General features: G+C 39.6%; 5 protein-coding genes across 7 annotated transcripts; 4 read left to right on the plus strand and 1 right to left on the minus strand.

Moving 5' to 3' along the window:
• Nucleotides 1–29,315: 29,315 nt before the first annotated feature.
• On the plus strand, nt 29,316–31,391 carry CCDC179 (coiled-coil domain containing 179). Its single transcript, XM_055317589.1, has 3 exons — nt 29,316–29,360; nt 30,374–30,418; nt 31,272–31,391. The coding sequence occupies exons 1-3, from the start codon at nt 29,316–29,318 to the stop codon at nt 31,389–31,391; spliced, it is 210 nt and encodes a 69-aa protein (XP_055173564.1).
• Nucleotides 31,392–50,902: 19,511 nt separating this feature from the next.
• SVIP (small VCP interacting protein) lies at nt 50,903–60,398 on the plus strand. Its single transcript, XM_055317807.1, has 4 exons — nt 50,903–51,038; nt 53,035–53,085; nt 53,558–53,671; nt 57,899–60,398. The coding sequence occupies exons 1-4, from the start codon at nt 50,985–50,987 to the stop codon at nt 57,911–57,913; spliced, it is 234 nt and encodes a 77-aa protein (XP_055173782.1). The 5' UTR covers nt 50,903–50,984; the 3' UTR covers nt 57,914–60,398.
• A 2,495-nt stretch (nt 60,399–62,893) lies between these two features.
• Nucleotides 62,894–190,101, minus strand: GAS2 (growth arrest specific 2). Of its 3 annotated transcripts, XM_055318103.1 has the most exons (9): nt 189,964–190,101; nt 181,585–181,749; nt 170,604–170,725; nt 141,611–141,752; nt 129,733–129,796; nt 120,771–120,912; nt 113,982–114,089; nt 100,341–100,394; nt 62,894–64,500 (listed from the first exon to the last, which is right to left on the minus strand). In XM_055318103.1, the coding sequence occupies exons 2-9, from the start codon at nt 181,727–181,729 to the stop codon at nt 64,282–64,284; spliced, it is 996 nt and encodes a 331-aa protein (XP_055174078.1). In that variant the 5' UTR covers nt 181,730–181,749; nt 189,964–190,101; the 3' UTR covers nt 62,894–64,281. The 3 variants fall into 3 exon arrangements, with proteins under 3 accessions (XP_055174078.1, XP_055174077.1, XP_055174076.1); XM_055318102.1 differs by lacking the exons at nt 100,341–100,394; nt 189,964–190,101 and adding an exon at nt 182,279–182,294 and having other exon boundaries at nt 62,895–64,500; XM_055318101.1 differs by lacking the exon at nt 100,341–100,394 and having other exon boundaries at nt 62,896–64,500.
• On the plus strand, nt 188,858–212,951 carry LOC129504752 (translation initiation factor IF-2-like). The gene is made up of 4 exons (XM_055317590.1): nt 188,858–189,114; nt 189,578–190,145; nt 211,068–211,104; nt 212,638–212,951. The coding sequence occupies exons 1-4, from the start codon at nt 188,858–188,860 to the stop codon at nt 212,949–212,951; spliced, it is 1,176 nt and encodes a 391-aa protein (XP_055173565.1).
• Nucleotides 212,952–213,063: 112 nt separating this feature from the next.
• On the plus strand, nt 213,064–216,068 carry FANCF (FA complementation group F). Its single transcript, XM_055317591.1, has 2 exons — nt 213,064–213,373; nt 213,431–216,068. Exons 1-2 carry the CDS (start codon nt 213,077–213,079, stop codon nt 214,073–214,075), a joined length of 942 nt encoding a protein of 313 aa, XP_055173566.1. The 5' UTR covers nt 213,064–213,076; the 3' UTR covers nt 214,076–216,068.
• Nucleotides 216,069–288,358: the final 72,290 nt, after the last annotated feature.

A 288,358-nucleotide genomic window follows, 5' to 3' on the forward strand; every position in this document is an offset into this window, starting at 1 on the left:
GGAATTTTAAAATTTATTGAGCCATAAACAACTGAAACCTTAACAAATAATGACTTAGCATAACAGGTGTTTGATCTTGGACTTCTAACCTCTAGAACTGTGACACTTTTTGTCAGTCACGTCTCACTGTTGTTTCTGAGCTACTCAAAGTGTGGTATTTGTTATAGCAGCCCAAATAGACTAAGAAAGCTGGTTCTGAGAAGTTGGGGAGCTATTCTAACAAATACCTTCCTATTTGAACTTCTCTGATAGATCAGCTGCTCAAAGAGTTCCCTTTCCTGTTTCTGACCAGATATAGTACTATCCATAGGTGAGATGTCCATACCACCTAGAGTTGGGAGTCTGAGCTGGAAGGCTGAACTGAAAGTCCTGTGAGAATTCTCCTTGGTTCCTTCAGTCTCCCTCCAAGAGTTGACCAGGGAGGGCATGGTTTCAGGGAAGCTGATACCTTCCATTACAGTCAGCTAAACAAACAAGTCACCAAATTATATTCAACACCCTCAAACTCAGGGGCAAAGTTCTCTCGTAATACATTTAACAAGTTATATGCACATCCATTAATGACCATTTTAAAAACTGGAAAAGGTTAAAAGCTTCAGGGACAGTGAATCTGAATTCACTGTAAGATGTAACTTTTGAATCTTAGGTCCCTTTAGCAGGAACCTTGAAAATCTCCTTCAGTGCAAACTTGCAGCTACATATACATGATATCCAGAAAGAAACACATTTTTCCCAGCCGTAGGGACTATGTGCTTGAATTCCCTTGGAAGTGCATTTAAATCAGCTGGACTACTCCTCATGATAAAAATTCATGGGTTCACTCTATAGCTAGACCTACTGTAGATCACTAAAGTTAATATGTAGAATAAAAATGAAAAAAAAATATGTAGAATAAAAATGTACCAAATCTATGCAAAAGGTATGGGTTGGCCTGAAAAGCATCCATGCTGAAGGACTATATTATGCTGAGGAATAATAACATATTCCTGATCGTTTGCTCCAGTACCTATGACTTTAATTATGTTATTACAAAAAATGTTTCCTGGGAGACTACTGAGATTTTTGTTCTGCAACTTCATCTGATACAATTATTTGCAAACTTTGAGAAGTAAATTAGCTTACTTTTCAATTTTTCTACCCGGCTGATTTTGAGTTATAACTAATTGCAATGGAATACAAGAAACTTTTTGCCAAGGCCAGCTCCACTGATAATAAAAGAATTGCTTCATTGTAGCCAAGTAGTGAGTTTTGCACTAATAACTGGCATGAAGTAGATTTTCATTAAGCATGTATGTGTCCATGCACACATATTCCTTCATTTGGTCCAGTTATTACCCATCTTCCAAATTGATGCCTTCAGAGGCTGACTTGCACAAGCTACATCAACAGCTCTTAGTAGCTTCTGGCTTCCACTTAGATTTACCCAAAGGGTAAAGTTGCCGAAGGAGAGTAAGATCATGGCACTGATTCCAGTAGTTATCTCCTTTCAGGTAACTTGTATCTCTTAATAAAGATCTTTTCTCTGATCACAATGAACATCTTATTTGACTCTGTCCATGGTCCTGTAACAATGCCTTCCCACAATTTCTTCCAATTCTCCCTGTAGGCATGGACCAGGAAGATGGAAAATCACTTTGTGATCCTTATGATGCAAGAAGTCTGGAAGTTTCTTTCCTCCCACCTTAGTAGCAGTAGGAAGGGGGAATAAAGGAAAAACAGTATCTTCCCCTGACAAGCTTCCAGATATCAGTGGGAAAGAGAATACAAGATGAGTGGCTACTCTTAGGAATAAGGGAGTCCCTTCTTGCTGAAGGATTCATTACAGAAAGGAGATAAATAATTATCAAGGGGACTACCATGAAAACACCTACTCTGAGCAAGAGGTTGCCCATCACCAGATATCAGAAAGGTTCTGGCATTCAGACAAGTAGAAATTTCTCCACACAAGAGTTTCTATTAGCTTCCTGTGATTTTTATGATGCTAAACATTGACCCAAAGAAAATAAGCTTCAATAAAACTTCAATCTTATAAACTGAACATTTTATTGCTTGTTTGTTAATTAGGTATCTTTTATAATCATGCATAGTGTTTGTTTCACTCCCATGCCTGATAGTTATACTCATCCCAGTAGATCCAGCTTCTTTGGATTCATACCTCACATAGTTTAATACTGTAGAGATTTCAAACACATTAAAAAAAATAAGTGTTCTCCAAATTGATTCCTGGATAAAATCCAGGAGTCTGACCCATATTTCATCTTTGCAAGATGCAAGAATGACCTGATTCATCTATAATAGAGGTTTTAAAGTCAGGCACCTGGACCACAAGGGTAGGCAGTGCAATGAGATAGTTAAGAACATTTGATTCAGGGTCATCAGGCAGATATGAATCCAGTCTTGACTTTGACAATTACTGTATGTGTGTCTCTTGGCAGGTTACTGACATTCAAAGAGTCCCAGTTTCAAAGCTGTAAACAAAATCTGTATATGGAGAAAATATCCACCCCACAGGGTCATTGTATTTATCTAGGCATGAAAAAAAATGCAAGCAAACTGAGCATGAAACCTGGTACAGAGTAAAATCTTGACAACTCTGGACTGCTACCACCTAATGGACATGTCTTAGAGGAGACCTGAGATTCAGTGAAATGAGGACTTCCATCTTACCTCCCAAAGCAGCTCTACTATTATTCAGTTTCTATTTTGGGCTTTCAGTGAAGATTCTATTGGAAGAGAGATTTTTCAAAAAAAAAAAAAAAAAGATGAAAACAGGACTTTAGTAAAATAATAATAATCAACATGCTTTGATATTTATCACATCTAGGCACTATTCTGAGTGCTTTCCATGCATTAATTAATTTTTATAGCAAACTTTGTGAGAGAAATAACCATCTACACTTTATAGATGAACAAAAGGAGACACAAAGAAGATAGGTAATTTGATCAAGTCTACCCAGTTAATGACTGAAAAGTCAGGATTTGAAACCAGGGACACTAGCACCAGAGCTGGCATAATTAGCAGACACCAACGTGGCTTATACTCAGAAGTACAGTACTTTCCGAGTAAAGCCATTCTCTATAAACCCCAAGTGCTTCTTTCTTCCTGTGTTTTAAGGGGAACAACTATATCATTCACTTCATTGCACAAAACAAGATATGGGGGCAGCCCGGGTGGCTCAGCAGTTTAGCGCTGCCTTCAGCCCAGGGCATGATCTTGGAGACCCGGGATCGAGTCCCACGTCGGGCTCCCTGTATGGAGCCTGCTTCTCCCTCTGCCTGTGTCTCTGCCTCTCTCTCTTTCTCTTTCTTTCTCTCTCTCTCTCTCTGATGAATAAATAAATAAAATCTTTAAAAAAAACATGATATGGACTGGCAATGAAAGATTGTAAAAGTTGGCACTCCAGGAAAAACTATGGTAGTCAAAAATATTCCCAGCATTCTATATACATGTAAAATACTATGAACTCTTCCAATGAAAGGTCATGAACTTTAAAGTCAGGTAGATTTGATTCAAATCCAAGGTGTAGCCACAGCAGCTGCAAATTCTCTATTAGAACTCTCAAAGTGATAAACACTCAGCTCTTCACTGGCATAAGGATTTAGAGATTGACTGGAAAAATACTAGATACCTTCTAAGCCAAAGCACAAACAATAAAAAAATGTCTACAGACATAACTAAATGCCTCCCTAAATCACGGCTTTAGGAAATCCTTATATGAGACAAAATCCATTTTCTATCGTAAAAAGCAAAAATTTCAAATGCTTCTTGTCCTGGCCTTTCTGGAAATTGAGGCTCGGGGATGTAGCCCACGCTCCTCCAATCACAGATACCCATCCTAGATTTTGAATCATATGTTAGTAGTGCAAAACCCAGTAACTACATAGAGTCTATTCTGCAGGGATGCCATCAGCAGAAAGGTTCCATCATTGCTAAGCTACATTGCAGATCTAAGATAGTGCCATAGATCAGTGTTGGTGGTGTCTGCAGAGTAAACTGAGGTAACTATGACCAAGTCAGTGGGTATCTAGACCCATTCTTCAGTGGGGGTCCCTTTGGGGAATAGTTTCTAACCTTGGTTTTGTACCATTTTGTGAGATTCTGACAGCTGTCAATAAGCTTTCAATGAATCTTCTTTTCAGAGTAGTTATTACTGTCGCTTATACTTAATAATCCTGACTGATACAGTAGCTAATGCATAAATCCAGATGTTTCAGGAAGCCTTGACAAATGACTATGAAATATATATAATTTGTTTCCAGGTGAGTGTTTTTGCTCTGTCCTCTAGAGAGACTGGCCAACCCCTTCCTGACATCTACTTGTTGAAACAGAAACATCATAGATAGGTATTTCATGTTGTATTAGAGAAACAGATTCTACTGGTTCTGATAGAGAAGGATTGCCTTTAAAGGGAAAAGCTAGCTTGACAGAAAAAGAAAGTATGCCCTTTGCTATATTTTGGTGCAAATTTTGTAAGGTTCCTGTACAACATGACGCTGTAATCCCTGAAAGATGGTAACTGGTCCAGTGCCAAACTCATAAAGGGCTCTTAGGAGAAGCTTCTTTTTTTTAATAAATTAATTTTTTATTGGTGTTCAATTTACCAACATACAGAATAACACCCAGTGCTCATCCCGTCAAGTGTCCCCCTCAGTGCCCGTCACCCATTCACCCCTACCCCCCGCCCTCCTCCCCTCCACCACCCCTAGTTTGTTTCCCAGAGTTAGGAGTCTTTATGTTCTGTCTCCCTTTCTGATATTTCCCACACTTTTCTTCTCCCTTCCCTTATATTCCCTTTCACTATTATTTATGTTCCCCAAATGAATGAGAACATACACTGTTTGTCCTCTTAGGAGAAGCTTCTTAATTTGACTTTATGAAGCACAGTATATGAACATTCCCTAATCATATTTTTTTACCAGTTTCTGAACAGAATGTTGCTTTGGCTGGTGATTTTAGAATAAGAGCTATTCTGTAGAAAATCACATACCAGAACTTCTCATTCAGAAACCTACAAATCCGCTTCTTAACACAAGATGCCTTCTGTAGTTCAGAGCTCAGGGAAAGGGGAATTGAAAAGATGCTGGGATGTTAGAAAGAAGACTCATTTATCTGTCTGAAGTTGTGCTTTTAAGCCACAATCACACACTCCTTAGGGTGCAAGAGAGCACCCAATAACTACCAGCCTTGGGCATCTTATCTCTTTCATGAAAATACACTTAATTATCTCATTTGACCCATAGTCTTAGCTTCTACTGTCCTATCCAGGGACTTCGGATCTTTTGTGTCTTAGGCTTTATTTTCAGCTTCGGGTGTACTTGGACGTTAGGATTTTCCTTGGCTTTGAATCTCTAAGCTCCTTGGAAATTGACTTGCACTCATGTGAACATTTTTTCCTCATCCGGATGCTTCAGATGCTCCTTCCTTCTGACTCAATTTTATTCTACTGTACCCTGGCACAAATCCAGGGGAATTGAGTTAGGAACAAATGGGGCTAGGCAGGGCTAGGGAGGGGGCCATGGAAGCAGGCTCACAGAAACCCCCAAAATGCTGAGGTGTAAGGAAACCAGAGATCAGGGAAGAGGCCAGAACACCCTGCCCTAGGTGTGGGTGGGGTGGGAGGGTGTCTTTTTTATGACAGTCATCTGTGATCAACAATGAATAACCAGACCCCAAAGAAGAAGTGAGCCATGAAAGATGTTATCACTAGTCCTTACTCAACAGTGATGTCAATAGATAACGTTAAAAGGATTTAGGTTCCCTGGTTGGCTTTCAATAAAAGACCAACCTTACAAGCCCTCAGTGGCAACCCTGTGGGGACCCCTCTCACTCTTAAGAGCTCTCTGTGTAGCCTTGCTTACTAAAACTTCTATGGCTTTACTCACTCTCCTTTGTCTGCAAGATTCATTCTTGGACTCCATGAGACAAGAACCTAGCTCTCCCATATCAAAATGATGACCCAGTTTGTTCAAAAAATCAAAAAGGGTATCAAATGCCATGCTCTGGCCCTGAAAGAATGCAATCTCCAACTGAAACGAGTTAAAATAACACTGGCACTTTCTACCATAAGGCTAGGGTAGGAGGAGCTAGCCTTAGAGCAGATATTCAGCATTGTTGTCAACGATCCAAAGTCTTTCCAGATTTTCTCTCTGCCACCCCTGTGCTGGCAATGAGTCCCACGGGGCAGCGAGGTTGCTGCCACAGCCTGGGGCACAGCAGCCTTTCAAAGCAGAAAAAGAGGAGCAGAGGTGAGTGGTGGTCGGGAAGATGGAAGAGTAGGAGGACCCTACGCCTACATCATCCCAAGGATACAATTAGACGAAGCTTGCATCTGTGTAAACAGCCCGGAAAATAACCCAGAAACTAGCAGAACATCAAAACCAGACTTAGAGAAGGGGACACATCGCGGAGACTAGGAGGGGCAGAGACACAGTGGGGAGCGAACAGACCGTGAGACCCCAGAGGAAGGGGCCCGCAGGCCGGGGGAGAGACAGAGAAAAAGACCATCCTTCTGGGGAGTCCTCACAGCAAGATGAATCTCCATAACATCTGGCCTTGAAAACTGGAGGGGCCAATGTCCTTGAGTCCTTACCATCAGGGTGACTTATAGCCTGGAATGTTGAAATTCAGCAGGCTTGCTTCTGGAACAGCAGGGAGAGCACCCAAACCTGAGTCCCCACCCTTGAAGAGACAACACAACCAACAGTCCGTGGAGATACAGCATAGAGGCAGCCGGGGGCCCACAGGAAGGAGAGTTATTTTGCTAAATCTCAGGGCAGGTCCCAGAGGGACAGAGATCCCTGAGAGACTGTTCCAGGAACAAAGGAGTGGACAGGCACTGTTTCCCTCCCCCACCCACTAGTGTAAACACACTGCAACCTGTGAAAACCAGCCTGGGCTGACACTCACCGCCTAACTTGCTACCATCGCTGCCTCCCCTCTTCCCCATCCACTTTTTCCACTCACACTTGCCTCAGTCCCAGCCCTGTAAGTCCCATCCCTTAGAAGACCAGCATCAACCTTGCAAACATCCTAAGTCCCGACCCACACCCTTTTCAAGACCCCATTGTAGCCTCTGCAATGTTGGCTGCTGCTCCTCTGTGGTGGATCCCCTCCCACATAGGACAGGCATGCACCTTGTTAAAATTGCACACCCTGCCCAAACACACTTTGTGGATCAACCCAGCTCGCCCTGGTCTCAACAATGGTGGCACAGACCCTCTCACTGGTACACAAGCCCTGCAGGGACTGTGTGCCCCTCTCCCCAGCACATTGTATCTGCCCCCCGGCCCTCCCCACAATACCCCCTTGGCCAGAGCTCAGTCAAAGTAGATCCGCAAGGCCAGCAGTGTGCAAGCAGCCCCAACAAGGGCCAGTACTGCTCCAAAGGGACTCCTGCCATGCAGAGAAGGAAAGATAACCACACACACCTGTCAGACTGAGGCTTCAGCAGTGGACCTGGGTGCAGACAGCTTTTCTGCTACTACATCTCTGATAAATGCCTGGTCTGACTCAACCAAGTCCAGGACAGCACCAGACTGGCCCACTCTGACCTCAGGGACCAAACACTGCCCACAACAGGTGAAGAAAGTCACTGCAGACACTTGACTGAAGGCAAAAGTCCACTACGCTGACTGAAAATCAACAAGGAAACGATGGCTTTGAATAACATACTGGACCAGATGGCTTCAACAGATATGTTCAGAACATTCCACTCTAAAACAGCGTAATACACACTCTTTTCAAGTGCATATGGAACATGCTCCAGAATAGATCACATATTAGGCCACAGAACAAGTTTCAACAAATTCAAAGATTAAAGTCATATCATGCATTTTTTCTGACCACAATGCTATGAAACTAGAAATCAACCATAAGAAAGAAATCTGGAAAGAGCACAAATAGGTGGCGGCTAAATAACATGCTACTAAACAATGAATGGGTCAACCATGAAATTAAAGAAGAAATTAAAAATACATGGAAACAACTGAAAATGAAAACACAACAATCCAAAAACTTTGAACAAACTTAGAACAAAAACAGTTCTAAGAGAGAAGTTTATAGCAAGTTAGGTCTACATCAAGAAGCAAGAAAAATCTCAAATAAAGAATGCAAACTACCTAAAGGAGCTAGAAAAAAGAACAAACAAAACCCCAAGCCAGCAGAAGGAAGGATATAATGAAGATCAGAGAAGAAATAAATGATAGAGAAACTAAAAACACAACAATAAACCAGTAGAACAGATCAATGAAACCAGGAGCTTGTTCTTTGAAAAGATCAAGGAAATTGGTAAACCTGTAGTCAGATCACCAAAGAAAAGAGAGAACTCAAACAAAAAAATCAGAAATGAAAGATGAGAAATAACAACCAACACCACAGAAACACAAATAATTTAAGAGAATATTATGAGAAATTACATGCCAAAAAAATTGGATAACCTAGAAGAAAGGTATGAGTACCTAGAAACATATAACCTACCAAAACTGAAGCAGGAAGAAATAGAAAATTTGCATAGATTGAATATCAGCAATGAAATTGAATCAGCCATCAAAAACTCCCAAAAAAGAAAAGTCCAAGGCCAGATGGCTTCACAAGTGAATTCTATCAAGCATTTAAAGAGTTAATACCAAAAAAAAAAAATTAAAAAAAAAAATAAAGAGTTAATACCTGGTCTTCTGAAACTTTTCTGAAAACTAGAAGAGGAAACAAAACTCCCAAATTCTATGAGCCCAGCATTACCCCTTAACCAAAATCAGATAAAGACACCCAAAAAAAAGAGAACTACAAGTCAACATCTGTGATAAATATAGATGAAAACATCCTCAACAAAATATTAGTAAACCGAATACATCGAAAAAAAAATCATTCACAGTGATCAAGCGAGATTTTTTTTCCTGGGATATGAGAGTAGTCCAATATTTGCAAACCAATCAACATGAGACATCACCTCAATAAGAGAAAGGATAAAAACCACATGGTCATTTCAATAGATGCAGAAAAGGCATTTGACAAAGACAACAGAATTGAAGCTATTCATGATAAAAAAAAAAAACTCAACAAACTAGGTTTAGAGGAAACAACTGAACATAATAAAGAACTTCATGAAAAACCCACAGCTAACATCATACTTAATGGGGAAAAAAAATGAGAGCTTTTCCCCCAAAGACATGGATCTCACCACTTTTATTTAACATAGCACTGGAAGGCCTAGCCACAGCAATCCGAGAAGAAAAAGGAGGAAGAGGCATCCAAATTGGTAAGGAAGAAGTAAGACTTTCACTATTCGCAGATGACATGATCCTGTATTTGGAAAACCCAGAAGACTCCACCACAAGACTACTAGAACTGACAAATGAATGCCCTAGCGTCACAGGATACAAAATTAGTGTGCAGAAATCTGTTGCATTTCTATACACTAATAATGAAGCACCAGAAGTGAAATTAAGAGATCAATCCTATTTACAATTGCACCAAAAAGAATAAAATACCTAGGAATAAACTTAACCAAGTTAAGAGCTATATTCTGAAAACCATAAAACACTGACGAAAAAAATTGAAGACAACACACAAAAAAATGGAAAGACATTCTATACTCACGGATTGGAAGAACAAATATTATTAAAATCTCTATACTACCCAAAGCAATCTACACATTTAATACAATCAAATCAAAATACCAACAGCATTTTTCATAGAACTAGAATAAACAATCCTAAAATTTGTTTGGAACCATAAAAGACCCTGAATAGCCAAAACAATCTTCAAAAATAAAAATAAAAAATGGAGGTATCAGAATTTAGACTTCAAGTTATATTAGAAAGCTATACTAATCAAGAGAGTATGGTTCAGGCACAAAAATAGATCCATAGATCAATGGAACAGGATAGAAAGCCCAGAAGTAGGCCCACAGTGTATGGTCAATTCATCTTCAACAAAAGAGAAAAGAATATCCAATGGGAAAAAGAGAGTCCCTTCAACAAATTGTGTTGGAAAAACTGGACAACTACTTGCAAAAGAATGAAACTAGACCACTGTCTTACACCCATACCCAAAAATAAACTGAAAATGGATTAAGGATCTGAGTGTGAGACCTGAGACCGTAAAAATCCTAGAAGGGAACACAGACAGTAATTTCTCTGACGTTGGCCATCACATCCTTCTAGATGATGTCTCCTGAGGCAAGGGAAATAAAAGCAAAAATAAAACTACATCAAAATAAATCAAAATAAAAAAGCTTCTGCACAGCAAAGGATACACCCAAGAAAATTAAAAGACAGCCTATGAAATGTGGGAGAAGATAGTCGCATTTGCAAATAACAAATCAGATACAGGATTGGTAGCCAAAATACATAAAGAGGGGCTCAGTGGTTGAGCGTCTGCCTTCAGCTCAGGGTGCGCTGCTGGGGTCTCGGGATCTGGCCCTGCATGGGGCGCCCCGTGGGGGGCCTGCTTCTCCGTCTGCCTGTGCCTCTGCCTCTCTCTCTCTCTATGTGTGTGTGTCTTTCATGAATAAATAAAATCTGTAAAAATACATAATTTATACAACACAACACCCAAACCCTCCAAATAATACAATAAAAAATTGGCAGAAGACACCAACAGACATTTCTCCAAAGACATACAATACAGATGGCCAAAGGACACATGAAAAGATGCTCAACATCACTCATCATCAGGAAAATAGAAATCAAAAGTTCAGCAAATAATCACCTCACACTTATCAGGATGGCTAAAATAAAAAAATTCAAGAAACAAGTGTCAGCGAGGATGTGGAGAAAAAGCAACCCTTGCGCACTGATTTGGGATGCAAACTGGTGCAGCCACCATGGCAAACGGTATGCAGGTTCCTCAAAACATTAAAAATAGAACTTTCATGGGACAGTTACTCCTAGAGTATTTTCCTAAAGAGCACAAAATACTAATTTGAAGGGATATGTGCATCGCTGTGTTTGTAGCAGCATGATTTACCACAGCCAAATTACGTAAGCAGCCCAAGTGATGGATGGATAAAGAACACACACACACACACACACACACACACACACACACACTGGAATATTACTCAGCCATAAAAAGGAACAAAATCTTGCCATTTGCAACTGCATGGATTGACCTAGAGTGTAAGATTCTAAGCAAAATAAGCCAGTCAGAGAAGGACAAATACCATGTGATTTCACTCTTTTGTGGAATTTAAGAAATAAAACACATGAACAATGGAAAAACGAGACAAATCAAAAAACAGACTCTCAACTATAGCAAACAAACAGGGTTACGGGGCAGGGGAGGGGGATGGTTGAAGTAGGCAAATGGGATTAAGAGTGAGCTCAACTCAATGAACACTAAATAATATATGGGATTGTTGATTAACTGCATCGTACACCTGAAACTGGTATGTCACTGCTTGTCAGCTGTGCTGTAATCAAAATTATCTTTTTTTTTTTTAAAAGGTGTTTTGACCCTGATAAAAAGAAAGGAAAAAGTGGTGTGGACAAAATAGGTTTCTGCTTACATAGCTGATTTCCCAGGAAGGCCACTATTCCCAGGACATCCCCCTCAGGCTTACCTTACATCTCATTGGCCTCCAACTCCCAGACCAAAAAAAATACCACGATGCTGGGCACCCCAGCACCCAAATGCATGTGGGATCCTGTTAGCGACAGAGGAAGAGATGCACTTGGATGTGCCATCAAAAAAGTCTGCCCCCATCACTGAGCAGGGTGGAGAAAGGCAGGGCAGTGTGGGTGCTATCCTCGTTCTTTCCACCTTTTTCCCAAAAAAATAACTGGAAAAAAGTCAAGAAGTTTGGAAACAGAATAAGTACATCTTCTAAGCCTTCATGTGAAAAAACCCAGCTGGGTGCTGGGAGTAGCAACTGCTCTTTTAAGAAAGAGAATGAGGCCCGCCCTAATTCTCTAAGAAGGTATAGGAAAAGCTTTCAGCAGTGCTGTATCCGTCCCACTGCAGAAAATGGGTCTGATCATGTTCACAGTCTGTCTTTTGAATCTTAACCTCTTGTGTGCTGAACGCCTTGCTTCGATGCATTATCTCTGGTTGTGAAAATCCTTACAGATAACTAAATGAGGTTCAGAGAGATTTTCCCGGGCTGACACAACTCATACAGGATGGGGCTGGTCTTCGAACCCAAGTCTGTCTGATGCTAAAGCCCATTTGCTATCTCCTCCTACACTATTTCATATGTGCTAGTATTTCTCATAAAACCAGCGATACTTCAGGCCATCAAAAATGCCAAACGTGAGGAAGAGGGAAAGAGGACAAGAGCCACAAAGAGGAGGAGCTGAATCTATTCCTGTGAGGGGCACAGAAAGGGCAGGGGTAAAAGACTGATTCAAAGGGCCTCAGAGGAGCACCTGGGTGGCTCAATGGATTAAGCATCATCAGGTCCTTCTACTTTAGCAGAGATCCCAGCAAGTCCTGGGATGGAGCCTCCCACTGGGCTCCCTGCTCAGCGGAGAGTCTGCTTCTCCCTCTCCCTCTGCTGCTCCCCCTGCTTGTGCTCTCTCTGTGTCAAATAAATCAATAAAATCTTAAAAAAAAAAAAGTCCCCATAATAGGAGGACTGACTATTCAGAAATGCTGCTATAAGTAGTGGGGAAGAGTAAATCAAGAAAATTAAAACAACACGGAATATTTTTGCTGCTGAATCTTAATACTGGCAATATTCATAAAGCATTTCATATCATTACACTGAAGTTCTAGATTTTCCTCATTCCCATGAACATAGAAATGTCTCGAAGCTATTTCTGGATGTGTCTGTGAGGGTGTTTTCAGATGAGAGTAGCGTCTGAGTCAGTGGACTCAGTAGATTGGCCTCCCCAGTGAGGTTGGGCATCATCTAATCTGTTGAGGACCTGAGTAGAACAAAAGGTGGAGGAAGGAGGAATTCACCCCTTTTTGCCTCCTTCCTGCCTGCTTGAGTTTGGGACATCTCATTTTATCTTCTCTGGCCCTCAGACTGGGGTTTAAACCATCAGCCCCCAGTGCTTGGGCCTTCACACTGGGACTGAATTATATGACCAGTTCTCCCCGGGTCTACAGCTTATAGGTCACAGATGTAGGAAATTCTCAGCTTCCATAATCATGTGAGCCAATTGTTCATAATAAACCCTCTCTCTCTCCCTCCTTCTTTCTTCTCTCCCTCCATATTTATACGTGAAAAGCACAGGTTGCAAAGTATGTCCTAGTCTATGATCACATACATGACGCACACACACACACACACACACACACACACACATCACAAATCAGGAGCTGTCAGATACCACTGACAAAAACTAAGGTGAATAATGATTAGAAAAAAAAATGAACCTGGAGTACCTGGGTGGCTCCATCGATTAAGTGTCTGCCTTTGGCTTAGGTCATGATCCAGGGTCCTGGGATCAAGCCCCAAGTTGGGCAACCTGCTCAGTGAGGCGCCTGCTTCTCCCTCTGCTGCTCCCCCAGCTTGTCCTCTCTTGCTCTCTCTCTCTCTCTAATAAATATTTTTTTAGACCTTTAAAGAAATGAACGTTTTGTTTCCTATAACCTATAAATGGGACTTAGGGGTGCTACGGTTGGAGGCCACAAGGTTTGTTGTCCAGAAAAATGTAGAAGGATTGAAGTAGAGTTTCCTAAAAGAAAAATGGATGCTGTTTTTACCTAAAGAAGGGTAGGAAAGACTGCTGAACAAGCCAGGAAAATAATAACTACTTCCAACTGAATAGATGAAACAGACAGATAGACGGTTAGATAAACAGACTAGCGCACATGGAAAAAATAATAGATATGTGACGCATATTAATAGCTATTTTATGTGGATGGTCATATCTGGATAGTTATTTTCTTTTTCCTTCTTGGACATTCTCTACGTGTGGTGGATACTTTGACTCTCAACCCCCATTCTACTCTTCTTCAATTTGGAGGTTCTAGAAGGCTATCACCTAGGTCCCCCCGATATTCTTGTAGCTAGAGACCGAGGGAAAAAGCAGACTTCCTGCTGAGCAGAGAGCCTCATGTGGGGCTCCATCCCAGGACCCCGAGATCATGACCCTAGCCAAAGGCAGACTCTTAACCCACTGAGCCACCCTGGCGCCCCCCTAGTCTACCTTCCTAATACCTGGATCACAGCTTCAGCTGCTCTTTCTCCACTGTGAGAGGTGGTTGTCCCAGGATTTAATCATGGCAGCTTCAGAGATAGGAGCTCCCCTTGTGGATCAGCTCTGTATTATTCTGGAAACCAGTCCAGAAAGTCTGGCCCAGGAATTCTTCTGTCAGCCCTTCCAAAAATTGGATAAGTACCTAATAGCTTGTCATTAAGTTCCTTTCTGCTTGAAATACCTAATTTCTTTTTCCTGCATATGGCCCTACTGATTCACCTATATTTCACCATATGGTGACTGTTAGTGTACCCATCTTGTATAACAAAAATATTTCTCCTGAATCTCATTCCACTCCTCTCCAACACAAACTTATTTAAGGTGGTCTAAAAATGCCCTCTGTTCATTCTTCTGTGTATGCATTTGCGTTGTCTGTGTCTCCCCTTTGGCACATGGTGCAGCAGCAAAGGGTTCTAACATTCCTGCCATACCCGCCCCTGCCCCCCCCCCCGCCCCATGCCCAATAAAGCAACTGCAATCTGGAGAGGCCAGACCGACCCCACTCTAACCTCTGTGCAGAATCCGCTCCTTCCTAGTTTCAGACCACTAATGCTCCTGTTCCACCAGCATTTCCATCCTTTCCCCTCGCTGCCCCCTCCCTTAATGACGGGTCTCAACCCCTCCCCCCAGCCGGGGAATTTTGGATGAAGCAAGGTGGTGGGGACTGAGGGGAGACTGGTATATGTGCGGCTTTATTGCCAGTGAATTTCACGCACTTTAAAGTCCTGTGGCTTGTGACCTCTTATCTGAATAAAGTGATAGAATCCAAAAAAAAAAAAAATGCCCCATGCCCAATAAAGCAACTGCAATCTGTGTAGGGAAACGGTAGTGTTCAATATGACAGGACAAAGATGTAGCAGGATGGTGTGGTTGGAAATCCTCTGAGCCCATAAAAAAGTTGAGGTGCTAAGAGACTTTTTCCAAAGTCTAGAGCTTCTCCTTGAGCTGATAAAAACAAGAGCCAGGATGATTCAGAAGCATGTGCTTATATATTCTCATCTCTACGTATGATTTCATTATCATTCTTCTCTCAACAGAACTCTGAATTTTGACAGTGCACCCTGGAACTGAAAATCATTGATGTCTGTTTGGCTATGATTCATTTCCTCCTCTTTCTTCTTATAGAAGAAAGTTAACAGCAGATGGTATTATTTAGTGTCCTTCTTAGGTTTATTTTTTTTTTTTAAAGGTAAATGCATATGGGAAAAGTCTGAGCTACCAGAAGTATGTCAAATGGGTAACAAGGGAGTTTCTGACCATCCCAGGCAATCCCTCTGCCCAGGGATAATCACTGCCACCAATTTGGATAAAGCTTTTGTGACCTCTTTTGATGTATTTACATACATTCCCTTTTTTTTTTTTTAATGTGAAACACTGTACATACTGTTTGCTACTTGATATTTTCTCTTAAAAATATATCATGGACACATTTCCGTGTCAGTGTTAATTATACTATCTCACTCTTTTAAAAGGCTGCATGTGGCCTACTTTATGTAGTTTATTTAACCTTTATCCTATTAATCAACTTTGAGATCATTTCCTCATTTTGATTAATGAAAACAATGAGGCAATCTGTATCTTAGTGCGGTTAGAGTTTGCTTGATTGAAAAAAACTCTACCAAGAAAAAAATTAAGAACTATTTAATTTATATATTATGAGGCCTGAGGATAAATTAATGCTTTTATTTGTAGTTTGATATAAAATCTGGGTAGGCAAAGTTATGAGTTAGTGTATTAAATGTAAAGATCATGAACCTCTTTCCTGCAGTAGACTGAAAATAAATTCATGGAACAAAGATCCCATTAGCCACTTGTGTTCATAAATGAAATTAAGAAGATTAATATATTTGAAATACAGGATGTATCCACCTCCTAAAAGGAAATCGAACAAAATCAAAATCCGAAAGCATTCTAAGAATTGTATCAGTAAATCTTATCAGCGATTCAGTAAAAAGTTAATTAAACATGTAATTTGAAATAGATTATTTCAGTTATCAGAGAAAGTAATAAATACATCTGAAACAAGTTCTAGTCATAGTTTGTTTCAAACATATCCCAAGAAGTGGCTGAAAATAAGAGTTTAAGCTGAACTTCGTGGTACAGATCACGCTAGGAAATCACTTATTCTTGAAAGTCCTAAACACAATGATACTTAATCCCGAGAACTCTCAGGAGAACTCTAATCCCCACCCCAGTTAGCAGTGGCCTCAAAAGGCAATCAGCAGGGGGAAAGACAAATCAGACCTCCATGGAACCTCAAAGCTCAAAGGCCACCTAACCCACTGGCCTTGGAATTCCCTTAGCTGCTCCCTACTAGGACTATTAGCTTACGCTGCAGGCCCTGCCTTACCTACCACAGAATCTTGTCCTGTTTTCAAATCCTGGATTTAGCTCCTCCTGTGAACTTTTGGTTTTAGATCAGCCATGGAGCCCTCCCATGACACAACAATCTTAGAGATATCTGAAGGGCAGTTATCACCTCCTTCCTGACGTTCTCTTAAGGGTAAACGTCTTGCCAATGGAAACTATTCTGAACCCACCAAGTCAATTACACTTTCCAGAAGCCTCTGATCTTCATCATTGATCTTTATTGGTTTTATCAACCCACTAGTACTGATCGACAGCTTCCCACTTGTCAAGCATGACACTCTTACTCCCTGTGAATACCACAGTGAGAAAAGCAAACTTCATGAAGCTTACCTGAGAGTTAGGGCAAAAAAAGACATTGACTGATGTATCTGCTATAAATCATGTCCCGTTACGGAGGGGAGGGCCATAAAGAAGAGGTGTTCAGTGCTGTTGGGAGCATATGGTTGAGAGTCTTGACCTAGCCCTCGGTGACCAGGTGGGCTTTCTGGAGAAAGGGATGTGTGAGCTCTGATCTGAAAAATACTTAAGAGACACATGGGTGGAGACAGGAAAGCAGCCTTCCTAACTGAAAGAAGACTTTTGCCAGATTTTTAGAAGGAGGGAGCAAAGCCTGAGGAAGGCGGTATAGCAAGCACGTAGGAAATGACCAGAAAGAATGCCAAATGAACCAGTAACAATTTTTAGAAGTTTCTGCTGAGATAAAAGTTTAAAACAAAGTCACAAAGCAGTTTAATCTTAATTCCCTATTATTTTGGAGGATTAAGGACTTGAATGCTGAATATACAAAGATACAAAAATTAAACAGTAGTTTTTAAAAGTCCAAGAAACGTTTGAAGCATTTCTTTTTTCTAATTCGGGCACGTCAGAAAGTGTATCTGCAGATTTTAATTTAGTCTTTCATCTTCTTAAAAGAATCTTAGAGGAAGAATAAAAGGAAAACAGCAAGGAATTTAGGGATGGATAAGTGCTTATATTTTTTAAAAAGGTATAATCATGAAGCCTATGAAAATAGAAGAACAGTAAAAAAAATAAAATAAAATATTTTAAAAATAACATTTCTTTGGAAAGACTGCAAGAGATAAAAAGTAGAGCCAGGAAGTAATTCTTCCTTTTATGAGCTGGTCAGGATCCTTTTATTGTAAAAGTAATACATCGGAAGTTTAAATTTGAAGCCACTGGATATACTAAAGAATCTCAAATAATGATGTCAACAATACCGTGATTATAAACCCTGGAAATCAGAACTGAAGTTGCCTATTTCAAAAGCAGACAATGCTTTTTTAAAGATTGGTCACCTAGCACCATCTTCTGGTTACATGTAATTTTTGTTTTCTCCCTCCCTTCAAATACTTACTGTATAAATATTATGATTGTGGTGCCACCTGCTGGATATATATATATATAATATATACATATATATGTACATATATGTATATATTTTTATATACATAAAAACATTTAAACATAAGAACATTTTTATGTATATAAAAATATATTTTTTTTTGTCTAAAAACTATATAAACCTGAAGAGTTGCCAAGGCATTAAATAATTACCTGCAAGGGCATAACTTCTACTCACCCTAGGAAAGAAAGATATACGCAAACAGCTAGACCTCCTGATTCTAAGAATTATTATAAATTATCCACACATAATATTCTAATATTCTAAACCATGATAATGTATTCTACTATGGACAAAGAGGCTATATATCCCTTTGGTAACTCACTTTGGTAGTTCCTTTTGCTGTCCCCACACAACCTTTAGACACATGAGAAATTACCTACCCATTAGTTAAGAGGAAAATAAAATAACACTTGAGCAAACATGAATACATTATTTCTTAAATTTTATCATGCTGAGAAACGGTATTAGCCCCACTGGAAAACAGAGATGTAATTTAGCCACATCTAAAATATCTATTATCAGGGGCACCTGGGTGGCTCAGTTGGTTAAGTGTCTGCCTTTGGCTCAGGTCATGGTCCTGGGTCCTGAGGTCCTGGGATCGAGCCCTGTGCCAGGCTTGCTGCTTGGTGGGGAGCCTGCTTCTCCCTCTCCCTCTGCTGCTCCCCCTGCTTGTGCTCACTCAAGTAAATAAATATAATCTTTTTAAAAAAAATAAATATGTTTTATTAAAGTGGAACACAGAGAATTTGGTTTTTTTTAAATTATTTTTTATTTGAGAGAGAGAAAACATAAGCAGGGAGAGGGGCAGAAGGAGAAGCAGACCCCCCCATTGAGCAGGGAGCCTGATGCAGGGTTTCTATCCCAAGACCCTGGGATCACGACCTGAGCGGAAGGCAGATGTTTAACCAGCTGAGTCACCCAGGCGCCACATGAACACAGAGAATTGTGAACCAATTTTAATTTTTACACTTCATTTTTACACTGAGGCCTCTGCTTTTTCTACACCATTTGTTTTCATTGCTACTTAATGAGGTTTAGGTAAATGTGGACTGTCCATAAATATGATTATTTAAAGCCTATTAAAAGGTCTTCTAATCTCCATAATATGTTTCCTTGTCGGAACTTTCCAGCTTTCAGTCAAGATCACTTCATATCCTTTTATTAACTTTTCCACAGGCTAAACACCACATTTTCTATCTGTCACCATGGCCTTCTTTCTGCCTGGTTATCTCTAAAATCAACCACAAATTCAAATTTTCCATATTGGTATTTGGACAAAATAGCTTGTCACTTTTTCTAAAGTGTTGATTGCTTTGAACCTAAAAATAAAAATGCTAAAATTTCTGAGTTTAAAAAAAAATGCTATTACTCTCCTAACATTAATCATATTTAATGTGATTTAACCTGAGCTTTTTAATTATGCATTTCAAATGTTCTCTTAACTGGCAATATATATGCCAATCAGAATTCTCATCAAAAGGACTTTCTCTTAGATTGTGGGTCAAATTGTACAAAGGATAGTAGCTTAGCAGGATGGAGGCAGGTGCTAGGGGTCCCCATTATCTGCAAAAACCTATTTGCAGCAAGACAAAGGCCAACCTACAGAAGGAAGCAATGCTAATAGAAACCAATAATTATTATTTGACTGAAGGAGATCTCCTCCTGTATTTCCCAAGCATGCAGACTGAAAAAGAATCCCTTTCACTTTGTTTCTGTTCTTGCAAATAAAGGAATACTAATACAATACTACAGAAATATGTATTGACTTAATTAATGCTGGATGGAATGGCCTCCATTAGTTCCCCTAAGGTCTCTGAGCTTCCATTTTTAAAATTCAGTTATAGGGGCACCTGGGTCGCTGAGGAGGTTGAGCATCCAACTCTTTATTTTGACTCAGGTAATGATCTCAGGGTGATGAGATTGAGCCGCTCCATGCCAAGCATGGAGTCGGCTTAAGATTCTTTCTCTCCCTCTCCCTCTGGTCCCCACCTCACACTCACACGCTCTCTCTAAAAAATAATAATAATAAACAAGCCAATTCAATCATAAAATAAAGGGATTCATATATACTTCACTTTCCTCTCAAGCTTTATGGAGCTCAAGTGAAATGAACACCCTCTGAAAGAGTTCTAATTGAAAAACTTAGAGACGTATTATAAATGTCAAGATCTCTTCATATCATTTATATGAATATAATATAAATATAAACCTGAATCGAACTCCAATAAAAAAATACAAAAAAAATATGTATATACAAGGCAGGTTTATATACATATATTTTTATATATACATATAAACTTTATATATATAAACCTGCCATCCTATTGAAGAAATCAATCCACGTGCCCAGAAGAGTGCTTCTTAAATATGGTATATGTTCAATAAAGTTTAACCTGTTTGCTGTGTCAGTTCTAACACACGAAGATAGGAATGGGGGGGCCTTCCAAAGGGCTTATTATTTAATACAACACTATTACTCACTGTTGTGACAAAGTAAGTTAAGTTCGTGTATCCGTATAACAATCGCTGGTATCTGTATTTGTCATTCAATGGGCACTTGAAAGAAAATAAGAAAATACATTGCATTTACATCTTCTGCTCTTTCCTAGAAAAGTCAAGTCACTATGTCTATCAATACAAAGTGAGAATCATTTCCCACGCTGAGTTTTCAGTTCCTGCTACCTGGAAAACGACTCCCATGAAATGCTGATGCAGCTCTTAATGTTCCTGTGATTGTACAAAGAATTGCAAGAGCAATTCATGTTTATCTCTATGATGCTAAGTTTTGGTGGACTAATTAAAGATCTAAGGTAAGATGGAATCAGATGTCTTGAAATAACGGTCTTCAGTAGAGATGAGTGTAACTTCAATCAGGTCACATTGTCTTGCTTAACAAATAGGCCCGTGCTCTATTTGAACCCCCAATTCTATACTATGTATTTTCATGTGTCCTCAAAATAGCAACCTCGTGTAGAAAATTGTAAGATAGCCAAAACTAGAGAATATATGCAGAAGAGATTTGTTGCCCTTGTGAACTTGAATACAACCATCTCCTTTTACGCGGGATGATAGTTTTAGGGTGCTCACCTTTCCTCATCATTTGAAATTTTAAGACTTTTTAAATACTCTTTCTTTATTACAACTCAACTCTTAATTAACCTTTGCTCTAAAAACAAATTGCTCGTACTTTTTTCCAATAAGTATAAACTAAATAAACCAAAGACGGCAAAAAAAAAAAAAAAGAATTGAATTGAATAAGAAGAGTCTTCAAGTAAGTCCTTTAATTTTTTTTGTCCCTGTAAATTCAGATAAAACAGTGTAAACATAGAGGAAATGGAGAGTAACGAGGAGTTATGACTTACTACAAGAGACCATGAGTCTCGAACATTACTGACACTCACATCCAGTTACTTTTTTTTTTTTTTAAGATTTTACTTATTTTTTTCATGAAAGACAGAGAGAGAGAGAGAGGCAGAGACACAGGCAGAGGGAGAAGCAGGCTCCTTGCAGGGAGCCCAACGCGGGACTGGATCCCGGGTCTCCAGGATCAGGCCCTGGGCCAAAGGCAGGTGCTAAACCGCTGGCCACCCGGCTGCCCACATCCTAGTTTACTTTCAATAGATAATTCCTAGAAATGGATTCTATCTAATAAAGATGGATCCGGTACAGCCATTTAAGGCATTCCCTATTCAGATGAAAAGTTAAGTACTCAACAGTTAAAAAGTATGACTATAAGTCATTCATTTCACCTTTGCTTCAATAATTTCCTGAAAATTAGTGTTAGATTCTTAAATTCGGGGTTGTTTTTTTCCAAGACAGTTAACTGCCAATCCTGCTAAATAATCCACTATTAGGTTATCTTTCGATTTGTAACATTTCCAAGAGGAAACATGAAAATATCGGCACCTTTGGAAGATATCTCCAGATAGAAATTAAGCCACTAGGGGTTTTTCTGCCCCTTTCTGAAGATCACCCTTAGTAGGGAAAAGATTGTTTAAATTTTGCTGTGAAAGTTGATCACCAGTAGCACGACAAGTCTTTTTTGTGTTGTTGATAATGGCATTTGGAAAACGCTGAAGATCCACCCTATTCTTGTGTGTGAAGATCTGCCTTTCAGGATGATGGAGATAAGAAACCAAGGCCATTCCTAACTAATACATTTTTCTGAAAAACTTTACTTTTTCAAACTCAAGTAATTGAAAAATAGCTCTAAAACACAGAGACTTCATAAACGTTCTGGCATAAAGTGACTTAATCTTTTCTGAGGAATAACTTTGAGGAAAGACCTAGTTTTATATTGGGGCAGTCATGATAGGTGCAGAGTCAGCAAAGATAAAGAGGCTGAAACGCAGATAAATGCAAAACAACCTAGGAGCAAGTTTGAGTGGCAGCAGGGTTCATGGCATATGACAGGGAGGTGTGGTGCTATAAAGAAGAACAAAAAATGCTCTTGACAGGATGAACTAAGTTGAATCTAAAAACATGTAACTTATTATAGAGACAAATTTAAAGTCTATAACCTAGATTTCACCATATAATTGCCCAAGTACAGAAAAAAAAAATCTGTTATAAACTCATACATGGCAATGAAAGACAATTTCTCAAAAACTTTGGAAGGTAGGTTCAAGACCACTTAGGTGATTTGCAGGTCCCAGTGCCAAATAAAAACGCAGAGCTATTAAAAATTAAGAGGTTTAAGACCACAAGAACAGAGCATTCATCTTTCAAGGCATGACTCCCTGTGTATCTGCACAGACCCTACAACCATGAAGTTGGCTGCACCCTGGTATTATTTTAAAGGGGTCCCATTCACAGAAGATTCATTATCTGCCCACTCAGTACAAAAACCTCAGCACAAGGCACAGATTCTAGAACAAAAAGAGGACTCGGTGGATACAGAGATCAGTTGAATGAAAGAATGGTCCAAAAGGGTGGTGAATCTGTCCACGTCCTACTTACTAAGCAGACAAACAGCATTTTACTGTGGAAAAGGAACAGACTTTAACCATAAGAAATATTTTCAGTGTTTGAACTCTTAGGACTTGAAAAGGATTTCCTCCTTTTCGTAAAGTCACGGGGAAACCCTGAATGTAGAAATAGTCACACGTGTCCCTTTTACCTTATAAAACAGTTTCAGAACAAAAGATAAACTTTGAAGTCAAAGCAAATAATTAAATTTTCTTAATGCCCCAGCATAGGTTCCATGACCCTCTGGGAACTCAGAAAATAGATAAAACAGAAAATCTGTGAATAACGGCACAAAATAAACCAATGTTGATACTCCATTTGTGTTTCTGCAACAAGTTATTTCATTTACAGAGAAAAGCCTACAACTTAATTCTTTAAGAACCTGCACTATTTTTGTACAAATTTACGAAAACAAAATCTAATTATGGAAACATCAAACAAGTAGGATGAGCTGTATTTTCTTAGGGTGTAAATGAAATATTAAAATATTTCTATAAATCCTGTTGCTAATAACCAAGTTTTATTAAAATCCTGGGGATGGCAGAAGAAAAGTGAAGGACCAAATGATTCCATTTGCAAAAAAATGAAAGAAATACTTAATATTTAAACTAAGGAAAAATGTGTCACTGTTCAATTTCACAAATCCTATCTTATTCATCTACCTAGGACAGATATAGCATTCATTGGTGCCATGTTGCTTTGACCGGCTTCATCAGTGTATATTTGTTTATCAAATACTCAGGGAAAGAGAATAAAAACACCAGCTACCTTCTGGAAACATCCTAACAGGTAATCTTTGCATTATGCAACAGACATTTTAGACATAAATAAATAAGCAAACATTCCTTAGATAGAAAAGGAGAAAAATCATTGGATGTGACAAAATTGTGATTTACATATTGATATCCAGAATCATCAATGTAGTTTATGACATAACAAGGCCAGGCTTGCCTAACTCTGGATACTGAGGGGTGCTGGAGGGGAGGTGGGTGGGGGAATGGGGTAAGGGCATTAGGGAGGGCACGGATGTGCTGCAATGAGCGTTGAGTTTTACCCAGCTGACAAATTATCAAAAACTGCATCAGAAAATAATTAATACTATATGTTGGCAAACTGAATTTAAATTTTAAAAAAAGGTGGGGATCCCTGGGTGGTGCAGTGGTTTAGCGCCGGTCTTTGGCCCAGGGTGCGATCCTGGAGACCCGGGATCGAATCCCACGTCAGGCTCCCGGTGCATGGAGCCTGCTTCTCCCTCTGCCTGTGTCTCTGCCTCTCTCTCTCTCTCTGTGACTGTCATAAATAAATAAATAAATAAATTTTTTTTAAAAAAATAAATAAATAAATTTTAAAAAAAGGTAACTGTAAGATGATTGTGTTAACTGTGTAAATATCTCATAACGCATACATATATCGAGATATATTGTACATTTTAAATGTATTTGATTTTGTCATTTATACCTCACTAAAACTGGAAAAATCATTTAAAAAACCCCAAGGCCATACTTCAAGCTACTTAAAGTAATATAAAGTAATACTTAGCTATTCAAAAATAACTGCTATCTTTAATCTAGAATTCTCTATATATAAGATTATAGATGGCACCCTGAAAAGAGGGTCCCAAAAGCAAATAAGTTGGAGAAACAATGTATAATATATATCCTTCTAGAAATTCATAATCCTTTATTATAGGTTCTGCATTGTCTGTCAGTAGAGATACGTGTTTAACTCTGTTTAACCCACAAGGTTCCAAACTTCTATGAACCTGGTATCCATGTTTGCATAAAGAGAAGAGGTGCTTGTTTATTTGTTTTGTTTCTCACATAAAACCATAAACATTTTGGAATGCCCATAGTTTCTGGAGTTGACCTTGAGAAAAGCAGCTCTCTACTAATTAAACATGACAAACAGAAGGAGTTTTCATAATTTATTTGATAGCTGAAATTTATCCATTTTTGCAAGGACAGTTTTTATGCAAAGGTGCTGACCAGACTTGGGAAGGTAATGCTTTGGCCCCTTTACTCTCAGTCGTATCACACTCTGAGCTCCGTGCTCATGCAGCACAGTGATGACCGTCCTGCAACACCGCTGTCGACCTGGATAGTGGGGAGATTTGAACCATCCTAACGCAGGTGATCCGGGGCCATGCTGGTTGCTGTGCCACATTCACAGGTTGCCTTTCAGCTCTAGACCTGCCCCTCCGTGGCCTACCTTGTGATACGGTATTACAAGTAGGGCTGGGACTTTGTATATTTTTTCTCTTTAGAATTAAAAAGTTGGGAATTTAGCCAGCTCAAGTTCTGGTAGGTTCAGCCAGTGGCGGGGGGCGGGGGAGGTGAGGATGCTGGAGGAAGATTGGAAGGTGAGTGGAGTGGAGGAGGATCTTCCTGGTGCCTGGTTTCTGGCTCTCCGTGTCACGCCAGTGGCGACGCTCCACCTGGCACTAGCATTTGTCTCGACCAGCAGTTGTTTCCAGTTTCTATTTTCTCTACAACCCAGAGGTGGTTTGATTGCTCGTCCTTAATCATACAGCACCTGCCAGCTGAGAGTGCCCCTTCCTAAGAGATCTCTGAGCCTCAGCTCCGAAAGGATTCCCTTCATCCGGTGTCCTGCAGCACCACGTCAGCCTGGCAATATTCCCCTCCTCGGAGGTCTATTCCCACCCTGTGGGGGCCCCTCTTCCAAGGCTGTGGAGTCTGACAATCTCAGCCTCTTCCCCAACCTCATCACCAGGCGGAGGAGAATTAGTTTATTTTGTGAGGCCCATGAGGACAGACCTAGCACCAGTGAAGTAACAGGTTCCTATAATTAGAGACAACAAAAAACTGAAGGAACTGCCCTGAGTTTCCTATCCATTCATTCAACCAAAAGAAGGCTCTGCCACAGAATCAACACATGGACAGAAGTGAAAGCATCAGATGGGAGACTGGACTGGATGAGATACGAGGTTCTTTCCAGTTGGATGATTCAATAGTAAAAGGTAACTACGATTATTGAGTAACTCCCCAGTTAATAAGGAATGAACTCCCCAATTCCTTACTTGTAATATTCTTCTTAAAAAAATTATTTATTCATGACAAACACAGACAGAGAGGCAGAGACACAGGCAGAGGGAGAAGCAGGCTCCCTGCAAGGAGCCCGATGTGGGACTCGATCCCAACTTCTAATATTCTTAATGCTCATAAGCAACTCTGTTGTTGGAGGAGCTCATGGAAAGGATGGGACTACAGTCGACTGGAGAGCTGGACCCTGAAAATGCCAGAAGCTTCTCACCCCCTCCTTTGTCTTTGGAATGCGTACGTTCTAGCTACTGTTTCTATAGTGAAAGCCATCGTCAAGGACACAGCCTTGAGAGAGAGTAAGGTGCTTTTGAGACCCTACAGGCTTATGAGGTACCCAAACCCCATTAAGACGTCTAGTCAAACCTCCAAGATTCAAGTGGGCAAGTGCAGAGACCTACTCATCTTTTGAGCGCCCAAGGCGAGCCTCACATGTAAGTTTTCTTACCTACTGAACCTGCCACCTGCCAACCTGGAGTGGCGAGGGGCCGCCTCTTCGGCCTGCCTCTCCTTGTCTCCCAGGAACAGGGGTCAGGTTCAGATTTCACCAGGGAAATTCCCGAGTTTTTGAACCAACACCTATGTTGTTCGATACTATCATCCCCGTCTTATAAATGTAGAAAGGAGAATGGAAGCTGATGCGAGATCATTAATAGGCCAGGATTACAGTTTTCAAGTGAAGGCGATGAAGGCAGAATGTGGGCTCCCTGTGAGTCTCACCACCCGAGTCCCCATAAGCCTCCGACATCACACTCGGAGACATTCCCTTGCAGCCGTCTCAGAGGGCCCGAGTCCTGTGAAATACATTTTAAATAAATAAATAAATAAGCAAACAAACAAACAAACAAACAACAAATTTCAACCTCAGCCTTGGAGGCTTGCTTTGTTTGCTCTGCAGGAGAAAGGAGGAGGAAAGGCAATGAAAAGTTGATGAAGAGTGATAACACCTTGACGGTAGTTACTCATTCACCAAATCCCATCAAAGCCCTACTCCTGCCATCTGGACAGGCTGCTCGGTCCATCAGGAACGCTCTGGCTCTAGAACCCCCACACATCCTTTAAAGTACAGCTCAGGCACTTCCACAGGCACTTTCAGGTTCTGTCCTTAACCCAATGCAACTGCTTTAAAGGTATTACGCAACCCAGGGGCGGCACCAGGCGAATCCACCTGTGGACGCATCATTCCTGGAAGGCCAAGGTAGATGAGGAACTCAGAAGGATGGAACCATTATCCGCGGCCAGTCTGGCTACCCCACTCGCAATGATGTTGGCATGATCCTGAAGGCTTCATCTTTAGACGGAATCAGAGGCTCCTGCATTTCTGCACAACATGTGTCCCCTGTTACTGTTCCCAATTACGCTGTTTTACTATTTTTTTGTTGCTATTTTATCTGACTTGCCTTCAGGGCAGTAATTCAGTTTATTCATTTTTATATTCCCAGGACCTAGCAAGATATATAATAGTAAGTATCCGAAACATATGTGGTGACATGAGATAGTGAAGACAGCACAGGATTTCAAGTCATTTCCTGGATTGTGAACATGAGCGAGATTACATAGTTCTTTAAAGTCGTATTCTTCCCAGACAGGAGAACTTCAGGAAGGAAGTGGTCAGTGGATTCAAGCACTATCGGTGGGCAAGATTATCTCCTTTTCCTAAGCCCAACTCTCCCAAGAGAACTGGCTGCGGTTCCTGACACTGCGCAAAAGCCACAAGGTAAAAAGTGTCCGTTGAATTTAGTAGGAAGATCACCAGTGACCACTTTAAAACAAGTACCAGTGGGGGTAGTAAGAGTGGAAGCAGGTTGCAGAGCAACATTTCACTGGATTTATGTAAAGAAGAGGAGATGGGAACCACAGGCGGTGCTTATGATTATTTACTGTAAATGCAGGAAATGGGCAATGGTCACAATCAGCTGCTTTTCAAAGGGCTTTGGTTTAGTAGTTTAAATAGGGGATGACTTGAGCGTATTGCAGTTAATTGTTTAAAGAAAACAGACAATACAGAGAGGGTAACAAGGGGAGGGAATAATCTTACACAGGATCTCTGAGAAGATGGGAACAGAAATGAACAGATGTACTGGAGACAAAAAGAGGGGCAACTAACTTTTTCAATTTCACAGGATTACAGGGAAAGGATAATATGGGTACAAATGAGCTGATAGACTTAAAGGTGGTAAGGAAGTGAGGTAGCTCCAGTCTGGGCTTCTCGAAGCAACTGGTGGCATAGCACGGAGGTGGAAGAGCACAGGCCTGGGAAGCAGCTTTGTGGACCTAAGTCCCAGCAGAGCTTCTAATGGCGTAACCTCAGGCAGGATATTTAACACGCTAATGCCTTATTTCCCAGATGATGATAATCATCCTCTTACTCTCTCCGGTTGTTGTAAGGAGTCGACGACTTAATACAAGTACATTCATCCAACAGTGCTGAGCACAAGCTCTGGTGTCCTGTTAGCCAAGCTCCGGGTGTGAAGCAACAGCTGTGTGGGCTCAGACGTTTCAACAGAGGAGAGACAGTTTGAAGACAACGCTGTAGAGTACAAAAAAAGGAAGATCTAGGCAAACATAAGAGAGGTGGGAAGCAATGGCGAAGACCCGGTTCCAGCTGGCGATCATGGGGGTGCCTGGGTGGCTCCACTGGTGAAGCGTCTGCCTTTGCTCAGGTCATGACCCCAGGGCCCTGGGATGGAGCCCCTACATTGGGCTCCCCGCTCAGCAGGGGGGTCTGCTTCTCCCTCTCCCTCTGCCCCTCACCCCTGCTTTGGCGCTCTTTCTCTCTCAAATAAATAAAATCTTCAAATGGAAAAAAGTTGGTGGTCATGGGCAACCTGTAATCGGGGCATTTCTCAAAGCCCACTTCCCTTCCTTCAGGCCAGCAGTCCACAGGGAGAAGGCAGGGGGATGGGGCCAGCGAATGCTGTGGTGGGCCAAGAGTGAGGGGAGGGAATGGGGAGCCCCAACAGCAGGCTGAGGGGCAGGGCCAGGGACCAAAGCCAGAGGGCTCCCGAAGCCAAGGGGGCTCCCCAGGAAGAGGGCAGAGGCTGAGAAGTAAGAAAACAATGGAACGACCATATTTGGGCTGATGGGAGCAGGCCTGCTGGGAGACCTGTGGCAACCTGGGCCCTGGCCCTTGCCTGCGGGGCCAGGCGGGGAGCTGGGGGTGGGAGTGAGGGCTAGGGCAAGGGTGAGGCTCGGGGACAAAGGGAATTGTGATGGGTCTGGCAGGGAGCTGGGGGCAAGGGCAAGGGTGTGGCCCTGGGACAAAGGGAATTGTGATGGGGCCGGGTGGGGCCTGGGCGAGGCCAGACAGGGGGCAGGGTGAGCCCTGGTCACTGCAGGGGGTGTCCGGCCTGGGCCTTAGCAGCATGTGCCTGTGCTGCACAGAAGATGATGCCATCCAAGTGAACCCCGTGAGTGCCCAGGGCCCCTCTTCGCCCTGGGGCCCTGCGATTCCCACCATCAGGTTGTGACCACAGCAGGTGGTCCTGGGGCGCAGGTTTGGGGGTCCCCGGGAAGTAGACAGACGAGATCCTGGGTTGCAGGACCCACTTAGGAACAGGGAAAGCCCCCACCTCAAGGCCTTCTAGAAGTCAGGCACAGTCAGCGGGGTGTTGACTGACCCACTGCTCTGCCCCAGAGGTGGCATGGGGCTGACAGAGCGGGGAGGCAGGAAGTTTCTCAATATTGGGGAGGATGGGGGCCGGACATTGCTTCTGGCTCTTTGGATTAAACAAGTGGATCAAAATGAGGTGCGGGGGAGGTATTTAAGGTCCAATTTAGAAATCAGCAGAAGGTGTGGGGACCCCACAAACTAAACAGCCAAGCTCCCCATATCTCAGAAAACCATACCGCTTGCTGGGGCTCCTCAGTTACCCCAAGGACCGGCAGAAACATGTTTTGATTTCTTGTCCACCCTTTCCTTCATGATAAATCTCAGTACTCTACATGCTCATGCTCCCTCCATGTGGTTCATGACACTATTGCCATCCTCCACCCTGATTTTTACCTTAATGTTCTTATTCTTTCTTTTTTTATAAAGTCATTCCTTTTATTTTTTTTAATTTTTATTTATTCATGATAGTCACACACAGAGAGAGAGAGAGGCAGAGACACAGGCAGAGGGAGAAGCAGGCTCCATGCACCGGGAGCCCGACGTGGGATTCGATCCGGGGTCTCCAGGATCGCGCCCTGGGCCAAAGGCAGGCGCCAAACCGCTGCACCACCCAGGGATCCCTAATGTTCTTATTCTGAGCCTGCCTCTTGCCATTGAGATAATATCCATATGTTACATAAATTTAAAAAAAAAGTAGCATAGGCTTCCTATTATAATAACTAGTATTTCTATTTGCTCGTGCTTTTTGTTTGTGTGTGTGTGTGTGTGTGCGGTTTGTTTTGTTTTAATTTCATTTTACCTTTTGTGTAGGAAGGGCCAAGATGGCAGCATCCTTCGGAAGTCACTGCAAGGCAGGTAATATTTCAATAAATAATTCAATAAATAAGTTCAAAATTGTACCTTGGTTATGTTCCTTTATGCCTAGTGGTCTCCAATATGGTAGAACTTTTATTATCTAGATGCTTCAGTGTCACCTTTCATGGGACTCTGGGATCTTGAGACCACTATGAGAATGAGTCTTAACTAGGATAACTTAAATGCTTAATATGCTTGTTTTTTAATGTAATAGGAATAGAATGGCCGGATCATAGGGAACACAATTTTTTCATTGTTATAAAGTAATATGATGTAGTTTTCAAAGCCATTATGCCAAGTGTACTCTCAATGGAAATGGATAAAAGTTTCTATTATTCACATAACCTGCACCCCGATGGTCCATTATCTTCAAAGCATTCCAGTTAGACCCTGAGATTTCTGCTACTTATGGAGGCCACACAATTGGGGACATAAAAATCGCTGCTTAACATATGCAGCATTTAAGAGAACTAAAGAATGTGCATGAGTTTTGTTTTCTTATTTCTATAAAGAAAATCCCTTTGGGTTTTTTTTAATGAACAATTGCTTTTAAGACAAAAGTAAACATATATATCCATGAGCCTTAGATCCTACCGTTGCTGAAGTGGGAATCAAAAGTAAATAGTCTCACTTGAAAACTCTAGAGATGCTCTGATGGGTTTTCTTCATCTATGAACCCCGTATTTGAAAAAAAAAAAAAGATTTGTTCCTACTTTTATGTAGCTATGTAAACCATATCCACTGACTGTGTTTATCTTTTTTTATTGGCACTAACCAAAAATATAACCAGCATGTTAACTTTTTATGTTATAAAAAGTAAAATTTGTCTTCCTTCCCTTTAATTTTCCAAAAGTCCAGAGATAAACGTATTGAGAATATGAAAAACATAAGGAAAGAGAAGAGGAAATTTAATAAACGGTTTTCAAGACCTGCTCCTCTTCCAGAACCAGGACTCCTAGTAAGTACAATATAGAGACTTCACTAAAAGTAACAGGTCCTTAAATGCAAAAGATATCTTCATTTTTAATTTATGTAGTACTCTAAATTTTGGCTTTCCTCTTTCCTTTGAGAAATAGTGTAGGTGTATTCTGAGAGATTACTTTAAAACTCCTCTAATCAAAACCTCAACTATTATTTAAATCTCTTTGTCTGGGTAAACTTTACTGATGGGACATGACAAGGTAGGGCTCTCTAAACCCTTCTTTAGGGAGTCCGAGACGGATTCCAGGCCAGGAGATTGATTCTCAGTGCATTGGCAAATGAATTGAGGCAAGAACTCCATAGCAACTGAGGGCTTCTCTCTTCCTCTTGTACTCTCCCTGGTTTTTGGGACTCTTACTCCTTGGAGGGCATGTGGACCATAGGTCCACCACCCAGATGCTGTAGCCAATTCATGGTCATACCAGGAAATGAAGTTGGCAAAGTGGTCATTGAGAGCAATGCCAGCCCCAGCATCAAAGGTAGAAGAGTGTCACTGTTGAAGTTTCAGGAGACAGCCTGGTTAGTGTAGCCCATGGTGCCATGGAGGGGGCCCTCTGATGCCTGCTTCACCATCTTCTAGATGTCAGCATGTTTGGCAGCTGTCTCCAGGCAGCAGGTCATATCTGTAACTAATACATTGGGGGGTGGGCACATTGAAGACCATGCCAATGAGCTTCCTATTCAGCTCAGGGATGGCTTTGTCTTCCCCAATAGAAGCAGGAATGATGTTCTGGGTGGCCCCTTGGCCGTCATGATACAGCTTCCCAGAGAGCTCACCCACGGTCTTCTGGGCAGTGATAGCAGGGACTGTGGTCATAATTCTCTCCAAAATGCCAAAGTTGTCATGGATGACCTTGGCCACAGGGGCCATGCAGCTGGTGGTGCAGCAGGTACTGTTGATAATCTTGAGGGAGTTGCCATACTTCTCATGGTTCCCATCCATCACAAACATGGAGCATTACCAAAAGGGTCAGAGATAATGACCTTCTTGGCTCCACCATTCTAGTGAGCCCCAGCTTTCTCCATAGTACTGAAGACACCAGTGAACTCCACAACATATTGAACAAGAACATCACCCCATTTGATGTTGGTGGGCTTTTGTTCCTTCAAGATAGAGATGGGCTTTCCATTGATACCATGTTTCCAGTTCTCAGCCTTGACTGTGCCATTGAATTTGCCAGGATGGAATCCTACTGGAACATGCAGACCATGTAGTTGAGGTCAATGAAGCGGTCATAGATGGTGACAACATCCAGTTTTTCAAAGTAAACTGTAGCTCCTTCCACAGTTTGGCTATTGTGGACATTGCTGCTAGAAACATCAGGGTGCAGGTGTCTTGGTCTTTCACTGCATCTGTGTCTTTGGGGTAAATCCCCAGGAGTGCAATGGCTGGGTGGTAGGGCATCTCTATTTCTAACTCCTTGAGGAGTCTCCACACAGTTTTCAGGAGTGGCTGCACCAGCTCCCATTCCCACCAACAGTGCAGGAGGGTTCCCCTTCCTCCACATCCTCTCCACCATTTGTGGTTTCCTGTCTTGTTAATTTCACCCATTCTCACTGGTGTGAGGTGGGATCTCAATGTGGTTTTGAATTGTATTTCCCTGATGGCCAGTGATGCGGAGCATGTTCTCATGTGCTTGTTGGCCATGTGTAGGTCTTCTTTGGTGAAATTTCTATTCATTTATTTTGCCCATTTCATGATTTGTTTGTTTATTTGCTGTTGAGTTTAAGAAGTTCTTTATGGATCTTGGATATCAGTCCTTTATCTGATATGCCATTTGCAAATATCTTCTCCCATCTATAGGTTGTCTTTTAGTTTTATTGACTGCTTCTTTTGCTGTGCAGAAGCTTTTTATCTTGATGAAGTCCCAATAATTCATTTTTGCTTTTGTTTCCCTCTCCTTCATGGATGTGTCTAGCAAGAAGTTATTGTGGCCAAGTTCAAAAAGGGTGTTGCCTGTGTTCTCCTCTAGGATTTTTATGGAATCTTGTCTCAAATTTAGATCTTTCATCCATTTTGAGTCTATCTTGGTGTCTGGTGTAAGAAAATGGTCTAGTTTCATTCTTCTGCATGTGGCTGTCCAATTTTCCCAGCACCATTTATTGAAGAGACTGTACTTTTTCCAGTGGATAGTCTTTCCTGCTTTGTCAAATATTAGTTGACCATAGAGCTGAGGGTCCATTTCTGGGTTCTCTATTCTGTTCCATTGATCTATGTGTCTGTTTTTGTGCCAGTACCACACTGTCTTAATGATCATGGCTTTGTAGTACAACCTGAAATCTGGCATTGTGATGCCCCGAGCTATGGTTTTCTTTTTCAACATTTGCCTGGCTATTCAGCGTCTTTTCTGATTCCATACAAATATTAAGATGATTTGTCCCAACTCTCTGAAGAAAGTCCATGGTATTTTAATAGGGATTGCATTAAATGTGTAAATTACCCTGGGTAGCATTGACATTTTCACAATATTAATTCTTCTAATCCATGAGCATGGAGTATTTTTCCATCTTTTTGTGTCTTCCTCAATTTCTTTCAGAAGTGTTCTATAGTTTTTAGGGTATAGATCCTTTACCTCTTTGGTTAGGTATATTCCTAGGTATCTTATGCTTTTAGGTGCAGTTGTAAATGGGATTGACTCTTTAATTTCTCTTTCTTCAGTCTCATTGTTAGTGTATAGAAATGCCACTGATTTCTGGGTATCGATTTTGTATCCTGCCATATTGCTCAATTGCTGTATGAGTTCTAGCAATGTTGGGGTGGAGTCTTTTGGGTTTTCTATGTACAGGATCATGTCATCTGTGAAGAGAGAGAGTTTGACTTCTTTGTCAATTTAAATGCCTTTTTATTTTTGTTGTCTGATTGCTGAGGCTAGGACTTCTAGTACTATGTTGAATAGCAGTGGTGAGAGTGGACATCCCTGTCGTGTTCCTGATCTTAGGGGAAAGGCTCCCAGTGTTTCCCCATTGAGAATGATATTTGCTGTGGGCTTTTCATAGATGGCTTTTAAGATGCTGAGGAATGTTCCCTCTATCCTTACACTCTGAAGAGTTTTGATGAGGAATGGATGTTGTATTTTGTCAAATGCTTTCTCTGCATCTATTGAGAGGATCATATGGTTCTTGTTTTTTCTCTTGTTGATATGATTTATCACATTGATTGTTTTATGAGTGTTGAACCAGCCTTGCATCCCGGGGATAAATCCGACTTGGTCATGGTGAATAATCTTCTTAATGGATTGTTGGATCCTATTGGCTAGTATCTTGTTGAGAATTTTTGCATCCATGTTCATCAGGGATATTGGTCTATAATTCTCCTTTTTGGTGGGGTCTTTGTCTGGGTTTTGGATTTAAAGTGATGCTGGCCTCATAGAACAAGCTTGGAATTTTCTGTCCCTTTCTATCTTTCAGAACAGCTTTAGTAGAGTAGGTATTATTTCTTTAAACATTTGATAGAATTCCCCTGGGAAGCCATCTGGCCCTGGACGTTTGTGTCTTGGGAGGTTTTTGATGACTGCTTCAATCTCCTCCCTGGTTATTGGCCTGTTCAGGTTTTCTATTTCTTCCTGTTCCAGTTTTGGTAGTTTGTGGTTTTCCAGAAATGCATCCATTTCTTCTAGATTGCCTAATTTATTAATGTATAGCTGCTCATAATACGTTTTTAAAACCGTTTGTATTTCCTTGGTATTGGTTGTGATCTCTCCTCTTTCATTCATGATTTTATTAATTTGAGTCTTTTTTCTTTTTTAAAGGGTGACTAACGGTTTATCTATCTTATTAATTCATTCAAAGAACCAACTACTCATTTTGTTGATGTCTTCTACAGTTCTTCTGATCTCTATTTCATTGAGTTCTGCTCGAATCTTTATTAACCCTCTTCTTCTGTTTGGTGTAGGTTTTATTTGCTGTTCTTTCTCCAGTTCCTTTAGGTACGAGGTTAGCTTATGTACTTGAGTTTTTTCCAATTTTTTGAGGGATGCTTGTACTGCGATGTATTTCCCTCTTAGGACTGCTTTTGCTGTATCCCAAAGATTTTGAATAGTTGTATCTTCGTTTTCATTAGTTTCCATGAATCTTTTTAATTCTCTAAATTCCTGGTTGACCCTTTCATCATTTAGTAGGATGCTCTTTAACCTCCACATGTTTGAGTTTCTTTCAAATTTCTTCTTGTGATTGAGGTCTAGTTTCAAAACATTATGGTCTGAAAATATGCTTTGACATGGATTTAAAAGTCCTTCCACATAACCTGTCATATTGCTTCCATAGTTTTTTACTGGCAGTGTTAATTATATTTCTCATAGTCAAATAGAAATCCAAAGGCCCTCCATTTTAAAGCCCTTTCAGGTATTTGAGCAAAACTGTTACCTTCCTTCATATTCAGGCTTTTCTTCAGGGTGAAAATCCCCATTTCCTCATCCATTCCTTTTCAACTTTGTACTGAGCCCTGGCCTTATTCAGGCAATCTTCAGGATCAGAATTATATTTTATTATGAAAATATTTGGGAAAAAATATATTTCTAAGAATTAAGATTTTTTTCTGTTGGTTTTCTTTTAGAAAAAAAATTATAAGCACAGCTAATGGATAGCTATGGCAATCAGAAATTTGCTAACTTTAGGTTCTAATAAGAGAAACTCAACCTCAGTGGCTTAACCAAATAGGAGTATAGTTTTTCTTCAAAGAAGAACTGCTGACCTAGGCAGTCTATAGCTGACATGGTGGTTCCAAAAATCACTAAAAAAGTTCCAGGTTCTCTCTGTCTCTATGATCCTTCAAACTTTTCACGTGACTGTCATTTGCGTGGTCTCACAAAGGCTTCTACAATAAGAGACATTGTGTTTACATTCCAGGAGAAAACAGTATAGGACAAAAGGCAGGAAACATATGCCAGCAGCTGAGTCAACTCCTCTTTAAGCAGAAAAAGAGCCTCCTTTAATATATATTTATATATAAATATATACAAATATATATTTATATACATATAAAATATATTTATATTTTATATACTTATGTACAATTTATATATTTTTATATATTGTATGTATATTATATATTTAGAAATATGTTATATAAATTTTATATGCATATATAAAATATATATAATCTTGGTTGTGGTAATGGTTTCATGGGTATACATGTGCCAAAATATTTTAAAATTGCACACTTTAAATATGCACAAGTCACTGTATGTCAATTTTCCTTCAATAAAGCTGATAATATATATATTTATATGTTACATTGCGTTCACTCTTTGAATTGTATAATTCTATGGGTTTTGACAAATGTATAATGTCTTTATCCACCATGACAGTACCATACAGAATAGTTTCACTGCCCTAAAAATCTCTGTGCGCCACCGTTGACCCTTTGCTCTTCTTTCACCTGCCTCAAGGCTCTAGCAATCACTGAAGTTTTTACTGTCTCTATTGCTTTGCCTTTTCCAGAATGTCATATAGTTGCAATCTTATAGTATGGAGCCTTTGAGATTGGCTTCTTTCACTCAGTAATATGTATTTAAGGTCCCCCCATATCTTTTCATGGCTTGACAACCTGTTTCTTTTTGTCACTGAATAATATTCCACTGTTTATATGATTCCATTGTTTATATGATAAATATAAACAATGGTTTAGTCAATGGTTTAGCCATGCACCTATTCAAAGATACCTTGGTTGTTTCCAATTTTGGGTAATCATGAATAAAGCTGCTATAAATATTCATATGCAGATTTTTGCATGGACATAAATTTTCAACTCATTTGGCTAAATAAGAGTATAGTTACTGGATCATATGGTAAAACTATGTTGAGTTTTGTAAGAAATTGGAAAATTGTCTTCCAAAGTATCTGTTAATTTTACATCCCTACCAGTAATGAATGAGAGTTTCTGCTGTTCCACAACATTCTTGCCAACATTTGATGTTATCAGTGTTTTGGATTTTAGCCATTCTGACAGGTGTGTAGTGATATTTCATTGTTTTAATTTGCAATTCCTTGTTGACATATACTATTGATAATATCTTCATATGTTTGTCTGCTATCTGTGTAACTTCTCTGGCACAATGTCTATTTCAATGTTCTGCCCACTTTTTAATTGAATCCACTTTCTTATTGAGTTTAACAGCCATTTTTATATTTTGGATACCAGTTCTTTATAAGATATGTTTTTGCAAATATTTTTTCCCACTGTTTTCACTATTCTAATAGTATCTTTCCCAGAGTAGAAGTTTTCAACTTTAATGAAGTCTAATTTATTAATTATTTCTTTCATGGATCATGCTTTTGGTATAGCATCTAAAAACTCCAAGGTCACATTGATTTTTCTCTTGTGTTATCAAGAAGCTTTACAATTTTGCATTTTACATTTAGGTCTATGATACATTTTGAGTCACTTTTTGAAAAGTACAAGGTATCTAGATTTTTTTTTTTTGCATATGGATGTTGTTCCATTTGTTTTAGTACCCTTTGTTGAAAAGACTGTCCTTTCTCTATTGTATTGCCTTTGCTCCTTTGTTAAAGATCTGTTGACTAACTATTTAGGTCTATTTCCAGGCTGTCTATTCTATTCCATTGAATAAAATATTTATCTGTTCTTTCACCATTACTATACTGTGTTGATTACTATAACTTTACTGTAAATCTTGAAGTCTGGCAGTGTCAGTCTTCCAATTTGGTTCTTTCACTTCAATGCTGTGTTAGCAACTCTGTATATTTTGCTTTACTATATAAAATTTAGATTCAGCTTGTCAAAATCCACAATGTAACTTGCTTGAGTGATTTAAATTGTGTTGAATCTATAGATCCATTTGGAAAGAATTGAGTCTTCCTGTAAATGAACATTGGGCTTCTCCTATTTATTTAGATCATCGACTTTTTTCATCAAATTTTTATAGTTTTCCTCATTCAGACTCTGTACATATTTTGTTAGATTTATATCGAAGTATTTCCTTTTTTTGGTATTAATGTAAATGGTATTCTGTTGTTAACTTCAAATTCAAATTGTTCATTACCGGTATATAGGAAGTCAAATGACTCTTCTGTAGTAGACTTATATCCTGCAACCTTGCCCAATAGTTCCAGGATTTTTTTGTTTTTCTTATTGTTGATTCATTGGGATTTACTACATAAATAAATATATCATCTGTGAATAATAGTTTTATTTCTTCCTTCCCAATCTGTATACCTTTTTATTTTCTTTTATATTGCATTAGCTAGGACTTCTAGATGATGTTGAATAGAAATGTTGAATTACTAGCATTTGCTTCTGATTATTTCTTAGTTTCCTTTTCTCTTTACATTATCAAACTGTTCTTGTATCTTGTCCCCTTTCCCTTAGAGCCCTTAGCATAATTATCATAATTATTTTAAATTTCCAGTCTGATCATTTCAAAATCTCTGTCATAACTGAGTCTGGATTGGATGCTTGCTTTGTCTCTTTAGACAGTTTTCTTTTTTGGTTTTGTTTTTACTTTTTAGCATGACTTATATTTTTGTTATTGTTAAGAGCCAGACATGATCAATTAATTTAGAAAATAAGATACATAAGTCTTTAATGTGAGGTTTTGTGTTTATCTGGCTAGGATTTAGGCTGTTTTTTTGGTTTCTGTAGCTGTGGTTTCAGAGGTAAAAGTTCATTCCTGGTTTTTGTGTCTCCTCTTATATTTGGGTTCCCCTGTAGCCTCTTTCTTAAATAAGATCTGAGGCTTGCAGTTCTTTAAGCTGACCTCCTCGATGTTATATAGGAGACTTATTAATGTGGCGGCAAGTTGTTGGAGCAAGAGAAGCATATTATAGGCCTATGAGTAGATTTTAACATTTTAGTGAGCCTGTGTCCCTAGGACATGACTTTCTCAACAACTACTTAGCTACCCTTACCCTTCAGTGAAACAGGAAGGCTACAGGGAACTAGAGTTGGGTATTTCCCTCTGCTATGTAGAAGAGTATAGATTTGGCTGTTTCCCTTCCCTAGGTCAGTAAGGGTTTAATAAAACCCAGGTTCATTAAGTTGTGATAAAATGGTTTCCCTTGAGGACAGTCCCTATTAAGGAGGAGAGCTTGGAAGAATTTCAAAATAGTTGCTTTCCCCTCCTACTGCTGGAAGCAAAAGATTTTTTCCTCCAGATTATCACAGTAAGACCTGGTAGGGCTCTTGGAGGTAAGACTCAAGGAAATATGGGGGCCTCCCTAAGACTGACCCCCGCACTCTAAGTTTTTAACTTTGAAGTTAATCCATCATGAGGTTCAGCAATTCATCTGTTGAGGTTTGAGTGTTCCTCCTGGAACAGTATCAGCTCCAGCAGCATTGTTGTGTCTCCAGTTTCCAGCACAGCAGCTTGTCCCACGATCTCAATTCTCTAATGGATCCAAGAAGAGATGTTGATTTTCCATTTGTTCTGCATTTTTCTTGTGAGGATGGGACTGATGATTTCCAAGTTCTTTGACATGTCAGACTGGAAACCCCACTTATATGTCTTTGGTCAAAACTGAGACCCTGGCCACCCCAAGCTGCAAGTACATTTAGAGTAGTGAAATGCTGAACTGGCTTCTTTGCTGCTCTGACAAGAATTGAGGTTCTATTAGTGTGGAATAAAGTACTTTGGTTTTTTGGGCTGTGATGGTCCTCCTTTCATAATTCACCCTCCTCTCTTAATTTTGGAGTAAATACAAATTATGAGTAATGGTTCAGCCCTTCAGCTTTTTTTTCTTCTATCTATCTTTGCATAGTCAAGGGGCCTTATGCATTGCCACCTAGAAACTCAGGATCCTCAAGCTTCTAGAGTTACAGCACTGTCTTAAATATCTACAGTTCTTCTCTTGCAGATAAGTTAGTGTTTGAAATACCATCCACATAATCATGGTCTTTCAGATATGCATTAAGATATGTCTGCACAATATATCTTACATCCGTATAGTTATCCCTTAGTAAAATATAATTATATGGGATATGGGAGGGGGGAAGCAGTGATTCTTGAAATCATCTTTCTGTTGAGTATGGCAATTACCACTTCTGAGCCCTTTAAACTTTTGACTAATTTCCACACATTAATTTGGCTAATTTTTCTATCTCACTGCCACTTCCAGATGTCTTGTGCCATCAATCTTTTCTCCTCATGACTTACTCCTCAACACCAAACCATTTAGGATTTTTCCATTAAAAAGCTCCCTCCTTTCTTTCTTGAGCTACCAGTTTTATGTAGAAATGCCTACAGAATTGTTCTATCTCAATTAGAGATAACTATCTCAATTATACAGACAACACACTTGAGCTCTCAAAGACAAATAAAATGTCTCTATAAAAATATAAAAAACAAAACGCATGATATGTGAGAAGCCTGAGTTCAATCTGGTACTTAGTACTTATTCTCCTTACTACACGGATTCTTGGAATTGTCTTCAAAACATCTAGATATTTTTCCTGTGGCCGTATTACGCAGTAATGAAAGTTCAGATATCCTGTAGAAGAGAAAATACACCCTTTGCCCAAGAAAGAACATCAGGGGCTCAAAGCCCCAAAGTACACACTATGCTAAAGGGCCTCTCAGGACTCACCAAAGAATAATAATAGCAAGGAGGTACTGTGAACACTCTATTCTAGTGTTTCTTCTGTATATTGACCAAGATGTGTAATGTGTCATATTTAAGCTTGAACTCTCAGTGCTTCTCAAATTTGGTCAGGACCAATTTTGTTCCATTTGCTTTGGTTTGATTTCCAAATCATTGTGGACCATCATTGTGTAACATATGATCAGAATGTCACAGCAATGTCAAATTGTTATAAATGAACATCAGTATTTATTCCCCATTTGCCTAAATAATCTTGTTGCAAAGTTGTAATGACTGTTAGACTAGCACTAAAACCAGGCCACACAGAATAACACATCGTTAAACTGTACTGATCCTTTCACTGTTTCTCCCTTTATACCTTTTGCAAATTGTTGAGTTATAAGCAGCATCCCTACTAACACCCTCTTCTATTTTTCTTTCTTCTTAAACTGATCTTTGGCTTCAAAAAAAAATATAGCAGTATTTAAATGGTTTGGGATGAAAATAAAAATCTGAGTCCATACGTATAAGTATTTTTAACATATGGGTTGGGCCCAGTAGAACAAAGGATGAGGATAGAGCACTCAGTTGTAAAAAGTTTGACAAAGTATTTTTGTTTTGATATTTGTCTGTCTAAAGTCTCTATACCAAAACTGTCTCCTAATTATTTTATTAATAATCTTAATCATGTATATTAACATAATCATGAAATATTCTCTTATGGTTAAATTCCTGCCAATACTGATATTTCTATTTTTACTTATTTGTCCCTGTTGCTCACTTCAACTCATTTCAAGACTTAAAAACTCTCAACGGATACATATAATAATATGCTTTCTTGGCCAACCACAGATCATAAGACTGGAAAAGAAAACTCCGTTTAACATCCCTGTCACATCCATTATGTTTAGAAATGACTTTAACCTTTTCTCCAACCTGTTGTTTTTGGTTTCTACAAATTCTTCCTCCTTGTAGTGTTTGTTATCTGACTCATAGAAGAAAAAAAAATTTTATATCATACTCATTCCCAGATATGAGTTATTTCATAAAAGTGCTTTTCATATCTGGCTATTATCTTAATGTGATGTTACAATAATTTAGAATAGCACTTCTAGCTCTTTATAAAAATTCCTTTTTGTAAGAAAGCCTACTCCCTTTGAGATCTTTTCCAGATGATTTATTACTTTGTATAAACTTTGTATAAGTTTCCTTATATACATTTTAATTGAATTTATATTTATGTATTTTAATTTCTTCCAGTGGACATAAAGCTGAAGTCTGTATGGAAGAAATCATGCCAGACCAAAATATGTGCATTTATGACATCAAGTGGCATTTCATAATTTGACTTCATTTGAAAAATAAAGACACCTTTCTGTTGTTTCAGCAAAATAAAAGCAGTGCAACCATCTGACATCCAAGACATTGAGTCTAAAATTTTATTAATTACCATAACTAATTACCACTTTCTTTTCTGTGGTAAATTTGAGATTTGCTGCTTTTCAACAAACAATAATATGTACAGGCCTTTAAAAGCAATATACTCCTCTTTAAAGTTTTACAATTAAATTTATGACTTATCTAAAGATTTAGAATTATGCTTTAATAATAGGGGAAATGCCCCTAACTTAGAAGCAGCCAAATATATAAATCAATTAAAAACAAACTTAAAGAAATAAGAGTAGGGGATTTTAACACCCCATTCACAGCAATGGACAGATCATCAAAGCAGAAGATCAACAAGGAAACAAGGGCTTTGAATGACACATTTGACCAAATGGACTTAACAGATGTATTTAGAGCATTCCATCCCAAAGCAGCAAAATACACATTTTTTTTCAGTGCACATGGGACATTCTCCAGAATATATCACATACTGGGCCACACATCAGGTCTCAACCCACAAGGTCAGGAACACAACAGAGAGGTCCACTCTCACTGTCATTCGACATAGAACTGGAAGTCCTAGCCTCAGCAATTAGACAACAGAAAGAAACAGAAGGCATCCAAATCAGCAAGGAAGAAGTCAAACTTTCACTTTTGCAGACATGATACTCTCTGCAGAAAACCCAAAGGCTCCACCAAAAAATTACTAGAACTTATACAGGAATTCAGCAGTTGCAGGATATAAAATCAATGCACAAAAGTCTGTTGCATTTTTATACATCAATAATGAAGCAGCAGAGGGGGAAATCAAGGAAGTGATCCCATTTATAATTTCACCAAAAATTTTAAGATACTTAGGAATAAATCTAACCAAAGATGTAAAAGATCTGTGCTCTGAAAACTATATTACACTTATGAAAGGGAAAAAGATTCCATGCTCATGGATCAGAAGAACAAATACTGTCAAAAATGTCTACACTACCCAAAGCAATCTATACATTCAATCCAATTTCTATCAAAATACCACCAGCATTTTTCACAGAGCTGGAAAAAGCAATTCTAAAATTTGTATGGAACAAGAAAAGGCCCTGAATAGCCAAAGAAACGTAAAAGTTGGAAGCATCACAAGTCCGCTGTATTACAAAATTCAAGTTGTATTACAAAGCTGTAATCATCAATACAGTATTGTACTGGCACAAAAACACACAGATCAATGGAACAGAATAGAGAATTCAGAAATGGACCCTCAACTCTGTGGTCAACTAATCTTTGACAAAGCAGGAAAGAATATCCAATGGAGAAAAGACAGTCTTTTCAATAAATGGTGTTGGGAAAATTGGACAGCCACATGCAGAAGAATGCAAGACCACTTTCTTACACCATATACAAAAATAAACTCAAAATTGATGAAAGACCTAAATGTGAGACAGGAATCCATCAAAATCCAAGAGGAGAACACGGCAGCAATCTCTCTGAATTCAGCCATAGGAACTTCTTACTAGCCACATCTCCAGAAGCAAGGGAACAAAAGCAAAAAATAAACTATTGAGACTTGCTCAAGATAAAAAGCTTCTGCACAGCAAAGGAAACAATCAACAAAACTAAAGGGCAACCTACAAAGCGGGAGAAAATATTTGCAAATGACATATTGGATAAAGGGCTAGTATTCAAAATCTAAAGAACTTATCAAACTCAATATTCAAAAAGTAAAAAAAAAAAAACATTATGAAATGGGCAGAAGACATGAACAGACATTTCTCCAAAGAAGAACTACAAATGGGCAATAGACACATGAAAAGATGCAAAACATCACCATGCATCAGAGAAATACAAATGAAAACCACAATGAGATCCCACCTCACACCAGACAGAATGGCTAAAATTAACAAGTCAGGAAACAACAGATGTTGGCAAGGATCCAGAGAAAGGGGAACCCTCTTGCACTGTTGGTGAAAATGCAAACTGGCGCAGCCCCTCTAGAAAACAGTATAGAAGTTCCTCAAAAAGTTAAAAATAGAGCTACCCTATGACCTAACAATTGCACTTGCGGGTATTAATACAAAGAACACAGAGTGATTGGAAGGGGCACAATATTTATAGCAGCATTATTAACAATAGCCAAAATATGGAAAGAGCCCAGATGTCCGTTGACTGATGAATGGATATGGATATGTGTATACATATATTATGCTTATTATATTATATATATACATATATATACATAATGTAATATTGGCTCAGCCATCAAAAAGAATGAAATCTTGCTGTTTGCAATTACATGGATGGAGCTAGAGTGTATTATTCTAAGCAAAATAAGACAAAGACAAATATATGATTTCACTCATACGTGGAATTTAAGAAACAAAACAGATGAACACAGAGGAAGGGAAGAAAAAATAAAATAAGATAAAAACAGAGAGGGAGGTAAACCATAAGAGATTCTTAACTATAGGAAACAAACAAGGTTGCTGGCGGTGAGCAGGATTGGGAGGATGGGGTAACTTGGTGATGGCATTATGGAGGGCACTTGCAATGAACATTGGGTGTTATATGCAAATGATGAATCACTAAATTTTCACCCCGAAACTAATAATACACTATAAGTTAATAAACTTATTTTTTTAAAGATTTTATTTTTTCATGAGAGACGCAGAGAGAAAGAGAGAGGCAGAGACACAGGCAGAGGGAGAAGCAGGCTCCATGCAGGGACTTGACTGGGACTTGATCCCGGGTCTCCAGGATCACGTTCTGGGCTGAAGGTGGCGCTAAACCGCTGAGCCACCCGGGCTGCCCAATAAACTTAAATTTAAGTAAAAATCTAAAACAAAACAAAAAGAGAAAAAAAAAAAAAACGATACAGGGAAACAGATTTCCTTTGCTGTATATTTATAATGACTTGTGTTTAAACAAAATATTTAAAATCTTTACACAATCCTAGGAAAAGGTTATACTGTAACTACTGGCTATGTTATATCTCCATATTGCAAATAAGCTATCATGTAGTTAAAATTTCCATTTAAGGTAACATTTGAATATTGAATTGAATTTTACTTTTACATATGAAATTATAATCCCATCTGTCTCTGTAAAATGCTATCTTAATTACAAAAATAATTTCTAACATGCAAATGCAATTATCAAAATTATTTCATAAACAAATTATTGACTGTGAATTAATGAAAACATTACATTCAGTTACTGATTTGCAGTTTCCAAAATAAAGAGAGGAGAAATGAATTTTTTCCAGATCTGGATGAAGGGAAGACAATTATAAGCAGAGCAGAGTAGTTTTCCTGAGTTAAGGATAAACTGAGGAACAGAGATAAGAATTCAGGAGTCTTGGAGTAACTGGAAGTTGTAGGGCCAAATTCCAAAAGTAAGGAACTATTCAAAGTACTTTGTAGATCTGTAGTGGTTTGCATTGAGTCTTTGATGAAAGCTAAACTGCATATGTATACAGTGAAACTCAGAATGGTCAGATCTGTTTACTCCTTGCCTACTATCAATATCCAATGTCTATTATCCAATCAAAATTAGGCATGCCAAGAAATAGAAAATTGTAACACATAATCAAAAGGAAATCAGGTCGATTGAAAGAGATACAGAATGAAAAGAGATGACAGACTTAGAAGAATTAAACATCTGTTACAAAAATGTTGGCTACGCACAGCAATTTAGAGGAAAATGTGAATGCATTTCACAGGACATTTCAAGGACAAAAATGAAAGATATTAAAAACAACTAAATGGAACTTTTAGTACTGAAAAATATCTGAAAGTTTAAAATTCACCAAGTGATATTAACAGTGCATTTGATGTAAAAAAAAAAAGTCACTGAAATTTAAGATATAGGAGAGATAGCAATAGCAATAAAATGGTTCCAACTGAGGCAAAGAGAAAAAAAAAAACTAGGAAAAGATCAGCTCCTTGATGAACTGTGAAATAATATCAAGTAGTCTAACATATGAATAATTGGGAATGTCTGAAAGAAGGAGGATGGGAGTAAAAAATAATCCCAAAATGTTTCCAAATTTGATGAAAATGAATCCCACAGATGCACAAATTTTAATGAACACCATGCAAGATGAAGACCAAACCTTAGCAAATTACCTGATAAACTGCTGAAAAACACCCAAAACATCAGGGAGGACTGGGGTACATTAAATACTAAGAAATAAGTATAAGAAAAAACAAACCACATTAGAAACCAAGTAAACCAGAATGGCATCGTTAAAGAAAAAAAAAAAAAAAGCCTAAGTTTTATATGGATCAAAAATATCCTTCAAAACTGAGAGCAAAAATGCAGAATGTTTTCTTCAGAAAATAAGAGCCAAAAAAAAAATATTTATCACTAGGAGACTTGCAGGAGAAAGTTCTTTAGGTGGAAGAAAAATTATATCAGATAAATTTTTGGATCTTCACAAAACAACTAAGAGCTCTGGAAATGATACATGCATATGTCAATATAAGAGAATTTTATTATAATTTTTAAAAATAACTGGCTGTTTTACACAAAACTAATGTATTTTGGTATTAATAACATGCAGGGATAAAATGTATGACAATAATAACAAAGGATGGGAGAAGGTTAATGGAAGTAGAATTCATTGAAAGCTTATATTTTACATGAAGAAGTATATTGTTTGAAGGGGGACTCAGATATATTAAAGATACGTATTGTAAATACCATAGAAACCCCACACACATACATACACACAAAGAGATACAGCTATTGGTGGAGATAAAAATGGGATGCTGAAAATCCATCCAAAAAAGATAGAAAAAGAAGAAAAAAGAACAGATTTGAAAATAAACAAATGGCAAGATGATCAATCCCAAACTGATCAATAGCTACATTAAATGCAAATGGTCTAAACACTCCAAGTAAAAGGAAGTAGCAAGAACCGTGAAGGATTTTAGATTTTATTTTCACGGAGGCTGGCAGAAAACAAAGAACTTTGTTACCTCAAGGGCACGCTTACCCTGGTTTCCCTTGACTCCCAAGCCCCATGGGAGTAATGGGAGGTATGCCCATGGATGCTGTGCACACAGTGGGTTTGTACCCAGGCAAGGAAGCCCCAGTCTTATATAAGAGGTTACTAGCAAACCTCCCCAACTTTTGCTCTTGAGGAGACATTACTCTATTATACTAGACAGTTAACAAACCTACTCTACAGGAGACTATATTTTCCAAGTTTGCTTACTAAACAAATAACCTTGAAAAGATCGTCTAGAACAAAAAAATATTAAAACCTTTGCTTAGAAAACAAAAACATGAAAGACCCCTAGAAAATTTTCCCCAAACGGGCAGAGACTATCAAACTGCATTTCTAAGATGCAAAAACAACTACAAATTATTAGAAACACACTTTGTATATAAATATTTAGGTTTAAATATTAGACATATACAATAAAAACACTCTTAAGAAAACTATAATGGTTGTATTCATGACATATATTGGTTGTCAGAACAAGTCATATTATCAATGTATAGATGATAGGCTGTATATAAGCATATAGATTTTATAATGAAAGGTTCACACAAAATAATAATCATAAGCATATGCACCCAATAACAGAGCATCAAAATATGTTAAGCAAAACCAGAAAATGCAAAGAAGAGACAAAGCCACAACTATAACTGAAATATGACCTTCCTGTCTTAGAAATTGAGAAAATCAGTAGAGACAGATTTAAATGGCATTACCAGCCAATAATCTTACTGATAAAGCATACTCCAACATAAAGAGAACACACATTCTTTAAAGTACCCCATGGAACAATAAAATAGACCATCTGCTGAACCTTAAAGTAACTCTCAGATTACATAGAATTGAAGTGATAATATGTTCTTTGACTACAAGAAAAAAAAAAAGCAAAACAACTTTTCGAACTAAAGAATATAAACATTCCATAAAGTGGACAAAAGATTTGAACTATTTCTAAAAAGATATACAAATAGCCAAGATGTACATGAGGAGATGGTAAATGCAAATTAATACCCTATTTGAATTGGTAAAATTTAAAAAGCTGACCATATCAACTTTGGCTAGGATAAGAAATAACTGGTACTTCCTTACTTACATCATTGCTATGAATGGAAACGGTATAAGCACTGTGACCTACAAAAAGAAATTCCTGACAGTTTTCCATACATGTGAGATATGATCCAGTTATTCCACTCAGGTGTTCACTAAAAAGAAATAAACATGTTCACACAAAGAATTGTACGTGAATATGTACACAGCTTTGTTCAGAACAGCCTCAAAATGCAAACAGCCCATTAAGTCCATGGGTAGGAAAACTGAGTTTTAAAATGTAGTATATCGGGGCACCTGGCTCTGGGGTTTGGCTTGGCTCATGAGTTGGGTCAGTGCAGAGTCTGCTTGGGATTCTCTCTCTCCCTCTCCCTCTGTCCTTCCTCCTGCTCACATTCTCTCAAGTAAATAATAATCTTTAAAAAAATGAAAACCTGTGGTATATTTACTTATCTGATGAGCACTGAGTAATGTACAGAATTGTTGAATCACTGTATTGTACACTAGAAATTAAAACTATGTTAACTATATCGGATTTAAAATAAAATAAGGTATATCTACAGCAACGGAATATTATTGAAGGAACTTACAATCATACTGATGAACTTTGAAAACTCTCCTTTTAGTTAGATAACTATCTAAAGATAAGGCATATATGATATTCCATTTATCCGAAATTCGAGAAAATATCATCAACCTCTAGGGACAGAAAGCAATCAGTGTTCACCATGGACACAAATAAATGAGAAAACATCCTGTTCGTAGGTAAGAATTAATACTGTTAAAATGTCTATACTGTCAAAAGCGATCTACAGATCCAATGCAATCTCTATCAAAATTCCAATGTCATTTTTCACAGAAATAGGAAAACATCCTAAAATTTGTATGGAATCACAAAGACCCTGAATTGCCAAAGCATTCTTAAGAAAGAAGGAGGCTAGAATCCTCACATTTCCTGATTTCAAACTGTATTCCAAAACTATTGTAGTCAAGACTGTACAGTTTGGCATAAAAACAGACATAAAGGTCAATGGAGCGGACTAGAAAGCCCAGAAATAAATCCACATACATATGGCCAGTTAATTTTTTGACAAAGGATGCTAGAACATACAATGGGAAAGGGGTAGTGTCTTCAGTAACTGGTGTTTGGAAAACTGCACAACCACATGCAAGAGAACAAAAAATGGTCTTAACACCATACACAAAAGTCAAGTCAAATGGATGAGAGATCTGAACATCAGACCTTAAACCATAAAACTCCTAGAAGAAAATATAAGCAGTAAGCTCACTGACCTTGGTCTTGGTGATCTTTTGGATTTGACACCAACAGCAAGGCAACAAAAGCAAAAACTAAACATCACACTAAAAAACCCTTCTGCACAGCAAAGGAAGCTACAAAGTGAAAAGGCAACCTATGCGATGGAGAAAATATCTGCAAATCACATATCGGATGATGGGTTAACATCTAAAATATACAAGTAAATCCTACAATTGGAGCAAAAAAATATAAAAGGCCCAATTTTTAAAAATGAGCAAAATACCTACATTTTTCCAACAATATATATGAATGGCCACTGAAATGCGCTCAACATCATTAATTATCAGGGAATTCAAATCAAAACCACGACGAGGTATCGAGTCACACCTGCTATGATGTCTTTTTCCAAAAAGACAAGAGGCCCTTGCTGGCCAGGATGTGGAGAGAAGGGAGCCCCTGTAGCTGCTGCAGGGATGGTCAACTGGCGCACACCATGGAAAGCATTATGGAGATTCCTTAGCAATTAAAATTAAAACTGCTCTGTAAATGACCCAGGAATCTCATTTCTGGGTATATGGACAAGGTCACCAAAGGATTATCATGAAGAGGTACCTGTAACCCCAAGTTCATGGCAGTATTAAAAAGGCAACCTATGAAAACAACGTAATCTGTCCACTGACAAATGAATAAAGAGAATGTGGGGCATCTATTTCTGTCTCCCTCCCGCTCTCTGCGCAAACGCAGCAGGCTCCCGGCCACCTGGGGCGGAGGCCTCGTCTGCCCCCGGGGCATTGGTCTGGAGGAGCGGGGCGGGAGGGGGCGGGAGGGGCGGAGCCAGGACGGGAGAGGGCGGAGCCAGGGCGGGAGGGGGCGGAGCCAGGGCGGGGCGGGCCGCGGCAGAGGGGCGGGGCCACGGCGGAGCGTTGCCGCGGAGGGACGGAGTGGGGGCGGGGCCAGGGGTGGGGCGTTGCCGCAGATGGGGGCGGAGCTGCGACGTAGGGGCGGGGCCAGGGCGGGCCGTGGCGGGGCCACGGGTGGGGCGTTATCGTAGAGGGGCGGGGCGAAGCCGCGGGAGAGGGGCGGAGCGTTGCCTCAGATGGGCGGGGCGGAGCCGCGAGAGAGGGGCGGAGTGTGTGTGTGGGGGGAACCGGACGGGGGCGGAGCGTCGCCACAAGGGGCGGGGCGTTGTCCTGGGGGCGGAGCCGGGGGCGGGGCGTTGCCGCCGGGGCGGGGCGGGGCGGGGCGGGGCCGGGCGCCGGGCGCCGGGCCGGGAGGGGGCGGGGCGAGCGCAGGAACCTGGGCCGCCTTGCTCCGGGCGCCGCTCGCACTGCGGGTCGGGGCGGGCCCGCGGGCGCCCAGCCGCTGTCCCCATGGGGCTGTGCTTTCCGTGTCCCGGGGAGTCCGCGCCCCCGTCGCCGGGCCTGGTGAGTAGGCCGCGGCCGGCCCCTAGCTCGCGTCCGCCGACCGCGCACCTGCTCGGGGGGGAGGGGAGGCCCCGGGCGGCGGGAGGCGGTGCGGCCGCTGGGCCTCCGCGGGCGGGGCGGGGGCGGGGCGGGGCGGGGGCGCCCCCGGACCCGCGCCCCAGGGCAGAGCCTGAGCCCTCCCTCCCTCCCCCCTCCCTCCTCTGAGGACCACGCGCTGTACGCGGTCACGAGGGGACGATTTGTGACGTTGCCACATTTAGCAAATACAAGGTGCAGGGCGCCCGCTTAAATTCCAAGTTGTTGGGTTTTTTTTATTTTCCTTAAGACTTTATTCATTCATCCGTGAGACGCAGGAAGAGAGAGAGAGAGGCCGAGACGCGGGCGCGGGGGCAGCGGGCTCCGTGCGGGGCGCCGGCGGCGGGGCTCGATCCCGGGGCCCGGGGCCCGCCGGGCGAGGGCGGCGCTTCCCGTGCGGCAGCGCTGGGGACCTGCTCACGCGGGAGCGATCGCGGCCGGGCCGGGCCGGGCCGGGCCGGGCCGGGGTCAGGCGCCGGGGAGCGGCCGTAGCTCCGCGGAACAGCGCGGCCCCGGCTGCTGACCACGGGCACCCCGGCCCCTGCGTCGTCCCGACGGGAAGGCGGTGGAGGAAGCGAGCTGTTGGGGGGAGAGCTTGCCGCACGCCCCGCTGCCGCCCCCGCTGCTGCCCCGGGTGACCCCGCTGCTGCCCAGGCCGCCCCCCTGCTGCTCCCGGTGACCCCGCTGCTGCCCTGGGTGACCCCGCTGCTGCCCAGGCCGCCCCGCTGCTGCCCCGGGTGACCCCGCTGCTGCCCAGGCCGCCCCCCTGCTGCTCCCGGTGACCCCGCTGCTGCCCCGGGTGACCCCGCTGCTGCCCAGGCCGCCCCGCTGCTGCCCCGGGTGACCCCGCTGCTGCCCAGGCCGCCCCGCTGCTGCTCCCGGTGACCCCGCTGCTGCCCCGGGTGACCCCGCTGCTGCCCAGGCCGCCCCCCTGCTGCTCCCGGTGACCCCGCTGCTGCCCCGCTGCTGCCCTGCCCCTTCCCCCAGGTGGGCACAGGGCTCGGCACCCGCATGTCACCCACCTTTGCAGTGTGCTGGGGGCCACCCTAGCTGAAGCAGCCCCCCCCCGGCCCCCTTCCTGATCCCCCGCACGCCCCTGTGCGTCCCCTCGAAGCGCCCACGGCTGTGCAACCCCTGCATCCCCCCGGCTGCACTCACCTCCGTCCGCTCACCGTGTGTGGACACTTTGGCGTGTTTTCACTGCTGCATCCTCCGCGCTTGGAATAAGGTCCTGGGGCAGGTGGTTGCCCAGGAACTGTGCGTGCAGCGGAGGAATGGATGTGCTTATTGTGGCATGAAAAACAAAGGCAGCCGAGAGAATTCTACTTACTGCCTTAGAGATTTTAAGGGACTTATTAAGGCCAGCCGTGCATGGTAGAGAGAGACCCCCCCCCCCCCCCCCCCGTGTCCCAGCGTGGAGCAGCGCCTCCTAACAAGTTTCCTTGGGGCTTGGAGTCCTGCACCATGGCATTAGCCCTGGTCATCCGTGGACATTTCCTGGAAACCCCAGCCTACTTCAAACCACGCATTCCGCTCCTTGTCTTACTAAAAGTCATCTGTTCCATATTCTTGCCCTGACTAGCGTATAAGCCCCCTTTTAAAAAATAAGTCAGTAAATAATTTTACAGGCCAACCCAATTTTGTGTATGTCTTATATATAGAACATTTAAATGTACATTTATTATGTACTATGTAAACATTTGTTATGTTAATGTGCTTACCTGAAGATAAAATCCACTGGGAGGATGACATTCAGGAAGTTGAGGATCTCCTAAACAGTGTAAATGGTGACAGTCTTAGTGGACATTTTGAACAAATACTAAATATTTTTGTGAATTACATCGCCTCTAAGATAGGACTTCTCCGTGATAATGTTTGCTTTGATTCTTTCTAAAAACCTGCTTTTACACATTTTCTTTAGGAAGAGAAAAGAGCAAAGCTTGCAGAGGCTGCAGAGAGAAGACAGAAGGAGGTAAGAGTAGACATAAAATTCTGCCCACAGAGATAACCGTGTACTTTATTCTGTTTATTACTAGTGTCCTCTAATGAAAACGCTGTCCGCTAACGTGTAAATTTACATGTAGTCATTTTTCAAAATGATTTCTGTAGGTTACATTAATGCATTTATATCATTTAATACATGAAGATTACAGACGTCTTCTGTAACAACGTAAGACTGGCCCTTAAATGACCTCCTTCCCTGGGACAATGCTACCTTGCCTTATAAAACACTGACAGATGTGAGATTTACAGAAAAAAATACCCAATGAAGAAATAGTAAGCTGTTTTCTATGAAGCTGTTATGGAAATAGTCTAACTCTTTATAGCCAGAATTAAAACCCCTCACCTTCCAAGAAAAACCCAAAAAGCAACAGACCCACACCTTTTGGATATTGGATACTGATTTTGTTGTTTCTCTGTACCACTTAATACATTTTCTAAAGGCTGCATCTCGGGGCATTCTGGATGTTCGGTCTGTGGAAGAAAAAAGAAAGAAAAAGGAAAAAATAGAAAAACAAATGGCTGAATCTGGGCCCCCACCAGAAGGTGGACTTAGGGTAAGTATTAAACTTTACTTAAGGTTTAATGTATCTGGAGTTTTTAAAACTTCAGTAGCAGTCTATTGAATAATTTCCTCTTGCAATGGATTATCAGAAAATTTTGAAATAGGGATCCCTGGGTGGCGCAGCGGTTTGGCGCCTGCCTGCCTTTGGCCCAGGGCGCGATCCTGGAGACCCGGGATCGAATCCCACATCGGGCTCCCGGTGCATGGAGCCTGCTTCTCCCTCTGCCTATGTCTCTGCGCCTCTCTCTCTCTCTCTCTCTGTGACTATCATAAATAAATAAAAATTAAAAAAAAAAAGAAAATTTTGAAATAATTTAAAAGCATGAATAATAGAGATTGGAAGAAGTGGTAATTTATTTGGATATTCCAACATTTGTTGTAGTAGATCTGCCTTTTTTTCCCCCAAAATGAAAATAGATTGCTTTTCTTGATTACCTTAAGACTATCTTAGTACTTTATATAATTAATACCAACACATGGGAAACTTACTATGAAGAGTATGAAGAACATAAAAATTTCCCCAATTCAGTGTCATTTTACAGACATTTCTAATCTCCATTTGTATATTAATCTTATTAAATTGGATTACACTAGGGATCCTTTTTGCAAATAACCTTTATTTTTTCACTCAGTGGTTTGAGGTTTTCGAGCTTTCCGCTGTCACTCATTATCATGGTTAAGTAACTGTCAATTTGGACAATACGGGGGTGGGAGAGGGGATGTGCATGTGATACGTGGACCTCCCACCTCCCCAAGGTAGCAGTTGCAGTTCTTGACGGTCTGCAGGACTATGAAGATTTTGTTTTACATGTTAAAGCTCAAGAAAATAATTGTCCAGATACTAAGATTTTATTCTTTGGTCCAGTTTTAATATTTGTGAAAAGGACAATGTCCTGAATTTCAGTCATTTATATTTAACTTGTTAATGACTTATTAGCACTTATTTAGCTGATTTACTATTTTCTCAATTCTGTTGGGTTTTTTTAACATAGTTTTTTTAAGTCTAGTTAATACACAACGTTACCTTAATTTCGGTGTACTACATAGTGATTCGTCTCCTCCATGTGTTTTGCTATCCTCACTTCGACTTAGCTACCCATACAACAGCATCACAGCACCGCTGGCTTTTCTTTGCTCTTAAAACTATGCAAATACCATATATATATATCCTTCTAGCCTGTGGGGCAGGCAATTTAGGAACTTCCTGAGCAGAGGTGATTCTGGCTTCTTAGAATATCACACAGAGATAACAGTCGTCTGTGTGTTTTTTACCATGATATATCACTTCATCTAATTTTGTATAACAAATGAAATTAAAAGAAAACAAATGTCTTAATCATTAACAACGTGTAGGATGATCAGTTTCAATGTTAAGGTAGATAGCTGTGACCAATGTGCTAACATTTTTTTTATATACTTCCAGAATAGAATAGAAGAAACCTGTAAAGTAAAACAGTTGGCTGATACAAAGGCAAATGTTTATCAGAAGTATAGATGTTGAATTATTCTGCTGAGATACAGGTTTATGCCACTTCATAGAAGGTTCTCAAAGTGCAAAAACAGAAATTAATTTTCATAATTTCTGTTTTTGATTTACTGTTTTCTCAATTCTGTTGGGTTTTACAAATTAAATTGTAGGACTGGAAATAATGCTGAGTTTCAGTGTTTCATAATAGAAGAAATAGAAGTGCTGGCTGACAATCAAAATCACATGTAATGTTATAAGAAAAAGATACTTTATGTGTAGCCAGAATTAAGAAGGTACTTACTTGACATACTCTAACCTAACAAATTTCACATCAGCTTTTAAACTCAAAGAAAGGAGGCTTCTTAATTAAACCTGAAGCATAGCCAACAGCCTATAGATTAGAAGTGAATTAGGCCACGTACAGCTGCTGATCCCTCCAGAAATGCTCAGAATTAAAATAAATCATCTCAGTTTTAAATTAAGTACCTGTTTTTCTCTGTGGACGGTTCTTACAAGAAAGCTCTCTGGCTCCGTTAATAAAAATCGCCATCAAAGTTGGACCGTGGCTCATTCTGATACACAACGGCTGTTGCACGCTGTGTCATTTTCCCTTGGAATATTCCTCACCAGCCACCATAAATACACTAGCTTTAAGGAACGTGCCCCTTTCTCCTTGACCACCTGCACAGAGCATCGAAAGCATACAGTGACGTTCAAAATAAATTTTAGAGGCTCAGAGCTAACAGAAGGGGAAGCATAAGGCAGAGTGTAACTTTAATTTTCAGACCCCTTGGCCTAGGGTCCTTAATAGCTGCTGCCAGGCCTGGAGATCCTGTTCTGTAGCTAGATTCTTCCTAACTGGACTCCGTAGTACGAGGAAAACCTGTCCTTTCCCTGTCTCTGCCTAGGATAATTGGAAAGGCAGTCTTATTTTTTTACCTTTCTAATTTCTTTTTATGGACACACAGTGTGATGTCAGATTCAGGTGTGCAGCAGAGTGACCCACAAGTCTCCACGTTACGCTATGCTCACCACGAGTGCAGCTGCCATCTGTCGCCGTACGTGGGCTGTGTTCTCCGTGCCGTACCTGTCCCCCCGTGACTTACTCGTTCCGTGATGGGAAGCCTGTATCTCCCACTAACCCTCACCCGTTTTCCCCATCCTCCTGCTCCTCCCTCCCAGCAGCCAGCAGCCAGCAGCTTGGTCTCTGTACTTAATGACTCTGTTTTCTGCTTTTTAAAATTTGTTTTGTTTTTTAGATTCCACATATAAGGGAAATCATATAGTATTTGTCTTTATCTGATTAATTTCACCTTGCATAATACCCTCGAGGCCCACCCAGGTTGTTGCAAATGGCAAGATCTCATCCTTTTTTATGGCTGAGTAATATTCCACAGGGGTATATGTGTGTGTGTGTGTGTGTGTGTGTACACAGCACATCTTTATCCATTCATCTATTGATAGACACTTAGATTGCTTGCATATCTGGGTTATTGTAAGCGTGTTGCGATAAATATACACGTGCATATATCTCTTCAAATTGGTGCTTTCATTTTCTTTCTTTCTTTCTTTTTTTTTTTTTTTTTGGTGTTTTCATTTTCTTTGGGTAAATACCCACTGGTAGAATTACCAGATCATATGGTATTTCTGTTTTTCATTCATTGAGGACCCCTCCCCCCCATACTGTCTTGCATAGCAAGGTAGCCTTATATTCAGAGGTCAGTGTACTGCTGGCATCAGGGTGCAAGCTGCTGTCCATACAGGATATGACAGGACGGGACTAGTGGCAGACGGCGCACGCAGTGGCTCGCAACCTTGGCCACACGGGAGAATGTCAGGAGGAGCTTTCAAAAAACGGTTGACCCCCGGATCCCACCCCATACCAGTCGGAACCTCTGAGAGTGAGCTTTAGTCATCAGGACTTCTTTAAGCTCCTCAAGGGAGCCTAAAGCCAAACCAGATAGAGAATCACTGCTCCGGTGTTTTTAACACTCATCTTCAGAGATATATTGTGGGAAACAGAGTACCGTGGTAAAAACAAACCAAATTTAAATCCTGGATACCACATTGTGCACTGAATCCCTTTCTTAGAGATTACAAAAGGCACAATGTTGGAGTCTCCTAGAAGCCCTAAGATAAACAAAAGCAACTTTACTTGGAGGAACCCTTAATTCCTAAAACTTTAAATACAGATTTTTAGAAAATACATAACACCCAATAAAATTCCTTGGATGTACATGAAAACCAGTCCTCGGGAGACTGGTAAATCCCTGGTACCATCCCAGTGGCTCTTTTCAGGATTTACTGCTGCAGATTTAATAGACCTCAGTGAACAGAACAAGTTTCTCGAGTCAAGCAAGGAGAAGACCTTGCCAAACCATTACGCAATTTCTGCCATAGCTGGGCTCCCTGCCGCAAGTGGGAATTCCTCTGTTTTTATTTTAAGGGTTCATTGTTTTTTATTTTGTGGTCTCTTGTTGTGTTTTTCCTGAGCTGACCTGGATATCTGGGATTTTAGCTACTCATTCATCTGCCTAGAGATTTCGTTTTACTTCGTTAGGTTTTTAAACGGTCACGTGTCTTGTTTCAGACGTTTGACCATAGTGTAAAATTATACTAACCACTGCTACGTGCAGAAATCATTTTGCATTTCTATAGCCCATATTCCTATTTCTGTTCACTAGGACATTTTTATTTTTCCATCACTTTACATAAAATTTACTTTTCTCCATATATTTTTATCTTTTCTAGTGGACAGTCTCATAAGCATAGCATGAGTGGAAGAGTCTACTGCCAGTAACTACTATCTGCAATCAAGTGGACGTCCTCAGCTTAATTTCTTCTCTTTGAATAAACGAATATTTAGACTTTGTAATTTTAGTGCCATTAAATGCAGTCAGTGCTTTTTCAATATTGATGTACTGAAAATGCTTTTGATTTCCTAACATAGAAAATGGCCAGATTTTTCATTAAATACTTACTTTCTTATATTTGCTCTTCTGCAGGTGGCAGGTGATTTGCCTTTTTTAGTACTTAAAATATGGACCTTAATATTGAATGAATATATATCGCATGTAAAGTCTGCATACATCTCAGACAGTAAAGTTTGCCGTTGTATTTTCTCTCCTCTATTAATGACCTCACAGTCTGTAGCTTTCTGCTTAGCCTTGTATCTCCTTTTATTTCATTATCTGTGAAGGCTTTTGCTTAAACTTATGGACTTTGTGCCTTTAAACTGATCATCAGGGAAAATCTTGAAGGGCTTATGTGAAGGAACACTGTAAACTTTTATAACTTACTAAGTAATGAAAATTTGTAGGAAATGATAAATTTCTTCTAATTTATTTTCTATTTCTGTGGCTTATAAAATTAACATATGGTATTTTACATTGCAATAAAAGTGGGGTTTTTTTGCTTGCTGAATTTGAAATTATATGTTAGCAGTGCCATCAGAGGGCAGTGATGTACTATTGCACAATACCAGATTCAGCTCTGGAGATCTTTGTGGGAAACGAATGAGGTTAAACTAAGACTCTGGATGGGTTATACTGAGTAGTGATATATTTGTCCAAATTTCATAGGTGTTTTTATTCTTTTGTATTTATTTATACAGATGCGTAATTGCCAAGGTAAATGTGAATGTATGAAATAGAATTAGGTGTTGTATTTTAAAAGGTCTACTTTAAACATAAAAATATATGAGGTAATTCTATGTGATGCAGAGTTCTAAACTTTCCAGATTTTTATTAGTAACATTAGTTTACAGCATTTTTTGCTTTTTGAGTTTTCTTTCTAGTATATATAATAAGCTACAATAGAAGAATTGCTGTATCTTTTAATTTGGTTGCTAACTCTTTTGGATGACAGGGCCACAATCTGAGCCCTAAATCAGAATTCATAGACAGTACCAATAGAGATTATAAGTTAAATAGACCAGCTCATTCGATTTACAAAAAACTTAGCCATTATTGTGCTCATCACACAAGACTTATGTTATATGGCAGTATGTTGTATATGCTAATTTTAAAGAATTTGAACTCTAATACAAATCTCTTGACTCTTCATTGGAAAAATTACTTTTTTTTATTATGGTGTAAAATGGGTTATGAATATCCAGTCAAGATATATATTTAGATAGGCTCAATTTTCTTCATCCTTTAGAAGATGAGTGCTCTTTTTGTTCACAAAGGATAGTGAAATCATTAAACTGTATCTTAGAAATAAAATTCTTGACTTTATGAACATGTTAATTTCTCCAAGGGAAAAAGATCCTCAGTAGCTGAACATAGAACCAAAGCATATTATCCTTGAACTGTGCAAATCCCTCCTTCTGCTTTAATATAGAAAGAACAATTTTAACTGTACTATATTTAAAGAATTACAACTTGGGTTGGTGTAAACAAAGGTTTACATCCAGGGATAATGCCCTATTTCTGACAAAGTTCATATCCAAATACCAGGTTTATTTACTGTTGAACCTTGAATGAGATGTTGATGTATTTTGCTTTCTAGGAAGAGTGGGAAATGCTGCTCCAGCCAGTCGTGCATGGCCTGCCTCCATGGGTGTAGTCCACTTTCCCAAAAACCACATGGGACGCAGAGGCCAATGGGTGATACAAAAGCATTAAGAATAGTTTTAGGAAGGGGAAGGGAAAAGAGGAGACTAGATGCTTGATAGGAAACCAGTAAGTGACTACTAGAAAAAAAAATTGTACGTATATATCCAAGCATCTCTCTCATCAAGTTATGAATCAGTTCCTGATGAAAACCTTAACTTGGAGCCAGCTTCCCATAAATCATAATTTAAATAGGAAAACACGGTAATGCTTAATGTCACCCAAGCCCTCCGACAGATTACTAAAATATAACTGAAACAGTAAAGTGCATATATGTTAACTGTCATGTTAAAATGTAAAATGCTAAAACCACTGCTTTTTTTAACTACTGCTTCTTGATTCTAATAGTCAAAGTAATATGATAACAAAAAGTTGTTACAATCACACAGCCCTTTTGTTGACATGCTGCATGTCTTTTAGAACATCTGTATGTGATACTTTGGTTCCACCGACTGTATTTGGAATGTAATTAATAGTTTTCACACATATGGTTTGTTATAAATTCTGTATTGCTTTATGGGAACACAAATATACTTTTTTCCTATATAAAAATTGACTTTGGCCATCTTTTTAACAAAATTTTATCATTATTGAGTATTAAATAATTAGAACTTGGGTGAAAGGTTATGGAAACCATACTTTCAGCTCTTTGGGATGAACGAGAACAAGAGAACTAAAGGCTGTTTGGTATGTCCATACAATCCCTGAATTTATAGGAATATAAAATTCTTAAGAATTTATAGATAAGTATGCTTCTTTTTCTGTAAATGGCTAAAAATGACATTTTAGTGTTCTGTGTTCATTGAGAAATAGCAAAGTAATATGAAGATTCTAGCTATCATCCCTGGTACCCCAGGAGAATCCACACAAGCTTTGAATATTCCTTTTCTGTTCCAACAGTTTGACTTATTTATCTTTACTAAGAATTTATACTACACCCTTAGAAGAAAAAGTAACTTGTCAGTTTTAGCTTTGAATAATATCTGCATAAATAGGTCAATAAGAGAGACGTAGGCAGATAGGCATTCCTATCTGTGTTGACGTATATATAACGTGTTTGGTGCTTTTTTAAAAAGAACGTTTTCAGACAAGCATCTCAAATTCCAATGACTACTACATGTGTTTTGGGTTGATTCAAATATGGCTCCCTAGCCATTTTCTTTGATTTTCTCAAAAGCCACCGAGAAGGCATTTGTATATTTTACAGGCTTTAAACATGTTTTGGGTTAAATCAGAGAAGTTTGTTTCAACAACAGTTTAAATTTTTCATAAGACATAACTTTTTATTAACCTGTTCTCCGTGATCTAGATGTGTTTCATCTTGCAAATGTTGCCTCTAAATATGATTATTATGGTCTTAGAACTGAATACTCATAAGTTAATTGGCCAGTTACTTTATTATATTCTGGATTGCATTGCCTATTTTTATAGCACCATACCTGACTTGAGTTTCAAATTAGCATCCTCTAGTCACAGACAGGTTTGAGCCAACTTTTTTCAAGTACGTCAAACATACACTCAAATGGAACTAATTAGTTTTGCCCACAAACTGACTCTTTCTAGGCTATTTTTCTGAAATCTGTTTCATCACGTAAGTTAGAAGTCAAGAAGTTATCCTAACTCCTTACTCTGCCTAATTCCTAAGGTACTCTTTTCTCATTCTACATTTCTCAGAGAGGTTATAAGTTACAGACCTACTTAAAGTAGGTTAAAAAATACCAAGCATCTCATGTAGACAATTCTTAAGTATCTATACACAAATTCGTAGAACTAATGAGTTTTAGCAAGTTTGCAGAATACCAAATCAATAAGAAAATGTCAGTTCTATTTCTGTATGCAAGTAATAATCTGAAAATTAAATAATTTCAATCATAGTATCACATAGAATAAAATTCTTAGGAAAAAAAAGAAAAGATCTGAACTAAAAGTTATAAAACACAGTTGAGAAATTAAAAAAAAATCTAAATGGTTGAGACTATTGCATGTTTATGGCAAAAGTATTTTGCAGATGTGATTCAGTTAATGACCTTAAAATAGGGAGATTATATTGCATTTTCTAGGTGGACCCAATCTAATCATCTGGATCCTCAAAAGCAGAAAATCCTTCCAACCTGTGGTCAAACAGGTGTAAATAAAGAAGTATCAGTGAGATATTGTATTGCTGGCTTTAAAGATAGAGAAAGGAGGACATGAGCCAAGGAAATGAGGCAGCCTCTAGAAAGTGGAAAACCCAAAGAAATGGATTCGCTCCTAGGCTCCCAGAAGGGAGCACAGTCCTGCTGACATCTTGATTTTAGCCCCTTGAGACAATCTCAAATTTCTGACCTATGGAACTATAACGTAGTAAATGTGTGTTGTTTAAGACACTAAGTTCCTGGTGATTTGGTACATTAGCATAGAAAACTAGATGATGGGATTGGTATTATTTTTGTTAACCTATGCATTTTTAAACCAAATTAATGAAATTAATTTTATTATTGAAGACATAGATACGTTTATGGAGAAAATTTAAGCATAGGAGAAAGTTTTGATGAAAACATTATTGCCGGGATCCCTGGGTGGCTCAGCGGTTTAGCGCCTGCCTTCCGCCCAGGGCGTGACCCTGGAGTCCTGGGATTGAGTCCTGCATCAGGCTCCCTGCATGGAGCCTGCTCCTCCCTCTGCCTGGGTCTCTCTCTCTTTCTCATAAATAAAATCTTAAAAAAAAAGAAAAGAAAAGAAAAGAAAAAACATTATTGCCAATAGAAATGCAGTGCTAATATTAGGCTAGTAACAAAAATCAAATGGCTCAACATCTGTGTTTTAAAAGATACTACAATTATTACTGTTCCAAGGTGATTTTATTTCTTTTTTTTTTTTTTTTAAACAGAAACTGTTTTTTTTTTTTTTTTTTTAATTTTTATTTATTTATGATAGTTACACACACAGAGAGAGAGAGAGAGAGAGAGAGAGAGAGAGAGAGAGGCAGAGACACAGGCAGAGGGAGAAGCAGGCTCCAGGCACCGGGAGCCCGATGTGGGATTCGATCCTGGGTCTCCAGGATCGCGCCCTGGGCCAAAGGCAGGCGCCAAACCGCTGCGCCACCCAGGGATCCCCGGTGATTTTATTTCTGATAAAACTTTGTTTCCCCAGAATGATTACTATCACTTCCAGTACCACATTCCAGTACAATGTCTTTTGTTTAAAAACTTCACAATTAGCAGGTTGTGTGTACTTTGACTAGATCAGTCATGTGACAAAATGAGCTACTTCCTAACTTTCTGCAACAAGAAAGGTGGATTTTTGCTGCTGTTGTCGAAAAATGAGGAGATGAAAATTTAACTCTGCCTATACTTATACTCAGGGTAACACTTAAGGGGTTATCTATGATAATATTTAAATTTTCTGCTAGGGGAACAAACAGTGCCATCACCCAGCTGCCCAACACAAAGAAGTACTAGGTAACCCTAATTTGACTCTTCCTAGAACTTCCTAGAAAGTTGCCATTTAAAGATCATCTTTATTTCAGAATGAAGCATTGATATGGAGACAGATGATTTTTTTTTTAAATTTATCTTTTTAATTCTTGAATCAGTGAGGACAATAGCGTGCTGTTTATGGGTACAGAACAGCCCTGTCCTAGGTATACAAGGGTATACATAAGTCTGTAACATCATCAGCTACAGTGAATTTACTTTACTAGACAGCATAGCAAAGTAGGATTAACTAAAGATATATTTTCATAAGAAAATGCTTTAAAATAACATGAAGTCAATGAACATTTGACTGTACAGTTTACGCTGTCAAAATATAAACGTATGGCAGCTTATGTGTGTGAATTACACTAAGTCAGTCTCAACACAACCAGGTGCTTAGGAATGTGTGAAACACTTCATAAGCGATTCTCTAAGGGGTGTACTGAAAATTTCCAAAAGTACCCCAGATATTTGGTCAAAGATAAAGGATAAACTTTAAGGCAATCTTCCAAGTGAATGTAAACTTTTCTGAAGTGGCCTTTCCATTAAAGTATTACTGTCGTGAACACTCTGCACTTATTAATAGTGCTGTTGAATATTTTTTAGTAGCACATTATCACATTAATGGTCGCTTTTTAAAAATTATCTTAAAAATCCTGCAATGATAAAAGTCTGGGGTGCCTTTTGTAGACATAAGGCAGGCACTTCCTGTTGACTTATCTAGAAATCCTAAATATTTTCTCTTAATAGCAGTTTTTATCTCTAGCTAGAATTGTATTTCTAATATCGTGTACTAAATACTGTGTTCACATAATTGAGAAATAATAATTTGCCTACACTTTCTCTAATTTAAATCTGAGCTTAGAATTTCTTTTAATTGGTCATTGTCTACAGAAGCATCAAAATAAATAGTGCTACTCTCTGAACGTTTTTCAATAATGACGTTTTTCTGTCTGTTACGCCTTTTTCCAAAGTAATTTTCAGAGCGTGTGAACTAAACTGACTACACTGGAGGAGTGGGTACAGGCCATTATGAGAGTCCCCTTGCAGCGACCAACTAGTTTCATTTAATCTCCTTCTTGGCCTTATAATTGGCAGAGACCACCAAGTAATTATCTGGATTCATGTCCTTAAGGGTCGGAGATTTGCTCTGGATGGGGGATGTTTTGCCATCCACACGGGAGATCTGCAGCATCCGGCAGGGGTCGTGTTTCAACAAATACCCTGCAAAAGTTTCCCATCCTCCGCCCACACGGACCATGACATGTTTGTTATGCAGCATCTGAAACGAAAGAAGAGCAGAAAGATTCATTTCTGAGAATTCTTACGGTATCTCAAATCGGCCTTCATTCCTAGCACTGTTAGGTTTTTTTTTGTCTGTCTGGTTTTTCATGCCCCTTGTTTTCCTACTTGGTGCACAGTGTCTGAGTTAGCATATAGTTTATGAAAGAAGCTTTGTTCTTCCCATGCAAGTGGACCATGGGCACAGGTCCCCAGGATCCAGCTTCACCCTGCCATGGGAATCCGGATCCATGTATAATCCCTCGTTTGGTTGAATATGTCCAGGGGCTTCTCTCTGACATCTGATGTTCCAAGACTGCCTCATCACTGCCCCTGTTTTCTGTCCACTGCCTCGGATAAGTGCTCTATTCTTGCCCCCAGGTTATATCCCTTTGAACCAGGACTCAAAAGAGCATGGAAATGTCTGCTACTGTATGTAATGTGAATAATCACACAAATAATCAACATGAAACAGAACAGAAATGCACTCAGGAGCATCCAAGTCTTCCCCAGTCACTGAGGCCTTCAAGGCAAGATGTTGCTGAATGGCCAAACATTCGTTTTCCTTTACTCCTATTCTTCTAATTACTTAAGAAATAACTTCCCTTCCGGCCTATGGGCCATCTAGAGTTACAGATTAACAAAGCTACAGATTAAGAAAGTGAAGAATATATGGTTCTTTTTATCTAGTAAAAACATGTCAGAGCTGTAGAGGTTTGGCATGGAGAGCCAAAGAATTTGATCTTGGCTTCTTTCAATTATCAGAAAATATAAGGTGATGGAGAGATGCTGCTCCATCATCAAAGACCCTGCTGACTCTGTTCCCTGCGCACAATATTCTGCATACACACCGGCAATGTAACCTTGGGAAGGACATAGGGTGGTGTGAGGGGATCTGGGGAGTCATTTTCATTGCAGAGACTATAAAATCTATTTGAATTCCTCTTGCTGTGTCGGTTTGGGATCTGGAGTATTTTTACACCCATCAAGTGGAAGATGATTTGTGCTGGCTGCTTTCATTTACCTGTTGAGAATCTGATGGAAATTCTGGACTCTCTTTTCGAATGCCTGTATCCACAAAATTTTGTATGTGTGTTTAGGGGTTTCACAGACTCCCAGAAATCCATCCATGGACTCAAGTTACAAAATCCTGATTCATGTGGTTGACGTGAAGCAGTTTCAGGTGTTGTGCAACGTAATAAAATTGTAATTGTGCTAGATATCAATAAAAACTGAGACTCATGAAAAAAATTGAAGTTAAATTTTACTCTACTGGTTATTCTCATTTAGAGAATAAAACTGAGAATAGAATCAGAATAGAAAGGGTCTTCAGAAACATCTAGCTAGAAGTTCTTAAACTTACGGCATGAGAATCTACTCATTAAAACCTCAACGGGAACCCCTGTAATATAAAGCAGACAAAAGGAGTCAGGATTCAGCTGTAACCCTATTGCCTCCCCTGGTCCTGCCAGTGGCACCACGATCCTGATTTTCAGATGAAGATCCTGAGGCCCAGATCTTTGGGGTTGCTCAGACTAGCACCCAGATTTCCTGACTCTAGTCCAATACTTGTCCCACAGCAGTTCATTGTAAAACAAAATCCATCAAGGCTTTTATAACTTGACTGACCTACTTCCATTCCCACAAGCTCCTGTGTGTGTCTCTACTGCCTGCTTCCAAAATGTGGACTTACTGGGACAAAAATTGTAATCAAAACAGTACTCTGACCCCTTTTCCCGCTGTTCTGGAGAACAGCTTTACCTATTGTTGATGTTCCAGCACCTCCCAGCCCTGCAAATTACACTTAGGAGTTGCCTCCAAACATCCTTGGTATGAAGCCTGACATAACACCCAAATTCACTTGACCATGAGCAGGCTATTTCCACCGGAAAGAACCTCCCATCTACATTTTGTAGACAATTCGCAAACTCTGGAAAACATCGAAAGAAATGTTCTTTTTTTTTTTTTTTTTTCCTGCCTGGCATATGTGATCATTTCGGTACAAACCCTTCTTGCAGATTCTTTAAGGAATCCGCACATGCAGAGTGGATCCAACATGAAACAGAGTCATGCTGAATGTGAACAACGTAGGAATTCGATTTCTGCCCCCCTCCTTTTCCATATCCTTTGAGAGGTAATCAGCTGTCTATACCTCGCTAAGGAGGCCAGTGGTCAAACTGAACAAGAGTTTCAAGCATGGGATTAAGATTTCAGGGTCATAAGCATTTACATCCTTGATTATGGAGATTTAAATCCCATGCCTTTATCTTCATACATCCTAAATTTCAGGATAGAAAATAATAATAATACTCATCCCCATCTCCATAAACAAAACCCCTACAGTTTAACCTAAAATCAAATCAAACTGCTATAAACCAAACCACTTTCAACTCTTCCCTCCCACCTCCCACAGGGCGCGCCCTACAAAACCCCAGCTTTGGTTTAAGTGTATAATCTTCCTGCTAAATCAGGGTAGAGCAGCTGAGCTCCTGCTGGATGAACTCTTTTCATTTCAGGGATTAGTGACGTGAGGCCAGTTGCAATTAATTGAACCTTGAGGTTTTGGTCGGCTCCATTTCCTATTCCTCTTTGTTCCTCTCAAACACACTACTCAGCTCTGTCCCCATCATTCTACTGATGGCCTCACCATCATCGGGCTTAGCTTCCTCTCTCAGCACCTCCACTGGCTAATTTTGGCCAATCTACGTTGGTCCTTTTCTCCATTGTCCTCATCACAGAAAGAAGTCCTTCCGTCTAAAGTCAACCCCTCCCCATATGTCCTAACTCCCATTACCTCCATGCAGAAGCTCCTGCATCAAACATCACGTCTCTCCTCTCTGTCTCCAACTTACCGTATGATGGTCTTTATCCCTCGTGCCCAAGCCTCTCCCACTCTTGTACAAAGCAAAACTCTCCTCCTTCCACCCAAGGCTCCTTCGTTTTCCTACCTTTTCCTTACATCTGAGGTTTCTGGTAAACTTAGACGTGATGCCTTCACTTCCAACTTCCTTTTCATTGTCCGGCGCACTACCCACTGCTGCTGCCCCCACCTGTTAACCCACCGCACACTGAAGGGAATCGGATGTCTTCTAGAATCGTCAAATAGAATGGATGGTCCTTAATCCTTATGTTTCTTGATCCTCAAACTAAGGGGTCTGAGAGTGTGGACCACTCCTGTGAAACTCGCTACTCTTTAATTCTCTTTCCTGGACGTCCTCCTGCCTCCCTCCTCGTACTTTCTCTGCCTCTCTCACAGGTTCCATTTCTTCTGCCTACTTTTAAGCTTTGCTGTTGCAAATGATTCTGAAGGATTCAGTCCTTTCTCCACTGCGTTTCTCACTCTGACCGCTCTGTACTTGGAATCTCATAGTTTTCTCTGCTATCTACTTTTGTCTCTCAAATTATAGTTCTGGTCCTTGCTGCTTCCCTGAGCTTCCAAATAAATGCAAGGGCATAAAGGGCCCGCCACCTTCCACCTTCTAGCTCCGCAGGCCTTTTCTAAAAGAGGTGGGAGGATGGGCATTCTCCGTAACTAGTCAGACACCAAAAGCATTCATTTCTCCCCAAGATGCATCTCAGGGTCTATGCTATTGTGGCTGCTATTCATCTAGGCATCTCATCGTTTCCATGGGCCACCCTGAGGATCCCACTGCCTCTAGCCTTGCTGATTCTGATCCATTTAGTAAATCTATTTCCCCCGAAGGGAATTCCAATGCCTTTGGAGTCAAACAGGGAATGCCTGTCGGTGGGTCTCCGGCCTAAATGCCTTCCCTAGCTCCCCGCTCTCCCTTGGGCTCCTGTTCATTCCTCCTTTATTTGCATACATTATTCACCAAGACCCCTCCTGCTGGCCTCACCTGCCCCTCCCTGAGCTCAGGGACCAGTGAATTATTTTAGTGCCGTGTTCCCTGACAACAGCAGGGAACTTGCATGTTTGTCTTGCTTTTGCATGCTTGTCCCTAAATGTGGAGTGTCCTTTCTGCTTTGCCCTCCCTACTTGCCAGGACCCCAGACATTATTTCAAACCTCACCTCTGTCTGAAGAATTCTCCACCATCACCTTCCTCAACTAGATAAGTGAATGCTTCCTTGCTGCTGTGCCCTTTAGATTACTGGTGATCTCAGTGTTTCGCTCAGTGTCCTGTAATTGCCCATCTACCTGCACTGCACGCCTCTTTTAATAACACGTGAGCTCTCCGAAGACAGTGATGACGTATTTCTCATTTCTTAAGTCTCCCATATGCGAGCTCAGAACAGTAGCAATAATGCAATCGCATTAATACCCTTTTTCTTTTTTTTAATTTTTTAAAATTTATTTATTTATGATAGTCACAGAGAGAGAGAGAGAGAGGCAGAGACACAGGCAGAGGGAGAAGCAGGCTCCATGCAGGGAGCCCAACGTGGGACTCGATCCCGGGTCCCCAGGATCGCACCCTGGGCCAAAGGCAGGCGCCAAACCGCTGCGCCACCCAGGGATCCCTTTTTATTTTATTTTTATTTTTTTCTAATACCCTTTTCCACATATGCTTCCACAGCCTCTACTTGATTTTACTTAACCGATAATGTCATTTTCAGCATTGCTCCATTTTATAAGATGGGAAAACGGAAGCTTTGAGAAGAACTGATGCCCTTAAGCAAGCTGTGCAAGATCACAGCCAGAATCAATGACAGAACTGAGCAAGAATCGTTTTTCCCGTTACGCCACACCCACTAGTTTCTGTAAAACTCTTAGATTTGGATTTTCCTAGCTGCTTCCTTACCAGGTGAAATTTAGCACAGGCAAGGAACCATCAATGTCAGGAGTAGTAATAAGCAGCCCAAGCAAATTAAATGCCCATGTAAAATGATTTATGGTGCTACGTTCTAATAAACCCTATATAAACATCAAATATCATTTCAGGAGCTTAATTTGCTGTGGTCCCAAGGACTTCAGAAATAAACATGTGTCGAGTGCAGGTACTAGGATGGAATGTGTTTCTAGCCAGATAGCTGTAGGTTTAAGTAGGACTGGGCTTTGATTCTCTGTTCAGTTACACTGCCTTTCTTTTTAATGCTCCCCCATATCGAACAATCTTGTGTTCTCTGTTCCCGAAGATAGCCCCTCTCGACTGGAAGCAGCCATGCACATGTCAACTGAGTATTTAATATTGGTTTTCTATGCTGCTGTTTGATGTGTTTCTTCTCAAGCAAAGAAAAATAAGTTAGAATTGCTACAAATCTTCTCCAATACTGTTATGCTGCGAAGCGGTAGTGTTTGCACGTTAGGCCTATGCTGCCTGTTAATAGTTTTTACAACCAGCCTCATGCCTCATTGTGCCTTCGATCCTACCAAAAGAAAGAAGATTCATTACAGACTTAGCAACATCTCTCAGTGCTGAAGGGAAAAGAAAAAAACAAAACAAAACAAAACACAGAAACAAGACAACAAGACAAATAAAAATCTGTCTCAACATTTCTCCCAATGGCCTTGATGAAGTTTAAGCAGATCTGGGCTGCTGCAAACACTGCAAATTGGAAGAAACAATTTCCCAGCGATTCTGATATCCCCTCTGTGACCTCTGTCCCTCCCCTGCCAGCTCTGAGAACAACCAGCCTGACGCACAAAACACTGGTTGGTTCGGCTACTCTTTCTTCCCCACCTGCTTTCCTCACTATGCCTTCATGACCACACTGTTTTCCAGGTTGTGCACTGTACAACGATGCAGCTATTGGGTGGCCCTCCTTGTCCGTGCTCATGCCTGCACTCTAAATTACCTAACCACAAATATTCTGGGCTCCTTGGAAGTCCCCTAAAAGTTTCATGCCTATCTACAGAGAAGGCAGAGGGCTGTTCCATACTCCCCAGGTAAATCAGAGTGAGCCCCTTCCTTGGGCCATTCGACGAGTATTTACTGAGTGCCAGGCAAGGTTATGCCTGAGTAAATTTCATGCCCTGGGGCCCTAGTGCAGTTCCACGTATACAATGGGCACTCAATAAATGCTTGCTCAATTAATGAATAAATAGTGTTAATGCCTACTAATGCTCCACTTAGGCATCCCTGCCTTTATGAAATATTTTTGCTCTCTCCAACCTTTAGATTATTTTTTGGGGGGGCGGGGTAACCTTGAGATTTTCCTGCACAGACTTCAAGCAGAGTATCTATCAAATTTTGTTGCCTTTTCTTTAAAAAAAAAAAAAAGATTTTATTTATTTATTTATTTATTTGAGAGAGCACGAGTGAGGGGAGAGGCAGAGGGAGAAGCAGGCTCCCCACTGAGCAGGGAGGCCAACTCCCAGGACCCCGGGATCATGACCTGAGCCAAAGGCAGACGCTTCACCGACTGAGCCACCAGGCGCCCTAATGCCTTATTTTCTTGTCCATCTTTCTCTAATTCGCTGTGACCACTTTAAATGGTCACATCCTATTCAGCTTTGGAAACCTGGCAACAATTACAATGTATAATATGTAGAAGAAAGACATTTACAGAAAGAACAAGGAAAAGATGAAATGATTTGTCTGTAGGAGGGACAGTCTGGAAAAACTAGAATGTGAATGAAAGTCCACATGGACCGCCGCTTAGAGAATTCCTTTGAGATAAAGATACATTTTGGGTCAAAGAATAAAGAAGCAGGGATCATACAGGAGAGAGGAGAGAAGAGAGAGCAATGGGCAGGAGAGACAGAGAGGAGAAGGGAGAAGGGAGGAGAAAAGAAGGAAATATCCCGAATGGATCCAGAATCAAGTGTATTATTCTCTTCATTATCTCCCTTCACAGATTTTCATTACATCCAGAATTCAGTGTTTAGGAAATATCATTCACTATAGTAACAGATTACTTAAGAAAAATTTTACTTCCTCCAAATATACAACCTAACCTCACACCTAAAGGAGCTAGGAAAAGAACAGCAAATAAAGCCTAAATCCAGCAGGAGAAGGGAAATAATAAAGATTAGAATCAGAAACAAATGATACAGAAATAAAAAAACAACAACAGTAGAACAGATCAACGAAACTAGAAGCTGGTTCTTCGAGAGAATTAACAAAACTGATAAACCCCTAGCCAGACTTGTCAAAAAAGGAAAGAGAAAGGACCCAAATTAAATCACAAATGAAACAGGAGAGATCACAACCAACAACGCAGAAATGCGATTATTAGAGAATATTATGGACAATTATCTGGCAACTAACTGGGCAATCTGGAAGAAATGGATAAATCCCAGAAACACAGGAACTACCAAAATGGAAACGGGAAGAAGTGGAAAATTTGAACAGGCCCAGAGTCCTTTCTCTGTTTTAATGCTTAAGTGTGCGGAGTCCCTCAGCACAACTCTGGCTCTCACCAGGCCGTCCCCCCACAACCGGCACCAGGGCTCCTATTCCTGCCCAGTCTGTTAGCTGCTCCCCGCCACAGCCATCCCTGAGAGAGACAACTGGCTCTGACACCGGCTGCCTCGAGGAGCAAGCCACCTAAATTTAAATCAGTTGAGCCTCCTGGGACATCATATGCTTCCTAACACCTCCTCGCCAACCCCGCTCACTGCGTGTTTTTACAAGCCGTCATAACTTGAGTGAAAATATTGGTTTTAGAACGCAGTCATCTGCTCTCCAGAGAAAGAGTGTTAAATTAATTTATAGGACAACAGGCACTGTCGTCAACTGATATTACCCTGAAATGGCATATGCTCAAAATTGGATGACTGGGAATTCAGCTGGCTGCCTGAGGTTCGTGGACACATGGAGGAGTGAGGTGACAGGTGTTCAGTCGCTAGTTTGCCATGTTGAAAGCCTGCTCCCTGCATCTTTAAGGCAAGTGATAAGGTCACCTGTCAGCAGGGTCAGTGAGGCCCTGGTGACCGACCGCAGAGGCCATGTGAAGACTTCTTAGTCAAAGGCTGGAGACTCAGCTCAACCTTCCCAGCTCTCTGAAATTGTAAGTGGTTAAATACTATCCAAACAGACAAGCTTCTGGAATTATCACTTTATTGCCTGCAAAACATTTTTCATAGGCACTGCTTCATTTTCCTCTTTCTAATAGTCCTTTCTGCACTTTTCTTAGACTAAGCTGCAAAGAGACGCATGACAGCGGAGCAGAACCTGCCATGTCTTTGTCTTCACCAGACGGCCTGGATATGGTTGCCACGAACCATCTGGAGATAGAGCCCGAAGATACTATTCAATCTCTCTGTGCCTCGCTCTCTCATCTGGAGAATGTCCATAACAGAGTTTTTTGGACAAAGATGGGTGTGAGCGTGTAGTAACATTGCTGGGCACGTGATACTCAATGGTTGCCTGCCATCGTTTTTGTTGTTATTATTTTTCCAACCATAACGTTGTTATTGTGATGATGATGGTAAGTAAGCTCCTCGCAGGTTCCATTTCAGCTAATTCTTGCAGCACCTCTGAGTGGATTGCACTGTTAGCCACATGGACAGATGGGAAATGGCAGCTCCAGGAAGGTTAAGTAAATTGCCCAGAGTCATGTAGCTAGGAAATGACAAAGTTTAGACTTGAACCTGAGTCTCTCCCACTTAAAGGACGGTACTTATTATCACTTACACACACACACACACACACACACCCTCAAGAGGCTTTGCCAAGGGGCTATGGTTGTTGGACTTCCTATCTAGACTATTTCTGTGGACAACGCCCCTTTTTTCTAGGAATACATGTTGTCGCTTTATGGTGTCTCCACTGATGATCATATTGCTCAGCTCTAAATGTGCCCTTATCCCAGAAAAAAAGAAGGTGTTTTAACAAGTGTTCAGAAGGGCTTACTTGAATTTGAATCTGATGTTTCACCCATACAGAAATGTTGAAATTAGGTCCCCCCAGAGTGCTTGGCTGTGGGTCCCACACTCTACAAGGAAACTAATAGAGGAGGCCCCTGACAGTCTGCAAAGTACTCTCTCTTAAATTATTTCACTTGGTTATCACATGTGCCCAGTAGTTCAGCAGGCCAGTATTACTGTTCCCATTGCATAAATGAAGAAATCGAGGCTCGGAGAGCTTAAGCAGGTGGCCCACAGAGACAGAGCAGGAACGTGGCCCTGGTGCTTGGGTCCCCAGTTTTGTGATTTGTTGTCTTCCGTAGTAAAATCATACATTAGAGAGAACACAATCCTCAAAGCCTCAGGTGAAGGATGAACTACTGCAGTGCCCTGCATGGTGACAAACAATCCTTCAACACGAATAGGGCCTTGAGTCAGAAATCTGGCTACTGAGGCTGGCCAGAAAAAAAAAAAAAAAAAAAAAAAATCCCTGGCCTGCTGTTGTTGCGAGAAGGGGAGGGAACAGTTCACTTCCCAGGCTCATCGTAGACAAATGACTGTCAGTAGCTTCTTTCTGGAAGCAAACATGAGAAGAGCAGCTTGCAGATGAATGTAACGATCGACTGGCAAAAAGTTCCATTTGCATCGGCTTGGAAATATGTGTAGGAGCACTTAATGCCAACTGCCTGTCAGTTCTTATCGACTTGTTATGTAAGGTCTCCATTTTCTCAGCTCTGCACCCAGTGCAATTAAGAAGCCTTAGCTGCAGTCTAATTACCAGTCTACGGCACCATTTCAGGCAGGAAAGGCAAAGTTACGATAAATATTTCATAGAACACTCAGCAGAGTGAAAGCAATGAGGTGAAACGGCTGGTGGCGGCAGGAAGAGAGCTGACTGGGGGAAGGATCTGTAGGTGGTATCGGTCAATTGAAACTAGGCTTCATCTACCCCAAAGGTCTAACAACTTCAGCAGAGGGAGCTGGGCTCCGAGGGGCAACGAGAACCTTCCTTCCGCTAATCAGATGGGGTCACGTTTGTCTGACTCAGCCTGAGCTCACATTCTCTCGCCTGAACACTGATACCAAAACCCAACAGCCCAGAGAGAGCCAAAGGCTAACCTTTCACGACAATGGTGCACATCAGTGGTTCCCAAGCTGGGGTCCTCCTGGGTCCTGAAAGGCAACAACAGTGTCTGTAACGCAGACACCGGAAAAACTATTACTTTGCTACTGTTTTTAATGTACCCTTGGTATACTGGTAGATCCATCAAAATGGAAAACAAAGTATGAATAAACCCAGTTAGCTCTTCTCTATCAACAAAATAGTTGACCACATGAGTCTCTGTCTTCTCAGGGGCCCATTCAAGTGAAAGGCCAGGATTAAAAACGTTCTGAAACCACAGGACAGAGGGAGATTGAGAGGGTAGACGGCAGATAAGAAAGGTCAACACCTTCTTAGAAGATGGGAAACAGAGGGATGAATCGTGACCCACCACGGGTGGAGAGAGCTGAAACTTGAGACCTGAAGTAACAGCTTTGCCAAGAAGAAGAAGCAAGTCAAACCATGCCTTGAAACGATAGGACATGCAGGTTTTGGAATCCTCAGGTCCTTCCATCAGGTGAGGAGCGATGTGCAGCCGGAGAAAGGAGAACTGGTTGAAAGTCAGTCTGAGGCTTGGCGAGGCCCTCAGATCTGCTGCGCCCCACTCCAGATTCGCCGCGCCCGTTGAGTAGCCCATAGCGCAAATGACTCCGTTGCCCCAGCAGGACACCGAAGGTTTATCTTTGCAGAAATTGAATCAGAGATGCTCCCAACCAGGGGATGATACAGGACCCGGATGGAGAGATGGATAAACACACCGATACAGCAAATACGGCAAAGCGTTCATTATAGAACCCAGAAGGTGGTTCTGGGGGTATTCTCCGTATGTTTGAACATTTTTGCAAGGAAGTGTTAAAGGAAGAATTCATCCTGAATCCCATCTGTCCTCCCCAGCTCCACTCCTATCTCCTTACGCCCAAATCTCCTCCATTTTACCTGGATTAGTGTACCTCCAACTGGTCCTCCGGCGTCTGCCCTTGGAACCTTAGTAAATTCTCGACAGAGAACCTGGGGATCTTGTTTCAACAGAAGTCACCTCATGCTACAGCTCGGCTCAAAACCCTGGGTGGCTCCCCATTTCACTGAGAGTAAACTACAGAGTCCTTCCAAAGGCCTCTAAGTCCCCGTATGATCTGGACTCCTGTTACCTCTCTGACGTCACGTCCCACCGCAGAGCCCGGCCCATGCTCTGATTTAGCCATCCTGGCCTCCTGGCTATTTCTCAAACACTCCAAGGCTACTCCCAGCATGCTCTCGACTTGGTGTCCCTTCTGTTCAGAAGACATTTTGCCCTGATAACCGCAAAGATAACCCCTCACCTCCTTCATGCCCTGACAAGCTCTCCCTTTCTCAAGGAGGCTACCCTAACCGCCCTTTTAAAATTGTCATCTCTGCTCCTGGCCCTCCCAACCTGCCTTACCCTGCCCCGCTTCTCCTTTCCCACCCTCACATGGGTTTTATCACTTTCCAGCAAGTATTTGCATATTTATTATGTTCACTGTCTATACAATATACTCCTTCCAAATTAAGGTTGCCAGATTTATCATACAAAAATACAAGAAGCCCAGTAAAATTTGAATGTCCGATAAACAACAAACATTCTCTCAGTGTAAGTATGTCCCCTGCAAGATTTGGAACATAACATATTAAAAAGTATTTGTTGTTTGCCTGACATTAAACACATTATTGGTATTTGATCTGGCAACCTGACATCTCCCCCCACCGCCACCCCTACCCCCAACCCCGCCAACACACAGACACACACAGAGTAACATAAAGGCCCTCAAGTCTTTAAGGAAGTCAGGGCTCAGCTGTGGTTTTTCCCTGATACATCTTTAGCTCTTCAAAGAGTGCTTATTTCATAATATACGTTCAGGCAATAGCTGTTGAATGAACGACTACGCATTTTCTCGGGATGGCCCCTAAGAAGACAAGGGAGCAATCCCCTGAAGACCTGCCATCCAGGAGACGGGGCTGCAACATAAGAGCAAACTGAAGTGTCGGTGGATACTGCGAGGCCAACCTGGGGAAGGACAGACACGGAGGGACAGAAATGAGACTCCTAGATTAGTTGGTATCTCTGCCTAGGACACCGACCGTTGCCACAGGTTTCATAGTTCTCTAAGGGGATCTGGTAAGGGCGTCTTAGTTCCTACTTCGGAAAAGAAGCTGTGGTCTATGTATACACTGGAATATTCCTCAGCCATCAGAAACGACAAATACCCACCACTGGCTTCGACGTGGATGGAACTGGAGGGTATTATGCTGAGTGAAGTAAGTCAATCGGAAAAGGACAAACATCATATGGTCTCATTCATTTGGGGAATATAAAAATTAATGAAAGGGAATAAAGGAAAAGGAGAGAAAATGAGTGAAAATATCAGTGAGGGTGACAAAACATGAGAGACCCCTAACTCTGGGACACGAACAAGGGGTAGTGGAAAGGGAGGTGGGCGGGGGGTTGGGGTGACTGGGTGATGGGCACTGAGGGGGGGCACTTGGCAGGATGAGCACTGGGTGTTATGCTACATGTTGGAAAACTGAACTCTAGGGATCCCTGGGTGGCGCAGCGGTTTTAGCGCCTGCCTTGGCCCAGGGGGCGATCCTGGAGACCCGGGATCGAATCCTACGTCAGGCTCCCGGTGCATGTAGCCTGCTTCTCCTTCTGCCTGTGTTTCTGCCTCTCTCTCTCTCTCTCTGTGTGACTATCATAGTGACTATCATAAATAAATAAAAAAAAACTGAACTCTAATAAAAAAAAAAAAAGAGGAATGGCCATAAAAAGGAAAGATAATCATGGCCCACGACAATATTTACATGAGTGTCATAAAGTAAACACTGAATACTGATTTGACCAACGCTGGTATCACCAATGATGCTGGGCAAACAAGGAAGGAAAACCCATGTGCGGGGGGTGGCGAGGGGGATGGGGGGCAGGAGACTGCCAAATCATCATCTTCCTACTCCCGCTACGCTGCGCATAGGAGAATCCCATAGAAAAATGTCCAATGTGTCAAGACTAAGATAGACTAGCATAATTATATAATCTGGAAACTTGGAGATAAATAACAGAAGAGACAGCTGTGAAAGATGAAACAAAGCTCCTTCTGGGAGAACTCCAGGGAGAGAAGGACGGGGACGGCGGGGGGACGGGGGGGAAGAGGGTGGGGCAGGCTTGCGGGTTGGGATCATAACTCTTACAGCACCATTTTGCTACCTACATACCTGTAGGTATTTTTCTTTATAAAAATGAAAATTAAATTTAAGAAAACCAAAGAAAAGTGAAAAAAAATCAAATTTCCAAAACACAGGGAAAAAATACATATTTAATCATCCAGAAAATTATTTTATTGCTATGAAAACCTTTTCCTTCTTTGCAAACTAGCTGGCAGGCTCTCACATACTTCCTGATACCAGGACGCACCTTTACCTGGAATCACAGCAGGATTAATGATGAGCTTTTTGCCCCTTCACATACTTTATGGACGAACATGCAGACCTCAGGTACAACCTGGCTACCTAATCTCACATGTGTTTTCTAACATTTTAGTAGTACTTTATGACATCGTTTCATGTTACCTTCTAAAGCCACTGTTCAGATTATTTTCATATTATGCATTTTTGGATTTCTCCCGACAATCACACCAAATCATCACAATATCCTCAGGTAAGACCATGCATGACATGAACTCAGGAAAAAGCTCTCCGATTTGCATGATTTTCCTTTGGTTTGTTTTATCCCCTCTCTCCTATATTTCTGAGTCTTGAACAATTAGGTTATAAACCTTAGCATTTCCCTTCCAGCAGCTTCCTTTCCAAGATCATGACTGCTAATTCTTCCTACTTCATGCGACACTCTAATAAAATGCCTGTTGTAGTCCCTATAATCCTAATGGCTCCCAAAACCTTCTCTGAGATGCAAAAGTGTCCCTCTTCCCCTAACTGGTTTCCTTTTTTTAAAAAAAAAATTTTAAAGATTTATTTATTTATTCATGATAGATAGAGAGAGAGAGAAAGAGAGAGAGAGAGAAAGAGAGAGGTAGAGACACAGGCAGAGGGAGAAGCAGGCTCCATGCAGGGAGCCTGATGCGGGACTCGATCCCCAAAGGCAGGCGCCAAACCGCTGAGCCACCCAGGGATTCCCCCTAACTCGGTTTCTTATGCTACTTACACAGCTCAAGCATATAGAAAAGTAATAAAAACCAATCTCAGTTATCAATAAACCCATAAAATCTCACTTTTAGAGATGGCTTTTAAAAAACCTTTGTCTTTCTCTTTCACACAGCCATACCCTTGGCCACATCTTTTAAATAGACGGTGCTATTTTGATTCAAACATCTTGCTTTGCTGAATATTCTATTTCCAACTTTCATTCTCCAAAATGAGTAGGTGAAGTTCGGAGCTCACTTCCCATCAGCCAGTCTTCCTAAAGATGAAGTCCAGAAGAATTAAACAATTCACCACAGACTGACCATCCATTCTTGCTTCAGGAACAGGTCACATGCTCACTTACAAAGGAGACTATTGTTCCATGGGGCCACCCAGAGGTCCCAGGAGGGAGGATGACACAAACTCCCTTGACAAAGGCCACACATAACGAATGCCTTAAAAAATGATCACTGGAAACCACTTGCTCAAATTCACCATTTTCAGATATGAAGTCTCCAAACTCCCACGTTGACTTTCTTTGCTTTTACATTTACTTTCGCCTCCAAGAGTGCTAGTTACGTCTCATGTCAAAGTTTACACTAAAATTTTCACCAGCCCATCTCTCAGCTTTATGTTTTTTATGATTTTATATCCCTATTCTCTCATTTCTGTAATTTTGCTTTTTCAAGTCTTTCATAAGTAACTCTGTCGGGGCATGGGGGGGGTGGGTGTGTTATATACACACATATAGTTTGGGAAATAACTTCCCCAAATTTATCCCATGTCATATAAATATATACACATGCATCCCCATCCCCATATAGTTTCCCCCCTCAACTATTATTAGATGGATATCATTTGCCTAATGAAGGCCTGGCTGACCTACCCAATGGAATGACCATCTATCTGTTTAGTCCTGCTCTCAGAATGTACATTTTCTTGTGACAAAATCCACAGAGCACATCCTTAGCCAGGTGGGTCCCCTGGCCACTTGCTTCCCTCTCAACAACCCACGGCATGTCATGGCCAATTTCTGTTTGTTCAAACATCTTCATATATTTGAAGGACTTTCCAGTCTCTCTGCATGTCGACAAGAATTTACTGTTTTTCTGACAAACCCTTCCCCGCGTCCCTTTTATTCTAAGTTAAATTATGACAGAGGAACAAGATCCATCTACTCCTCACAGGCAAGTAGAACCTATCCTCCCTAACACCCTGATTCGAATTCAGCTAAGCCTCCAGTAAAGTGCTCCTTCACGTCAGGGCCTTGCATAAAGCGTCCCCTCTGCTTGCTAACAGGAACATCCCCACCGTCGACAGCCCGAAGCCATCCCCTTATCAGAAGTGTGGGTCCAAGGCAGCCGAGCTAATGACAGTGTGACTCGCTCTGATTCTGCTCCTTCTTTGGTTTTTAATGTCCTCTTTTGTTTGTTCTACTATCTCATGAGGCCACGCAAAGCTATTTCCTGTCACTTTGTGATTCGTGTCCCCCAGCACCTAACAAACTTCTACAGCAAGATCAAAACAAAAATTTTATAATTAATGTTAAAGTCCCATCAGTGGCCTCCAGATTTGAGACCTCTCCTTTCTCCTTTTGTATGTGATTAATATAAATTATTTAATGGAAGTAGATACTCTATATTTTGCCCATTAGCTTCTAAAGTACTGATTAAAACATGACTGTCTGAGGTCTCGAAGCCTCAGCGCAGGGCCTTCCAGCTGGGATGTGCTACCCATCAACACCAACCTGGCCATGGTCTTTGAAGTGTGACACCAGGACCTAACCCCCCACTCTTCCCTGCTTGCCTCATTCATTTAGAGGACACTCCTTCCCCCTCTATCCTTTCTAGCCTCTTACACAGCCTCACAAAACTCCATTATCCAGACTCTCACACTTTGACCATCATTCATTCTTAAATCTCAGACGTCTCCCCCTTCTTCTCTGTCTCTCCCAAATCCTAAGAGGTCTTCACGAAGGGGATTTAATCTTGCCTGATCGGTCTTTACTTTTCGTCCAGAGACTATGTGATCTTTGAGGGAAGCTGTTCCTGCTCAAATGTCTACACCTTTGTAGGAGTCTTGTTGCTGTCTACGTCCTCATGTTATTTTTACTCCTCCCGGAGGTACATTTTTGTAGGTTGTTTTATTTCCATGTTCCTTGACACTGTGGAGCAAAAACAGGTCTTCTCTACATGTACCATGTTTTAAATTTATTTTTATTCCAACACAATTTGAAACATCTCCCACGTACCCTCGTCAAGCTTGCTCTGATAGAGGTTTGCAAAGGATGCTATGAACGCCAACTAGAAATACTTTCAGCCTAGTCTTTGAGGGGCGAGGGTTCTTGTGAATATTTCTTGGAGGAAGTCATCCAGGTCTCAAAGAGCACTCTCGAGATTTCGCTGGATAAAGGAGCAATAGAAGGACACCCAGGCTGCAGGAAAAGCACGTGCAAAGGGAAGACCATGAAGCAGCATGGTCTGTATATAACACTGAGTAGTTTACTACTTCCACAGCTGAGATGCGAGAGGGAGAGGAGAGACTGCTAGGAGATTCAGCCAGTGAGGTACAAAGGGACCACACATAAGATGACCGTGAATCCCTTTCTAGGCACATGAGGCAACAAGGGTCCCTGACAGATTTTAGGCAAGGGATTGGCCCGGCAAGATTTCTACTGCACAAAGATCTTCCATAGACCCACAGAAGAGTCAAGACTTGGAGCAAGAGATTAGCTAAGAGACTTCTACAGTACATAGGAAAGAGGTAGAGAAGACTGAGATTTTCATTAAGATGAAGAGAAAGGGACCCCTTGAGGTGAACTTTCTGGGGTCCTTTGACCACCAAGTAACTTTATACGATATCCATTCCAGCTCCTGTTATGGGAGACAACAGGACATGATGAGCATTAGGTCTCAATGCTTCATCTTGAAATCTCTTCTAGCCCAGGGCTGGACACCACCTGGTTACAGGATCCCAGGATTGGAAAGAGTTTGTTCATAGAGATGAACCAGAAGAAATCTCAGGAGGAAAGGATGATTTAGGGAATATCTCAGGACACACGGCTCTGGACAAGGGATGGGCAGGACAGACTCAAAATGGGACCCAGAAGCTAAAAAGCCAGCCCACGCTAGGCAGTCGCCATGCCCAATAGGCTTGAACTTCCGATGCTTCTCAAATCGGTTCCAGGCTTTCCTATTCCCATAGGCCATTATCAGGTCTTTGTTCTCTTTCTGGAATGAGCAATGGTTGCTTCTCGTTGCTCAACTTTCTTTTCCGGGGCCTGGGTACACAGTGCCGTAAGACTGAACCTATTAGCCTTTACCTGGAAATCCGTGACATGTACATTCTAGGTCCTTTCAGATATGGCCTGAACTCAACTCTTTAAGCCTTCTTCCTCTTATTTTTGTTTTGTCTTGTTTTGTTTTTAGCCTTCTTCCTCTTAGACACCCACCTGACACAGCCATCAGCCATCAGCCAAACAACTGGTTCCTGGATGTTATTTTCTTTAAGTAGAATACGCCCTCCTTGATAACATGCAGAAAGCAATCCTAAATCTGTTCCTTTCCTGGATGTTTTCCTGGCTTTCATACCTTCCTATCACAAATCAGATGCCATTTGCCCCTCCTCTGAGAAAATTCCACTCTCCTGGAATTTTTAAATTATAATTACTTGCTTATTTCCCTCATCTCTTACAAAACGAAGAAAAGGGAAAAATAAATGCTTACTGTGAACTGGAGTCTCACCAACATTTTATCCTCACAGTGGCAAAAATAGGTTCTTTGCACTCTTTATTCTTTCTTCCACAAACCACTCACTAACAAACTACTATATGGCAGATAATAACCACTGGAAATGATTCATATAGAATAAATCCAACATTCTCCTGCCTTCATGGAGCCTAGAGTCGACTGAAGAAATAGACATTAACCCAATAAATGCAAATATGATGGGTGCCATAGAGGACGACTGCAGGGAGCTAAGGATCAAAGAACACGTTCTAAAAGTCAGTTTAGGTTAAGTGACCCAGAGTCCATTCTCAATCCCCGCTCTTTTGCTTCTATGCTAGGCATTAATAAGTCAAAGTACTCTCTCTGCTTTCCTTGCAGTGGGATGGCTATCACTCTACTGGCCAACAAGTAGTAACACATTCTGCAAAAAGAGGCCATGACTGGCACCACTCTTTCCACCTCCTTCCAGCCTTAAACTCAGACACACTGGCCCCAGCTTTCAACAGCCATCTTAGAACCATGAGGGAAGAGATGTGCACATGGAAGCCAAGGCACTTCAGCAGAGCTGAAGACGAGAAAAACCCTTGTCCCCTAATGGGATCAGTGTGGTGGCCAATGAACAGCAGTAGTAATCAACTTCTGAACCTCTCTTTTTGTGACGTTCAAGCCATTGCCAACACAGTTTTTTGTTACATCTAACCAAATGCAATCCAAATGGACCCAAAGGAAAAGTAACAGTGTTGGGAAGCCCAAGAAGGCTGCCTGGAAGATGAGCCTTGAAGGGATGTGTGTGTGTGCGTTGATCTGTCAAAGGAAGCTGGGGGCAGCAGCAGGCAGAGAACATTCCAGCCACAGGAATCAAGGTGGGCGCTGATGTGGAGCACCTGGCTCCCTGCAGATGCTGCAGAAGCACATGTGGTGACAAAGGTGACAAAAACAAGGCGGAGAGTGTCAGCGTACCAGCCTGGAGAACCAGGCAGGAGTCCTGTTGAGCCATTTAAGGATTCTGGTATCTAAATTCAATGCAAAACCTTTCAAGGACTCTGAGGGGGGAAATAATGTGTTTACACTTTTACTAGCTCATTCTAGGTGCGCTGCGATGACCAGATAGAAAGAAGAGATATAGTAGATGGCCAGTCCGGAGGCCAGAGCGGTGGGCCAGGCCGAAGATGGCTGCCAGGGCAAGGTGGTGGATGCCTCCCTGAATGTTTCCTATTGTAGCCCAATTATCTCATTCCCACCTCATTTCCCCCCAGGGTGGGCATTTATCTTCTTCCAGAACATACCCCTGATGCACAGGTGGGAATCATGTCTTCCTCTCTACACCGTGTGAGGAAGGTGGAGAGAGGAAGGTGCACATTCCCCGTGTGATGGAAAAAAGTGAGACATGGAAGGCAAAATGCCTCACCAAACAGTTCATGACTTTAGAGCAGCTTCCAGAACAGGCTCTCAGACCCAGGTCCGTATATCATGGTAGAAAGACATCAACTGGGGCGCTTGGGTGGCTCAGTCAGCTAAGCACCCAGCTCTTGATTTGGGCTCAGGTCATCATCTCAGGGTTGTGAGATTTAGCCCCATGATGGCTCCATACTCAGTCTGCTTGAGATGCCCTCCCTCTCCCTCTGTTCTTGACCCTGCTCTCCCTCATGCTCTCTCTCTAAAATAAATCTTTAGGAAAAAAAGAAGTCAAATAAGAAAAACACTGAAATAATTAGTGTATCATCATCAACCTTCACTTTATTTTTATTTTTCTATTTTTTAATTTTTCTAGAGAGGGAGCCTGACATAAGGAGCCCTGAGATCATGACCTGACCCGAAATCAAGAGCTGGACAGTGAAGCTACTGAGCTGCCCAGGTGCCCCAATCAACCTTCACTTTAAATTGCTTCATAGTTTATAACTCAGCCTAAAACTGAGCTATAAACACAGGTAAAGCATATTTCAGAGGTAACACATATTTCGTTTCTGCTAATTAATTTCAGAGTATGTACAGTGATATAATTTTCTTAAATCTAGGGGTCGAAATACGGCTCCAGAGTGTTGGGTTTTTCTCTGCTTCAGCTGATTAATTATTGACTAGCAGGTGTTTCTCTAAAAGCGTCTCCGTCATGCTACTGGCAATCTCAATAAAAATGACATCTCAGAGGGCCGTGTGCTTCTTCATCTATCACAATAGTAATCAAAATAACTAGGCATGCCTTTATGTAACTCCTTTCACAACTTCATTTTGGAAAAAATAGGTTAGCCAGCACTGTCTCCCTAGTGAGTGGCACGATCCATGGCATAGAGCGTTAATTAAAAATATCTATTACGCGATAACTAATAATCATCATGTAACTACTCATTAGTAAACACGGTGCTAAAGACTTTAAATACAGTATCTCATTTGATTTCCACATTAATCTTATGAAGCAGATACAATTACCAGCTTAGAGTCGAGGGAAATGAAACAGAGACACGTTATTTATTTAATCACAGTATTTAGTAGGTTGCGGAGCTGGGATTCGAATTCAGAGCACTTATTAATATATGACACCGCCTCTCTTGAATATATGAATGAGTGAATAAATCCAGGAGCCGATGGACTGAATTTGCTGCTGATGCACCAGGCATTATAAATCTTGCCCCCAATTAGTACAAGCCCTAAGCTAATTAACAAGTATAAAAATCACCTGTTTATATGTAATTACCGTAGTCTGCTTTCACCTTATTCTCCACCCAGGGGACGTTTGGAGGGCCCAGGGGGAGCTGCACTGGCACCTGGTGGGTAGAGGCCACAGGGCCCGCTCCGCCTCCTCCGCTGCACAGGTCAGCCCCCCACAGCAGAGACCTACCAGCCTGGAGAGTCGTCGGTGCCAGATCCGAGGGGCCTTGTTCTATAATGTACGGCTGCTCACGTGAGGTCAGATCACACTGAAACCCTCCCTGTAACGCGCACACACATGCACACACACACGCACACACGTCAATCACTGACCCGGCCTCAGCCATCATTTCTTGTTTCTCCTGCTGCTTTTTCTCCAACTCACAAAGGAGCATTCACTATAGGAACAACCGAGGAGATCCCAGTGGTGGCAACATCCATTCTTCTTGCAGGGCTGAGCAGTGGCCACGCACACCACTTCATGGTGCGCAGAGAGCGCCTTGCACGCCTGAGGGACCCACCGACTGGGTGCCCAGCAGGAAGTCAGGAAGCCAGGCCAGGTGGGCCAGTGGCGGTTCCCTGGGACATGATCCCGGAGGGCAGGGGACGAGGCGATTCCCACAGACACATCCCAACATTATCTGACGTCTGTTTCCAAATGACTAGAGAGGAGGCGAGCAGTTCTCCAACCTGGAAGACCAAGGCCAGGGCCCAGTGGCGGAGCTGCAGCCATGCACCCCAGGACCAGGTGCAGCTCACAGGTGCGTGATCACCCGTCCCCACCTGCAGGGCGGAGGGCCTGGGCGAGCCCCACTGCTAGGATGGCGGGGGGGGGGGGGGGGTTGCGTTTCCTTCTCCCCAGGGTCTCCCACCATTGACTTATTTCATTTACTGGACTGAAAAAACATCATGAGGTTCCTTTATTTTTTCCAAAGAAGGCTACTTTTCATTCCAGAATAGTTCTCCATGTGAAAGTAACAATCGTTAGGTGTGCATGTGCCACACGCTCTGTACACACGTATACTCACACACAGTCATGCTGCATGCACAGAGTCGCGTATATCGTGACTGCATAAGTGACACACATTCAGTTGACAAGAGGAGGGACAGTCACCACGAAATGATCATCACGTCAGTCGCTTTCTGGTGCACACGTTCCCATGTCGGGCTCCCTGCATGGAGCCTGCTTCTCCCTCTGCCTGTGTCTCTGCCTCTCTCTCTCTCTCTCTGTGTCTCTCAGGAATAAATAAATATAATCTTTTAAAAAAAAAAAAAAGAAAATGATGTTTGGCACTGAAGGAGATCCACATGTGCAGCCCACCAACACTGAGGAACGTCCCGCCCACTTGTATTGTATCGTGTGATGGATCCTGTGACTTCAGTGACAAAGACGGGAATCTTTTTTTTTTTTTTTTTTTGCCTATTTTCACGAAGAACACTTCCATGCAAGCCCAACCTTCACAGAAGTCAGTGGTATATACAGTTAGAATCCTCTTCGTGCTACACTGCGGATTGTCTTCTAGGATCTCAGCAAGATGTTCAGGATGTATCCTGAGATGTGATTTACTATTAATACCAACTCTAAATCACAGTTATTGAGCACAGACCCTTGCACACAATGGCCAAGTGATGACCTACTGCTACCTGAGTATGTGGGTAAGTGGACGGAGGGTGACCTGTTAAGTGAGGAGACTTACGGCTGGTCTTCTTGCTTCAAGGCTTGCTCGGTAATCTTTACCGGTCTCTCTATCTAGCCAGTTATTTAAAACACAATAAAGACCGAGGCAGACACCTCAGCTAAGTTTCACCTTTTCACATTTTTTTTTAAGCCAACCGATTTGAATGCAGATATGTTATCAGAACTGAGGGTCTGGCAAGCTCTGTGATTTTTTTAGGCCTCACCGTGAGATATGATCAGGACCACTTTATGCTATTCTGAGGGGGCCACAGCCAAAGTGGCTTGCCTTTGGAAAGATAAAATAAAAAGTGAGTGGGGGTTTACTGTTGTTGGTTGGTTGGTTTGCTTTGCTTTGGGTTTCCACCAAAGCTTTCATGGAAAACGAAGTCCTTTTGTAGGACTTAGCTGAGAGGAGGTCTGCTTCATTTCGTGTTCTGCTCCTTCATGTTCAGAATCAACTCAGATCACTACATGTAACTCGTGGCATAAAAGCAATCCGTGGACGTGCCAGCGTGCGGACATCTTCCAGAGTGCTAATGTCAACCCCTCCATAAAAGTAAAACCATCTAGGGGCAGCCCGGGTGGCTCAGCGGTTTAGCGCCGCCTTCAGCCCAGGGCATGATCCTGGAGACCCAGGATCGAGTCCCACACCGGGCTCCCTGCATGGAGCCTGCTTCTCCCTCTGCCTGTGTCTCTGCCTCTCTCTCCTCTCTCTCTCTCTCTCATGAAAAATAAATAAAATCTTAAAAAAAAAAAGTAAAACCATCTGTGTTAATAGCTAGTTTGTTTTTTTATTTGCCTTCCCATAGACACCATCCTGCAGCCTGGCACTTGGTTCTTGGGAGGCGAACAACCCTGCCAGGGACGGGGACATCTGAACGGCAGAAAGCTCAGAGCAAAAAACCCAAGCGCTGCATGCAGGTGCAGTAACAAAAGTGAAGGTGGAGACACACATAGCAAGAATCCCCCCAAGAAGCTTGGAATCCATACGGATTGTCAAGGCACAGCTGTGGAGGTGACTGGGGCATTCCCTGAGTCCCAAGACATCAGCAAAGTCCTTTAATCAGCACATACATTGTTCTGTTCCACCTATAACATTGTTCTTGAATATTAAGCAGCTGGTGATTCAGTGCCATCTGGCACTTCCCGGTTAAGCAGGGCTCTGATACAGTAGGAATGTGTCCGGAGGAAGGGAAGAGCGTTTCCAGGGAGGATAATGTGTCAGGATGACTCAGGGAGGCTGGGTGAGAGTGTGGGGGAAGCTGGAAGACCCACTCATTCAGGATGAATAGAAAACGAGGGGCGGGTAGGGTACCTAATGCTTTGTGCCACTGACCCTCTTTGTCCACGCAGCCTATAAGGATGTGATAAATAAATAAATAAATAAATAAATAAATAAATAAATAAATAAATAAATAAATAAAATAAGGATGTGCTTTCCGAGGGCTGTGGGGGTTTTCTCCCTTAGCAATGATGTTGTGAAGCATGGGCCTGTGATCCAGAGAGTAGGTTGGACCTGGACGACAGCAGGATAACTGCTCACACAGGTCAAACAGGCTGTCCCTGGCGGTCAGAAGCCCTGGAGATGGAGCATGTAGAGCGTGACAGCGGAACCTTGGAGTTTTCCTTATCTTCCTCCCTTTTTTGTTCTCTGAGAGTGAGGACGTCCTTGCGATGGAGCCACATCCATGGAGCCTTGCCTATGTCCGGTTTCCCTGAGCTTTCTGTGGCCACAGCAGAAGACGCAAGAATGGTCTACAAAGGGATCTGACCCACGACCTCAGGCCTCACAGAGTCAACAACCAGTGGAGAAAACCAGGTGGAAAAAGAATCAAGAGAGATGACCTCAGAAATGAAGGGTGAATGTCATTGCCGAAGAGTAGGGAGAGGGGAGGGCTTAGGAGAACAGGGTGCAGGACTGGGTTGGGTTTCCAGGCCTTGGAGGAAGGACGCGGGCCATGTGGCCCATCCGCAGAGAGCATGGCCAGGATGGTGAAGGACCCGGGAAACCTTGCTTGTGGGAAGGGCTGAGCGAACGCCATTGAGATACCGGCTGCCACTTACTCTGAACCAATTTCATACATGCCAGGCTTTTCCTATATGCTCCAGAAAGCAGATGTTTCCATCTCCGTTGTGCAGACAAAGGAAACAGGCTCACAGAGGAGCAGTGTCTATAGCCGAGCCGGGGAGGGGACATCTCGGTTGGGTGGTGCCGAATACAGATGATCTAAGCTAGAAAGCGGATCTTAGAGACGAGCAATCCAGTGCTTTCCCCCTTTCCCCCCACAGATGATAAGGATCTCTGCAATGCTATTGTGGCTTGCTCCAGCCGGCTTTCCCCAGAGTGACTGAGTCCTAACTTTGGTGAGCCTCCGAACAGTCTGCTTGCCTTGTGCTGCTTAGGGGGCCAGGGACAAGCCCTAGCTCTCCCAACTGGCTTATGGGACCAGGGATGAGCTCTACCTCTCCCACTGGCTTAGGGGGCCAGGGATGAGCTCTACATCTCCCAACTGGCTTACGGGACCAGGGATGAGCTCTACCTCTCCCACTGGCTTACGGGACCAGGGATGAGCTCTACCTCTCCCAACTGGCTCAGGGGCCAAGGATGAGCTCTACCTCTCCCAACTGGCTCAGGAGCCAAGGATGAGCTCTACCTCTCCCAACTGGCTCAGGGGGCCAGGGATGAGCCCTAGTCTCCCGACAACTTTGTCACAGACACCACAGAGCCCCTTTGTACCCATGAGAGAATTCCTTGTCACAAAAGCTGCATGGCCTACTCAAAGTGACGTCGCAGTGCCAGGGCTGCATCGGATATTTTATTCTAAAACCCGCATTCTTTATACATCTCACGCCGAGAAAGCCTGTCTGCCAAACCTATTCGTTAAGAAATGGCTTAGACCCATTCTAATTAATCAAAAACGAAGCTGTGCTAAACAGAACACAAATTGATTAGTACAAAGACACAATTATTCCACTGATCTGACCCAAGACCTGATAGTTTGGTGAGCCCCCTGCTAGTGGTGAAGAGACCAGTTCCATCGTGCTTTCTGGGATACGGAGATTGGCCTACAAACCCCCACTTCCACCAGCAAAGACCTGGGGACCGAGATGCCTCAAGGTAGGAACCACTTCGTTACATTAATACAAAAAAAAAAATAGTCCCCATTAATATTCTATTCCATTTTATAAACCATTACACCGAGTCGAACAATAAACCTCAGGGAGTTTACGCACACGTCTGTAATTAAAAGCGCAGGCCAACGATTATGATTTGCTTTCCACTGAGGCTCCCAGGGAAAATCTATGAGTTGTTAAAGGGGTTAGGAATCTCTTCCTACACAAACACGAGCACCATAAACACACATGGGGTAACGAGCACCAAGCTTCTCTCTCTCAGAGAGAGAGAGAGAGAAAAAAAAAAAATTACAGAAGAGAAATGATAGATGGTGCCTGCTAGAAATTTTAATTAAACCTGTGAGTGAAAAATTCTGAATCAGGCCAAGTGGCAGCTGCAGTCAGACGTGACCTGCTGTAACAGCAGAGGCGGGACCCACGTCAGGAAATGGATATCCTGTGAGAACAGCCATAATATCCTTGAATTTCATTTCATCTGGCTCTCCGAAAGGTCTAGCTCTGAAGGGCCTTCTGGGAGCCTCCCCACCCCCCACCACCCCACCAGCCGAGTGAATAACTCAGAATACAAAGAAATCTGCTCTTGGTTGCTTAGTGACAGCAGAGTGTGGACCACAGCATCTTTAGTGCGTGCGTGTGCGTGTGCGTGTGCGTGTGCGTGTGTGTGTGTATGTGCTGTCCCTTGTTTGCTGAAAGGCCGCACACCCTGGCAGGCTGCGCTGCTGGCTCTGCTGCAGTAATTAACTGACGAAAAGCCCTGACCATGGAAGATTCCATAAAAGATTTCTCTCAGGCCTATGATTCCAGAATAGCCATCCCTGTAAATGTCATGATGAACCGTCCCTCTCCTATCGCCTGCTTTGCCAAGAAGGCATTTAGGAGGTGTGTCTCTTCTTGTCCCTAGTCCCCATGTTCCCTCACCTGGTTTCCCTAGGTCTCTGGGGACAGGGGGAGGAGCCTGGCCTTACCAGGATGGGAGCAGAGCTCAGCCTTAACCCCATCTCTCACTAGTTGCCCGGCCCTGGCCCGGTCTGTTCATTTCCATGGTTCCTATCCACCCATCGACCTCACTTTTGGGGGGCTGCTGGGGGCCACATGTCCTTCAGTCAACCTGCTTTGTCAACGGTCATGCATCAAACACACACCAAGTGTCGTGACTATTTTCTCCCCTGTGTTTCTAAACTTCGCTTCCTCTTCTTTATCCTGCTTTTTGCAAGTTAGAGACCTACATGGCTGATGGAACTGAATCTCGAATTCCAAGTTACAGTGAAACTGCTTGCAAGTCGACCCATTTCATGCGAAAAGCGCGCTATTTCTTTTTGAAAACATTCCTTGATGTGCGGGTCTCCTGTATGGACTCCAGGAAAACAAAAACAGAAGCCGCTACTCAAAAGAATGGATTGTTTTAGTATGAGTAACCCCTGCGCCTTTTCACTTTCATTACAAATTACAGACTCGAAGCCTTAAATCCAAGGCCACGATTCATGCTTGAGAGCAGCTGTGTGGTCATTCACATCCACCCGGTCTCTGGGATGTCTACTCCGACCTCCTGGGAAAGGAAAAGTCCATCTGTATGGGACCTCCTATCTCCCTTTAGAGCAGCAGAAATGGAGGTGGGCAATATCTGCCCAGGATAAAGGCCGCCTACTTGGTCTCCCATGCAGGTGGGTGAGTCCAGTGAGTCAGGAACTTCCCATAAGTGGCACAAGCACTTTGTCCCTTCTTCATCTTTTCCTCCATGTCTTCCTCATGTGCCCCCTGGGGCACAGAGACATTGGAGACCACATGTCTGAGACCCACCCCCAGTGATGGCAGAGGGTTGAGCTGGAGAAAGCCTGAGTCCCTGAGGACTGGGAGGAGCAGAGTCCCCCAACCAGCCCTGGACATTCACAGGAGAGAGACACACATCTATCTTCTCTAAGTCACTGATGTTGGTTCCCATTACTCACAGCCAAGCAGTGAAATTACTTCCCCACATCTTTGTGTTCAGAGTCCCTCAACTTTCAAGAATTGCACGGTGCCTCAACAGTATCTGTTTATTGCAGTGCCATACGGCTGGAGATATCATGCAAGTCTCGTAGGCAAGACCAAGCTCCGGAGAGAAATCAGTGAGCAACTACCACACGAGTCATACCCCTAAGGCCCTTAACGGTGAAGGAGAAGTACAGGGTGCTTGGGATCAGTGCACCTCAACAGAGGAACCTCACTGAACGGGGGCCCAACGTGGGGAGGACGGAAGTTTCGTCGGATGACAGGCATTAGGAGTAATGACTTAAAAACGAAATGTTAGGTAACGGGCAGAGAGAGGAGGTGCATTCCATTAAAAAGAACAATATTAAAAATAATAATAAAATAAAAAGAATAATATCTCCAAAGACCTTTGAGGAAACAACATGATGTGTTGAAAGAAGAGAAGTCCAGTGACTGGAGCAGAGCAAGAAAGACACCGGAAGGAAGGGTTGAGGAAGTTAAGAGTCCAAAACCTTCCACTATCTTCTCTACTCTCTCCCCATCGTGTTCTAAACTAGGGACTTGGGCCGAAAAATAAGAATGAGGACAAGAGTTCATCAAGAAGAAAATTCTATGGCCCATTTTTCAGAATTTTTCTCCTGGGTGAGGAGTTAGAATTTACACCCACACCACGGAATCGAAGCATTCCCTGATTCTGGTTTCTCTGCCCCCACCCCCACCCCCACCCCCACCCAAAAGGAAAAACACTGAAGTGAGAAACGACAACCCTTAATGGGACCATTGTTTTGCCCTAGTTTATACAAGAATGAACAGACCAGACCAAAATATGCAAGTCATCCCTCTCAACAGAACACTTCTTGTTCCCCTCTGTCTCCAAGCCTTCTCATTTGCAAATATAAAGAAATGAATATAAATCTGCTCTCTGACAGAAGCTGGCTTCTCAGAAATTTGTTTTCTTTGTTTCCTACACACGTGAACGCATTTCACTGAATGCAGAAGCACTTTTAACATCCCCCAGGCACTGAGAAGAGGTAAGGAAAATCCTATTAAAGGATTAAATAACCCGGGGAGGACACTAGAGGGCAGGTGTCCCCTTTAAATCTGCTACGATTTCCGCCCACAGCCCGACGGCCCATCACTAAGACTGTAGGGGTGCATACCTAAATTGGTCACCTTTTCCAGAACTGTTGTAACACAAGGTAATAAATAGATGATAGATAGATGATAGATAGATAGATAGATAGATAGATAGATAGATAGATAGATGATAGATAAATTTATTCTGCTCCACTGCTCCTCAAAGAAGCTGAGCTTTGCACTTGCTCTCCCTGTCATCTTGTCCCTGCTCCTCTCAAGCTGGGCTCCTTCTCATGGTTTAGGTCTTTCTTCAAAGATCACCTCCTTGGAGAGGCCATCCTTTAGGCCTTTATCTGGGCAACCCCTCCTGAATCCCACTGTTCTCTATTGCATGTTTCCCTTTAACGTTACCCAAATCCCCAAACTACCCTGAGCGCTTGCTTACTTGAAAATAATCTGTCCCTACGACAGAGCATGCTCCTTAAAGGCAGTGAGTGACTGTGCCTTAGTCACCGCTCTCCTCCCAGGAGCTAGAAAATGATTTGTGTCTTACCTGCTGACCGAACGAATGCACGCTCAGTCCTCGAGAATGAGCACTGTCGTGGTTCCCAGTACAGATGCCTTACAGAGACCTCAGAAGAACACGATCAAAGTTATGCAGCAAGTCGACAGCAGAATCACGTTGACCTCAGAGACTCTTTCAAGCTCTATGTTTCTTTTTATATTTTTTGGGGGGGGAGGGGAAGGTAATTTCTCATAAGAAAATACCCATTTTCAAAAATCTAGTTTCTTCCCTGCCTCTTTCCTGTATCCTATGAATATCCAGTCAAGCCTACCCTCAAAATACTGTTCACATTATTCTTTCCACTCCTCCTGCCACCATTTTAATTAATGCTCATTTCCTAAGAATGACCTTTTTTTATTTAGTTGCATTTGCCTTTAGTTTCTTCCTGCTGCGATCAATAATCCTATATATAAACCTCTCCCAAATTAATTGCCTTACATTTCAATTTTATCAGGCTATTGATCAACACCTTCCATGTCTGTCCAATGCCTTCAGGTCAAAATGGAGAGTTTTTGGCTTTATTTTCGAGGCTGTTGCCCCCAGGGTACCTTTCTCACACTAGTCCCTACTTAAACTCTCTCCGTGGGCTCCCGCTACCCTGGCCCATTCACTACTTAAACCTCTCTTGAATTTCTCCTATTCTTCCACCAGCGACACTGACCCTATTGTCCTCCAAAAATGCTCTCCCACAACCAAATCCCATTCATTTCTCAAAACACTGGACAATTTCCACCTTCTCTTCGCAAGCTTTCCAGATACATCCCACGCACACGGATCCACCTTTCTCTAAGTTCATCAGGGCCTAGAAGAGCGTCCAGCTCATGGTTGGTGCTCAGCACATTTTTTGTCAAATGAATTGCTGAATCCGTAGTTGAAATCAGGCCCTGTCTTACGGCTACCTTTATTTTCTCTTTTATTTCCTTTGTGGTATTAATTCTTGGATCCCATCCCAACTGGATGTTTGAGGTCTGAGTCATAACTTCTATTCAGCTCCTTATATCTTTTTCTCTGTTACCCTAAGCTCTTGGAACTAACTCCACATGCTTTTACTATCAATAGTATTATTGATAAACTTGTAATCTCTGATTTCTGGGATGGCTCAGAATTTAATAACTGCCCAGAAAACAGTAAATCCTACCGACCTTATCTGAGAGACCCTTTGGGAATCAAAAGTCTATCTCTTTCTTTTCTTCAATTAATGTTTTACCATCATTGATACATTGTGAAAGCAAATTATCAAGCAGGGGCCCTTTCTTGTTGGAATACCACGCTGTGTTCCTTAATTTGACTTTTCTGATCCTCACGATTCGATAACCTAATAGTTAGTGTGTGTCAACAACATAGGGGCACCAAACTAGGCACTTAAGATAGAAACTAGTACAAAACAGGTTCAGACACTTCAGAGCAGCAAAAGGCGACTGACCAATATTGGTCAGTATCCACTGAAGACATACTGACCAATATTGCATTTTCTCAATGTTAACTTAGTACCATCATTTAATAAGTGCCACGGAAATTCAGAGGAATTATAAATTAATGAAGACTGGGACAGTACGGGAAGCCATCTGAAACTGTCGTCAACAAGACTCCAACAATTATTAAGTCCCTGCACATGTCAGGCTGCTCTCTACAGTTCCTACCTTCTAGAACTTTGTGATCTCTAACTTACCTTTAATAGCTTTAGGTATATTCTAAGAGAAAGACAGATGATGTTGTCAACTTGCTCTTTAATCATTCGGACGCCGATTTAATCCAGTCACAAGGAACCACGGATGCCAACGCAGCCACACGCAGACCTCTCTTCTACATCATCCCATTCTATTTTCTCTCTTATTATTAGTACGTGAGAACAGCCTACTTATTTACTGATCTATGTCGGGGTCAGCAAAATATGGCCCATGGGACAAATCTAGCACCCATTCTACTTTTATAAATAAAGTTTTATTGGAATACAGCTACACTCATCCATTTTACATTGTCTTCACGGGCGTTTGCGCTGAAACAATAGAGTTGAGTAGTTGTGACAGACACTGTATGGCCCACAGAGCCTAAGACATTTACATCTGGCTTTTTACTGTCTGCCCCATGGCCCACCTGTTTATTGTCTGACTTTTCACAACAGAATACGAAGGGAGACCGTTTTGTTCGCTGTTCTGACAGCGAGACGTACATCTGGGACATAGTAGGTGCTTAATATCTGTTGCTGACCACTCATAGACAGGAGAGGAGGATAACTTGCATTAACATGGACCTCGGAAAGCTCTAAATCTGGCCACACATCTGGAATCACTGCTTTCTGGGCATATAGGTAATGAATTCATGTAAAGAAATTTGTAAATGGCCAAAGAATACTCTGGGGAGGATTCTTGGCCCAAGGAATAGTTTTCACTGAAAATGCCTTGGTCTCACTGCTGGGCTTATTTGGGGACAGAGCACCGTATTTTTTATAGCCCTGCTACGCTAAATGAAATATGTACTAAATCACCAGGCAGGCCTGGACCTGAGAAACTGGGTAACATCTGGAAAATAAGAGCTTAGAGTAACAAACTTCTAAAAACTTGTTGATAGGAGCACCAACCTGGGCCTTTTTATTAATTTATTTGACTCCTGTCAATTGATATTACCCAGAGGTTTAAAAAAAGAAAAAGAAAAAGAATAAAAAAAAAAGAAAAAGAAAAAAAAAAACCCGCCATAGTTGTAAAACATAAAAACACCATTTCCCGTCCTTTTTTCAGTTTCCATGAGTAACTTACAATTTTGTTCTATGTAAAATTCATACCAAAGAAACTCTTTATTAACAGGCAGAAATTCTGACCTACTGAAACCCAGCCAATGCCAGGCAGAGGTAGCAGAACAAGCCAAAATCAACATGCTGGTTTTTAGATATTCTGTTTAAGAGGCAAACAGTGTTTCAGTTCTGAGTAACCTATATACCAAGATGGACAGCCTCACCCAGGAGACCACAACATGCCTTATATTTCAGATTTTTATCAGCTAGGTCTCCAGGCTGAGCTGCCTTGCCATGACCCGCCCACTTCCTGGCCAACCTGGTTGACCAGTACTCCCCAGCGGTTCTATTCATTCCCTGTGCTATGGCCTGAGGGATTTAGAATGTAACCTATCCTTATCTTTTCCCATTTAAAAATTCTTCAAATCTCTGTACTGCCTTCAGGGGAAAGCCAAAGCTCTCATAACACAGGAGGATCTTCATGAATTGGCTTTGTGTGCCTGCCGACCCGTCTCCCCTTGCCACGTGCCCCTCTTCGCCCTCTCCTCCCCTTCCCTTCTGGTCTAAAGGCAGGACTTCTAGGAGTTTTGATAATGTCTCATTCTCTTTCTTCCTTTTGTCCCTTTCTCTTTCTCCTCTTCTCTTCCCTCTGGGGCTTCTGAACCTTTGCACTTGCTCTTTCCTTTCTGCTTCTGCTTGAAGCACTTTTCCTTCTCTTGTCTGGCTAACCTCAGTTTACTCCCTGAGTCTCACCTCAGATTTCTCCCTAATAGCCTTTCTGGATTCTCAAAGTCCAGATTAACAGAAAAATCTCAGGAGTAACACTCTAAGGAACTAAGTAACACTCTACTAGGAACTCCAAATCGAATCCCAAAGAATGTATCACATGAAAGATTAAAGAGGGGATCCCTGGGTGGCTCAGCGGTTTAGCGTCTGCCTTCGGCCCAGGGCGCAATCCTGGGGTTCCAGGATCAAGTCCCACGTCGGGCTCCCTGCATGGAGCCTGCTTCTCCCTCTGCCTGTGTCTCTGCCTCTCTCTGTGTGTCTCTCATGAATAAATAAATTTTAAAAATCTTAAAAAAAATTAAAAAAAGATTAATAAAAGGTAGATCTCTAACTTATTTTGATGTCACCCCCAACATGATCTAAATTCTTAAAGTCAATATACAAATTCTGCCTTAAGCATGCTCCCAAAGCAATTCAACTATGGGTCTCCTAGATAAATTTTCAAATCCTTTGCTATCAGACAAACAGAAAGTCCAGGAATTGTCCTTCTAAAATACGGTACAAGTGTTCTGTTCAAAATGCATACTAAATATACTGCAATCAAAGACATAACGCTTGCCTTGAAATCTTTCACTTCCAAGAAATCAGGGAGAGAACACGGATGAAGATAAACCACTTGAGTGGCTCCAACACCTGGCAATATGAGAAGGCACTGCGTTATTCTGGAGAGATACTTGTTACAGAGTGCACAGGTCTGAAGATCACTGAATATGAAATTGCACAAAAAATGAAAATGGACTTTGATGTATTCAACTAGCAACGTCTGGGCTGCAAACCCTGGGCACATCAACACCTCCTGCAATAGCCTCTGGTTATGTAGGAGGTGCTGTAATCTAAATGGATACAATGATGCCTGTCATCTTTTTTATAACCTGGCGTGGCAAGTAAAATCTGGGGGGTAAAAAGGATTGATCTACCAAGTGCCAACAACAGCAAGCAGAATAGATAATCTTGCTTCAGAGAGAACAACAGTTCATAGCAAATAAGTCCCAAGGCAGGTGGCCAATTTTAGGCTTCTACGGATCTGGCAAGATTTGAAGGTGGTCCGAACTGGAGAGACGAGGATTGAGGTGTGGCCTTGGATATGAAGAGGGAAGAGGATTACAGCATTAAATCCCACCTGTGGAAAGGTGTCTGAAACAAAGCAGGGAACACTGGACCGAGGGTAAAGGCTTGGCTAATGAGTCAAGAAAGAAAACAGCTTGACAGCCTCCCCAACAGGAGTTAGAAAAGCCACAGCTTGAGCTTCCTCTAGAACAGTGTGAAAGCAAAATGGGACCACAAGAAGCAGACTGCAGCCTCCAGGAGAGGCGGTTGGCCCGGGCCGGCCTCTAGGTATACCAGCCCTTGGGGCCACGCTGTGACAAAGCTTCCTAAATCCTGTTTGCCACTGTCGAGGAAGCTCTTAGTACTCTCCCAGAACCTCCTGGGTTCAAGAGAAAGGAGAAATAACTCCTGAAAGGACCATACCTACCAAGTGTTGAGCAAGCTAAAGCTTAGCTCAAAACTCTTTCTTTAGGTACTACAGGGTCTTTGAGAAATGCCTCCAGGAAGCAAGTCTGGCTGATGAATTTAGCTCATTTCACTCCTGTTAGGACAATGCCAGTGTTGTCATTCTATGTCCATACTTACACAGAAGGAAGAATAAGGAACCAGGACAGGGACGCCACCTTTAAAAATTTGGCAAAGTCCACTCCCTTCCTCCATGCCTCTTCTCCGGGGATAGACGAGAAGGCAGAGAAAAAGGGAGAAGAGAGCTCTTCACAGCTTTTAGCCTCCCCAAAGGGAGATGCAAACTCCACACCCCCCCCCCAAAGAACTGGCATGCCAGCTTCATTACAAAACTCTCCCATAAAATCTGCAAGGCCTTCTGAGATCACGCTAACTTCAAAGATTTTCTATAGAGGTTCACCCTTAAAATATGAATAATCATGATGTGGGTGAGCAGGTAATCACCCTGCTGACTTTCCAGTGCAATCTACATGCCCCTTAAAAAAAAATCTTCAAACTTACTGTGATCTCAAGAGGCATCGTGGATTTTTTTTTTAACTTCGAAAAAAAAAAAATTCCCAGGGAAGCAAGGAGAGCTGTAACAATTTAAGCAGCGAAAAGAACACAGTCACTCATGTTTTTAAAAGATGAAAACCTGTAGGACAACCTCTGACATGTCACATTCAGTGACATCTGAATATTGATGAAGGAAACTGCACCCAGACAGCAGGAGCGGTTCAATCAACTTTGGTGATAGATGCGGGTCAAGGCTGTGACAGCCGGGTTAGCACAACCAATCCAGATTTCACCCTTACTTTAGTAGTAACTTGCTGCACAAAGACCTTATGCAATGTCTTGCAACAGGTCCAAAAAAAGTCACACCTGGTATTTCTGCCACTCGGCTCGGTCCCCCATCTGATGTCCTGTAACATTCTCAGGTTCGTTGAGAAGATTTCAGAAGTGACTTTAAGGGAACTCATCCATCTCTCTTCCTTGTCAGTTATTAACATGGACAACCAATTAAATTATATTTCATCTTCAGAATTATTAGCAGTATATATGACCCACTATTTACATCGTTAAGCATGATTCTTACAAAGGAACAGAGAAGCTGTATCCTCCGGATTTCTGGGAGTTCTTTGCACACAGCGCACACTCATGTACTTGGTGCATGAAAAATGAGGCAAATTACAGATCAAGAAATGCATTTAACAATACTTTAGAGATCTAAAATAATTCTCATAATTAGCTTCCAGATATAGTCATCCGGTTTAAAAGAGAATTCACCAAATGGGGCTTTTCTAACAGCCATTTTATGTTTATGTGGAATAGACACTTGAGTAAGCTGTTTTTTCTAGATCGTAACTGTTGATATTTAAAAACTAAAGATGATCCAACATGTCTGTTTACACTGGCAACCTCAAGGCATCAAATTCAAGCCTTATTCCAGTCCCAACCTCTTTACCTTTTTATTGTACTAAAGTGGGAACTCACATGTGTTCGTTAAAGCACTGCTGATACGTCGGGAGGTTAGGTGTGGTGTCAGATACAAAAATTTGGCAGAGGTCCACGAGTTTCCATGTGTTCAACCACAAAGGGCGATTTGTGCAATGGGAATAGTATGGAAATATTATGGAATTATATTGTGTTTCATGTTTATTCCACAAGTGTATTATCTTAAATATTTTAAAGCAAAGTTAAGCTGATGCTGCATACAAAAGCCAAACCCAGGTTAATACTTTCAAAGAATTCTAATAATAAGCTCAGTCGAGGAACACGGTGGAGCAGGGAAATTGTACTAAGAAAAGACAGAAATCACCAGGTTACTGCCTGCCACCCATGCACAACAAGCCCCACATTGCTATTTTTACTAAGTATTATGGGAAAACCAAAGAAGAAATAGCATTTTAACACCTCGCTGAGTTTTAAAGCAGGTACAATATTCACGTTTGGGTGCCCAACTCCCCTCGTTTGATTTGAGGCCAAGGCTCCACAGTGAAAGCAAAGTGGAGAGGTTTTCCCCTTAATTATCTAAGTAATTACCTTAAATGTCTGCTTTGCTTTGGCTGTGGAGACATAGTCACAACCATGAAGACCCTACTGAAACAAGAAGATACGAAGTTCATAAAATGCTCTTCGTCTCCATTGCAGAAAGGCGCACGAACATCACCTGAAAATGCAAACTGTGATCTTTTGTGACAAGATTAGAGAACACCGGTTCTGTCAAGCTGCAGTAAGAACTATTCCTGCATTTCCTCGTATCCTATAGTGAAGGGAACGTCTATTGCCTAATAACCCACACTCAAGTGACTCCTGAAGCACAGCCAGACGGACAATTGTGGACTGTGCTGGCCATCGGCATTGTAAAGCATACGTACTGGAATGATCTATTTTGTGGTGTCCTTCAGTCTTCTGCTCCTTGCTCAGAGCTCTCATACAAGAGATTTGTGCAAGGAAGTAAGTTTGCCGGGGAAACAGACATCAAGTCTGTGTCTCGATTCCATGAGAACGTGCCACACCCTAGAGAATATCTAATGAAATCCTAGAGAAAGTGGTTAAGTAAACAAAGTGTTTATTTTCTGTATGAAACTTCCTATTTTAAGGGAACATCCTGCCATCTTGTTCTGGCTTCGCTGGTGCCCATTCTCCTTGTTTGGCCTCTTGCTTTTCCTCAAGGCCCTACCACAATATTCGCCCTCAGGAAATTGTGTGATGCACGAATTACTCTACCCCTTCCTTCCATTGTGATTTAAAATGTATGTAGAATTCTGATCTCACAATTGTCACACACTCACAAGGAGACACCTAGCTTACCTGAAAAGTCACTTAGCGAAAATTCTTTCCTCAGCAATGAAGGATGTATCTAGATTCTCTGCCCTGAGCATCAGAGTTCCAAGTAAAGTCACTCTTGGGACACGGTGGTTTCCCTTCCCATGGATACTGGATACTATCATGGCTGTAACTTTTTATTAGTCAAAGAGGGAACTGTTAGGCTTAGAATATTCCATCCTCACCTTTCCACTAGTTGATACACTTCAATGTGTTATTCATCAGCTCTTAAGGATGCTGTACACCTGGGGGAAGATCCTAGTCAATCTTTGGTGCCAAGATGTCAATTAAAATTCAGGTTTCTCTGGAATTCTTTCGGAGCTCACTGGAAAATTTCTTTTTGTTAAGCTACTGAGTAAATACAGGAGATAGATAAGATTTTCAAGGTTGATATGTGAGACGTTCCTCCCTTTGCTTCCAAGAACACTACATTCCTAGTTCCTTGTCATGTTGGCTGCAGACATAAAGGAGGTAGAAAGGCATTTTGTGGACATTGTGATGGGAAAGGAATTCGGTGACATATACATTGGGGTCCAAAGTGCTTTGCTGTGCATGACTGAAGCCCACCTTAGCCTTAGTCCCATCAGGTGGGCAGGCAATGAGACATTAGCAATATTCCTAAGGTTCTGTGTGCCATATAAGCTTCCATAATTTTTTCTGTCAACCCAGGACTTCAAAACACCATGCTTATTAAAAAAAAAAAAAAAAAAAAAAAAAAAAAAACTGGACCGGATAACATTATCATGGCTAACACACTGGTGGATGATGACAAATTAACAGGTAACTATTTGTCTTGGTGTTGCCATTTTAGAATGTGACTCTTGGAGGGCTTCTGACTGATGCCAAAGTTAGAAGACAGATTTGAAATCATCCCTGCCCTTTACCTGCCATGAAATGAGGTTTCAGACAGACTATTTAATTATCTCTGCCTCACATATTCTATGAAGCTGGATTTCAAGAAAAACATGACAAATGGCACATTCAGAATAAAAAAGACTGTTAACCAAGGGTAAAATGAAAGGATCTAACATTGGATGGGTTGGTTTAAAAAAAAAAAAAAAAGGATGAAAAAGCCCTTTGCATGGTGATTATCTCAAGTAATTATCATTTTTTTCCATGGAGTTTACAGACCCCTAAAATTTGTCTCTAACACAAGTAGATTATAAGAACTCGGGGTGAAAAGAAGGCATTTCTTTATAATAGCCAGGAGCATTAGGGGAACAATGGGTGAGTGTAATGCAGGAGGATTGGAAGCTGGTGAGAGAAGCAAACGTGTAGAAGAAATGACAATGTAAAAGAAAGCTGCAACTAGAAGACCAATGTCATAATGTACTGATTTCTTGCTGGTGTTCTTTTAGGGAGACAGGGAAAATATTGCCAAAGAAGTCATCAGGATTTGGATTCTTTTGGCAACAACGAGATTTTTATTATAAAGCAAATTGAATATATACCTACCCTAAGGCCAACATTAAAATGAAATTCTTATACTTTGTTCTCCCCCAAATCTGCACAAGGACTTCCTCAAGATCTTAGTATGCTTGTAACAAGATGGCAGGAATTGGGCCGAATGTATTCTAAAACAACACACAACCCAGCTTCAAGTGAAAATGTTGATACTAGTAAAATTGGAACATGCTACTCCAGGGAACTAAAATTTGATGTGAATCAGAAAGGCTCTTGCAAGCAAAGGCTTGGCAGTTAGGTAATGATGGTACCTGCTGGGTCCAGGACTGAGAATTCATGTTTTTACTGAGCAACTGAAATTCAAAATGCCAAGTTTAGAGGAGAAATGCAAGGCAGTCTAAAACGACCAAGTCATGCAGACACTTGACTGATTTTATGAAAGAGATACCACTAAATAAATGAATCCTAATTTATTGTAGTCGGCCTTCATAACGAAATTCCATCATCTTGATTGACTACATTCGATACAAACTCAGGATGGCCACATTTGCAAAGTGTCTCTTAATGCATCTCGCTACAACCTGGTTATGGTACTTGAGCCCACAGGATAATTATGTACAATTATTTAATTATTTATTTTCAAGTAGGCTCCACGCCCACATGGAGCTTGAACTTACGACACTGAGAATAAAAGCTCTATGCTCTACTAGCTAGCTGCTCCAGCCAGCCGGGGACCCCTAATTATGTACAATTTACAATGACGGATATTTCACTGGTTTGTTCTTTGCCTTCTAGAAGACCCATCAATCATTCAAGAACATGATATATTATGCATAATTGTTTCATTTCTTTCCCTTTTGTAAAAATTCGTTGATACTAATCACTAAAAATTATTCTCGTTTATATCAGTATTGTACATATAAACCAAGAAATGTTCTTGTGGGGATGATGACAAAAGGAAGGAAGATAAAAATCTTACAAACTTCACAATCTCATTACTATGAAATGTCTACTTTGCAAATAAGGCCAGTGATCCTTAAAGTAAAAACACAGTGAACAACTAAGTGTTTTCACTCATTTTAAGATTTAAAAAAACAAAAAACTCAAAGGGACATTTTATTGTGTGAAACTTAAAATATACGGATTTTAATATATAAAAAAATGATATGATTGAACTCTGGATCAACCATTTGCTAGCTAGATTGCCTTGGGAAAGTTGTTAAATCTCCATTACCTGCAGTTTCCTCATCAATAAGTGGTATAAATTAACAATCACACTGATGTTTCTCACTGAGTAGTAATGAAAATAATATAAGATAATGTATAGGTGAATGTGCTTTACAAATCATATAAAAGTAAGATGTACTCAACCGCTGTGAAGTACCAGGATAGAAATTAAAGAATAAATGTCATTTAAAAGTCACTTGGCATCCATTTTTAAGGAACTTGCTTTCAAAAACATCAATAGCTATGCCAAAAATGTTCAGGTTGTACTTCACCATAAGCCTAATTTAGATCCTTTAATAAAAGTATAAAAAGGTTCAAAAGACAATTTCAACTCCCTACTCCACCATAGCATGTGTAGGAAATCATTTCATACATAATCAGACTAAGGGTCTTACTCTTAACTGCATAAAGCAAACTGGAAATGGAAATATGGTAATGTATAATTACAGTAACTTGAAAATATTTCTAAATATCCTCATTCCCAGAATAAACTTTTGCTTTGGGGAGGCTTCTCAAACCTGGTCAATATATTGAAAATCAATGAATACGTTGAACAATGTGAAAATCACTCTGGCTGGTTTCTATTTTTTTTTTTTGGGGGGGGGGGGACTGTTATTGTTTTATATGATGTTTTGTTTCCTGGGCACTCTTCTGACACTCCAACAGGGATTAGCTATTCAATTCCATTTGTCAGAGCATCACTTAGTAACGGATGCTGAAAAGTTGAGCGGCAATACTCACAACATGACTTGCCAAATGACTAGATGGTCTGAAACAGAATGAATAATGTATAGTTAAAATCAGGGCCCTGATATCAGATATGTTGAATTCAAAGAAAGTCTGACTGTTAAAGCTTTGTGACTTTTGGCAAGCAGTTAACTCCCTGGTGCTTGGATTCCTTACGGATAAAGCAGAGATAATAGTAGTGCCTATTTCAAACAGTTATGAGGGCTAAATAAAAGAATCCAAAGGGGAAAAAAAAAAAGAATCCAAGGAAAGTACTTAGAGAAGCATCTAACATGCAGAAAACATTCAGTGAGTGTTAAATAGTATATGTACAGAAATACAGACAAAATAAGAGGTTTATTTTTTTTTCATAAAATCCTTGACTAGAGATTTTAGGCACAGAAAAATCAACTTGAGAACATTTTAACAATCAAAATGCCAAATCATTGAACTAATTCAACTCAATATTGCGCCTTTTCCTTACATATACATGTGCATACATGCATGTGTATATACCCATATGCACACACATGTCACTATATAAGGCACACACACACACACAAATTTATCTTGATGGCAGGAAGGCTACAGCAATGCAGATCACAGAACCTGTGCTTTTCTTCAGTTAAGCCATTTGATTTTCCAATGCTTCTGTAAGTTCAAATAATTTTGATTTGTGGCCAGTGGGGGGAAAAATTGTCCATTTCTTTAGATGCAGTACGGTGGCAAAAGGAAGTGATTCAAGGTGAAATATGGTCACACATGTATTGTACAATTTAAAGCCTTGGTAAATCTATGGTAAATCCCGTTGGAGATGAATGAAAATGCTTATCAGGTCAGCTGAAAAGCAGACGCAATTTTTAAAAACCTTCTTAATGCTAAGTGGCCAATAGTGGCAAATTCGCAGGGAAAGGGGATCTTTGGTTTTTGAGTTCTCATGTATTTATTGTTCTTCATACTTGATAAACCTTTTCAATAGTTCAATGAAAGGAGCAGTGGATTCTCCAGTAAGAGTATAGAGAACTGTCCCAATATGTTAACGAATCTTTCCATTCTTGTAAGAGATATTAAATTGCATTTTTTCTTCTTGCTTTCAAAAGTGGTGTCACGTGTCATAATGGGTGCAATTTTGGACAAAGTCAAGTTAGAATTTCTCCATGTTTAAAGGTTTTCAAACTCAAGGGATGAATCTCAGAAAGATAGTACTCCATCAGCTAAATTTTTCACAGCAGTGGTTAATCACTATTTATTGTGCATTCATCCAAGATCTAAGCCTTTCTCAGGAAAAAGAGGTGAAGAGAACTTATTAACATTTGCAAAGTCCTTTGAGAGATGTGTTACCAAAGTGTAAATTATATCCATGTTATTAACCCAGCCTCATTGAACATGAATAAATTACAAACAAATGAAAGTGCCTTTAATGGAGCAACACTATTACACAAAAATAATTTAAAATATGAAATTAAAGTGTCTGAATTAATTTTAAATGCTATTGCTTGTTTTTCCTGAATCAGTGTTCAGTTTTGAGGCAGCTGGGCAAAGAAAGGGACCCAATTTGGAAATATTCGCATTCTAATAACAGCCATGCTTCTCTCACCATGGATCAGAGCACTATAAACACTGCCTGAGACCTTACATATGTCAGAGGCAAACGTGGCCGTATTTTTTTGCATAGAAAAGAATATAAGCCATTGGATAGTTCTGAAATCATAATCAATGCTCCCATAAATTGCTAAATTAGAGGAAAGGTTTATATTCATGTTACTCAAAAAAATGAATTTTCCACATCCAGTTGCTGAGTAATGGCTGTTTGTGCAATGTTTCCGCTAAGATAAATGAAAGTTTTATTTTCCCTGCTACTTGTTTAAAACTCCTTTGCATTTTTACACAACAGCCCATTTTTCATTGCCAGGAAAGGTATGCAATTTGAACCATGCTACTTTTAACTCACAGTAAATCAATATGTGTCATAAGAGCAGAAAAGAAAGTAATATCACTCGCTATCATTGGACCTTCCCTTAGAGCCAGTCCCAGAAGACACTGCCAGGTTGGGTTGCTATAGCAACCGAGCTCACGTGGGCCTCTCTGCTTGGTTTGTTACAACGAATTGATCTTTACCACGCAGGTATAAACCTGAAGAACTCTTATGGTAAATAAGAAATTACAAAGAATTGATAACAAGGTGTTTGACCTTTCCATTGATCGGAGACGATCTAATTCAAAAGTAGTATTAAGAAGGTGGACTCCCTAAGATTTCAAATTCCTCTACTGACTTCCAGCTAAACTATTCATTGTCTTTTCTTTAGGATCCTTAAGTAGTCACATTCTCAAAACGTTGGGGGTGGGGGTGGGGAGGGTAATACCTTGCACCATTAGACTGCTAGCATGGAACCTCATCTGGTTTTACACAACAGTGAAGGTCTGCTATAAAAATGTCTTGAAATAATATTAATCTACTTTAAAAAATATCTACAGTTAGTAAGAAGATTCAACGAGACTCTATGGGTAATAGAGAAAAATTAAATTCTAACGTCTATGAAAAAGATACCAGGACAGATAATATATCTTAAAATATAGAGGGTTCGACTTCATTTGCCTATTAAACAACATAGGCCATATAAAGCATCTGGCTGGCATACAAGTAAGCACCTAATCCTAATAAACACCGTTAGGATTTTTTTCACTATCATAATACACGCTATACCTCTTTCTTTGCAGTAGGCACTACTGATTATGCAATTGTAGTGACCTCTGCATTCAGAGTATTTTTTAAATAAAAGTGATATAGGATACACCACTATGTGCTGAGCCTTAAATGTACTGTAAAAGGGGCAGGTCCTTTTTGGAAGATTAACCTTGTGAATAAAATATCTGCATTTAACGGACAGGCCCCAGGGAGGCAGCCTGGAGTGGAGTGTGTAATGTGTTCGGCAGTTGGGACTTCAGTTTGTTCATCATACTACTTACTCGAGACATTAAACTCTCTAAGACTTTGTATTTTCATCTGCAATGAAAAGATAAGGCAGTTTCAAAACCAGCTGTGAGGTGGAGAGAATCCAGTGAGACAATGCATAGAAAGCCCCCAGGGAAACGCTGGTACAAATAATACCTTTCACATGATTTTAATACTTTTTACATTTTAGCTGCCTTTCTTTTAAGGATTTTCCAGTCATTTCCTTGAATCATTGTTTCCAAATGGAAGTTGAAGGGCAAAATGGGTATAAATGCAAGGTTTCTTAGCAGTACTTTAAGATAGATGGGTTGTAATTCTGGCAAAAGGTAGGAAACTTTCACTATAACTCTATGTTACAAATTATTTTTTTAATCTGTTTCAATGGATAATGTTTTCCCCAAAGCATATTTCCATGGCCTCCTAGCTTAGGATGATGCTCTGTGGGGACAAAAATGGCAGCAGAGGGAACATTTCTATGCTCAGATGTACTTAGCCTTAGTACATCTCGCTTTAGGAATTAATCACATGAGCACATGAGCACATCCAACCCTCCGAGAAATCCCAGATAATCTCAGATAAAGAAATCAATGTTGCTCTGTGGTAAAGAGCACTGAGTGGGAGTTAGGCCTGTGAATGCTGCTTTTGCTGCTTATGAGCTTATCGCTTTGGGAAGTTATTCAACTTCTATGCTTCAGCTTCCTCATCTGTAAAATGGGAACGTGTCTACCTCACCCGATGGGAGGTTAAAATGGGATCTGCCCTGTGCCCAGACAGAGGCTAATAAAGTCAGTTCAATAAAAAAGAGTTCTTAAAGAAGCCTATTTAAACTCTCTAGCATGATAACTGTTCTTCCCAAATAATCTCTCTGGATACCTTCGGGAACTATTATTCCTTGGAGCACACTCTGTACAATGTTAGGGTGGTGACAACCTGTAATTAAGTAAAAGACTATTCAGCACCTTAGTGGCCAAGTCAAGTAGCACAGAAAATCAGCTGCCTCACCATGTGATCCCACTGGCTTGCTATTTCTTGCCAGAAAGTCCTACTACCTGGACATTAGAGCAACTATGCTAAGTATAAAGCTCCTGCCCCCTGGATGCTCTACTCATTAGAGCCATTTACATTTATTTCATGTATTAGCAGAGATCAGTTCATCATATTAGGCCATTTGCATGTCACTAAAAATTGAGCCATAAGGGAAAGGGACAAAAAAAGGATTAAAGGTTTAATAACAAGTTGAGAGAAAATTGAGTATATGGCTCACTGATTGGGTTTGCAAAGAGAAGGGACATTATCCCGATGTTTGCTTGCTTCCTAGCATGAACCCAAAATAATTTGAGTCAATTTTCAAAATGGAGAGATAAAATAGTAAAGAAAGATAAGAAAAGGTGAGAGCTTCATACAAGAAAACAATATGCTGCAAGTGCACAGCAAGATGCAAAGTCCTCCCTCATCTAAATAACACCACAATCCCAATAAACCTCCTGACCCTTTTCCAAAACATGGGAAGTTCAGCCAATGACCAGAAAAATGAGCCGTCAGCTAATTAGTCTGACACCTTTTAGAAGTCTCTTTATTTTCAGATTTGCAATTGTATCAAGTTGCTGGCTTTTCTTCTTTTAAAGAGTTCATATTTTAATTTCATGATCAGAAATAAATGCAGAACAAAAAAAAAACAGCTCACTCATAATTCCATGCCCTCGGCAATTAAAAACTTTTCAATAATTATTTCTTTTCCCTTCAAGCCTTAATCATAATTATATATAATTTTTATAGAGAGATATTTTACATATAAATATAATTTAAAAGTCTAGCTTTTTCTACTTAACATTATATCTAATTTCCTCACAATGATACGTAGAAGTCTTTAAAATGATCATGTCTAGCATCTGAATGGTTACATTTTTCCAGGGTCAGACATGCAAATTATTTGTAACTGTGCTGTGGTACAACAACCTCTTCCTTCATATAGTTCTTCCCATCTTTTAGATTAGTGATTTCAAATTTCAGCACACATCAGAATTACCTGGACGGCTTGTTAATACACAGGTGGCTGGGCCTCAGGTGAGGCCCAAGAATTTGCAATTCCAACAAGTTCCCAGATTATGCCCATGGCTGCTTTTCTGGGAGATCACATTTTTTTTTTTTTTGAAGTGTAATTTTTCTTTTCTTTTCTTCTTTTTTTTTTTTTAAACTAAGCTCTGTGCCCAGGATGGGCTTGAACTCATGACCCCATGGATCAAGAGTCACCTTCTCTACCAACTGAGCCAGCCAGGTGTGCCTCAGGGAGATCACTTTAATTACTCTTATTTATATAGAATATTATCATCATTGAGTTGGGATTGACAAATCAAATAGTACTTTTTTTATGGCATCTAAGACATATTTCTGAAAACCTTTCCTAGAAGCTTATACAGATTTATATTGCCACTTGACTTGATATTCGAAAGCCTGGGTAGGAACCAACTAACTGAATGAAATAAAACAATAGAAAATTGGTACTTTTCTCCTCAAAATGACAACTTGAAGCCTCAGATCCATCTATTTATATTTCAAATATACATAGCATGGCTAAATGGTAAGATTCAAATATCTGTTACCATAGATATCAACGAAGAGCTGTTATCACCATTGTCCAATTTCAGTAGTCACTGAAAACTAACTGAAATACTCATACCTTGGAGGAGAGTAAATGTGTATCTGCCCTGTGCAGATGCAAATTCGCTGCGCTTAGCTTGCTTGTCCACCAGACAGTTCAAAAACAGTGTCACTCACTGGAAGATGTAGGGCAAAAATCTGGCTTCAAGAAATAGTTTTTGAAAAGTTAGAAATACGAGCATTCTGACTTTGGCAGGGGATTATTAGCATGTTTGCCTAAAAGCCACAGTAAAAAAGCTCAGAGGTTCTCTCTTGTACGAAAAGATTCTTCATATTTGGGTAGAGATTAATCCCTCACCGTTAAATAGAGACATGAGCATATAAATAAACATGCCCACATAAGCATATGGACGTGTGTATATAAGTAAATATTAGATAGCCAGAGATGCAAAGTAGCTATTCACACACTGGTTTCTAGAAACCCACAGATAAAACATATGCTTAGCAAAGATATCTTCTGCAGAAAATGTCTTCTGGGCTCTTTCACTGTAATCTGCAAACATTCTTATATTTTTCACTTGTTATTGTATCTCTCTGAATGTATATTTAAAGAAAAACTGTGTCCAGATACATAATAATCATAAAACCATACATAAGTAAAGTGATTGGGTGTTGTCAACAAACCTTGAAAGCTAGTCAGCAACGAACTTGTTAACTCTGGCTCGTGTTGAAAAGAGTAGATCTAGAGTAAAAATATGAGAATCTTTTAAGAGTAAGGGAATCTTGTATTTATGACTTCCTAAGGGATGGTTTTTACTGAGTTAGCATTTTGGTAATTGCGTTATCTTTAAGTCAGAGCTAAGTCAATAGTCCTAACAGCCTTAATTGACTCTAAATTGTTCTTTGCATGGACAGGTTCATTATGGCCATATGAACACACCGCTGCTCTCAGAATGGACAGAAAACTAGGAGATAAACGCTAATATAACATACCACGTATATTTCACTGTAGGTATGTTTTCTACGATAAAAATGCATAATTGCATCTACTTATATTATGTAGTAAATATGGCCACACCTTGCATCCTCTAAAGAGATATGGCAAATTTTAAAATATGCAAATGTTAAAAACGCAAACATAAGAAATACAGGACTGCGATGCAGCGACAGTGAGGCAGTCACTCCCCTTGTGTGTTTGAGATTCTGACTATAGGTACGTAGTACTTGAATTCAGGTGTTCAGAGCAAACTAAAATTACAATATTAGCAGCAACAACCATGTGATCACTTGAAAACCAATACCTCTAAGCATTTTTGAGTCATAATTGTCAGCTCCTTACAGTGAGTGCAGAATGACAATTATAGTTCAAGCCACAAATCAAAAAGTACTAGCCAAAGTGTATACGCATCAGTAAGGCTTTTTTAGCTTGTCCATTCAGCGTAGAAGAAGAAATAGGGAGATAACATGTAATGAAAGGTGCAGATGGTCTTCATGTGAAATTTCAGCTCCTAAACTCAATAGAATGGGAGGGAAAGGCCTCTAGGGAAAACAGAGACAAGGAGAAGGACCTTTTAAAAAATCAGTTTACTCCATCAGGGTGGGAATGGAGCCCTAGCAAGCTGAAGGATAGGAATTTCAATGAATACATATTAATGGATATTTTCCTTTTTTGACAAATAGTTTTAGCTTCCAATTTATGCAGTGATAAGTTTCCTTTTAAAAGGATTGAAAAAAAATGGGCCACTTTTAAAGTAAAACCTGTTGCAAAAAAAAAAAAAACAGTATAAATTATCTGTGGACAGTGTAAAAAGAGAAAGGGTTTAGTACAGGTCGTTACTACACCATTCTACAGTACTTGTCATAGCTGAGTGATCCCATAACTTGCTGGGCCAATCAGGGAATGATCATATTCCAGTTAATTCTCTTATTGCAGCTCACGTGGAACACCAGAAGCATGAAACTGAATGTGTGCAATATGTTATGCTGTGTTAACTGATATTAAATTCAAATGCTCTCACTCAGGACTTGGATGCAATTTTTTTCAGCAAAGCAAATCTCAATTCTTCTATAAACAATACATGAAAAGATTTCACCAAAAGGAAACCATCTTCTGAACAGAACAACAGAACATCAAAAAATACCTTAATGTCCAATATGATATAAATTTATATTTTTCATAAATGTGGATATCAAATTCTCTGACCATTAACTAAATATGGAAGACCTGACACAAACAGCCATATGTGATATATATTCTTGCTTAAAGATATTAGGTTACATTATAGGGAGAAGGATCTAATTTATTAATCGTGTGCTTGTCAACACTTCTATTATAAAAAGCAATAATTAAATAAATGAAGCCCTAGGTTTTGATTCTAGGCTCAATGGCCTAATATTCTCAAGAAGTCTGAGTCTCAAGAAAGGTTGATCGGAGAAAGGTCAACCTAGTTAAACTCAAAATTTTTTAATACAATTATTATTTTTTAATGTACAAAAAGCAAAAGAAGGTAGCTTGGCAAAAATAAACACATACATAATTTTTGTAATAAAAACCAAGAGAATAATAAGCAAATACCAGGGCAACTGTCTATATTAATGAGGCCATTCTTCTAGATTTTTTTCTCAAACTCCTAATCATTATATATCATTATATTTTTCTCATTGTCATTCCACAGCAAAATAGCAATTACTACTTGGAATTTTTTTAAAAAAATCAATAAACATGGTCCTAAAGTTAGATTAAAAAAACAAAATGAAAAAAAAAATGATCAACATTATTTTTGAAGGCAAATTACAGTCAAACTTTTCTTCAACTAACATGTTGTAGAGCCTTAAAAAATTTGTCATATAAATAAGTGTCAGTCAAAAGTTGAAATTAAGACAACTTTACACTGACAAAATTTACACTCATCATTGATTTTGAGTATTGTTAAGAATTTTCATTGATGGTACTTGCTGCACACATTCAATCTGCTCTACCAAACAGATTAACAAGCAAGATATTTTAACTTATTCAAATGAAAGAATACAATTCCTTTGAATCATAAGCTGTTCTTCAGGAAATGACTAAGACTACGGTAGAAAATACTTATTAATTGCAGATTTCTAGGATTATATGAGTGCTATATTTTCATTTTCTTACGTTTGAAAAGAAGAAGCTTGGCCTTAGGAAATGTCACAAACTTATTTTGAGATCAAATTATCTTGATTATTAGCAAAAAAAGGATCACAAGTGAAAAGCATGAAATGTTACTTTGAGCCACTAATAACCTAAAACTTCTCATGATGTCTAGTCAGAGTTTTCATTAGTAAAGTGGACATTAATGATTGTAAAATGGACAGAGATCACCAGAGCATTCATTGGCACACATCCATGCTTCATTATTCTAACCCAGAAAACGAAGTGAGAAATGGCAGTCACAAGTTAACCATGCCTTTGCAATGAGTTTGCATTCTCACTCTGGTTCATGACCCAAGCTTCTTGAAAAAAAGCCTTTTCAAATCATTTCAAAGTTACCAGGAGCAACAGGATGATCATTTCCCAAACTTGGGATATGGAAGACCCAAGAAGAAAACTCGTTCTGTTTCCTATGGGGTTTGGGGCCTTGGGGACAGGGCAAGGTGTCTAGTTCTTTTGAAACTAAATGCATAAACAAAAAAGGAATTTGGTTTCTCTTTTTCTCATTGCAGTTGATCTCTATGATCTGTTTGGCATGTGTGTTTGTATATGTGTAAAAAGAGAAAGACGGTTCTATTTATTTAGCCCTCAGTAGTAATTATGTATAATATATTAACAAATGTTCATACCTCATATCTTCAACTCCAACTGTAAGCAGCATAAGGGAAGTTCCTGCGTAGTGACGGGTCATATTTCCCCTGTAATTCCCAACTCAAGCCCTGAATAGTCTCATAAGGCACTACAGAACAAGTGAAAAGTAAAACTTTACCCTAATGAAGAGGATCTTTTCTCCCACTCGGTATCTTCCTTGAGAGAGCCTCTCCACACAGAATTTGTTTGGGCATTTGCAAGGAGGATCTTCAGAAATTCTCTTCACCTAAAAGAAAAGAGCAGACAAGTTCAATTTTCCTTAATCAGGTTCCATTTAGATTAATTTGTTCCATGGGTTCAAAGGCTCCTGGACCATTAATGCTTTTAAATTTGTTCTAGATCAAACTATGGACATGATATGAGCACAGAAATATCACATTCAATCCTAACTATGTAAAAGTCAGGCCCTGGGGGCATTTTCTGAAGGCCAATAACAGCACTAAGGCATAAGTTGGATGATGACAATAATAATAATGCTGGAGGATAATGATGAGCAAACCAATTGGCAGTAGAGGAATAATGAGCTAGTTTCTCATTTGGGAAGAATTAAAAAGATCGTATATGTTGTGTTGCCAAGATAAATATCCTGAAAGCTAGAGTAGAATTTATGTTAACAGGGTACATTGTCCTCATTACAATGTTAGTGATATTAATCTTGCCATTTCTAAAATAAATGAGGATTAATTTTTCAAAAATGAGCCTACTATTTCATATTATTTTGAATTCTAAGATTTCCTTGAGGAAGTCACCTCTTCTTCACCCAGAGTCACCCAGCATTTCTCCCCATCTCAGTAAATCTCACCTACCAAAACCTACTTCTGTGGCAATACCTTACAAGGTACATGCTGTCTAGAATCCATGTGTGAATATTAGACTTCATTTCTATTTTATCCATCTCCTTACACCTTAAAAAATACATAATCTAAGTGAGATGCACACAATTCTTATAAATAGTTGTGGCTCTTAGAAGATCATGAGTAGCCCATGATTTTAGGAATAGGTTTATATTTATGTTTTCCTGGGTTGAGAAGCTACCATGTTGTATCTCACGACTGCCCTCTGTTCAACCAACCAACCAACCAACCAAACCAGAACAATAATTCCCTGAGTCAAAGTTGCCATGGAAGAAAGATCTAAATAATGCGTAGCATGCATTTGAGAAGCGAGATAGAGTTAGTTGAGATTCTACAGGAATACGCTTGGGCTCCCCTCACTCAAATTCTTTTTTACCGCAAAGAAATGGTTCCTGGAGTTTTTTCATTAAAGAAACTCAAAAAAAAAAAAAAAAAAAAAAAAAGGAAAGAAACTCAAACAGTCCCTTGATTCAATGTCTGACTTCAATTAGTAAAAACCATTGGGAAGAGTGACACACGCACACACTTGCATGTTGATGTGAAGGACTCAAGCACCTTGGTTACCCTAGAATAAGAGAGGTTTTAGAAAGAATGGAAGCATAAGACACTAGAGGGAAAACCAGAAAGGATGGAGGAATTCGGAAGCAAAACTTACCTTAAGAACTAAACCATTAATGCCTCAGTGAAGACCAATAAAGAAGAAGCAACACTTCCGCTGAGGGAAAGAGAACCAATCTCAGGACGCAGACTATCATCAGTCCTAGAATCCGTAATTCTTTCATTTTTTATTAAAGATTTTATTTATTTATTTGAGAGCGAGAGAAAGCACACAAGCAGGGGGAGCAGGAAAGGGAGAAGCAGGCTCCGGGAACCAGATGCAAGGCTCGATCCCAGGATCCTGGGACCATGACCTGAGCCCAAGGCAGACGCTTAACTGACGGAGTCCCCCAGGGGGACTAAAAAATTTTAAAAATGTTTAATTTATGCCATATCTTTTCACCACAATAAGGGCTTCCAGGAGAAAGGAAAGAAGAGAGAGAGGGCAGGAAGGGAGAGATGGAGAAGGACTCTTGCCATCCAGCAGAAAATCAGATAGCTTCATAAAAACACTTGGCCCAAACTTTAGGAGAGCCGTGCTTGACACAGCTTCACTGCCACAGGGGAACTGGGCAAGATGGTAAATTGGTGTTCAAGTGGTTCCTCTGCTAGGACAAGACAATCATGATTATGTATGGAAAGTGGTTCCATCTTGAAGTGTCCTAGATGAAACACAGAAACCACTGGCTGGCATCAAATGGAGTAAAAGACAAGAAACATATTCTCAAGTGACCTGCCCTTCTCCATTGCCTTCTGAGCTTTGAAATTGGACTCTTTTTTTTTTTTTTTAAATCAAGGGCTTTTTTGTAGTTGTGTGAGAGGTAGAGGCAGAAATAGAAGAGACAAGGCCAGACTGTGGGTAGTGGAAATATATTGTTAAGTCAACAGTGACCGATGACATCTATGCTTCTTCTATTACCTTGGGACAAGTCAGCCTGGCAGGTGCTCTGGTTCTGGCCAGGAACTCAGCCAATTTTTCTGCTGAAATAGGATTTCAAGAGGAGCTTGATTGCTCAGAATTATACTATCTTTCATCCCCAGACTGAGGAAGTTGGTGGAGAAGAGGAAGAAAGCAAGAATGGTTTCTTAGAACTGTATTCATTGCACTGTGTGGGAACGCGCTCACCGGGAGGGAAGGCAAACACAGAACTCAACACACCCCTATTTTATTTTTTTAATCACAGCTGATGCCCTCTATCAGGACATCTGGAGAATATATTAATCTGAATAGACGCCACATTCAGTGTGTTTCTTGGATGATATCTTGATTAAAGAAGGTGGCATGAATTATTGGCATAAAGGGTCATCTATTTTTTTTTTCAATTTTTCACAATTCCCCTAAGAAAATGGGAGGATATATTGAAAGTTGCAAACTGGCAGTTATTGTTGAAACTGGAAAATGGAATATATCTTAGGTCAGCTTCTTTTTCTTTATTCTTTTGTCTTTTTCCCCCTTCTTCTTTTGCTCTCCCCCCTATTCTCCTTTTCCTTCCTTCCTTTCTTCTCTTTTTTTTTGTGAAATAATAACTTTGCTAGAGTAAAAATATCCAATATATCCAATAGTATTAATTAATCACAGGGACTTTGCAAGCAATCTTTATCTTACACCCTATTTTTTTAAAGATTTTATTTATTTATTCATGAGAGACAGAGGTAGAGACACAGGCAGAGGGAGAAGCAGGTTCTATGCAGGGAGCCTGATGTGGGACTCGATCCCAGGACCCCAGGGATCATGACCTGAGCCAAAGGCAGGTGCTCAATCACTGAGCCACCAAGGGGCCCCTCTTATACCCTATTCTACAGCACACACTGCAGCTTATGAATTTCAACTCCCCAACAGCTGTATATGCCTCACAAGTAGTGAAACAGTTGCCATAGGGACTCTACTTTCTTATACTTGACATATGAAGCTCTGATCTAAACCATAGGTGAGGCACAAATTATTTTTCTCTTTGTTCCACTGTCCCTGAAATAAAACATACCAATGAAAAAACTATCACTCAAACAGAATGTGGATATTAGGTGCAATTTTGCCAACACAGACTGAGGGAGACTACAAAAGACTGCTGTGGCTAAATAAGTTTAGAAAATTTAATATTAAACAAAATCCTCTCAGGGGCAACTGGGCGCTCAGCAGTTGAGCATCTGCCTTGGGCTCAGGTCATGAACCTGAGTCCTGGGATCAAGTCCCGGATCGGGCCCCCTCCAGGGAGCCTGCTTCTCCCTCTGCCTGTGTCTCTGCCTCTCTCTCTGTATCTCTCGTGAATAAATCAATTCTTTAAAAAATAATAAAAAGGGCAGCCAGAGTGGCTCAGTGGTTTAGCGCCACCTTCAGCCCAGGGCCTGATCCTGGAGTCCTGGGATAGTGTCCCACATTGGGCTCCCTGCATGGGGCCTGCTTCTCCCTCTGCCTCTCTCTCTCTCTCTCTCTCTGTCTCTCTCTCTCTCTCTCTCTCGTGAATAAATAAATAAAAATCAAAATTAAAACATTAAAAAAATAAACAAGATCCTCTCGGAGAACTCACTACTGTCTCTGATATGGCAAAGTGCATTACCACATTCTAGTTAGGGACTATAGTAAGCTATATTTCTCAAACTAACATAACCATGGAATTCTTTTCCCCATGGGGCATCTGGCAGTGTGTCTGATTAAACATTATTTGAGAAATATGATTTAAAGACTTTCAGAACATAGTATTCTAAGGAGGCAATAGTACAGACATAACCCAGTTCATACATTTCCTACAATCGATTAAAACCCAACTAAACAGATGGTTGTATTCCCAAACTCCATTTGGTAAGTGTTACAGGGGGTTTAAAGCCCTTGTGAAATCCCCTGCACTGTTTGCAGTGGAGAGAACAGGAGCTGGGGTAGAGGGAACGGTCGCAGAGTGACAGCGCGGCCATCCTGAAGGGAGTACCCAACTCATCACCTCCCCAGCTGCAGGACTGGCAAGACTCTCCCCAAATCCCTTCCACTCTTCGCACCACCTTCTCTCTCCCATCCTTTTATTCCCCTACTCGAGGATGAGGGGTGGCCACATGGGGGACAAGCTGGTGAAGAAAAGGACCCAGCTTCCTTCTAGCGACTGCATCCAGGTTCATGCGAACGGCTTCGAGTGGCAACCTCCGTGCCCTCTGCAAAGCCACGGCCCCGCTGAGTAGCACACATACTGGAGAACACACCGCTATTCCCAACACATGGAAAAAGGCAGAAGCTTTTTAAAACCTTGTATCACTTATACGGATAATTTATACAGGATGCCTGGTGTTGGATAGACACAGATGAAAAAAATAAGATATGATCCTGGGGTGGAGAACCAGCACCACACCTAGAGGAGAACAGGCATTGATGCCCAAGAAAGCACGTACCTCATTAAATACCCACAAAACTTTGGGGGATCAAGAACTAGCTTGTCGGCTCTGCCTGGGATGAGAGATGCCGACAAAAACTTCACATAGGAGGCTGTGCAACCTGAGTTCTAAAAGGTGAAAGAGGGCTCATAGGAAAGTTCACCGGTGAGTAAGCAGCAGTCTGATGAAGGAAGCCAGCGTGGAAAAGCCAGGGTTAGGATTACCCGAGAAACCTGGGATCGGCATGGGTACATCACAGCCACGAATAACTCCACGGGGTAAAAATCCAGGGAAGACAAAATGGGCCAGAACACGGAGGGCTTACGCAACACGTAAATGAGCTTGGGCGTTACCCCGGAATGCTGCAGGGCACCCCTGTAAACATTTTGATCGAATCTGAGCTGCATCTTTTGGCTGACCATTCAGGTAGCAATAATGTTCCGGTGGGAGAATCTGAAGGACAAACAGTATCAAACAGCAGAAGGTGGTCTCATAATCTGCAAACTAAACAAAATAATAATAATAATAATAATAATAATAATAATAATTTGAGGGGGCACCTGGGCGGTTCAATCGGTGAAGTGCGGAAGCATCCTGACTCTTGATTTCAACTCAGGTCACGATCTCAGGGTCATGAGATCGAGCCCGGCCTCGGACTCCAGGCTCAGCCCGGACTCTGCTTGTCCCTCTCTCTCCCTGCCTCTCTCTGCCTCTCTCTGGTGTGTGCTCTCTCTCTCTCTCTAAGATAAATAAATAAAACCCTTAAAAATTTTTCATTTGATTCAGGAATTCATTCATTAAAAGGCTAAGGGGTGACATTAGCCAGAACTCTGCCTATAATGCACTGGAGAAAGTGAACGGAGGTGACAGCTAAGAGGAGAAGGAGAAAAATCAAGTGTAGCAGCCCTAGAGGAACCCATTCCTAAGAAAGACTAAAGGAACATCTTACTCGAAAGTTAAGTTGAATCAGAAAAGCGTGACTGGCAGAGAAGGAACATTGTGCTCATCAATATATAAATAATATGCCTTTGCCTAGTGTTAAAACAACATGTCATTCAATTTCCTTACACAATAAAAGTGAAATAATATGACAAGCAAGGCATCCTAAAAGAGTCCTTGACTTTAAAATCCTTTTAGATGGCATTGCATTAAAATGCCCTGCCTCGTCTTTAATTCCTGAGGGGATTGAACAAAAGAAACGAAATTAAATTGGTATTGGCTAAGAAGCCTTGACAAACTAGGTTTAGGTTTGCTGCCCTCAGAAATGGAAATTCTCAGTCTGTCAAACTGTTGTACTTCTGCTTATCTGACTCTGCAAGACAGCCACAGTGTGGCCCAGGGAAAAGCAAAGGGTGAGGCCGTCTCTCTTCCACATCCTACAGAGTCAGGCGGCCCCTTCCCAGCCCTTTGCAGCTCACAGCCTAGAGAAGGAAGCTCTCAGCTAAGGGTCAGCGCTGCTTCTCAGCCTAATCTGTTCTCTGGGATTACGAGGGTACGTGGAAACATTCCCTAATCTGCCAAAGACCGTGACTCAATTACTCTGCTAAGTAGATGGCTGGGGATCCCAGACAGCAAAAGTGGGTTGGAATCGAAGCTCCTCTCCCCTCAGCAGGTGATTCGACTCCTGTTTCAGTTTTTTTCAACAAGAAATGAGCCCTATGACAAGAGCATTTGAAAACCAATGATGGGGTCTGGCCCATGGCAGGCAGGTGGCAAAGGGCAATTATGTTCTCTGTGGTATGTTTGTGTCCTCTTCTCCCGCCTCAGGCTTCTCATCTGTGAGACAAGAACCGTGAACCAAAACCATCAAGGTTGGGTTGTTTCGCAAAGAGAATTTTTAGGAAGGTAACTTGTAATCCTAAAATTGTAGATAGACTCAGTAGAGTCCAGTGACACCGCATTTGGAATGACCGGCTCAGTTTCGAATCTCAAAATGACTACTTCTGTCGTTGTAGGACTACACACTTTTTCATCAGACTTAAAAGTGAATTTCAGTGAAACTGCAATAGGTAAAGGTCAGACTGACAAAATATTGTGTAGAATGGGTTTTGAAGTCCAAAAACGACTAAGTGCTAGTAAGAAATTCAACCAATTGTACTGACCGCATCATCCAGAAGGTTCCCCGTACTCTTTTTTCCAGACGACTTTGATGAAGGAGAAGGTGAAGGAGAAGGAGCAGAAAGTGTTTCTTCTTGTTCAATCTCTTTTTCCAATTTTATCAAACCGGGAGGCTCCACACCATACCTTTTGAAAGACACCAGATCAATACACACGCATGACTAGTAACGGTACGTTTATCATATGTTACATTTGATCATGAACACCACAGGGCCAAACTGCTGACTGTTAAAACTCATTTTCTCTGGCACAGAAACAGTAAGTTCTTAAAACAGCCTCCTTTCTAAGCAGGAAAAAAAAAAAACACACAGATCTGATTTTGATATAGTCACATACACACACATATGTAGGTTTGGATGTATACACAGACACATGAATAGACACCTGGACATATTAAGAATAAAAATACTCCACAGAATATATTGAGGCAATAACATGAATTATCATGCAAAATTTAGTCTTCAGCTTTTAGATTTACTAGCTTTGAGATTTGTAATTGAATCCCTATTTGGAACACGAGCGTGTTAAAGATGAAAATAGCAAACCCCCCAAAACAAACATCCTTAAATGATTTAACGGAGAAGAAATTCACTGTTAATGGTACACCCCCTCTGAGCCCAGGGCAATGCAGTGTGGGGTTATACAACTAAAAACAACATAATGAAAGCATGGATAGGGGCACAGTGAAGGAAAACGAAAAGAGAGGAAACAGAAATAATTTAGAATAACGATATGTTAAAAAGAATGTGTTGTAAATTATCGACACCATAGAAGTTCAAAGAGAGAAAGAGATGCAGTTGTTATTTGCATTCTTTACCTCCCATAATCATGTTTTTCTTAGGCTACATTTAAAATTGGTTTGGTTTCTTGGAAGGATATTAGTTTACCTAGGTGGAGAAGACTAAAGGTAATTCCAGAATTTGAGAGTTGTGAAGGGCCTTTGGGATCATCCGGTTATACTCTTTACAGAATAAAGAATTTAAAGATCCAGAAAGGGCACAGAATTGGCTAGAAGTAAGACAAAGATGCAAATCCAGATTTTCTGAATGTGGGGTTGAGGCTCTTTCTTTCCCTGACATTTTAATCAGGTGATTCCATGTTAGAAAGGTGGGGGAACAAGTCGTTTGGAAAGCTAAAATATAGGTAACGGATAATCTGCAAAGAAAATAATCTACATAGAGAGAACTAATAAGTACATGGTATGTCCACTACCTTAGAGTGAGTAATGTATTTAAAAGATCATCAAGGGGATCCCTGGGTGGCTCAGTGGTTTAGCACCTGCCTTTGACCCAGGCTGTGATCCCAGAATCCTGGGATCGAGTCCCATGTCAGGCTCCTTGCATGGAGCCTGCTTCTGTCTCTGCCTCTCTGCCTCTCTGTGTCTCTAATGAATCAATAAAATCTTAAAAAATAAAAATAAATAAAAGATCATTACATGCAAAAGCTTAGCTTATCATCCCGTTCTAATGGCTTATTATGTTAACTTATATCATCAGACATGTGTTCAGGACACACTTCCAGAGGAAGCAATTTCCCCACCCTTGATGTCTTGTTCTTGTCAAGGGTGCTCAATTAGTTTAATCCCTGGCCTCTGTCTTTCATTGCTCATTCTTCTCCAACAGGATGAAGGGGTGTATCAAATTGTAGACTCTAACACTCAGCTGAGCATGCTTGATTCAGCTGCCCCTCTTCCAGGAGGCAGCCCACAGGAAGGCCTCCAGAGGAAACTCCACCCTGTTCATTCTTGTTTGTAATTCGGTCGTTAATTGGCCTACTTCTGGAGGTCAGTTAAAGACACTAAGCATGTCTGTCACCTTGGATCTTATCTGTAGTAAAGCTGATATTTGATGTTTCATCTGCAACTCTTTTATTTCATTTTCTAATTTTTCTTCAGAACTTAGAGGGTAAGGATGCATATTGTGTCAGATGCTCTTTGAAAGCTGAGAACGTAGAATTTAGTACAAAACAGTTTAGGCTGTCCTAACAGCTGAACAACTGCTTTTCTGAGAACTGTCTCTAATGAACAGAATAATTTTTAGTTAAATAAGTCATTAGCTAAAAGACCTAGGTGCCGTTCATCATATTTCTAATGTTTTCTATATATTATCCAGTTAATAGGACATAATGGAAACATGCACCTGACTGGAAATCTGTAACAGCAGAGACCACTGTCTAATTCACAGCATCCCAAGAGCTAGCATACATCCTGGCACACAGTAGGTACTTAAGAGCTACTGTGTGAATGAAAAAAATATCTCCTAGTATCATATGATGATGATTTGTGGTTCCAAATAAGAATTTGGTTTCATTGTTCTGGATCTTTAATTGCATATCACTTTATTTTTTAAGGTATTTACTTATGTATTTAGAGTGCACATGAGCAAGGGGGAGGGACACAGGGAGAAGGAGAGGGAATCATAAGCAGACTCCCCAGATGAGCGTAGAGCTCATGATGGGGGCTCCGTCTCACAACCCTGAGATCATGACCTGAGCCCAAAGCAAGAGTCGAACGCTTAACCCACTGAGCCATCCAGGCGCCCCAAATGCTTACCACTTTAATAAGACATGTCAATATTACGTGCACATAAATGCTTTATCAAAAGTTTTCCCAGAAGATTTTAAACCCTATCCAAAACCAAACCAAATACTTTTTTTTTTCACCCTTTCTAGTACTTCATTAATTACACTGAACTCAACCCAGCATCTCACTACTGTTGACAAGTTCCAACAACACTCACATGGAGATTTGTGTATCATTCTTCCCCGAGGTAGACTTGAGCTCATTGTGCCATTAACCTGCTCTTTAAATTTAGCAAATCACTTAACCTCTAGAAGTCTGTTTTCTATCAGGAAAAGTAGAAAGGAAAATGGCCTGCCCTAGAAGTCTGATGTAATGGTGCGGGAGGTGGGGAGGATGTGGGAACAGCAACCACTGTTGGACCTCTTCAGTGTAACAGCACAGTTGGGCATCATGCAATGCATTATTTCTGAGCCTCCTTGTAAGTTCAATGTAAATGGGAATTCAAACTCCTGTGCTTTAATGTTATTAGAAGAAATTAAAAGAGTGTCCATTACATGCTCGGTACAGTGTCTAACACATGGCCTAGCCTCTGAAATTGCCTTGATAAGTGATGTATCAAAGCTTTTACCACTAAGAAACTGCTGCACTAACGTGCTTTTGCCAACGCTTTTTGAAAAATATATTATACCACCAAGAGAAAATAATGTAACGGCATGAAAATTAAGATGTAAAGTAGTAAGATTACTACTGTTTATATCATTACTATTGTTTGTAACCTTTACAAAAGAACTTATTACAGGCCTTCTCTATACCAGTTTTCCTAGAATTATGGAACAGCAGAAACAACTCAGTGCTGGATGTAGCCAAGCAAGTTAGAAATTCAGCTTTGCCACTAACTCACTGGATGAACTTCAGCAGGCAATTGAAGTTTTTAATCTCCCTAGACTTCTTTGAATTCTTGGTCCATCAAGGTATAAAATTTTGTTATACTTAATATTCTTAAGAGAATAACACAAACTGAGCAATGAAGCGAGAGGAATGTAACACTAGAATTCACAGCCAATTAAAAGTCAATCCTAAGTAAAAGCATCGTATTTGAATGCATAAATTAAGCCAATTGGAAAATATGATTTCATTTGTAATTGTCGGTGGATTCAGGCCACCTCTCAGGAATACGGTGCATAATTTTTTTCTTTTTTCTCTCTCCTCTTTTTTTTTTCAAAGTAAAATAATTAGATGTTACTAGAGAAACAACAGGTTTCACCATGTCTGCTACCAAGTTTGAGCAAACTAAGTTTGAATCAAGTTGGTAACAAAGTCATCCATGGAAAACCTGCCCTGGAGAATTTTTCTTTATCTGGGAATGCTGAAAATTAGCTCTGCCACTGAACATAGAAAATCAACACTAAGCTCCAAATCTCTGCTTATATTGGCTTTTAAATACTTCAAGCTGCCTAAGGTAGAGTCAGCCAGCCCCAAAATGCACACTTAAATACGATTCATTGGCTTCCTGTCTGTCTGGAGATGTCAACAGGCTGTAAATCATGACATTCCCCTGGGGCTCAGGGCTCGCACCTGCAAGCCAACTTAGTCACCAAATAGGTCTTTTTTTCCTGCTCTCCAAAAGGCTGCTTCATTCTGGTTTCCATGATTAATTCTATACCACTTTGTCTGTAAGGTTTTCCCAAATCTATACTGTTTTCTACTTCTTTCTGGCTACAAAATTTTAGAGTTTTAGGAGAGAGAATCTGTTGCTCTCACACTGAAATCAGGGTCAAACGAAAGATAGCAAGAAGGTTGAATCCACTAAAACCAAACCCTCCCATCTGAATACCCCATTGATAGGAGAGTGGAGAGAAGAATGAAAGGGCAATGACTTTGGTTTTGTCTGATTGAAAAAAAAATGCAACATGCTAGGGAAAGGGTCTTCTGGTTAATGACTTTATGAAGTTTCTAGGAGTGACCTTTTCATTTTTCTGGCATGTGACACAATTTTTGAGATGTGTCTAGATGACATAATTGAGCTTCCAAACTGAGCCCTGAACTATAGAATTTACTCAAACTATTTAGCAGACTAAATAGACTAAGTACACTACTTAAGTAGACTTGAGTAGAGTTTTCAAACAAAAGACATCTGGGGTCTATTTCACTAGAGTTAGGGGGATACATTTTTAGAACCCCCTCCCCTTTTTAAGGCAGATAAGTTTATAGATAAGCAGATAAGTTGATATTTAACAGACAGTTTATATAGACTCTTGCAAGATAGTTTTGTTCTTTTTCTATTCTGTTTTGAAGTAACTTAAAGATAGATTTACATTGGGAAGGAAATTTCACCCATGTGAACACATGTGATATTCTTAGCAGAGTCAAATCCTTTAAATAGGATGTGTTAATTAATAAACCTTGTCTAAGAATAGTTTTATTTTAAGCAACACTCTGTTAGGCCACAGATTGAAACAGGAGACCAGGGAAGATGTTCACCAAGTATATTTCTTTCAAATGGTCATAAATTTTGTTCAAAACTAAGGAAGTACTCAAAAATTAAAATATCAAAAGCTCTCCTAAGATATTAATTCTTGATTATGGCCCCAAATCAAAATATCAAAAGTTTTCAATTTTTAGCATAAAGCTGATCTTAATTCTGTAGTCTGAAAAAAGGCTGAACTCATAGGCAAATTTTTCAGCAATGAATATCAAAGCATTGTCGTCAAAAAGATCTTTCAGGTTTTATTGTATTGACCTGCTTTTGCTGAGTGTTTTGCTTTTCAAAAGGAAAACATGCATATTTTACACTCAGAAACTGACATGGTTTCTGAAATATTAACAGTGGGATTTCACTCTCCAGTGATGATAGCTCTATTTAGTTGAAAATAAAAGGAAGTTTTACCCCTGAGAACAAACAGTAAGTGGTCTCAGTCTCCCAACTCAGAACTCAGAGAGGCCCACAGCTCTCAAAGGAGCCTCGCTGAATGTTCCCAGGCAGGAGAACACGGCAGACAATCAGAAACATCTTGAGAATCATATCTGAAGTGATGTTGATGCTTTTAAGACGACATTTATGTAACTTTAAGAAGTAAAGTTCAGAATCAAATGTAAAAAAAACCCACATCATCTATCAGTGATTTTTAAAAATGCTCACAACTCAAGATTGTGCTGGGGATTTTGTTATGGTCAAAGCTCCTCTCCTGTGTATACGAATGTACTGATTTCTAAGAGCTCTCCTCAAATTGCTTCTAGTTTTGGCTAATGCTGTCGTAACTCAACAATTTATGGAGCCCTCTGTGGAGGAGTGGGGAAAGGAGGAAGCACAAAATAAAGATGCAGACATCGTTTTAATATCTTCAAAGAAATATTTAGGAGTAAAATTAGCTCACGTGGTTGAATTTCCCTTTTTTTCCCTTTAACTAATATGCTCTCACATACAGCTTAGGTAGTGAAATTTGGGCTTATAGGGTTTGTCTGTAAAGCACAATTGAGCTTCCATTAACATTTTTTTTTAGAAAGATCTTCAAATGTGTACAGATAGAAACTTAAGTAGATGTTTATATTTACTTTATGCTGCACACAACAAAAACAACAGCCTAAATAATCTTGGCTTATTTTCCGGTTTTCAGCTTAGGTGTGCAATACTTCACACCACTCAAGTAGGTGAAGAAAATAAATAACAATGTTTACAAACTGAGCACTGTAACATAGGAGTTATCTTAATCCTTAGATAATTTCTTTGTGAAATTAGTAATTGTTTTTTTAGATTTATTTATTTATTTATTTATTAACAGAGAGATGGGGGAGAGAGAGAGAGAGCGCAGGCACACATAAGCAGGGGGAGTGGCAGACAGAGAGAGAGGAAGAAGCACGCTCAGGGAGCCTGACGTGGGCTGGATCCCAGGGTCCTGGGGTCATGAGCTGAGCTGAAGGCAGACACTTCGCCACTTAACCACCAAGTGCCCCATAATATTTTTGTAATATGAATAATTACTGCTTTAGCCAGCTCACATGGTCATAAGTGTGCTCAGAAATGGAGCAACCCATTCTTATCATAAAATAACAATGATGGTGATAATAATAATCATCAGAGGATGATAATTTGGAGGGTGACGGACAGATTCACGACATAGATTGCAGTACGGTTTCACAGATGTATACTTATCTCCAAACTCATCAACTTGTATACATTAAAAATGTACAGTATTTTGTATGTCAATCATACCGAACAAACTGGTTAAGAAAAAGAAGAAAGAAAAAGAACAACTCAGAATCTCAATTTCAAAATATTTGGGGGAAAAAAAAAACCTCCACAAAAGTTGACATGATCCTTCACCATGAAAGGGGATTTCTAAAGGGATTTTGTCACTGGGTAGCATGTCTTCTCCTTTGATGACTCCATCACAGTTAGAAAGTCTAGTCGGCAGGATTCCTAATCAGTGCGTTCCGGTAATAAAAAGTGTAATTACAAAAAAATAAAATAAACCCAGAAAAGAGGCAAAAAATAAAAACTCTAAAGAAGAGGATAATGACGTCTCATGGTTAACTCTGCAGGTGGTGCAACCCCTTCTCCTTACCTGTCTATCAACGACTTTCAGAATTGCAACGCTGATTTGACTCGTATATTTAGATTATTAAAGCAACAAAATGGAATTTGGCGCGTCAGAATATTCTAGCAGTATAATTAAAATAGACAACAAATAGTGTTCTGCGCAATTTCCTGTTAAATAGGAACTCTAGACCACCCGTGTTTCTCTCACTCTAACATTTCAGTGCCAGTTACTCATTTATTGAGATTTCACTTTGTTGTGTTTCCTTCCCCCCGTGTTTTTAACCTTCTCCTTTTTAGGGGATATCTGTAGAGTCCTTGGTATTCTTTGGACTCCAGGTTGTCTGCCCTACAGCTCAGAAGCCCCAACACTGGGGCTAAAAGCAACTGATACCTTTGTCTTGCTCTCTCATAGAACCCAAGAAGGGGGCAGCACTGTAGGGAAGTGGGGTTGAAACAGCTGGACACTACAAGCTCAAACCAAGCCCCAGCAGTAGAGACCTGGTGGACAGAGGGCGAGGGGAGCCCCCCTCAAGGCCTTCCCACAGTATCTGGGAATAATATGGGAGAGAACAGGGAAGCCTCCAAATGTCTCAAATTGGCTTTTCCACTCTGAGTGAAGCCTCAATCATATTTGAATTTGAATTTTTTTTAAAGACTCTTCCTTGTATCCACTTATTGTGGTAAAGTAAAATCCACACCTGATGTACAATTTGTTGAAACTATGTTGGCTATCATGTTTTACAGAACTTGGAGTTACTTCTGATTGCAGGTGGATTTTCCATTGGATCAAAAACAACGACAAAAAAATCAAACCCACATCTATTCACCGGCAGCAAGCTTTCTACCCAATGCCGTAGTTTGCTGGTGTGTATACTTTGTATTTTCTTTACTCTGATTTTCTACCCAGAGCTGGCTCTCACTTATCTTATTGGCTCATCTGATTTCTATGCTAAAAATATACCTAGATCTAGATGAAAATCATATAATTAATTCTGAGTTTTTGTTTTTTTTAATTTTTATTTTGAATCAAGACGTCTTCATCCATTTATAGCCTCATTTCTAAATCTTTGGGCTTCACAGGGCTGTCAGAAGTTCTGCTTGCTCATTTGTCAGATAATAAAATATAAAACATGAAACCCAAACAAGTCAGCTGAGGTAATAAAGCCCCTTTCTCTGCCTATTTAGCTATGATTATGACCTTTACAGTTACTTCTTTTTTCCGAGAACAAAATGATTCCAAACATATCTCCATATATGAAGGATAATATTCTACTTCTTTCTCTAATTAAAATAGGAAGGATAATTTAAAAACTACTCCCCTACCCAGAAGTAGAAGCTAAAAGACGGGAGAGATGGGATGCTGGATGAGGGAAAATGAGAGAAAAGGAACACGAGAGGATACAAGTATTACAATGATTAAATTTTAATAAATTTATTAAATATTAAGAGATGATATTAGGGATTTTTTAAGAATTAAGTTATAGAGAGTAAACAGGGAGAGAAGAGGTAAAGGAGTTGGAAGAGAGAGGCATAACGGGAATAGACTTTAGTGGAAAGAGTAATTGTCACACACAACTTCGTGTATAAGACACCTACCCCCACCCCCACCCCCCAAGAAAAGGTTGGAGGGCAAATGTATTAGATTAGATGATAGGCTTTTGGTAAATGCTCTCTAGACGTCGTGGCTTTGACAAGATCGCGGTGCTAAGAATATGGGTGGCACGCTTTTAGGTGAACAACCGCTCTTGAGATGTTTGTACCGATTATATTAGAAAAAGTAGCTTCTCAATACGCAGGTTAAATTAGCAATGAAAAGCCAGCAAGCTTTTCAGTTACTTCAGTGCTGAGATGGTCCACGTCTTGACATAGTGGCAGCGGTGTGACCTACCTGGCTGCAATCCGGCCAAGCTCTAGCAAACAGAGACACACTTCTCTGGGTTGCTTGTGGAGGACTGAAAGACAAGACAGAGGTGGACACCTTTACAATAGAAGGGATTGTAAAGCAGCTCAATAGTGAACAGGCTTGCCAATGACCTCTCATCCCTCATGCTTCCAGTGAATGAGCTAGTCTTCATTCTCACCTTCACAGAAACCATCCCATCCCTGCGCTCTACTAAAGTCTTGAGGCAACTTTCAAAACTCTCTGCCTAACCTCACTTCTCAAAGTCACGAATCCCTGGAAATCTCTCCCTGAGTAAATCTCATCCTGAAAAATGTTTTCTTTTAGTAGGTAATATTAGTTAAGTCAATACTGGAAAACGTGTAGCTGTCATGATGACATAAATGGCTGATGTTTTAAGATACATAGCACACAGTAGACTATGGAGCAAGACTGGACTTTGCAAAATCCTGAGTCTATCTCCACCAGTGATTTGCGCAGAAATAATGCAATGAATAAGGATAAAAATTATACACCACAGCCCTTTATTATCCTCCAAGCAAGGACATCAAGGGAGATGACATCAAGTGAGACTCTGAAACTTGATGTCCTCTCCTAATCAAATCTGGTTAAACGATACTTTAGAAAGACATATCTTAAACTGAATGGATTTGTAAATATGTATCAATATATAGCATCAGCCAGCTTTGCCCCTAAAAAGAGCAAGTTAGAAGACTCTTCTTTGTATTGATCAGATTCTAATATAATCTGATGACTTCATAAATCTTGCTTTAGGGCAGCCCAGTGGCTTAGAGGTTAGCGCCACCTTCAGCCTGGGGTGTGATCCTGGAGACCTGGGATGGAGTCCTGCATCAGGCTCCCTGCGTGGAGCCTGCTTCTCCCTCTGCCTGTGTCTCTGCCTCCCTCTCTCTCTCTCTCTCTCTCTCTCTCTCTCTCTCTGTCTCTCTCTCATGGATAAATAAATAAAATCTTTAAAAATAAAAATAAAAAAATAAACCTTGCTTTACTAATTGCTCTGGACACATTCAGTAATGCTGACAAATCATACTTGCATTTGTTAAGCCTATCCTATCAAAAATGTATGTCCTGCTTATATTGCCCTCTTTTTAAGCAAGATTAGAGAATTTTTTAGAATATTGTTATATACGACATCTAATAAAGCCAATAGATATTGAAAAAATATATTGCATTGAGAATGGTCTTTACATAGACAATATCCTGATAAAAGAAAATACTAGCTTATTGATATCTTATTGATAAATATTAAGAGAAATAGGAATATTGCTTTAATTGTTAAACATAGACTCATGTAATAATTCCATTTCCCAGCATTATTCTATTCCTTTAACTTAAATATCTAATTCTTTCACTCCACAGATCATGGTAGTGGCAATATTTGGTCCACTGATACCAGAATGGAATTTGTTAGGAGTTTATGGTGAATAAAAAAGAGAACATTTACTTGGACTATAAAAGTATATAATTGGCTTTAAACGGACACAATTTTATTATCTTGTTATAAAATGTCACCTTTAAAGCTTACAAAATAAATTCTATTCCCAGCAGCAATGCTCATTAAAATAGAATTATGGACAATCTCAGTTACAGAGTATTTCAATTCTTGGTAATAGAAAGTTTAGTTTTAGCTGACCTTTAGTGAATTCGTCTAATCAAAGAGCTTAAAATTATTTCTAAATACAGGATCTCAAAATGAGGGTATTTAATAACACCAATTTCAAGTGCACTACTGGTTGACTCTGGCTAGAAAAACTTCACAACTTCATTAAATCAACTTCAATGCAATATAACTTATGGACTGTAATATCACATAGGCATCAATTTCAAAAAAAGAATAACAAACATCACGAAACAGAAGCAAATGAAAATCAGTCTTTCTGTCTAGATAATCAATTCTTTCCGATTCTGCCCTTTAAAAAAAAAAATCCTATCCATGGAACAAAACAATAAGCAGGAATTTTGAGTGGAAAAACAAATACATAAAAACTGAGGAGAGGAAGATTTGTTTAGGCCCTCATCTTCAGCGAAAGCTGTGTGAAGCAAGTGGCTACGGCTCTGCAAGACCTGAATACAATCTCATACATTCCTTGACGGAAACAGTGTTAAATTTTAAAAATTACTAGTGAGTTGACCAAATTATATCAATGTGCAGTCAATAGCCAACTATAAAAAGCAGGGTCTGACCTAACTATAATGATTCCTTAACCAACTCATTATACATATAGTTTGAGGACTGTATAAGCATTGGAATAGATACATGCTATAGAAAATAAAATTCATCCTGAAGAAAAACAATAATGCAGATAATAAGGACAAAGTGATATGTAAGACACATTACTATTGAGTGCTTCTTTGCTTCCTCAACTGAGCCATCAACTTAAAACGGCTTTGGCATGCCCAAACTCAAACGTTGAATCTATCATGGACTCATTAGAAAATCAATTTTGGCAAACTAAAAAGTAATTGCATGATTCTTCATTTTATATCCTATAAAATTTAAGAGAAATTAACCTCTCCCTCAGCATTATTTCTTAGGAATGACTAATAGAATAATAATATTTTACATCTCAATTTTCTTGGAAATATTATTTTTCATAAAGGAAAAAATTGTTTCAAAAAACACCCCCATGTTAGTGTCCCACATATTAATGGCTTTTTAAATTGCAGGTGTATTATGTCTGGCTCATAATGACCAGAAAACACTACAAAAAAACAAAAATGACTGTGAGTAATGAATGAGTTGAATCTGTAGAGGTGCATGACAATCATCTGGTGATGATGGTAGTTGTGACAATGAATAAGCTAAATACAGACTAAAATCTTACCTAATGTCTTAAAAAAATAATGACAATGTTTATTTATTTTAAAAACAAATACTCTTGCCTTATTGCTATCTCAAAAAATTCAAGAGTCTTTAAATAGCATCTAAATTTGCCAAAGAGTTGACTTTGTTTGGTTTTTGCACTCAACCAAGTTCTAAAGTTAAGTTAATAGAGTACAGTGGCCATGGGATTCAAACCACAAAGATCTGGGTGTGAGTATTAACTCTAAGGCTTACTGGTTGCATTATCTTGGGAGGTTATTCTATAAAATCTAATTTTTCTGAAGAGAGACAAAAGCGTATACCTTGCAATGTTTTGGTGAGGATAATCAAACAGAATAATATTTATTCTTATTCTTAGCACAGTGTGTGGCACATAGGAAAGACTTGCCCAAGGTTAACTTCATTATTTTTTAATTTTTTTATTATAAATTACTTAAGATTTTCTTCATTCGGCTTAGTCGATAATAATTAATTTTTTTTCTAAAAACATTTTTCCGTGTGTAGACCAATTAGGTCTCAGTCACTATACTAAGCACTACAAAAACTCTGAAATAAAAAAAAAAGTACTGCTTGTATAATATACATAATTTAAAGCAGTCCAAGTATAATGAGTATGTATTAAATATTTTATCATTTATACTATATCAGAGACCACTAATTATAAATCAATCTAAATCAAGTGCCAGTTTAGGCCAATTTAACCAGCATATACAGAAACATAAAGCAGATATTCTATAGCTACCACAAGTTTGTGCTAAGTATAAGGCTTAGGTAACAATTATATTAAAATGTGTCATTTTATGAAATGGCAAACACCTTACCATTAATTTTCCGGTCTCTGAGAATACAATAATTTAGATGAGTCCATCTCTAATAAATTGCTTAGGTGGATTATGTACTATATATTTTAGAAGATGAAATAATTGAGTGCTTGTCTTTGTCAGAATGATTAAAAAGAAAACTTTTAGTCTATTGCATTTGAACTAAAGCTTTTTTATTGAGTCATAAATATACTCAAATAATTTTAATGATTCATCTTTTCATAAAAAAACAAGAAAACTTTTACTTATACTAAAGTTTACAGTAGAAAACTTTTTTGTTTCACTCTATCACTGAAACGTTCATATGGTGTTTTGCTTTGAGTTAGAAGAGGGGATTGCTTGCTTTCTTTGCTCTAAAAAATTCTTTTTGAAACAAATAAAAAGCTCTGCTGTCGATGGTAGTTATTATGCAAAAGGATTTATCATTGGATTTTTAAAAAAAATAATCAAAGCCATCTCAAAGAGAGGCATAATGCAGAACACCTCTGGGGACAGTAACACAGATCCCTATTCAAAAATATGTGACAAGAGACTCAATCGTATAACCTAGATTCTATAAAAATCTCATGGGCATCAAATGTCAAATGGAGTGCTGCTAGGTCCAGGAATAGAAAATGAGGTCTTCCACTAAAGCAAAGGGTAGAGTTTCAATGTCACAATTTTGCAAGGATAAAATGCATTCAACCATAAATGTATAACTTAGCTAAACATATTAAGTTTTAACACATGAGCAAAGAAATGAAAGCATGAAAAGCTGTAATGTCTATTTGATATCTATACAATAGAGACTACAATATTCACACTGGTTTTGAAGGAAACGGGTTTTTAGATTTGTATTTAGGAAGGAAATTGGAAAAAAATATTTTTAGCTGAATATCATTGAACTATGAAAGTACCATGAATTAATAGTTGTCTATCTTCCTAGAATAGAGAACAAGTTCAAATACTCAGAAAGAAAGAGTGGTATGATAGAAAATACAATAAACTAGAAGACCAAGGATGGGTTCTAGTCGAGGCTGTATAATTGTTCATCTCTCAAAGAGGCATCTTGCCTTCTACTTACTCTTCCTTATGAGTTGGTTTTATGGTTAAAAGTACTTGGTACACAAGACAAGCACTCAATAAATGTTACTCCCTTGGTACATAAGTGGGGTCCACTGAGCAGCAGCTCTGGCCTCAGTGGGGAGCTGAATAAAAATACAAATTATTGAGTCCCTCTCAAAACTTATTCATCAGAAATCTCCATTTAAACAAGCTCTCCAGGTGATGAGTATGCACTTCAATGCTGGTGAAGAACCGTACTAACCAATGCTTTGAATTATAATAAACATCAGTTATGATTCCTCTGCTTTGTTAAAAACATTCAAATGTGCTCTGCAAATGTTTCCGATAATAGTTGGTGATGATGATGATGAACAGAAGGAAAATAATTCATGCTTTGGATTAGGCCTTAATGAGTATCATGGGCTCCTGCCTAGGATTAATAAGGTACAAAAGATGCTTCCCAAGAAGTGAAGGGCTAGTCACAAACTGCTCCCTATATCATGTCATCCCTGGTAAGACTCCTGCAGAAACCTTTGAGTTTCAAGGTAAGAGGCAATTTAGGGGCCTTAAAACTGATCTTGGGGAGGCTAACGAGAAGAAAAGGCAAAGAAGCTCACCAGCTCATGAATGATGAGTGTCTGTGTATCCAGATTTCTCAGAACCACCAGTCACATTTAGAATAGGCTATAATAGACATATATTCAGGTAAACAAGAATATTCACTTATATTCTCATCAGTTATGGAGGATATATAGAATAAAATGTAGCTAATTGCCTATGCCACTAAGTTGGGAAATGTCCTGGAACAAGTAGTGCTTTTCCTTTCTTCAGACCCAAATCTTAAGTTAAATTAATAGATAAAGCCACAAATACTCAGAACAGCAATAAGAGGCAAGAATATTTTCTAATTTGGTTTATATTTGTGTTTTATTTTTTCCTCCTACTTGAAATAATCATATGAACTTCTAAAATTATTCAAACAGAGCATAACTTCCTATAACACAGGGGCATGATCCCTGGAGGTAAATGGAGCAGAATTCAAATTCCAGCTGGGCCCTTGAGAAGTGGAAACGGGGAAAGTGATTTAATTCTCTGGGTTCCAGCATTCTCATTTATGAAATGATGATTGTTGGAGGAATAGATACGATAACGTGTGTGCTACTTGGTTACCATTATTGAGCACATAGCTATTACTATTGAATATTGTGCAGCAAAAATTTGATTCTGGAAAAGCTGGAAAGCCATCCACTTCCCTCATTCAACTCTGCCTCCATTGAGTCTTGATATGATTATCATTCCAGGGAGACATTTAGCCCTCAATCAGATTCTATATTGTTTTCTCTTACATTTGCTCTGGCATATGGCAAATGGCTAAATTTGGGAAGAATATCTGAGTTCAAAAGTAAAAAAGTGAATTGGGATGCCAATCAATCAACTTTAAGAGTAAGCGTTAAAAAACCGAAAGTCTAAAATAAATTGTCCCTGGTAAAGAAACTGAATATGAATAACCCAAGTGCTGACTGGGTATATTTAAATTGCTGTCCCATACTAATAAAAGTAGCATAGCTTTTTTTCAACAGAAATACTCTAAGAGTCCTCAATACAAACAAGAAATGACTTATCAAACACTGGAAGGTTGGCAGAGGTTTTCTTTCTGATATATCAGGTGACTTTAAAGTATAAAATAGAAAACACTGCTTACAAATCTACACATAATCCTTAAGTTTTGGCAGCAATACCAAACTAATACTGCAGCTAGATCAGTGCTTGATCAATGTTCAATAAAACAGGGGATTTTGTAAAAACTGCTCATCGGAGTCATGCATCAACAGAAGACAGTGCCACACAGCAAACACGAACACAGAAAATAAAAACAAAGAACAAATCACACACATTTGCATGCTAGCACAGCAGAGAGCAAACCCTTTTCTTGCTGAGTAGATTCTTTCTCTGAGAAATAGATGAAGAATAGTCACTGGCCTCCAAATCCTACAATCATCCAATAACATCATGATATTGACAGAATCAGAGCAAATAAAAATTATGCATTTTTAAAGTATTTCCCTCCCATCCCTTTTTCTTCCCCATCTCCCAGCTCACCACAACGCGTACAAATTAAGCAACGTAAACAAGCTCGGGGAGAAATAATTATATTTGACAAATTTCTAAATTAGTACACTAACGTAAATTACAAATAATCCTCGACAAAAGAATATCACTAATTGAAGGAAAGAGTTTCTTACTTAAATTATCTTAGAAAGATTCATATAAGAGCATCAACTTTAGGATCCAGTACTCAATTTTTTAAGACTGAGAATCAATCATAGAGTTTTGGTCTTAATGATAAAAAATGAGCTAAATCAAAATATTCAGCATTATGTTAGAATAGGCTATTAAAGCATTTAACCTTGGAAAAATATACATTTACTATCAGGAGGAATATTGATACATTCTATTAACTTTTATACCTCTGTCAAACTGAAAACAGAAATACCTTCACACCTGGAGTCTTCTAAATGTTTTTTTCTTCATTAAAAGTAAAGTTCACTTCTTTTACAATAATTTTTGGGGGAGCATTTTGCCTTTAGGCTGATAAACCACATAACTATTATATTCAAGGAAACATTCATGTTCATCTCTTTAACCTAAAGCATATCCTAAACATTTTTAAGGAATCCAGTGAAACCAATTACAAAATATGAAAAAAAAAAAATCTCCGTTAGTCACTGACTGATAATCAGCCTGGTTTGAACAATGGGGGTTGTGGCTGAGCAGGACGTGTAGACCCAAAATGTTAAGCATGTGTTCCACAGAGCACACAAAGGTCCATGTCATCTGTTCTTACAGTGGCATCAAAGTCTATAGTCACTGGAAATGTCAGTTTAACCTCAGTAGTGCAAAATAGCCATTATAACTCTCACTATGTAAAATTTTATGCCAACAAATAACTATCTTCTATGCAAATTGGTTCGAATTGTATCTTAGTATAAATAAAATTAATTGTTCGTGCTTCACATTACATGCCACACCTGTTTTGCTCTCCAAATTTTGTTGATAATGGAAAAAGAAAATGATACAATTTATGGCGTAATTACTATTTATCTTTCCTTCAAATTCTGAATATATTTTACTGTTACTTACTAGATATAAATTTGTGGCCTCATGTTCATAGTATAATGTAAGTTTTCTATATTCTTTATCTATCTATTTATTTATTTATTTTTAGTTTTCTATATTCTTAAATAGTCTAAAGAATATTATTTTTGGTTGGTATCCACGGATGACTCTAGTTTAAGATTCTACTAAACGTCATCGATTCCATTCATTTCCATTTGTTTTACTATTATAAAAAACATTTCAGTGGACATTCTGGTGCCTGCCTCTACTTATTTCCTTTGAATAAACTTTTAGAAGTACACCAGTTTGACAAAAGAACATGAACACTTGTGAGGTCATTGATACATGTCAAATTGCCCTCTAAGGAAGGCATACCAATTTCTAGTTTTCTTCAGCAATGTACAGAAGATCCTATTTTCCTAAGTACTGAACAAAAATGTTTAATTTTCTTAATCTCCATTAATTTTTTATAGCTTTTATTTTCATTACTTTACTGCTAAAATGTCCAACATTTTCATATCTTTATTAGATGTTTCTAAGTCTTCTATGACGAGGCTGTTCACGACCCTTATCCATTTTTCTATTGACTCGTTTTGGAAACACTATTCAGGATATAGTGAATTTACGATCTGAGACTTGACATTTCACAGAGGAAGAATTATCAAGAATTTCATGGAAGATAAACTACGGGTTATACTCTGTGTGAGATTGTATTGTGTGGCCTCAGAAGTTATCTGCCAAGAATCAAAAAAGGTAAGAAACATGAGAGAAGCATATGGAATAGGGTGCGATCCATACTCCCCAGTTCATCCCTGGTATACCTTCCCCACCACTGAGATTTCTCGTCATTAGCTGTTGGGGAGAGAGGACAGATTGAGTGAGTTGTGAATCAAGATTCCCTTGCAAATAACTGTACAAAAAAGCGCTGCAACAGAGGGGAGCATATCAGTTGCCACAAAGATAAGAATGCTTTATGCAGGCAAAGACCTTTGAACAGCTAAAGACAGAAGCCTCTTGATACACACTCGGTACAGTGATCTACTTTATCATTCACTCAAACAGATTTTTCCCCTTCATCAGGGCATCTTTTCATTTTATTTGCTGTTCAAAACACTGGGACACAAAGGATGCACTTCATCTTGTGTGCTACTGAAATGAAATCTTGAGGTAGGAAAAAAGAAAAACCCTTGTCCTAAATTCCCTTTCAAAAGTGAAGTGTGAAAAGACATCAAGCAGAGGACACAGTGTTATTGTTGCAAGAAAGTCAATTCTGCAATACAGAGTCCAAGGCCATCAGCAGTGACTCAATCACTTCCTTACCTATAGTGAATAATAAGAAAAATCCAAGAAGAAAGGGTTCCACTTGGGGAAATGGAATTTCTCGTTGTTCTGCCTCTTGATTATCATTAGCATCTATGGGCACAGCTGTTTCCTTTCTCCGAATAATCCTAAAGTCAATGCTATAATACTGGCTCCCTTCTTCTCTCTCCACAGGGCCTATTACACCTCACCTCGTGTCCTATTCTGAGCAGCAGAAATCTCAAATCTGTCTTTTCACTGAGCAGCAAACCAGAAAGCCTAACTATCTGCTTTAGTTTGGTACTGAGTGGATTAAAAATTACTTGAAAACTTGGTCTCCTTAAACCTTCTTGGATATATAAATACATCTTAATTGCAAGTTATAAGCTAAGTTATAATAGAGACGATAATTAAAATGAAATATGTTTAAACAAAACACTCAGCAAAAAAAAAATACTCAGTAGCTATCATGTATAAGTTATCTTGGACTTTCTTTTTATAAAGTCAGGTTTTTTTTTTTTTCAAACAGAGTGAAGAACTAGGCCATCTCAAAGTTTCAAAGTTCATCCTGACATAATTTTATATACCACAAAGTATGTATTTATATACCAGGGCCATTATTATACAGTTGCTTTAGGCTTTATTGTTTCAAGATAAAATGTATTACTAATCTGAAGGAGGTTTTAAAAAGCCACCCAAGCCTTTTGGTTTCCAGCTGAAAGTTTTATAGGTTCAACTAACAAAAGAACTCAGAGGCAGTGAGAAAATTGAGATAAGATCCTATTCCCACTGACAGCTTCTAGTCACCCACCTTGGCCTATGGTGGGTGCTTCGTATTTTTGCCTTTTTCAAAATTTTATGTAAATTGTAGTTAGTTACTACCTAATGTAATATCGGCTTCAGGAGTAGAATTCAGTGATTCATTACTTACCTATAACCCCCAGTGCTCAACACAAGTGCCTCCCTTAATGCCCATCACCCACTTTGCCCATTCCCCACCATCCTCCCCTCCAGCGACTCTCAGTTTGTTCTCTGTGGTTAGAAGTCTCTAATGACTTTTTTCCCCTATGTTCCCCTACATTCATCTGTGTTGTTTCTTAAAGATGCTTCTTAAATGAAAACCTGTTCAATAAACACATTCATGAACAATAGAGCAGTTTCCCAGGGGCATCTGGGATTGAGCATGATCTGGGGTCCTGGGATCGAGTTCCGCTCCCTGCATGGAGCCTGCTTCTCCCTCTGCCTGTGTCTCTGCCTCTCTCTCTCTGTGTCCCTCATGAATAAATAAATACAATCTTAAAAAAAAAAAAAAAAAAACAGAGCAGTTTTCCCATGTGGCAGTTCTTTAAGCAATGCAGGGGCACTTTAGAATTCGAAATCATGATGTTGTTTGCCCAAGTATGAAAAGTATATTCCTAGTGACTAAGATCTGAATTATTTATTTATTACTCATTCATTTGATCTTTCAGAGGTTTTTATTTTTTTGCAAATAATTCCATCATACTCCCTCCCTATAATTCCTCACTCATTAGTTTCCTATAAACCTGAAAGTTAAAATTTATTTGTAAAATTGCCATCAGATTGAAATAGGGCTACGTCCCTCCACACACATCTCCCACTAAGTTTGGTTAATTTTAATGTGAGAAAATAGTAAGAGCAGTCAAAGTCCCTTTTCTATAGCAATCATTTCAGGAGCACACTGCGTACATAGTAGGCTACTGTGCAATTACTCTAGTTTATTTTTTCTTTCAGGTATAAAGTGTTCTCCTAGTCTAAATTCATATCATCTTCTCTGTTGAGAGAATTCTCAGAAATTGTATACTCATTGTCTCTGAAGGATCCTCAGTTTACTTCCACGCTAATATTCGGTATGATGTGATTTGGTGAACTGATTTTTTAAAGCCTCAGGCAAAACAACCCAGGCTCCCCTCCTTTTCCCACAGAGGTCTCCTTTCTCCACTCAGTTCTATTTCATTAGAATGGGACTTTAATTCCAATACTCTCCATATGGGAGCCGTCCTGGTCAGAGCTGATACAGGAGGGCTGGACATTTAACAGTAGCCTAACAAGGAATGTCGAAACACTGTTGAACAATGTACGTTTCCCCCCAAGGAAATACAAAAGCTTGTTTTACGGTCTGGAAATGGCTTTGCCAAAATTCAATCATAAGGTAAAATAAGACAAGAACCTCACAATTATCTGGGCAGGTTTAGATGCTAAGGTATCTATCTTTTGTTTCACCATCTTCAATTATCCCAATCTCCTGCTTGCATACCTGATTTTTAACTCACTAAAAATAGATCAATGAGTAGACTTCCATTTCAACAAAGATAGACTTTATAGGAAATGGCATTTCATCCTTCTGTAGAGGTAAGACAATAGTGCCTTTATGTCTGGAGCATATACAGCTCCCCTTCAAGCCCAGTTCGAGCCTAATGGTAAAATATAAGACTACATTTTCCGAATATCCCCAATTTTGCATTGTGTATACTTGATTTCAGCTTAGAAAGACTTGTGCTACTTATATTCCTACCCTTTCATGCACAAAGTGACCAATAGTAAAAGGGCATGCATTTTTCTACCTTCAAAGATTAAGTTTACAACCAACCCGTAAATTTACAACAAACTGAATTTTTCAAAGTTAACAATCTACGAAATGACATCACACAAAAAGATTTTGATAGTTATACTGACAAAGATACATAATAATTTCATCAGCTAAAATTCTGAAGGAAATACATACCCAAACCTTCCGATTCAAATAGACATGTTTCATCTACCCCTAAATCTCGGCACCAGGATAAGAAATTTGCTGTATTGTCTCGGGCAAAAAAGGAGCCTGAGGGTGCAGTGGCTTTGCATGGAATCTTCTTCAAGGGTAGATTCTGAAAAACAAAGAAAGCTCACTCTGATGGAATGTCTAGCAAAGTCATTACAGCGACACATTAAATATACATTTATGCTCTCAACAAAATGTTTGGAATGACCTCATGTCAATAAATAAGTCAGTGGAGAAATACAGAAAAAGAAGTGAAATGCACATGAAACTTACTGGTCATTAAGAAACTATAAAAGAGGGCAGCCGGGTGGCTCAGCGGTTTAGTGCCGCCTTCAGCCCGGGGTGTGATCCCGGAGACCCGGGATCAAGTCCCACGTCAGGCTCCCTGCATGGAGCCTGCTTCTCCCTCTGCCTGTGACTCTGCCTCTCTCTCTCTATGTCTCTCATGAATAAATAAATAAAATCTTAAAAAAAAAAAAGAAACAATAAAAGAAGGCGCTTGGTTTGGTCAACTGGTTAGGCATCTGCCTTTGGCTCAGATCAGGCTCCCTACTCCACAGGGAGTATGCTTCTCCCTCTGCCTCACCCCCTACTCATTTGCTCTCTCTCTCTCTCTCAAATAAATAAATAAAATCTTAAAAAAAAAAACTATAAAAGATCTGTGTAGGTAAACAAATCCTTGCCTTTTTTACTATCTAGTAATAAATACATGTTAAGTTCCTTCCCCAGCTCATATTGCCTCTTTTCTTGCTTTTCTATTTTTGTTTTGTTTTTTGGTCTTACGTTTCATCCAAATATTCCACCATAGTTTTTCAAAAATTATTTATAAATGCATTTTCTATTTGTGAAAGAAGAATGAAGCATGACTATATGAATTTACACAATATGTAACACACAAGCCTGAATTTTTATGTGCATACATATATACACATATCAATATGTTGTATTATTAATCATTTGCATTATAAAATGTAATTCTGTTGGATTCCTGCTATCTGACCTTGAAATATATTGACATTCTGCATCATTTTTTCTCCTGGGATAAGAAATTGCTTAAGGGGAACCTGGATGGTTCAGTTGGTTAAGCATCTGCTTTTGGCTCAGGTCATGACCCCAGAGTCTTGGGATCAAGCCCTGCATTGGGCTTCCTGCTCAGTGGGGAGCCTGCTTCTCCCTTTGCTCCTCCTTCTGCACGTGCTCTCACTCTCTCTCTATATATATATAATAAATAAATAAATAAATAAATAAATAAATAAATAAATAAATAAATAATTTTTTAAAAAAGAAAATACTTAAGGGAGGGTGTGAACCTGGACAGACTTTTTTATTAAGAGTCTGTCACAAATTTTAGCCAGGAAATTTCCACTGGCACCATACCAATTGTTATAAAGAGTTGTATGGTCTTTTTTTTTTTTTTTTTAACAGAACTTAACCAGTTTCCATGGCATTCCAGGAAGTCACAGAATGCAATTCTCTGTGATGTGAAAGACTGAGCAAGGGATTTGGATGATGTGGGTTACATAGGGCTTCACCTCAAAGAGAGGAAAGATAAAGGGAGAAGCACTTAATGACTTAAGTTCGTAAAATGTTTCCTCCATTCACTGAGAACCAACAAACAAAAGCAAAATATTGTTGATTTTGAACTCATTCGCAAGAATGGTTATAGAAAATGAGATAGTGGGATCCCTGGGTGGCGCAGCGGTTTGGCGCCTGCCTTTGGCCCAGGGCGCGATCCTGGAGACTCGGGATCGAATCCCACGTCAGGCTCCCGGTGGATGGAGCCTGCTTCTCCCTCTGCCTATGTCTCTGCCTCTCTCTCTCTCTCTGTGTGACTATCATAAATAAATAAAGAAAAAATATAAAAAAAAAAAAAAAGAAAATGAGATAGTGGCCTTAGAGGATTGGTGAAGTCCTGCTAACATCATACTATTACTAAAGTTCTTCATGTCCAACGATTTTAAGGCCACATAACTAAAACATTCAATTACTATATCACTTAATGTCTGTGTCTGTCCAGTCTCAAAGGTCTATTTCTTTCTTGCGGACTGAATTAAATTTAGAGGAGACACAATCAAGATTTTTGCATGAATACACAAATATTTATATAGGTATATATTTTAGGCATGACTGATTTACAAATCATATATGAGGTTACTTGTGTAGTAATGCCTCCTTAACCATTTTAGTTAAGTAATTGTTTTCAAAATGATTTTTTACATAAGTTGTAAAAATCATCAGAAATAGCATAAGATCTCCATTATAAAATATTCACAAACATCAGTCAGTATTTATTAAAATTAAAAAATATATATCCTTAAATCTAGCAATTCACTTCTAAGAATATATCCCAAAGACATCATAGCATTAGTGCTTAAAATAAAATATATGTATATAATTTATATATATATTTATACATATATATATTTATACATACATATATATTTGTTACAACGATGACTGAACAAAAAATATAGAAATAAGAGAATATCGAAAGTGGGGTGATGGAATAATATATACTATACATACAATGGAATTCTATGCAATCTCTTAAAAAGAGTAAGATAAATGTATATATGTTGAATCATATAGATGTTCAGCATGTACCTGTAGGCAGAAACAAAAAATGTGCAAACAGATATGTATATCACAATTTCATTTTGCGGTCATATGTATATGTGTACATACACACACACACACACACACACACACACACACACACACACTATATGTCCACTTTTCAATTTGACCTAAGGAAGCACTACTAGGTTTTGAGTGTTGCCTAAGTGTTTGAGAAGCCTAAAGTCATTAAGATAAAACCTAACATCAAAAAATTGGAAGCCAAGTAACTTGTGCAGAAGGAATACACAGAAAACTTGGGGTGGTTTGGTTAGAGTATAATTAGGGGAGGGTGTGCATAAGGTAGATTTTTCTGGTTTTCAGAAATTGAATTGTAATTTTTTTGATGTGCTATTTCAATTTTTAGTAGCAAATGTGTATGTAGAGGATCTTATTAAAATTGAGACTTATTTGAATAAAAAAAACTATGTATATATATACACTATATATGTGTGTGCGTATACATATATATGTGATATATAAGATTAAGTTGCATATAAATATGAATATTGTACTCATTTTTATAATGTTAGTTTCAGGAAAATTTGCAAGAAGGACATGCGCCAAATTGATAGTAATTACCTTGGAGGAAGGTGATTGATGCATAGAGTTTCATTTACCTCGTTACATAATTCCAAAATAAGTAGGAGGATTTTAAATGACTTTTAAATCTTATCAGTATTTTCAGATTAAATAATTAAGATTGGTAAACTGTGTCAGACAAAACATAAGAGAGGATTTGCTGGAAACAAAAATCTCTACACGATGACTATAAAGCTTTTTTATGATATGACTAAAGCCAAGGTCATCTCTAAGAAAAGAACATAAATAGATTAAAATACAGAGCCATGTTAAGATTTACCACCTCTATCCCTGGGTGGGGAAAGAAAGAAACATGTAAAGCCACTTAAAGCCCAGAAATTAGTTTGCATATAGGAAGTATAACCTAGAATTATAAACTCTTTGACACTGCTAAGGGCACCTAAGGACATAAGGCTCATGGCTTGTGTAGCGGAAAGGAATACAATATCCATATTGCACTCAAGAAGCTAGAGATTGATGTGACACTTAATCTATCAAGGGACACATTTTGAGAGAATACCCACAAGCAACAAGCCCTCAAAAATCATTCAGTCTACTGTTTAAAAACTTACAAGGACAAGCACTGAGCATAGAAGTGAAAATGGCATTCTTCCCTTAAGAGCTTGTGATCTGCACAAAGTTATTTACATAACACACATCTGAGGATAAGTATTTAAAATTCATTCCTATTCAAAGACACGGAGGTTATTTTAGGACAAATAAAACAAAAGCTGCCTATTGATAGTTCATAATTTAGGGATTCCCAATGCAGAGGAATTCAATAGCAACAGCAATTGAACAAAGTGGTAAAGTGATTTATGGGATATCTGTTTCTGTTCTGGAGGTCAGATTTAGTGCTTCCATGTCCTCTGAAGATTTAGGACACTGTAAATAGTGTGAATGGAAGCTTCCAGTCCTCAACCGGATGAAATGTTTTATTTGGTAAAATTGTTACAAGTCATCCTCATTAGTCCAGATGACTAATGAACTGAGCCCCTCCCCACCCATCCCTCACAGTACCTATAAATACACATAGCCAGAAGTAAGGATCTCTGTGCTTGGCAAAGAGCAGTAACATGCTTGTAGGATCTAATATTCTTCCTGGTTGAACACCAATCCCAAATCAAAGGGCTTTTCAGGGTTATGGTGCCATTTATAATTAAGTGCCTAAGGGCAAAAGTTTGACTTCATCTGAATTCAAGAACAAATGATTCAATAATATCAGCACTCAATACCTTTAGAACTTAAATGTATTTTTGACATCTTTTACACAAAAGTCTTTATAAAGTTCTCAAAATCCTGGCAAGTGTATCTCTTCCAGGTCTGTGATCTTTTTTTTTTTTTAATTTGTTAATTTCTCCAGGTTCTCATGAAAATCCTGGGGGGGGCGGGAGCCAGCTCTGGATCTCTTCGGTATCAGCAAATGCAATAAAAACCAATAGATTGAGTGACAACTATTTTCTTGCTGATTTCCTTGCCAAGGGAATCCTGAGGATGAGTTTTGGAATACAGAACTGCCCTAAAACTCATGGATGTGTATACCTAAAAAGCTGAGAACTAACTACAGATATGGAGAGGAATACTTCTGATCTAAAGATATGGAGATTCGAAAGGGAACCTCCCCCACATGACTTATCTGATATACCTTCCATATTACTTTTCCCTTCACTGCTCACCTCTTCAAACAACTCCTACAGCAATAGACCATCTTCAGTTATTTACCTATGTAATTTTTTCCAGACAGCGCTGTTACATATTATGTCCTCAAAACCTGACTGATGAATGCATACATGAATGGTAAGACTTGACCCCTCAAACTAGATTGTAATCAACATGGAGCAGGAGTAAACACTGTATTAGAGTTTTTACATTCCCAGGGGACATATTTACGGGGCCTTCAAAATTCACTAAATTCATAACGTAACTTCTACATTAAATGATTTCCACAAATTAAGATATGTATAACTGAAAAATTTAAGTGACACCTCTGAACTATTTTTGAAAGTTAATGAATATAGAATGAAGAGTAGAGAATAATTGCCATGCTGAACTGAGATTGGGTAAAAATTTAGGATCACTTACTGGCAGGAGTCACACTACTGTTGCCCAGCCTCCATGGTGTGGGATTCAATTTTTTGCATTAGCAAAATGAGAAGTGACTACTAGTAAACCATCACACAGGTGCACATTAATTTTTCTATTATCAAGAATCTAATGTTTACCTTATTTCTCTCAGGGGGACTAACTCAGGATATGTACTCATGGCCCCCAATATACTTACAGACTGGATGATTAACATACAAAAAATGGTTTGAATTCCAAAAGTGCCTTCCCTCTCCTTTCAGGCAATAAGCAAGTTAGGTTGAAAAAAGAATTTAAATTTAGTTCCAAAGGCTTTTAATTTAATCCATTATCTGCTGGGGTTTTGGAGTCCAATTCCTGAGTTCAGACTCAGCTAACTCACCTTCTTAGGACGATACTTTGGGAAAATTACTTAATGTTTCTATATGTCACTCTCCTATTCAATGTACACAGAAAACAATGCATCTCATCAGCTATGTGTGTGTGAATGTGAATTAAATAATATAACTCAAGTACAGAAGTAAATGTTCCATGCAGATGATTTATTATCCCGGTGATCAATGCACGTAAAAATATGCCGAATTACCTATGATTTCCTTCTTTCATATCTTCTTGCAAATATTTCTTTTTGTTGTTGTTGTTGCTGCTGCTGTTATGGGTACTAGGACTCAGGAAAAGACTGACAAACAATTTCCTTCTATCTTCACCCAAAAACTTGAACCTCACCTTTTGAATAGTTTTCCCATAGAACTTTCTGTGCTGGTGGCAATGTTTTGTATCCCCACTAGTAAGTACTAGTGACATGTGGCTGTTGAACACTGGAACTGTGGTTGTAAATTTTACTTCACTTTAATCTATGTGAGATGATGAATGTAGTTGAACCTATTGTGGGATTCATTTCACTATTTATGTGAATCAAACCATCATGCCATATGCCTTAAACATATACAGTGATGTTTATCAAGTATTTCTCACTAATACTGGAAAAAAAACCCATTTAAACTTAAATAGCCATGTGGCTTGTGGCTATCCTGTTAGCACATGCATAATTGGGAGAGGAAAGCCAGTATTTGGGGTTTGAGAGTCCAATATTTGACCACTGGACTAGTTTCCCTTGAACTAATATCATTCCCATGTCTTTTAACTACCCTCAAATCCAATAATTATAGCTACTGAGACACAAAATTATGTTGGTCACTTACAAAGAGTTTACTTCTATGCTGCAGAGTTCAACCTCTATGTCCTAGTTAAGGTTGTGAGCGTCACAGCTTCAAAAGGGCAGTAGTGATTATTTATAGTACTTATAGATCTATTTATAATTCTTATAATAGCCTACAGCTAGAGAACCAGGATCTTATTTACCGTTTTACTGCCACTGCACCAAATATAGTGTTTCACCTATTAGCAGTACTGACTTTTTTTTCCTGAATCATATGATGGGTGGGAAAGGAGGGAATTAACACTATGAGTGTAAACCATGCCTTAGGCACACAAAACTTACTTTCATATAGATTATCCTATTTGATTCTCAAAAAATTGATGCCCTGAATTAGGTAGGTAATAGTTTCTCTATTTTTTCCAAGATGAAAAAAATGAGCTCATACATAATTAAAGTCAAATCATTCAATCTCTTATGCCCATAGACTTCTAACCGTTCTCTGACAGCTCACCGATGCATGGAAGTTAATATATTTCAGCAGTTGATTTATTCCCCCTTTTTTTGGCCAGGTGACATTAAAATAAAGAATATGTACTCTCTTTCCCCTATTCAAACTACAAAGAAAATTGAGAGAATGCCTTCTCCACTTCTCTACATGCAACGAACTGAACATTTAATACTAGTAGTTTAAATAATCCATTCTTCGCAAAAGTTTGAGGCAAGCTACTCCCTTTGATTGCATCGAGTAGACGTTTTAGATATAAAACAGAAGAGATACATTAAAGAAGATGTGGAAATTGCCAAGAAATAATATCTTTCTTTTTCCAAAGGGCATATAGAATGTACTGTTCAAATATGCAGGCAATAAAGTCACTCTTTCCATGATGGAAAGAATGTTTCCACTTGCATTGTCTTGCTGCTTTTAGTTCCCCTATATATTTTACTGGGGAAAATCTCTCAATAAAATTATTTGAACATTCACGGTATCAAGGTTTCTAAAAATAAAAATAACTACCAAGTGGCTTTAGAAAGAATGAAAATGTATTCCTTAAGATCAAAATCATTAAAACAAAAAATAGGGCGAAAACACTTTCTGGTGATTTTGCGATAGGGTCTCATGCCTCAGACAGGGTGAGCTGTGATTTAGTACAGTAGCAGATGAACTCACTTGATTGGATCCAAACTAGACCTCTCTTCTCCTTTCCTTCTCCAGATATATTCCACTCTAGAGAGAACAGGTCTTATAGCAAAATTTAGTGTGATCTATGATCTTCATGTTCTGACGCCCTACAAATATTCACATAAATTTTAATACTATGAAAAAAAAGTTTCTCATATCAGAATTCTGGTATACCCAGTCAAATCATGAGGAAATCACTTGAATAACAAAGACAGAAAAATATGTTAAGAATTTGAATGATCTGAAATTATCTGTCATTATGTAAATGATGCTGGTAATGAAGTTCAAGCTTAGTGCTCAAACGTGAGGCTTAAAGGATGAGATCGATGATGAAAAGTTAAGATAAAAATGAGTTAAAAACTTACATCCACATGAAAACCACCTGGCTATTCACAGCACGCTTTATTATTCGAAGCATTTATTTATTTAAACATGCTTAATTCATAATTGCCAAAACTTGGAAGCAAGCAAGATGCCCTTCAATAGGTGAACTGTCATACACCCAGACAATGGAATATTATTCAGCACTAAAAAGAAATGAGCTATGAAGCTATAAAAGATATATCGGAACCTCCAATGTATATTACTAAGTGAAAGAAACCAATCTGAAAAGGCTCTATATTGCAGGAGTCCAACTACATGACATTCTAGAAAAGGTAAAATTATAGACTCAGTCAAATAATTAAAGGTTAGGGAAAAGGGAGGGATGCATAGGAGATTCATCATGAGATTCACCACAGAATTTTCGGGGCCGTGACACTATTGTAAGATACTATCATGGTGGACATACATCATCACACATTGGTGAAAACCCATAGAATGCACAGCCCCAAGACTGAATCCTAATGTAACCGCAGACTTCAAGTGATAATGATGTCAAAGTAGGCGTAGTATTTGTAACCAAGCTACCATTCTCTTGCATTTCCTGCTCAATTGTGCTATGAATTTAAAACTGCTCTAAAAATTAAAGTATATAAAAGCGTTATTATGTTATTGATAGTTGTTTACAAGTATCGAATGCTTCACAAGGAGAAAAAACATGGTGTTAAACAAAAATGCATTCTTTCCATTTTTATGTGCATTGTGCCTAATTTTACATATACACCCATATGGCAATCATTATGTAAATGCTACACTACTATGGGAAGCTTCTGTTCTCCCAACTAAGTATTCACATATGACCGGACAGAGACTAGCTTCTTAAAAATTTCAGAAGTCTAGTCCTACACATTAAAACTCGGTTAATTGGTATGGCTAGTAATTTTAAATAGAAATAATTTAATCGGATTCACTTCAGCCCATCTGTATTAAATCACAACCCCATATCAGCTGTGACACTTAGCACCGGGAGACTGAAATAGAAAAAAGATAAGGCCAAGTTTCCTTTCTGGAAACCCTCAGTGTCCTACTTTGAAATCAATGTTTCATATGGTAAGAAATACAATCGAAGCTTAAGTATTTACGTGGTAGTTAAATTTTAACTCTGTGGGAAATTTCAAGGTGTGCATTCAACTTTGGGGAGGGGCAGATCGCACCTCATCCCAGGAAGGCCTTACAAAGGAGCAGCAATGTGCAAAATTGAAGGATATCAAATGCTTAACAGGCATAGAAATGAAGGGCAGTACATTCCATGAGGAGAAAGCTCTGACGCGACCTGGAGAAGCATGGGTGTTCTAGATGAGCGGGGAAATGCATGTAGAAGAGAAAAATGAAACCTGAAATGTCAACTGGGCCAGAATCACAAAGGGTATTTTATACCTAACAGGAATTACCAACATTATAATCCCAACCAGGGTTATAAGGTCAAAGGCTCAGAAGTGGCCACGCAGATCAAATAAAGGAATGAAGTGCTAGCTCCAGGGGACTGTAAGGAGTGGTGGGGACTGTGCAAAACTGAAGAGCTCATGCCATGTCCAGGAGGGGCAGCCGTATCTATTTAATTCTAAGTTGTTACCATAAATACAGTCTCAATGTTGTCAGACCTTTCATTTTTTCTATATGAATTTGGAAATCCAGATATTTTATTATTTTTTTATTTTTTTTAATTTTTATTTATTTATGATAATCACAGAGAGAGAAAGAGAGAGAGGCAGAGGCATAGGCAGAGGGAGAAGCAGGCTCCATGCACCGGGAGCCCGACGTGGGATTCGATCCCGGGTCTCCAGGATCGCGCCCTGGGCCAAAGGCAGGCGCCAAACCGCTGTGCCACCCAGGGATCCCGAAATCCAGATATTTTAATGTGAAAACTTCTGGATGCTGAATAACTGAATAGATAGACCAATGCATGTGGTTGCCTGCTTAAAATCTCAGTGTTCCCACTGGGGAGTAATGAAAAGATTTTGACGTTTTAAACGAAGAAGGAATCCAATGATACGTGTCCTTTGGAAAAATAATTATATGTCATTTATTGTTAAGGGTGAATGGAAGGAATGAGGAAAAAATTTTTGGTAATTCTATGGAAGTTTAAAAAAAAAAAAGGTCTTTTTGTTCTGCTACACGCATCTTCAGAGCTGGAGTATCAGGACTGCATGAGTAAGGCTTCCATGGGAAGAAGAGAGGCTTACTCTGTGAACATGGAAGATTTCTCAGAAAAAGGGCTGGGGGATACCAGGCACAGCAGTCCCTCGGATTCTCAACAAAATTAACAGTAATTGTTAACTATGAATTAATTACAGTGGCTTAAATGAAATGATGATAGTTTTAAAGACATTCTTGAGAATACATGTTTTGGGTCCCTTCTTTTTTTTTTTTTTCTACGTCCCTTCTAAAATTAAGATATTACATTAAGGAAACCAGCAAGAAAACTCTTTTAAAATGTGCCTTGAATTTTTCCTTCCCAGCAAACATTTTGTGCATGTCAAGACATCACGATTTATAATCATTGGCAGCAAATTCTGAGTTCACATAGTCACTGGCTCTCATATTTTAATTAAAAATACTTTTTGGTAGGCATCTGTAGAATAGTCAACAAAGAAAAAGCATTATCAGGAGTCCTAAGATTGTTTTCTGAATGGATTCCAGGAAACCCATCTTATTTTAGTGGCTAACATACTTCCAAACACTTTTCGAGCAAAGATTCTCTCTCTCTCTCTCTCTCTCACTCCTCTCTCTCTCTCTCTCTCGTTTTGCTTTGCTAACCTCATTGCACTGCAGACTTGGGGCACGCTGTACGCGTTCATCAACAGAGACATCTCTCTGGACTCTCAGTAAATTTGAAAGAAAAGAATGTTAAACTTATAGTAAATCAAAGAGGCAAGGCTTATGCCTCGAAACTACCACTCACCAGCAATAAGACGCAGTCATCAAGAACAGTTACTTGCAAATTGAACACCAATAAAAATTAAATGTATTATTTAAAAAAAAAGAACAGTTACTTAATCTATTTAGCCTTTTCGAACCTGAGATCTATCATCCGTAACATGTTTTGAGGGCTAAATGTTTTGGAAAGTGCCTAATACCAATCCTAGACCATTGCTTATCTTCAATTATTGTTAATGTTTTCAGATACATGTCTACATTCGTTTCTATTTACTAAGAATGTCCCTAGGAGAGCTGAAAAATAGTTACATTGTAACATCTGTAATTACTATAATAAGCCCACATGTATTTTGGGGAAAAAAATTAAACAGATGGTCCACATTTGTATGGTGATTTAATTACAATTTGTTTTTATCCATCTTCTAATTTTTTTTGTCATTGTTATCACGCTGTGCGTTCATATCTGTTCGCCACACTCTAGAGTGGACTTTTCAAAAGGCAAATGTAGCTTCCCAGTGCTTTTAGGATATAGGCAAAGCTCCCTATAATTCAGCTTCCACTGTTTGTATTAGCCTTGTTCCTACCTGCTGACCTAGCACCATGACCTCTCAATCTCCCCTACAGGCCCACTAGCTTTTGCTCCCACTCTTGCATGTTCCCCATGCTCCCTCCCACCACACAGCCCTGACGTATAAGGGTTCTCTCTACCTTTCTCTTACCTCTTTGCCCAACTAAATCTGCATACTCATTTGCTTATATTTTTTCTTGAGCAGAAATGTAAGGAGTGGTATGAGAAGGAGCCCACAGGGCTCAAAATCCTTGGGTACCCATGCAGGTATAATGCATAGAAACCCATGATTTTTCTCCCATTCCTACTCTTCCTCCGCCTTTCCAATTGTAAAATAAAGCATCACCATCCATTTCTTCACATGTGAAACCGGGGACCAATCTCCCTCACTTTCGCTACCCAATTCATCACCAAATCCTGCCAAGCCAAAGGAAAGGGGAGCAGATATGCCACCCCAGCATACGCCACTTTGACATATTGATTCTTTTGAATTAAAAGTACTTGAGAAACAGCCAGAACATGGACAAACCCTCAGAGAGCAGGAGATAAATCTCCCATGTAAAATGTACCGTCCCTGTACCAGGAGGGCAGATGGCATCCTTATCACCAGAGAATGGAAATTTAGGGCTAAGGAGTCTCTATAAACAAATCTTATGCTTCTTTACTTCTTCATCAATATACTACCCCAAGTCCAAACCCTTTTGTCTTGTCAGTTCTTCACAAAGGTATTGTTTCTTTGTCTAAAAGGTACAAAAGCTTCCTGCTTTGGTCCCTTCTTTGAGTCATATATTTTTATGGAACTCCCAAACTATGAAATTAAATTTGTTTTTCTCCTCTTAATCTGCCTTATGCCAGTTTAATTATTAGACTAGCCAAAGAACCTACAAAGGAAGAAGGGAAACGGTTTCCTATCCCGATCCCACCAAGTTCCAATAGATCTCAGAACCATGTGCTTCTTCTCAGTACTACACTAGCATCTTAAGCTACTGGTCATCATCTCTCACCTGACCAGGGCAATAGCTTCCTAGGAGAGCTCTTCCCTTCCGCATTCACCTCTCCATCCCAATCCATTTACCACTCTGCAAATGTTATCTTTTTAAAAGATTTTATCATGCTCCTATTTAAAATACTTCAAGAGCATATTGTTGTTCTTAATATAGAGGCCAATATCCAGTAGATTTAGCTCTGGTCTCATCTCCGGACACCAGTATTACATGCTGGCATCCAAACACCGGCTTTCCTTTAGTTCCTCAAAGTCACCATGCACCTCCACATCTGAGTGCTTTCCCAGGTTCAATTTCTGTGTTTGGAATGCCCTAGATTCCTCTCTATCTATTTACTATTCCTGCTTCAGAATAATATAAAAGTCCTGGCGCACCTAGGTGGCTCAGTGGTTGAGCGTCTGCCTTTGGCTCAGGTCGTGACTGTGGGGTCCTGGGATCGAGTCCTGCATCAAGCTCCCCCTGGGGAGCCTCCTTCTCCCTCTGCCTGTGTCTCTGCCTCTCTCCCTGTGTCTCTCAAGAATAAATAATAAATAAAATTGTTTTAAAAAAGGAATAATATAAAAGTCCCTTTTACAAGACTAAGTCAGGTTGCCTGCTTAAAGCCACTCATCAGCTTGGATTTTCCTATATTTATACATAACACAATTATTATTCACTGTTAGCTTAATTATTAGCTTGATGTTATTCTTCCTTCCCTGCTACTCTATAAGGCACCCAGTCCTGCATATTTTAGATGTTTAATAAATGTTTTTGAATAATCAATTGAATGGCATCAATGTAATGTATGCTGTGGTGATACAACAGCACCTGCTGGTATCTGTTTTTTTTTTTATACGTTCATATTTTATTTACTTAACTAGGTGGTAAGCCCTTTGAGAGGGGACAGGAATGCCCGCTCTTCTTGTTATCTATCAGTGTCTTGAATACATCACTCAAAAATGTCTATCAGTTGAAAATTCAGGATCATCTGTGAAATACTTTACATAGGGAGGTCGGGGGAGACATTACGACCGAAAGACATTTGAGCAGAGACGTAAAGCGAATGAGGGACAACTCATACATATCTGAGGAAAGAGTAAGAAGACAGAAGAACAATTGCAAAGGGCCTGTGGTAGTCGGGACCTGCTCGTTGGGTTCAAAGAACGAGGAGGTCATTATGACGGCATCACACAGTAGAGTGAGGGGAATGTCAGAGGAAATGGGATCAGATAGTTAGCTGGGGAACAGAATACGTAGGGCCTGGAGGCGGTTATAAGGACTTCGGCTTTTAGTTGAAATAATGGTGCCATTAGATAATTTTGCACTAAGAAGTGGCATGATCCGATTTAAGTTTTAAATTACTTGATGATTTAACCCACGTTAAAGTTCTGACGCAGAATAAGTACCTAGCAAATGCCTGCTTTATTATGATACCTCATGGCATTCAGGAAGTCTGAGAAAAAGATCAGATAGCTACTTCTCCAACTTTAAACAATGTTTAAATATAGCAAATATGACAACATGGAACAAAATATGGGTTGGTTCCTCATTTATGATTTTCAATATATATAATTTATACATATATATTTTTATATGTTTGCGCTTGTATTTATTATATACATAAAAATATAAAGATTAATCTCTCCTGTCCTAATTTTCCCACTGTAGTTATTTAAAATCTGCTTATTCTGAGTTTTGCATGTCTGTGAAATTAATCTCAGTAGATTGTGATCATTCGGAATAAGTTCTTGGTCTGGGAAGACCATGACTTGAGATGAGCAAAAATTATCTTTTAGTCTCCTCTATCTGAATTTTAATATTATTTTATTATGAACATAATCAAACTACATAGCTTTCTCACCAACAGAAATTGTACGTTTTTATTTTATATTACAAATGTTGCATATGTCTGGAAATATTATGTTTACCCTCTCCTATGCTTTAAAACTACAGCATTTTTCGGAACCCTCTTCCACTGTCAGTAGGAATGCAAACTGTTGTAGCCACAGTGGAAGACAGTATGGAGGTTCCTCAAAAAATTAAATATAGAACCACCCTATGATCCAGTAATTGCACTATTGGGTATTTACCCAAAGACTACAAAAACACTAAATCGAAAGGGTATATGAACTCTTATAGTTACTGCAGCATTATTTACAATAGTCAAATTATGGAAGCAGCATAAGTGTCCATTGAAAAATGAATGGAGGGGCAGCTTGGGTGGCTCAGTGGTTTGGGACCTGCCTTTGGCCCAGGGCATGATCCTGGGGCCCCGGGATCGAGTCCCGCGTCGGGCTCCCTGCATGGAGCCTGCTTCTCCCTCTGCCTGTGTCTCTGCCTCTATCTCTCTCTGTGTCTCTCATGAATAAATAAATAAAATCTTTTTTTAAAAAATGAAAAATGAATGGACAAAAAAGATGTGTATGTATACAATGGAATATTTCTCAGCCATAAAAAATTAAGCTCTTGTCATTTCCAACAACATGGACAGACCTAGAGAGTTTAATTCTAAGTGAAATAAACTAGTCAGAAAAAGACAAATACCCTATAATTTCACTCATACGTGGAATTTAAGAAAACAAATGAATAAAGGGGCAAAAGAAGAGACAAACCAAAAAACAGACTCTTAACTATAGTGACAAACAAAAGGTTACCAGAGAGGAGGTGGGGGTGGGGTGGGGTGGGTGAAACAGGTGAAGGAGAATAAGAGTACACTTATCTTTTTTCTTGTTGTGTTGTTGTTTCAATTTTTTTACTTAAATTCTAGTTAGTTAACATGGAGCATAATATTGGTTTCAGGAGCAAAATTCTGTGATTCATCACTTGCATATAACACCCAGGGCTTACCAAGAGTACACTTATCTTGATGAGCACTGAGTGATGTACTGAATTGTTGAATCACTACATTGTACCTCTGAAGCTAATGCAGCACTGTATGTTAATTAAAATTTAAAAAAAATTAAAACTATACTATTTTCAAAACCAATTCCAGGTTAATAAAATGAACAACCATACTGCTTATTTTTTAACTTGTGCTTTAATATTTATTTTTAAGGCTGTAGTAACCATATTTCAATAAAATTGATTCTCTCTCTTGTGCGCTTGTACCCCGTGTTTTATTTCATGTCTCTAAAGACATGGTCATGAAAAAGGATTGGCAGGCTTCGCCCAGTGCCTAAAGGAGGCATGGTACAAAAACAAAGAAGTATTTCTCATCTAGGAGGAACAGTCTATGACTTATTGGCCTTCACTTCCTTCATAACATCTAGTACATAACTGACTCTCATTGGAGTCCCTGCACTTATTCAGAAGTTAGTTCACTCCCATTTTAAGATGAGAGGCTTCAATTCTTCTTCTTTTTAAAGATTTTATGTATTTATTCATGAGACACAGAGAGAGAGAGAGAGACGCAGAGACATAGGCAGATTCTTTTTAACAGCTGTCGATAGAGCGAAGTTTTTGTTCTGTTCAGATTTTAGTTTTGGCTTCAAGATACAGGAATTACTGCATTATTTATTTCTTAGATGGAGCAGGGATGCTAGCGAGGCACCCATTAGATGAACAGCCTACAGTGTGTGAAATTAGACATGACTAGCAAAGCAGTATAAACACAAAATACACACTACACAGCTTCACGCACGATAGGCAATGCATTTTCAAACTGCTCAGCAAAACAATAGCAGGTATTCATACAGTCAGCCCCTAAAAGCTTAAGATACAGCTGAAGAGCCCCATACACCATAAACTCGATTACCTCATCTAAAAAACATTATGCCATTACTCTGTAACGTACCAGTGCCACATACTTTGGACCACACACACATATAGATGGTGAGAACTTACATAGTATAAGTCATCTAGCAATCCTCAGACATTTTCAAATTAAGAAGAAACATTTTCCCCCTCAAATTTCCAGTCCCTTAAAAAAAGGTTCTTGTTATAAAATCTGTAAAAGCTCTACTTTAAGAAGTGGCATGCATGATCACTATTTGAGTTGTTTCAGTGACCTGGATTTCTCCAAAGCATTTAGTAACAGCTCATTTTAAAGCAATTAATTTTCTATTCTCCATATGGTGAGAGTGACTTTTCTTGACATAGTATTCTATACCCACAGTGCTTTGAAACAGCAGTGGCCACAGTCAGTGCGATCAAGTATCAGGAAAACAGCTCCCCAGTTACACTCCTTGCCCATGTGCCTGCATGTGGTTAAATGCAGGATGTGAGCCTGTACGTGGAATAGATGAGGTCATTGTGGAAAAATTCGATCAGGTTTACTTTTAAGCTCAGGGGGCAACGTTCTGCTGATGCTATGAAATTATGTAGATGAAAAATGTGTGTGTGCATTTGTGCGTGTGTGTTCTCCTCCTCCTTCCAATGCAGATTTTGTTTTAATTGTTTTCCATGCTTTCGGAATTTCAATTCGACCTGTTTTATTTTTAGTCTTATGCTTCATATGCTTCTAATGCAACCATTAATGACACTACCAAACAATAGCTCACAGTTTTAATTTTTGAAAAGCTAGAACTGCTGAGCAGTGTTAAAGGAGATAATCCTATCTCAGCAGATTCACAGAAACTTTTAGCCTCTGAAACTTTAAATTGCTAGATTGTACGTTTTTTTTTCTTAAGATTTTATTTATTTATTCATGAGAGACAGAGAGAGAGAGAGAGAGAGGCAGAGACACAGGCAGAGGGAGAAGCGGGCTCCATGCAGGGAGCCCGACGTGGGACTTGATCCCTGGACTCCAGGATCATGCCCTGAACTGAAGGCAGGTGCTCAACCACTGAGCCACGTGGGCATCCCAAATTTCTAGGTTTAATGCTGCCACCTAGCCTTTCCCCTCTCCCCCTCACTGCTCCGGAATGTGGGGATCCTCAGCAAAGTACTGAATAAGGCTAGAAATGCCCTCCCACATCTCTTGGCTCATCAGAAGCAAACTCCAATATGAAAAGAACAGTAGAATTTGAGAAAATGACCTCCTCTTGCTCATATAAAGAAGGTTGGCAATAGTGGTCTATAACAAGTAAGGAGCCAAACATAATAATAGCAGATTACATTTTATTCTCTTGTTATCTGAGAGAAATTCTAAAATAATTCTGATTCCTTTGTTTCTTCATACATAAAAAGAAAACCTGAGAGCTTGCCCCAAAGGTTAATTCCATGCTTTGTACCTGGTTATATTCCATTTGGCTAGGACCTGTACACTTGTCCAAATAATAATTGTTAAGTACGCAAATATGCTTCTAATTTCATCAAACAGATAATTCAACAAACTGTATAGCATTTTAAGTAATTTCCCCAAATAACCTCAGCCCACCTTCTTAGACAGTGGCTATCTTGGCTCCTACCAAAAAAATTATATAAGAGGAAGAGTGGCAATTCTATGGTTTACTGAGGACAACCAAATGAGAATGATTTAAATTTTGATTTTGTGATAATACAAGAGGAAAGAGATACAGTAATAATGTGTGGGTAGCAGGAATGGTCAAATTAATATACTGAAATCCACTTAAAATCATTGCAATAGCCTCATATATAGGCACACTGGGCACTGAGATGTGTGTAGCCATTATATTTTATAAAGCATTTTAACTGGTGTACCTTTGATTTAGGAAGTAGATGACACACACTTGAAATAAAAATGGTAAACAGCTACATGTAGGAAAACTTTTCAAGGTTTTATCACACAACAATCATATCAACAACAACTAAATGTTTTAAATTCTAAATTCAGCCACATGATAAAATATTGCCTTTCTTCTATTTAACCTATGACTGCTTAAAATTAATTTTTTTTCAAATCCCTTTGTAAGCTTGATCTCAAAATCTATGTAATACCACATATACCTTATTTCTCCCCAATACAGAGTAAATTCCTTGAGGAGATTGTGTCTACCTTTACACCACGACCTTTCTTACCAACAACACGTATGCACATAAATATTCATAGAAAATCACATCATCTCTCATTCCTAACATATACTCACCAAGCATCTATCAAATTATAAAATAACATATATATGAGTAAAGACTCAGTTATCACAAAATGTTTGTAGTTTATAATATTCTGTATTATTAAAAGTTGTTAAAATGATGATCTTGCTACACACCATCATCATTTTCATCTCCTTTTCTGAGTTACCCCCTAGCCGATAAAAAAGCACATTTTTGGCAAACTGATAGCATTTATTCTTCATTGCTCCTACGCACTGGGACGCTCTGATTCCCTCCTGCAGTTCTACAGAAACTGTATTTTTACCGTGGTTGTTAGAGACTGTTTTGGTCAATGGCTAATTAGGGCTTCTGAGAAGAAACAATGGTTTTCACATTCCCATTTCACTCACCAACTATTTTATTGGACAAAGGGGGAAGTTATTGAGAAAAAGATGCAAAGAAAACACTTCCTCAGTGATTTCATCTTTACAGCTCCCTCAGTAATTGAAAGACACAACCCTTACTTACTATAGTAATGCCTCATTTCGGGTCAAAAATATCACTTGAGAACTTATTCCATGAAAGGGCCTACAATTATTCTTTTTCTTAATTATTCATGATGAACAAATTCATAAAACCACTAGTTATCATTCATCCGATCCTTATTTTATTGGAACCATGGTAAACACTAAAAGCAGGTCTTGAAAGATACTCCTCAAATGGAATGAAACAAAAAAACAAAAAAAAATTAAAAAAAAAACAAAAAAAAAAACAAAAACAAATGGAATGAAACACTTGGATATTAATGTGCTCATTTTGTCATCATTTTTACCTTTATAAAATGCTCTAAACTCAAATAATAACATACCACGTGACTGTATAATAACATTTTCAATTAGCTTAAATGACCAACCTCCAGAACTCTCTTACTAATTTAGACTTCCATGGTCTATTACTTCACCAATCTCTTGCCAGCACTTCAAATGTCCTCAGATCCTTTTTATTTCCCTGAACCACCCCCAAAATTCTCCAGTTCTCTGTCTTTCCCATTACTTAAACATCATTAAAAATTTTGAACATCAAAGACTTTGGGGTTAAAAACCAGCCGAGGGAGAAATTTCAAACTTGGTGAGAATAAAAGTCTTCATGATTTCAAATCAAGAATTGCTGAAACCCACTGACAACAAAATTCTGAATCTACAAGTAGGCATCTACATTGGACCATTCATTGATTCATTCATTCGTTCATCCAAAAACATATCTACTGAGCACCTATATATCAGATTTTACGGAAGACTGATATACAAATAAAACATTAACCATGTTCTCGAAGATCTTAGAGTCCTGTAAAGGGATAAAAGGAAGCTAACAATGAAGTATAACAATATGGTACAGGTGCTCTGATGGATAGAGAAACCATAAATATGGAGGCCGAACTACCTGCACAGTATGATCATTAAAAACCTCTACTCTTGGGATCCCTGGGTGGCGCAGCGGTTTGGCGCCTGCCTTTGGCCCAGGGCATGATCCTGGAGACCCGGGATCGAATCCCACATCAGGCTCCCGGTGCATGGAGCCTGCTTCTCCCTCTGCCTGTGTCTCTGCCTCTCTCTCTGTGTGTGTGACTATCATAAATAAATAAAAATTTAAAAAATAAATAAATAATAAAAAAATAAAAACCTCTACTCTTCCAAGATCCCTCTTCCTTTAGGAAATGATCCCTCTCTCATTTTATTCACTCTGAGAACATGTCAATCAAGGTGAGGCCATAACCTGGCTGGAGAGTTGGCTGTTAATCACACGAATCAGATCCCTATTGCTAAAATTTGAAACTTGAGAGAAATGATAAATGGATTTAATAGCTTCATGTTAATGAGCACCCATATGTACCAGGTATTACTCAGTGCTTACGTAGATTAAATTTAGCCTCTATAACAACTTATTATTAGCTACATGTTACAAATGAGGAAATTAAGGCAAAGAGAAATTAAGCAATTTTCCCAAGCTAATTAACAGTGGAGTCATGATTTAAACCCAGGAAGTGTAGTTGTTGGGTCCACATGATAAACCATGCTGCTTAGCTGAGCTCTCAAAAAGTGCTTAAAATTATTCCTTCTGGCAGTGGTACTCTGAAGTGGCTGCCCAAGTATCTATATTTTATAGCCTTAGGATTTGGTATGTATAATTCCTAGGTCCTCCAAAGCTATTGGTTTTTATTTCTTTAATATCAGAGAATAAGGGGATCCCTGGGTGGCGCAGTGGTTTGGCGCCTGCCTTTGGCCCAGGGCGCGATCCTGGAGACCCGAGATCGAATCCCACATCGGGCTCCCGGTGCATGGAGCCTGCTTCTCCCTCTGCCTGTGTCTCTGCCTCTCTCTCTCTCTGTGACTATCATAAATAAATAAAAATTAAAAAAAATATATCAGAGAATAAAGTTCAGGCATTGGGCATTAGAAAAATATGAGATATCTGGAATTGATGTTGAGGCTAATACTGGAACAAAACCAGAATGGAAAACGAGCACTCTCTTTTTGGAGAATAAACTGTTTTTGTGGGCTTTTAAGTTTACCCTATTTTGGCATCCTTTTTATGAAAAAGAATATAGGATTATGAATATAAAAATAGATATGGAATTAGTTACTTATTTAGGAAATAAAAGAAGGCACAATAAATAACTTTTAAAAGATAATATACACTAGAACTATCAAAAGCACACAAAAAAGACATAATATTTTAATTGATTAACTGCCTGACATAACTCTATTTTACTTTTCTTTTTTTTTAAGATTTTTTATTTATTCATAGAGACGCAGAGAGAGAGAGAAGCAGAGACACAGGCAGAGGGAGAAGCAGGCTCCTTGCAGGGAGCCTGACATGGGACTCGATCCAGGGTCTCCAGGATCACGCCCTGGGCTGCAGGCGGCGCTAAACCGCTGTGCCACCGGGGCTGCCCTATTTTACTTTTCCTTATAGATTTTAGCCCTATACTTTCAGGTTACCTCTTCACAAACAATAACTTAGAAATATTTTCATAGGGAGAATATAGAGATAACCGAATCTTTTAGCATGATTAAGCAAGTCTTTTTAATACTTTAGAATAATCTCTTTCAATCTCAGAACTCAATATTGATAAATACCATTAATTTTGAAATCTACAAAAAGTCTGTCGTCCTAGTGAGAGAAATCGATCAAGTTTCTTTTACGCGTGAGCTTTTGGACGCAGAAGACTGTTTCACAGAATAGATGTGGTATAAAGAACTCAAATATGATTTGCATTTGGCATTGGGTCCTGTCCTTTGCTTAATTCCTGTCCCCTAACCAGTTTGTTTCCAAATGGGAAAGAGCTGACTTCTTATCTTGGGGGGAGGGGACAGAGACGTGACGTGGGGGAGTGTAGGCTGGGACTCCCTCTCAGGAAGTAGGGAAGGTACCTGGTGGATTCCCGTACCTCGATGTTCTCCTGGACCAGGCTAAGAGGAGTATCAACCAACCTGGACATTCCTGGAACCATGGCTCTGTCCTTAAAGCCTCAGCTAGCCATAGTCAGAGCTGATGATCTCCACCAGGTATCAAAACATCGCGGCCTGGATTCGGTTGGACTTCGATCCATCTCACAGCATGACTCGTAGCCAATACAGGAATTCTTGGCTGACTGGCGACATGGTCTCAACATAGATTTAAAATCTTGTGTGCCACTGAGTGTATTATGGCAGGATTTTTCTCTACTTATGCAGTAGACTCTGACGGTGTTAGTTTGAAGAAAGCAGGATGTAATTTTAGATTTGGCAGATTTAATGAAATTTAACTGCACTAACTAGAATTCAGTGTGCTAGCCTGGACAGCTACAGATGATCTGTTAATAGCCTGCTAGATTTGCTAACACAAACGTAGGTGCAATACTAGCACATGCTAAGTGGCACTAAAAGGCCAGAATCACTTGGAAAATATAGAGAAAGGAATTCAGGACTTGGAAAAGAAATGTTGCATGCAGTTTATAATGTGCACCTCACCTAAGCATACTTCTTACAGCGTCACTCGGTGGGGCCCAAAGAGGCTCTACATTTTACTAAGATGGGAAGAACAGGTTGGTGAGGAAAGTTCCAGAAGTTCCTAATGTGACTTTTCGCTCCAGAAAGAGGATGCTGGTAACAAGAGTTTTGTCTTGTTAATGTGAATGGGGACTCTCGAGATGGCAGGAATACATACATAGCGACACTTAACTTTCACAGGCAAGGTGGATGTGGTTGCCAGAAGGCAAAGTAAGCTAATCAGATCTCAGGATAACCAGTCCATCAGGAGACCTGACTATGGTGTATTAATCATGGGGCTTTTAGCTGTAAATTGCCCAAGTTCTTGATTTGTATGACAGAAACACCACCAGCAACAAAATGAGAGAATATTTCTGATGACCCAGTTCTTAGACTAGAGCCGATCTGTAGACACCCAGGACCCACTGAATACAAGGAGTAATGATCTCAAGCCTTTCCTATAAAGCTTTCTCCTAATCTTTAAAGGGACCTGATAGTTTGCTATCCATTAGGGAAAGGGAAGTACCTTATGGAGATCAAGTGGCAGATGGATTTTTGACCCAAGCCTAAGTTACACTATGACTGTTGTGCCTTTATACATATAGAAGTTATTTTTATATTTTTCCCTGAATGCGCAATTGGCAAGGGTAATCTCAGCAACTGTCATAATTTTTATTCCCTAACATTTAGGATAAAATACCACAACTCAGAAAGTCAGAGATTCGTGCTACTGTCAATGACCTGAACATTGCAAGGAAAGTGATTCCCGTCACATCTCCACTCAACTCAAGCCAATACAAAAGATGGATGCGACGTGGGCAACAGCAGGGAAATTAGCATGAAGTAATAGTTTTAATCAGAGTTGCTGTCCCAGAAGTGGTGTTTCCGCTGAAGCATACGTATTAGAAAATATCCTAGGGGCACCTGGGTGGCTCAGTCGGTTTAAGTGTCTGACTCTTAATTTAGGCTCAGGTCATGATTTCAGGGTCATGAGATTGAGCCCCATGTCAGGCTTCATGCTGAGTGTGGAGTCTGCTAGAGAACCTCTCTCTCCCTCTGCCTCTGCTCCTCACTCACTCTCTCTCCCTGTCTCTCAAAATAAATAAATAAAACCCTACAAAAGGATAAAAGAAAATATCCTAGTACTTAACATGCATCAATTGGTCTGGAAAATGCAATTTTCTTAATCCTGATAAATAGAGAATTCCAGAAGCGGTTTGCATACAACTGACAAAAATAACGGAGGTGTCTTATTATCCTGTACATCAGCTCAGGCTCTGTGACATAACCTATAGGAACATGTCAACACCACACAACACATTCTTCTGTTAGATCATGGTATTTTGCAGACTTGATATTACAGAGCAGGAAAAGTAGGCAAACCAGATGGCTTCATAACATCCATGGACTCCAGAGGGCAGGAGATAAATCATGTGACAACCCAACTCAATGAAGTTTCTAGGTCCAGTAGGAGGGGCCATGTAGGAACATTGCCTTCTTTGTAGAAGATATCATGCAAATGTTCCTCAATTGTCTGATGGAGACTGAATCTCCATCTTGGGACACGAAGGACCATGGAACTTGAGATGTTCATTATGAACTTAGTGCCAGATGATCAACTTGGCCACATTTTTAGTTGTGCCCAGCAATATTCCATCACCTACAGAAATTCTGTCGCATTGGCACTAGTTCAATTAGACTGAGATTCAGGTAAATTCCTTAAGTACATCACTCACTTTCTATTATGTCTACTTTTTGCTTTCCTTAGCCCACACATATAGCAACCCAGATCAAGGCCCATATCAAGTCTCTTACGACTAGTTGACTATGAATAGGGAAAAAAACCTCAGCAAGATATTTCATTGTTTCTGACTAAAAGATGAAAGATTTTCCCTGTGGTCCAGAACTTAGAGAAATGGTGACAGGGGAATTAATTTTATACTGGGAAATAATTTATTTTATATATTTAAAACTTGAAGATATTTGTATTTTTTTTTTTAATCCTGAGGAACTGGACTTTCTTACTAACTTTTCTTGTTTTCCTTTTCCTCTCAGTCCCAGGCAGCAAAATACCCATAAAAAATCATTTGTTTCCACATGATGACACCTGTATTCCTTCCATTTACCATGACTCCCTTGGTTGGCTTATATGGTCCTAGCATTACATTTGCATTGAAAAACCATGAATTTATTAAGGAAAACACAATCATTTTAGTTGTGTAGCCACATATAGATGACTCGAGATCATTCACAGCTGAGATTTTCTTTTCAAGAAAAACCTTTTATTTACTTCTACCACACTTTCTTGTTCTCTCAGAGGTATCAGGAGTAAACACACATTTCTGGATTTCTCTGAAATCAATCTTGATAAGATGTTCTCTAAACAAAATGTGCTATTGATTTTTGAGGGTAAAAACTCTAATCTCTATGTTTTATTTAATTCCTGGATGGTAAAACATCCTGAGGTAGTGTTATCTTGCAGCCCAGAGAACTAGATATTCTTGATGGGCAAATGTGCTATGGACATTCTATCTGACTAGGATGTTCTTTCCCCCAAACAAGGACTGAATTCTACATTTAGATGGTGAATGTTCAGTTCCTTCCTTGGAGCATAATGTAGCATTCTACTAGGTAACAGAACTTCTTTTTTTGTCTTTTCCCTTCATGTGCTTCAAAACTGATCTAACCACCCAGGGCTCTTTGAAGTCAAAGGAAGCTCTGAACCCAGGGAAACTCTGATGTCTGGGGCAGGGACTCTCAAGATAAATGAGACAAACAGAAAGGAATGTTAGGAGAAAAAGAGAGGTTGAACCCTTTGAATGTCGTGCACCGTGTTCATGCCCCAGTGGTTGAATCTTGTACACAAATCAGCAAGTCATGACTGGTGGAAAAAGAACACAGTAAATAGACAATAACAAGCGGTTCATGCAGCTGAATTCTATCTGGACCAGGAAGTGAAAGTTCATACATCAGTGTAGCGATTATGCTGTCTTGATTGGAGATGCCAACTTTGAGTCAGGTAACCAAGGGTCAAAAAGAATAAAATCTGACCTTGGACTTATCGCTTATTTTGGTTTTCTCACCCCAATAGGATACTGGAAAGATTAGTTTGGGTTAGATTTTTACCTTTCAAGGTCCTGAGCTCCAAGAATATTTTGTAGTTAGAGTGAATTAATCATATAATGGTACATATAAACTAATCAAAATCAGATTGTATTGTAAACTGCTGCACACTAGTCTCAAATGTGTCTAGTTATTGCCTAATTCTGTGAAATTTCTACATTGTTTCCATGCAAAGTGAGAAAATACAAAGGCTAGGATTAACTACTGATAGTCAACAAACTCAAAGGGGCAATTTCTACTTCTAGCTATTGAAGCCTAGAAGAAAGAATCATAGGATATCATTTATTTTCATTCAGAGTATTTTATCAAGCCACAATAGGATATGACTCATGGATTTATAACTAAAATGTTAAATATGTAAACCATCTAACATATTTATTAAGTATACTAGCAAATATTAGGAGTGTGTAAGGCACTCTTAACATGGACATACCTCACATATACCGGGCATAACTTCCTTGTTCAAATGTGTTTACACAGGTGTAAAATCCCCAAATTAAAGATCAATCAGGAAAAGTAACAATATTGCTGTGAGAATGAGTATGTGAGATTTAAGTGCCAGGAGAAAATTACAAAGGGCTTCCTGTGACATGACTTTAGGTGGGATCCGGTATATGTTTTTTTTTTATGTAAATCTGTTTTAGCATCTCCCTAACAGTTTCACTAATTCATCAAAGGTATTGACCAACTTATCTGTCTTTATCACTATTGTTCCTAGATTTTAAAATGCCAAGGTGGAAAATAATTACACACACACACACACATAAGCAGGCAATACTGTAGTCTACAGGCTATTTATATGCAATTTGAAAGCCTCCTTTTTTCTATGGATAATATTCAATGTAAACCTAACTGCCTAAGTTGTAGCAAATTTATTCTTGTTTAAAGTTAGACTTAATAACAGCAAAATGCTATATAATTTCATATAATGTCTATTTCTATTTTAGACAAAAGATGGATTGAAAACAAAATTATACTGGACTTACAAAAATGCTCATGTCAAACTTGGATGGGTTGACAAAATTATATTTATGACCCATAATCGCTATGAAGTATTAGTCATTTGGCTTCACATCTATTGAAAAATCTCTCATAAAATGCAAAAAGAAAAAAAAACTAGCCTTCTTTGCATTTTTTTCATATAGTAAGACACATGCTATTTTGATTTAAGCTGCATATTGTTGGAAGTAAGTTGTGAAATATATAATTCTGCCAAGGACACAGAAGGTAATTCAGTCAAGAGTAACTGTGTCAACTTCTAACTCAGATTAAATTTGATTTTTTGAGCACTGAAAGTGAGTCATAAAGGGTATTTTTAAATCTACGTTTATTCAATTACCACAGTAGAGGTTTTATACTAAAATATATTTATCGTAATCAGAAAAAAATTAGACTTTATATTTAATTAAAAAATACTTCCTTGGGGTCAAGGAAGTATTTTGAGTTTAATAAATCCTTGCTGCAGTTTTACTCACTTTGAAAGGAAAATGTAATCTGTTTCTTTTTATATTTTATAGTTTTATTATAAAAATGATATAATTTGAAATGAATGTTTCAGAGGGAAAACAGCTATCAAAATCTTGATCCATAGCTATTCTCAACATCACATATTATCCTGGAGATTTAGGCAGAGCTTTGGAAACATCCCAATCCCCAGGTTGCACCGCATTGGGATTTTTTTTTTTTAAGATTTTTATCTATTTATTTGACACAGAGAGAGGAAGAGGACAAGCAGGGGGAGTGGCAGGCAGAGAGGAAAGGGAGAAGCAGGCCCCCCGCAAAGCAGGGAGCCCCACGCAAGACTCGATCCCAGGTCCCTGGGATCAGGGCCTGAGTTGAAGGCAGATGCTCAACCGACTGAGCCACCCAGGCACCACCCCCTCATAGGGATTGATTCAGGATGTTCTGGCACGGGAGCCCAGGCTGAGTAAATTTTAAAGATACACAATGATTCCAATGTGCAGCGACATTTGGGAGCCACTGAAATAACTAATACTTTCAGAGAGCTCCGTTTAAGAGGAAAAGAAAATGGAGGGGCTTTGTATACAGCATATAATACTTTACAGAGTGATGTGAAATATATCCCCCAAAGGAAGTACAGTGCTGTAAAAAAAAAAATACATTATTTTAAGAAGCTTGATTTTTGTTTGAATTTTAGTTGAACAATCATTAAAAAAAATACATAAGTAATCAGTGTCACTCTATTTTTTTTGCCAGCATTATAGCCAATCTAACAATTCTTGAAATCTTCACCTTATTCATTTCAATTTTCATTTTCCTTTCACTTAAAGCCATTTTTAACATTATTTTATCCTTAGTTGTTTACTTTTTCCTTCTCTTTTAAAAATTAAGAAAAGTGTCACCTATCTTGTTTCCTTCAAAAATGATCAAGCACCAGGCTTTCATTATGTGCTTATAATCATCACAAAGGAACACATGGGGGCACCTGGGTGGCTCAGTCGGTTATGTGTCTGACTCTTGATTCAAGCTCAGGTCATGATCTCATGGCCGTGGGGTCGAGCCCCCTGGGGGTCTCTGTGCTCAGCGTGGAGTCTGCTTGAGATTCTCTCTCTCCCTCCCTCTCTATCCCTCCCACACTCCCAGCTCCAAGTGCATGTGCAGGGTGTGGGCTCGCTCTCAGTATCTCTCTCTTTCTCTCAAATAAACTAATTATTTAAAAAAAAAAAAAAAGGAAGGAAAAAAGAAGAAGTGCAGAAAAGAAATCTGAGCAGTCAGAAAAAAAAAAAATTTGTCCAAAGTGACTTAGTTCAATGCTACTCCTTATTAAAAAAAAAAAAAAGTATACGCTCTAGATATGTTGTTCTAATAACCTGCCATAATAATCTATTTATTTTTTTTTTTTTTTTTATCTTTTTTTTTTTTTAATTTTTTTTTATTTATTTATGATAGTCACAGAGAGAGAGAGAGGCAGAGACATAGGCAGAGGGAGAAGCAGGCTCCATGCACCGGCAGCCCGACGTGGGATTCGATCCCGGGTCTCCAGGATCGTGCCCTGGGCCAAAGGCAGGCGCTAAACCGCTGCGCCACCCAGGGATCCCCATAATAATCTATTTAGAAACAAAGACCGATCACGTAAATCTTTCTTGGCCAGATCTTTTTCGTCACCTTGATGACATGAATTATTTCTGGGCTAAATTTGTAATCGATACATCAGATTCAACCGGCTTATACACAGTACTTGTTTTGTTATTAACACCAACAATTTCCATAACCTTCTAGTTAATTAGACTTACCAAAAGGATTATGTAATTTATGTAATTAGAGTGCAAATAACATGCTGCCTAATTAAAATGCACCCTCTGTGTTTCCTTAATAGACACACTAATATATCCATTGACAACAAAATACTAAAATTAAACTCTGTTCATAAGCAACTAGAAATGTAATCCACCTCCTGAATGATTCTGCCTGGGGACCTCTTACCTTTGGAGGCTTATTAGCATCCATGCCCTCTTTGAATTTCTCCTGCACAGTTTCTGCAAGTTGACAGAGCAAGGCACCATTATCCAATTTCTCCATAAAAGTTTCTGCTGTAATCTCCTTCCCTGCAATGACATAAAGAAGCGTTATAAAAGCACAATCACTCCCTGTTGCACATGTGACATGCCTGCCAACATAGTTGACACGGTTTTTATCACCAAAATTTCTATTCCAGCTGAGTTATTTATCTCTGGGATGGGAACTCAAGGACAGAACGGTTCTTTGGAATTTTAGATTTTCCTTCGGTGGCAGGAATCTCAGGGTTTTATATTTTCATAACACAATTTCAACCGCATAGAAAGTTTTATTTCGTGTTAAAAGCAGCAGAATGATACCCTACGGACAGTCCCACCGCTTGGCAATAGGAATAAAAAACCAGCCAGTCAATGAAACCCACACAGTTTTACCAGTGGTCACACTACCCGACCTCTGAGGTTCATTCAAGGCTCATCCTCAACAGGCCCTGTGCTCACCCTGGCCTGCAGGGCAGAGGCAGAAGCAGAACGGGCATCCTGTGGTCTGCTCACATCTTGGATTACAAGAACCCTGGAGCTCTCGTTTCTTTAATTTGAAATAGAGTCGTGGTGCATCAAAAATCAACCACCACTGGCAACTGCAGTAGTGTGGCCAATGCAGAAGCCACGTTTCTAAGTTCTACTGAGCTTGTTTTCCTGATTAAGAGGAGGCTGGCAAAACCCACACGAGTGATAGACTCTGAAAGAACCCCCCTCCCCAGCTCACCATTCCTCTTCCTGCCCTCACCTTTGAACAGTGGGTCCTCAGGCCCAGTCTCTGTTCTTCTCTTCCCTCAAACCCTCTCAGCTTCTGCTACTGCTCTTAGGCACATGACTTGCGGTTGTCTGTCCCTGACATTTTAACCAGTGACAAGGCTGTTTTCTTTCCTATCATCTTCCACAACATATTTTTGCTTCTTCTTTTTCCTTTTATTTTATAGGGTTTCGTTGCGATAAAACTCACACACCTTACAATTCACCCATTTAAAGTGTGTCATTCAGGGGCTTTTAGTGCATTCAGAGTTGTGTGACCATCACCACCACCAATTTCGGAACATCTTATCGCCCCCCAAAGGAGCCCTATCTCCTATACCTATATCACTCCTGACTCCTTCTTTCCCTCAGCCTTATAAACCCACTAATTTTTTTCTTGCATACTCCCCAAATTCATCTTTCCCAAAGCTCTCTCCTTTTCCTGGTGCTCTAATTCTCTAAGTTTCAGCATATTTTATTTTCCTGCCTTAATTTCCTAGAACTTATTAGTCACAAGTCCTTGTAGACTCATGCTTCCTCCTGTTTCTGGTACCATAATCTCAATAAAAATGTTTGTGATTTGATACCTAAACCTCAAGCAACGAAAGCAATGGCTATTCCTTGTACCCTCAACTTCTCTCTCCAATACATATCACACTCATTGCTAAAATTACTGTGGCTAAACACCGCCCTCACTGGGGCATTACACTACTTCACTGCATAGTCCCTAATCTTCTCTTCCACCAAAAATATGAAATCTATCCACTTGAACATATCCAAAGGCTGACCCCTATGCCTCTAACCCACCTCTCTAATTGACCATCCTTATACCCTCTCCGATTCTTAGTTTGCACCCTGCCTTCACAGTTCCTCCAGCAAGGCCTTCCCATTCCTACTGTCATGCTTTTTTTCCTGGCCTGGCCCCTGCCTGCGATGTCCTCCTCCCTTGTATCTGCCCCACCAAGTTCTATCTTGCCTCAATCAAAAAGCCAGAAAGATTTTCCCAGTGCATTCTGATCTCTTTTCTATATGGTGGCACTCAAGGGCAACACTCATTTTGGCAACTTCTCAAACCTCCTCTATTGCTAATATGTCTTGTGTAAAGTTCTTGTCTTCCTCAAACCTCTTGGGGCATATTGTGTGTGTGTGTGTGCATGTGCACACACGCACATTCCTGCAGAGGTAAATATAATGTTATTACCATCGTAGGCACTAGGAAATGTGTCCAGTGAGCATGTAAATTAACAAATGAAGAAATAAACTGCTGAAAATCTTTGAGAAAATGTTGGGTATTATTTTTGTAAAAAGTAGTTAAGCTGGAGCCAAGAAAAAAAAAAGAGCACCTTAAAATTTTATAGTGAGACTCTCATAGGATTAGCTTTAATCTTAAGAAAAATGCATGCAGCTCAATTCCATGACCACTTAAAAATATTACCCAACTGGAACACAGATAAACTACTGGCTTAAAGTTAAACTCACGATATGTAATATATTTGGATTGCAAGAAACATCTGTTTGAAATTTTTTTTTTTTTACCGTTTTGGGGGAAGGGCAGGTAGAGGAAGGAAAGGAAAAAAAAGAAAGGAAAGAAGGAAAGAAAATCACCTTTTTAAAAATGTTCTTTTCTCCCTACTGGATACTTCACATTTTAGCCCCCAGTTAGGATAATGACTTCTGCAGGTGGCAAAACATCAGTAGCTCTAACTACTCACCACAGAAGTAGCCTGTACAAAACGACTATTATTTCAAAATCGTATGCAGCTCAACTTCATTCAGGAATGAAAGTAATATTCTCAAGATACGAAAAGCCAGCACAACAAAATTAGTATTATGCATTCACCTTATTGGCCTGCATTTGCTAATAAGACAGTTATTTTGGAAATAGGTATTTTGGAAAAATAAATATTAGAAATATTTGTAAATTGCCAATTAAATTTCAAGGTAAAGAAAGTAAATTTTGCTCCAAATTGTCAAATGACTCCTTTATAAATTACTTATAAGATTCTCTACATTTGAGAGAGGTCTTTAGGTATTCGTATTTCATTGTATCCATGGCAATTTCAAGATTCTATTCATAATGTTAAGTGACAAGATGATTACAATTAATTTAAAAGAACTTGTAAAGTATAAAAAGAAAAATGCCTTTCATTAAAAGGTTATTAGCAATTTACCAAAAGGTATGATTGTTGCGTTTTATTTGTTATACCTCAAAATTTTTAGTTATCCCGATTTTCGTGAATACTTGAAGAAAGAATTTACATTAAACATCTGTATCTAATGAAAAATATATTAGGTATCAGCTTTCAATTCTGTGTATTTTATAGCTCCAAAGGTGGATTTTTTTTTTTCTAAAACAGACACTGGTACATACTTTACAGTTGAAACATACTACCTCAAATGAAGGAAAAATGCAAGATGGAGAAGTTATTTTTTTAAAATCTTCATATGTAATATATTTTCCACTCAAAGAATCATAAAATACACATTTAAAACATACATTATAATTGTAAGAAATCAATATAAGCTCTATTTGGAATGTTATATTATCTCACTCTTATTACATTAATATTACTAACAATTTTTTTAAAAATCATTACATAAAAGTCAGCTCAATTTAACCATGAGAAGTCCATTAGAACAAACTATATGAAGCAGTAATTACAATTTCTTGAGTAAACATTATAAAAAGCTAACTATCTCTGTTAAGCAAAACCAGATCTTCTTTAATCAGAATTGTGTGGCTCTTTTGAGACATGATTATACATACGAGATGCAGTAGGATTCTAGAACCATAGAATCCCTTCTTCCCCAGCTCTGTCCTTCCGTGTTATTGGTGTGTTTAGGAAAAGATAGGGCAATGCATAGATACAATTAAATCATCTTGGAGTACCGACTGATCCACGCTGGAGCGAAAAGGCTATTGACTTGAATGTTAATCTAAAATAGCCTAGTCTAACAATGTCTGGGTGGCTCAGTTGGGTAAGCTTCTGACTCTTGATCTCGGCTCAGGTCTTGATCTCAGGATTATGAGTTCAAGCCCCATGTTGGGCTCCATGCTGGGTGTGGAGCCTACTTAAAAAAAAAATTGCCTAGTCTAAAAGTAATACCTTTACTTCTTGAGTTCATAATTGTGGACTTTGATCTCCCTACCACCAATTCAGTCATGACTGACAGCCTGCCAATAGACAAAGATCAAGAATTTGGTTAAAGATTGTGGTTAGTCATTTCCTCATAAAATGGCAGGGCACAATCATGAAGTAAAGATCTGCCTGAAATTTTTTTGTCAACTAACTATATCAGAACACATGCTTATACACATCAGTGTATTCTTCCCAGAAATATGAGCTTGCCATAATTTCCATAATGATTAAGTATCAATCTGTAGTGTTTTAGACTGGAGCCACCTGAAAAAGAATCCTTTTTCTCCTCTACTTTGCTGAGAAAAAAAGTTTTCCTCCCAATAAATTAGCAGTACTAAACTCAGGTTCCTAAATACATGGTAACATCTAATAAAGGTATTTAACATTTGAGACTTAACTATATGCCAGGCACATTACAACTATTCATCTGTTTAATCTCCTCACCAATCTGTAAAGCGGGTGCTTTTATTGTAGCCTTTTTACAGATTATGAAAACTGAAGTTTTAGATTCAATAATCTGCTAAAAATTACTCAGTGAATCTGGATCTTTAACCCATGATGTCTAGCATTAGAGTCTAGTGTTCTTAGCCACTATGCTTGGCTACTTAAACAAGTATTTTGCTAACTACATGAAAGACTATTTTCTACAATAAAGCATTCTCCCTAATTCTGTAGTTTTTTTCTCTGCAGAAACTCCACCAAAAGCCCTTCAGAAACAACAACAACAACAACCAAAAATCACTTGGGACTGAAAACTGAAGAGAGGTCCATGGTGTAGACTGGAGAATGGCTGAGAGAGTCACTCAGGCTTGTTCTGATGTGTGGCCTGGTTCACTGAGGAAGAAGACTAGGGTATATCATCTCTAAAGCTGATCCAGACGGGACCAAACTCTATTCCAAACCCAAGGGCACTTCTTTCCAGCAGATTTCTCTAATTGGAGAACTCAAACCAGTCTGTTCATCTCTTTTCTTAACTCAGATTATTCAGTGTTTTGAAGGTTGGGAAATAGGATATGATTCATTATACCCAGAAGTCCTAGATCAGCACCTGCTCCCCACTGATTCAAAGCATCCATCCTGCATTTATATCAAGAAAAGATAAAGCTGCTTCTGTTTGAAAAGTTGGGTTAAAAAAAATGAGGCAGTATCTCTCTCAAAGCTGTCAACTTGTGAACATGAATCTGATTCTTTAAACTTTTGAACCAGCATAAGATACCACCTTTCTTAAAGAATTTTTATTAACTAGATCAAGAATATGGGAACTCTGCATGATAAGGATCTGGTAATGGGCATTAAGAAAAAAGAAAGAAAAGCTGAACTCATTAGACAGCAGTTGCATTTGACAACAGCAACTCCAATAAATAGGTGCTTAGCTTTTTAATGCTGAAATAAGTTAATTTTAGAAATAAGTGAAAATTCTAAAATATTATATATTGATCACATTAAGCATATTAACAACTAGATTTTTCTTTCTGTGCATGTAAGAAAGTCAAAGGGTAAATGATCATATCAATTATTATGATGCATTTCTAAATTTAAGTGATATCAATTAAACATAATATAATTTGTAATAGATTTTATGATTTACTCAGTCTCTGCATATAGCCAAATACATATATCTTTAAAACAATCTTTAAAAACAATGTCTGTTTCTTTGATACTTAATAACTAAAATCTTTTCTCAAAAATATATTGCCATATGGTTCATATTAGTGTTATTAACTAAATACTGATTAAAGATAAAGGTAGACCATTATTTTCAAATGATTAAAGAAGCACAGTGAAATATACCATTTGAGAGCATTTACATTAGTATTCTCATTTCAAAGTTAAGCCAACAACAATCTTCAAGACTCCATGAGCAATCAGGAAATTCATAGAATGTGCCTCATCTATTTGAATGATGGGTGGATACTATAATTTGGGAATGTTAATTTAATAATATGCTGTTTACTCAAAGTGACAACCAAATGATCACTCAAGATTTTTTTGTACAATGATTTGATGTTCAGACATGGCCTAAGGACACAGTTAAATAACCATGGCCAATAGCAAGTTCACGAACAAAAATAACATAAGACTGCAAATAAATATGAAATGTATATATTTAATGTGTAGCAGGGGACAGTGGCCAAAGAAATGTTCTATAGGGAAGAATAAAGGGATCCTTTCTGAAAGTTGGTAATCAATGCTCCATGGTGCCAGCTCTTGGAAAACATACTTGGACTACAAAAGACTATTTTTTTAGTAAGATCAGTAGGTATTTCCAAGGATATGTGAGTAGTCAGTAAACATTACGTGATGATCTTGCCATGAATCAAGTTGGTATGCTATCTCATAAATAAATCCCAACTACCATAACTATTTATTCATCCTAACTAGTTAATTTATCACAAGATGGCTGGCATTTAATATTCTAATATATAAATTTTAATCTAAAAGTTTGCTACTGTTGATTTAATTCTATACCTAAATATGTAGGGTGGTATTTATTATTGTTACTGATTAAGTAAGTATATAACTACCTGAAAATTATGTATTATACCTCCATACAAGGAATGAATGTGAATATTAGTCTATGAACCAATGAAACAATTTTTTCTCTATCACACATTTTTAACTACCAAAGAAGTCTAAATATATTGAATGTTCTTTAAGAATCTACATCTTAAAAAAAAAAAAAAGAATCTACATCTTACAAGTGACATTGTATACATAGGACCAGAAATACATGAATTTAGAAAACCACTAACAGGGGCACCTGGGTAGGTCAGTGGTTGAGCATCTGCCTTTGGCTTAGGTCATGATCCCAGGGTCCTGGGATCGAGTCCCACATCAGGCTCCCCGCAGGGAGCCTGCTTCTCCCTCTGCCTATGTCTCTATGTCTCTGCCTCTGTGTATCTCTCATGAATAAATAAATAAAATCTTTTAAAAAACAACAACAACAAAAGAAAACCATTAACAAAAGAAACAAGTAAGGTCACATCATAATGGCAACATCTAATTAAAAGTTTTAACTTAGTATGTAAATGTCTACCTCTCCAAAAAATGCAGATACTTTACACAGAGACAGTATCAACTTTGAAACTATTTTCAAAACATCTCTACCTTTCAAGTAGATGAAAAACAAGAATTAAAAGAGAGCTACACGGTGTAAATTTGCAAATATTCGAGGTGATAAAACTGTCACTAATAAATAATTTTAAAATTTACTTTAATGGCTCATTTCCAAAATATATAAAATCTAAATGTATCTATTATGTCTAATACAAATATCTTCTAACACAGCCATACTTTTTTGAGTTTTTGAAGATGAAGGAAGACCATTCTTTTAAATTATCAAAAAAACACAAATGAAATGAACAATTTCAGAGCATTTACATTAGTTTATTCATTTCAAAGTTAAGCCAACTTAGTTTTCTTAACTCCAAATGTTTTACCACTTTAAAATAATCTCAAGCTATTGGTCTACTTTCTAAGTTACCATGAGGATATTTACATGAAAGTCATTATCTACTTCTATGAATTTAAGTCAACACAAGGTTGTACTTGACTATATCTTGAAGTTAAGATTCCTTTTCTGAGGAAATTTCACAAGCCATCATGGCATTTTTGTTACCAACTACTAGCATTATTTTTTTTTCTTTTTATTCTTTAAAAGAAAGATTATTCACTTATGTAAATTGTGTTCTCCCTGTTTATGCATATTGATGATCTCAAACTGGGTCTCAAGAGATGGATTTCTTGGAAACCTAGACTTTTGGAACTGGAAAGGACATTAGAGATCATCCACTCCAAGCCCTTCATTTTATGGTTGAGGACACTGAGCCCAGAAAAGATAGCTGAGTGACTTTGGGCAAATTTCCTACTGAGTGGCAGAGCCAGAATCAGAAGCCAGGTCTCCTGACACCCATTTAGGAGCCAGGTCTCCTGACTTTGAGTCCAAGGATCTTTCCATTACACACACACTGACTCTCTATTCTTTGAGGATGTCTTGGGCTGCTTACCCTGATCAAACTGCTTTGTAAATGATTACATTCACCAAATAAAATACCTTTGATGACAAGTCATGGGGCCTTGGAACATGCCTATGCAATCAGGCTATACTCTAATGATGATCTTTCCCTGCCTAGAACATGTCAATGACTCCTCCTTGACCGTACAATAAATTATTAAGCTCCTTAACACAATCTTCAAAGCAGTATGTGACCCACCCCCAACAAGTTGCATGAAATTCTCCCCCTCTTGATCACTGCTATTGGTGCCAGCCTTCATTCAGTTCTTCCTGTTTCAGTACATGCCATTCCCTCCACTCAGGCTCTTCTCCCGTGCTTCGTCTGGCTAGCCATTAGTTATTCTTTAGTTCTTAGTTAAACAGAAAACCTTTTAGGAGCACCTGGGGGGCTCAGTGGTTGAGCATCTGCCTTTGTCTCAAGTCGTGATCCTGGGGTCCTGGGATGGAGTCTCCCTCTGCCTGTGTCTCTCTCTGTCTCCGGTGGACTCTCATGAATAAATAAATAAAATCTTTTATTAAAAAAGACCTTTTAAAGAGGACCCCCCCCATCCCAAGCCCTCTGATGTTTTATTCTAATCCCATTTCATTCTTTTTACATTCTTTTTTTAAAAGATTTTATTTATTTGAGAGAGAGAGAGCACAGAAGGAGAAGCAGACTCCCTGATGAACAAGATCCTGACATGGAGACTTGATCCTAGGACCCTGAGATCATGACTTGAGCCAAAGGCGGATGCTTGACCAGCTGAGCCACCCAGGCATCCCTCTTTTTACATTATTATTGTAACCTGTATCTTTTAGTGTTTACAACAAACCCAATTCATGAATTATTCACTTACTTATTTAAAACGTTTTTCAATCTATTTCAAGCCCTAAAAGAACCTGCACTCTTATTTCTAATCACTCAGCAGACTGTACCTAAAGCACAGTTAATTACAATGCTAAGTATTTACTAGCTAGTTGATCATTATGTGCCAGATCCTGTTCTAAAGCTGGTGATCTCATTCAAATTTCCAACAATCCTATGAGGTTGGTACCAGTACTATAGTTATGTTACTGGTGACAAAGCTGAGGCACAGTGCATTAGGACACTTGCCTAGGATCACAGGGCTGGCAACTTGCAGAGGGGAGATTTGAATTCAAGCATTCTGATTCCAGAGTCTATTTTTTTAGACCAATATATGCTGCAGCGCACTCAAATATTTGTTGAATACACAGACTTACCCACAAAATCAAAGTGATGCTATCATTGAACTATATACAAATGGCATAACAGCGACAAAACCTTCAGTATTTACAATATGCCCAGCACTAAGTAGTACACATGTTGTAACCATGTAAGCCCACAACAGCCCTGTCAAGGGGACACTACTATTATTACCACTTTCCCAATGAGGAGACTGAGGCACACAGAGAGGTCAAGCAACTTGCCCAAGATCATATTGCTAATCAGTGGCAGATCTGGGGTTCAAACACAACGAGCAGTGGTTATAACTTCCCTTCTATGCTGCTGTCCTTGCCACAGCCCATATCTGAGGACAGCTCAACGTCAGTAACAAATTACTTATGTAACGATCACTAGTGAACCCTCGAAAGACAAAAAAATTCTAAAAAAAAAAAAAGAGAAAGAGAAAAAAAATCCATCTGTTCAAAATTGACTCCCTGTATGTGATGAAGATAAAAACTCCATTTTTTTTGTACCAATGTCTTACAAAAAGGGGATAGCCCCTTCCTTTTAGCAGATACAGTGCCATAGCACAGGAAAGGGTCTTGCTGAGAATGCCTCCTGTATCTCTGCCTTTACCCTGTGGCTGGGAACCCCGGTGAAGGCTATAACCTGCACACCCATACGCAGTAGCTCTGGCTACACAACATAGAGTCATCAAAAACAGTGTACACACTGAGGAAAAAAGGAGACATCTGCCCTTAGGATGAAGGCTTAAAAAAAAAAAAAACCTGCAAAACTCCAGAGCCATGGTGAACAAAAGGAAAATTTTGCTAAAATGTGATAAAATCTTGCCGAACCTTGTTAAAACCTTGCTAGGACTTTAGATAAACAGGATGCTCCCCACTAAGCTCCTTAGTTTCATCAGCTAAAAAGTGGGGATAAAAAAAAAAAAAAACTTGCCTTGAAGGATTCCTTAAACAAGAAAATCACATTAGTGAAATCCCTTCTGCAAATGATAAAGCACCACATAAATTCTATGTTTGCTCAATATTCAAATCTTCTATGTCAGATGTCTATAAGGATCCTTCCCTCAGGTTTTCATTCTGTTCACTGTCAAAAACTGCCGGTGAAAGCAGTGCTGTTGTACATCGTGATCCTTTAAATGCACGATTCCATCTCGCACATGGTTGAAATTTTATCCCACAAATATGGCAGCACCATAGAAACAGAAAAGAAGAGGCAGGCTTAACAAGAGGCAAGCCTTTTTCTCAGAGCCAACTTTTGGAAGACTACTTCAAAAACAAAAGTGAAATGAAAAAGAAAATTTTCAGTTCAAGGCTGGATGACCCCAGGTAGCTCATTTAGACAAAGGATAGATGTTTTTGCTCTAGAGTCTGGGTATTCAGCAGTTTCAGAAGGTGTCCTATGAAAGTAGGGCAAAGCAATCCAGTTTTGGAAGTCAGATTTCACATACTGTGGCCTGTGTACAACGTCAAAAGAACAGGCAAATTGGTCAGCTGCATGAGAGAAAATAAGCAGAGATATAAATAAAGAAATAAAAAATAAATCAGATCAACATGCAGATGAAACAAGCCATTGGACCACACTTTTCCACATTTCAAGGTATGACAGTGGAATTACTAAACCCAGTTAACATAAGAGATATTGAGAAATTCATAAATCTTCCACATGCTTCAGGTTTCCCAGATGCAAAATCCAAATAATGCAATCTTTCTTCCCAAGGAGTTGTCACATGCTTAGGTGAAGGACACGACATGAGGGAAGAAAAAAACAAACCTGTTATCTTTGCTCCCTAAATGAGATCTTATAACCTTACCTAATAGATTGGTTAACCACAAGGCCAGATCTTCTTTCATCGGGAGCAAATTAGCTTCATGTCTGCTGGCCAGCCATTGGCTATACTGATGCATATCAGAGAGGCCAGGTCCACTGCGTACCTTTGGGCTCAGAGCAGTGCACATTATTTATCCACTTGTAGTACCTGTTTTGGAAAAAAAAAAAAAAAAAAAAAAGCAGTTGCCTTTTATATAGATGTCTCTTGTTAAAATCTTTCTGCCAATGACGGAGAAAGGAACCAGGTCCATGGGACGTTTTGATGACAGGTCAGGTTATTAATTATTAAACCCCATGAAACACTATTTGCTTTTTTCTGTACTGAGCCTATCACTTTTGACCAACCACCCGGTAGGAAACAGCAGCAATCTAAGGCCAACTAGCAAAATCAAACACTGAGCTCTAAGCTCATATAAAACATCATACTAAAAAAAAAAAAAAAAAAAAAAAAAAAAAAATCATACTGGGAAAAATCAGCTTGTAAGGCAAGAAAGTCCTCTGATTCAAAAGCAATAAAAAGGGCTTGATTAAAATGTTAGCATCTAAATCGTAAACTCCCAATGTTTCGGTTAATGTTTGAAACCAGATTTCCACAGAATTTTAGTACTGAGTGCAAGCAGGGACATAACTTGCACAATTTACTGTAAACATAAGGTCACTACTCTTAAAACTATTACCTGTAAGCTTAAACAGAGCACTTGGTTCTTTGCAGGTGGAGTCATGTTTAGAGAATTGAGGGGGGACAGGTTAGACGGTGCCTTCAGAGAGTACCTACTACATTTTTCTCATTTTACACTTAACCAAAAAAAAAAAAAAAAAGAAAGAGAGGATAGGTGACTTAACTAAAATCATGTATAGAAGATCATGGCAGAGTCAGGCTTGAACCTGGGTCTTCAGCATTATTTCCAGAATGATAATATTTCACAAAATAGATTCATCAAGAATCCACATTATAACACAAGAATCCAACACAATTCTAATAAGTACTGCCATAGGGTTTTCTTTTATCCTACTTTTACCTTCCCACCTTATATATTTTACAGACTAGTTTTGCTTGCAATCATCTTTCGAGCAGAAGTAGTTAAATGTCTTAGGTCTACGAAATGAGTGATGATTTCATTAACCTGGCCACCTTATGAGTGGCGCAGTCGCCTGCATGGGTCATAGAAAAGATGTTTGAACGTACACGTGGCCTTGACACGTAGCACTTAGTATGCAGCATTTATAGGACCTAAGACTATGCAAGTGATATTGAAGTAGCTAAGGTAAACAAATCCATCAGTTTAACAATGTGGAAGACTCTGTTCTGTACCCAAATAGTGCATATGAAACAACTATTGATATGATAGAATAAACTGGAGTTTCCAGCTGTATTTCAGTATTTATATATTGATATATATAAATGTATTTATATATTTATATTATACATAAAATATACATTTTTATTTATATATTTTAAATTTACCAATACAAGTTGTATATACTTTTGTCAGTTTTATTCCTTGAGACTTCACAAAGTATTCCTTTCTACTTAAAATCAAACTCTAAATCTCTTAGCATAGGCTATTTTTTTTTTGCCTGCTCAAGACTGCTTTTGAAAAAGAAATAAGACCACACTAGTGTTCAGAAAGTTGCAAAACGTGACTGTCTCCCATTCTGCTGCAGTATCAGAAAAGATCGATGAAGTGGGTAAACAGCTAAAAAGCGTAATAAATGTATAATCTAAAATCAGAAGCAATTTCGTTTCCAAAGCAATTAGGCTTTGGTGTAACTTCTTGCAAAAAAAATTATCATAAATTGTCTTTGAAAATACTTTTATAAGTCTCTATAGTATCTAATTATCTGAAGTGAACCAGAGCAAATGTGAAATATTTTTAATACATTTTATCATATGTTACTAAATTATCATTTCAGGAGCCAGAGTATCAGCATTGCCTACTTTTTTGCAGTTTATCATCACTTTATTCATATAATGTCCTGAACCTTTCTCCAAACCTTGTGATTAAATACCAGAAATCTAAAACATTTTTGCTCCAGTTCTTTTAAAAATAGAAAACAAGACATCTCCCTGTGGCTAGTTAGGATTCCTATACGCTGGCCAGCCCCCAAAACAAACATTTAAGTAATAATACATTTAAGCACATGATTCATACGTTTAAATAACTAATTGAAATCTTAAAAGGGTTACCTCTAAAATGCCTTTCTTCTCAAGACACAATCTCTCCCACTACTTTCCTGAAAGTGAGATGTGCTACTTCAGTAACCTTACCTACATCCTATTATGTGCTCTGCAAACTTCCATTTAAGCCCCAGAATCCTACCTTGCTCTGTAAAAGCAAGAAGACACCTCAGATTCTTAAGCTCATTGTCCAGCAAAGAATTCATCGAGGGATAGTTTACAGTAGGCCTAATGGCATGTAACAGTTTCAATGAGCCAGAGGGACACAATCCTTCCCCTCAATGCTTCCAAACAGTGAAGTTTTTCTTTTCCTTGACAGTGGCACATTTATTTCTCATGTAGTCTGTCCTGTATTTTGCCAGAAATGCAATTCAAACTATCTTCTAATATTTATAGATGATCATTAAGCAAAAACAGTAAGAGTAATTAAGCCATCTTCGTTTTGCTGCTTCGGACATAATCCAAATTGTATACAAAGGGGAGAAAACAGTAATAGGATTATATTTTTCCAGGAAGCAGAAGTGGGAGAAAGAAGGCTTAGTGGGTAATCAGCAGGTGACAAAAGTGAAACAAACATATGCCAAATATGTGGACACCTAAAGCCACTGTCATAGATAGGGACTTTTCTGTTTATGTGCCTTGGGAAAAAAAAAAACTGGGATTTCAACCCAAGTTCTCCGGGTCCATTTTCCGAATTGCAAATCGCCATCAAACCTAGCATGATTTTGTGGTCTAGTTGAAAGTCACTACATGGAAGTCTTCGATTTAAATATGGCAGAGACATGAATAGGAAACACAGAAATGAATCTGGCGAGGATGGAAATTTAGAGTGCGGAAGCTATCCCACAGTGAAGTGGTTTCTAACTGAAATGCTTAAACTGGAATGAATAACTATCAGATAGATTTAGAGTACTCAGATAAAAAGATCACTAGAGGATTGTAGCCTTTCTATAATTTTTCAACTTTAACCAACTGGATGAGTCGAATTAGATCACAAATAACACACCATAACAAAAAAAAGATAACTTCTGATCCTTTGAATTCATTCAAAAGTTTCCAAAAACCAAGAGATGCCAAGGAATAGCTTTTAAAGATGGGAAATAACATGATGAAGGGTCCACTAGATTTGAAGGAAAAAGTTAGGTTTGGGGGAAAGAAAACGTTTTGCATAATATATCTAAACACCGAAAGATGTTACCATGAAAATTCATATAATCCAAATATTTTAAAAGCTTGATAAATGACCTTGGTAACTACTAAGCAAAGCCAGTTGCTGTGGAAACAGAAGTAAGGACTCAAAGGCTTCTATGCCTCTCTGAACTGTGGCTTCTCCAAGCTCTATGGGTCTACCTAAAAAAGGATAACTCAACACTTAGGATTTGGAATTCAGAAAAATAAAACTTGAAGGGAAAAACATGCAGAAACTTAATACAGAATTCTTCAAAGAATGTGTGTGTGTATTATTTTTTTTCTTTCTTTCCATAGTAGAACCGATTCTGGAATAACCATTATGAGTATGATGAGACTGAGCTAGCCCAGGGGAAAAAGAAAAAAATTAATGACTCCATAAGTAAAATATCACATGTTCAGTCTGTTGCTCCAGAATCCCAGTCGAAGATATCATAGTTCTGACTCTGAAAAAAATAATATTCTTTCACGCCACCTAAAGGTGTGCTTCGATTAGGACCAAGGTGGTTTCCAGCCTATCTCTGCACTGCTGACATGGTATCAAAAAACGTATCACACAGAAAATAAATCGGAAAGAAAGAAAAATAAGAACAAAGTGATAAACGTTGTATCACTACTGTCTGCTATGAGATCCACTCAGCAGCCTGATTAATGGACAGACCATTGGGGGCGCCCGGGTGGCTCGGCCAGTTGAGTTTCAACTCAGGTCATGATCTCAGGGTCCTGGGATTGAGCCCCACATCGGGCTCCGCGCTCAGTGCAGAGTCTGCTTGTCCCGCTCCCTCCCCCTCTATTCCTGCCTACACTCACGTGCACTCGTGTCTCTCAAACAAATAAATTAATCAATAAAAATCTTTTTAAAGAATGAATAGAAGACGAGATTCAGAATGAGAAGTGCTGGAGTCCAGTTAGACGACTTCTCCTCTTGGTGCTGGTGTTCCCCAGTGCGTACAATGGAGGCAAATACCTCAGATATAATTGTGAAGATTAAATACTTGGGCCGGTTTTTGGCATATCCAATAAATACTAGCTAAACCTAAATCGTCCTTGCAGAAAATGTGCCAATATAAAACTCCTATTGACATATTTTAAAAAGAAAAAAAATCTGTAACAAAACAAATATTTTATAGGACTATACTTAAAAAAAAAAGCCAAAAAGGAGAGAAATGAAAACAAAGTATTGATGAAATAAAACCCAAAATAATGGAAAATCCAAATTTTCTTCATCTTGATGGGGGGGTGGGGGAAGAAACCCCAAGGTGATGAATGAAATGTTAAGCTCTAAAATGAGAAATTCACTTGTATTCTTAACAGCAAAGTTTGGTAACAAATTATACTTCATTTTTGACACCAGTTAAAGATAGAGGAATGCTACGCCTCTAAAATAAATGAGAAAGGTTGTCACTACACAGTCCCGCTCCAACACACACACATGCTCCTTAGTGGTAACTATTTAAAATAGACTGGTAATGAACCGACCGTCAAGTGACACATCCCTAAAGGCCAACTTTGTTCTGACTCTCATCTCTAATTCAATACAATGAAGAAACATAATGTATAGGCCAATAACACCATTTTTAAAAATTAAACAATAATACCTCAAGTCAAAACCCCTTCCAAAATCTGGAAGGAGAAAATGCTATCCTTCCATTGAGATTCAAAGAACTAATAACCAAGGACCACTCTAGATGGCTCTTCCATCATTCCGAGTTCTCTCCTCCTATGTGATTCATTTTGGCTAACCAACAATAATATCTCTACACAAAGCGACATACTCTCAACCAATGTCACGAATGCCAAATCTTAACCTAAGGGCCTCATTCGAAAATAAAAGTCTAAAGTCTAAACAGAAAGATTATTCTAGATCTTAGAAATGGACCTGCACTCTAGCTAAGAGGCACAACTTGTCCACACATTTTAAAAAGCACCAAGAATAAAGACAAAATGACACTCATTATCGATTTTCCTAATTTAAACTCAAACGGACCTTAGAAGATGTAGCAGTCAAATTCCTGGTTTTGAATAAGAGGCTGGAGGCCTACGATATTTTGGCCCAAGTATCAAGGTTATTTAGTCACAGAGTCATTAAAAATATCCTACTCAGCTACCCTGGTGTCCAATTTCGAGTAATGTTAAGGTTTGTTTTTTTTGTTTTTTGTTTTTTTTTCCAGAAAGTCTCTCTTCTTGCAGCTCCACGATGATCTGTCTTGAGCTAAATGATGGTATATACCTGTGATAATGATTCCTTCTCAAGTCATGACCAAAAAATGAACACTGAGTGGGTACTGGATCCTTGTATCTTTGTGGCTTTGAAATTCTTTCAAGTCTTTAAGAATCCTGCTCCTCTATTCTTCCAAACAAGTTAGCACTGGTTTATTGAACCCCTAGCAGATGAACTTGAAACATCATGTGAATAGGAAACCATCTGAAAGTCATTCATCAATTGGGCTACGTAAGGGTTTACTTCAAAATTCCATCTAAGTTGATTCAGTAAACCTTAATTCATGAGAACATTTCGGGGGCTCTGATGCTGTGATACACAGATTTCTGTGTCACTTGACCTCAAGGTGGTTGAGAGCTAGCGGCGATCCACACTCTATTGATTATATCTACACACATGAATCCGTTGTGCATTGTCTCCTATAGGGCGAGAACAGTAGCAAAAAAAATCCTTCGACCCTAACAACATTTCGGACAGACACCTTACACAGCATTACTCATTTTTGACGAGAGCTATGATCTACCTTCTCTTCGGTCCTTTTCTCTAGTCTGAAAACACTGAGCGGAAAAACCTTGAGCGTTGCTCGAGAGAAATGAGGGAAAAAAAGAAGAAAAAAAAAAAGCACCTCTACATCAAACCCACAAAGATACCGACGTGGCCTTCCCATCAGTTGTAGTTCTCAAAAAACTCGGCAAGCTGTCAAGAGCCTCGTTATCTGGTTTTCAACCAAGACAGCCTGGGCCTTCCCGAGCCTCCAGAAGTCTGCACCATCCGGACTCGCAGCCTTGAGCCAAGACGGTGATTGCCCCCCAGGAACTTGCATTCATGCGAGGCCCCACACCTGCCCACCTGCCGTCGCTGCGGGTTTGACCGAGGGTCTAGAGAGCTTAGCGGCGACCCCGTGACCTGCGGCCCCGGTGAAGTCCGGGGGGCCAGGCGCCCGCCCCTCGCGGGCAGGCACAGCTGCACGCCGCAGAGGGGAAGCCACACGCCCGGGCCCACCTGCCGCTGTTTCGGTCCCGGGGAGGCAGGTGCGCCGGCTGCCCGCCCCTCGCCTCGGCCCGCGTGCCCTACCTTGTCTAGGCGGTCAGGAGCAGGGCGCCCATGTCGGACTAGGCCGCCGCACCTGCCCTGCTCCTCCGCGCCTAGGGGGGCGCATTCTCGCAGGAGGACCCCATGGATGCGGCCCCGGCTGGGAGGCTAGGCCCGGGCTGCAGAGCAGCGCCCACCTGCTGAGGGGTCGGGGGCAGGTGGCGCTCGGCTGGGCTGCCCGGGGCACGGCCGGCGCCTGCAGGCTCTTCGCTCGCTCGGGGCCTTTATCCCAACGCTCGGAGGCCAAGGGGGTGTTCCCGGGCGCCCGCGGATCTTATTTCCCCCACAAAAGAGCTCCCAGGCGCGAGCGGTTGGCTGGGCGGGAGGGGGACCCTGAAGTCTGCAAGTCGCGGCCGGAGGCGAGGGGGAGGGGGAGGGGGAGGGGGGCAGGGGCGGCGAGAGGGTGGGGGAGGAGGCGCTGCTCCCCAGAAAGGTGCAACCGAGCCCCCCCCTCCCCGCCCCGGGACTGGACCGCACAGGCTCGGTTAACCCGCCGTGCTCCGCGCCGGGCCCATCAGGGCGGAAGGGCCGTCGGACGGCTGCGCCCGCCTGGCGGCCCCGGGCCTCCCCGGGCGGATGGACGCAACCCCGGACCCCCCAAGCCTCGGGCAGGGCGCCCCCGGGAAGACCCGAAGGCCGCTCTCCGGCTGCGCAGAGCCCGGCCGCCCTGCGAAATCCGCCCGGTGGCCTCGGGCTGTGAAACTCATCGGCGAAAGCACCGAGTATCTGCCCAAACCCGCCGTGCGGCGCCCCTTCCTCCGCCCCCGGCCTGCGGAGGGGCCCGCGGAGACCCCTCCCCGCGCACCAGGCCCGCCGCGCGCCCCGCAGCCCACGTGCGCGCCGCCCCCCCCCCCGCGCCCCTGCAGCAGGGCTCCCGGAGGCTGCAGCGTCGGGACGAGCCCCCTAGGCTGTCGGGGGAGCCCGGACCCCCCACCCCGCACCCCTGCTCCCGGGCTGTCCGGGCATCCCCGGCGCCCCCCACCCCGCGCCCTGCACAGGGCTCTGGGGCTGCGCGTCGGACGAGCCCCTAGCTGTAGGGCAGCCCTGAGCCGCACCCCTGCAGCAGGGCTCCTGGGGGCTGCAGCGTCGGGAGGAGCCCCATAGGCTGTCAGGGCATCACCGCCCCCCCCCAACCCCGCGCCCCTGCAGCAGGGCTCTGGGAGGCTGCAGTGTCAGGACGAGCCCCCTAGGCTGTGGGGGCAGCCCCGCACCCCTGCAGCAGGGCTCCTGAGGGCTGCAGCGTCAGGACAAGTCCCCTAGGCTGTCGGGGCATCCTCCCACCCCGCACCCCTGCAGCAGGTCTCCTGGGCGGCTGCAGCGTCGGGACAAGTCCCCTAGGCTGTCGGGGCATCCTCCCACCCCGCACCCCTGCAGCAGGTCTCCTGGGCAGCTGCAGCGTCAGGACAAGTCCCCTAGGCTGTCGGGGCATCCTCCCAACCCGCACCCCTGCAGCAGGTCTCCTGGGCGGCTGCAGCGTCGGGACGAGCCCCCTGGGCTGTCGGGGCACCCCGTCTCCCCCGCCCCCCACCCCGCCGCCCTGCAGCAGGGCTCTGGGAGGCTGCAGCGTCGGGACGAGCCCCCTGGGCCGTCGGAGCACCCCCGCCCCCCACCCCGCGCCCCTGCAGCAGGGCTCCCGCACCCCCGGCGGCGGCGCGGCGGAGCGGCTCGGCCGCCCGGCTCACCCCGCGTCCGGAGCTGGCTGCTGGCGGCCCCCGGGGCGCGGGGCGGGGGGCTCGGCTCCCGCGGGGTGTCGGGGCCCCTGGCGCAGGTCGTGGCGGCCGCGCTCCGCACCCAGCAGCCCGGCGGCGGCAGCTCCAGCCGCGCGGCCCCTCCTCATACTTCTCTGGTGGCTCCTCTGGCTGCTGTTTGGGAAAACGATTCCCCCCTCCCCTCCCCTCCCCTCCCCTTCCCGCCCCCTGCCCCCGCCCCCGCCCCCGCCCGAAACTCCTCGCTTCAGCTCCTCGGCCGCGTGGAGCGGGCGGAAGCTTAGGGCTTTTGCTTTCTCGGGTGGGCGGCCCCGCGGGGGAGCCGATTTCCCCTTCGCAGGGGGGAGACTGCGTTACACGCCCTGGGCGGGGGGGGGGGGGGGCAGGGGCAGCCCCGGGCCCCGAGCGCGGGCCGCGGAGTCATGTTTAACTCCGGGGCTAGAGCACAGCCCGGGGCTTTAGCTCGATTTTGAAACTGGGCGTTGGAAAAGTCCTGCCCCGCTGGCCGCGGGTTCTGCAGACGCAGGGGCAAGGGCTTTCCAGCGCCTTCGGCCGCCTCCGCTCCAAACTGGACGGTCTGATTTCCTAGGATTCTTTTTAAGCTGCAGGTTTTAGAAGAGCCGAGCGCTCAGCTCACGGCTGTTTTCGCTTTTGCAAAAGGAAACGCAAGTCCGCCCTCCCCTCCCCGCGCCTGCAGCTCAGCTGTATGTTGCCTATGTCGTGGGCCATTGTCTCCAACTGCTGTCTGTCTGTCTGTCTGTCTTCTCCAACTGCTGTCTGTCTTCCCGTGGCGTGCACGGAGGTGCGAGGCCCGCCCCACCTCTGCTACCCACGCTCAGGGTCCCCACAGCGGCCAGTGACCGCTTTCCGCCCAGAGTCCGACCCAATGACCACGTTTTCTGTGTTTGCTTTCCTTTATGTGTCCATCAGTCGCCTGTGCATCTCCGACCGACGCATAGAATGGCCTTGGCCCAGGTAGTTCGATCCTCTCCTGGACCTCCTTTCTGTTTTAGAGTAGTGAGTAACCTACCCACCCACCCCCACCCCCCAAAATAGAAACTACCTGTAGATCCATATAGCTAAGTGATGTCGAGAGTTGCAAAAGTTGCAGAAAGGCATTTCGCACTCATTATTGCTCTCATCTGGAAGGGGTTCCTTGCTTTAACACATCCAGAAACTGCATCAGTTGCTTGCTGGTGCTGGTAGTACAAGTAAAGAGGAAAGGGACAAAGGATTTTGAAGTTTGGTGGCATTGAGCCACCAAAGGTTTTCCGTCTTAGTTCAGGTTGATGTTGCAGCTGGCAGCTCCCTATTCCTCCTGGGCTCCCCACAAGCCAGTGAAAAGAACCACTCCTCATTTGAAGGAGAAATGACATTATAAAAAGCCTGTGTTGTCGCTCAGACTCACAGGAACGACAACAGCGAAGCACACAGAGCGGGTTAGGGATGAATTCGAGCAAATGATGCTGATTATTTCTCAGAATTTAACCAGATCTGAGTATTCCAATAAAGTCTCTTGAGTTTCTGAATCTGTGCCATTTAGGAAAAAGACCAAACACCCTCAATAATTGTTCATGATCAAAATATCATCAGCCGATCAATGGTTAATTTAAGTATCATCAAGGTATATAATAAGAGTTCAAAGACTCTAACACCATGAGTTTTGAAAATTGTATGTCCTATTTTTCTGCAGATATATTGTTGTCACATTGTTCAATATTGATAATATAAAAAGCAATATTTTTGTTGGTTTAGGAGCAGTGCTCAACCCAGTGTAGGAAAATAAGGAAGCTTACAGAGGCCTGGGGAAAGCATAGTCATTCAACTGACTCCTCCAAGGCCCTCCTTTCCAGGTATTTTTAGTGTTAGTATTGGCCTTATAGCAGATCCTCTGTCCTTTTAGCAAAAGCACAAGGAAAAGTGGAGAAATATGCATTTTTTCCCCCTTAACATCTGAGCATTGTGTTGAATATTCTTTTGATGTCAAAAGAGAAGTAATACAGGGCTCAGTTAGTTAAGCGACCAACTCTTGACTTCCTGATTTCCGCTCAGGTCATGATCTCAGGGTTGTAAGATCAAACCCTGTGTAGGGATCTGCACTCAGTGTGGAGTCTGCTTGAGATTCTCTCTCTCCCTTTGCCTCTGTTCCTCCCACTGCTCATATACTCTCTCTCTCTCTCAGAATAAATAAATAAAATATTTCAAAAAAGAGAAATAATACATATTTCTAAAGAGGCACGAAAATAATATTTCCTTTAACATTTTTTCAGCATTTTTAACAACTCCTGTTTGATTTCATTTTGTGAATTACAAAATCAGATTTCTGTTTATGTATTCCAGTTGGCCACTGGTACATTTGTCAGACACTCTTTGTCCAAGAATTTTCCTGCCTTGGTCTCAATCTGAACGTATTGATCTTGGGAAACCATGGCCCAACAGACTCAACTATAACTTCTGCAGTGTGAAAGTGAAGGAAACAAATTCCTCATCTAACAAGGTTAAAAAAAAAAAAGTCTAAATACATTCTTGAAGCTTGACAGCATAAAGAAGAAAAGTCAAGCCAGATTCAGTTTAGTTTTCTTTTGTAAGTTATCACAGCTTAGAGGATTCTCATATTGAAAGTTTAGGGGTTAATATGTGTTTTGGGCATTCTAAACCTTCAGTATTGTCTCGCATATGAACTGGACCTTTTCTCTTAAAAAATATATATGCAGAAAATGAACAATACAATTATTTTTGTCCTCGTCTTTAGGATAGCCTCTCCTCCTCCTCCACATCCCCCTCCCTTTTTTCTCCCTCTTCTCTCTCCCCCATAGAAATAATAAATACTCACTTATTCTGTAACGTAGGGCAAACTTTCACTGGATGATGGGGATCCGTCGGCGTGCTGGAAGACGTTAAATCACGTGGCGAGAGATACTGGGTAAAATAAATTTGCAAAGGTGACCAAGGCATTCTTATATTTCTAAATAACTGCGAAAGGCATTTAACAGTGGCAAATGATGGCTGGAGAAGCAAGTGAGAATGATGATGCTGAAAGCAGCATAAAGACATGCAGGGGGGCTGGAGAAGCACATGAAGCAATGGAATAAGTGAAAGCACTTACATTTTACTGAAATCCTTTATCAGTGAGGTCGAACATCTTTATATTTCCCTCCCTAGCAGCTTGGCCCAGAGGGTAGGTCTTCCATTGATATATACTGAAATAAAATGTTTTAATGTCTTAAGGCAGACAGAAGTCCTAATATGGTATATACAGCTACTGTTAGGGATAACTGGTAAAGGCTGTGACTTTTCATCACCACCCATATATAAAACTACAAAGAATAAGTGAGAAATTTCATGGGAAAAGTTCAAGGTTTACTCAGTTTGACATGCTACTTAAAAAAAAAAAAAATCTATTGCTTTACTCTCAATGGAGAACTTTAAACTTTATAAGCACAGCACAACAGTAGCATCGATATTCGTTCCCTACTGTTCAAGACTCATATTTTTGCAAAATGTGTGCTATATATAAGGCCATGTCTTCTCATTTTTACACAGGGGATAGATTAAAATCGTTTCATGAAATACGCCATTTATCTCATCTAGTTTTAAGTCCCCTATACAGTACATAGTGTTGTGTGATTTTCCTCGTTCAAGTTGGAATTGGGTTTTTTATTTTACCTTCGTTAAATATTCTTATGGCTTGTTCCTAAAACTTCTGTTAAAATATCATGCCATCCTAATTGCAAGCTCAAATTTAATAATGAGTGTTCAATGTAAAATATTTTTATTTCGATAATCTTGTCTTTCTTTTATACCATTTTCTCCAGCATCTAGAATGCCAATGGGTATATAGTAGGCACTCAATAATTGTTGAATGAAAAAATGACTATTACAGTAAAAGCCAGTCTCTTAGGAAACTTACGACTAATTGGTTAGATTTTTATATATTGTCTTTAATTTAGTAGTTTGGAACTCAGAATAGAAAAATAATGTTAAAATAACATCATAAATGATGGTTTCATTCCCAAGCTAGAATCATTTCATCTGGTAAAATGTAACTAGCATTCAGTAAAACAGATGCTTGCCTGTGTGCCAGGCTTATAAATGAGGTCAGTCTGTGTCACTTGTCACTTCATTAAAACCCAAGGTTGATTTGGACTCAAGGTTTAATCATAACCAATATAATACGAGTGCAATGAAAAGTAATAGAAAAAAATCACTACCTCAGTGGCTTTCAAACTTTTTTTTATTGTGACCCATAATAAAAAATACATTATGGAACAGACACATAGACACACACTCAGACACCCACGACCAAAACAGGTTTCACAGAACAGTACTTACCTTCCTCTATCAATGCACTCGGATATTTTTTAAAATTTTTATTCTGATATTTTTCTACTTGGCTTTATTCTAGTCTTTCTATGCCATTCAGTTGAAAAGAAATGCTGTTGAAGAACTGCTAAATATATTTCACAACCCACAGTTGAAAAAAAAAAAAAAAACGACCTGGAAACTAAACTAAGAATATCAGTCAAAATGAAGATAGGGTATCAGTGAACAGACGATTTCATTATAAACTACAAACCAGATGTGCGTATATATTGTTAGCAGTGGACTTGACATGATGTCATGTCACAATATCCCAAACATCATACACCCTCACACCTCCATGCCATTGCTCATGCTGACTAGAATGATTTTTTACCTTTTACTTTCTCCTTTGGAAGAAATCAGATTCATTCTTCCAGGACCAGCTTAATAGTCGTCTTCTTTGTCGCTCTCCTGATTTCTCTGGCAGAAATATTGCTGTGCTCTGAGAATTTTTCCATTTCTTGTATCTCATTTATGATGTAGAGTCAGGGTGATTTTCTTATGCATCTCTATCCCCACCCCCCCACCCCCACTAAACTGTGAGTCCCTTGAGAGCAGTTAAATCCATCTTTGCATATCAAGTACTCAACACAGTACCAACCAAAGGTTGTTGAATGATGGAGTGAATGAATAAATGAGCCATAAACCATGGAATATCTGAAAGAGAAGAAGTGGTATTCACTGGGTGATGGAACGGATAAACGTGTGTGCATCAAAAGAGAATTAAATGGGAATTCTGCAGAGACGGTGGCAGCTGTTGGTTTTGCATCATCATAGATAGAAACATTTACAAGTGACATTTTACAATCACTTTTCTTGGGACTCTCTCGCAGGTAGACTTTGGTCGAGCTATCCATTAATTTTTAAGAACACCGATAATGACAAACTTAGGAGTGCTTTGTTGGGAGATGAGAAAACTTGCTGAAATTTCCATTGTTGTAACTAGAACGTAGTTTACGAACATGGGATCTTTGCCAATCTCTGATTTACACCAAACATTTAGAGAAATGGCCCTTAAAGTTATCTCATGGAAGGGCTTTTCTAGACGAGGCAATAGGTCACAAAAGGTGTCACAGCCCCAAAATGAGAGAGCAGCGCAGGAAGGGGTCAGGGGCTTCTCTTGGCAGAGGAAAATACTGTTGCTGTCACAGTGGCCACAAGGACTCAAGAGATTTGCAAAGAGCTTTCACCAGTCATTGTCCCCACTGGAGCTGTCAAGGAAGGAGACATGCTAAATCGTAAAAATAATAGTCATTACAGTTAGCGTTGTAATTAAGGGTCCAGGTTGGAGACAGACAAAACCAAGGTCAAGTTCTAGTGTCTTCACTTAGTTCCTAAAAATTATGGGCAAATCACCTAACCTTTTGAGTTATCAGTTTCCACAACCATGAAGTGAGGATATCAAATAGCTCCTCACTCATAGGCATGACTCAAGTGCTATATAATACCCATAAAGCATTTAGTTTGCTGTCTGACCTAGAGCAAGTGTCAAGTGAATGTTAGGTATTTTATTACTGAGCCCCTAAATCATCTCATTGACTCATGATAACAATCCACTCCCCGACCCCGGGATAAGAACGTTACTGTCATTAGAGACACAGAAGATCGAAAAATTTTATGAACCCTTTCTCTGAATCTTTCTCTCTTCCTCACTTTATGGCTTCCCATTTTATACCATTTTATACCAATGGCTTCATGGTTTATCCATTCATCCATCCATCCCTCCATCTATCCATCCTCTAGCCTTGTGTGTGCACTTATTATATAAACGTGAAGTTGCAGGGCCTGCTCTCCAGGAGCTCACAACCTAGTAGGGAAGATGGTCTAGTGAACAGCAGGGGTGGGACTGACCTCATGTCTTCCTTCTTCCTTCCTTTCTTCCTTCTTTTCCTCCTTTCTTCTTCTTTCCTTCTGAGCATGATTTTTTTCTTTCTTTTTAGAGAGGGAAGAGCCCATACATTAATAGTTTTACTTCTGAGATAAAATTAGAATGAACCGATGTTCAAATTTTAAAATATGGTAATACAATACTCAGAGAGAAAAATAACAGAATCATTTTTGAAAAGATGAGACCATCTGTGTCAGGTGTCCTAACTCAAGGCCAGATGAGCTGCCCCTGGGGCCGAGGGCTCCACGTCACAAAGAAGTAAGTCAAATACTCTATAGCAATATAAAGAACTCACTGAAGGAACACAGAAGATACGATGATAAAGCTTCTAATTTTTTTTTTTTTTTAATGATAGGCACACAGTGTGAGAGAGAGAGAGAGGCAGAGACACAGGCAGAGGGAGAAGCAGGCTCCATGCACCGGGAGCCCGATGCGGGATTCGATCCCGGGTCTCCAGGATCGCGTCCTGGGCCAAAGGCAGGCCCACTGCGCCACCCAGGGATCCCGATGATAAAGCTTCTAACCAAGAAAAGTCAAGACAAGATTTCAAACCATATCTAGAAATAGTTTCCTTCCTTTTAGCTTTGGCTGCAGGAGAGGATAGATGTAAGTTAGGGAAGGCTTCTTGCTAATTAGGCCCCACAGCATAAGCAGGCCAAATAGCCCAGAGACCGAAGGAGATGATTATAAGAAACTGGTTCTTGTGATTATGGAGGCTGACAAGTCCCAAGATCCACGGGCTGAGTTGGCAAGCTGGAGACTCAGCAGAGCTGAGGGTGTAGGTCCAACATGAAGTCCAGAAGTCTCAAGACCCAGGAAGGCAGAAAGAAAGGCCATATTCTAGTTCAAGATCAGTCAAGCATTCACTCTTACTCAACGGAGAGTCATTCTTTTTAGTCAACCAGGCCTTCAACTGATTAGACGAGACCCATCCACAGTAGGGAGGTCAATATACCGATTTAAATATTAAAACATTTAAAACGTCTAAAAACATTCTCACAGAAACACTCAGAATGATGTCAGATCAATATTTGGGCCTAGTCAAGCTGACACATAAAATTAACCACCACAGGAGAAAGAGGTGACGAGGAAATATCCACCCACGATTGCCCTAATCTCCCTGGGGCCAGGTATCAGACAATTAGCAGAGCCCCTTTACCTTACAGTTGCAAAATTATTCCAAATATCCAGTCCCCTGGGAGCTCTGAAAAGCTTTGTAAAGCCACTGAGCTTGCCGTACAGAAGCCATCCCCCACGCGTAACAGTTTGCTTTACCGTGTCCCAGGGTGCAAGCCCTGGCGGGGCTTTGCCCAGCACCCTCCTCTCCTTTGGATTGTAACAAAGAGTTATAACTTTCATCTAGGGTCACCACGTTCTGATGTGTCCTGCCATGAAAAGTTAAATTTATAAAATCGGATGGAGGAGAGGGAAAACTCTGGTTTTATCCTACTTCCCTTTCTTCACCTTGTTCCAATTTCCAGAATTATTCTTATGCGATATCCAGATTCTTTGTGCTTCGTTGTCCTCCTCTCTTAGAATGTTCCTTCCTTCCCGCTATCTCCTTTCCATAGAAATCTACTAATCATATGTCATGTGAATGTTTGTAAGTCACCTCAAAATACTTTCAAAAAGTGAAAACTAAAGAAGAGTAAAAAATATATATATATTAAAGCTTTGATAGAATAAAAATGAAAATATCCAGTGTAGAGTACAAATGTATGTAAGCACTATAAGTAACACACACACACACTCACTCATGACCGACACCTCCGGTGGGAAAGTAATAAGCAATACCTCTGCATGATATCCACTGTAACTTGAACTGCCTGTGACCATTTCCACTGTCAGCAATTTTCTTTAGCTCATATATCTTGCAGCCTATGAACAAAGAACGGGGATGATTTTCATTTGTTAATCTTGCCTTACCACTTGGTTGTGGATTTGTCAAAGCATAAGGTTTCCTTCTCGGTGCTTTTTATTTATTTTTTTTTTGAATTCCAGTATTTTTTTTTTTAAGTTTACCTGGATTATACATTGTTTTTTTTTTCCCCAACATGTGAACATTCTCTTCACATTCATTCGATTTTTTTTCTCTTTTTTACATGATTATATTCTATTTTTTTTCTTTTTCTTACATCATTCTCTTTGCTTCATCAGATATTTATTTTCAACATTCTATGCCTTAGGCAGATCGCCTTAATTGGTGGTTGGTGTCTGTCATGTGCTGAATTAAGAACAATAGCAGGAAGGTTACCCAACTCCCTTCATTAATGACATATGTTGCTGCAACTCATAAGGAGACTAGGGAAAGCTTCAAGTTTCAGGAAATATAGCCAAGTTTAAGACCCAAGTTCTAAGTCAAGAATCAGAGGAGACATCAACAACTAGTATATGCTCTGGTTTAAGGTTTGTAGAAATTATAGATGTGATTGAAATAAGAAATTTCCAACTTGTTTTGAAACATTTTTCATTCCTTATTGATGAATAACCTTGGTCTGCAGTCTTATTCAGACAATATGACACCACATAAAGATATTTTTATTTTTTACTAAATAATATTTCTATGAAATAATAGGGGAAAAAGTATGATCCAAGAGGCACAGAAAGTACAAAAACATGCTACAGACAAAAAGTTTACTTAACACTCCTCCTTGGAATTATTAAATGACTTATAAAATCTCACATACTCACCTTTAATGATTGCACTAATTTTCCTAATGAAAATTTAATATTTAACCTAAATATTTGTGCCAGGCACACAGAAGGTAAGGGAATAAAGCTAGGCTCTGTACCAAGAAGGAATATTATTTACATTTTATGGTTTGGTTTAACTTTTTTTTTTTCTGCTGAGTGAGCTGATGAGGCATTTGTGAGGCCTGCCAAACCGTACATTAATTTTTTTCACTGAGGCAGAGCTTGTGGAACCACGTTATGTATGGGAATTATACAGACGTCTTCCTGAGACACTATTTTTTTCCAAAGCAAATTGGCAATTTTTACAATTTGGAGTTTATGATTCCAACAAAGTTCAGTAATTTTCTTGTTGTTCTTGCTTTTCAAGTTCTTTGAACAAATTTTGGGATTAAAGAACAGAGGGAGATTCGGATAGTGTTTTGGGAAGGCTTCTTGCCATATTATATAAGCTTACTTCTGAATATTTTCTATCTGTATTTTTTATCATTTAGGAAATCTTTATTAAGTACATAAGATAGGTCCTGTGGGAATGCAGAGATGAATCTTTCCCTTGAAAAATCTTCCATTGGTGAAGGAAGCAGACATGAAGAATGAGCCTAATGTGGAATGAAATAAATGCTAAATATTATACAAATGACCATCTACAGGAAAACGAAGTGATGAAAGGTCAGCATGTCTCTGGGAATCAGGGCAGGCGACATGGTGGGGTGACTTTCAGGATAATACAGGGGATGTGAGCCCAGGAGTGGAAGTGCAAAAGTGTACAGTCTTCAGGAAATGAGAGGAGGCTGGAGAGCCTGGGTGTTCAGTTTATAGAAGTTGGGATGAGGGGATCCCTGGGTGGCTCAGCGGTTTGGCGCCTGCCTTTGGCCCAGGGCGCGATCCTGGAGACCCGGGATCGAGTCCCACATCGGGCTCCCTGCATGGAGCCTGCTTCTCCCTCTGCCTGTGTCTCTGCCTCTCTCTATCATAAATAAATTAATTAATTAATTAAAAAAAAAGAAGCTGGGATGAGGCTCTGACCAGATTTTAGATAGTGTTGGATACGAAATGTAAAAGTTTGAACTCTTAAACACATAACTCAAGTTTCAATTCAATTAATTTTCTAACAGATGTGGTTATTAATTCAGATGTACGCATCACACAATAGGTTTTTTTCTCTAATGAAAATTTTTATTTTCTAACCATGAGGAATAAACAGTTAACCATTTAACTCTTTACAGTCTATCTATTAGTTTCATAATAAAGGTCCAGGGAGATACTACACATTGGGAAAAATGTCCCTTTTTCTCAGAAAAAAAAGGGGGCAACTTTTACATTATTTATTATTTATTTCCTATCACTTGAACCTATGAGTTACTTTACAAGTTATTTTACACTTACTTGGGAAGGAAAGTATTTAAATAATTCTAACTGGAGGGGTTTTAAAATGTTATTGAACCATTAAGTGATAATGACCTCATAGTCTTTAGCCTGGTTTTGAATTAAGCACCTTCGTCCAGGTAACACCTCATGCTCTAGTTTCTATTGCGGTGTAACAAACCACCCCAGATTTAACGATGTAAAACAACCACCCATAATTTTGCTAACAAACCCTATGGAAAATATCACACAGAGCACTGCAGGGATGGCTTATCTCTGTTCCAAGATGCCTGGGGTTTCAGGTAGGGAAACTCAGGGATCGGAATATCCTGCAGACTTTGCCACTCGCACACATCTGGTGTCTGAGCTTGGATGACTGAAGGCTTCTTCATGTGAATTGGCCTGCTCACAGCATGGTGGCCAGATTCCTAGAGGGAGTGTTGCTAGAGGAATGTCCTGGAGCAAACCATCTGAGAGAACCATGGAAGCTGCATGGCGTTTTCAGGTCTAGCCTCAGGAGGCACCTAGCCTCCTTTTTGTTGTGCAATATTGGTCTATCCTTTCAATAGGAGAAGTGTCAAAGATTCCTGGGATCCTGTTGAAAACCGACATATATATATATTTAATATATATATATATATTTAATATATATATTTATATAAATCTCTAATATATATATTAGAGAAAGGGAAAGAGAACTCTCTAATAGGAATTGTACGTAGATGGTGTACTAGTAATGTGCTAGAAGCCTTGCAACATGATTTTACTGAGTCCCCCTAACAACCTTATGACACATATTATTATCTTTTCTTTATAGATGAAGGAACAGACTCAGAAAAGTTAAGTAACTTGTCTAAGGCTAATGTAAAAGCAACACTGGTACCAACTATGTAACAGTGATTATGCTAAGAACCAGAGGTTCAAAGCCTTAGTCCCTCCGCCTTAGAAGCTCAACGTCTGTTGAAAAGAAGTCTTACCATGTAAGAAAATGCATATCCTTTCCAGTCCATCATCTTGCATTCCTGCATTCTGCAAAGTACTATAAACATTATTGTGGACTTTAAAAAACGTCCTTAAGACACAGTCGTCCCATTCAGAAAGGTGAAAGTTAGAGCTGAGGTGCACACATCCGCTTGAAAACGTAATCAGCTTGTGTATTTGTGTCGTTTTTGTGGAGGAGAGACCCTACACAATGAACCCGGACTATTGAATCCTTGTAGTAGCAATATATGGAGCTCGGTAATGGATCCAGGAGGTTCATGTCATTAAACTATTATGCTGTTTGCATCATAAAAGGAACCTAGCTTGTAGTAAAAGGCAGTAAATAGCAAATGACAAATTAACAGTCCAACCACAAGTGTTATAGGAATCTGCAAGTGAAACAGATTACTTTCAGCTGCAGCTATCAGGAAAGACTCATAAAGGAGGTAGGCCTGGACTTAGGTTGTGTAGCATGGTAGGAAGTGTTTCACGCAAAGCAGAAGGGAAGACAATGATTCCAGGTGCAAGAAACATTAGTCCTATAGTGGCTGAGGAAAGAAAGAACAAGACTGTTGTGGAATAGAAATAAGATTACTTTGGTCAAGATAGAGGTAAGGTGCATTTTTTTTTTTTTTTGGAAAACATCATAAAATAAAGTCTGCATGTATTTCTCACTGCTCCAATTTACACAAAATAATATTACCTCCCTTTTCTGAGTGCTTTGTATTCAGAGAAGCTGGTGAGTCTTTCTCTGACCATATATAAAAACAAAGGAGTGAACAAAAGAAAAGAAACAAGAGGAATATCAAAAAGAAAAGGAGGGAAGGAAGAGGAAGTGAGGGAAGAAAAGTTTAGAAAGAGAAAACAAACTTGGCAGTGTGCTAATACTACTTCACTAAGCTGGTGTGTGAAGGAGGATTTTGATTTCTGGATTACCTTCTAAAAGAGACGCCACACAAAACCCATTTAACACAGTCAGATGTTTTATGACTGTGTTTCCCAAACACCCCACCTTTCTCAAAACAGACTTTTCTTTTGGCAGTTCCAATTGCTTATTTCCTTTAATGCTGTGTGGGGAGTTCTTCCAATTTCCTATCACCTAGGAATCAGATTAATAATATTCATAGTTTAGGTTCCTCAACCATATATACCTTAAGAGATTACAAAATTCAAGAACACATCGATGGGTTCAAAGTTGGAAATACTTGAACTGCTAGAACTTGAGTGCTAGATTTAGTGTCCTTTAAGTTTGAAAAAGTTGAGGAAAGTAAAGGAAAACCTGGCAGCTGGCACAGGCAAAAGAAGGCAAGCCCATCCTCATGCACTCTGTAGAGATATTCAGTCATCCTGTTTGAATTACGTTTTTTTTTTTCCTTTTTACTCACATCTATTTAAAAAAAAAACTAATTAGAACTGTCACATTACAAAGTTAGAGGAGAACACAGAGTTCACTTCAATCATTTCTCCTTATACAGAACTGTGAATATTCACAGATATTCTCCTGGTTGGGCAGAGGATAAAAACATCAAATTGTTTTTACTCACTTAGATGAGTAAAATCATGTGTATTTTGTATTTTTACAACCAAGAACACCATCGACAGAAAATACTAGAAAAAGTTAAGAACATTATACCTTGGTGAACGAGTTCCAATCAACAATGGAGCCAGGAAATAGGAAATGGGGAATTTCACGAGTGCACCCTCAGAAGAACCCAATTTAAGAGCCGAGAGACTGATTTCCCATAAATGCCTGCTTTACAGAAGAGGAAGATTTACCTCCTGACCAATTCACATCTGCTAAGACTCCCTCTCCATCTTCAAGCCAATGCACTTACTGCTTGGACGATGAGTGAACTCCCTACTCTTTGCACTCCTGGGCCATAAACGCAGCCCACTCCAAACCTCCAATGGATTCACCTGTATGTAGCTTGCTACAGCATCCCCTTCCCAAGCTGTAATTCCTCTGCTATTCCCGAATAAACTCAATTTCTGGGAACTTGAGCTTGCCTCAGTTTATCTCTTTATTTAGGTCGACATGCTTTAAAAATTATAATGTTTAATAAACAGAAGTTTTGACTATAAAATTTGACATTTTCAAAATCTTCAAAAATTATATTGTTGGTTGAAATCCCTGACTTTGTAGAATCTCAGTAACGTTATTGTTTAGGCAAAAATCTCCCTGGAAGAAAACGTTCCTCAATGTTTCCCATTATATAGTCAAATTTAAGTTGCTACATGTATTTTCTGAAACCTTGCCTTTATTATTATAACTACTTTTTTCCCCCTACCCTACAATTCCCTCAGCAATTTTGTCTTGTTCTGAACTCTTGGCATTTTCTGACATGCCGGATTGTCTAAGGAATACTGAAATGTCTTTAAGTGGCTACAGGTATTATGAACACATCCTGGAAGAAGAGATGCTGTTCGGTTGTGTACATCTCATCCTCTATGCCCAGTGTCAATAGAACAGATGGACACCAAAATACATCAACTAGAGAAAAGGTGAAGAAGACTCATGATACTCTAAGATACCGAGAAGTAGGGGCCTTTACTCACTGGGTCGGTGTAAGTAAAGATACACAACCTGTAGAAAATTAAGACTTTCATTAATCCATTCAAAAGAATCAAGAAAAAAGAAATATCAGCTACAGCACATTTGCTTCAAACGTCCCCCTCCCCTCCAGAATGGAGTGTTTCCCGCAAATCTGATGGTGGAATATTCCCTTTAAAGCCTCCCTTTATATTTAAAATTGTGTAACTTACTGATAAAAACATCACCAGAAAGAATTTTTACCTTCCAATAAAACGTTTCTGTGATACTGTGAATTTTGTTTTAATCACTCATTTGGCTTATTTCAGCCAGTTTATTTTGCAATGCTAGGAATCTTTGGGGAAAACATTTCTTGACATTAATGATATTAACAGACTAGCCCAATCTAAGAACTAAGATTAGGTCTGGAAGTTATTAAAAACAAGAAGGTTTCTTGATGACTTTTTTACCATATTTGCTGCTCAGTGGAGAGAATATTAATAAGAAAAATCAGATTTATCTATTGCTTTTTCAAGGAAAATTTAAAATGATTTTATGTGTCTATATGCATGTATTATACATGTATACTTTGCTTTCCATTTCCTTAGCTTTATTTTTTTATATGTTAATTCTCTCAGGACATTTCAGGTTATATGTCTGGAAACTTCAGCCATCCAGAAAAAAAAAAAAAAAAAAAGAAGAAGGTTGGGAAATAATGAAAAAAATGTGCTGAAAGAATTCACATAAAAGTTTTGGAGACTTGAAAATGGGAACAACAGACATTTAAAAAGTTATTGAACCAGAAAAAAAAAAAAAAAAAAAAGCCCTTCCTGGCAGGTAGTTATATAGCAAGAGACTGATAACTGTGGGATAAGAATACAGGCATCCAGACATTACTACAGAGCTCTCCTGCATGGAAATCAAACTCCTAATTCGAAAGTAGAGAAACTGATTCATATTTTTTTTTCTTTCTGGTTTGGACATTAGAAAAAAAAATCACCAACTGTAAAAGAAAAATCTTAAAAATAAATGTAATTCAATTATTTGGCTCAAGCATCTTCTTACTAGAAATTTCATCTAGGGGGCACCCAGGTGGCTCAGTGGTTGAGCATCTGCCTTTGGCTCAGGGCATGATCCCAGGGGCCCAGGGTCGAGTCCCACGTCGGGCTCCCTGCATGGAGCTTGCTTCTTCCTCTGCCTCGCTCTCTGCCTCTATGTGTGTGTGTCTCTCATGAATCAATAAATAAAATCTTTTTAAAAAAAAGAAATTTCATCTCATTTACTTCTATACAAACACACACATATAAATAGAGAAAATAGAGAAGGGTGTTTAATCTATTAATATATAGTGTTAAATGATATATTTATATTAAATGATATATTCAACCAATGCCAACATGAGTTTCATCATTGTCCCTTACAGATAGAATTTCTTTTCAAAACATGTGCCAAGGAAAAACAAAAACAAAAAAAGCAAAAGCAAAAACGTGCCAAACAGTGGACACAATATAAAAATGATGAAAGTCTGGAGAGCTTCTTCCACTGTGATTAATTCAATTATTTCAATAGTTTCTGAATGCAAGACATATCAAGGTAAATGTTCAGATTCTGGGAGTTGCATTAGAGATCATTTAAAGAAGGGGCGAGAGATTCTGGTTTAAATTCCTCTTTTTGCATAATTCAACCCATGTTTTCAATAACTCCATCCTCAGGCAATCAAGATATCTCCTGGAGTTATCACACTACTCAAAAATCATTTGTTCTACTATGTGATATACGTAATCCAGGGGATCCTAAAAAGGGTAAGGAATGACAGTAGCCTAGGATTAAATAACAAGTTCATAAAAATTTCTGCTTAGCCATGTTTGGCTATGAGTTTTTATTTTCTTCTCTTTTTTTTTCTCAAAACTGTATCAGTCAAAATCAATACCAGTCCAAGTATTCCATTCCAAAGGTAAAGAGACTTCGCCAGTCACTTACAAGAGAATATGCCTAGTAATTTTGATTCTCCTCTCCATTAAGGAATTGATTCTTCTTCACAAAGAATTTTCCAATCTATTTACCACCCTCTCCCCACCCCTCCTTCACGTTTCCTCAGCTGCTTCCTTAGTGAAACTGTCGTTTTACAGACTTTTGCAATACTTTTCTACTGGACCTCCCTCTCCAGCCGTTCGCCCCCGTTGGCTACCACCAATTGTCTACATTATGTTAGAGCATTCATGATCGTGGAGTTCTTGTGCTCCGAAACTATCAATAGCATTTGATTGCCAATTGAACACAGATCCTATCCAAGGTTTTCACAAATTCTGCAACCATTTCCTACACCAGACAGGCGATTTTTGGAGTTCTGGATTTCACAGATTTATAGTCTATATAACCAGATGTAAACATGCATCTATTCGCACACACACATATATTTTATTTTATTATTATTTTTTCTTTTTCACACATATATTTTAAGGTACGTTTCTGAGATAATAGTGGCAAACTTTAATCTTTCCAAAGAACGAAAACACAAAATTACCATTTAATATCACCACTGCTTTACAAAGAAATGCATTCCCCCCCTTTGCTTAAATTATGTTTATGAAAACATTTCACATTTTCTGTCATATTTTTCATGTATCACTGTCATAATGATGACTTTGTCACAGATTAGCAGCAGTGTATGGCGAAGAAAGGTATCTGGGAATCATGGTGCTAGACTTCTCAGTGTTCCCTAAACATATACTGCTTGATGGTATTAGGATTCACAGACTTCTGTTAATTATAGGAATGGCCGGGGAATTCAAATAACTGTGTCCATCAAGGTCTTGGCAGGAAACAGGCACAGTCAGCAGGGATTTTAAAAATAATCTAACAGGGCAATATTTACAAAGGTATGGCCAGGGATAGGGGCATCAATAAGGCAGGGGGAAGCATCCAGGAATTAGTAGCAGCAGGAAGTCCCCAGGGCTGCAGGGAACAATAGTTGCTATCAAAACTCAGGGGGCACTTCTAGAACTTTTAGAGGAAGGAACAAGAATCCTGAGGCCTTAGCAGAGAGCAGAGAAAGAAAAGTCTCTTCTCCTTCTGACTGCTTGCTAATGCCTCTCACTGGTCAATTTAGCAGCAAAAAGAGGGTAGGAGACAGGTGGACACAGTCTAGGGTCAGACCCGTCCTCTGTGCAGAGCAGGGAAAAGGAAAAGAGATGAAGTGAAATGGGAAGTAAGGAGCCAAGGAACTTTCTCCCATCCTATTTACAAAAACATAAGGCTAATTTGAATTGCAGAATTGCAATGTCCCTTCTTTGTTTCCCTTTCTTTAGCTAACTGCCTTGGAATGCCTACGTGCAGCAATCTTTTCCACCCTTTTCACTTGGTGGCACCTAGCAGTCAACAAAGAGGGTCCGGGAGCCATGCATAAAATACTGGGTGGGAAAGCTTTTTTTTTTTTTTTTTTTCACTTTCTTATCTTAGAACGCTAGTACAGAGATGATTCTACATATTAAATTTTTTTTAAAATTTTTTTTATTTATGATAGTCCCACAGAGAGAGAGAGAGAGAGGCAGAGACACAGGCAGAGGGAGAAGCAGACTCCATGCACCGGGAGCCCGACATGGGATTCGATCCCGGGTCTCCAGGATCGCGCCCTGGGCCAAAGGCAGGCACCAAACCGCTGTGCCACCCAGGGATCCCTCTACATATTAAATTTACGTGAAACTTCTTACTGACATTTAAAATTCTGAAATTTCTTAGCAAGAAAATCTTGATTCCATGATTTTTTGTTTTGTTTTGTTTTGCAGGGTCAGTCACAATGCTTAAGACGTTAAGTTCTCTTCATATTCTTGAGAGTCACTACTGACTAAAAATGTTAATGAAACAGATAAACCACTTTTATAGCCAACCAAAATTTATAAGAAATGAGATATATTTAGTCTTTTTTTTTTTTTTTAATAGGCACCCAGTGTGGAGTCCAGTGCAGGGCTTGAAGTCACAACCCTGAGTTCAAGACCTGAGCTGAGATCAACCAACAGCTGGCCGCTTAACGGGCTGAGCCACCCAGGCACCCCCACAATGAGGTAGTCTTTAAAGAAAAGCTCTTCTTTCCTTATAAAGGCAGCATAATGTTAAACTTTATCATGATGATGCAAATGAATTTTGAATCTGAAGATTTCTCGTATCAAGTATTTCAAAATTTTTCTGGAAGTTCTGATTTTCAGAACATACATGCATTGTTAGAGTGGTCTTTCTACTGTCAGCTTTGAGGCTGCTTAAAGCCACATATGGTGCAAGTGGAAAGGAGTGTCTCAAATTTGTGGGAAAAGAGATTTGGGAGTGGACATCTACACCTGTGCCTATGAGGTGAGTTCTCCAACACGCTCCCCTGAATTCACTAGGGCGACGCCCTGTCCTTCTTGGACATCTGGAACCCTTCCGCTGACTTCCTGGGCCCCTCACCCGGGACAGTTTTCCCGAGAAAGATGGATTGCATTGTTGGAAAAAAAAAAATGACAAATGCGTCTGCAAAGTTTTTACGAGAGATCTCTCTTCAAAAGTTGTGCCAACTTGACAGATGGTAACTATACTTATACTGTGGTGAGCACTGCTCAATGTATGGGATTGTCAGCTCCCTAAGTTGTACATCTGAAACTAATATAACATTATATGTCGGCTGTATTTCAATAATAAATTTTTTTAAACGGTGTGCCAGCTTGTTATTTATTGTTGTTACTGAAGCATACAGAGAGACCTATTCTTACCCCTGTTTTTGAATGAGGTCATGGAGTCAGGATGAGGTGTAATCATTGCCCAGCATATCTGCCCCCCCCCCGCCCCCCAGGGACTGTAAAAAGGTCAAAACACTTTCCTCCCATGAAGCAGGTTCCTGGACGAAGGAAAAGCCCTCTAGGTCTGTCTTGCCTGAAGATGTGGCATCCAGGTTTACTTATTTATATAGACAAAGATTATTTCAACAACCAGATAGCTGAAATTAATATGGTGATGTGTAAATATGGCATTTTCCAGAGTAGAATAAGGAGATATCAGAGTATTTCTCTTCTGTTGGTTGCTCAGCTGCACTGTGTCCTATAATTTCTGGCAGATTGTATAGCTTAAAAGAACCAAAAATGTAGACCTGACCTAGAGACTAAACCCAATTCGACTTTTCTAGTCTTTACAGTCCACTGAACAACATTGTATTAGAAAACTCGCGGGACCAAGAGTAAATATTGCAGCAGCAAGATGCATCTCTCTTCAATCAAGTGTTCTTCACCATTGCCCATACCAGTGTCGGTGGTCGCTCTTTTACATTTGGGACGAGTGGAATTTAGGGAAGATGTGGGAAGATGTATTCTTTGGAGGCTTATAGAATAACACCAAGTGCCAGTGTTTGTTGTTTATATATGTCATACACTGTTCTGCAGACTTGTACTAGTTGGGTGCATGTAGCTGAAAGTGACAAAAATGAAAGTAAAACTGGCACACGTGCCAAAAGCAAACCAACAAACCCAAACAACCAAACAAATAACACACCCGCACAACCCCACAACTGGGAACATTTAGGGCTATGATCCCAAACAGGGTTAGTCTTAGCATTGTTGTGATCCAACGTAGTCTTTGTGATTCTGAGATTCTTTAGGCCCTGGGAAGTCGATGGCTGTGGCAGCTTTGGGCTCCATATAAATCTATAACAATATCAAGAGGAAGACAGAAACTCTAGCGTGCCTGCTACTCACCTTGTATACGCTCGGCCTGTTGCCACTTCCTCTTCCTACTGGTCAATGCTCACGCTCAGCGTTCATGCTCCACCAACTCTGAAGAGTAAGAAAGCATCCTCTGAGTCATCTAGGCCTAACTGATGGAAAATGATTCACCTGGTCATTGTTGAACCAATTTCTGTCATTAGGAAACGCTATCCAATGAAAGGCTTAGGACTGGTTTCCTAAATCAATTCTGAATTGAGAGAAGGAGGGGCAGGTTAAGATGACTGGCTCAAGATTACCAGGCACCACCCTTGGGCGAAGTCAGTATTCCAAATCGCATTGTTACCATTCAAAGTGGGTGGGAGTGGGCAGCCCCAGTGGCTCAGCCCTTTAGCGCCTGGCTTCAGCCCAGGGCCTGATCCTGGAGACCAGGGATCGAGTCCCACGTCGGGCTCCCTGCATGGAGCCTGCTTCTCCCTCTGCCTGTGTCTCTGCCTCTCTCTGTGTATTTCTCATGAATAAATAAAGAATTTTTTAAAAACTTAAAAAAAAAAAAAGTGGGTGGGAGTGACTGTAGAATGGACATTAAGAGACAGTCAAGAAACCGAGTATGGCATTTTGCATTTGCTATCTCATTTCATCTTCCCCAAGACCCCATGAGGTAGGATTTTCGTGGAAGCCCTTCTTTTCTGAACCTCAGCTGTTGATGTTGCTTAACCGCCACGGTTTGAATGATTACCACGTTTTAACAAAAATCTGAAACTCGGCCTTCTATCCGCTGTCCTAATTTACGGCTATCCTGGGAATTTAGGGATCAGAACCAGGAAGTGGGAGATTGCTCCTGGTAATTGTAGACCACACTGTACACGTTCCTGTCATCGTTTTACCTTACTATTTCTCTCATTTGGATTTTCCCTTATTCCATGATTGCTCAAACAGCTGAAGGCCTAAATGAAGTACTGGTCCTTTATAAAGCTTTCCTCAAACTCCCCAGTTTACACCTGGCCTCTCCCAGAACCATTCTTACAATTCTTAAAACATAGGACATGTGATTTGCGTTACCGTTAAGTGTGTTTCCGTGTCCCTCCCCACTCCTGCCTCAAGACTGTATGTTTAAGTGAAAGCCCTGCCATCATCATCATCTTCCAATCCCCAACACTTTGCATTCCGTAGAAGTTCAGTAAATGCTCACTGAAGGTTGTTGAATTAAACGGAGCATTAAAGAGAAGCTCTAAACCCCAGGTTTTTTTTCTTTCTTCTAAAGGGGAAAACTTCCTAGACCTTGTTTACCGAAAATAGGCTAATGGGAAATATGTGTAACTTTACACATTATAAGGCTCAAGTAAGGACTTACAATAAAATAGCATTTTAAACAGGTAAGTGGAAAGGTGGGAGTCTGGAAATGTTAACATGGACACATCTTTCCGTAAGGTCTCACTCCATCCTGAACTAAAGGCATCTTTATTGAATTTCTTTCACCTCCTTGAATGGATTAGACCTTCTCAGCTCAGGTACCTGCGACCTAACGGTTCCCTCGGCCATGAAAACAATTCTCAACCCTCATCTTTTGAGTTTTCAGGTGAAAAGCCAGTTTCTTCAGGAGGCCTCCCTATCAGGTAAGTCTTCCTGACTTGTCTCTGTTATATCCTCCTATCACATTTCAGGCCATTTGTTTAAGGTCTCTCTTCCATGTCAGGAGGTGAACCCCTCCAGTGGGACAAGAGCTACATTCATCACTAAATCCCTAGTGTCTGCATGAGGAGACATAAGTGATCAATAAAGGAATAAATGAACGAATGAGTGACGGCTGTACATTTCCCAAAGGCAGGCTGCACGTTGGGCTCAAAGTGTCTAGGAGTCAATACAAAGAATTTTAGGGTATATGGTATCCTGGGCATAAAATCAAGTAACACTACAGGACGAAATGAGTGTGGGTTGATAAATATCAAAAACTGAAGGGCGTCTGGGTGGCCCAGTGGGCCCAGGTCCTGGACTAAGTCCCCGCCTTGAGCTACCTGCCCAGCCAGGAGCCTGCTTCTCCTCCTCCTCCTCCTCCTCCTCCTCCTCCTCCTCCTCGACCCATGCTCTAATAAATGGATAAAATCTTAAAAAAAAAAAAATGAATTAACAACATAAGCATCACTGCTTTATTTGTCCATTAAAAAAAAAAAAAGATGTAGGAATGCTCATTCTGGTAAATGAAACATGCTTCTTCCCCCTCTTAAATCTCTCTTTCCCTTTTGTTGAGACAAAACCTCAGTTGTGCCGGCTTCAATCAGAGTTTTGGCCGGTGTCTAAGCATTGCACTAAAAGTTAGGCAGCATAAACAAAAAAGTCTAGAATTAAAAGGGAAACAAAAAAGTGAAAAAGGTTGCATTACATTTGACAGAAGAGCAGTTATAAAGAAAACTTTTTCAGTAAATAAAACTACTAATTTTAATGGTACTGGCATAGCACATGACTGGGATGTCCATAAAGGGAATGAGCATGAAACATTATTTCAGTAGTGATAAAAAAAATTATAAGTCAAATAAAATCCTGAGGATAAAATCCTTCAAGCCTGTCAATTCCGCTCACCTGAGCCATGTCACCAACATCAGGAAGGGAGAAATTCTTGTGGGCATTTGCAACAATGCAACCTCTAGAAACAAAAAAAAAAAAAAAACAAAACAAAAAAAGTGCAACCTCTAGAAGGTGGCAAATACACATCTGCTGAGTGCAAGAATGGGTGAAGAATCCAGGGGGCCCTCCAGAAACAGATCCTTCCTCCTCTCCCCCTGCCCTGCCCCAGTCTCAGTCAAACACCCTCTTGTCATTTTGCTCCATTGGTCCTTTGCGTGAAATGAAATTCCACTAAGCTGCCTTGCCATGGAAATAATGAAAACGGAAAAAAAAAAAAAAAAAGGTGCAAAATTGCAATGAAAATTCAAGCTCTTTTTAGAAGATCTTTAATGAAGCATCAATGTCGAAATTTCCTGGTTTCTTTCAAGGAACCTGGGCCTCCAGTGCTAATAGAACGAACCAGCAACCTGAAGGCCCGGAATCGAAGACAGTCAGTTAATTAGTTAACGGGAGGTCAGCACTTTTTTTTTTTTTTTTTTTTTTAAACTAAACTGAATCAACTACGCATTTCGTCCACTGTGGAGCAGCAGGCCCGGCATTACCCACTCGGCCGACCGTCTCAGGCAAAGCTCAGGAAATTTCCCCTGGGGGCTGCTTTCCAACTGGAAGGAAGCGTGCAGACGCCGGGGACCGACCCCGAGCATCTCGGACCCCGAGCATCTCCCACCCCGAGCATCTCCCCGCGATGCTCCGCCCCCACCTGCGGCGCCCCGGGTTTATTGTCCGCCGACCCCGACCGCCCGCCCCCTTAAGGGCGGCGGCCCCCTTAAGGGCGGCGGGCTTCCCCCAGCTCCCGCCTTCAAGGGCCCGGGATGCCCGGATGGAAGCCCCGTGCGATTGACAGGGGGCTGGCCCAATAGCGCCGGGCGGGGGGCGGAGCCTTCCCGCGGGCGCCCCGGTCGGCGCGCGGGGGCGCGGCGTGCCCGGGGCGGGCGCGGGCGCGGAAGCGGAAGCGCGCGCGGCCGCATGGAGTCGCTGCTGCAGCAGCTGGAGCGCTTCTCGGAGGTGCTGGCCGTGTCCCGCACGGCGGCGGTCAGCGCCTGGGGCCCCGCCGCCGTGCGCAGGGCCGTGCAGTGGGCTCGCTACCTGCGCCGCGCGCACGGCCGGCTCCGCGCGGCTCTGGAGGGGCGGCGGCGGGCGGGGCCGCGCCTCGGGGCCTGGTGCGGCCGCGACGTGGTGCTGTCGGCGCGCCTGCTGGGGAACCGCGCGCTCGGCGCCGCCGCGCACCGCTGCCTGCTGCGCCTGCTCTTCCCGGGCCCCGCCGCCGCGCCCGCCGCGCCCGCCGCCCCCGCCGCCGCCGCCGCCCCCGCCGCGCTGCAGGCCCGCCTCGCCCGCCTCGCCCGCCGCCGCGCCGCCGTCCGCCTGCTGCTCCGCGGGGGCCCGGCCGAGGACGCGGCGCTGCGCGCGCAGGCGGAGCTGCTGCGGCGGCGGCTGCGCGACGGGCCGGCCGGCGGCCTCCTGGACGGGCTGTGGGCGCGCGCGCCGCGGGCCGCCTTCCTGCGCGCCACGGCGGCCGCGCTGCTGCTGGACCCCGCGGGCCCCGCGCCGGCCGAGCTGCTCCGCTGGCTGCTGGGCCGCGCCGACGCCCTGGCCGCGCTGTGCCGCGCCCTCCCCGCCGCGCGCCTGGCCGCGCTGGCCGCCCGCCACCCGGCGCTGCGCCGCGCCTACCTGCGCCAGCTCGCACGCTGGGGCTGCCGACTGCGCTACGACCTGCCCTCGGGCCGCTGGGAGGCCGCCGCGCCCGCGCACGTGTCCTGGGCCGAGCTGCGCGGCCGCTTCCTGAGCCTCGCGCGGGCGCCGCCGCCGCTCAAGGACGCCGCCCTGGCCGCGCTGGAGGCCTGGAGCGCGCGGGACGGCGCCTTCCGAGTGCGCGGCCTCAGCGTCTGGACCGACCTGCTGCTGGCGCTGGGCCCGGGGGCCGCGGCCCGCCCCGCACCTGCAGCCCCGCCGCGACCGACCGTCTAGGGGCTGCGTCCTCCTCGGGCGTGGCCCGGCCCGGCCCGGCCCGGCCCGCAGCCCCGAACACGCGCACTTAGCAAAGTGACTATAAACACCTGGTTTTGTTTTTTGTTTGTTGTTTTTTTTTCTTTTGCTGCCGCCATATGCCTTAACTTCGTAGGTCTTCCCACCAGCACCTCCTCTCGGTACTGCTGCTTGTCACCTGCAACAGGTGCGCTCAAAAGAAACAGAGAAACAACACTTCGTTTGGAAAGCTAACCGGCCAGTTTGGAGTTTAAAGCTGGGATTTTTGGCCTTTTTGACCCAACCTGTATTAAAACAGCCTCCACATGTGCTAAGATTGCGTCGTTCAGTAAGTTTGTTTCTTATTTATTATTTTTTATTTTCTCTTTTGAAGGCATTTTATTTTTTTTTTTTATTTATGTACGAGAGACACCTGCAGAGGGAGAAGCAGGCCCCACGCGGGGAGCCCGACGCGGGACTCGATCCCAGGACCCCAGGACCCCAGGACCACGCTCTGCGCCCAAGGCAGGCCCCGAGCCGCTGAGCCGCCCCGGGATGCTCAGTTTGTTTCTTATTTCTGCAGATCACGACCCTCCCGAAATCCAGAGACCAAAGAGTATACATACTTTTTTTTTTTTTTTTTTTTTTTTTTTTGACCAAACGGTACTTTTGTTTATTCATTTTTTCCCAAACGGTATTTTAAAGCACGGACCTAAGAATGAGGGAGAGAAAAAACTGCTTCGAGTATAATAAATGGCAAACATACACCCTTGGATTCAGCATTTGATGGTAAAAGAAACCCCGCATGGATGGAAGGCTCAGATTTTGGTGCTTCAGCCATGGACTGGGTTAATAAATCACAATCTTGGTGCTACAGTTGCCTCATATGTTGAATGAAGTGTTTAAAAATTGCCGAGTTTCCTCATTTTTCCTCTCATGCCTGCCCTGTAGGGACAGTTTAGAATATTTGATGTGTGTGCTGGCTACTTACAAATGTTCTGATTCTAATGGAAAATGCCTAAGATTTGGCTTTTGGAGAATAAGGCCCATGTATGGTGTCATATCTATGGTGTCGTATGGTTTACAAAGTCTTAGGGTCACCATCTAGCAGAGTCTCTGTGAGGCAGGGCAGTGTGCTGTGAGCTCTGGATTGTATTAGTTGAGACTCCAGATTGAGTATCAGGGTAGCAATTTGTCCAGCATTGTATGGCTCCTACGTGGTGAAGCCAATGTACCTGGATCTTTTCTGACTTAAACTGCTCCACAGATCTAGGTGATTTTAGGTGATTGTTGATTTGAAAACCGATATTCAGTTGTAAGGTCTGCATCATCGTCGTATACTCCAAACTACACAAGGCCTAGCACGTTGGGTATATGTATCTACATACATTTTTAATTGAAATTCAATTCAGTTAATGTGTATTATTAGTTTCACGGGGAGGATTTAGTGGTTCATTATTTGTGTATAAACCGGGTGCTCCTTCCATCAATCGCCCTCCTTAATGCCCATCACCCAATTACCCCAAACTCCCACCCACCCTCCCCTCCTCAGTTTGTTCCCTCCATTTTTTCAATGTTCTTTAAGTTTGGGTTATTACCACCTGCTGTAACTGTTACTATGTTATTTCACTCTGAATGAGAGTTTATTCATCCGCTAAGTGGAAAAATGCTACCTTTTCTACTACTTAACATAATTAAAAGATAAAAATGATAACGCGTATGAAAGTGATGTCAAGTTATAAATAGGCATATTCTCTTCTTTAGGTTGATACACATAAATACATATCTGTAAATTATGATCTACATTTAACCCATTAGAATTTATGAAAAGCAGCTATACATAAACATATAACAAGGACCAAGAATGAAACTTAGATTTGACCATTAAAATGAATTTAAGAATAAGATGCGGTTAAAATGAGGTTGAGAGTTTAATGTAGTAATACATTTTGTTGTATAAGTAATATGTTAACAATATTAAAGGAATATTCCGTCACCTTGGCACTATTTTAATGTCTGTGTATTCCTTTCCATCTTTTGGTCACATTCCACTATTTCTATAGCTATAGCAAATGTACTTAGCATTTCTAGATTTCATAAAGTTATCAAACATTCTCATGTTTAGCCTTTAAATATAAAATAAGGAAAATCTGCAGTAATTATAGACAAAGTCTGGGGTGTCTGGGTGGCTCAGGGCGTGATTCCGGAGTCGCGGGATCGGGTCCCACATCGGGCTCCCTGCATGGAGCCTGCTTCTCCCTCTGCCTGTGTCTCTGCCTCTCTCTCTGGGTCTCATGAATAAATACACAAATACTCTAAAAAAAAAAAAAAAATGTACAGACTAAGTCCTAAATAAATATCAGTTGAATACATTTAATGAGGTGAGAATATTGAGGTCTTTTCCACCTTTATTATGTTAACCTTCCTAATGATAATTATTGCATTTCTGGGATATTCAACTTAGTCAAATATTATTATTTTTTTGATATTCTGCTTAATTCCATGTATATTGTTTAGATTTTTGATTCTCAATTCTTAAGTGAGGTTGACCTGTAATTTTTTATTCTTACTTTTGTTTGAAATTATGATTATATTGTCCATACCACATTTGAATTACGGACTGCTTCTATTTTTCTTATTGTATGGAAGAGTTTCATAAAATTGGAATGACCAATTCCTTGAGAGTTTGTTTTTTTTAAAGATTTATTATTTATTTATTTATTTATTATTTATGAGAGACACAGAGAGAGAAGCAGGCTCCCTACAAGGAGCCAGACTCAATACCTAATCCTGGCCTGACTCAGACCTAATCCTGGAACTCCAGGATCACTCAGTTGCAGAGCCACCCAGGCGTCCCTCCTTGAGAGTTTTGTAGAATTATTCTCTACTACAATCTGAGCTGAATGTTTTTTTTGATTACTTAACTAAAATTCAAATTTTGTTAATGGTTGTAATAGCCGTTCATACTTCTATTTCTTCTTAAGTCAGTTTTAGTAAGTTACATCTATCAAAGTTTATTTCATCTAAGTTTTCAAATTTATTGGAACAAAGTGGTTTCTTATTTTTTTTGATCACTAATATTTCTTTTTTTTCCATCATAAGTATATAAAGTTCTGTTTCTTTTTTTTATTTAGCCTGTTTATGCTCTTTTTTTATTAGTCTCTTCAGATGTTAAATGTTACATAATTTTTACCAAGAATTAATATCTTATACATTTTTTCCTTTTCAAAAGCTTCTGCTCTTTATTTTGTTTTATTCTGTCCTTTCCTTCTGAAATGAGAACATTTAGCTTATGTGTAGCTCCTTTTTGTATTATTATATAACATTTAAATTGTCTTCTGAATTCTGCTTTCACTGCAAGTCTCATGTTTTGACATATATCTTTTTTTGATATATAATAATATCTCACCCCCACAATTCAGCTAGAAATGGCCACCCAATTAGTAAATTCCCAACTTCTCTTGCAGTTAGGTATGGTCCTCACACTAGGTTTTGACCAGCTGTATACAAGCAGAATTGATACATACAGCTTAAGATTCACACTCTAAGAATATGAAATTAATTTGCTCTTAGGCCTTGTTTCTCCCTTCCAAAGACCTGGGATGTCAGTACAATGCTAGTGAGCTACTTTGAATCATAGGGTTGAAGGCGACTGGAACAACTGCTATAGGCTTAAAGATGAAGCCCCATGTTTGAATGCTACTCACATCTATGTTTGGCAGGGGGCTGGGGGTGGGGGGTAGGGTGAGGAAGGGTAAGAAAGGTGACTTGGAAATTTCCTTTATTTCCTAAAATTCCAACAAAGCAATAAAAAAGTATGTTTTGTTGAGAATCTAAATGTTTGTAGCAGTTGAGTCCTACCTAAAATACAGTTGTGGCTTTGCCAGAAGTGGAAGTCTTCCTTTTTCCTTTAACCCATACCAACTTCTGCTCTCAATACTCGACGCCGACTTTAAAGGATAGTTTTATGGTATCAAGTTATTTGTCCTCTCCATAACGTTAGACAAACTGGCATATTAAGTAGTTGATGACTATTTATGAATGCATGAGAATGGAGCACATAATAAGGTAGGAATAGGAATGGAGTGAACGTTTCATTAGAGTTACCCTTTGTATCACATCTCTAAGAAACACAAATATTTTTTCTAGTGGCTACAAGGAGGACAAATCTAAACAAGAAGAGTGGGGAACTCAGTACGTGGTAGCATTTTCAAATTGTAACCCAACAATCTGCAAAATCTTTTTTTTTTTTTTTCATGAGAGAGAGAGGCAGAGACACCGGCAGAGGGAGAAGCAGCCTCCCTGCAAGGAGCCCAATGTGGGACTTGATCCCAGGACTCCGGGTGGGCTGAAGGCAGACGCTCAACCGCTGAGCCACCCAGGCGTCCCTAAATAATCATCTAAGACTTCTTTGTTGCGTTTGATATGGATCAACCTTCATTAATGTCAAGATTCAGTTGCTGTGGTTAAATTGCTCAATTTCGCTTGGATTTTATAACTCTTTTACACATTTTTGGAGCTCTGAAACAGTATACTGATGCCCTAAAGTAGTAGCCCGTTATGAACAGAATGGCCCATCTTCCTTAGATAATTGTGGATATAGAATATTTGTATTAGCATAAATTAACATAAATGCTCTAGGAAGGAAGCATTGATTTCTCTTAGGAATTAATTGGAAATGATCAATCACTATCTTAGAAGTGTGGCAGTAGCATCATTTATCAGGTGCTAATTGTCATGGTGGGCTAAGAATGCCCTTTCAGCTTAGAAATCTGATGGCCCTAAGGGAAAGCAGCTTGAATAATTACAATAATTAATGTGTATTCGACTGTCTCCTGAAGCTCCATTACTCTTAATATTGGGGTAAAGGTTTGAGTTCAAAAGAGCTTACAGTGTTTTAAAGTCTCATTGTGGTTTTATCTTTTTATCTCATGGACGATCGGGACTTAAATCTTAGAAAATTTTTATATACAGCAATTCAGAAGTATAAGCATAGGGATATAAAAAGTGAATAATCAGTGTGTGTTTTAAATTTATACATGTACTACAGAGAGTATTATCAACTTCTGAATGAGGCCTGTTATAATCTCAATGTTAGGGACATGTTTGAAATTTGTACTAAGGTATGGGTTTCATATTCAATATTTAAAACAAATTTATCCTAAAGGCATATTTATTTGTTTATCACTACAAAGCCTTCTCACTGTAACCTTCAGTTTCGTATATGTGTTTCAAATTTTTACTCATTTATTTATTTAAATAGCATTTGATCACCTATTTATATGTCGGTCTGTGATTCAGTGGTCTAAAATTGATTACAAACCAATTTATTTGACTTACATATTTTTATGTTATGAACCAAGTTTTTTATTTCTTAAAAAGATACGTCTGGAAAGCAATATGTATGGATATATGTGTAAATCAATATTGGATATTTTATTTCCATAATTGTTCAAAACTCTGTGGGATAGCTGTTGAAATATTCATTATTATACCAAGCATCTGACACATTATCAATGCTCATTTTGTAAAATATTCTGTTTGAGACTATACATACATTTATGAGCATTGACAATATGCCAAAATGGAATAAGAAAACAGCACCCTGTTAGCTTTCACTGACTATAGATGCAGCCATGGACAAGAATGGGTAGAAGGTGTTTGCTAGTCTTAGAAACTTTAGGCACCTTAAAAATGTCAACTGAATTTGAAGCCACAATGGATGGTAAGATAAAATTTCAAGTAATCTATTATGAATATGTTGACTATCAGAATAAAGAATAGGGAAAGCAGCGCAGACTGTAAATTATAGCGTCTTTTGGAGATAAAGCAACCTCGTAGTTTTGAAACAAATATCCTGAGCCAGACAGGAAGTATGTTTTCTATCCTGTATTTTAAACGAGAAATTATGTTCACAATCTTTGTTGATTTTCAAAAACATTCAGTAGTTTACGTAAATATTGATAGCCAATAGTGGGGATATGGTTGGAGGCGCACATTCTCTGGTCTGTTTTTCCAATAATTGCAAAAACATGTGTTCCTGACATTGCCGGTTTGAAATTGTTGTTGGAAACATAAAATAAATTACAAGTGACTAACAAGAGCAATTTACAAAAGATACACGATCTAGTTCACTAGTCAGCAGGCATAGGTTGCATATGGAATTACTATAGTCACCGAAACTAATGGAGGGCCGGCGCCGTTTTCTAATTATAGCTGGAAGCCCTGGACCCTGTGCACCGCACCAGTAAATTGGCCCCAGTAGATTCAAAATGATTTCACTGTTTGTCATTATAGACGTTAGCTAAGGCAGGATATTTGAAGAATATGGTCTCTGTAATTTGTTTAAGGTATTATACCCATTTTTATAGTCTAGATCTATGAATGGACTATTACACTTTATATTACAATTAAGAAGACATTTGTAATTCCATTTAAGAGTTTTAAAAGATTAAAGAAAACAACGACTTTTTTATGGGGAGACAACAAAAGTGTAACCCAGGACACAAAAAGGGGGAAATGAAAACCTTGTTAAATGGGTTTTCCTTTATGACTGATTTTTTTTTTTTTAATCATAAAATGCTCTCTCTGGACAACTTCGGATACTTTCTTTCATTGCTCTGAGCTTCCAACTTTCCATTTATATAATTTGGATAAGAATGATTACATCTTCCTTCAGTAAAACCATCAAGTGCACGCATGAATATTCAAGAACTTCTTTTAGGCCTTCTTGCAGGTCTATTGGTGATACACATTCTCTTCATTTTTCTTCATCTGAGAATGTCTTCATTTCCCCTTAATTCCTGAAGGATGATTTAGACCAGATACAGAATGTGGGGCTGACATGTTTTTCTTTCAGCATTTGAAAATGTGCCACTTTCCTTTGGCATTTGTGTTTTATGATGACAAATCTGTCATTTAAATAGTTTTACCTCTAGAGGCAAAATGTCATTTTCTCTCTTTCCGCTTTTAAGATTTTTTTTCTTTGTCTATAGTTGATGGAAGTTTGATTATGGTGTGTCTTTGTGGATTTCTTTGGCTTTACCCCATTTGGAATTGGCTCAGCTTTTGAAATTTAAAAAAAAAAAAATTTGAGTGGAGTTGACACACAATATGACAGCAGTTTCAGGTGCCCGACATCGAGATTCAACTGTCTCTATATTATGCTGTGCTTGCCGCAAGTGTAGCTGCCATCTGTCACCATACAACACTGTTATAATATCGTGAACTACATTCCCTATGCTGTGCCTTTTATTCTCCAGACTAGTCCCTTCCATAACTGGAAGCCTGTATCTCTTAATCTCCCCTTTACCCATTTGGTCCCCCAACCCCTTCCCTCTGACAACCATCAGTGCGTTCTCTGTATTTATAAATCTGATTCTGTTTTTTGTTTGTTCTTTCACTTGTTTTGTTTTTTAGATTCCCCATATAAGTGAAATCATATGATATTTGTCTTTCTTGGTCTGACTTATTTCAATTAGCATAATACCCTCGAGGTCCATCCATGTTTGAATCGATAGGCTTATGTCTTTTGCCAAATTTGGAAAAACTTTAGCCATTATTTCTTAGAACATTTTTCAGTCCCACACTCTCCTCCGTTTCCTTGAATCTAATGACATAATGTTAAATATATTGTTTTACTTTAACAGGTCACTGAGCTCTGCACATAATTTTTCCTCCTGCCGTCTGTTTTCTCTCTTTTGTTCATGTTGGGTAATATCTATAATTCTATCTTTGTGTATACTAATTCTTTCCTCTGTTCCTCTGCTCTGTTGTTGAGTCCTTCCATTGAATTTCTATTTCTGGTGTATTTTTTAGTTCTAATATTTTCACATGGTTCTTCTTTATATCTTTTATTTTTTTAAGATTTTATTTATTTATTCATGAGAGACACACACAGAGAGAGAGGCAGAGACACAGGCAGAGGGAGAAGCAGGCTCCATGCAGGGAGCCCGACGTGGGACTAGATCCCGGGACTCTAGGATCACACTCTGGGTCAAAGTTAGGTGCTAAATCGCTGAGCCACCCAGGGATCCCATATCTTGTATTTCTTTAGCGAGACCCCTCCTTTTTTCCCATTTGTTCTAAGTGCTTGTGATCGCTTATTGAATCATTTATATGACTGATGCTTTAAAATCCATGTCAGGTAATTCCAACATTTGTGTCATTTTGGTTGTAGTATCTACTGATTGTATTTTCTCAATTTTCCAGGATATATTTTGATGAGACAGATTTATTTTTTCTACCTAAGAGAAAGAAAAATGTAGCCCCTTGAAAGTTAGGTGCCTAGTAGAAGACATTATTTGCGATGTTAAGATGAGAGGCTTTCACCATAATTTTTCTGTAAAATTTAATTTTTTGTAATGTTATTTTGTGATGTTATATTGCATGTAAATTATAATTCAATAAAGGAATCACTGAATCAAAGTATTTACTTGCTTACTTATACTTACCTACTTGTCTACTACATAGTAGATACCATCTACTATTTATCTGCTTGCTTATTTACTATCTGCCTACCTGACTCGCTATCTATACATCTATACAGAAGTGGGTATGGACACAGGTATCAACAAGGATATAGACGTAGATCTATGCATAGAAAAGTATCTGGCAGTTCAGCTGAATTTAATGATTGTTATTGCTAAGTAGTTGGATAAGGAAAGAATTTTTACTTTTTCATTTGTGCTTTTGTTGAATTAAAGTAGTAAGCATATAAAATTTTTTATAGACAATAAAAGTGCCAAATATTTTTCTTAAAAATAATCTTTATGAATGCAATTAAGGAAATATGTCAATATAGCCACCATCCAATTGATTTGGTAACCATTGCCAAGATGACTAGACACATTAATTTTATACTTATCAGTGGAGCATTGATTTGAAGAATTTTAAATGGATCTGTAGACTCTATGGAATTGACTTATGTCTTCTTTGAGAGCAATTGTGCAGCAATCAGGTATATTTTCTCCCTGGACTACTAATGTATAACATAACAGCAGAAGGCACAAAGATGAGAGGATTCAGAGAAACTAGACAATTGGCTAAATGATTAAACAAAACGTGTGTATGTTGCTATAAAAATTACATATAACTGGGATCCCTGGGTGGCTCAGTGGTTTAGCACCTGCCTTTGACCCAAGGCATGATCCTGGAGACCTGGGATTGAGTCCCATGTCGGGCTCCCTGCATGGAGCCTGCTTCTCCCTCTGCCTCTCTCTCTTTGTGTCTCTCATGAATAAATAAACAAAATCTTAAAAAAAAAAAACTTTCTTTTGAGTCAGAAAATATTGATAGAGCATTAGAAATGATTATAACTTTTCTGCAGCTAGAAGTTGCAAACTATTGGCATGTCTTATTTTTTTAAAGATTTTTACTTATTTATTTGAGAGACAGGGTGAGGGAGAGGGAGAGAACACAAGCAGGGGGGAGGGGCAGAGGGAAAGAGATAAGCAGATTCCCCATATGGGGCTCTATCTCAGGACCCTGGGATCATGACCTAAGCCAAAGGCAGATGTTTAACTCACTGTGCCACCCAGACCGTGGCATGTCTTAAAAGATAACACATAGGTTAACAACCAATTCATTTATTAGTTATCAAGTAAATCTCTAGCTTTTTTGATATCCTAATTATGGATAAATACATAAAGATATATAGTATTAAGATTAGAGGAAAGAAAGAAGAGCATAAGAATTACTCAAATGTCCTGTTTTACATAATTGAATAAATAGAAATTTGTTTATCATGCTTTAAATATTCTATTCTGAGATTTCTGGTATGAGTAAACAATATTTGCTTTACAATGGCTCCTTGAAGCTATATTTATGCCTGGTGAATAATTTAAACAAAAACACAGTTACAGATTAACTTTCAAAAAAATGGACACTCATAACATTTTGAAGACAGGATATTATTTGTTCCCCTGATGATTTCTTCAGCCTATTCCAAAAGTTGGATGTTGTTAAGCTTTAACTAAGTCCAGAAATTGGTAAGAAGCGATTTTTTAAAAGTCACTGACAATAGTGCCATTCATTCAGTTTATAGCCAGCCATCATCCAATAGGATTCATTTTCTTTTTAATTTCCAACCCATATTATATCAGAGAAATTAACAACTAAAATGGGTGTATCCAAGAAGATAAACACTCTCTCCCCAACTAAACTTTAGTTAGGCTCCTCTGAACTCTCTCTTCAACCAGTCTTCAAACCTGACCACAGTCCAGTTCTCTTTGGCCTCCTCAGCCCAGTCTTAGCAAATAATCCTGCAAAATAATCCCATCCTTGATATCTGATCACCCTTGATATCTGATAAAGTTCTTCATCTCCCACTTTAAATGTCTAGGTCCTTGGCCTGTCTTTAGCAAGAATACCGTAAGGCCAGTTTAGCAAGAATCCCCCTGTGTTCGATATCTTCTCTTAGTAATTTTCCACCTACTTCCCCCTCACTCTGCTGCTTTGCTATAGATCCCTGGTTGTCTTTGCTGTATTCAGAGTTGAGCCTCACATCTCTCCTATTGCAATAGCATTCAGTCAAGTATTTCTTACCATTTTAATAAGCACCAGAATAATTTTTTTCTCCAACAGAATCACAATGGCAAGATAAATCAGACTTAAAGATGTAGTTTTCTAGGGTTTTCTATGTAGTCTGAGCATAGGTAAGACAATATAGAAGCAAGTGTTAAGCTTTTTACTTTAAAATTCATAACCATAATCGAACAGATGATTTGATGAACCAATGGCAGCCAGCAAAGATTCGCTAAGGAAAGTCACGAAAACAAAAAATTATTTAAGTGAAGCTTACTAGGCTAATATTCTTGGAAATGCCATAGTCAAAACGTATCATGATTTGGGTAAAATATTTGACAAAATATTTCATGGTATCTTTGTGTGCCAGATGGAGGAATATGAGCTGGGTGGTTGTTGGTTGGGTCCATTGATTGTATGAAGTAGTCCTCTCTCCCCTCATCCACACTCTACAGACTTGATTTACTCTATTATATAAATTTGTTCTATATTTGCCATAGCACTTATCACTGTTTGGGAGTTCTTGCTCATTTACTTGATTAGCCATTTATTCCTTCACACCACCATGTAGGTGGCATTATCTTCCTCATTTTATAAAGAAACCGAGGAATAGAAAATTAAATAACTCAGTCCAAGTTATATATCTATGACTGCTTCATAATACCACCTTCCTTAGCAGGAATCGAAGATGTTGAGTTTTATGGGCACAAGGGTGGATGTTTATGACTCAAAAAGGCATAGCAGGTACTAAGTTTATGACCACTAAAATCTCTTCTCAAGCTCTGCTCCATGGTGAGGATTAGCAAGGGAAGTGAGGGAGGGTATGCTATTTCGATGTGTTGGGTTCTGGAGATCAGATGACTGGAGAAAATACAAGACTAATATTAATTAAACAATCATCATTCCATTATCTAAAAGGCAATTTCAGTGGTCTAGGCAAAAATCCTAAAATAATTTAAATAGTTGGCAGGATTTAGTGGCCTAATGGTGCTAATACAGAATGAGACGTGTTCCAAAAGTTGGCCAGTTAAGATACACTTTAAAAGTAGAGGTTTGAAAGTCTAATGGTCTTCAGACAGCTGCAAATATTAAATTAGAATTTAAAGAGTTAGAAATTAGTATACAGCATTTGGCATAAATAGCATTGAGAAATGATGGCCCTAAGATTTGATTCGCTCTTTAAGAAATTTGGCATAAATTCGGCCTTGGGCTCTTTGTCTTTGGAGCTTATGCCTTATGCACTGAGAAAGTCATTCAGTTATGGGGCAAAAGGAGGAAGTATGATCTTCAGAGATGACATAGAGGAAAATGGGAGGAGGACAATAGGAGCATGATGTCATAAAAACTGAAGGATATTTTAACAAGAGAATGATCCATGGTGTCATCTGGAAACAGAAGGCTGAGAGGAATTGAAATTGCCTTGCTTTTCACTAAAAGAAGATTTTTGATACACTGAGACTCAGTAGTTTATCAAAGATTGAAAGGAACAGAAGGCAGTTTTCAGAAGACTAAAGGAAGTTATTGATGCAAGAAAAACATAGAAAACAGACCACAGATCCCTGACTGATTTGAAAAACTCATTGCAACTAGAAATATTACAGCATATTTTCTTGGAACCCAGTATTTGGAATCAGAAAGATGCAAGCTGGACCCTATGGAGCAACAGAATTGGTTTCTTCACCTGAAAGAAATGAGGATCATCACAGCACCTACCCGCAGAGTCCTTGTAAAGACAAATAATACAGCGTCTGAAAAATATTTAGAATACTGTTTGCATATGGTAAATGGCCAATGAATGGCATAAATCATTGTGGAATGACTATTGTAAGAGGCCAATGATATAATATTTTAGGGTGTGCATTTGTGTGTACATGTATATTTAAAGTGGTTTTGTTCATGTTTGAAAGGGAAGTGTAATGGGGATTTGTAGTTTATGCCTCCTAGCGCGCAGTGCCCCCTCAAGGGACAGCGTCCTGCTTCTGCTTTGGGAAAACTATACTGACCCTCTGTATATAGCCCTGCAGCACTCTGGTTAAGGTGCTCTGCTCTCCCCTAGACCAAAACACAAAATACGTGGTTGGTTGGAATCGATGCACCTTAATCATGGTGTCCTGCCCGACTTGAACTCATGGTCTGGATCCTTAGAGCTTCTCTGGTTTCTGGCCTTTCCTGTTTTTTTTTTTTCTTTCTTTCTTTTTTTTTTTTTTTCCAACTATTCCTGTAAGTCTGTAAGGAATTTATATACTCCCAATAAATTTTCTTTTTCATAGGTTGGCTGGGGATAATCTCTGTTGTTTGTGACCATATAATCTTATCGGATGTAAAGAGGAACCAGGAAGAAGTTAGAGATTTAAGACATTAGGGAAAGGACAAGAGTGGGTAGAGGTCAAAGACAATGGATGGAAAAGTTATTTTGGAGCCGAGGTAGGCTCTCTTTCCCAGAGGATTACAACATCAGGGAGGGGAGAGAACAGAGCTGTAGACAAGATTGTATGGGTGCAAAACATATGAGAGAGCTTGCTTATAGAAGCACAGATAGGTAGCCTTAACCCCAGTAAAGAAAACATCGTGTAGTTGCTTGCTCTAAGGACAGAGGACAGGAAGTAGGGCATTAGGAAGAAAGGTGTGAAATAACCATAATTAGGAATCTTTTGGAAAGAGAGAACTTATAAAACTAGAAGAATTTTCAGGCCTTGATAGGAAAAGTTCATACTAAATCATAGGGGAGAGAGCACTGAATATGCTGGTTTTTTTTTTCTTATGATAAAGCCTCCCAGTATCAGTGAGCCTCAACTAATCCAGGTTCTTTGGCAGCAAGTGATGGTGAAGAGTAATTACTTTACATTAACCAAGTTAAAAAATTAGATTTTCAGTCACAGTAAAATGTTTGAGCGTAAAAGAGTAATGAAATCCTGGGAATTAGTACCACAGTAAACTCCAAGCATGACGTGCCCTAAAGAAACAGAAAAATAATCACATCCATGTCACATCTGTAAGAAAGGTGCAGGAAACATTACTTACTGGCTGCCTCTGCCATTGAGATATTGAGAAGATTAAAAGGCAAATCTTGAATTATTTATACGCAAGACTATGACTTCTGAAAAAATACCTTCTAGTTCTTCCAGCTGATTTGATCTCAACTCACTAGACAAGAGCAGAGCAATAGAACTTCTGGGATGATGAAATGTTCTATAATGGCAAAGATAATTTTAGCATGCATAATCTGTGCTGTCCAGTATGGCAGCCACAGGTGTCTACTGAGTACTTGAAAGATGCTAGCACAAATGAGGAACTGAAGTTTTAATTTTGTGAAAGTTAATTTTAATTAAGTAAAATTTGAATAGTCATATTTGACTAGTGGCTACTGTATTGGACAGTACAACTTTAGACCATATGTATTTTATTCATCTAGTGATATTCTAAAATCATACATGCAATGTTCAAGATAGTCCAAGTGGGTGGTATAGATAATAATCTAAGAACAGGTAAAACGACTAGGATTCTATTACAATTTTAATTTGTTTGCAAAGGTGCACTAATTGTTGTTACATATACTAATGCTGCCATATATTTCCAGTTTAAGTTAAAATGATAAATCTCTGAATTCGAAATTAAAGGGGACAACTATTATCAATACCACTATAATCACTGAAGATAATTTAACACATATAATTTTAATCGTACACTATGTATTGAAGTTTAAGAAATAGTTTCAGTGTAAGATATCAGAGAGCAGCGGAGAGTAGGGGTCAGAGAAAAAATTATTCAGATATATTTCTATCCTGGTTCATATACCTAATGATGCAACTGTAATATTTGCGATTTTCTTGCTTCCAGAAACATCTAATCAAATGGGGAAAATAGCATAAGTAATTTTATATAAGAATAGTAAAAGGCATAGAAGAGGACGTCTGGGTGGCTCAGTGGTTGAGTGTCCGCTTTTGACTCAGGGCACGATCCTGGGGTCCTGGGATTGAGTCCCATATTGGGCTCCCCTCGAGGAGTTGGCTTCTCTCTCTGCCTGTGTCTCTGCCCCTCTCTCTGTGTGTCTCATGAATAAAGAAATAAAATCTTTAAAAAATAAATAAAATAAAATAAAAGGCATGTAAGAAAGTATGGAGAAAGAGAAGATTAATTCAAATTGAGAGATCCTGATAAAATTTTAGGTGGCAAACAGAAAATATATTCCTAACCATGAAGGTGTTATACAAATGATCATGCTAGAATTATAAAACATGGAGATATAAGAATTCTTATCTGCTGAGACTCTTATGTGTACGAAATACTTAAGTAGTCCATTAACTTCCATTTCTTAGACTTATGCAAAAAGAATCAAAGATTAATTTCCCATGAGAGACTTAATAGTGCAGAAATAAGTAGCTTATTTTTATTATGATACAAAATATATGTTTTCAACATCTGTAATATTTTTCATGCAAGTGGGAAAGAATATGATATTATTTCTTAAAAGTACAGAGAATTTTCTTATGATTGAATTAACTTAATTTAGACTTCTTGACTTTGTGGAAAATGATTCATTCTTATCTTTGGAGGATTTGCTGATTTGACTGACATATCCACTGAATAGATTCTGATGAAACATTGAAAGAATATTTTGCATTATCTCTCAGAATTTTGCTTCTGGGAATTATACTTTAAGCAATACAAATAAATATGTTTAGTAGCAGTAGCAGTAGCAGTTTGGGCTAGAAACTAGAAAAATATGTGAAAGATACCTGTAGATGTAGAAAATTAAAATGCAAAAGATTACACATATATTATGATGTATTTATTGTATATGTATAATTATAAACATCATTTATTAAAAATGGCTTCATCTCAACGTCTAGAATATGAAGACTGTGGCTGAACCTACATAAAAACAAGTTATTCAAATGAGAAGTATGACTTTCAGTCAGGAATATGATGTGTTAACTTTACACAAGAAAGTTATTATCATATCTACATATCAGTTATCATACAGATGTTACTAATATTGCGGGAGAGCCTAGTACCTAATATGGCTCATGTAGTAGAATTTAGATACATACACACAGGAAAAATATACAAGTAAGAGAATATTAAGGCAGTATCTTGCTGACGTATACATAGCAATGTTTGTGGGATTCAAGTAACTAAAAATCAAGTTGAATCCATAGGAAATAATAATAATTTTTTGCAGCACAGCTTGCTTAATGCCCCAATAGTTTACAAAATGAGTTCTGCCTTAAATATAGGTCTTGATTTGGGTATCTATCCTCATAGCCATTTTTTTTCTTATCTTTATATTTCATTTCTACTACATTACATGGTAGAGTTGGAAAGCCACAACTAGTTTAGCATTTCAATTTCCCAAAATGAATTCCAGGATTCAAAGGATGTCAGCAACTTGCAAAACAGAAATTTAAGAATTCCATAGTCTCCCTTACTGAAGAGTCCGTCCGAACTTGTAATCCGGTGGTGTACATCATCGACTTTGAACTGAGAGACATCTTAATTTTATTTAAAAAATTTGAAAGATATTGTGGAGGGCCTACTCTTTGTTATGTCAAGGAAAAAACTATTCTTGGTAAAGACAGTAAGGCCGGCTTTGGTCAGCAGCATCACGAAAGGTGTAGGGCCACGGTAGTGGACTTTGGTAGTAGGGGAGAGAACCTGAGGACACTCCAACTTACAACAAGGAAGAGCAAGTACTTTACAGCCAAGGAGCAGGCTGGAGGGGTCAGTGGGTGGATAATTACCGAGAGGAAGCATCAGGGGTGAGGGGGACTCTGGCTTAACCAACCAATTAATAGGAACCAACCAGTTCCTATTGAGTACAGGCCAGGCTGACCAGACATCTCCTGAGGGGTGATGGGAGATGAGCAAGCCGATCAAATTTGAGTGTGATCAGCTCTCAATCAAGGGCAGGAGATTCTGCTGAAATTGACTTAACAGGATTCTTTTTAAAATTGGACTATGCAGAGACCAACAAGGAAGGCCAAGCGTCAGGGCCCAGTTGAGAAGTGAGTTCAGGGGAGCCTGCCTAAAGTTTGGTCAAGGAGAGTCTTTGCCAGGTGGTCTGAATATAATACCTGTGAATCTCACCATCGTGGAATTCATAGACTAATGGGAAAGACGTGAAATAAGATACATTCACAAGTGTGAAAGATTCACAGAGGAAATCCTTAAAATGAAGCTGCTATGGTTTTGTTTGTTTTAATATGATAAATATCCTAGATTACATATGAAGCACATTTTTGTAGATTAATATATTATCTTTTGGGGGTACCTGAGTGGCTCAGTCGATTAAGTGTCTGCCTTCGGCTCATGTCATGATCCCCCCGGGTCCTGGGGTCAAGCCCCATGGGGGGGCTCCCTGCTTAGTGGGGAGTCTGCTTCTCCTTCTCCCTCATCTTCTCCCACTATCCCTCTCCCCACTCATGCTCTCTCTCTCCCTGGCTCTTAAATAAATAAATAAATAAATAAATAAATAAATAAATAAATAAATAAATAAATCTTTAAAAAATATATTATCTTTTAAACTTTACCTTTAACGAAATTTTATTAAATTAATGGCAGCGAAATTCCGTTGCAATGGTTTAATTGTGCTCCTAACATACCTATCAGTCTGGAAAAGATTATCAAGTCATTTTAACAATGTAAATGATAACATTTAAGATGAATCTTAAGTGCTTACTAAAATATATCCAACAGAATAAACCATTTGGACATATGTCCTAGTTTTTCAGATCATCATTAAGAAAAGTTGTTTTCCTATTCTGTACATATTTTGCTTTTGAAAGTTTTTTTCTGGTTAATATGTCTATTTTTCTAGGAAAGGACAATGATTACATGAGAGATGATATATTTCTATTGAGTATATATGAATCATACAGGGCATAGAATTCGAGAAAACTTTCTGGACCCAAATTTCTAGTGACTTATGCCACTTGTCAAATTTCTTCATATTTTACCTGCTGGAATGGCTCTTTGGTGAAGCCATTAAAACCAGTCATTGCTGATTCAATGTTGAGTGTGAGTGTTGTTTACACATAATTCTGGACACATTTTTACGTTTCTAAGATAAAGAGGTGCCTAAAGAGGAGTATTTGAAGTACTATAAGACAGAGACAGGTTCCATAGCTAATCTCTTTCCTGACCTACATCAGCCATTAATTGAAAGGTTCCCCACCACATCACACATGGGAAATATGTGACTTTAAATCAAGGAAGTACAGTGAGCACTTACTAGAATTTATTTATATGTAACGTTTTTAGTCGTATTTATTTCACTGATAAAACAGTTAAGATTCTCCAAATTGCTGAGCATCTGTGTTGGCAACAAAGAATGAGAGGTGTAACTCCATCATCAATATGCATAATAAGTACACACATTTTACAGATCATGCATAATATGCTATACTGAATCTTCCACTGAGTGACTATAAATGTATACTTTAATACGTAGCACCTGTTTATCAAAAGAACGTCCTCCTTATTCATTTTCTGATTCACATACTTAATTTTTCATTCAGTTAGCGGACACCTTGCCATAACTCCTACTAGGTAAGGCTCTGATCATGTTGAGGAACAACAATAAGATGAACACTTCCACTCTGTACCGTGGGACTTGTTCACTTACAGAAACTATATTAATCTTCAAATCACCTTAAATTCTGGCATGGATACTAAGCCATGAAATTTAGAGTTGCTTGTTACAAAAAGTGATAAAAAGCTATTTCACCCACTCCTGACCCTCTTAAAACTAAGAATTTAATGATTGATTAGTTTTGACAATGAAAGTGTAACCAGGACTCTAAGTTGTAGATTAGCTAAGTGTTAAGTTTATATCAAGTAAGGTTTTACTTATTTGATCTATTCCTTTTCTTAAAATTTGACTTAACGTATTTGTTATTGCAGAAGTAATAAATAGAATGTACCGAAATCTTTAATGTTATTTTTTTCTATCTGGAAATATTGAGAATGAAGGCAAAGCAGGCATAAATGCTATTATAAAGACAAAGGAAAAAAGGAAAAAAAAAGGGGGGGGGAGACCTCAGGGCCAGCTCTGAAATGGTAAAGGCCAGAAGAAGTAGAAGCCTCATATTAAACTTTGCTTTTGTACTGAGGTATTTATGGATGGTGTTTCCCCGTCGAGAGCCTTGGAAGGCAGGTGACGTTACATGCTAAAAATTAACTAATGATTTGTTTCAATACAGTGAGGAGAAGACTGGTCTTTCTGGCCTCGAGAGTATAAATAAGACAAATTTTAAAGAAATTATTTTATTTTTTATTTTTTATTTTTTTAGTTTTCCAACGTAGAGTACTAAAAACAGTACTGGGCGAATCCTTAGATTCTTGACATTCCATTTAACACACGGTAGAGTAGGTGTACGGACAAAATCCTGTGTCAGTAGCGGTGAAAATATTCCTCTATTGGATCAGATTCTCTTTTACTCTCATCAACCATCACAACGATCAAAAGTATTAACCTTGCAAAATCAACAGCAGAATATCTTGACCGACCACAAGTATTTTAATAGAAAGATTCAAATGGAAAAGTGGAATTTTTTGACTTTCATGTGGCTTGGTGATGATCTTGGTTGATTGGTCATGACTGCTGTCCCTCATGAAGGCTGGACGGAGGATTCTGAGACTACCTTGGGCACAGCCTTGCTGGTCACCTTCTCTGGGCCCCGCTAGGATATGGGATAGGGGCATTTATCCCAGGTCTTTAGGAGGGGCTGTGTCCAACGTCTCAGCAAGAGTATTTCTGTGTGGGGGCACCTGGGTGACTCTTGGTTGCAGCCCACCCAGGTCATTTTCTCAGGTGTGAGCTTGGGGTGGTGAGATGGAGCTCATGGGCTCAAAGTGGCACCTGCTTGGGGTTCTCTCTCTCCTTCTCCCTCTGCCCCTTCCCTGCTCAGGCTCTCTTTCTCCCTCTCTTCAATCAATCAATCAATCAGTCAATCAATCAATCTTTCTTTAAAAAAGAATATTTTTACGTGTAATTTGTCATGACTGAATCAGGAACACGAAGCCCCCCTACTTAGCTGTTCCTCGGATTCACATCACAAGTAAAGATTACGTCATTATGTGAGATGGATGGTAAGTAAGGTTCAGCTGTTTACTGTTACTCAGCAAGGACCGAGAGGTTCAGAAACAACATTTGGTGGATGTGATTACTTTACTTTCTACCTGGCATATGGTTCTTTTATTGAGGGAAAGGAATCCCTCCTGCTGATTTAGTTATTTTTCATGTTTATAAGGTGTAAGTATAGGCTCATATGGTAGATTCATATAAAGCAGTCAGTTGCAAATAACTTGTAAAACGTGATTTATTTATATTGGTTCCACATTTTCCTTTTTACATAAAATGCATTTTATATATACGGCCAAAGTGATCGCATTTCATCATTTAAGAATTGCAAAGGTTGTGGCTATGTTTTCTTTGTTTTTGAGTTTAAAGTGAGATTTATGACTTTTAGCTGAAAAGGCACTTTTCTAATGGCAATGCCATATGTCCCTGCTACCTTCGTGCCCCTGCCGGCCTGGCTGGCCGTCACCCCTGAGGACACACCTTTCTCATCTGTTGCAGTCTGCAGTCTCCACCTCAGCATCTCGGGGGGGCTGCCCTGCAAAGGATTTGAGAGGCTGACTTTTCGTAGAGAGCTTACCCAGCCCCCTGCCTCTCACAACTCATATGGTGTTAACTTTTTCATTTTTTTTTAATTTGAAAAGTAATTTAATTCCTGACATACAGCAAAAATAATGATATTCCCCTTCGCATTGTCCCATCACCTATTCCCGGTCTCTTCTTCATTTTTCAGAGATAATCAGTTTTAACAACTCGGTGTGTATTGTTTCGGACCAAAGGGATTATTTATTTATTTATTTATTATTTATTTATTTATTTTTCCAAAGGGATAATTTAAAAAACAACAACACCAAATCACATGATACAAATTGTTCAGTCATTTGCTTTTTCTCAATTAAATATCTCTTGGCGATATCTCCAGCTTTGTTCACACGGACGTAACTCATTTCTTCTAATAGCTGCATGTTATTCTGGAATGTGAATAGGTCACTATACATATTATCTAAATATACAAAACCATTCCCAAAGTAAGGATGCTTAGATTTCCAGTTTATTGCTATTAGAATACTATAGTATGAATCCTTTCACAAACATCATTTTTTTTAAGATTTTATTTATTTATTCATGAGACACACACACACACACACACACACACAGAGAGGCAGAGACACAGGTAGAGAGAGAAGCAGTCTCCACGCAGGGAGCCCGATGTCGGACTTGATCCCAGGACTCCAGGATCACACCCTGGGCCAAAGGCAGGCGCTCAACCACTGAGCCACCCAGGCGTCCTACAAACATCATTTTTTAACATTAAAAGTATTTCTACAGGATGGGTTCTGGGTCCCAAGGCATAACTATTTTAAAATTTAAAGCTGTCTCCAAATTGCCTCCTCAAAAGGTTACGCTCATTTGCAAATGCACAAATATTATTTGATTCAGCAATTGTACTCCTAGCAATTTATCCTGCATAACTATTCACATCTATGTGATACAATTTATGTATAACAGGGTTTTTCTTTTGTTTGTTTGTTTATGGTAGCATTGCAATCAACCTATATAGCCAACAATTATCACACCTATACAATGGAATACTATAAAGGGATAAAAAAGAATGAGAAAGCTCTCTATGTTTATGTGAAAATTAAAGTGCCAGTGTTGTGTATTTGCTTATAAATGCATACAGTATTTTTGTAAAAACACGTAGATGACTAATTGAATTAATTGCCTGTAAGAGATAAACTGCTGACAGGGGCCATGGGTGGGAAGGAGAATTTTAGTATATAGCATTTTGTACTTTGTGAATTTTGCCCCACATGAAATATTACCTATTCAAATATTAATTAAAAATATATAATTTGCCCTACTAGGTTTCTTACGAATTCCTTCTTATCTTACATGCTCACCCCTCATTTTATAATGTATTTCCTGATTATCAGTGACATTGAGGATTTCTTATATGGTAATTGGCCATTGGTATTTCTTTTTCAGTGAAATATCTATTCTTTACTTCTAGTTTTATCTTGTAGGTTTTTAGTCTCCTTATATATTTGAGATGTTAGTATTTATATGTTAAAAATGTTACAAATACTTTCTCTCCAAACTCACCCTTATTTTAAGTGTTTTTTAAAAAAGATTTTATTTATTTATTTGAGACACACACACACAGAGAGAGAGAGAGAGAGAGAGAGAGAGCAAGTGAGAGGGCCCAAGCATGGGGAGTAGCAGAGGGAGAAGCAGACTCCCCGCTGAGCAGGACACCTGATGTGGGGCTCGATCCCAGGACCCCAGGATCATGGCCCGAGCCAAAGACAGATGTTTAACCGACTGGGGCCCCCAGGCACCCAATTTCAACTTTTTTTATACCATCTTTAATCACAGTGATGTTTTAAGTGTTTAAAAGCCACCTCCGCTTTTTCTTTTTCTTTTTCTTTTTAACAGTCTCTAATTTGCTCACTTAGGAAAATTTCCCCTACCTTAATATTATGAAAAGAATTTCCCTCTATTTTCTTTTACAATGTTATAGTATTTGGTTTTTATGTTTCTTACGCATACTTCTTATGTATACTTAATTCATTTAAAATGGATCCATATTCCATATGGAGTATATTTTTGCTTTTAGTAAATACAATGGCGATCCCATTATCCCAACACCACTTATTAGGTAATGCGTATTTCTCCCACTGATTTGTTAACTTGTTACATACTAAAATCCCCATGCAAATACTTCTAGAATATTCTGTTTGACTAATCTAGCTTTTCATTACAACCACTCTTTTAATATCTGTGTCTTTATAGATTTGATATCCGATACGTTTCCTTGCAATATTTTTACCAAGAATCTCTCTGTTATTCTGACATATTTTCTAATCAGGTGAACTTTAGAATTACCCCACCAATTTCCATCTAAAAATTTAATGACTTTCTCTTTTGATTATATAGAATTTACATATTGATTTAGTCTGACATCTCTATAATTTTTGGGTTTTACCATCTGGGGAAATTGTATCTTTCTTCTTTCATTTGGGCTTTTTTAATTTGTATTATTTAATTTGTTCTTCATAGATCTTGGACATTTCTTATTAAGTTTCTTCCTAGTTATTTTATAGTTTTTGTTGCTCTTTTGAAATGCTTTTTGTTTCTAAAGTACTTGAAAGGACCCTAAATAAGAGGTATTTACTTCTTTTTTTTAGAGGCATTTACTTCTGCTAGTCACTTCTTATAGTCAATATTCTTATCTTACTATGTATAAAATCTTTTATTTGAGAAATATCACTATATGTATGTAGAGACAACAAATATATTTATATCATACATACACACATATGCCCACATACTCATGTTTGTTGATCTCTTAAACTTTCGTTATTTGAGTGTCAAACGAATGGTTGCCTTATCTAACTAACTGAACTCTCCAAATTTTAGAAGAAAATATTCTATATTTCTTGTCCTTGAAAAAAGGCAACTCCTCCTTTTCTTCCAGTTTCAGTATTTTCTGCAACAAGTGCAAAAAAATACATTCAAGTATTTTTAGTTTTTTTAATAAATTAATTTTTATTGGTGTTCAATTTACCAACATACAGAATAACACCCAGTGCTCATCCCGTCAAGTGTCCCCCTCCGTGCCCGTCACCCATTCACCCCCACCCCCCGCCCTCCTCCCCCTCCACCACCCCTAGTTCATTTCCCAGAGTTAGAAGTCTTTATGTTCTGTCTCCCTTTCTGATATTTCCCACACATTTCTTCTCCCTTCCCTTATATTCCCCTTCACTATTATTCATATTCCCCAAATGAATGAGAACATACACTGTTTGTCCTTCTCCGATTGACTTACTTCACTCAGCATATTTTTAGTTTTTCATCTCAGATTGAGTTCGTGTGCAATGGGAAATATGGGGCTAGACAGGAGTGCTTGCATTACCAGAACACTGCAGTTTATTTTTCCCCTAAGACACTTGGTTCTACGTTCAACTCCTAAGTTCCTGCCAATCAAGTTATGAAATTTAAAACAGCACAGTTATTTTAGACATTATTCATTCTATCGCTGGTCCAGCTCCATAGTCGTCATGATAGCTTACTCATCTCAGAAAATGAGAATGCAAGCAAAAGAAGGAAATAATTTTTTAAAGTCATAGAGACTAACCATATTTTTTGGTGCCATATTTTGTTTCATCGTAGTACGTCCTTTTTGGAATTTTTTTTCCTTTCTGGTCTACACCACTAGGTTTTAAGCAACTTGACTACAGCTAATCTTTGATCCAAATTTTATATGTGATGTATATGTTTATCCCAATTTCTCTGTACGTTGGTGCTTACTAACGCTTCCCTCATCTTGCTTGATTTCACTAGTTCTGGTTCTAAAGAGTGATTAAAAGAAAAATAAAACAAGACAAGACTTAATGTTGAAAAATCAACCGGACTTGCAGGGAACAGTGGCATTTCTGTTTAATGTCTCCTAATAAGAAGCCGTAGGCATTGAAAGAATCAGAGAAGAAGAACTACTTTCATTGCTAGCAGTTGTCCTGGGAAGGTATAAACAATAAAGTTGCCTTTATAATTTGATTTTCAGTGGTCTGCCATCTATCATTTTGTGTCCTCTCTCATCTTTCTGTAGGGTTTATCTTCAAACCTCAAGGACCCGTGGTTCTTTACTGAAAGACTGCTTTCAGGCGCGGGGGCCTGCTTTGTCAGCGCTTGTGGAGAAATAGAGATGTGTGGAGATTTAAATTTATGTCTCACACTTCTCAGGGGTAGCTTGAAACCAGTGAATAAAAAGCCAGCTCGCTCTCCTCAAGTCAAGACATCTTTGAGGAGAAGTTACACTCCAGGAATTTCCCGAAGATCTGGCTGGTTTCCTTCTGTGAGACTTTGCCTGCGAGCTGGTCCATCTCTCTTTGGCTTTCTCCTTGTCCCTTATCTGCTTCCCACACTCTTCCCTGTCTTCCCCGAGAACAGCTTCTTTACTAAACCACCTTCATGGATCCTTGTCTCACCATCTTTCTGGGGGCCAACCTGACCCAAGATGACAGGAAATAAAAGCACATCAAATGCCATTTTTATGTTGTGTACACAGTTCCCATCTTCCCCATAAAACAGAGTGTCTCTGTATGTCTCTTCTCTAGCCCCTTTTCCTTCTTTATTTTACTATAAAAACACTGTTTTCCAATAATTAACTCCACATTACTGTCCGGTGTCTCGAAGTCTCTGCTTTTCATTAGTCTTGCTTTCTCACTCAGACCTACCTCACAACCCTGGGCCTCCTGCATTTGCTATCAATTTCTGCCGGGGGCCGGGGGAATCAAATTTGGCAAGACTGGCTTGAGGTTTAACCTCACTTAGCCTGCAAAGACGTTTTGAAAGTATGATCTTAGGCCCGGGCAGGGAGAAAAATCATGAGAATGCACATTGAGTGCTTGCCATATGCTAGGCATTCTGCTAAACATTTGCAGACATTATTTCATTAAACTATTATGATGCCCACAAAATTTGATATATTTATCAAAATGTTTATGTAAAAAGAAATTAAGGCATGGGGAAATTAATAATTTTCCTGGGTTTGCTCAGTTCAGAAGTACAGGAGTAAAACTTAGGCTCGTGTCTCTTTGACTGCATTTCCAGTTTTAACTGTCATGCAGCACCGCTTCACAGAAATAAGACCCTTCGGGAGTGAGTGAGATCCTCATTTCTGAAAGTCCGGGCTGAAGAACAGCAGCATCTAAGTAGCTTGGGAGCTGCTCAGAAGTGCAGAAACCCCAGCCCTACCCTCCATCTCCTCAATCAGAATCTGAATTGTGACATAATTCAAGTAATCCTTCACATTTGTTTTGAGAGGCACTTGGCTACAGCTCTTGACGCAATCAATCTGGGTGGAAGGCAAATAGTTAAATTCATTCCACAAACTTCCATTGACATTTCATGGTGGCCAAGCAAGGCTTCGTCTTTGGCAGACGTGCTAAGATTGATGGATCCCTGTCTTTAAGGTGTTTATGGATGAACTGGGATTCAAATGAGTCAACCGCTGAGATAGAGCAGGAGTCTCAGCCAGAGCGCCAGTGTGCGGAGCACTGCAAACTATGGAAGTGGGGTCACAGTGAGTGGGGAGGTCTAGCATCTAGAAAGGTTTGACCCTGATATTCATTAGGCTCACTTTTTACTTAGATCTACCTCTCAACCCTAGGCCTCCTGCATTTGCTATCAATTTCTGGATGAGGTTGGCCGAGTCTAACTTGGCAATATTTAAGCCCAAGATTTAACCTCACTTAACCTCTATCTATCTATCTATCTATCTATCTATCTATCTATCTATCTATCATCTATTTTTCATCTATCTATCTATATATTTATCATCTATTTATCATCTATCATCTATCATCTATTTAACTATCTCTCATCTACCATCTATCATCTATCAATCTATCTATCCATCTACCTATTTATCTATCATCTATCTATATATTTATCTATCTCTCTCATATATCTATCATCTATCTATCTATTTATCTATCATCTATCATCTATTATCTATCACCTATCTATCTACTATCTATGAAATATCTTAAAACAATCAATGAATGATACATCTGATCTTGGATTCTAGACCAAAACTACCATGTTTTAAAGGACTTTAGCATTTTGGAATTTGTTTACAGTTGATAAAATGTACTTGGCTTATGAGGTATGTACCCTAGGTTACCAGTGGGAGAACTTGTTCCACCTTGAGGTGGAAGTGGAAACTCAGTATCTATTTTGAAGGAAGAATAACACTAAAAATAATGAGAACTTGATAAAACAGTACTTTTTCCCAAGAAATGAAGTAGTCCTAAGTTATTTCGGTGCTTGCTTTTACTAACTCCCTTGTGGTTTAAACGGAATACCTGACAGTTCTAAAACTATCTTTACCCAAGTAGGTCAAGGATTTATGCAAATATTATCTTGTTAGGTGTGAATATTTATTTTGGACACAGACTGTTTCTTTCCATTTTATAGTTTTAAGGCATGGGATGCCAGATGTCCAGAAAATGACTAGATTATCAGAAGAACAATAAAAAAAAACCAACCCTCTACTCCCTACTCCTCAGTCTAGGACTGAAGGCGAACTTTTTTATATGATCACCAGGAATTTGTGAATAACTGACTATTGCCTTGTCCATGACCCAAGAAGCCCCACAGAAACGTCCACATCCAAATAATAGCAGGATAGGTATTGCTTTTTTTATTAACTCCTCAAAGGCCTGGAATCACTAAATGTAGTTCAGTTGGGTCATCAGCTTAGATTTGAAATTGAAACAGAATCTCTGTCTTTCATCTTAGTTCAGCTGAAAACTCACCCCAGCTGGCCTCTGAGTCAGAAGAAGTGACAGTACTGGCGCATTTAGCAGAGAGCACCGGGGAGATGGTTGAAACTGCTGTCAAAACCAGACTCAGTTTACCTCCCCCTCGGCCTGACATGCACGCGTGTGCCCTTAACTCTGCCAGTAGCCAGTAAGTAGTAAATGAGCCCAATTAGTACCCATAATCCACCTATTTCTTTTTCTGTCTGTGTCTGTAACTGTATTTGTATCTATATAGAAAACATTCCTTTGGAAGAGCGAGGAATTTTTTTTGGCAGGGAGGACAGCAGAGAATTCCCTCCCCATTCAAGGATTACAGCAGCCTTTTTCAAGTAGAATTTTTGACATCTTTATCCAGAGTACATTCATTTGATCAACTCCACCAAAATCAGTAGGTGAATCAAGGATATTGAATAGGAACTTAACCATGAAGCTATAAAGTGACCCCTCCCACAATTAAAATAATAATGATGATGATAATTATATTATTATTATTATTATCACTATTATTATTATAAATGATTTAATAAGGAGAAAAATATTTTATTTTACCCTTAAAGTTATAAACATCTATCTGTTTTAGGATTCTTTTTTTTAATTTTTTTATTTATTTATGATAGTCACACACAGAGAGAGAGAGAGAGAGAGAGAGGCAGAGACATAGGCAGAGGGAGAAGCAGGCTCCATGCACCAGGAGCCTGATGTGGGATTCGATCCCGGGTCTCCAGGATTGCGCTCTGGGCCAAAGGCAGGCGCTAAACCGCTGCGCCACCCAGGGATCCCTGTTCTAGGATTCTATTTCTGCTTTCACCCTTTAAAAGTTCAGGAATATTGAGTTTACTTTGAGCTAACAGGCTTAAATGGAGCTTCCATCTTTCATCTTCATCCAAATTGAAAATTTACTGCTACCTGGTCTCTGAGCAGAAGATTTGAACCAGCCTCTGAGATGCTTATGAAATCACTACAAGGGCTAGAGGGGCAAGCTCTAGCCTTGATCTCATAAGAAGGACTCCCAGAATGAACTACAGGAATGGTTTATTATGGGAATCGCTAGCTCTTCCACAATAAGGAAGCTGGGGAATCAGGAAACCGTTATATCAACTATTGGCCCTGGCACTACATTACCTCATCCACAATCCATTCAGGAAGGTGCTACACCTACTACATCATTGTCCCAGGAAATTGTTTCTCAGCAGTGATATGGATGTCGGGAGGAGCCTGGAGGAAAGCTTGGCTTCTGGGCTTCCCATGCATGCTCTCTACCTGCTGGTCTGCACCTGTAAAATGGATGCTCCAGGTCCTGATTCTCTCTTCAGGGTTCACCTGTTCGGCAGAATCAATATCACATCTGGAGCCCTAGCCTCAAGGGAGGCTGGGAAGTTCCACTTTCACCTTTCCAGATTCTGTCTACAAGAAAACACTATAAAAGAAGAGATGTTGAGTAAGTCAATCTAGAGAATAGGACATGGTCCACTCCAGGCTTAGAGAACCCTGCTACAAAACCAAGAATGTCTTAATGACTAAAATATAATATTTCTATGTTTATTTTTTTCTTATTTCATTTACTATAAAGGAAGTTAAAATGACAAATTATTGTTATTTTTTTAAATAATAAATGTATTTTTTATTGGTGTTCAATTTGTCAACATACAGAATAACACCCAGTGCTCACCCCGAAAATGACAAATTATTAAGTTAAAGTTCAGATACCTGGCAAAAACACATAGCATGGGAAATTTAAGTACCAAAATAAAAGCTACAGAAACTGTCAGTGACAAAATTATAGAAACCAAGAATAAGAAACATGTTTCAACTTCTAAGTATACTGCTTCCTTAGTCATTATAGAAAAGCGTATGAATGATTAATAAAAATATTTTTTATTCATTTTACTTTCCATGATGAGTTCTGGGCTTTTGGGAACATCTTTTCATTTTTCATGATTTAATGATTTCTGTAATAACTACCTGAGCAGGAATTTCAACTATCTTAATGACTGCCAATGCTGGATAAATGTGGATCATATTTTAAGATGCAAATATGAGCCATGAATCTGTTTTCTCAGATAACACCCTTACTAACCACCCTTACTCCACAGTTCTGAAATATATGGTATAGCCAGCCATGAATACCTAAACTGAATCTTTTAATAAAACTATCATGTCTTCATTTTTTTTCCTATTAAGCTTTCATTTTTCCTTTAATTAAAAATTCTTTGTATCCTATGCAGATTTCTAAGGAAGCAAAAAAAAAATGGATTTGCAAATTCACTTTGTTCCCCTTTGGTAAAATGGCATCCATGTTCTACTATGTGAAAAATGAAGTGCTCTTCTAGCTGGATTACTTAATCTGTGGTTCCTCACCTCTTTAGAGAAGCTGTGCCCTACTATTTCCTACAATTTTGTATTCACTATAAGCTTAGCATGGTGGTAAGGCAAAAGTATACTCTCAAAGGATGTAACTGAAGCTTTATCAAGTCACACAGTCACGTAGTCACACTACTGCCCTGAAGATTCTAGGAGCCCTTGCTTGATTTCTTGAGGTGGCTTGCTAGATATGGACCTTTGCTATGGGGGTGAACCTAACTATTAAGGCAAGGAATTAGAAAGGATGACCACCCGATCCAGGCATCATGAGGTTTCAAGACTTAGAGAGTCATAGGCTGTTATATGAAAAATAAAATGGTAAAAGGCTAACATAAAAGCAGAAGTGGAGCAAAAAGAAGTATGCATAATTTATGCCCCCAGCTTTTGGCATATCTGGCTCTTCCTCAACATTTAGATCTCACTTCAGTCTTCACTTCAGCGAGCTCTTCCAGAAGTAAGCTACTCATACATTGACCACTTTATGTTGTATCGTGTTTTGTTTTTTCATATACCTTAGCACTGTCAGCAGTTCTCTTATTCATTTATTGCTTAGGTGTATATTATCCAATTCCTTCCAATAGAACATTATCTATCTAAGCACAGATGCTTTGTCTCTCTTGTTCCCCATTTGTTTCTCTGGGGCCTAGAACAAAGTGTGACATACAGTAGTCACTCAATAAATATCCCTCAAATGAATGAATACATGAATCTTTAGCCAGGTGCTCTCACTTTCTCTGTGAAAGCTTTACACATACACCTTCATACACATGAATATATAACATGTAGTTGCCAGGATTATCCTCAGGCTTCAATGGAAAATTCCATAGGGTTGTTCCAATACCAACTTGTATCCCCTGGCTATATTGAATCTGCTAAAACCAGTCTATAAAATCTCAAAACTAATAACTTGACACTTCTGGTTAGAGCCAAAGTTGCAAATAAAATATGCCTCAGGATTAGATGCTCTGTGAGGGCTTGTGTCACAGCTGTGATTTATTGGATATCGCTAATGAATCAGGTCTTCATATCAAATCACTCTAGGTCCATTTTACAGAATATATATTTATACAGAAAATAATAGCAACATTATAGACCTTGGCGTAAAGCTTGGAAAATTCGCTCCCTAGGTTCCACTTTTCTCATAACAGTGATTATTTTTCCTGCGTGATGTTTCTGGCCAAAGCAATGAACATTCCATTTTACCTTGGATTGATTCTCCATTGTTGAGTTTGGGTTCCACGTCTATGGCTTTCTCTGCCTACCCACTTCCAGTTTATCTTTATTACTCATCATTTTATTAAATTTCTAACAGAATAGTTATGCTTTCCAGATTATGAGGTGTTTTCATCGGATGGATTTTCTTTTTTGATCAAGCGTTGCACTAGTAAATGGAGGTGCATCGTTAAATCTTTGATGATGGCGATTTTATAGTGTTGCAGGTCATCACTCTAGATATCAACTCCCATTTCAAGTACCTTAGATGCTGAAGAAAATGATTTGGAGAATTCTATAGAGTTATTTTTTAATGATACCTCAGAAAAAGGACAACTGACAGGTTGAATAGCTAATTTCTTAGAAAAATTGAAAGTGGGAGAAAAATCTGATCTATCAAAATGCTGGTACTTTGTAATCTAAACCATAGACAATTTTTTGGAAAACCAAATTATTTTAATGATCTGGATTTTTTTTTAAGATTTTATTTGTTTATTCATGAGAGATAGAGATGAGAGAGAGAGAGAGAGAGAGAGAGAGAGAGAGAGAGAGAGAGAGAGAGAAGCAAGTTCCATGCAGGGAGCCTGATGCGGGACTCAATCCTGGGTCTCCAGGACCAGACCCTGGACTGAAGGCAGCGCTACACCGCTGAACCACCCGGGCTGCCCTAACAATCTGGATTTAATCTGAGAGAGAAAAATTATTCTTTTTTTTTAAATTTTGTTTATTTATTCATGAGAGACAGAGACATAGGCAGAGGGAGAGGCAGGCTCCCCACAGGGAGCCCGGTGTGGGGCTCAATCCTGGGACCCCAGGATCATGCCCTGAACCAAAGGCAGATGCTCAACCACTGAGCAACCCAGGCGTCCCCCCAAAAAATTATTCTTAACATCCATTCAAAGTCATTCATAGTGCGAAAATATTTAATATAATCTGTAACCATTTTAAAAATTCATTTGTGAAACAAACCATCATTTCCCTCACGTTGTGAGACTTGGGAGGATCATAAAGTGGCTATCTGAGTACTCAGTCTAAAAATTATATATTGTCTGTGCAGGCTCAGTGTAAGCATGTGAGACACGTATCTATATACTAGGTCTTAGAAAGTTCAGATCTTACAGCAATATTTTAAGAGCTTAGATTTTATAGTTGGATCAACCTGGCTTCGACCCCAAGCCTGATAATTTGGTTTTGAACACATTGCTCAACTCTGAGTTTCCTCATTTGTTCAATGAGAAAAATTATAGCATCTACTTCATAAGGTACTGTAAAGATTAAATGAAAACTGTTAGCACAGTAGATGAAGCAGAATAAACTCTCTCTTACATTAAGTATTGCTCCTCTAGGTTTTACTATTCCTTGGACCCAGAAAAAGTTGCTTCTAAACTATCCTCCCTTGTAAAAATGCAACAACCAAAATCTTTATGATGCATTGTAAGATCTGTGGATGACAGACTAAATATTTGAACCTGGGCTAATCTCAGCAGTTTAAGATCTGTTGGTACAATCCAGTGACTTGTAAAATTCCTCTCCCTACAAATTTGTTTTATCTTCTACCTACCTGAGTCAATCATTTATATTACCGGCCAGTCCTCTGTAGTCATCTCAGTTTTGACCTCAGGTATATAAAATAAAATATCTGACTTAAGAGCGTAATATACTGTTAGAATATCTATGTAGATAGGTGTAGATAGATAGATGTAATTATATATGATCTAAGAGTATGTCTCTATATGTACATATACATGCAGGAGAATATGTGTGTATACACTCTTAGAAATTCTAAGCCATGTGCATGTATTAGTTTCGATTCTAAAAATGTCAACAAAGGCAATGTGGATTTTGTGGGGTCATGGTTTTTTGTTTTGCTTTGTTTTAGTTTTCCTAAGGTAATAAAGGAAGTTTATAAACTTATCTGATTAAAGTGGTGTCTCTTCCTATCTCTTCCTATTTCCTTTTCCTGGTCCCAAATATTAGGTCTAGTCATAATTTATGGAATGAACAGTATGCAAATATTAGTTTTCTATTATCTCAACTCTCATTGGTTCGACAAAGTTCCGCTTACCAAATTGGAGCTAAGCAATGCAAATTATATAATCACGTGTTCTTTCATGACAGCCGCAGCCAATTGTTATTTTGCCTTGGATATGAGGACGCCAGTTTAATTACAGTCTTACACAAAAGGGAATTTGTGAATGTGAAAAACAGCATTCCACATAAGACATAACTGACTCTTGGAAGCTTTGTGCTGTGTTGATGGAACATACTAGGCTTCCTCTGAGGGAATCTGGCCGGGTGATGGTGGCCGATGATAAAGAAAATACCAAGGGACTCAACCCAGATCTCATTCATTTAACACAGGAGCTATGGATGGAAATGCCTTGAAATATATTTTCTGGTCTATAAACTGTAATAAATCAACTCCAGAGACCATCTGAAACAAACTTCCAGAGCGCAATGTCACCAAAGGTGAAGATTTATCATTTTAAGACATTTGACAAGAACAGATTTTTCAAGAAGGAAGAAACACTGAAGAAACCTGAGTTATATCTAGTCTTAACTTCTTTGAGAAGAGTGGTCTGATGGAGCGGTAGGCATAGTTCTGTGCTTTGTGGTATACTTCAATGTGGGCTATGAACAGACTCAATATAATTTCTTAAATCGCACTATAAATACCTTTCAAACCTTTATGCGGTACAGAAATGTATTTGGGAAAGATTCATCTAATGGGAAGGGGAAAAGGAGAACTTAGGTTTTCACTCATGCAAAAGCGAGCCAGGTAAATTGTTAAGGTGACATAATAGCCTATTGCCCTCATAGCAACACATCTCTTGGGATTTAACTGAGTTTTTCTTTAGGACAGAAAATGTGCCAAGTGTTCAATATGTCTTCCCATATTTAATGCCTTTATAAATTCTGAGGCAGGTAGTATTAATATCTTCATTTCACACACACACACACACACACACACACACACCACATATAGTTGAAGTTCAGAGAGGGTAAGCACCTTATCTTGAAGCTTGTACACGGCTAAACTGGAATTTGAAGCTAACAAGTCAAATTTCAAAATACATGCTCTTAACCAGGAAAGTCTACTGACAAATGTAGAGCATTTAGCTGATGGATATATTACAAGATTTGACGGACCTTTTCAAGTAACTGATAACCTGCAAATAACCCTTAGTAATTTATAGGAACCTCGAATTAGGACCACTACATGTGGTTTACCTGGGACTCCTGACTTTTTAATTGAAACAGTCTAAGCCTCCTATGTTCTAAAAGACTTTGATCTCTCTAAAAAGAATAAAAGGTAAAACACTTGCATGTGGAGGGACAATTAAGGGGAAATGTGCAATTCTTTGAGTTATGGGAAGAGTCCCCTTAATAATCATTGCCACTTGTAGACTATCCGGAACTAATTTTAAATCTTGTCCCCATTACAAATTTGGATGGCAGGTATTATTTTACTGATGAGGATTTGAAGCTGAGAGAGGGTAAACAGCCTGCACAGAGTCACACAGGACTCTGATCATATGTCTCCTGTGGCTTTTTTCTCTGTACCATACTATTTATGACCAATCAGCTAAAATTTAGTGATTAAAGAACTCCTAAGGCATCTTAATTGGCCTTTCCAGGAACCTTTAGCCTTTGAACATCCTAGACATACAAGGAGTATGTGGAAAATTGCTGCACAATCTAAGAAGAGTTTTGATATGATCCAAAACAAACAGGAAATAATTGAAGCCAATAAAGAAGCACACAGTTCTATCTGACCTATGCTGGAGAACTCATGACCCTATGGAATGGAAGGATAACCACAAATCAAACACATGAAAGCCCCGGAGTAATATATCCCCCTCCTTCAACTACTTCAATGTGCTCGTAAGAGCCACTTTGAGCAGAATGATGGCTGGTGGGATATATGTTCCACATTAACATGGCCCAAGAAAGGCTAAGTCGTGAAAAGGATATGGGTAGAGTATGATGTTAAAAGTTTAACTCACCTAAATCAGTATAAAAACACAGGAGTAAAAATAACAGTGACTTAGAATTAAGTATGAGCAGCAAGATGCAGCAGACAGCTGGTGATGATATTAATTGGAAATATTCTACGTCCAGAGAGAGACCCTTAACATGAGATAAGTATAAAAGGTCAAAGATCCTTCAAGAAATGGGGTTGCTTCCAGCAGAAAATAATAAGGAACGCAAAGGCTGAGATGAGAGACCGTGGCTGGGTTACGTCCCCCTCGTCTGCATTGGTTATCTATGATGGAATAACACATCAGCCTCATAAGTACCTGAAAGCAACAATAATCATTTATTTATCTTGCAGTTTCTGTGGGCGACAGATTTGGGAGCAGCTCAATTGGTCAGGTCTGGGTAAGGGTCTGTCATGAGATTATAGTCAGATGTCAGCTGGGGCTGCAGAATCTGAAGATTTGGTAGCTGGGAGATCCACTTCCGAGGTGGGTTATCCAGTGCTTGGCCAGTTAGCGCGGGCTGTTGGCAGGAGGTCACTGTGTATCCTTTGCAGGATCTCCGGGGGACTCGTCAGTGTCCTCATAACAACGTGTCAGCAGAGTGGAATTCCAACAGACAGAGTGGAATTCCACAGTGGAATTCCAAGGCAGGAGCTATTCTTTATACGACCTAGCCTTGAAAGTCCCTCACCATGACAGTTGTTGTATCCCATGGATCACACATACCAGCCCTGATTTATGCGGAGCAGAACTACAGAAAGGTGTGAACACAGGGAAGTAAGGCTCACTAGAGGCTTAGGAGGCTAGCCATCCTATTTGCTAACCTCTCCACAATTTTGGAACATGGCTTGTTATCTATTGCTGACTACTAATGTCAGCCAAATTCAGAGTTATGAAAATGTGACGCAAGAGACCTGTAATTGGTGGCATGGGCCTTCAGCAAATCTTGTCACTGTCTTATCTGTATTGTGATAACGGTGAGGTAATACTATTTTCATTGAATACTTTTTCACTATGAAGAAGCTTATTCTATTCCATTAAAAATATCTGAATGATGATCTTTACCGGGTGTGCCATTTATTGAACCCTTAACTATGTACCAGTCACATGCCAGGCACTTAGAAACATTACCTAATTTCATTCTCACAATGATTGTATTATCCTCATTTTGCAGAGCCCAAAAGACCCCAAAGAAGGAGAATTTCAGAAAGATACTCAAGGCACGCAGTTTGAATCTATACTGATCCGAATCCAAAAAGTTGCATCTGCACTGTTCTTGTAGGTCCCTCCAGTACCCCGATCAAACTTTGTGTCCTAACATTAGTCAGGGGAAAGGGGTTACAGTGATAAGAAGGTGTACTAGGGTCGCTGGAGGAAAGGTAGTGGAGGTAGAGAGTACAGGCAAGGTTCGAGGTATCAAGGGAGATAGGCAGCAAAGGAAAGCATGGCAAGTATAGTGATCAGATTTACAGGCCCTTGAAACATCCAGACAGAAATAAAAGTGAGTATCTAGGAATATCTGGGCTGCCAAGGAGATCATGAAGGTCGCACAGTGCAACAGAAAAGGCAGGCATGTACTTGATTAATTCAGGCTGACCAAGGTTCAGGTCTTGACTGCACCACCGCTAGTCTCTGGTGATCTGAGACCAGTTACTTGAATTCTGAGCCTCAGTGTTCTAATCCTTAAAATGGGAATGATAATGATAACATTCAACCTATCGGGCTGTTGTATGGACTCAACTAATTGCCATTATTACTGTACTGAGGAGACTGTGTGGCACATCAAAAGCCAGTAAGAACATTTACCCTGTTTTGGGTACTCTTCTCAGTGCTTTATATGTCTTATTTTATTTAATCATTAATACAAGCTTGAATACTCCCATTTAAAAGATCCCAAGGGACGAAAGGGAAGGTATCCTTAATGCCAGAACAGTTTTAAAATGAGCTCAAACTAACCGGTAACAGAAAATAACCACACAAATTTTTTCAATAGAAAATGAGTATAGATAGATATTCTTGTTTTTTTTTTTTTTTGGATTAAAGACTCTTAAATATACTCATTTAGCATTGTGTAATTCCAAATCTATAGCACTTAATTTGCTGCCTCATAAATATTTGTTAACTAATCCACACCCCCTCTGCTTCCCCCAATGAGTCATGAATTCTGTGAGGACCGACATTTTTCTTTGTGATTATCCTTGTATCTACAACACTTGGTACAATACCTGGCACAGTGAAGCCTCAAATATTTACTTGATTAAATAAAAGAATTTAAAGGGTTATGCTGAAGAATAGACGTGAATTAGCTTTGCAATGATAAGAAAACACACATATATACACGAGGTTTTATTACAAGTGATTTTTTGCATTATTATATTCAGATATCACTTAAGCTTTAATCCAGGCTTATAGGATGGATTTGAGCACTTCTCCAGAGGAGCTTTAGGCAAGAGTCAGATGATAAATACTATCTTTCATGAATAAAGCCATTTTTTTTCCTTTTAAAACCAGCCTTCTTTTATTAAATTCTTTCCCCAGCTTTATTGACATATAATTGACAAATGGAATTGTAAGATATTTAAAGAGTACACTGTGATGATTTAATATATGTACCCACGCCAATGATGTTTTATCAGTAATAATGACGTTGTTATGTTGATTGGAGAAATTGTCTATATGGAAAATTGATCTATAAGCCCGATGTATTTTAAGCAAACATTGGAGGAGCTTGCTGTACACATATTAGTCCTTGAGTCCCTCCACAGACTGGGAAAAACAACGGACTGGTTTTTGTTTGACTCTCGATAAACACACCTTTTAAAATACTCTTGACTGGCTATTGTGCTAAACCTAGAGATATAAAGATGAACACACATAGGCCTTGTCTGCCCTCGGGGAACTTAAAATCCAGTTCGGGAGAAAGCATTGCCGGTTAAACCATGAAAAACAATCTATTTAGATGCTATAGGATTCTTAAGAAGAAGAATATTTTTATATAAAGAATTAAAGGTAGCCTAAAGAGAAACTAGGATTTTGAACATCAGAGAAGGAACAAGGAAAAAACCATTTATTTTTATGCCTATTATTTTCACATTATTTTAAGTAAAATAATTCTTTCTCAGTTCTGAGCAGTTATACTGATATGGAGAAGACAATCCTCAAGGTTTTTTTTTTTTTTTTTTTTAATGCTTTATATTCTTAGAGAGGAATAGGGGGCCAAGGGAGAGGGAGGGAATCTTAAGCAGGCTCCACGCCCAGTGGGGAGCCCCAGGTAGGGCTTGATCTCACCACCCTGAGATCATGACCTGAACCGAAATCAAGACTCAGCCTCTTGAGGGTCTTGACTCAGCCACAAATCAACGACGCCACCCAGGTGCCCCTATCCTCCAGGCTTTTAGCACTGAGAGGTCACGTATGTCTTCAAACCCTTGAAACGGGATGTGTCATTTGTATTTTCCTGGAACGACATGTTTGAAGTTCATGTTGTTAACGTTGAGATATTTATGTTCTTGTACAGAGAAATGAACCAGGTGTTCATAGCCCAGATCAGCTACAAGCTCTGTAACAATGGTTTTGTCAAGATTCACAATGCGAATGCATTTTTTGTAAAAAAAAACACAAACAAACAAACAAAAAACAATAACGTTAGAATTTCTGACTATAAAAGCAATACACCCAATTTGCTCGCTACAGAGCTTCCTCAGCTTACAACGGGGTTATGTCCAGATAAATCCATCATCAGTTGAAAATATTACAAGTTGAAAATGCACTTAACACCCTGAGCAAGACATGTCCCAGCTGAGCCTCGCCTCCCTTAAGCGGGCTCAGAACACTCAGCTGTTGGCCCACAGTTGGGCAAAATCCTCTAACACAAAGCCTATTTTATAATAAAGTGCTGAGTAGCTCAGGTAATCCATCGAATACCGAACTGAAAGTGAGAGAAATTGGTTGAATGGGTCCAGAATGATTCTAAATGTGTCTATCCCTGTGACCATGTGGCAGACGGGGAGCTGCGCTGGCCACCCTGCCCAGCAGCACAGGCTGCGGCCTACTACATGCGTACCCTCTAGACCAGCAAGGGGCCAAAATCCAAAATTCAAAGAACTGCTCCTACCAAGTGCATTGGCTTTTGCACCATCATAAAATTGAAAATTGTGATTCCAACCATCTCCAATCGCGGCCTTGTGTCTGGACTCATTTTCTGAGGATTTGCTAGGTGGCCTCCACCAGAAGCAGCAAGGTAAGCGTGGCGGTCAGGAGAGAGAGCTCGCTGCAGAAAGAGGCGACAGGAATGCAACGAGTCTTTGGTTCATCAGAGTGAGAAGAGTGGCCATCAGAGGTGAAGCATCCAGATACCCATGGACATGTGAGGTTATGTGGAGCCGCGGAAGAGCATAGACATCCTTTGAAAATGAGGGATGGAGGAGAGAAGGCAAAGGCTAGGGGTTTAGGAAATGGCCCCGATGAAGGAATGAGCTTAAACATTTTTCCCTTCCATCACTGGGACCCACAGTTTTCACCTGCTAACTTCCTCTGGCGTGATCAGGGTGAAATGCGTTCTTGCTTCTGTTTCACTGAGTTTTGGGAGTCCTATCCATCTTTGTGCTGCTAATTACATTATATATTCAACAAATAGTCCTTAAAAACCTACCCTACATGCATGGCATGGAAATACGGTGGCAAACAAGGAACAGGGCCTCTTTCATGGACTTTACAGTGTTACTGAATTGGCAAGTAAACACACATCTCAAGCTTGAAATACTGCTTTTGGCATGAGAGATTTATCCGGGAGATATGGATAGTTACGCCGGGTCTGTCTACAGGCAGCAATAAGTAAGCCTCTTTTATTTGAGTTTAATTCGTTAAACTGTAGAACAAACAGATGATATTATTCCTGTTTTCACTAAAGTGATTTTTTTCCTCATTGCAGATCTTGTAAGTAAGTGTTCACGTGGTATAGTTAAGTAATGATAAAATGTATGTTTCTAGCTATTTTTTTTTTCCTATCAGCCTTCTTCCTCCTGACAAATGTACATTTAAGGCAGAATTTAAACGTAAACCTTCAACCAACTACTCAGAATTCAGGCAGCTCTTCTATGTCTGCAGCCACATAAAACTATAGGAGAGTAAGGCCTGGGAAGTTGTTATAATAAAATGATTTGGTGATGAGAAGAAAATGAAACAGCTGGGGCAAAATGAAGCCATGGACTCCAGGGAAAATCAAATTCATGTCCACACGAATGCTCCTACTAGCTGATGCGTTGCAAAACAAATACAATTTATTAGATAAATTTTCTATAGTGAATGTTTTTGCAGAATCACTGGTGCACCGCTACTGAATATTATAGCAATAGGCAAAATAATAAAGTTTTTAATCATGTTGATTACTGATTTTTTTTTTTTGCCATTTACTTCAGAAGCTGTTAAAAAAGAAGCAATTACTTGTTGTTTCATTGGGATTGATGAAAAAGTGAAATCCAATATATAAAGAATTATGAGTTCATTTTCTTTCTTTTTCCTGGTGCAGACTTTCAACACATAATAATTTATAATGCATTTCCTTCTAATTAGACTGAACTAAGATTTCAGCCAAAGCAGCCATGAGTCCTCTATTGTTTTATTTAAATAAAGACTGGATGGAAAGTCAACTTTTCATCCAGGGCAGAATGGAAAGCAAGTCTAGAAGGTTGCCGTGAGAAGGGCAATGACTGTTTTTATTTAAATGGAAAGTTAGCATTTTGTGACCTTGCTGTATAATTTTCTTTTTTTTTGTAAAGTGTGCGTGCATTTTTTATTTTTTCACAGGGAGGTGAGACTGTGCTCTGGGGTTTTCTCTGGAGGTCTATTCTCCTGGCTGGATGTGTATGACAGGTTTAGACATTAAATGGCTTTAAGCTTGTCAAAGAAAGGTTATTAAAAATGTCCCTGCCTTTCAGGCTCCGTGCTCAGTAGGAGCCCAAATGCAGTCCTATGGGGCTGTCTTTCTATTTAGTCATGTCATTTGGATCTTTGCCTATAGCAAAAAATGAGACACCATCTGTTATTTCTCACTAATGGCTGTCGGTGCTGGGCTTGCCTGGCTCGCTGTGCTTCTCTGCTTCCCACCAGCCGCTGGACGCAGCTCTGCTAACACGATTCTATTGAGAAGTGTGCTTTATTATCGGATGGGCTTAGAGATGTGGAATCGCTCACTCATATGCTCTCAAACACTATTCAAATCTAAGGTATTGTCATTATTTTGTCACCCCTGTGAAATCTATCAATGTTTTCTGTATCAGGGCGATCCAGGTTATATGCAGACATTGCCTTTGCGCTGACAATCATAGCTCCTCTTAATTCAGGCTTCTGTGAGTTAGCCTTTTAATTTTCACAAAACCCTAGAGGTAGGCATTATTAGAGCCGAGGAAACAAGGAAAACAAGTTTATGTAACTTCGTTAGTTTCATGGTGATAAAGGTGCAGAATTAGGATTCACCCCACTTAAGCCTTGGTCTCAACTGCTGTACTCTTCCTTCTCCAGCTAACATGCTGGTCAATTCGGGGCCCCACTCGGAAATTCGAAGCCGAAAAAACACTATACGTTGGAAGCAGATTATGTCTCCTTGGGTGATTTTCAGTGTCTGCGTTTGTAAGTGCAGAAACCCCTTCTGTTCAGCTTCAGGAACCATCGAGGATTTCCAGCTCCGCAGTGAGCTTTACTAAAAATTCTCCTCACTTTCCAAATGGGGATTCAGAATCCAGGGAAGATCATGTGATGTCAGCCTGTTGTCAGGTTCTCATAAGCAGCACTCACTTAAGAAATATTGGCTGACACACCACTTATCATCTGGTCCCTGATGTCTTTTTCATTTCAAAATCTCGACATGGGGCAGTGCTTTGGGGGAGGGGCAAACATTTGTTCTATAGCAACAGGTAACTCTTGTATTAGGCTAAAAAGTTGGTGAATTTTTCAGCTAGGAAACATTTTTATTCCCCAGGGTACAAATTTTCTTGGTGTAGTTTAAAAGACCTTATTATGTATTAGCTCTGATAGAAGGAACTACAAATGCCGAAAGAGCCAAAAGAATGAAGCTCACTTTGATTTTTTTTTTTATAAATACCAAGAAGTATTGGCTCTTAAAGACTTTGTTGTGACTAATGTGAGGCTCAAGAAACTGGTGACTACCTTGTTGCAATGTCATTTTCGGCAGTTTTTGTTGGGTATTTACTGATGGGTTGAGCAACTTGTAAGTTGTTATGAAGTGTCAGTTGTTACCCAGAATGCTAGGTTTGCAATGTTCATGGAGGTTGAGCAAAAGGTTCTATTGTCAAATATTTTTGGGAACTATTACCCTGAAAATATATGGGTCTCTTTTGGAAAAAAAAAAACAAAAAACTTTGATCTTTAATACATCAATGTGCATTGTAAATCTCCAATGGCATAAGATTCATAGTATTTTCTAAACCTACTCATCTGTGGAAACTGATTTTCTGAAGTTTTCATGTGTGTGGTTTTCCAGGACATACATATTGAAAAATAATTATCAGATATCCCAAACTCATATTTATGCTTTATCACCTCCCCAGATAGAGCCTTTTTTTGACAGTTGTCCAGAGTGAAAGCTCATAAGCTTCATTCGTGTCTTATTTTCTTTAATCTCTCACATCCATTGGTTACCAATTCCTATACATTTTACCTCCTAACAAACCCTTGGAAGTGAACTCTCCATTCCATTCCCTCGGTTCATGCCCAGCTCATGTCATTATTGTGTCTTGTCTCCATACCGGTGTCATAGCTTCCCAACTGAGTTCTCAGCTTTCCATCTGTAGTTAATCGACAGAAAAATCTTTCTAAGATATAAATTGGGTTTTAAAATCAGGTCCTTACATGACTTCACAGGTTCTCCACAATGAACAATAAAAGTCATCCTCACTGGCATAGCTTTCAAGGTCTTCTGTGACCTGACCCAGGCTTCTGTCTCTCATTTTTCCTATGCTTTAGCCATATTGGCTCTCTTATGATTTCCCAAATACGGGGTGAATTTTGTCATGTAACTATGTTGCTTTTCCTGCTTAATCTATTTGTATACCCATCTGCCTCTCTATCCTACCCACTGATAAAATTATCACTCTGTGAGGCTGTAATTAAACTCATACCTTTTGCAAAAGCTTTCTGGCGTCTCTAGGCACAGTGATATATTTGGCCCCCTATTAGTATAGCATTTCTTAGTTCAAAGTTTATGGTGTATTTTCTGGGAAAAGGTTCACAGAGAATGTGGTAGTCAACTCTGAAGATGGCCCCTAAACTCTCTGCCTCCTGGTACTCAGGTCTTTTTGTAGTCTTCTTCCTATTTTTGTTAAGCTTGGTCTACAGACCAGTAGGATACTGCATAAGTGATGGTATGTCACTTCTCATGCTAGGTCACAAGAAACATCGTGGCTTTTTTTTTCTGCCTCTTTCGTGTATCACTTGCTCTGAGAAGAGCCAACGGCCATGTCATGATCAATCCAATAAAGAGGCTCGTATGGCTGGGAATGGAGTTTTTCTGACATGGCCTATAGAGAACTCCTAGAGGTCTCCTTCCAATGACTATATTGTGAAATGAGACATATTGAAAGTAGAACCTCCAGCCCCAGTCAGACTTTCAGCTGGCAGCAGCCCCAACAGAAAGCTGGACTCCAAAGTCATGAGATACCGTTAAACCAGAACTGTCCAGCTAAGCTACTTCCAAATTCTTGACCTTTAGTAAATGCATGAGATATTGTTATTTTAACCTGCTAAGCATTCAGGCAAATATTTATTGTATAAAGCAGATAACTAATTCAGACCATTATGTTCTCAGAAGGGTCCATGACCCAAAAAGGATTGAGAATCCTGACATGCAAAATGTTCATACTTCTATTAGCGTTTATCACTGTGTATCATTACTTCTTTGCCAGGTTCTCCTTACTGTAAGCCACCTCAAAACAACAAAATTGCATTCATCATTATAACTTCAGTACCTACCACATGCCTGGAAATACAATAGGCAGTTTTTAGAAAGATTTTTTCTAATTCAAGGAAAGCTTACCTTTTATCTGGAGCTTGAAGCAAATACTGGCTTATAGAAAAGATTCAAGTCACTGGAAGGCCCTCTTAGGGGCTTTAGATGCTGTGGCATGTTTACCAACAAGGCTTAGAGAATTCCAAGGTATCTGAAAATTTAAAGATGCTTTCCTGGTAAAAGAGACCTAGGAAAAACATATGAAAATGGGAAACATTGACATTAAAAGGGATGATGACACTTTCTTTGTCCTTCAAAAAAATCTAGACCTATGACTTCTATGATGTGAGAGTCAGGAAAAAAAAAATCCCATAGTCATTTTGAGGTGATTGGCTTATCCATAAAAAAGGACATGATAAACTAGGGACATCCTCAGCCTACTCTGTGTGTGTGTGTGTGCATGCGTGTTTGTGTGTGTGTGTGTGTGTTTCAGGTGTGTGTGGTTGAGAGGCAACTAGAAAGTGTTGTTTCTGTAAAACTCAATGTCTGGCTTGAAGACATTTTTATGAGAGTCTATAAAAGGCACACAGGGCTTTTACATAGAGTTAACCAAAGTATGTCTGCCTTAAAAAAAGGGTTCTTCATAATTGTCCAAAACCACTGATTAAGGTACTTCATATCAATTCTAGTTTACAATAAAAAACAGATATGAAGAATATTACTTCTTTTCCTTGTTGTTTTGCAAGAGAAAGAACTCTCTTATACAAAAATGACTGAGTGGACCATCTAGCAAGGACGACTGTACAGTACGCTGTACACAAAGAAAATCTAGAAATTCCAGATCATTCAAAAATACAAAATCAAAAGGAATTAGAAGAAAAGAATGGGTTTATCAGAAGATAGCTGCCTTGCAAGCACCTTTGTCCATTTGTAGTTTTTATTCAACAGTTGAGTCAAAGTTTACAATTTTGGAGGGAAAAATTGGTACTATCTGCTCATACTCTTGTTTTCTCACTCATCACACTTCAGCTGCATTCAGGTTATTTCACTAGCCACAATCAGCAATGGGAGTCAGCATTTTCAACATTTTGACATCTCTAGGGATGGGTGGGGGTGTGGTGAGGAACAGGAAAACAAGATAAAAAACAACTTTCTTAAAATGTAAATGCTGTACTCCCAGGACATTATAACTAACTTTAGCCAGGACTGAGACTTCTGAAAATCTTACTATTATGTTATCAGAAGGAAATCACTAAAACTTTGCTTTTTCCTTGGGCAATTTGTAATGGCATCCTTTCATCAGAACTTTGCCTCTGTGGAGGACTAGTTTGCTTTGCTCTTACTTGTTTTGTTTTGTTCTGTGTTGTTTTGTTTTAAAGAGGGAGGGGCAGAGGGTGAAGGAGAGAGAGAATCCCAAGCAGCCTCCATGTCTGGCACAGAGCTCCACCCCGGGCTCCATCTCACAACCTGAGATCATGACCTGACTTAAAATCAAGAGTCAGATGCTCAACCAGCTGAGCCATCCAGGCGACCCCGTTTGTTTTTAATTGAAAGTATGTAAATAAATAAAAATTTAAAAAAAAGGGGGGGGATCCCTGGGTGGCGCAGCGGTTTAGTGCCTGCCTTTGGCCTAGGGCACGATCCTGGAGACCCGGGATCGAATCCCACGTCGGGCTCCCGGTGCATGGAGCCTGCTTCTCCCTCTGCCTGTGTCTCTGCCTCTCTTTCTCTCTGTGTGTGACTATCATAAATAAATAAAAATTAAAAAAAAAGAAAGTATGTCATTCACAAAGTCCTTTCATTGAAATGGACTTAAATATTCAACATCTCCAATACCCTTTTAACATCTCTGCAAGATTCTATCCAAATTGTGATCTAGCTTACACTTACACAGCTCCAAAGACAGAAGCTGGTTGCCTTCAAAACATTGACACAGGAAGTTCTTTTTTATTTCAAACTAAAATAGTTCTCTATAGCCTCCACCCAGTGGAACTGTAGCAGGCCAGTTCCCCTTCTAGAAGACGGGGTATCTGGAAAGCTCTCACCCTGCCCAAGTCTACCCCACTTTCATCCCAGCACTGCCATCTGCTATTGAAATTCAGCATAAGACTTCTCTGGGTCCGCATTTCTTTTAGTACAGGAATGGGCTCCTCCTTCCTGATGCAAGAGTTTAGTGCATGCCCTTTCCCAGCCCTGCAGGTTCCCTCATCATTTACCCAGTTAACTGTTAACTCATCCTCAGAGTTCAGCCCAACTGTTGCTTCTTCAGAGAAGCAGTGTCATACACTGCCCACAGATCCCCAGTTACGCCTATTTAAACCACACAGCACATCTTCATTGCTTTTGTTGCAGTCAGTAATTTTATATCTGTGCGACTGTTCGGTAAATGTCTGTGCCCCCCAGTAGACTCCATGCTCTATAGGGCAGAGAACTCTGGATCCCCAACACTGGCAAATTGCCCACCTCGTACATAATAGGCATTCAATAAATAGTTGTTGAATGAATGAATGAAAGAATTCCTCATAGGTCATGGGCTTGATCATCTTAACAACCAAGGAGCTCTTCTCTTTAAGAGAAGAGAGTTTCCCAGGATTGTTTTGACCAGCAAACCATAGAATGGATCTGTTGCATTTCTTACTTAGATATATATTATGATTAGTTTACTGTGGCTCAGGACCTCTGGTAGCCACAACACCCTGCATGACCCTATTGATCTGCAGAAAGGTTTTTCCTCCGGTGGTGCTAGTATGGCTTCACCCTTACCCTAACCCCCTATTTTTGTTTTTGGTTTTTTAATCCAGGCATAGGAGCTGACACCAACCAGACTGTAACCAAAAGCATCAAGGGCCTTGTCTTGTACATCTAGGAGATTTCCCCAATCTTTTAGAAGCAATAGGAAGCTAGTTTTGGTCCAGGGTTTGGCCAGTATTAATCAACTCTGCTAGAATCCTAACTAAAGACAGGTCCTTAGCCCTATAGAAGGTCTGAATACTAAACTAACTGACAGGAGGCACAAACTAGTCAAAACTCAAGTTTCAAAGTTGGCCCAAATCAGAATTAGGAAAAAAACGCAATTTGGTGTCTAAAGGGGAACATTTAGACTCTACACCATTTCTGTACTAGATTTCCTGCCTCACTGGAAGTAAATAAGACTCTAGATGGGAGATTAATAAGGGCACTAGAACCCAGCAGAATTACTGGGGCCACAGAATTCCAATTCAAACAAGGATGATCACCAGGGTCATCATACAACTAACATTTGAGAGTGCAGGAAAGGGGGGTTATTAAGAATAATATGAAGACAGTGAGTGTCACAGGGGGCAATCTTTGTAAACCAAAATGTATGGTCATCCTAGCGATGGCTTAATTTTCAGTCCTACCTGCTTCTGATGCTATTAACTATTTCCTGCTTTATTTTTCTCATCTGCAAAAAGAAAGATCATATTTACTTGATGAATAGTGTTTAACACACCATTGACACAGTGTAGATGCTCAAATTTAATTATTATTGGTCACTCTACTCGCCCTAATACTGACTCAGAAATTGAGGTATTGCTTCTGGAAAGGGAGTCAAAGAGACCCCAGCAGACATAGCACTGTGCCGGTAGAGACAGAGAAAAGTAGGTGTAGCAGGGCAGAGATTTGTTTTAGCTTAGCTGTGTGTGGGCTGGGGTGTTGGCTTTTTAATTGCCATCAAATCGTAGAACTCAAGAAATTGTCTCTTGCCTACTCCTGTGCCCAGTACTAACCAGTGAGGGCAGTACTCCTTCCAGGGAGGTATTTTTAACAACTAACACTAGAGGCCTAAAGCAATTAGTGGAGCAGCTGTTTGATTTCTGAGCCAAGTACTCAGGAAAACCTGTGTATGAGGAGAAAAGAAGAAGGCATGATTCGTCTGTAGATTTAGAAGCCCAGGCTCCATCCCAGCGGAATACTCCCAGGCAATAACACTCAATTCTCCCAAACTCACACTTCATTTTCTTGGTTCATGTATGTAGGATTTCCATTGTTCTTCATTCTTGCTGAATATTTTTCCAAACATTAGAATCTTGAAGGCAAGTTTCCAGGGAAGGGAAAGAAAACACAAAACAGAAGAAAAGATAATGGACAATGGCTGGTTTTCTTTTTCTCTTTTTCTCTTTTTCTTTCTTTCTTTCTTTCTTTCTTTCTTTCTTTCTTTCTTTCTTCTTTCTTTTCTTTCTTCTTTCTTCTTTTTTTTTCTGAAAGTTTTCAGGTAGTTTGCCAACTTCAAAACACAGTGATATGCTAAAGATATAGAAATCAGATAAAATAGGAACCAACTAGCACAAAATTAGCATCTTCCTGGGAAGTCAGAGAATAAGGGAAGCTTCCAGGATTCGCTTCCAATTCCTCCTCATTATTCACAAGATGGAGCTGGCAGTAAGGCCGCATGGGGTGGGAAGTGTTGGTGATCAAGACAGCTAAGTTCGCATTCACAGCTCCTCTGGAAGAAAGTGGAGGGATTTCTGTCCTCAGCCTTGGGGAGGTGGGAGAGGAGATAAAACACTGGAAAACTGTCTCAACACTTTCTCTGTCTCTTGTAGTGGGAAGAAGAATGACATGGTGATGAAGAATTGACTTTGGAGCTAGACTGTTGGGCTCCGATCTCTGCTCTACCCTATTAGCTATGAGACCTGGAACATATTATTTCACCTCTTTACACCTCATTTTTCTCATCTCTAAAGTGAGAGTAATTCAACCTCATAGGATCTTTTTGAGGACTAAATGACTTAACACATGTCAGGTTTTAAGGTCTGGCTCAGAGTAAGTATTCTATGAGGGTGGTCTGTGATGATGATGATAATGACGATGGAAATCCTCTTGCCTCCCCTTCTCCTCACTTCAGGTGCATCAAGAGCCCATATCCTTTCTTACACGATTCAAAGTGTCCTACCATTGATTCATCCACTCAATAAGCAAACTTGTGCCTTATCATCTCTCTGTGCCCAGTGTCTACCATAGTGTCTAGGATATGGCATTTCCTAAATGTTTATTGAACTGAACTATTGTACATCCTTATGTACAATATAGAGCAATGCACACTTGGGATCCCAGTTTGACAGGATCTTAAGTTTACTTAAGATGTCTAAATGAAAAAAGAAATCTCAATACAGTGCATACCCTAACTACATGAGATGCACTGTGACATTTTTTTTTCCGCATTGATTTCTGTTATGTCCTGTTTTAGTCTGGTGGAGTTGATTTTATCACCACAATACGTGTTTTTAGGCACTCTCCCCTATTGCTGCTATCCTTATTTGCATATATTGAGTTTCATGGTCCTCATCTGTGGAAATGCAAAGTTCGATCAATGTTCAAATGTTTGGTTCCGAAAGACATTCCGGTGAGCTAGAGGGCAAAAAGTCCAAGAGTGGCTAAGTTACATGGAGATTTAGACCTCTAAAAAACAGTCGAGCATGGTAGAAGTAGTCAAGCTTAATGGGCTGCTTGAAACCAGTGACTGTTAGTTGAACTTTCCTAAAAAGTACCAAAAAGAAGAGAAAGGAAAAGAGAAAAATAAAACCAAGAGGGGCGGGGGGAGGGGAGAGTAAAACTCCAAGAGAACCTGAATGACCTCCATTTAAGAATTCAAATCTCAGTCTCTTTGGGTTAGTATCAAAATCACCTTGGGTGGAGTCATCATCTTTCTAAAATCATAAATTTGAGTGCTAGCTAATCAGCTAATCTCAAAACATGGTGCCTTTTATAAATTCGTATTTAAGTTTTATTCGGGTAGCTCTCTTACTGCTTTCACCCCTCTAAAGAAAGATTTTATCCACAGTCTTGGCAAATGGGGATCTGGAGCCCCACACGGTGACATCATTGTGCCAGGGCCCTTCCTTGGGTTAGGGTTGGAGGGGGAGTGTTGAGAGGGGGTAGATAAAGGGGAGGGTGAGCAATTGCAGCAAAAGAATACTTTGAACTTGCTGATCTAGTCTGGATTGTATGAAGATGAGGAAATTCATTAATAGGTAGAGCACATCACAATGAACCGGTCATCCATAAAATCCAAACATATGCTAAAAGCTTGCCTTTCCATCTGTACCTTGTGGATTTGGTTTTAATATGGTGCTCCATTTTGAAGGATTTGCTCAAATCAACAGTTCAAAAATGATTCACAAGGGACAAGCTTGGATGAAGAATTCCTGTTCATGTTTTATTAATGGAATTTGCCATTAAAATGAAAAAAGCCCCCCCCCACAACAAAATAGCCCCTTATTTCTCAGATTGCTTTTATAATTGTTATTTTGGTTTTTATTTGAGGCTGCTTGAGATTTGTTTTTAATTTTGAACACAATCTTAATAGAATTCATCATTTTTGTCTGCTGACTAAACTCTGAGGAAGCATCATCTGGTGGTTGTCCCCTGTGCCTCTAATTGCTTAATTAACATTCAAATCCAAGGTTTTAGGAAAGGATTGGTATTATTATAAGTTATGAGATACTTAATTGCTGCCATGACACCTTTGAAGCTGTCATATAGTATCTATAAAGAGATTCGTGGGAGATGGGTCTAGCTTGAGATGAAATGAAATATCACAGGTTTTTAAAGAACAATGTGAATAATAACTCAGAGATTAGCATTCCTCTTCTAGAAAAAGAATGCTTAACCTGAAATTGTACTCAATGTTTATTCAATCCAATAAATGAATAACTTTCTAAAAATATCCATGGATTTAAAATTCTTTAATGTCCTTTTCAAGCAATATTTAAACCAGTTAGGTGCCAGTATATTTCATTTTATTCATGAATTTCAGAGAATTTCATAAATAACTAGTCCACTTGAGAAAAATATGGCACAAGAGAACTCACTGAGGCACATTTAGAGAATATGCCCCATAACCAAGTACAACTTCTTTGATGTGTACATGTAAAATATTTTATCTGGAAAATATTATTCCCCCAAAATAATTACAGGTGCCTCTTCCTCCTGTAGGAATAATTTAATTTGTAACATAATCTTTTAAATTTTGCAAATGAAAAACAGAAGTAACAACTCATGGAATTGTTTACACAAACTCAAATCAGGTAAAAAGTGTTTTGTTGGAAAAATACAAATCAATAAAGGAAAAAAGTCAAGATTATAATGGATAGATGGATAATGAGCACACATAAATAATTCAAAAATGTGGAAATGTTAAATAAATATTAAATAAGAATGTGTAAACATCCTTAATAAACAATCAAAAATGCAAGTTGAAGGGCACCTGGGTGGCTCAATAGGTTCAGCACCTGCCTTAGGCTCAGGTCATGATCTTGGGGTCCTGAGATACAGTCCCACATTGCCTTGCCAGGCTCTCCCTCTGCCCTTCCCCTCCCCCGACTCGTGCACTCCCCTCTCTCATGCATCTGTGCTCTCTCTCTCCCAAATAAATAAAGAAAATCTTTTAACAAATTATTTTAACAAAGAATAATAATATTTAATGTCACAAAATGGTGGGAAACCTGTACATTCACCACTGGTCATAGAATAAATTGATATAACATTTAAAAAATAATTCATTAGTATCAATCGACTGTAAAATATTTTATATAATTAAGGTGACTAATCTTGTGTTAATTTTTCCAATGAAATTTTTCAAAGGCAGTAGAAAACGTAGAAACATGCTTATGTTGGTATCATCTGTTAGTACAAAGAAATTGGGGACTGCATTAACACCTAAAACCAGGGGAAAGTCATTCAGTGGTTTCGTTGGCCAAGAAGGTTGAAAATTATTAACAACTTTAATAATATTATTTATAATGTAATACTAGGTGAGGAGCAGGATAGGAAATTATATTTACGCCAAAATAAGAAGATATGCATGATGAAAGAGCACAGAAATAGAGAAATGGTTGCTGTGTTGGTGTAGTGGAATTATAGGCGGTATTGAAGAGACAACGTACTACTGGAGAACGAAATAGGTCAAGGTGGGGCTGGTGTTTGCTGGTTGTGCTATCTTTTAAAATTATAACCTCTGTGAGTCTCATTTTTGTCTATTGCAAAATGAGGTCACCCCTACTTCATAAAGTTGTCGGTGTTGAATGACGTGATGCGTATACAGCGTACTATGATCACGCTATTCATGGCAGTCCTGGCACCAAACAGTATGTAAAAGTCCAAGAAGAACATTCATAAATCATTATAGGAACGTCTTCCTGACTTTAAACACTGTGATTAGCCACTGTCATAAATGCAGTTGCATCAAAAGCTCTGGACATGACCCCAAATGGAAACACACACACACACACACACACACACACACACAAAATCTTGTTTGATCTTGAAAGATAGTTATGAATATATCCCTTTCCCTGGCAGGCTGAGAAACTCACCGAAGGTATAACCACTAGCAACAATTATAACTGGACATTTACTGAATGCTTATATATGCTATGAACTGCCTATTCACCTCATAGCCATTAAGTCACATAAAACTCCGAATAATTCCATGCTGTAAATACTATTTTTATTCTAACTTCAAAAGAGAAATGGAGACCAACAGAAGGTAAGCGCCTTCTCTCAGCTTTGCACTCAGTCGCCAGAGCCAGAATGTAAATCAAGCCGCTTGTTCTATAAACCCAGAGAGCAGACATTCAGAGAGGAATATGAATCATAGCACAGTTTTTGATAGCTACAAAGACAGTGACTTTCTTTGCATAAAAGGCAATTCACAAAGTGGGATGTTTATGAATGGCCGAGGAAGATGTTTGCTCCATAGGGTTTCTTTCTGCTTGGGATGCATAGTTTGTAGGAAGATGCTTCACTACCTTGAAGGAAGTTACAAGCACCTCCCAGGTGAAATGATCGCTGTTGCACTGCAGGTTTACCATAAAGGTGACCCAATTTTGTAATGGTTAATTATAGAATTGAATAACCAAAACTTTAGAAAGTAGGAACTAATTGGCCAGTGTAATGTCCTTGCCTACCACGTCTGCGAGGAGACAGATGCCAAGCACATAAACATGTGAGAAGGTCATAGTTCTCTGACCAAAAACAACACTCCATGAACTTACAGTGAGTGGTCCTTAACCTCTTTTGGTGCCCTGGTGCTGTTAAACGTGGTTGAAAGCTATGGAATTTTTCACGAGAAAAATGAACATTTGTATCCCATTCACAATTTTATGCATGATTTCAAAGGACTGGCAGTCCCTGCTCAGGACCGTTCAGGAGGGGCCCCTGTATCCCAGGATAAGAATCACAGGCAGAGGGATGACAGTGACTGGGTGGTGATAATGTGGATAGATTGCCTATCCCAGGGAAGGCCTCTGCTAAAATAGCATTTTAGCAGAAAAGTGAAGAAGGTCAGAGAGGGAGCTCTGTGGGTATTGAGGGGAAAGTTTCCCGGGGAAAGGGAATGGCAAGTGAAATACCTTGGAGTGGAAACTTGTAATAGCTTTTGCTGACAATCACATTCATGGTAATAGCATCAGTTGGTACTTAACAAGCTTTTGCTAGCATCTCTTGAGTGCTAGGCCCCAGCTGAGCAAACTTTTAACACAGTCTGTCTCCTTGCTGGGCTCAAAATACAGGATTGAAACCATTCATTTGCAGTCTGTCTGCTAACATCCCAAAGCGCAGGGATGTGCACCTTGTCCACAGTGGGAGAGCGCTACAAAGATGCAGGGCAGAGGGTATGGATAAAGGGGGGTAGGCAATCAGGATTTGGCAATTGACACTTGGCAATCTATTGACAATAGGTGTATAGTGAAACATAACCCAATGGGTCTTGAATGGTGTACATATTAATGGTGTTATGAGAAATGATTTTTTATTGTATTTGAAACAAAAACATTATTTTTATGTTACTAGTATATACTGGTTTTCATGAGTTGAATAATACAATAGGTTTTTTAATTGGATTTTACAAGCATTATTGCAAAAGTGAAGTTGAATTAAGTAAAAATAATGAGTCAATGTAATGCAAAATATATCATTAACAGTGGCATAAGTGGCAGAGATGGAAGAGAAGTATCATCCGGATGGAGAAAGCAGCATGTATGATGGTCCAGAGGAGTAAAGTACATGATACAGAGTATAACAATATACCCCGTTGATGGGACACCCAGTGGATCCCACCCTATGCTAGACTCCTGCGCGGTATCTCTAATCCCCTGGGTGATCAGTGAACTTCAGCTCTTGCCCTGGTACCATAGGCAAAGGGTAGCACACAATAGGTTCATAGCCAATATCTGCTGGTTGACAGAATTACTCATAGACTCATTCAGAGAACTTATATAAATATCTTCATCCAGAACCCAAGTCTCTCAAAATCAAGTCTCATTTTCAGTATTCTTACTCCTTGGAAGGAACAATCTTACCTTTTTTAGGGCTGCCTCGATTTGCTTTTTATGGTGAGCTCTCAGATTTCCAAATGACTAGCTACGCCCAAGGCTACTAGAGTTGAATGTATACAGACAAAGCAGGCCCAGATTCACAGTCTGAGAGAAATATTTATAAACTAAGATACTGGGAACTATATTCAGAAAAATAAATGGGAACTCTTCCCTTAAGCCTAAGCCTGAGGAACAGCTACCATCTGCCTCTCTTGGCCCAAGAGCCTGTGTTTGAATCATGCTGCTGATTTCCCTCAGAAAACCCAGTCAAAACAAGGTTTTCAAGGCAATTGCTCTTTTAAGTAGAGCTTGATTTAGTGCGGCTCCGATATATGTATACTGTATGCATTGGAATTCCAAAACTGCCCTCTCTCCAGCGTTCACCATAGGAGTAAGTAGTATCACCAGTTATTCAAATACTCAGAACAAAAACCCTGGCCTTGACTCTTCTTTATGTCACACTCCACATTCAATCCACCAGGAAATACTCAATGTACAAGTTATATCTGAAATCCTATTCCATTCCATCTCTACTCTTGCACCTTTTTTCCAAGCCGCCATCATGCTCACCCACACTAGAGTAAGAGCTACCCTACAAACTCCTTCCTTCTGTGCTTGCCACCATGTGATTTGTTTTCTACACTGTAGCCATGGGATTCCTAAAATGCAGGTGGGACCCCCAAAACTCTTCAATGGCTTCCATTACGGTGAGTCTGTCTCTCTATAGCTCAGATAAAATAATGGGCTATGTCAAAGGGACATGAGAACCCCCTGAAAGAGCTCCCGATGGCTACACTTGAAACAAGCTGAACAATGGATAAACTATGTAGTATTGGATTATAACTCACAATATAAAATCAGTATCCACAAGTCCACACTAATATAAATACATGGTTGATTAAATGAATGAATGAAGAATAAATAGAGAAGAATAGGCAACTCTCCTATGCAGACGAGTTTCAAATAAGTTATGTAGATATTATCCCCCCAAGAAGATGGAACATAACTTCCCACCCCTTAAGTCTGCGATGCTGATATTGATGCTCTTCTAAGGAAAAGTACTATATGAAAATGGGGGGTGGTGGTGATGGAAATTTGGCAAAACTATCTTAGGTGAAAGGTTATAGCAAAATCAGTGATAAGTGGTGTTAATAACATGTACCCATGATATAATAGGATGAGAGGGGCACTTTACTTCTGTGGTTTTCCACTCAAGAATCCATAACCCCATTCTAAACAAAGCAAACTGAAGTGGAGGGACATTCCATAAAATATGTGGCCAATACTTCTCTAAATTCTCAAAATCACCATTAAAAAAAAAAAGAGAGAAAATCTCAAAAATGGTCATACAGGGTCAAAAAGGATCCCAAGGAGACACAATGCCTAAATGTAATGTTGTATCTTGAATAAGATTCTGATACAGAAGAAATTATTGTTATATAAAAAATGTGGACTCTAGTTAGTAATAATATATTAATATTAGTATATTAGTTATGACAAACACACATACTAGTGTAAGATGTTAATAATAAGGGAAACCAGGTGTGGGGCGTGTATGGGAAGCTATTCATACTCTCTTTGCATCTTTTCTAGAGTTTAAAGCTATTGTAAAAAGTTATTTTGAAAAGTTCTTCATGGCCTGCAAGACATCGCCTAATATGACCCCCTGGCTACCCCTCTATATCGTATCTCCTTTTGCTCTCTATTTTGCTAACTCACTTTAGCTACAATGACATTCTTGATTTTCCTTGATCCCATACACGCATTCTCCTACCTCAGGGCTGATGCTCTGTTTCCTTTGCCTCAGATGCTTCTCCTCTAGGTATTCACATAGCTCACTTCCTTGCTTCACTCAAGTTTGCTGTAAATGTCACCTCTGTAGAGAGTATTTACCTGGCCACCTTTTATAAAATTGCATCTCCTATCATTCTCTCTCCTGCCTTAGTTTTCTTCACAACATTGAATTTGTTATGTTCATATATGTTATTTGTTTATTCACTATTATTTTCTCTCACCAAAATACAAGTTCTATGAAGGCAGAGGAGTGTGTGTTTTGCTCACATTATATTTATTTCCCGTGCCAAGGAAAGTGCCTGGCACGTAATAGATGATCCACAAAATATTTGTCAATTAAGTGAATGAATGAATTCAAATGTTTCCTCTAAGGTTGTATCATGCATGATACCCCCAAAAGCCAGATGCTTAAAATAAAAGTCAGCTCTTAGAGCCCTGTTTTCTCTGCCAAACACTTCACATCTGTTGTTTCATTAGAGTCTGTGTATTACGGTTCTACTTTGATAAAGAACATACCTGGGACCTATGGATGAACCATTACTTGTCTTAGACCATGCGGTGAGTTGGTTGTAGAGCATCCACATCAGTTCTCTAGATTCCTAAACCTAGGCTTTTTCTACTGGACAACATAGAGGTGGGTGTTGTGCCCCTCTCACCCTTGATTATGCATATACCCACACACATACTTTTAAATTTTATAAGGTAATTTGGACACCAAGTTGTCTGAGTGAATTTTCCCTTCCCCCTTAAGGTATCCAAAGTTAGAAGATCCTGCTGGTCCCTTAGAAGGAAAGGAATCAGTGTGAAATTAACTCTTGTTGGCATGCCACCTGGTTCTCAAAGGGTAAAAACTGCAAAGAGGTCCAACATCCCTGCCATCTAGCTTTTGGGACTGAGCTGGGGACTTCAGAGGATGCAGGCTTATGAATATAATCCATCATTATAATGAGTCTCTAAAACAGCAGGTCAGGATGTTCATAAATTTGTTCACTCATCAGATATTACCAAATGCCCATTATGCACCAAGCACTGTGCAGGGTGTTGGGGGAAGTGGCAGGGATGATCAAGCACAGCTGAGTCTACCAGAAATTTACAATCTGTGGAGATACAAATGATCTGAAAAAGGGATTAGCAGCAGCAAGGAAATAAAATAAGAGGCACCCGAAGGAGGTTTTTGTGAGCCAAGGAGTGAATAATCAGAGATCTGGGAGTTAGAGTTGATTACAGAGAGGAAAAGCTAGGGGCATGATAGGGAGATAGGAAGAAACTACAAAATCATCTAGAGTGAACATTTTTTTCAATGTGTGTACAAATGTATAATTTACATTTATGATCACTGTTGTCCTATTTGCATGCACATACCCTAGTCCCTGGCAGCTTTTTATTGAAAAATACGTCTTACTCTCCCAATGGGAAGATAACAATGAACTCCACTCGGTCAGAAATAAAATGATCACAAAACACAGGACGCCTTCAGCAATATATATTGTATTTCTATTTAAATGGAGGTGCTCTATTATTAAAGCCAGGTAGTCATTCTCCTCCCGGTATTTTTTGGGTGGGAAAGAGCAAAGTTCCTATGTCAGTTCTAGCTTTTATGTGAAACATTACTTTGGTCATGGATTGAGACCCACAACTGGTGGCACATTTTTCAAAGTGATAATCACGATTCCTAATCCTCTTGCACCTCCAAGTTCCCCAGTCTATCTCCTTCCACCACTAGAGTGCACCAGAATATTTACTACCAGCATGGAGAGCTCAGTGACTGTGGTTTGAGTATGGATTCTTATCCTTTCTTGCTATTTGACAATTCTATCACATTTACATGTGTGTGAGAGATTACACTAGACCAGGACCCCTGGCTGATAGGGGGAAAAATAAAACAAAAAAACAGTCGTTTGAATCAAACAAAGATTATGACTTCATCCAGTGACCAAAATGGTAATGGATCACTCTTCTTGGTGTGTGTATTTTGAATTATAAGTTTGTACTGGAAGTGGAGAAGGGAGTCTGTTTGGCAAATGTAACAGGACAGCTTGAAATACATGCAATCCTGGTATGAAATTTGGCAAAAGATCCTTTTGACATGTCCGTGAGCCAGCAGTGTTCTGCAAATTCCTAGAACACTCTAGGGAACACACAATTAAAAAAATCCAGACTATGGTCAATATATTTTAATGTTAGTTCAGTCCACAAATATTCTTTTAGCCCCTACTATGTGCCAGACACTGCACAGAGTGGATTTTGGGTGGCTTAGATTATTAACTCAGCATTCTGATGGAAGGCTACAAAATATCCTATTTCCAAGAGTATTTTTTCTATAGTAATTTTCCATGGCCGGGGTGGGGAGGGGGGTGCCTGGGTGGCTCAGTTGGTTAAGTGTCTGCCTTGGTTCCAGTCACGATCTCTGGGTCCTGGGATTGAGCCCCACATTGGACTCCCTACTCAGTAGGGAGTCTCCTTCTCTCTTTCCCTTTGCCCCTTCCCACTGCTTGTTCTCTCTCTCTCTCAAATGAGTAAAGTCTTAAAAATAATTTCCATAGAATATTTGCCTTCACCTTAAATTTCATTACAGAGTCATTATCTTGGCAGTAAAGTAGTATTTTCAGGGTACTTTAGTCAAAAATAAAAATTTACCCATGAAAGGTAACCCATCAAGCTATTGATGATGATCATGATCATGATGGTGGCGGTCGTATGATGATGATGATGATGCGAGCAACCAGCACTTATTTAAGCTTAACACAAGCAGAAATTTTTCTAGATTCTATACATGTATCAATGTATTTACATAAGATAATTGCTAGCATCATTATTATGGTTTTATAGATGACAAATCTGAACTACAGATAACTTGCTCAAGATGACACGGCTACCGAAGCCAGATAAACTCAAGCAGTCTCGACTCAAAACCATACTTTTGACTCCTATTCTATATGATGGCAATTCCCAAATTTGTATCTCTGGTCTATACATTTCCTCTAAGTTGAAGGTTTGTATATATAACTATTAACTTGACATTTTCTCTTGGATGTCTCAAAGGCATCTCAGTGATAATATGTCTCAAATTGATCTCTTTATATCCACAACCATTCCCTAGGGTCACATAGATATACCCCCCAAACAAATATTCTGTTCTCTCTATAGCCCTATTATCTCTTTCATTTCAGTTAAAGTTACCAATCTGAGACATGACCATGAGAAGCCTACCTGACTCTTTGGTTTCTCACCCCCCATGTCCAGAATACCTACAAGATGTGTTAGTTTTATATCCACAATGTATTCCAAATCTGTCCACTCTCCCCAACTTAATCCAAGCCACCATATCACTCACTGCAACAGTATCCTGTCTTGCGTCTGTCTTTCCTCTCCCTATCTCTCCACCCATCAGATCCAGTTTCTACATGGAAAACGTTGGGAACTTTTAGAAACCTAAGTCAGAATGTTGCACCCCTCTGTAAAAACTTTCAGTGTTTTTCCATTATACTTAAATACAAAATCTTTATTATAACACAAATGTTCTGTATCTTCTCTCCCTCTGCTCTCTTTCTAATATCCTCTTAGGACCTTCCAACTCCTAGCTCAGAACGTTCAAGGTAGAAAGCTGTTCTGCAGATTCTTAGAGCATGCTATATTTATACTGGCACAGGATATATGCATTTTCCCCTCAAGTATGTGTGATTTCCTAGCTTCTCACAAGGTTGGCTTCTTCTCATCTTTCAGGTCTCAGCTTAAGCTTTGCCTTCTTTTAGCTATCCTCCTACCTATACTACTTAAAATTGTCTGCATCCATTAATCCCTATCCTAGCACTTGCTTCTGGTTCCTCATAGGACTGAGCATAATTTACAACCATTTAGTTGTTTATTATCTGTGTACATATTTATTTTATTTCTCATGTCCTGAACATTCCATGAGGTCAGGGAACTTATATGTCTTATTCTCCATGGCATCTCCAGTGCCGAAAGATGAATCTAGCTTCCTGAGGATAGTCAGTAAGTAACTGCTGAATATTCTATTTACAAGGAATGCATCTAAAAAGTAAGGACATGAAAGGGGTAAGATTCCAAAGATAATAAAAGATATACTAGTTAGAAATGAACCAAAAGACTTTAAGTAACTGTCAACAATACAAAGAAATACATTCAGAGACTTTCATAGAAAATAATATATAACCCACAACATTGACTGATTAAAGGATAAAACATATGAGCATGCTCAACAGATGAAGAAAAAGTCTTTGATAAAATTGAGTGCTTATTTCTGATAAAGACTGTTAGTAGACAAGGAATAACAAGTAATTTCCTTAATCTGATAACAGTCGTGTTCAATAAATTTTCAGCAAACATCGTTTTTAATACAAGTGTAGAAGCTTTCTTTTTAAATTTGCATAGAAAACACATTTGTTCACTATCACTGTTCCAGACAGTGTGTTAATGATTGAAAAAAAAATTAGAGGTTTTAAAAACGGAAAGAAAAAACTTGTCATTAGCCACAAATAATGAGTGCTTACTTCATAAGTAAGTCAAAGGATCCCACATTGAACAGTTAGAATTCATAGGAGTCAAGGAAGCCGTCCATCAGGTGAATATACCGAGATCAATTGCATTTCTATACAAAGAATGCGAATGGTTACTTAGAGATTCTTTTAATGTGATCTGACCTATTAAAATGCCATCTTTTTCCCTTTTTACACAACTGACTAAAAGTCAGAAGGCTATTTGAGTCCTCATGCTGTTCTCATCTAAGTCAAAGAAAAAGGTTTTGGATTATAGGGTCATTAATTTTGTTAAGAAAAGAACAAATGTAAAGGAGAATAATTATATCTCCTAAAGATGAATGTGTTCTGCAGAAGGAAAATGAGAGCCTAATGCCATTACATTTAACTTCCCCGATTCTCCTTACTCTACAAATAACCACGATTTTAAGTATTAATACTTCCTATGATTATAAAACTTGCATAAGAAGTTACCAAAGACAGGAAGACTAGGTAAAAGAAATGCACAGGGTAAGTCACTGAAACTCACAGACAAAATTTTGTTTTGAAATTTCCCAACACAAATCTTTTTCTCAACACTTCAACTTGAAATTGTTTTTGGAAATATTTTTGGAAAACGTAGAAAACATAATCATCCCTGTCTTTTTAGATACAACACCAAGACACAACCCATGGAAGAAATAATTGATAGGCTGGGTCTCATTAAAATTAAAATGTTTTGCTCAGCAAAAGGCAATTTCAAGAGAATGAGAAGACAAACTCTAAACTAGAAGAAAACATTTCCAAAGGCCACTTGTGATAAAAGGCTGTTATCCAAAATGTACTAAGAGCTCCTGAAACTCAACAATAAGGAAACAAACAACCTGATTTTAAAATGGACCAAAGACCTTAACAGACATTTCACCAAAGAATGTGTACAGATGGCCCATAAACAAATGTTTCTAAGAGAAATGCAAATTAAAACAATACATACTACCACATGCCTATTAAAATGACCAACCTCTGGAACACTGGCAATGACACCAAATGCTCACAAGGATGTGGAGAGACAGGAACTCTCAAACATTGCCAATGGGAACGCAAAATGGTACAGCCACTTTGGAAAATAGTTTGGGTGTTTCTTACGAAACTTAACACACCGTTACCACATGATCCTGCGGTTGCACTTCTTGGTATTAACCCAAAGGGGTTGAAAACTTACTTTCGCCCCAAAATCTGCACACACAAAAATCTGTTGACGCAAAAATTTGGCTTTATTCATAATTGCCTAAACTTGGAAGCAATCAAAACGTTCTTCAGTGGGTGAATGGAAAAATAAACTGTGCTACGCATAGACAAAGACATATTATCTTGTGCTAAAAAGAAATGAGCTATCAAACCATAGAAAACCATGCAGGAACCTTAAGTGCATATTATTAAGTAAAAGGAGCCAATCTGTAGGATTCCAACTGCATGACGTTCTGGAAAAGGCAAGAGCTATGGAGGCAATAAACAGTTCAATAGTTGCACCAGGGCTAGATGGCAGAGAGGAATGAAAAGGCAGAGCGAAAGGACTTTTAGGGCAGGGAAGACACTCTGTATGATGTTTAAAATGATGGACATGTGTCCTTATATATTTGTCCCAAACCAAGGAATATACAACATCAAGAATTGAACACTAAGGTAAACTATGTAGTTCAAGGGATTATGCTACTCTAGGTCCCTCTTTGGCAAACTGTACAAGGAAGAAGGGAATGAAGCTGATCTGGGGAGATGGTTCAGCCAGTTAAGAAGCTGTTGTGAATTAAATTGTGTCTCCCAAAGAGTCATGTTGAGGTCAAAACCGCGGTACTTGTTAATGTGGCCTTATTTGGTAATAAGATCTTTGAGATACGATCAAGTTAGAATGAGGTCACACTGGATTAGTTTGGGCTCTAATCCAATGACTAGTGTCCTTATAAAATGAAAGAAATATATACAAAGACACGGATAAGGAAAAATATCATGTGACTCCATAGGCAGAGATTAGAGTGATGTGTTTGTAAGTCAGGGAATGCCAAGGTTGATGGCAACCCCCGGAAGCAAAGAAAGGGTAAGGAAGGATCATTCCTAGGGCCTTTGGAGAGATCATGGCTCAGCTAACACCTTGATTTCAGACTTCCAGCTCCCAGAACTGTGAGACAATAAATTTCTGTTATTCTAAGCCAGTTGATGGTCACTTTTAATGGAAGCCGTAGGAAACTAATACAGAAGCAATTACAGGGTTATGCATTGTATGTCCCCCTTGGTTTAGGTGTTGAGGCCCGAATGCACAGCACCTCAGAACGTGACTGTATTTGGAGATAGGGCCTGCAAAGAGGTGATTAGGTTAAAGTGAGGCTGTTAGGGTGGGTCCTAATCCCATCTGCCTGGTGCCCTTATTAGAGGAAATGTCAACACAAAGAGGCCCCAGAGGCATGTATACACATGGAGGAAAGACCATGTGAGGACACAGTGAAAAGGCAGCCATCTGCAAGCCAAGGAAAGGAGCCCCAGGAGAAACCAACCTTGCTGGCACTTCGCCTTGAACTCCTGGCTTCCAGGACTGCAAACAAATAAATTTCCATGGTTTAAGTCATCCAGTCTGTGGTAGTTTGTTACAGCATCCTTGGCAAACTGATATACAAACAACGCAAATAAAAAGGCATGATGGCTTTGCACACAGGGTTGAGATTTAGCAATGGAGACAGAGTTAACACAACGTGGCGAGTCGTTCAGTGTGCTGAGAAGGTGGGTGAGGGAAAGGAGGTACCAATGGTGAACCCACAAACTCTGATTCAGCTCCCTGGGTTGCTGGTGGTGCTTTTCCCTAAGAGAAGGAGGAAGATGAGCTATAAGGACCCAAGAAGAAGATACAGACTTCACCGTTAGGCACATTGTGGGTCTGAGGTGTCATGCCTGGGTGGAGAGGCAGGTGTGGAGGCGGAAAGAGAGATCAGCCCTAGAATTACAGATAGTAGAGTCATTACATATGGAACGGGTAGGATCATGGAGAGAAGGGAAAGCAGAGGGCCGAGGATCTGAGGCCACAGAGATGAATGGAATAGACCAGGGCAGACGAGACTGTGAAGGTGGCCGTCGAGTGATGGGGGATAATGAGGGGAGCAACGGTAGAGAAAGAACCTGTCAAATCTGGCAGTCAAGACACCACTGGCACTCTCTGCCTGAACATTTTCATTTGAGTCACTGTGGCAAAAGGAGACTCCAGGTAGGTAAGTTGTGAGGTACACGAGAGACAAGGAGCAGTGAATGCGGCCGACTCAAGATAGGGAGCGCATGGTATGGTATCTGAGAATCTTTAGCATCAAGGGATGACTTAGTTTTTTTAAGGTTAGAGATAACTAAATATGGTCAAGTATTGTTATAAAGGAGTCAGCGGAGAAGAGAAAGAGAAGGAAAATAAGTAGTAGGGAAACACCTGCGGAAGGGGACAAGTTTTGAAATCAAAAACCCAATTGAAGAAATTAGCCTTTCATAGGAGGGATGACTAGTCCATTGGGAGAGCAAAAATGGAAGTAAGAATGCGGGGCAAGGCTGTGTTGGCAGGGGAATGTAAATAAATTGGTGGATGGGGTTGCAAAAACCTGGGTTTCTATTTTTGTTGTGAATTGGGAGGGCACGTCACACATGATGGTGATGGGTAAAGGGAGGGAGGAGACAGAAACAGAGAGTTTGGAAAGAGCTGAGAGGGTTTCAAAAGCTACCGTGGGGAAAGGGATGGAGCGCTGCCCACGGGCAGATGGCAAGCTAGCAGGGCTGTGCGAGGGATTGATGCTTGCAGCCCCAGAACTCCTCCACTGTGTAACTTTTTCTCCAGCAATGGTCAGTGGTTCAGGCCTGGATGCTGAGAAGACAGCCTATTCTGGGGAATTCATGGATCCAAATTAGTTCTTCAAGAATGTATGAAGCACCTCGCTACTGCCGGGCAGAGAGCTAGGGGATGCAGAGGAAAATGAGGCATGGTCCCAACCCTAAGGGCTTTGTGTTCCCTAAAATATTTGCTATGTAGCCAGAGGAGTAAATCATAAAATTTCTAAAAATACAAAATACAGGGGTGCAAGAAAGGAACAGATACACAACTATAAAGGTCCAAAAGGGGAGACACGAAAGAAGAGTTACTCTAGCACAAGTCTGTGTGTTTGATATTAAGCCCATTTACCTGATGAGGAATCATGTTCATAGAGGAATATAATTCAGGAGCATAAAGAAATTCTTCATGGGGTAGTTGGCATTTAGAACAGCCTTCAGAGGTGAGATTTTTTGCCAGGCAAAGATAAAGACCTGGAGATATCAATTCCTGGATCTATTTTGGGAAGGGAAAATTATTGGGTTCAATCGGATTATAGGAAGGAGAGATGAGATTATTTTGTAGTTGGGCCTTGAATACTAACATCAAGAGTTCAGATTTATTTTGCAGGCATTGAGAAAAGATTGAGAGCTTTTAAACAGAGATTGACATTTTCGAAATTTCCATAACCTTAGGTAACACAGACTGAAAAAAGGAGAGATTGAAATGGTGAGACGAGCTGAGAAAAGCCAATGTAGATACTTAAGGGATGGTGTCAAGGAGAAATGAGACCAGGGCGCAGTTCCTGGCTCCCTCTCTGTCTATTTACGTGCTTTGGACATGTCACTTAGCCTCTTTCAGTCTCAATTTCTCATCATAAAATCTAAGAAATTAGAAGAAATAACCTGTATGGCCCTTTTGAAGAATATAGTTTCATGATTCTGAAGTCTTGAAAAAGGAGTTTTGGCAGTGAGAAAAGAAAGTATGAGAAAGAAAAGAGGATTTATTTAGTGATTTTTGAAACCAAGTACAATATTAATACAATAAATTATTTTTCACTTTACTGCCCTATATAACTGCCACTCCAGTTGGGTGAGTTGATTACTGGGTCACCTCTTGCATCAAAACACACACTGACATTATACATACACAGCCTCTCCTCCTCACATGATGATGATACTTACTATTTCCTCCTCTGGTTCAGTTTCTACTGGTGAATTCAGATTCATCCCCTTTTTAGGACTTTTTCTCAATCTCAAGATATCCAAAGATGAACTCATGGTTTCAGCTCTTTTCCCCATCCCAATAAGTTTTCTCTTCTTCTAATATTTCATCTCTTGATACTGTCTACTAGCCACCCAGCTGCTCAAGTCCTTCATCATGACTGTCTCCATCCCCTGATCTTCCCATAGCCTATCACCCTGTCCCACAGATTCTAGCTCAACTATTTCTTGATTCAATCTTTCCCTTTTACTCCCCCTACCGGAAGCTCCCATCACCTTCCATTTGGGTCATTTCAATTGTCACCTAATTAATTTGTTTTTCCATTTCAACCCATTTTCTATATTATTTTGCTGAAAAATTTATTTCTGATCATTTTACTTTTTAAAAAAGATTTTATTTATTTATTCATGAGAGGCACAGAGAGAGGCACAGAGACACAGGCAGAGGGAGATGCAGCATCCTTGCGGGGGGCCTAATGTGGGACTCGATCCCAGGACCCCAGGATCCTGACCTTTAGCCAAAGGCAGACTCTCAACCACTGGGCCACCCAGGATTTCCCTTTTTACTTCCCTTATTCAAACAGTTCAGATATTTAATTTAGAAGTTCATCCACATTCCACAATATATTTGTAGGTATACTCATTCTTTCCTAAAATTATTTTTATGCAGACTTCATATGCATATTATGTATATCTCCAATAGAAAGACACATGTTGGAATGTTTATAGAAGTATAATTTGAATGGCTCAAGCTGAAAACACCCAAAATGTCAATCAACCCTTGTATGGTTAAGTAAATTGTGGTATATTCATACAGTGGAATACTTTAGATCAATGAAAACATTCAGACCACCACTACACAAAGAAACAATATGGATGAATCTTACAAACATGTAAAAATGAAGGTTTAAAAGCCAGACACCAAAGAATACATACTATATGATTCCGTATAGGTAAAGTTCAAAACCTGAGAAAACTAAAATGGGGATTAATGCTTGAGAAGAGGCTCAAGAGATGGTTTCTCAGTGCTGCTAAGGCATTTCTTCATCTAGGTGGTTGACAAATATGTGTATTCACTTATAAATATCACCAAGCTGTACTTTTTTCAGTGTGTATGGTTATTATAGTAAATAATGTATTTAAATGAATACATTTTTATGATTCTATAAAATATAGCAAAATTAAAGGCTGAAAGAGTCAGGCCAAAAGGAGAATGAGAGCAGGAAAGTAGAGAGAATGCCCGTGTACAGTGCGTAAATCATGAGGTCCGCATTAGTGGCCATAGTTACCTGGCAATTCAACTCTGGGTTTTCTAATACATCTTTTTCCTAGTGTTTCAAACCGAAGTCAGGAACATCATGCTCGATAATATCCCCTTGGTAATGAATCAGTCTATTCAAATGTCCCGCAATGCAGAGTGTTACCATCATAACCAGTGGCAATTTAGTAAGAACAACTCGGTGATGGGGTGAAACAATGCCATTCAGCTACACAGCCCTCTCAGACTGTCTTGATCCAAGAATCTAGGAGATAATTTAGAACATTCAGAGAAATTAGACTAAATATCTTTCAGATGATCTTCCATGGATGTTAATTATGTTAATTGGGCTTTAAGTAAGCCATGGATGGCAGTAAGTCTGAGGTAAAACCTTCTAGCAAGGGCCAGGAATACAATTAGATTTAAATTTTTTTTAATTTATTTATGATAGTCACACACACACACAGAGAGAGAGGCAGAGACACAGGCAGAGGGAGAAGCAGGCTCCATGCACCGGGAGCCCGATGTGGGATTCGATCCCAGGTCTCCAGGATCGCACCCTGGGCCAAAGGCAGGCGCTAAACCGCTGCGCCACCCAGGGATCCCTAGATTTAAATTAATTTAATTTAATTGTCTAAGTTAGACAATTTAGATTTCTACTTGCCAGCAATTCCATATATTTCCAAAGACTCTAGAATAGAGTAAGGTTTACATACAATATGAAAAGTTGAGGAGCTTACCTAGCACATTTGGCTATTTGGCCATCATGGTTCTAAACAGAGGTTCAAAGGAATAAATACCTAAGGGTTAGGACCAAATTTTCCTCAGGAAACAGATTTGGCTTTACTCTAACACAGAAATAAATCTGTAGCCAAGGTTCAATGTTCTACGCTATTAATCACAACTGGAAATTTTTTGAAACAGGTGTTACTAATCACTCACCACAGCCATAAAAAAATTCAAAATAGAGCAACTTCCTGGCAATCTCTTAGAGTTAAATTAATTGCTAAATTGCCAAATGTACTTCCTTGGTAGCTGAGAGATTTGACCTGATGCATCAAGCTGTTAAAGGTAAGTGAAGTAAATATTGGGAGATTTCTGCCATAAAAATGATTTTAGTTTTGGAATCCTAAGGCATTCTTTTCTGAACATAATTAGAATGTGTATGTGTGACCCATTGCTTTCTAGGACACTCCTTAGTACTCCGCTTCATATCATGTTTCTGTCACAGGGAAAAATATGTAGTTTCCTTTTTTCAGTGGCAGAATGGTAGGCATCTGTATGATTCAGAAATCTCAAGACGTTAATATAAAAGTTCAAATGAAGAGTAATAAAGAAAACACATTCCTGGGTTTTGTACTGCTTAAAATTGTCATCCAAGGACCTTGACTTTGTGGTACTAGGTGCCTCTGTAAATTAGGGTTAATAATGAGTTTATTCAATTAATTTCATGTATGAAGTCTCCATCAGACTTGTATCCATATCAATCTATTAAATGGTATAAAAACTGGTTTTTTAAAAATATTTTTATTCAGATATTTAGGGCAAAATAAAGGTAGAGTGTAACCAAAATGGTTGCCTTGATCACATCTAGAAAAATGAAACAAAGTAAACATTTGCCTTGGGTGATATGAATTCAGTTCAATAATGCATATCTTTCAGGTTATCCAGGGCCAAATACTCTGAATAATTTTTAAACTCTCTTTCTTACTCTATAAATGTAGCTTTTGCAAATATCCTACTTACTATTATTCCCAACATGTCTTTGGCTTGGGGTAGCCTAGCATAATGTTTAAGAGCATGTTTTCTAAAGACACGTGATCTCAGTTTTAGCTTTGAGCTGGCCAATTCCCTACTTGCACTTTGTCAAATTACTTAAACTCACTAAATTTGTTTCATATTTTGTAAATAAGTGAAACACTCATAATACCTATTTTATGCATTTATGTCGGAGGATTCCATACAATAATTCATGTAGAAGGTTTAGTACAGATACTGGCAGAGAAAAAGTGCTTGGTATGCATGATCTGAATGAATGAGTAAACAAATAAACTATTTTAAAAAGTCAACAGATTCCATTTTCTTCTCTATCCTTGAGATCTCTGATTTGTACCAACACTTATTAAAATGGCAAAAGAAGGAAAAATCAGAAAAGTTATAATGAATAATATGTCCTTGTACACTGCAGTGGAAAGTTACATGGACAAATTATGCATGAAGAATTCAATGATTCTCTTTTCACTAGGTGACACATTTAATGGATAAAAGGTCTCCAGTTAATATCAACTTTTTGTGTTCTTCAAAGATATGTTGGCTCTAATGCTTAACAAATGCTACTTTAAGCAAATCTATAAAAACGTGCTTAACAGTTTCCAACCAAGATGAAGAGAAGTCTACAAAAGACAAAGATAAATTTAAAAACTTTAGAACTTGGAACATCGATTTTTTAAGTTTAATAATTGTTTTCAAATGGTAATGATGATGCAATTCATTCATTAAATATTTATTAAATACTATATTTCCATTAATGATGAATATTTTCCAATACTTTTACATACTCTACATAATTTATCATTGAATCCTCACAGTAATTATGCAAAAAGATATTATCATCCTTTAAAAGTTTGATAAATTATGACTGGTACACACAAGACCAGAATTTTCTTGAATGCAATGCCCTAATCATACTTCTACACCTCAGTCTTCAACACATGATGTTCTTTTAGTTCTTATTCTTATTTTTATTCTTATACTAGATTAGGTATTCATTATTGTATAGATGATTATGAAATGCATTCTTCCTTTTAAAACATTTCAGTTTACCAAATGATTCCATATATTATCATTTTTAATCTTTACCATAATTCAGTGAGACAGAAATTTTTCCTCTTCCCATTACACAGATAAGTAAAGAGGCTAAAGAGGACAATTAACTCCCCCAAGGATTCACATCCATTAAATGCAAAACTAAACCTCAACTGAGCTCTTCTTTATTAACAAAAAGCTAGATAAAACATTTTTATTTTTTTTAAAAAATTAGGTATAATTTAAAAAAAACGACATACAGCTTTCTCCTGTCAAATTGCCACATATAAGAACATGATAATGTGCAATATTTGTAAAGCTATGTGGAAATCACTACTTTCATATGTTGTGGTGGGAATGTAAACTGGTACAACCAGTCAGAAGGGCCATTTGGCAAGGTATTTCTCTCTATGGGATGATTATATTTTTCTACCTCCTTGAAGTCACATTTAACCACGTGACTTGATTGGGCCAACAAATTTTTGTGTGTTACAGAGAAACTTGGAAAGCCAACAAGTGCTTCACCACTCTCCCCTCCCTTCCTCCATAACCAGCAATGTCTGAGATAAGGTCTACTCTGATGGCCTGGTCCAGAGTGAAGGTGACATGGAGCAGAGCCCAAGTAACTGCCAAAGAACATTATCATGGACCGCTGACTTAAGCCTCTGATATTTTAAGTTGCTGTTAACTCAATATAATGTAATATATCAGAAATTTTTCCACTAAGAATTTATTCCAAAGAAATAGTTAAGTATGTTCACAAAATTTTAGCTGACTTTATCTTCATGACACCAAACTTGGAGAGAAACTAAACTTTCAATAAATCAAAGTACATCTAAATGCATCTAGAAATTTGAGGTGATCATAATTTTCAAATTATTTTTTAGAAACAATATACAGCAAGATACAGGATTATTTCTAGATGGTTTGTGTTTAGTTTTAAATCTTTTTTCTTACTTCTATTTTCCCATTTTCTTTAATAAACTCTTTAAATATAGTAATGAGAACAGCAGCAAAAATAACAGAACAAAACATCTCATACATTCTGATCCCAAGCCCTGTTCTCTCTTTGTTATACCACGCTACATCATTAATGGTAAATCTACGTATTTTTATAATGAATGGAGAAAAATCCACAAAGCCTTGGTTTTGGCCACTGAGCTCTATTTCTCCTCTGGAGCCAACAATTGAACACTGCTTTGAAAGAGCCCATTCATAATGGCACGTTTTCTCTGGAACGCTTGCAGAGCTGCAATATGATGCCACGGCAAATTAAGAAAAGACTTTGCTTCTCTGACTTTGTTTATGGGCTGTAATAATAAATTCGATGCATACTGAGTAGAGCCAAACTGTCATTTGGCATTCTTAAAACCATAAAGATCAAGAAAGACTGAGGAATTGTCACAGATTAGAGGAGGCTGGGGACACATGACAACTAAATACGTTGTGGTATACTGGATCAGACCTCGGAATAGGAAAAAGACACTGATGGAAAAATTGGTGAAATCCAAATTAATTACAGGTTTAGTTTTTAGTTATGTACCAATGTCAGTCTCTCAGTTTTGAAAAATATACTAGGAAGGGTATATATATATATATATATATATATATATATGATGTTAAAAGTGGGGGAACTGGAAAAAGGGTGTGGTAGGCAGAATGAGGGCTTTCCAAAAATGCCCATGTCCAAAATTCTGGAACCTGTGAAATAAGCTCAATGTATATGGCAAAGGGGAATTAAGGCAGCAGGTGGAATTAATTTTGCTAAACAGTTGATTTTCTATGAAGGAGATAATCCTGGATTATGCAGGTGGGCACATGCAATTGCAAGAGTCCCTAAATGAGGGAAAGAGAGGTAAAAGAATTCAATGTCCAGGTGATACAGTAGGAGAAAGACTTGATTGGTTATTACCGACTTTGAAGACGGAAAGGGGCTACACCTCAAAGACACATGGCAAGCCTCCAAGAACGGAGAAGTCAAGGAGATGGGTTCTTCTCTAGAACTCCCATGAGAAGCACAGTCTTGCCAGCACCTCCATTTTACCCACTGAACTTGATTAGGGACTTCTGACTCCAGAATTGTAAATTGTGTTGCTTGTGGTAATTTGTTACAACACCTACAGAAAACTAATTTAAAACATATATAAGAGCTCTGTGGACTATCTTTGCAGCTGTTGTATAATCCTGAAATCATTCCAAAATAAAAATTTTATTTTTAAGTAAAACTACTATGCCTTCAAGAAAAGTCATGGTGCATTTTTTTTTGAGATTTTATTTATTTCAGAGAGAGCATGAGCAAGGGAGGGGGTGGGCAAAGGGAGAAGCAGACTCCCCACTGAGCACGGAGCCCGACATGGACTCCAGGACCTTGGAATCCTGACCTGAGCGAAAGGCAGATGTATAACCAACTGAGGCACCCACATGCCCCAATCGTAGTGCATTTAGAGAGTTAGAGTCATTGGCAGTATTCCTCAACTGAACAGAATACTGAACTCTCAAGTATGTTTAGGCTTCCGGCTCATGGACCCTAGTTTTTGGTCCCAACCCTTGTTCAGTCTACCCTAGTTCTGACACCTAAGTTGGATACTCAAACCAGACATGCTTCTTACCTCTCAAAGAACTCTGACCTCTTTCCTAGTTCTGGTTTCGCCACTCCTGCTTAGGTGCTGACAGCTCAAATAGTTGCCACCACCTCCCACAAGGTTGGGCAAAAACAACCCTTTTTTATGTAACATATTTTACTAAGGGTAGAAATTTAGAAAGGAGCTGAGCTGTATTACCATAGCAACCAGATACAAGTGAAAACATGTAGTCAGCTTAGCCATTGGGACTACAAAATATCAGAAGAGTGTGGGATCATCAAGGCCATTTGAATGGTCCTCCTTCCCCACCAGACCCCAGCCAGTCCTCTGATTGTGTACCATGCTGTCTGTATGACGTTTTTCGGGTGGAGGACAGTGTTATCTTAGAGATACAAAGATTTAGCATACCTTAGGAGGGATACTTTAGGAGTAAAAAGATCACCTTCTGGAAGGGGGCATCCTCAACCAAAGGCTTTTCTCAAAGGAGAGTTAGCCTTTAAAAAGCTGCCTGTCCACAGATTCCAGGAAGCCTTCTCTATCCTGAATTACTGTTCCTAATTTTATGTCTAGGTACCTGGAACGTCCTCACCGATGCTTAGGCATTGTGTTTCAATCAATCTCAGCTCTATCACAAATATATACACATGCTGTGTGCAGGCTAGTAAATCTTGCAGAGTATTCCTGGGATGTAATCTCTACTTCTAGATTTTTTTATAAAGTATCAATGCCACATAACAGGTTCAGTTACTGTTAATTTTCCTCTTCCCTTTCTTCTTTTCATGGGTCTTGTTGGTCTTCAAATATACCCTATAAAGATGCAGGGGAAATAAGATGACTAAGTTCGTGAGCTTTGTAGAACTCTAAACATTCTTAGGGATGTGTAGTTCAAATCTTCACCATATAGACGAGGAAACTGAAGCCTACATACACTGTGAGCTCTTCCCAAGAATGGAACATCAATGACTGCCAAACCCAGGAGCAAAGGTTGGGTCTTCCGACACTTTATAGTCCTTCCTTCAGCAGAAAAGGTACTAGATAACACCCTGAATATAGGGCTTATGATGGTAATTTTCAGCAAATCTCTAGACTCAGACAGAAAGGACACAGTCCTAACGATTAGGCTGGGTTATGGAAAGAAGAATGGAAGACATAAGTACCCAGTCAGTCTCCTCCTCCTCCTCCTCCTCCTCATCCTTCTCCTTGTTCACCATCAGCCCTGCTCATACAATGAAGAAGAATTTGTCTATTCACCCCTTACTTCACTCATCATGTTAAACAATTACGATGCATCCAATTATCTGGTTTTTCCATTATTTTGTATGTGCCCTGGGTGCAGGGGGAGGGGAGGGGCGAGGGCGGGGGGGGGCGGGGAGGGTAGGGACAGAAAACATGTAAATCTTGATTCTTTTTCTAATGCCAATGCCTAGCAGTTTCTGTCCCATATCAGGGGCAAACATTTTACTTTTGTTTCTGCGGCTAATTTAAAAGCTTCTGTAGTGAAAAACCTCCCTGTAAAGGGAATACAGCTAATTATTATAACTATAACTCTGTGTATATATATATATATATATACATTTTTGATTCCCTAACATGGAAAGTAGATGATTTATGAGATTATGTAAGAATGTGTATGACTAAGAAAATACCCCGAGGGCAATTAATAAAATAAATCTAAGAGCAGGACATTGGTTTTTGGTAATTTTTCATCATTATTTGTCTGTTTTCTGTGATATTTTGAAATCTTTTTGGTCAATTAAAATAACCAGGCTATGTGGGATTAAAACTGTGAGAGATCAAAAGAATTCCTGTCTGGCATGGCCTAAAATTTGCAGCTCCTTAGATACCACAGTGTCTTGGAGGAAGAAATCATTCAGCATTCTCCAACTTCATCTTCTCAGGGTCAACATTAACAGGAAAAAGCACCAAGAACATTCATTTTATACAATTATTAGTGGAGAAAAAATAAAGTATACATGAGAAAATTTCCACTGAGAATACACGACGTTGTTTCATAGGTGTAATTTTACAAGGAAAGATTATATGCAATGATCCACTTGACCCTTATTGTTCGTTCTAGATAATCACCTGCATTCTTTAATATGGTTTTATTTTTATTACTGTAAAAGGAAAAAAATCAAGGTATGGAGCTATAATTAGTTTTTCACTCTATAATCTTTCCTAGAGTGTGGGGGATGGAAGAGAAGGAGGAATGGATTTCCACAGCCAAACTCACATCAGTCTAAATCTTAAAATAATATGTCCTCTGGCAATCGCTAAATCTTGTTACTGGTTTAAAGCAATAAATCTTCTGAGACATTGAAAAAAAAAAAAAAGAAAGAAAAAGAAACCTCCATTGTAGTAATGAGATTACACTGAAAATAAAGCGGTGGATTAGTAAAATCTAATTTGGAAGTGATGAAGTACATGTGATGTCCAAGTAATTATTCCTGCAGAGTCCACACTGTGGGGAGCTCAGAGTTATTGGACACTGCACTATGTTAATGATGCGACTGCCTGACATTTGGGCGAATGTG

This window comes from Nyctereutes procyonoides, unplaced genomic scaffold, assembly GCF_905146905.1.
Source record: "Nyctereutes procyonoides isolate TBG_1078 unplaced genomic scaffold, NYPRO_anot_genome, whole genome shotgun sequence".
NCBI classification, from domain to species: Eukaryota; Metazoa; Chordata; class Mammalia; order Carnivora; family Canidae; genus Nyctereutes; species Nyctereutes procyonoides.

What these genes read in the sequence shown, in the direction of transcription:
- SVIP (XM_055317807.1), top strand. Translation starts at nt 50,985, where the DNA reads ATGGGGCTGTGCTTTCCGTGTCCCGGGGAGTCCGCGCCCCCGTCGCCG. An exon ending in CGCCCCCGTCGCCGGGCCTG is followed by an intron (nt 51,039 to 53,034) that starts GTGAGTAGGCCG and finishes CATTTTCTTTAG; the next exon opens with GAAGAGAAAAGAGCAAAGCT. An exon ending in CAGAGAGAAGACAGAAGGAG is followed by an intron (nt 53,086 to 53,557) that starts GTAAGAGTAGAC and finishes CATTTTCTAAAG; the next exon opens with GCTGCATCTCGGGGCATTCT.
- LOC129504752 (XM_055317590.1), top strand. Translation starts at nt 188,858, where the DNA reads ATGGACGCAACCCCGGACCCCCCAAGCCTCGGGCAGGGCGCCCCCGGG. An exon ending in CCGCGCGCCCCGCAGCCCAC is followed by an intron (nt 189,115 to 189,577) that starts GTGCGCGCCGCC and finishes GCACCCCTGCAG; the next exon opens with CAGGTCTCCTGGGCGGCTGC. An exon ending in TCAGGAGGCCTCCCTATCAG is followed by an intron (nt 211,105 to 212,637) that starts GTAAGTCTTCCT and finishes ACTGTGGAGCAG; the next exon opens with CAGGCCCGGCATTACCCACT.
- GAS2 (XM_055318103.1), bottom strand. Translation starts at nt 181,729, where the DNA reads ATGTGCACTGCTCTGAGCCCAAAGGTACGCAGTGGACCTGGCCTCTCT. An exon ending in GTGGTTAACCAATCTATTAG is followed by an intron (nt 170,726 to 181,584) that starts GTAAGGTTATAA and finishes ATGTCATTGCAG; the next exon opens with GGAAGGAGATTACAGCAGAA. An exon ending in AAAAGATCCTCTTCATTAGG is followed by an intron (nt 100,395 to 113,981) that starts GTAAAGTTTTAC and finishes TTGTTTCAGTAG; the next exon opens with GGTCTTCATGGTTGTGACTA.
- CCDC179 (XM_055317589.1), top strand. Translation starts at nt 29,316, where the DNA reads ATGTGCCTGTGCTGCACAGAAGATGATGCCATCCAAGTGAACCCC. An exon ending in ATGCCATCCAAGTGAACCCC is followed by an intron (nt 29,361 to 30,373) that starts GTGAGTGCCCAG and finishes CCTTTTGTGTAG; the next exon opens with GAAGGGCCAAGATGGCAGCA. An exon ending in CGGAAGTCACTGCAAGGCAG is followed by an intron (nt 30,419 to 31,271) that starts GTAATATTTCAA and finishes ATTTTCCAAAAG; the next exon opens with TCCAGAGATAAACGTATTGA.
- FANCF (XM_055317591.1), top strand. Translation starts at nt 213,077, where the DNA reads ATGGAGTCGCTGCTGCAGCAGCTGGAGCGCTTCTCGGAGGTGCTGGCC. An exon ending in TGCTCTTCCCGGGCCCCGCC is followed by an intron (nt 213,374 to 213,430) that starts GCCGCGCCCGCC and finishes GCCGCGCTGCAG; the next exon opens with GCCCGCCTCGCCCGCCTCGC.